This window comes from Prionailurus bengalensis, chromosome E1, assembly GCF_016509475.1.
Source record: "Prionailurus bengalensis isolate Pbe53 chromosome E1, Fcat_Pben_1.1_paternal_pri, whole genome shotgun sequence".
Taxonomy (NCBI): Eukaryota; Metazoa; Chordata; class Mammalia; order Carnivora; family Felidae; genus Prionailurus; species Prionailurus bengalensis.
In genome coordinates, this window is record NC_057347.1 from 11,921,777 (window position 1) to 12,206,040 (window position 284,264).

General features: G+C 50.3%; 4 protein-coding genes, 2 long non-coding RNA genes and 1 pseudogene across 18 annotated transcripts; 4 read left to right on the forward strand and 3 right to left on the reverse strand.

The window, feature by feature from the left end:
• Nucleotides 1–5,753: 5,753 nt before the first annotated feature.
• LOC122485058 lies at nt 5,754–7,701 on the reverse strand. The gene is made up of 2 exons (XR_006297775.1): nt 7,300–7,701; nt 5,754–6,988 (listed from the first exon to the last, which is right to left on the reverse strand). It is a non-coding gene; the product is annotated as an uncharacterized LOC122485058 (long non-coding RNA).
• A 155-nt stretch (nt 7,702–7,856) lies between these two features.
• On the forward strand, nt 7,857–35,643 carry COPS3 (COP9 signalosome subunit 3). The gene is made up of 12 exons (XM_043583337.1): nt 7,857–7,963; nt 11,555–11,684; nt 14,500–14,612; nt 14,702–14,751; nt 16,481–16,573; nt 18,262–18,441; nt 21,366–21,506; nt 23,624–23,797; nt 26,696–26,782; nt 33,664–33,777; nt 34,938–35,018; nt 35,319–35,643. Exons 1-12 carry the CDS (start codon nt 7,909–7,911, stop codon nt 35,370–35,372), a joined length of 1,272 nt encoding a protein of 423 aa, XP_043439272.1. The 5' UTR covers nt 7,857–7,908; the 3' UTR covers nt 35,373–35,643.
• Nucleotides 35,644–42,141: 6,498 nt separating this feature from the next.
• Nucleotides 42,142–61,137, forward strand: FLCN (folliculin). 5 transcript variants are annotated; one of them, XM_043583340.1, is made up of 14 exons: nt 42,204–42,341; nt 42,961–43,039; nt 44,888–45,002; nt 47,093–47,365; nt 48,645–48,791; nt 49,887–50,108; nt 51,307–51,467; nt 53,416–53,507; nt 55,125–55,315; nt 56,806–56,919; nt 57,723–57,846; nt 58,859–58,990; nt 59,094–59,199; nt 59,867–61,137. In XM_043583340.1, exons 4-14 carry the CDS (start codon nt 47,117–47,119, stop codon nt 60,066–60,068), a joined length of 1,740 nt encoding a protein of 579 aa, XP_043439275.1. In that variant the 5' UTR covers nt 42,204–42,341; nt 42,961–43,039; nt 44,888–45,002; nt 47,093–47,116; the 3' UTR covers nt 60,069–61,137. The 5 variants fall into 5 exon arrangements, with proteins under 5 accessions (XP_043439273.1, XP_043439278.1, XP_043439275.1 ...); XM_043583339.1 differs by having other exon boundaries at nt 42,215–42,341; nt 47,111–47,365; XM_043583338.1 differs by lacking the exon at nt 42,961–43,039 and having other exon boundaries at nt 42,142–42,207.
• An 8,467-nt stretch (nt 61,138–69,604) lies between these two features.
• Nucleotides 69,605–72,105, forward strand: LOC122485060. Its single transcript, XR_006297776.1, has 2 exons — nt 69,605–71,517; nt 71,806–72,105. It is a non-coding gene; the product is annotated as an uncharacterized LOC122485060 (long non-coding RNA).
• Nucleotides 72,106–73,414: 1,309 nt separating this feature from the next.
• On the forward strand, nt 73,415–78,273 carry PLD6 (phospholipase D family member 6). Its single transcript, XM_043583344.1, has 2 exons — nt 73,415–73,883; nt 76,358–78,273. Exons 1-2 carry the CDS (start codon nt 73,442–73,444, stop codon nt 76,603–76,605), a joined length of 690 nt encoding a protein of 229 aa, XP_043439279.1. The 5' UTR covers nt 73,415–73,441; the 3' UTR covers nt 76,606–78,273.
• Nucleotides 78,274–79,868: 1,595 nt separating this feature from the next.
• Nucleotides 79,869–81,594, reverse strand: LOC122486028 (annotated as a pseudogene).
• Nucleotides 81,595–83,714: 2,120 nt separating this feature from the next.
• On the reverse strand, nt 83,715–238,344 carry LOC122485062 (myosin phosphatase Rho interacting protein). Of its 9 annotated transcripts, none has more exons than XM_043583347.1 (26): nt 237,868–238,344; nt 203,787–203,864; nt 201,881–201,946; nt 152,925–153,076; nt 147,637–147,721; nt 142,370–142,589; nt 141,136–141,295; nt 140,782–140,934; nt 128,236–128,377; nt 127,221–127,334; nt 125,594–125,650; nt 124,269–124,337; nt 121,682–121,771; nt 117,477–117,586; nt 114,006–114,570; nt 111,631–111,747; nt 105,094–108,963; nt 101,466–101,613; nt 100,639–100,756; nt 99,621–99,780; nt 98,438–98,557; nt 97,613–97,699; nt 96,633–96,795; nt 95,197–95,282; nt 94,596–94,657; nt 83,715–90,711 (listed from the first exon to the last, which is right to left on the reverse strand). In XM_043583347.1, the coding sequence occupies exons 1-25, from the start codon at nt 237,988–237,990 to the stop codon at nt 94,625–94,627; spliced, it is 7,086 nt and encodes a 2,361-aa protein (XP_043439282.1). In that variant the 5' UTR covers nt 237,991–238,344; the 3' UTR covers nt 83,715–90,711; nt 94,596–94,624. The 9 variants fall into 9 exon arrangements, with proteins under 9 accessions (XP_043439282.1, XP_043439283.1, XP_043439281.1 ...); XM_043583348.1 differs by having other exon boundaries at nt 94,592–94,657; XM_043583346.1 differs by lacking the exon at nt 94,596–94,657.
• Nucleotides 238,345–284,264: the final 45,920 nt, after the last annotated feature.

A 284,264-nucleotide genomic window follows, 5' to 3' on the forward strand; every position in this document is an offset into this window, starting at 1 on the left:
CTCACGGACCGCGAGATTGTGACCTGGCTGAAGTCGGACGCTTAACCAACTGCGCCACCCAGGCGCCCCTCTTTTCACTGTTTTCAAAGCATCTCTTCCCATCCTTTTATTTTTTATCTTTGCACTAATTTGAGCTGAGTTTCTTATAGATAACATACACTTGGATCTATTTTTTGATACATTCTGACAATCTCAATTCTCTTATTAGTGTGTTTAAACCATTTATATTTAATGTAATTGTGCATATTGGATTTAGGCCTACTATTTCATTATGTTTTCTCTTTGTTTCCTCTGTTTTTGATTTCCTGCCTTCTTTTGAATTATTTGAAATTTTCAGTATTTTTAATGTATCGATTGAGTTTTACTTTTTAGTAGTTACAATACATACTTAACTTTTCGTATACTACTAGTAATAAATATTTTACCACTTTGAGTAGAATATAGAAACCTTACCACTATAAGGTCCATTTACACTCCTGTTTTCTGTTGTAGTTGTCACATTTACATCTACAAACACTGGAAATTCCATCAAACCATATTATATATTTTTTTCATCATGCTAAATGTACTCTTTAATCCCCATCACCTATTTCACCTATTCCCTCCCACCGCCCCACTGCCCCATGACCATCAGTTTGTTCTCTATAGTTAAGAGTCTCTTTCTTGGTTTGTCTTTTTTTCCCCTCTGCTCATTTGTTTTGTTTCTTAAATTCCACATATGAGTGAGGTGACATGGCATTTGTATTTCTCTGACTGACTTACTTTGCTTAGCATTATATTCTCTAGTTCTAGCTGTTGCAAATGGCAACATTTCATTATTTTTATGGCTGAGTAATATTCCATTGTATATATACCACTTCTTCTTTATCCATTCATCTATTGGTGGATACTTGGGCTGCTTCCATAGTTGGCTATTGTAAATAATGCTGTCATAAGCATAGGGGCGCAGGTATCCCTTTGAATTAGTGTTTTTGTATTGGGGGGGGGAGGGTGTTGTACCCAGCAGTACAATTACTGGATCATAGGGTAGTTCTAGTTTTTATTTTTTGAGGAACACTCGTACTGTTTCCCACAATGGCTGCACCAGTTTGCATTCCCACCAACAGAGCAAGAGGGTTCCTTTTTCTCCACATTCTTGCCAACACTTGTTTCTTTTTGACATTCTGACAGGGGTGAGGTGATAGCTCATTGGAGTTTTGATTTGCATTTCCCTGATAATGAGTGATAATGAGCATCTTTTCATGTGTCTGTTGGTCATCTGGATGTCTTCTTTGGAGAAATGTCTGTTCGTGTCTTCTGTCCATTTTTTAATTGGATTATTTGTTTTTTGAGTGTTGGGTTGTATAAGTTCTTTGTATATTTTGGATACTAACCCTTTATTAGACATGCCATTGGCAAATATCTTCTCCCATTCAGTAGGTTGTCTTTTATTTTTGTTGTTTCCTTCACTGTGCAGAGACTTCTTTATTTTGACGTAGTTCCAATGGTTTCTTTTTGCTTTTGTTTCCCTTGCCTCAGGAGACATATCTTAAAAGAAGTTGCTGAGGCTGATGTGAAAGAAGTCACTGCCTATGTTCTTTTCTATGATTTTTGTGGTGTCAGGTCTCACATTTAGGTCTTTGATCCATTTTTAACCTATTTTTGTGTATGGTGAAAGAAAGTGGTGCAGTTTCATTCTCTGGCATGTAAATGTCCATTTTTCCCAACAGCATTTGTTGAAGAGACTTTTTTCCACAGTATATTCATTCTTCCTTTGTCAAAGACTGATTGACCATATAGTTGTGGGTTCAGTTCTTGATTTTCTATTCTATCCCATTGATACTTGTGTCTGTTTTTATGCCAGAACCATACTGCCTTAATCACTACCACTTTGAAATATAACTTGAAGTCTGGAATTGTGATACCTCCAGTTTTGTTTTTCTTTTTCAAGATTGTTTTGGCTATTCAAAGACCATAGTATAAATTTGGCTTTCAAGCATTACTAACTGGACTGAAAAAAAGAATGGGATGCAGCCCAGAGTGGAAATAGGTTGTGGTGTGGGCATGAGGAATTAAATTAGAGGTATCAAAAATACCTTTTGGAACTTTAAAGGTAGAAGCGGAAGGAAAGGAGAGTAGATCCTCCAGAATACAGCTAGGAAAGCTCTACCTCGACTACCCTTCTAGCTCCGTACAAGGCACAGCTTGTTTGGAGGAGGTTGTGCTATTAACATATAAAGGCCACTGATACCTGCTTGGTAGCATTTCTACAAAGTTGCCATATGCTGCATGAAAAGAAGCCTGGACTGGGATTCTAGCAATGGAGGTCATATTCCTATATCTGCCACTAGTGTGCTGTGTGACCTCGGGCAAGTTACAGCTCCTCTCTGGCCTTCATCGACTCACCAGTAATAGGAAGGGGTTGACAAAATAGTCTCAGACAAATCGTTCTTGATTCTATCCATCTTCTACGTTTATTTTATTTTTGGGACAGAGAGAGACAGAGCATGGACAGGGGAGGGGCAGAGAGAGAGGGAGACACAGAATCGGAAACAGGCTCCAGGCTCTGAGCCATCAGCCCAGAGCCTGACGCGGGGCTCGAACTCCCGGACCGCGAGATCGTGACCTGGCTGAAGTCGGACGCTTAACCGACTGCGCCACCCAGGCGCCCCCTGTCCATCTTCTAAACAACCAACCAAACAAGCCAATTCTGCATGTGGCTGTGGGTAGAAACTTGGACCTGCTAAAGTGATCAAAGAAAGGTGGTGAATCTGGGAATATAAAGTGCGTTGGAGCAGAGTGCAAGGAAGTAGGGCATGTTTTTGTCTGGGTTCTTTCTTCTCACCCGCTCACCCCATGTTGCTGTATACTCTGGCAGTGATGTGGAGGGCTGCTACTGCCCCACTGACTGAAACTGAAGGCCTTTTCCACCCCCACATTTCACACTTGCACAACGTATATGGTGAATGGAAGTTCAGACTCTGGAGTCAGATATAGATTTAAATCCTAGTTCTGCCAGTAACCAACTATGTATCTTTGGCCAAGCACCTAAGTCTCTCTGAGCATCAGTTTCCTCTTCTGAACAACGAAGAACAAAAGTTGTATTGAGGTGCCTGGGTGGCTCAGTTGGCTCAGGTCATGATCTACCGGTTCACAAGTTCCAGCTCTGTGTTCGAGCCCATGTCAGGCTCTGTGCTGACACCTCAGAGCCTGGAGCCTGCTTCAGATTCTGCGTCTCCCTCTCTCTCTCTGCCTGTCCTCTGCTCATGCACATGTTCTCTCTCTCTCTCTCTCTCTCTCTCTCTCTCTCTCTCAAATAAATAAGCATTAAAATTTTTTTTAAAAGAATAGAAGTTGTATCAAATGAGGATAGTCTACCTTAAGCTGCAGCAGTAATCAACCCCAAATTCTCAGTTGCTTAACAAAAGTTTTCTTCTCACTCATTATGGTAGGCAGCCTCCAAAATGGCTCCCAGGAAGCCCTGCCTCCTGGGAGTCCTACTTGTGAAAAATCCCTGCTCATGGGTGTGGGCTGCACCTAGATTACAAAAAAAGGCTAGGACTTCAGTATTGCATCTTGTCCCACCCCTCTCGGAATTCACTTGCCATGTTATGAGTGGCCTTATGGAGAGGACCAAATGGCAAAGAACTGAGAGAGATCTCCAGCCAACCATCAGCAAGCAACTGAGGTCCTAAAGCTGTGAGTACCTGAATCCTTCTAATAACCATGCAAATGAGCTTGGAAGCCAACTGTCTCCCCATCAAGCCTTCAGATGAGATCACAGCCCTGGACAATACCTTGATTGTGGTCTTATGAGAGTCTTAAGGCAGAGGTACCCACGTAAGCTGTGACAGAATTCCTGATCCACAGAAATTGTGAGATAATAAGTGTTTCTGAAACACTAAATGCCAATCCTCTAGATTTTGAGGTCATTTTTACAGAACTCCATGTCCAAAGCAGTCTGAGGAATGCTTGACCCACCCTAGTCAGGGACCCATGCTGATGGAGGTTCCATCTCAACACCTGCATCCATGGGCACCCTGACAGAGGAGGAACCGCACACTGGCACTTAAGACCCCTACCCCAAGAGTGACACATGCAACTTCTACTTGTGTTTCATTGACCAATGAAGTCACATAGTCACAGTCACACTTAACTTCAAAGGAGGGTGGAAGGAAAATAAATGGAATATTTGTGAATAGCCCCTATGTCTCACACAATAAAATCTGCCTCCAAGGATTTTTGGGAGGACCATTAAAGTGCTGTATCAGGATGCCTGTAGCTACAAGTAAGAGGAAACACCATGGGAACTTAAACAATAAAAGTTTGGGGGTGCCTGGGTGGCTTAGTTAAGCATCTGACTGTTGATTTTGGCTGAGGTCATGATCTCATGGTTCGCGAGATCGAGCCCCACGTCAGGCTCTGCGCTGACAGTGCAAAGCCTACTTGGGATTCTCTCTCTCCCTCTCTCTGTGCCCCTCCCCCTCTCAATAATTAAATAAACTTTCAACAGTAAAACTGTAAACAATCAAGGCAAATTTTTGGCTCATACTTTTTGGCGAAAGGTCTAGAGGAAGGATTACTGCAGGTAAAAATGGATCCGGTGACTCAAAGATGCACAGGGCTGGTTTCTGTACCTCTCTTCCCCGTATTTGGAGATATTGGCTTCATTCTAAACCTTGCTCCCCTTGGGGCTCCGAGGTGGTTGCCAGAAGCTGTGGGCTTCCTTGCTCAATCCAGCAGGAAAGAGTGGTCACAGAAGTCCCGAGCTTTCCTCTGATTGGATCATCCTAGTCATATGCTCAGGGTGGCTTGAGGGGACTGGTGATGGCATGTGAGGATGGTTTCCCCGGGTCACTTTGCTCAGATCTCCAAGTCAGGTTCCCTGGAACCACATGAATCTCCAAGTAGAAATGGAATGTGTGGATAGTGCGTGACACTGTTTTTTTCTCAGTATTATCTACTATTCCTTTCCTTTTTTTTTTTTTTAACTATTCCCTTCTTTTGAGTCACTTTACTTGGTAAAGCTATTTCACTGATGAATTTGCAAATATCTAGTGGATCTGAAAACGCTTTACAAATTGAAAAAGCTGGACAAACCTAAGCGATTGTTATTATTGTTACAGACAAGTAGTACTCATGAGAGACACCAGGATCCTTCTCATTCACCATATTTTAGCCACACTGGCATTTTTTCCCGCCCAGAAACACACCAAGCTTGTTTGGGCCTTAAGATCTTTGTATACTGTGTTTGCTCCTCTTTCTCTGGAATTTATTCCCCTGGATCTTTTTTTTTTTTTTTTAATGTTTATTTATTTTTGAGAGAGAGAGAGAGAGACAGAATGCAAGTGGGTTGGAGGCAGAGAGAGAGGGAGACACAGAATCCGAAGGAGGCTCCAGGCTCTGAGCTGTCAGCACAGAGCCCGACACGGGGCTCGAATTCACAGACTGAGAGACCATCACCTGAGCCAAAGTCAGAAGCTCAACCAACTGAGCCACCCAGGCGCCCCTCCCCTGGATCTTTTTTAACGGCTCTTCTCATCCTTCAGACCTCAGAAACATTTCCTGACCTTCCTGCACCCAATCACCACGTGACTTCTTCAGACCCTATATTAACTATATGAAGTTATTTTGTGCATTTGCTTGCTTACTGTCTTACTCCCCAAGCCAGAACTTCATGCAGGCAAGGACCTTCTGTCTTGTTCACAGACACAGGGATTGACACATATTAGATACAAAGTAGATGTGTGTTCAAAGAATGAAAGAACAAATGATTAAGTGTAGCATCTCCACCCACTGGTGTGTCTTTCTTTATTGTAAAATGTGTCTCAAGTAATTGACGGATTTTGCAAATGACTAGCCTTAACAAAGATGTAAATTAGAATATACTCAAGGTTATCCTTATAACCCCAATCTCTTTCAGTCAGTTCCTTCTGGAGAGGAAGACAGAAAGGTAGAATGAGTCTTAGCTGTTTTGAAATGAGTGTAATTTGTATCCTGGCTCCTCTCTGCCAATTTAGTGTGCATCAGAATTACCTGTTTATCTCAGATTACAGGTAACCACCCACCCTCAGAGTTCCTGATGCAGTGAATCCAGAGTGTGGGTTCAAGAATTTGGATTTCTAAGAAGTTCCCAGATAATGCTGATGCTACTGGTTGGAGAACCACATTTGGGGAGTGGCTGGCACAATCCAAATAGGCAACAAATTTTAAAGTAGGATTAGCAGCTGTGGCTGTTTTGAATTACTATAGTGCTCTACTCCACAATGTTTTTCAGCTTTCATTCAAATCCATGTATATCCGTAGAAGTGTGTCCCCTAAGTCAAAATATCTGTCCTATGTGTTGCCAAAGATCAAAGATTCAGGGTCAAGTGCTGCCATAGAACATTCAGGGGCATTTCCATCTTAGAGTACAAGTGTTAAAGTCATTCATCTAAGCATATCCCAAATTCACCAATCTATTTCAATCTACTTTTTCAATATACAATTATTATTATTATTTCTTGTTGACTACAATAATATCTTCCTAAATGGCTCTTTAAAGTCATCCATGACAACATTCTCTAAGTGCAAACCCAATGACGCTACTCACTTACATAAAACTCTCAGCAGTTTCCCCATCTTCTCAAGGAAAAGTCTAGTATCTTTAACACAGCTGACTTGATGTGGTCCCTGCCTACCTCGCGGCCCCATCTCATACCACTGCTCTCCAACCATCCTGATCTACTTTGAATTCCTCAATCTCAGATAGCAAACTCCCTCCCACCACGGCTGTTCTCTCAGGAAAATTCCTTCCCCCTTACCTTACTAACTCCTACTCTTTCTTCAGAGCTCAGCTTATGTCATTTCTTCAAGAAAGTCTTTCCAATTGTTCCCAGGCGAGGTCAGTTTCCTCTGTTGCATGATCCTACAGAACTTTGTTCCATTCCTTCAGAGCACAACTGCTTTTTTCGGGGTCTTTATCTGTTCATTATCTTCAGGGAAGAAGGAGCGGGACTGTTTTACACACCTAGCAGAGCACATTGTAAATGCTCGATAAATATGTTGGATGAAATTCAAAATGTACACTAATTTGCTCAGTCCCCACTATGGACCAGATCCCGTGGTAAGCCCTTAGAAGATACAGAAATGAGTAAGAAAGATGCTTCAATTTAAGGGACTCCAGGCCAGTTAAGAGCAATGGGTATGATATGGACTTTGGAGACAATTTTCTGCGACAGAGTGGAAGTGGCTATATGAGAGGGACAACGTGCTTTGGGAGTCGACTGGAAGTAGGACAGATCAATTTCAAATGGGGAAATCAATTCATTCAACATATACCTGAATCAAAATGCAGTCCTCACTCACTATGTGCTGTGCGCTGTTCTGTTTTAGTGATTGAGGTTATTGTAAGAATCTTACAGATGGGTAATACAAGGCAGGGGACGGCCAAGTAAACTTGTCCAAATTCACGCAGCTACTAAGTAGTAGGAAAGGGATCTGAATCCAGGCATCCTGCCTGGCTCCAGTCTTCATTACAGAAAAAGCCTCGTGGAAGAGGTGGCAATTAATCCAGGCGCGAAGGATTTGTCTAGGTGGAAAACGGGACGGTCATTCCAAGCAAAATCCGGGAAATATGCGCCTAATTATGAGTTTAGCGTCTTCCTTTGCTCACAGGCCCACTAAACAGCAGGAGGAGTTTCACAAGGGAACGGGATAAAAAGCGAAGGAAAGGAAAGCCAACTTCCGGCTACGGGGAGTAGCGGAGCTGTTTCCATGGAAACAGTAACTGGCCCCCAGGTAGGTGAGATCTCGCGGTGCTTGAGCCGGCGGAAGTGACGTCCGGCTGCTGTCGCGGCCCTGTGGTGGATCGCCGCGGCCCCTCCTCCCAGAGCAGCCTCCTTTTCCCGCGTGAGCTGCCTCTGCTGCTCGGGCCGCCGGGGGGGAAACATGGCGTCTGCCCTGGAGCAGTTCGTGAACAGTGTCCGACAGCTCTCGGCTCAAGGTGAGGCCCTGGGCCGCCGAGCTGGGCCTGGGAGGGCCCCCCGGGCCGCGGGGACGGGCTTGCATCCCCAGCCGCCAGCGCGGACGGCTGGGACGTCCCTGTTAGTGCCGAACCTCGCCTCCGGGGCTGGTCTCGGGGTTGCGGCGCTTAGACCAGGGCGGGATCGGGCGAGGCTGAGTTCAAGCAGCCCTCTCGCGCTCTCGGTCTTCGTCGCTCTAGTCTGCCGGCCAGTGTGCTCGGCCGCCTGGCTATCTCCCCTCCCTGGGGCCGCCCGGACCCTCCTCCCCCCGGCCCGGGCCCCTTCCACTCGGGCGCTTCGCTTGACAGTTTTGGGGGCGGTGACTTCCGCTGGACGCCTTCCCGAGCGCCCGTTGGTCTCTTCGGCCTCCCTTCCCTGCGCTGATTGGTGCACCGCCTCGTCGGTCCCGGTGGCGCCTGGCCGCCTCCGGCCTAGGCCGCGGGTAGCGGGCGCGAGGCGAATCCTTTCTGGGTGCCTTGGCTCGGAGGCTCGCCTTGGCCGGCCGGCGTGCCCTCGGGAAGCCTCCGCGCCTATTTTAGTCCCGCTGAATGCCGAGGGAGCACTCACTCGTAGGGCTGCATTTCCAGGGGTAGAACTGTGACCATTACTACTTAAATTTTCGTGCTTTTTGGTTCATTCAGCTCATCACCTGAGTATAGAGCGCTGGACTCCGAATTAATTAGCTGCAGGCTGTGAAGGTCCCTTTAAGTACCCTGTTTCTTCATCTCTAAAATAAAAGTAAGACCCTACTTCAGAGGGTTGTTGGGATTGAATGAGAGAAATCATGTAAAAGTACTTGAAACAGTACCTGTTATTTCGGGTGCGATAGATACAGTTGCAAATGATTGCTAACAGCTGTTAATTGTAAACTTCTAGGAGCTGCCTGACCTTGGATAAGTCACCTTTAATCTCTTGAATCTCTTTATCTCCATTTGTAAAAATGGAGGAGTGCGATTTACCTCACTGGGGCAAGTTAACTGACCGGGTTGAAGCCATGCCTAATGAAATACTTTTTTCCCCTTATTATTGATAGAAACTAGGTTCACAGGTAAGGCACAAACTTGCAGCCTCCATGAATGAAGGAACCATTCATTCATTCATTCATTTATGCTACAAGTATTTGGTTTCTCCTTCCTGGGGTGTAGTATGGTTATTTAGATTTGGGTTGGAATCCTGACAGTGGCTTCTTGGGCCAGTTTTCTCATTTACAAAATGGGACTGGGACTATTTAGCATCAAGTGAGATCACTTATCTGAAAAGCTCTGTATGCGTGCTCTGTGAGTCACTGCCTTAGGAACAGTCAGGCAGAGATAAACAAGATACTTTCACTGCCTGTGGCTTCTGTGCCTCATGCTCAGTGCATAGGAAATGTTTATGATGTTTCTGTTTTTTCTGCACTTACTCAGAGTTTCCTAACATGGACCTTAAGTGAAGGGAACTTCATAATTTCCAGCTTTCTTTGATTAGAGGGAATTTCATTGGCCACATCTCTGGGCTCATGTCAGATGCACCCTGTGGCACTGCACTTACTGTTAATTCTTCCCTTGGCCCACAGTAGTTAACTATCTTACGATTTCATAATGACCCAGCTTTTATTTTAAGTCTCAGCTCTATATTGGCTATTTAATTGGGGGAAAATGATGGACTGAAATGCTTGTTTCTCTGTGGTTCTTATCATTGTAAGTGTAATTATAGAGTCGCGAGTAAAAAGAGGGGGGGGCAATTCTTTAACTAGAAGAAGCTATTTTGTATTTACCAGTGAGATTTGTAATAAAATGATGGTATTTTCCTGTTCAACTTGTGTTATCATGAGAGATAGTACCTAATCAGATCACAGATTTTTTTTATTCCTGCTTTGCAGTGCATGTGATAATAATAGTATATTTCGTTATTTTTGGAAAAAATTTTAAAGTATAGTATAGAAGCCTCAGAAACAAAATTACCAAGCTGCAGTCACTTGGATTTTAAATTTTTTGGTATTCACGTGGGTTTTTTGTTTTGTTTTTTTTTTGGGGGGGGGGGGGATATGGGAAAAAATCCCTCAGCTACTAAATAGAAATAGCTGATATATATAGCTTGAAGTTCAAAATGTGAAAGAGAACTATAAAGGAGGAAACTTAAGAAGTTGTTGCCCATGCCCTTATATACATTTTTTTTTAATGTTTATTTATTTTTGAGAGAGAGAGAGTGAGTGAGGGCCAGAGAGCAAGGGAGACACAGAATCTGAGGCAGGCTCCAGATTCCGAGCTGTCAGCACAGAACCTGACATGGGGCTCGGACCCACGAACCGTGAGATCACAACCTGAGCTGAAGTCGGATGCTTAATCGACTGAACTGTCCAGGCACCCCTGCCCATTCCCTTATATAAACTCCATACACACCACCAACCACCACCAGAAAGACAGCTAGTAGAATTTGGAGGTATAGAGTGTGGCCATGGTGTCTCGGAATAACCCATCAAAATCAGTGAGTCTACTTCAGAATACCAATTCAGGCCTAATTAGATTCTATACCTTAGTTGTGAAAACATAACATTGTGGTATGGGGGGAGGGGCGGGGAATCGGTGGATCAATTAGGAGATTAATTAACAGGCTGTTGATTAATTCGCTGGTAAGTAAGCACTGTATTCTGAAACTGGAGACATGAGACAGCCTCTCCTCCTGAGTTTATGTTGAGTTACCTAACCACCACAATCCTAGGTGATGCAGAGAGGGCACAGAGAGAACACATTTTTCAAGTTAGCTCGGGGAAAGGGGGTAAGATGAGGGTCCGAAGTCCCAGGCCGATTGCTGCATGAAGTGTATGAGTCAGGTAGTGGAAGACCCAGGAGAGCAGAGTGAAGGAAGGAACAGCAAGCTTGCAGAATAGGATGTGTAGAGGCAGAAAGGTGAGACGACATGGAATGTTGAGTGAATTTTGTGAACTCAGTGTGACTAGAGAGTGTGTGTTGGGGGAGAGAGGGGTGGAAGCAGGTGGTAAGGCTGGGGAGGTGCAGCGGCCTCTTACCAGGCTGAAGCATTTGGACTTCTTAAAGCCTTTGGAGTAATTTGATTGGATTTTACATTTTGGAAAGGTCATACAGGTACAATATGAAGTATGGGTTGGAGGAGAGAAAGAGTGAGGTAAGGGGACCATTTAGAAGATTTATGATGTAGTCCAGGCAAGAAGTGATGAGGGTCTGAATAAGGCAGGGGAGAGAGAAAGGAACGGAGCCAAGAGACTTAGGAAGTAAAATTAAAAGTAAAATCGTATTTGGTGGCATTTTGGATACAGAGAGGGAGGTGAGGGTGGTGGTGATAGTAATGTGTGCATTTCTGGCTTGGGGAATCGAAGAGGGAATAGAGGAAAAGTAGAAACTTTCAGGGCCAGAAGGAAATAGGAGGTCTAGTTTTGAGTCAAGGCCATTTCACTTCTCTGACCCTGCTGACCCATTTCCCCACCTGAAATGAAGGAGATACAAGAAGTCACCTTTAGATTATTTCTTGCTCTGAGGAATGAAGTCTGTGGTTATAGAGTTTCTCTAGTTTGGTTAGTGCTGTAACTGAATGATGGTGTTATTCCTGTTTTCCAGGGCAAATGACTCAGCTTTGTGAACTGATCAACAAGAGTGGGGAACTCCTTGCAAAGAACCTATCCCATCTGGACACTGTGCTCGGGGCTCTGGACGTACAAGAGCACTCCTTGGGTGTCCTTGCTGTTCTGTAAGAGGCGTCTCCTTTTACAGTTTAGTGCTAAACCTGAACGCTTGCTAAACCTGAACGCTGTAGCCTTTCTGGCTATAGGTGTTTTTGTTTTTGCTTTTTTGGTGTAGAAAGTATACCATGTTAAACAACAGTGAGCTCTTTTGCACAATTATAAAGTCAAGTCCTCATAGTTACATTTTACTCCTCCTAGCTAATCCTTGTTTGTTATATTTTCAATTTTGTTATTTTTTAATTCTGTTTATACAAATTTTGAAATTTATTAAAAAAATTGTTTTCATGTTTTATTTCTTTTTGAGACAGAGAGAGACAGAGCGTGAGCAGGGGAGGGGCAGAGAGAGAGAGGGACACACAGAATCCGAAGCAGGCTCCAGGCTCTGAGCTGCCAGCCCAGAGCCCAACGTGGGGCTAGAACTCACAAACCGTGAGATCATGACCTGAGCTGAAGTCAGACGCTCAACTGACTGAGCCACCCAGGCGCCCCTTGAAATTTATTTTAAAAAATAAGTGGCCATCTCAGTCGTGAGCACTACAGTTTGCATTTATCTGGATACTTTTATTCACATAATCTGTCAGATTGTCCACATTTTCTAACTTGGAAAGAAACTAGGGAAGGGTGATGGAATAGGACACAGTGGAATATGTTGAGTGAAATTACCAGCGATCCAAAGGAACTTTGCTTCAGATTGCCTTCAAGCAAGTTCAAGCCATTTAAGACCAAATTAAATAGACCTTATTTCAGTCGGGGTTCCTTGTAATTCTGTGTGCTTGACAGAATTCTTTTCCTTTTGATGTTTTAGTATTAGAAATTGGGATGTTAGGGTTGTCATGAAAGTTGAAGCAATATAAATAAACTGAGAGGAAATGGACTTAAAGCGAGGGTCTGGCTTCGCTGGCGCAGGGACCCCTGAGACAAAGATGTGTCAGGAATAGAGTTTAGAGAAGAAACTTTATCAGCATGAAAGGGTCAAGAGCAGTGCTCTACCACACAGCAGCCACTAGCCATAGGTGGCTATTTAAACATAAATTAATTAAAATTAAAGCTTCAGTTGCTCTGTCGCACTAGCCTCTTGTCAAGTACTCAGTTGCCACCTGTAGCCACTGTGTTGGACAGCACGGATACAGAACGGGTCTACCGTTGCAGCAAGTTCTTTTGGATGGTGCTGGCGGGTAAAGATTTTTGCTGTCTGTTTGCTGGCTAACAAAATGGATAGCATGCATATTTTATGCACATACAACCTTCTATGTGGCTGTGTATCAGGTGAGGTAAGGTGCATGACAGCATTTTAAAGCTATAAGGCATTTTACCATTGTATATCTGTAAAAGAAAACCTGGAGAGAACCCTGAACTTGTTTCCCAGTACCCTGGATTTGAATTATGTTCTTCCAATTATAAGCCGTGGGGTCCTGAGCTGCCTGTTTTTATTTATAAGATGGAAATCACAATGCCGTGCTGACCTCTTGTGAAGCCCAAATGAGATCGTTTGATTGCATGTTGATGACGAGAAAGTTCAATTACAGATGTGAGGTGACATTGTTAAGTTGAATGATACTACAGAGAGGAAAGGACAAATGCAAATATGTAGGAGAGATTGGGTTCAGGCAGTAATATCCGTTTTGTTTTACTTGAAGTTAGTTTCAACAGTTCTCTAAAAAAAATAAATAAATAAAAAGCTGGAAGTTTACTTGTAAGCAATACCTGAGTGGTAGTAGCTTATCTGATTTCTTCCCCAAAACCTGTCTCTGGTCCCCTCTCAGAGTGTTTGTTGGAAGGCCCCATCTGCCCAGTGACTCAGGGTGGACCATCCACATCCTGCCTCTTATCTCCCCCACTCCTCTGCCCTGCACATCAGCTGGTTCTTTCTCCCATATGGACCTCAGCCCCCCCTGAAGTACAGTCACAGTCTCCAGCCAGTCGGAACTTCTCAGTCCTTGTGCCCCTTCAATCTGTCATCCTTAGAGCAAGAAAAACGACTGGTTTTTTTTGTTGTTGTTGTTTTAATGTTTGGTTATTTTTAAGAGAGAGAGAAACAGAGAGAGCGTGAATTAGGGAGGGGCAGAGAGAGAGGGAGACACAGAATCCTAAGCAGGCTCCAGGCTCTGATCTGTCAGCACAGAGCCCGACGCGGGGCTCAAACCCATAAACCGTGAGATCGTGACCTGAGCCGAAGTCGGACGCTCAACCGACTGAGCCACCCAGGCACCCCTACAACTGGTTTTTAAATGACTAAATAGCCCTAACTACATGGGAGCTCAAAAGAAAACTGGTTTTGAAAACTTTGGGTTAAAAGTTCATGTTCAGTTCCTTCACGAATATTAGACAACATGATATTTGGCCTCGTTTAATGGAGTTTTCTTTTTGAAAATTCTTTTTTGGGGCGCCTGGGTGGCTCAGTCAGTTGGGCGTCTGGCTTCGGCTCAGGCCATGATCTCACGGCTGTGAGTTTAAGCGCCTCATCGGGCTCTATGCTGACAGCTCAGAGCCTGGAGCCTGCTTCAGATTCTGTGTCTTTCTCTCTCTCTGCCCCTCCCCTGCTCACGCTATGTCTCTCTCTCCTTCAAAAATAAATAAACATTAAAAAAAAATTCTTTTTTAAGCATATTTTTCTCAGCCTTCATCTGTGTCTGTGTTCTGTGTTTTGACCTTGCAAAGAACCGGGCCAGTCCCATATACTCTTTCCTAGTTTTTAAAAATATCGGTGACTCATTTACTTTCATAGAGCACTGGAGATAGGATGAACTTCTGGCCCCAGTGGCTTCTTCATTTTCCCTTGTAAAATATCAGGAGGAATTGATTCTTTTCTCTTTATTCCAGATTTGTGAAGTTTTCCATGCCCAGTGTTCCTGACTTCGAAACCTTATTCTCACAGGTTCAGCTTTTTATCAGCACTTGTAATGGGGAGCACATTCGATACGCAACAGACACTTGTAAGCCAACTAACATTTTGTTATTTCCCACCGAATGCATTTTACCTGTGTAGTCATTGATGTCAACATTTTGTCCTTGCCATCTCTAGTTGCCGGGCTTTGCCATCAGCTGACAAACGCACTTGTGGAAAGGAAACAGGTAAGCAATGTTAGTCAAATATTTTAAGAAATCTCTGATTTACACAATGAACTCCTTTGTTAAGGTTCCAGGTTAGTACTGAGTGTCCTAACAGATCTGTGTGGTCGCCAAGCATCTGCTGTGAGGACCTCCAGCTCGTACATCAGGTGAGGCCTCTCAGATGCATGGGAAGTAGGGCCTCAAGGGAGGCTGCTGCTGGCAGTGGATGTTTTTGGAGCTACCGTTCTGGTGCCCTTTATGTAGTAATATACTGGGTTTTTGTTTGCTCAGACTTTGAACTTTTAATTATGACATTTTAGCTTTACAATATGAAGAATCCCCATGTACCTTTCACCCAGATTCTCCGGATGTCAACATTTTACCCCACTTACCCTTTTCTCTCTCTCTCGAGCCATTGGAAAGAAAATTGCAGATATGTTACCACTTACCCTGAATACTTCAATGAGTGTTTCCTAAAAATTAGGACATTCTCTTCTACAACCACAGCACCGTGATAAATATCAGGAGATGAACGTTGATATAATCTTTTAAACAAATCTGGCCTTATTCATATTTTGCCACTTACTTCCCTAATGTCCTTTACAACAGAAGAAAATCTCAGGTCATGAATTCCATTAGGGTGTCCTGTGTCTTTCATCTCCTTTAATCTGAAACAGTTCTTTGGTCTTTAACTTTTGTGATACTGACACAAGTTATAATTTGGAGTGTTTTCAATTATTATTTGAAATTGAACTTGAAGATGGAGCTTGGAAGGAGACCAGACAGAAAGAACCATTTGGGATTGTGTAGGAATATTAAACACATTGTGGTTTGAAAGAAATGGTTAAAAAAAATCTTTATTGAAAACCTCATGTGAGTTATTTAGCTATTTTATATATATATGTATAAGTATATATGTGTGTGTGTGTGTATATATGTGTGTGTATGTATATGTGTGTGTGTGTGTGTGTGTGTATTTAACGTTTATTTTTGAAAGAGAGAGAACAGGGAGGTGCAGAGAGAGGGGGGACAGAATCCAAAGCGGGCTCCAGGCTCCGAGCTGTCAACACAGAGCCCAACAGAGGGCTCGAACTCACGGGCCGCGAGATCATGACCTGAACCAAAGTCATACACTCAACCAACTGAGCCACCCAGACGCCCCTTATTAGCTATTTTAGAGTCATATCTCCTGTTCAGAAACTGACCGCCTCACTTGAAACTTTGTCTTGTTATTTATCATCAGGGCAGGAAATGATCTGTTTATAAGTTATGACATTGGTTTCAATAGTCATTTATAATCGATTAAGAGATGGTGGTGGTGGAGAGAATTTACAGACGATATCTAGACTGCCCTATGGTAAGATGCCAACATCCTTAGCCATAGTTACGCTTACTAAGCATAGGCTCTTTATTGTAAATGATTTGGAAATTTTTTGTTTGTTGCAATGTAAATACAATGAACTGTTGACAAAGTAATATTGCTTTTGATTATTGATCTTCATCGTAAGAAAAAAAGGTTTATAACCTAAAAAATGGTGCTGAATTACTCTAAAATAGTGTAAGAAACAGCTTAAGAAAGCATTTTTTGACTGAATAGGGACAGATATTTCCTGAAAGAGTATGGAAACCTCATTTTGTTCTTTAAAGGAACCTATCAATTAGTGTTATTTTTTATTTGTAAGTGACAACATAAGATCCAATGTGCTGCCATCTTTGAGAACTTATCTGAAAGAGATGTCATTTCTGACAGCCCCTGCGAGGAATTGGCGTCCTTAAGCAAGCCATAGACAAGATGCAGATGAATACAAACCAGCTGACCTCAGTCCACGCTGATCTCTGCCAGGTAAGCAGCAGGGGAGTGAGTCACATGGGGTCAAAGGTGGAAGTTGGGCTGTGCGCTTGCTCAATAAAGGAGAGCAATTTGGTGGGGACTGTGATGTGTTCTAGAAGTTGAAATGTGTAGGGACGTTATCAGTGCGGGAATTTGCAACTGGCTGCTAGAACGCAAACTATCGAATGGGTCTCAGCCAGCGGGCTTCTGAGATGAGTAAGCAGACCGGTTAACGTTTGCGATGTTAAAAATGTCCCAAGTCACTTTTATGTTATTTTATGTGGTTCAGACTCCGGAAGGCAAAAGGGAAGGTGATTAATGAAGTCACCTTGCTCGTGAGCCACCCATCTCTCCTTTCCAGAGGAAATCAGTGTTAGTTTTTTGTGTATCCTTCCAAAGATATTTTATGCACATATAAGCAAATATGTGTATTTTTCTCTCAGTTTTTTCGTACCAGTAGCAATAATCTGTATGAACTCATATGTACATTGTTTTTTTTCTACTTGATGTATCTTGGAGAGGTCTCCGTATCAATGTTTTACAGCTACAGATTATACCATAATGCTGTGGGGTTTAACCAGCTCCTGTGGGGTATGGATTGTTTCTTTAATAGCATGGTACCTGGATTATTCCAAACACATGTTCTAGTTTCACATCAAGGTGCTTTCTTTCTATTTTTTAAAAAACTTTTGTGCTTGAGGTATGACCTACACACAGTAAAGTACATTAGTCTTAATTGTACAGCTCTGAGTTTGTACCTGTAACTACACCTGTACCAGCATCATCCAGCTACAAAACGTTGCCATGTGCTTGCTGTCTTGAGTTTGAGTTGAGCAATTCCCTACGCTTACGGAAACGATTCAGAAATTAAAAAGAAATAATTGAAGAAAAACTGCCATTTTTATCACACCATATTGGTCTATTTCTATTCTGCTAATTCAAAAAGAAAAAGGACTCACTTGTTTGTGCATCTATAAGCCGAGTGGGTGCTGGGCAGGCTAAAAGTAATAGCTAAGCTTTAATTCGTCTGTGGAGTACTTTATCTCCTGCCTGCTTAGTCTTTTATTTTTTTTTTTTTTTTTTTTTATTTAAAAAAAATTTTTTTTTCAGCGTTTTTATTTATTTTTGGGACAGAGAGAGACAGCATGAACGGGGGAGGGGCAGAGAGAGAGGGAGACACAGAATCAGAAACAGGCTCCAGGCTCTGAGCCATCAGCCCAGAGCCCGACGCGGGGCTCGAACTCACGGACCGCGAGATCGTGACCTGGCTGAAGTCGGACTCTTAACCCACTGAGCCACCCAGGCGCCCCGGTGCCTGCTTAGTCTTTTATAAACACATGCTGTTTTGTTCTGAATGCTTAGGAAAAACGGAGTAATGTGTCAACACTTGGAACAGTTTTAATCAGTAAGATGGTTTAAAATGTTTTTCTTCAGGGGCGCCTGGGTGGCTCAGTCAGTAAGTGTCTAACCTTAGCTCAGGTCATGATCTTGCAGTTCATGGGTTCAAGCCCACACGTTAGTGCAGAGCCTGCTTGGGATTCTGTCTCCACTCCTCCCTCACTTGCTCGCTCGCTCTCAAATTTAAAAAAATAAATAGGAAATAAAATGTTTTCTTGAACTTTCTGGAATCTATGAATTTGCTCCTGCTAAAGCCTGCCAAGTACAATTAAAATGATGATTCAATGTAAAATTTTTCACAGCTTTGTTTGCTGGCAAAATGCTTTAAGCCTGCCCTTCCATATCTTGATGTGGACATGATGGATATCTGTAAAGAGAATGGAGCCTATGATGCAAAGCACTTTCTATGTTACTATTATTATGGAGGGATGATCTATACCGGGCTGAAGAACTTTGAAAGAGCACTGTACTTTTATGAACAGGTAATCATCTCTCTAAATGCCCCTGAGGTTCTGTTGAACTTGTATGCTCGAAGAAGTGCACAGCTGGTGTGGATTGATCTTGGGCCTCTGAGTTTCAGGTGGAGGTCCTTTCAAAGATCATTTGTCTGGGATCATCATGTACATGGTGGTAAACTGTCCTTGAGTTGAAGGGCAGTAGGAGTGGAGGGAAGAGCACTAATGAGTGGGGTCTGATCTAGGCTTTGCCACTCGTATCCTGTGTGATTCAGGTTAAGTTCTGTGTGTCTCTTGACCTTTACACAAAGGGAAGAGATTGAGCTGAATGATCTTTGAAATGTCTTTTTGTTCTAAAACAATGTGTGGTGTTTTGTTAAGTTTTATTTATTTTAATAAGTAAAACGGTCTCATGGTTCAAAATTCAAAGGGTATTGAGCATACAGTGGAAAGCCCCTACCTGCTTTGTCTATGTGATGGCCCCTGGTCTGTGTAATGACCTGTATAGTGCATAATTTGGTAGAATGTTTTAGAGTCTGAAAAAGAGATACAATATTGGCTAATACTAGAATTTTAAGAAATTTGTCAGAGGTTTAATATTTCTTATATTCCTATCACATATTAAGATAATAAAGGATATTCTAAGCCTTGGAGGAGCTCACAATTTAGTTGAAAATGCTAAGACATAAATACACATGCATGTATTTATTAGCATTGCCTCAGGGAATTGTCACCAGAAGGTGCTGTTGGGCAGGGATGATGTCATTAGAACATGTCTAGTCAGGAGCATTCAACTGGCTCCGTCGGTAGAACGTGCAAGTCTTGATCTCAAGGTCGTGAGTTCAAGCCCCATGTTGGGTGTAGAGCTTACTCAAAGCAAAAAAGGGGGATGTGTGTAGTCAAGTAAGGACCTTCAAGGTGACTTCTCTTTTTTTTTTTTTTTTTTTAACATTTATTTATTTTTGAGACAGAGAGAGACAGAGCATGAACAGGGGGAGGGTCAGAGAGGGAGAGGGGAATCCAAAAACAGGCTCCAGGCTTTGAGCTGTCAGCACAGAGCCTGACGCAGGGCTCGAACTCACGGACCACGAGATCATGGCCTGAGCCAAAGTCAGACGCCTAACTGACTGAGCCACCCAGGCGCCCCAAGGTGACTTCTCTTTAAGAGTACATAGTCAAAAGCTTTAGTTTTTCAGAAAATTATAAACATATTTCATAGCCACTGGGCAAATGATTTTATAGTCCAGTATGATAGCTGACAGCATATTGATGATCCAGAAATATCAAGATGATGAGGGCTTTGGAAAAGGCAGGAAAGTATGTAATGCACTTAGAAAAGATATTTCTATCCCAAATAATTAAAATGTTAAAAGTAAAACATTTTTGGTACAGATAGGAACGTTTTTGCTGAAAATCTATTTATACCCTGATTTTGCCTTGACCAGCACTGTCTAGTGTTAAGGTACTTCATGCAACTGTGTTTTAATAATATACATGAAGCTATAGATGGTATTAGTACCTTAATTTCAGAAGGTGATACAGATTTCTTACTGCTTAAAAAAAAGAATCCAAGAGAGGGATGTACGTAGTGGAAAAAAATCAGATCATTCAGCATTACATAAAGCAAAAAGTGAAAGAAAGCAGCTTTGTCTTCTCATATCACACCACACATTGGCCTACTTAGTTTACTGGTCTTCGGTTGGTGGGAATGTAAGTCAATTGCAGTTTTTCACTGTTTAAGCAATGCTGTAGTAGAAATCATTGCACGTGTAAACATATGCACTCATTTGAATGTTTCTGTAGCATCTCAGAGAAGCACCTTACAGGCTCAGTGGTTTGGGTTTTGATTTGGAATGTTTGAGCTGATTTGGGTGTGATAGTTTTCATTTCTCCCTGACCTTCATAAATCCGGGTGAAAGAGAGTAGAAAGTCAGCCACAAAAGAGGAGAAGATATTTGCAGATCTCTGATAAGAGACTTGCAACCAGAATGTACAAAGACCTCTTACAACTCAACAGTAAAAAAACTAAAATTTAAAAATGGCCAACGAAGAGACATTTCTCCAAAGAAGATATACCAACGACCCATCGGTACATGAAGAGATACTCCTCATCATTAGTCATCAAGGACATGCAAATCACAACCACAATGATACCACGAGGACAGCCCAAATTAAAAAGAGACAGCCAACAAAAACGAGCATTGACGAGCAGGTGGAGAATTTGGGATCCTCATAACTGCCAACGGGAGTGTGAAACAATGAAGCCGCTAGGGAAAACAGTCTGCAGCTCCTCAAAGTGTTAAGCATAGAGTTACCACCCTGGCCCAGCAATTCCACTCCTAGAAATATACCTGAGAGAAATGAAGACAAATGTCTGCCCCAAAACACGTACACTGATGTTCGTGGCAGCTTCGTTCGGAGTGGCCAGGAGGGGAGACAACCCAGATGCCCGTCACCTGAGGATGAGTAAACAAAATGTGGTCTGTCCATATGGTGGGATATCATTCAACCATAAAATGGAATGATGCACCAGTACCTGCTACAACACTGAAGAACCTTGGAAACAGAGAGGCCAGTGACAAAAGACCACAGATTTATCTGAACTGTCCAGACTAGGCAGATCCATAGAGACAAAGTGGCATGGTGGTTTCCTGGGGCTGGAGGGAGAAGAGAATGAGGAATGACTGCTAGTGGATATGGGGTTTCTTCTTGGTGGGGTGAAAATGTTCTGAAATTTGGTAATGGTAATAGTTGCACAGCACGGTGAATATACTGAAGCCACTGTCTGGTATACTTTAAGAGGGTATTTTATAGCACGAGAATCCGTTCTCAAGACATTATTAAAAATATTCATAGGGCACGAAATGTAAGAATTGTTTTTAATTAAAGTGATACGTGTGGCTGATTGATTGCCCTTTCTGCCCTGGTGTGCTCTCTCTTCTCTTGCTCAGGCCATAACTACTCCTGCCATGGCGGTCAGTCATATCATGTTGGAATCATATAAAAAGTATATTCTAGTTTCTTTGATATTACTTGGAAAAGTACAACAGCTACCAAAATATACGTCTCAAATTGTGGGTAGATTCATTAAGGTGAGTTTTTTAAATTGATTTCTTAGGTGACATGTTAAGTCCATAAGGAAATTATAATGATACGTAGTTCTGTAATTTTATTTTATAGTGATTTGGCTCTCCCGGCAGCTTCAAGTTAGCAGACATTTAATACGTTTCATAGTGGACGTTATTGTCTGGGAGCTGCTGTTCTTGCAGAATCTTGGCCTCTATTCCAGTCCATGCACCCTCTGATCACTGACCGCGGGGGAATGTCACTTAGAAATCTGTTTTCAAACTTTTGCTCTGAGTAATTATTGCCATAGATGCCAAAGCTCCTGTAAAGGTTGATGATGATGATGATCTTCTTCGTCACAGTTTAGCGAAAGTACTGAAAAGACAGTGCTGAGTTTATGGAACTGCATCTGCCCGAGTGTTAGGAAATCTTTCTAGAGCCCCTGAATGAAAACCCCAAGTTCTGCTCACTGAACTTTTGTTTCCACTGAGGACCCAGCTTTGGACCACATTGAAAAATAGATTTTTTTTTTTTTTTAAATACATCCTCATGGTTTAGAATAAAATCGGGCAGTTCAAAAGGTTATAAGGTCACAGTCATTTGGATAACAATTTTAACCCTGTTATTCGTACAGAACTCAATTTCAGGGTATCAATTTGAAAATCTTCCTAATGAGAAGATTTTTATGCTGTCTTGTTGCAGACAGCCCTGTGTCCTGCACTACAGAGCCTTGCTGTGGTTCTTAGGGCTCTGGGCTGCCTAGTCACAGATGAGGGAGGAGAGGAAGGTCCCTTGAATCCCATGAAAGAGTCAGAGGCAGGGTAAGTTTAGGGTAGCCATTCTCAGATCATTTGGGAGAAATCCCATGGTCCCTTGAGCTGGCCTGTTCGAGGAAGAGTAGTTGCGTAAGACGACGTCTTCATGACTGTCCTTCACAGCATTCGTGGTTTATGAGGCTAGCATCCATGGTGAAGAACACAGACTTTGGAGGAGAGACACAGATTTGAATCCACGTTACACCTGTGCTCCTCATGACCATCCCACATTCTCTCAGACCTCCGCCCCAATCTCCTAAAATTATTTATTTATTTATTTAATTTAAAAAAAAATTTTTTTTTTCAACGTTTATTTATTTTTTGGGCGGACAGAGAGAGACAGAGCATGAACGGGGGAGGGGCAGAGAGAGAGGGAGACACAGAATCGGAAACAGGCTCCAGGCTCCGAGCCATCAGCCCAGAGCCTGACGCGGGGCTCGAACTCACGGACCGCGAGATCGTGACCTGGCTGAAGTCGGACGCTTAACCCACTGTGCCACCCAGGCGCCCCCCCCAATCTCCTAATATTTAAAGTAGAGGATAATGTATATAAAATGCATAAAGCAGCTCAGGCTCTTAGGAGGCCCTCAGCTGCTGTTGGTTCTCTTGCTCCTATCTTCCTTTTTGTCGAAAATAGATTGTCCTGTTGCATCTGGTGAGGGGTGTGTGTGTGTGTGTGTGTGTGTGTGTGTGTGTGTGAGAGAGAGAGAGAGCAAGAGAGTTGAGAATGATAGGAATCTTGCCTTCTTTTTTCCCAGTGTAATTTATCAATAGGAAAAGAAAAAAGACGCATGCATTTATTAAGTGCAGTATACTTTCACCTGCTATGCCGTTATTTGCTCTGAAATAACAAAGTTTTTTTGTTTTTTTTTTGTAAATTTTTTTTTTTAACGTTTATTTATTTTTGTGACAGAGAGAGACAGAGCATGAACGGGGAGGAGCAGAGAAAGAGGGAGACACAGAATCTGAAACAGGCTCCAGGCTCTGAGCTGTCAGCACAGAGCCCGACGCGGGGCTCGAACTCACGGACCGTGAGATCATGACCTGAGCTGAAGTCGGACGCTTAACCGACCAAGCCACCCAGGCGCCCCCAAAGTTTTTTTTGACAATATGTCACTCCATAGTGAATTTCTATCTTTGGTCTTAAAAACTAGGCATTTGCTCTGGGTAACAATAGGTTAAGGTTAAGCAATAGGTTGCTTAGGTAACAATAAAGGATATTGAATATACTTGCGCATGATATAGCACTGTGTTTTCTTTTTGCTTCCTATACAAATTTTATATCTCTAATGTTTTAATCTGATTTCTTCCCACCTTTAAACCTTCAGCCTCTTAGCAACGCATACCACGAGTTAGCACAAGTTTATTCAACCAATAACCCCTCAGAACTCCGCAACCTGGTGAGCAAGCACAGTGAAACTTTTACTCGTGATAACAACATGGGGCTGGTGAAGCAGTGCTTGTCTTCTCTTTATAAGAAGAATATTCAAAGGCTAACCAAGGTGAGGCAAGCGACGCCCTCAGATAACATCTCCTGGTTCCCCCGGGGCCTCCCCCTCTTCTCTCTCTTCCTTCTTAGTGCTGAGGAAGCAGATACAGGGATAAAGTGTGGCACGATTTCTTTACTAAGCAAGAACTCTCACAACCGATGACTTAGAAAGAGTTTGATTTATACCTTTTGGTCTTTTCAGGGCTAGAACAGGGTTTTTGAGAAGAGGAACAGGTGAAGAGGAAGACAGGTAGGAGATACGGCTACATGGGGAGGCAGAGACAGGTAGCCTGAGAGAGGTAAACAGTCCCATGGGCAGAGGGGTGGCGCTAACGATGCAGACACAAGTCCCTTGTGACCAGCCGTGGACCCTCCCGGGCTGTGCTCATCTGTACTTGAACTTCTTGCTCGAACACTCAGCACTACCTTGACATTGCCATTTAGGCCACAGATGAACGAGCTATGTGCAGTTGAACTGTAGGAAGTAATGAAAACGACCTGCTGCTTTTGGATTAGAGGAAATATGCTTATTACCTGGTGTTCAAACGGTACCAAAAAGCATGAGAGAAAAATGAAATCCCACGTGACCTCCAAAGGCATGTGCTGCAAGTAACAGGAAGCGAACAGCCACTTCAGCAAACAGGATTGCTTTTTCCTCTTGAGAAGTAGTGTAGTCAGAGGGGGCGTTTCACAGCTGGCGAGAATGTGGTCAGTCTGGCTCTGGGCATACCCTTTACCCTGCGGTAGCCGCGGGACGGGGCGGAGAGGCAGAGGAGCCAGAAAAGGGGGTGTCTGCTGCTGGGTGCCCTCTCTGTGGGAGGGCCGCTGGGCTCTGGGTGGAGTGTCAGGCAGTGAGAGCCTGGAGAAGCCAGAGGAGAGTGGTGACAAGGGGACGGTCATGGAGGCAAGTGAGCCGCGCAGGGGGGAGAGGGAGGAAGGAGAGGAGACGGCCAATGAACAAGAGGAGGAAACTCCTTCCAAATACTCTAGAGAGACCAACCCTAGCTGCCCCACTCACATACGGAAATCAGAGGATTCGTAAAAAGTTGGTTTGTAGAAGGAAAATGAAAGAGACAGTAGCTCAAGAAATATTAGAAACAAATGTAACCTGTCTGCCAGAGGAAAACTGACTTTATCTATGGGCAGACAAGGCCGGGACCTAAGAGATTCAGGGTAACAAGCAGCCTGATTCTCCCCACATAAGTTTTTCTTTTGAGAACCACTCTGTCCCTTGCTGTGTCACCATTGAGAGGTAGCTGTTGACAAACAGATGCCCCCTGCTTGTGACTAGCACTTGCACGTTAGCTAAAAGAATCAAAATGTTAACACAGGTAAGAGAGGGTACCTTTCAGAAAAATGTTAAATTGCAGAATGGCAAATAAAAGTTAAATGAAGAAGGTTAAATCTTCACTGGTGGCTGTTGTGCTTTTAGGCATCATGTTTTAGTGCCAGAATTCTAGAAGGGGGAATAATCCACGGATTTTCTAGCCACGCCAGGCTCTTTCTTATTCCAAAGTCAGAAAACCAGAAGTTTTTCAGAAAGTCTCAACAAGGAGACCGTGTGTCCATGTCAGTGACGGGAATGATGTTCTGTGACATTGCTGGCTGGAAGGCAACTAGGGACAAGGGGTTCTCACATGGGGCTGAAATCTGCCACTTCATGTTAATGTTTTGATGGACATTTTTCTAGATTCTTCTCTCTCTTCTCTCTAGTATATGGAGACACTCACAATTAAATGTGATTAGGGTTATGTTCTAAACCTCTTTCCCTGGCAAAGTAAGCCTGTATCACAGCTCCCCTATATAGTAGTCTGTTTTATGGATGAATCACGATTGATTCATTCAACTGGTCCTCTGCTGATGGACATTCAGGTGGAAGTTTCTCTTTATTTTGAAACAGGAAAAATGATCCATGTATTTAGAAATGTTGACTTTTAAGTCTTCATTTGTGTTCAACTGCTTATGTACTTTAAAAATTAACAATTACATTTTCTTGGATGCTACTCCCTGAACTAAAGTATACATAGACTTTTTGGTCATTGGCTTATTAATTTTCAACATCTGGGTTTTAACATGCTCTGCTCTGAAAAGGCCATTGCTGTAAATATTGCCGGCTTTCCTTAAAAAAGAGCTCTTTTAATTTGTTCCTGAAGGGGAACATTTTCATCAAGTCCCAAGCAGAGTTGTGGGAAACACTGGCTTCCTTCTAACGCCCCATGTGTTTATACATTTTAGCTTTGCATTTTGAAGAATGAAAGTGATGTTGTCAATTTTATTTAATAGGTAGTATGTTTACAGTACAAAATTCAAAAGACACAAATCTCCATGCAGGTCCTATACCCCAGCCACCCCTTTTCTTTCTCTCTGAAGAAAGTGTTACCCGTTTCTTGGGTGTCCTAGAGGTTGTCTGTGTGCATATACGTACATATCCATACACACTCTCACGGGTACATAAAGTTTCCTTCCATTTACACAGCATGCCATGCACACTGTTCTTCATTGAATGGTGTACATTATCTTAGATTCCATTTCAGTTCATGAGAAGTATCCTTTTTAATTTTTTTTTTTTTTTTTAACAACAGCATAGTCATCTATAGACCCAATTATACCAGACGGCACCAACCAATCCTTCTAGGTGGTCCCGGTGCTGCAGTAAAGAACTTTGTGTGTGTGTCACTTCACTTGCGTGTCTGTGTAGGATACATTTCCAGAAGTCCTTACACCTCTAGGAAACCGAGAACTAAAATTTACACGGGTTTCCTCAACTCTAAGTCATCTTCACAACAAAAAATTATTTTGCACAGTCACAGAAAGCAGATTTTGAGTGATTCATTAGAGCTCTGTACACATTTAGTGAAATTTATGTCCTCCGTTGTTTCTACCTGTGATTAATTCTACTTCTGAATTTCAGACCTTTTTAACACTATCATTACAAGATATGGCAAGTCGTGTGCAGTTATCTGGACCTCAGGAGGCAGAGAAATATGTCCTACATATGGTGAGTGTGTCTTCATTTCTAAAAAGTTCCTTGGTGGATTTTTGTCCTTAGAAAAGTAACAGGTGTTCATTATAGAAAATACAAAAAAAGAGAGAGAGCAAGAGAGGGACATCCAGAGTCAACCTCTGGACATTTTGGTTTATTTCCTTACAATCTATGGGGTTTTCCAGTCATAGGTACCCATGTGATATACATGGTATGTCCTGTTTGTCCTCCTTTACTTATATTTGTAAAACACTTGTGAAGTACAGAGTCCTAGAGCAGTGCTACTCAACATGGTGCTCTACAGTGAGGACATGAACTTGTAGCTGTATGGAGGTCAGGGCACACACACTCCTGCCCACACCGACGAAGTCCTGTTCAGCTAGAGAGGGAGCAGTCGTTGACTGTGATGTGACTTGCGCCCCTTCCCTCCTTGTGGGCCATTGTCAGTTCATTAGTATGCTTAGAGTTAGCATTAACAATAAAGGGGGCTAAAGCAGACATTATCTCAGCACCTGCCTTCAGAAGTCAGATACTACCAGCATCCCTGTTTAAAGTGTCCCAGATGCATCTGTCCACTCCCCAAATTTAGAGAAGCATTATTTAAATATGCACAGGGTAACCCACCGAGTTGATAGATTGTAATCTACCTACCTATTCAGTTATGTAAATACATGGCTAAGATCTGATCCGTCAGAACAGACTTATGTCCTCAGCCCAGGTCAAGCAAATCTTAGGTGTAGAAAGTTAGCATTTTACATTTTTCTGCTGATGATGTCCCCTTTGATTTTAGGAACACTGCCATATCAGGATTAGGAATAATGAAACTATTTTCCACTGTGATAATGGAGTACTTTATTTCCATAGTGCAATTTACAAACGTTTTGAAGTTTTAATCTTTCATCCTAATTCTCAAAACGCGCGCTCATCCCAAACAAACAAAACCTGTCTGACTTGACCAACTTTGGAGTGCTCACTAGGAGCACCTTGCTAAACCTCCCCAGGGGTTTAAGCATCAGTGAGCCACACAGTACCCCCAGGAAACTCACTATTTGGTGGGTGAGAAGAAATACATGAGTGGTTATGACACCAGCAAGGAGTCAGAAGCTATGCTTTGAGGGATCAAAGGAGGAGGAAGGGGCTTTGAACACTGCGTGACCAACCCAGACGAACCCTGACAGGCTCTGGATCAACCAGGGGTGTTTTGTCTGCCAGGGGACATTTGGCAATGTCTGAAGACATTTTTGGTTGTTACAGCTAGGGGTACTACCATCTAGTGGATAGAGGCCAAGGATGCTGCTGTACGTCCTACGATGCAGAGGACAGTTTCCACGACAGAGAATTCTCTGGCCTGGTATATCCATCCTGCCAAGCTTGAGTGTAAGCTCAAGACTTGCCCTAGAATATAAGGTCTATGAGGGTAGGGATTTTTTTTTTTTTTAAAGAAGACATTTTTTTTTTAAAGCAGTTTGAGGTTGATAGCAAAATTAAGAGGAAGGTACAGAGATTTCCCGTATGTCCCCCGCCGCTGCACATCCATGACTTTCCCCATCATCGCTAACCCTCACCAGAGTGGTGTGTTATAGTTGTGACATGTGTGTGTGTGTCATGGTTGGTGAGCCAACCTGACACGTGGCCACTGCTGTACTTTCTGCAGGTTTGCACATATAATGCTATGTATCCATCATTATGGTGTCACACAGAGTTATTTTTACTGCCCTAAAAAATCCTCCGTGCTCTGAGACAACCACTGATAATTTTTATTGTCTCCATAGTTGTGCATTTTCCAGAATGTCCCGTCGTTGGAATCATGCAGTATGTAGCCTTTACAGACCGGCTTCTTTCATTTAGTAATCAAGATTTAAGGTTCCTTAATGTCTTTCCATGGCTTGATAGCTCCTTTCTTTTTAGCGCGGAATCATATTCCATTCCTTGGATGTGGCACGGTTTATCCATTCACCTCCTGAAGGACATCTTGATTTGCTTTCAAAGTTTGGCAATTATGAGTAAAGCTGCCGTAAACATCCCTGTGCAGGTTTTTGTGTGGACATAAGCTTTCAACTCCCTTGGGTAAATACCACGGAGTGTGATTGCTGACTCAGATGGTAAGACTATATTTAGTTTGGTACCAAGCTGCCAAACTGTCTTCTCAAATGGTGGCAACATTTTGCATTTCCACCAGCAGTGAAAGAGAGGTTTGATTGGCCCACATCCTGACCAGCATTTGATACTGTCAGTGTTCCAGATTTTGGCCACTCTAATAGGCGTATAGTGGTATCTTGTTTTAATTTGCCCTTCCCTGATGACATACGATGTGGACCAACTTTTCATATGCTTATTTAACATCTGTATATCTTCTTTGGTGAAGTCCCTGTTCAGATATTTGGCCCATTTTTTAGTCTGTTTGTTTTCTTGTTGAGTTTTAAGAGTTCTCTGTATGTATTTTTCTTTTATTTTAAAATAATCTCTCTGTCCAGTGTGGGGCTCAAACTCAGGACCCCCGAGATCAGGAGTTGCGTGCTCCACTCCCTGAGCCAGGCTCCCCGGTCCTTTGTATATTTTGCATAACAATTCTTTGTCAGTGTGTCTTTTGCAAATATTTTCTCCCAGTCTGTGGCTTGTCTTCTCATCTTCCTGACATTGTCTTTTGCAGAAAGAAGCTTTTACGTTTAATGGAGCCCAACTTATCCATCATTTCTTTCCTGGATTGTGTCTTTGGTGTTCTAGCTAAAAAGTTATCATCACACCCAAGATCATCTAGGCTTTCTCCTATGTGGTATTCTGGGAGTTTTATAAGTTTTGTGTCTTACATTTAGGTCTGTGACCCATTTGATTTAATTTTTAAGGATGTAGCGGCTGCATCTAGATTCAGTTTTTTGCTTGTGGATGTCCAGTTGTTCCAGCACCATTTGCTGAAAGGAGGATCTTTGCTCCTTTGTAGTGCCTTTGCTCCTTTGTCAAAGATCGGTTGACTGTTTATGTGGGTCTATTTCCGGGCTGGCTATTCTGTTCCATTGATACATTCGTCTGTTCTTTCACCAATACCACATTGCCATGATTACCGTAGGTGTAGAGTAAGTTTTCTTTTCTTTTTAAGATTTTATTTTATTTTATTTTTTAATTTTTTTTTCAACGTTTTTTATTTATTTTTGGGACAGAGAGAGACAGAGCATGAACGGGGGAGGGGCAGAGAGAGAGGGAGACACAAAATCGGAAACAGGCTCCAGGCTCTGAGCCATCAGCCCAGAGCCCGACGTGGGGCTCGAACTCCCGGACCGCGAGATCGTGACCTGGCTGAAGTCGGACGCTTAACCGACTGCGCCACCCAGGCGCCCCTTAAGATGTTATTTTAAATAATTTCTACACCCAGTGTGGGGCTTGAACTCACAACCCGAGATCAAGAGTTGCATGCTCCACCAACTGAGCCAGCCAGGTGCCCCTTTAGAGAAGAGTCTTAAGGTCAGGTAGTGCCAGTCCTCCAACTTTGTTCTTCTCCTTTAATATCGTGTTGGCTATTCTGGGTCTTTTGTCTCTTCATGTAAATGAGAATCAGTTTATTGATATCCATAAAAATAACTTGCTGGGATTTTGATTGGGATTGTGTTGAATCTAAGAATTGAATTCGGAGGAACTGACATCTTCATGATACTGTCTTCCTATTTAAGAACATGGAATATCGCTCCATTTATTTAGTCCTTTTGGATTTCCTTCCTCATCCTTTGATTTCCTCATAGATCTTGTACATCTATTGTTAGATTTATTCTTGTTTGTTTTTTTTTTTAATTTTTTTTTTTAACGTTTATTTATTTTTGAGACAGAGCATGAACAGGGGAGGGTCAGAGAGAGAGGGAGACACAGAATCTGAAACAGGCTCCAGGCTCTGAGCTGTCAGCACAGAGCCCGACGCGGGGCTCGAACTCACGGACCGCGAGATCATGACCTGAGCCAAGGTTGGCCGCTTAACCGACTGAGCCACCCAGGCGCCCCTATTGTTAGATTTATTCTTAAGTGCTTCATTTGGGGTGGGGAGGATCCTAATTGTATCGTTTTCTTTATTTCAAATTCCACTTATTCATTGCTGGTATGCAGGAGAGCAATTCACTTTTCCATATTAACCTTGTATCCTGCAGCCTTGTTGTAATTACTTATTAGTTCCAGGAGGGTTTTTTGTTGTTGATACTTTCAGCTTTTCCATATAGACAAACTTATCATCTATAAACAAAGACACTTTTGTTTTTCTTTTCCTAACTTTTTATTTCCTTTTCTTGTCTTCCTAGACTTCCAGTACAATGTTGAAAAGGAGTGGTATGAGGGTGCATCTTTGCCTGGTTCCTGACCTTTGTGGGGAAGCTTTGAGTTTCTCACCATTAAGTGTGATGTTAGCTGTAGGATTTTTGTAGATGTGTTTTTTTAATTTTTTTTTTTAACGAGAGATAGAGAAAGACTGAGCATGAGCAGGGGAGGGGGAGAGAGAGGGGGAGACACAGAATCCGAAGCAGGCTCCAGGCTCTGAGCTGTCAGCACAGAGCCCGATGCAGGGCTCAAAACTCACAAATCATGAGATCATGACCTGAGCCGAAGCCAGACACCCAACCGACTGAGCCACCCAGGCACCCCTGTAGATATTCTTTATGAAGTTGAAGAAGTTCCCCCTCTAGACTTAGTTTACCGGAGTTTTTATCATGAATTTTCATTGGATTTTATGAAACACTTTTTCTGCGTCAATTGATAGGATCATGATCTTTTTAGCCTGCTGATGTGATGAATTACATTAATTGATTCTTGAATGTCCATCCTGCCTTGCGTACCTGGGGTAAATCTCACTCGGTTGTGGTGTATAATTCTTATATATTATTGGATTTGTTTATATTTTCTTGAGGATTTTTGCACTTATGTTCATGAGAGAGGTTGGTCTGTAGTTTTCTTGTAATTTTTTGTCAGGTTTTATTAATATCAGGGTAATGCTGGCTTCATAGTAGTTGGAAAGTATTCTCTTTGCTTTTGTCGTTGAAAGAGATCGTATAGATTGGTATAATTTCCTCCTTAATTGTTTGGTAGGATTCACCAGTGAATCCTTCTGGGCCTGGTGGTTTTGTTTTAGAAGATTATCGATTCATTTTCTTTAATAGATATTGGCCTATTCCGATTGTATGTCAGGGATTTTTAAAAAAAAAATTTTAATGTTTATTTTTGAGAGACAGGGCATGAGCAGGGAAGGGGCAGAGAGAGAGGAAGACACAGAGTCTGAAGCAGGATCCGGGCTTTGGGCTGTCAGCACAGAAGCCCATGCAGGGCTTGAATCCACCAGCTGTGAAATCATGACCTGAGCCAAAGTCAGATGCTTTACTGACTGAGCCACCCAGGTGCCCCAGGAACTTTTTTCAGTAAACATTTATTGAAATATCACCTGCCCAGAGAAAAGTACACTTAAGTTTATAGCTAAATACATTTTCACAAAGAGAAGACACCTGTGAAACCAATACCTAGATCAAAAATCAGAGTATCAGCATCCCAGAAACATCTCTCATGCCTGCTTCCAGCCCTACTCCTGGCTCGCCAGGTTCTTATCCTGGGTTCTCACATTCTATTTTGTATTTGTTTCTGAGCTGTGTATAAAAGGAAATATACAGTATATATTTTTGGGGGTCTCGCTTTTTTTGCTCAATATTATGAGCAAAATGTTGTATGTGGCTCCATTCATTTTCAGGGCTACAGTATCTCACTGTGATTATACTCATTTCAGTTGTTTCTAGTTCTGGTTATCACAAAAAGAGCTGCTGTGGTAAAGCTAGGTTTGCATTTCATTTGGGCATGTTCTGTCCACGTTTAAAGAGGCAGCTCTCCGTGATCACACAGAGAATGATGTATTCCATTTAATGTGTGTTGGGCTGGTTGCTGTTTCATTAAGCAGCATCTGTCCCTTCCAAAGCTAGAATGTGGAGCAGTGTGTTAGGAATAACGAGTCCTATTCAAGACTTCCTGGTTTCTCACTTTTTAACTTCAGGACAGGATTTGGCTGTGAGGGTCAAATAACTCCTCAGTCATTGATGCAAATAAAGAACATAGCCGTGAAACTACTTTGGGATCAGCATTAGCAGAAAAGTTTTCTTGAAGGATCAGAAGAGAATTTGTACGGGGGTGAACCAAATGTGTTAGGGTTTCACGTTTTAAGGTGCAAGGCACTCGGACGTTATGCTGGGTGATGCAGGAAACAAAAGAAACATACACAATTCACTTCATGTGAAGTGTCCAGAACAGGCAGATCCCTAGAGCAGGAAGTAGTAGATTGGTGGTTGCCAGGGACGGAGAGGATGGGAAAAGGAGTCACTGCTCAGTGGGGACAGGGTTTCCTTTTGGGCAATGCAAATGTTTTCGAACTAGATAGAGTTGGTGGTTACACATTGCAAATTACACTGAATTGTTCACTTTGTTTTATTTATTGATTTATTGAGAGAGAGAGAAGGCAAGTGAGGGGGAGGGAGAGGGAGAGAGAACCCCAAGCAGGCTCCACGCTCAGCGCCAAGAGCGATGCGGGACTGACCTCATGACCGAGAGATCATGACCTGAGCTGAAATTAAGAGTTGGATGTCCAATGCACCCCTGAATTGCTTACTTTAAAATGGTTAATTTATACTATGTGAAACTTAGCTCAGTAAAAAAAATACAAGAGCGGGTATACGTGTCTCTGTATGACTTTTGTAGCCCTTAGTATCTGCAGTGCTGTCTAGCACATAGTAGGCGTTCAGTAAATACTTGTTGAATAAACAGATGGTGCCTAAAAATAAACATACAAATTTATTTATTGTTTTTTGTCTCCCCTCCCCCCGATTATATTGGAACATTATATATCCACATAGTATCTGAGTCTAAACTACTTTCCTGATTTCTTTTTTTTACAGATAGAAGATGGTGAAATTTTTGCAAGTATTAATCAGAAGGATGGTATGGTCAGTTTCCATGATAACCCTGAAAAATATAATAACCCAGCCATGCTTCATAACATTGATCAGGAGGTAAATCTGAATGCCAGGTTTTGATTGATGTTTGAGATGCTGTACTTGAAATACTGCTCCCATGCTCCAGGATAATTTTAGTTTTTTGTTTTTTGAGAGAGAGTGCACGCAAGTAGGGGAGGGGCAGAGAGAGAGAATCCCAGGCAGGCTGTGCGCTGTCAGTGCAGAGCATGATGCAGGGCTCAAATTCACAAACTGTGAGATCATGACCTGAGCTGAAATCAACAGTCAGATGCCTAACCGACTGAGCCACCCAGGCACCCCTTACATACAGGTAGTTCCCAACTAGTTTCTGGGAACATTTTAGTTCCTACAAAGTTGTTTTGAATATGAGCATTGCTTAACCCTCTTCCAGATTGTATGGTTGTAAGTCAGTGGTGGGTTGGATTTCCCAGCAACTCACCACAGCCTAGTTTAGCTACTGAAACACTTTAGGGTCTTACAGTCAGTATGCTTTTATCCACACCCAACCACCTTTCATAATGCAGAGCCTCATTTCTGCGGTAAAGTATAGTCAGAAGGTCAGAAACCTCTGTGTGTCAGGAGAGGGAGGAAGGGGGCTAGCTGGAGGAAGAAAGTCCTCCGTTGGGCATGGCCAGAGTGGTCCCTTTGCATTCTTCCGAGGTCACGTGTTCTGACTGCCACTCTGGGTTCCAGACAGGAGTCGGGATTGTGTGGGCGTCTGTGTTTCTTACCTCACATTATGGAAGTAGATGGAACCAGATATTAAATCTCCGAAACCTGAAAGCAATGCATAGTAACATAGTAGACTTCCACACTCCTTGTTTTTAATTTAAAATCCCAAAAAACCATGAAAACTGGAGGGTTTGGTAACTAAGTGTGATGGCGAATTACACCTGAAATGATGCATAGTCTTTATCCCACTTTGTGCATATTTTTAGGCCTCACTGCAAAAGATATTAACGTGTTTGATTATGGGGCATACCCTAGATCCTACTGGGATGTTAGGTAATATACAGTACTTGTACAGTATATAACTTTCTGCATTCAAAAAATTCTGATTCCAAACCTGTGTCGCCCCAGGGGTTTCAGATCATGGGACTGTGAACTTGTAGCACCCATATTAGTAGCCTAGGTTAAAAAGGAGGTAACTGACCTAGACTCGCTTACTAACCACCTTCAAACATGTCTATCACCAGATGCTGAAGTGCATAGAGCTGGATGAGCGACTGAAGGCCATGGACCAGGAGATTACAGTGAACCCCCAGTTCGTACAAAAGGTGATTAGGGTTCCCTTCATTAATTAGAAGTGGCCTGGACAGAAAAGGAACATGAACTTGATTTGAGGTTAAATGCTTATTAGTTGCCTGAAGTTCTTGAAAACCTTTGTGACCAAGTTCATGGAGAGATTCACTGAGAGCATTATCAAACTGCAGCCTGGAAGTATGCAAACTATGGCCTGTTTGTACACAGGGTGACCGACTGTCCTCACAGAAGAACAGGGTGTGCTTGTTTGGGGCCGGTGGGAAATCTCTGGCAAGGGCAAGTGTGAATACATCGTCTCACTTTCTTCTTTACAGAGCATGGGATCACAAGAAGATGATTCTGGAAACAAACCGTCTAGTTACTCTTGAAACTAACATCCATCCTGAGTTAGATGAGAGAAACTGATCACCTTGGCCAGTGGCAAGCGGTAGGAGGGCAGCAGGGAGGACCAAGCCTGTTTCACCTGGACATTAAGAAATTACATTTTGTTTTGACATCTTCAGTCCCATATGCTTTAAGAAAACCATTCTCTCTGCAAAGAAAGGAAAAAAAAATGCAAACTTTAAAGTCTGTTGTGGATTTATTTATCCTCAGATTAATGTTGTTATTGCATTAAATCTACCTTTTTGTTTTAAATTACTTGAACATTAATGTGTCTTCTGTATCGCTTTTTTCCCCCTCTGAAAAGTTTTTAAGGGCTATGTTCACTGTGAACAGAAATGGTTAAACTTGAGGAATTTTTGGAAGATTTGAAAAGTCTGGGAGTCCATAACACAGAAGCTAAATTTTTATAATTAGAAGTAACCTGCGTCTTAGTGACAGTCCCCGCTGTGAATCCGAGATGCTTTGTGCTCTTTCTGACCTCTGGGTTGGGCTCCACTCTTCTGCAGTCTTGAGACCAGGGCCGGACTTTGCTACATTTTCTTCCAGAAGGATTTTCAGTGAAGCTGCACAGCTGCCTTGTGATTATTCCCAGGGTCTCTCTGCAGAACTCTGCAATTTGTCTGACAGGGCTCACCAGTTAAGCCCGGGAATGGTGTGGAGTCTTTGTAAAGTAGGAGAAGCCTGAAATAGAATTTAGTCCTTAAAAATGTCCCTCTCTTGCTGGCAACATTCACTTTTTTAAATGTGTCAACTTTATAGTCGGTCACATTTTCATTATCAAAAAGAAATCTCATGAGTCATGTAAAAAGTTGCCCCTGCTAGGCTTTGGGGGGGCACGTGGTCTGTTGTGGTAACTACTCCGTTTTGCCGCAGGAAAACAGCCACAGTGAGTCCCAAGAAAATGAACACAAAAATAGGCCGAGGGCTGGATTTGAGCCTTCGTCAAAACCCTCAAATTCTCAAGCTCAGATTAGTGCTGCTTGTGGACTACATCATTTCCACTTACTTTTACATGTGCCTATACTAAGGAGAGAACAGTTATTTCACAGAAATTTTCCTTTTATCAGCATAGCAAATTCCAGACTTTTTTTTAAAAAACAAGTTGGACAACTTCTGATTTACCTGGATGTACATTAAAATCACCTAAGATGTGTTTGAGAATCTTAGTAGCTGTGAGTCATGACTGTTTAAAGAATAATTCTCTCGGCTTCAAAACGAATTCATTAAAACACCACATTATTTTGAGACCGAAACTATGGTATTTAGGGCCTGGTCCTACTATATGCAAACCACATCCTGGCCCCTCCTCTGTCAGTGTTGTCTCCACTTAACGCCTGCCTTATTCTTTCTGATTGTAGGGCTAGAACTCTGCATACCGCATTTCTTTTTTTGCCAGCTAGAGGCAGACTGGAAGGCTAGAGAGGAAAAAAGGACAGGCTTCCTACTGTCTGCTTCCTGTTGAATAGTAAAACCCCAGCAACAGCTCTTCGCCCTGCCTTCGCAAGGATGGTTCAGCGCAACAGCGAGGACCAGGCTGTGATTCCCGTGCTCCTAGAATTAACCTCATCACACCCCTGGAGAGATTCCAGAATCGGAAGGCGGGCCTCCCTCACCTGCCCCCATAGCCCAGTTAGTTCCACTGGGCACCTCCCACCTTCTAAATTCTGTTAATGTTAATGTCTTCCCTTTGTTCCCCCAGCCCTGAGGGTGGGATCTTTCCTGCAGTTACTACCTTGGTGAGACATTTTCCCCCTTTCTCCAATACCTAGTTAATGCATCGATTAAATTATTTCTGTTAAAGAAACGGGTGAGTGGTTTCTCTCTCTTGACAGGAGTTACTTTTGAAAATCTTGGGTCAAGGAGATAAGTGGCCTCATTTGTTACTAAGAGAATGTAAGATTTCACACATGCTGCCTCTGAAAAATCTGGAGCCTGGCTATGCCCAGTGTCTTGGTTGAACAGGTATCAGAATCTGTTTGCATGAATAGTTAAGCTGAGTTCTTCTCAGCAGCAAATTACTTTCTGAACACGTTTACTTATGGATACCTGTTGCCTTTTGATGGTGCCAAAAGATGGTGAGTTCGTACCTAGGGAATTAAGGCAGTTCTGAGGACCAGGGATATAGCCTTGGGCTGGTGTTCATTGATGGACCTACCAGTTTTTTGAGGAATTTTCAAGTTTCGTCTTTTTATGGTGATATCGGTGTTAATAAATACTCTGGATTAATGAGAACGATTGCCCTCAGATTTCAGTACCTGCTTCATGTATTTGTTTCTATGTTTCTATTTCCTGCAGTTACTACCTTGGTGAGACATTTTCCCCCTTTCTCCAATAGGTGCCAAGTAAACCACCCAAAGGGACAACATTTAGCTTTTAATACAGGCTTTCTTAAATGTGTGTGCTTGATCTGAGTGACCTCAGATTTGGGATCTTGTAGTAGAAGGTATTATTCAAAGAAACCTCTGGTTGCACGTTTTTGTATGGTAGCTGTTTTCTGAGCCCAATAATGGTAGCGATGAGCAATAAAGTGGGGGAGGAGGGTGTTCTGCCTTGGATGGACGGCACCTCCTTTGTTTAGTAAATTGAAACTCTAAACAAAGCTAGGTGATAGTACTGTAACGGATGCCTTAGTAACCGTAATGCCTTGCAGTCTAATCAGGGACAAATACTTGCACTTTTCTAACAGTTTGGCAGAGGGGCAAGTTAAGTCTTGGGTTTTTAGGTGTGCTGAATCCTTGGTGTCCATTGGTGGACCTACCTTGTTCAAGTTCTCTCCTCTGTTTATGCCAATGGTCAGAATGGTATTCTGATTCTCTCCCCCTACTTGCTTTACAGAGATAGAGTTTGGGTTTGTAAGTTCTGAGTTTCTGGGTTTGCGACTTGAAATGGTAACCAATTTGTAGAAGAAAACATTATTTGCACGCAAGTCTGAGAAGTTGCGAAAGGCCCAGAGAAAATAAATGATGGCAAATCAGGTATTTATGAATAAGAAAAATCAATGGTATCCTTTTAAGGCAGTTGAATCAATGACGGTAAGCAGAGACAAACTCCTATCTGCATCCTTTCCTAAAATCAGAAGTTGAGACAAGAGAATTTCTGTTAACTGTAAAAGGCATTTAACAAGCCTGGATCCATAATGACCTGGTAAAGTTTATCAGACATAAAGAAGCCACTTGGCATTTAATATTTAACCAGCAGCTAGTATTAGGTTAAAACACAAAAAGCTAATCAGTTGAATTCTGAGGGGAAGGGTTTCTTAAAAGTTTTCTGAAAGTGCTATGGTTAAAAAAAAAAATGCTAAATTAACATGAGCGGCTTTTTTTTTTTTAAGAGAAAATATTACACTATTAATAGTTCTTGCAACTAGCTGGACACCTTATACGCAGAGTTAATCGTCTAATAACCTAAAACTTCAAACTGACTTAGAGGCTTTGCATGAGTTCCACCTTCAGAACTCACTGTTTCGACAGCCCCCCAAACTTAAACACCTCTGAGAACACAGAAAGTTATTTTAGATGTTGGACGAAAGGAAAGCTTAGATTATTTTTATAACAAAGAATCTATTGTAATACCCTTAAAATAATGAGATGTGATTAAAAATATTAGATATAATTGCTTACAAATGAAACACACTTCTTCCTGAAACTGAAAACTGATTCAGGGATATGGTGGTTTGATCATAAAGCCCAACTGTATTGTATAGCCATATAAGACCGTATGTTGGTAAGGGCATACCTAAAAACCTCCATGAGGAATTTCACAGTGAGAATTTGTTCAGTGGTCTTGGCAACTTGTGTCCCTAAAGCACTCCATCAGTCTGGATGATGAGCTGGTCAATACCTAGTCAGTCAAGCCTTTTGATTAGTAGTAGGAAGGCAGAAAAGCATCAAGAAATCTTTAGTTCTGATTGAGCCCATTTCACTGGTGGGAAAACACGTTCTGGACTGTAAATGCCAGGACCCAGGAAGAGGGGCAGAGGGAGAGAGAATCTTAAGCTCCACGCTGAGCGCGGAGCCTGACGTGGTGCCCAGTCCCATGACCCCAGAATCATGACCTGAGCCAAAAATCAAAAGTTGGACCCTTAACTGACTGAACCACTCAGGCACCCCCATAAAATTCTTATTATGGGATAGAAGCTTTGAGTTTAGCATGGTATTTCATTTCGTTGAACATTGTTGGGCATTATTGCCTGCTTTGCTTTCTCACTGATAATGTGGACTACATTTTCTGGCTTCCAAGATGTCTCTTTCAACTGAATGTCCTTGAAAGTGTATACTGTGTGGCAGCATAGTTTAATTAATCTTTGGCACAATTCATTGAGGCAAGGAATTGGCATGTAGTTGTTACTTTTAAACAGATTTATAGGTTTGAGAAAGCACCTCCAGAAGATGTAGGCGGTGGTTCTGGAAAGGATACTTAATGACACAAATGGAGTCCAGCTATAGTCCAATGCACACTGAATTGCATTGAAAATGGCAGTGGTTGAATAAACTGTCCTCCACTTGGCACAGTCATTAGCCTATCATTATGAAAATAAGGATAATCTGAGCTAGGTGGTGTCCTCCACTAACAAATCGAGGAAGTTAATTCTTCAAATCAGTTACAATACAGGAACAGATATTTGTTGTTTCTTGGTTTAAAACCTGTCTAACCAATGTCAGTTTCAAGAATAGCTACCACGAAGAGGAAAAATGGGAAAAAAACCCAAAGATTACCAAAAAAAAGGGGAAAAAAAAAGAAGCATTTTCCTGGCTTTCTTGAAACAATAGAATATGCAAGCAGCTTATATATATGATGTAATATATATATAATATATAATATGTAATATATATATTAATCTTGTAAAATAAAAATAGTCATGGTAACTGAAATTTTTGGAAAGGATTGTAAATTACTTCCTTATAGTGTGGAAGTCAGTTAATCAGATTTGTATTTAGCATTGCTGCTATGGTAATTTTTCAGGGTAAATCCTGTTCACTTTGACAAATGTTGGCAACGATGTTTTCTTTTAGAAATTGGAAAGGCACAGTCACATGAGGTGGCTGCAAACATTTCTTGCATCTTTCCACTAAGGCTTTCAAAGAATTCTGCAAACTCAATAAAATTCAATTATCTGAAATTAAAAAAAAATTTTTTTTACATTTATTTATTTATTGTTGAGAGACAGAGACAGCACAAGCGGGGGATGGGCAGAGAGAGAAGGAGACACAGAATCCCAAGCAGGCTCCAGGCTCCCAGCTGTCAGCACAGAGCCTGATGTGGGGCTCGAACTCACAAACTGTGAGATCATGACCTGTGCCAAAGTCGGCCGCTCAACCAACTGAGCCACCCAGGCACCCCTGAATTTAATAAAAAAAAAAATTTTCTGTTTATTATTTTTGAGAGAGAGAGAGTGAGTGGGGGAGGAACAGAGAAAGGGGGACAGAAATCAAAGCAGGCTCCAAGCTTAACCAACTGAGCCACCCAGGCACTCCTCAAGTGTCTGAATTGTTGATGGCAAAAATAAAAAAACAGAATTCCAAATCAGTATATCCTTGTGGGTTTTCTGTTATTTCCCTCAAAAACTATCTTGTGACTTACTAGCCAATATATTCAGTTTGTGCTGTTCAGTATCAAGAGGAACTGGAGCGGTAGGACAAGTAAACATATAAAGGCAATGCCTAACCTCGTAACTCCCATAGTCCTTCATCTTTTATCACACCACTAAAAGAAGACAGAAAACAAATTGTAAATTTGTCTCTGTCTTCTAACATGGAAATTCAAAGAGAGAAAGAAATGACCCGGCTATTTGAAATAACACAACCACCTACTTCTACTTCAAAATGGTTCGTGCTTTTTCCCCAACACTTGAGACAACCGCCCTCTGGACACCCCCGGCGGCAGTCACAGGGACCAGGATTCCGCCATGAGGCGCCCAGAGAGGTCGGCGGTCTTTGGACCGGCCCGGACACAAGGTGGCAGCACCATCTCGTAGGTCAAACCGAATTTCCTGCGGTTCAGGGTGTGATTCACATCCCTCTAGCTCTTCACTTTAAGGACCGACGTGACACCTTGCACTGATGGCCTTAAAATTAAGCTTTGAGTAGACAGACTCAATAACAGGCACCCGGGTCTTAAAGATATATATTGCTTAATAATTGACTCATATTTTTAAAAAGCCTGGATGAATTATAGTTCGGGTAGGTGAGTGGGTCACGCACATGCGCACTCAAGCCGCACCCCACCTCCAGTTACCGAACCGGCCACAACACAGCGTCGCGCGCTTGCCCACGGTCATGTGACGGCCACCTCCCGGCCACCTGCCCGCACGTCCCACCGAAGACGGGGTCCGTCGGAAATTTAATAAAAGCCGCAGGTGACACTATAAGACATTACCCCGCTCTAACGTCAGACATTCTCTTTCATTTTCTCTTCGGTGTGGACCGGGAGTACTATACTAAGCTGGCTATATTTTTCCTCAAATCTCTTTTGAAAATGTTTTTTAATTTTAAGCATCCTCCCCTCCCTCCCCCCGTAGTTTCCTCCATTCGCCGGGCTGGCGCGGCTGAAACCATTCCGTACTTCTCGGTGGGGGGAGGCGCGGAAGCCTGGCGGCGAAAGACGGGGGTGTCGGGCAGCCGCTTCGGGTTCAGGTCAGAGCTCGCGTGGCCGGGCTCGCGCGGTCTTCCCGAGGGTGCGGGCTGGGTAAGGCCCCGCTCGCGTCGCGGTGCAGAGGCGCCCTCGGCCGGCCCACACGCCCCCCCTGCGGGGGTGGGCAGATGGTCCGGCCCGGCCGAGTCACGCGCCTCGGGCTGGGCGCCGCGGCTGCAGCGGCCGCTGGTGAGTGAGGCGGCCGGGGTCCGAACCGAGGCTTCCCCTGCCGGCCGGAAGGCGCGGGGACGGGCGGGTGTCCCCGCGGGCCGACGAGCTCGAGCAGGGGCGCAGGGCGGGTCCTGTGAGGAAGAAGCCGTCAGGTGCGCCGCGGCCCGGGCGCCGGAGCTGGGCTCGGAGCTCTCTCCGCCCCCTGGAATTCAGCCCCGCCGCGGCCCCCGGGGCGACCCGGGCCCCGACTGCCCTTGCGGGAGCGAGCCCCGGAGCGGTCCCCTGGCTTGTCCGGGCAGTTCGAAGAGGGGCTGTCGGGGCTGCTTCGTGGAACTTGAAGGGAGCCTGGCTTCCCGGAGGAGGGTGGTGGCGGCAGGAGGGAGTCCCTGGGGGCGGGGAAGGGGAATGGGTCCGCGCCTGTGGGCCTTGGAGAAGCCTGACCGCCTTCGGGTTAGCTGCGGGGAGGGACCCAGCCGGGCTCTGAGTTGCTGTGCGGTGTTAGTGATCGGAGTGGCCGGGGGCCAGAGTGGAAGGGGTTGCAGAGAACCTGAGATGTGGATGGAGGCGGGGCGGGGTGGGGTGCGGGGCAAATCCACGAACCGTAAAGGGATGGGGAACGTGACATGGGTGCAGACCCCATCAGCGTCGTCGGTTTATTCTCCAACGTTAGAGATGCTGCCGGGAGACTGCACTCTTGGCATCCCTCCCACCCGGGTTTTGCCTTCCTCCTGGTTTAGGGAAGAGGGTGTGTCAAAATTCTTTTTTCCTCAGGCTGGCGTTCTGAGGCGGGCACTCTGATGAGCCGATGGGCCTAGAAGGATGGTGGAAGAGCACATTTCCCTCCAGTTTGGTGGGTATTGTTAGATGCGCCCTTATCACCTGGCAAAAACGTTTCCCCAAGAATTGGCTCATTGTGGGTTGAGGTCCCAGCTTTTGGAGGCAGAGGGCAAGGGTTCGCTGAAAGGAGGTACTGGTTCTCCAGCCCGTGGTGTCCCGCCAGAGTGGCCCTAGGGGCTCCGTGTCACAGCAGAGAAAGTGCTGGAGGCATTGGGTTACCAACATTGTTAGGAAGAGATTGGGAAATAGCAGCAGGTGACTGTGTGTGCCCTACTGTGTCACACATCAGGACACTTCGTAAACCAAAAACCAGGTGAAGGCAGTGGGAGTAGGAAAGCCACCATGGTGTGACTGCGCTGGAGCTGGAAGTAATCCCCTGTGGGACTTTTCACTTTGCACCTGCCGAGATCCAGCTGCTGACCTAGTGAGACTCCCCTGTGGGAGACTAGGTGGAGAAGCCGCAGGGGATTCTGATGGTCATTACTGGCTAAGAGCTACTATGATACTGGATTTCTTTGCAAAGCCCTCTGTGATCCTCTGTGGTCCTATGAGAAGACCACAGAAAGCGGGGATGAAATAGGCCCAGGGCCAGCCTCAGCCACTGGGGGAGGGGGGCCGTGGGAAGGGCCCTGCCTCCTCCAGTTGTTTGGATTCTTTCTTGGAATATAAAGTCGAAGAGATTTGGCCAGGGTGGGGTGTGAGCGTGTGTGCAGATTTCTGCCTCCTTGGATTCCGGAAGGCTCGCTGGAAGCGAAGAACTTTTAGGCATACTCAAGCCAGTTTGTTTTCTTCAGTAAACATCTGATGAAATTGGAATTGGAGAATGAATAGAGAACTGATCTCCTGCTACTCAGAATTATGATGCCACGTGCAGTGGTTAACCTGAGAGGTGGGGGTTCCTCTGTTTCTCAGCTTTAGGGTGGTGCCAGATGAGGATAAATAAGATATTGGACATCACCTGGCAGGTAAGAGCTGGAGAGAGGCTTTTTCTGTGTGACTTCAGAGCCAGGTGGTACCTCCCTGTCTTCCACTGGCTGCCTGGCACCATGGTACTCCTGATCGGAAGAGTCAGAAGTCTTGTCCTCTTGTCCGACAGGACTGCTTTTCTTTAAAAAAACAAAACAAGGGGGTGCCTGGGTGGCTCTGTCCGTCAAGCGCCTGACTTCAGCTCAGGTCTTGATCTCCTGGTGCGTGAGTTTGAGCCCCGCGTCGGGCTCTGTGCTGACAGCTCAGAGCCTGGAGCCTGTTTCAGTTTCTGTGTCTCTCTCTCTCTCTGCCCCCCCCCCCGCTTGACTCTATCTCTTTCTTAAAAATAAATAAACATTAAAAAATAAAAACAAAATAAAAACCAAAGCAAAAACCAAAAAACCGTTAGTGAGAATCGCCCAGGCTGACCATGGGTGCTGGGAAGTAGCTTAGCAACATCATCTCTGATCTTTCCTTTCCATTCGAGGAAGAGAGAAACTTGTAGGTCTAAGGTCTGAAGGGTTGAATTGGCACGGTGTGGGTGCTGCCAAGGCAGTCCCCTTGTAACCAAGGGTAGGAAGGATGATGACCTTATATTTTTAAATATTTTGTATTTTTAAAAAGACATATTTCTATCTAAAGAAATCCTTTACGAAATATTCCTGTAGAGGTGTAAAAGTTCAGCTCACATTTTGGCTGCAAAGCCAGCTTGCTGTCCGCTGCTGCTCAAAAGGCAAGAGGCCGGCGAAGCCATTCAGAGCCGTGGGCAGCCCCACGTCGTCTTCTGTGATGTTCTGATTTTAAGTCGGCAGTAACTGCTTGCTTTTTGTGTATCACTAAGTCAGTTGCTCTTAGAATTCACTCTAGTTTTTTTTTTTTTTTTTCTCTTCACTAGAAAACGTCAGGTCTTAGAGCTGAAGTATGGCCGCCCTGCCTGACTCATCTGGAAGTGGCCTTGCACGCTGTTGTGTAGGCGGGACGGTGGACGTGTGACTTTGCCGAGTGTAAAGGTTCGTGTGGATGCTCTACACGTCGGGTGAAGCTTAGCCAAGTGCTGCTTTCATGCGAATGTTTTGCTGGAAGGAACCTTATTTCTCTTCCCTTTTATGTCTCTCAAGGAAGATGTGGCCTCTTTTTCCAGGGTTAATGCCTCTGCCTTTGGGTCTTAGTACTAATTTTCTGAGGTTCTTACTCCATCAGTGGTCACCTCACCACCCCTTTCACAGTGGATTCTTAAACCATCATTTTCCTTGATCTCACCAGAATGAGCCTGGTGGAACCCCTATTTAAATTTGGCTTACTTGGGTCTCGTGCCCCTAGGCTCTCAGACTGCTGTTCCCATGGTTGTGCTCTTGAACCTCTCCTGCCCATAGAGATCCTCAATGAGTTCTCCACTTCCTGTGGCAGCAACTGCCCCCTTGTTACGGGCAGCTCCTAAATCCCCTGTCCAGTATTTTAATGTGGCGCCTACTGTGCGTGTCAGGAACTGTTGTAGATACAACCTCAGGCTGACTCCTGTCGCCACTTAGGGAATGTTTGTACAGGGAAGCACAGTGCAGAGGAGGGGAGAGTGAGGCGGTGGGAGTGAGCGAGTGTTCTGGGGTGCTGGTTCGGGACGCCTCTCAGCAGGAATGTGCCGGGCAGAACGAAATGGTGAGGATGGGGAGTCGGGTAGAGGTCTGTGGAGTGGCTCGGGGCTCCCTGATAGCGCGGTCTGGAATCTCCACGCAGCTCCCCGGGTTTTCCAGCTACATGTCCTACTGTCTCTCTAACCCTGTCTCCTCTCCCACTGCCCACTTCCCTCCGGGAGGTGCCCCAGCTCTCCCTACGTGCCAGGCACGTAATCCCCGTCTGATCCCCATGCCTGACTCACGTCAGCCCAGCTGATCTTCTCTCCAGTTTCTGTTTTGTGTTGGCCTCTGCCATTCCCACTGTAACATTCGAGCTCCAGCCCCTCCCTCAGGGACAGGGGCAGGGCAGGGGCAGTAGTAGTCGTGGCATCTGAGAGATTGTCTGCGAGATGCCAGCTGGGTGGCAGAGTAAGCGAGCTGGCTGGAGAAGGGAGGATGCTGGGAGGACGTAGTGATGGACACACCACATGGGGTTTTGAGTACCCTGTCACCCAGGACTTGCTCACCGCCCCCCATGCATGTTCGCACTGGGTCTGCCACTTTGTCTCCCTGGGTTCAGCTTCCTGGGCAGGTGCCTCTGACTGGCCAAGCCTTGATCATCTCCATGCGGGGGGATGAGGACAGAGGATGTCTCGCCTTCTTCGGCTCCGTGATGGGGGAGGGGGTCCCCAAAGAGAAGAGGGTTTAGATCCTGGCCACTGGCCACTATGCTCCTTTACCATATTTTTCATCAGAACCTATCAAAGGCTCTCCAATCTGTAGATAATTCCGGTCTTTACTAAGGCCTAGAAGGCTTCCTAAAATCTACCTCCTCCTCATCTTCTGCCTTCATCACCCATCTCTGTAGACAGACCCCTAGTCCTGCCCCCTCCGCCTCCACAGCTCCCTTCAGCTCTCACTCAGCGAGCCCTTGTGTCCAAAACCGCATCCCACCTCTCCAGCACTTCTCTGCCCTGGCCTTGCCGTACTTTCCTTCCCAAGGCTGGCACCGTAGGAGAGCAAGCAGTCTGTCGTGTGTCCCTTCCCTCCTAGGGGTAAGCTGCGTGAGGGCGGTGGCCTATCACCCAGCACAACTGCTATTGATTGAATACATTGAAAAAGTGTCTCCTCCAAACCCCACTGTTACTTATTTGTGTCACGTTTGCCCCATCGTCACTCGCACATGTGTTCTCTTCCGTGCTGTCTACCCTGTAGCCCTGTCACAGCTGTAACTGAAGGGTTTTCTGTGTGATCCTTGAATTACATCCTCCTTCCTCTGTTGTGACTCCTGGTCAGCATGGACCGAAGACGTGGTTTTTCCCGTACACCTGACACAGTGCTGGGTGGGTGACCCGCCTCTGCTGGCCAGGAAGCCTGTCGGTGGTGTCTCCCCAGTGCCTGTGCTCCAGAGGAGTTGGCAGGTTCTGTAGCGTGAACACAGGCTGGGCGCTGATGTTGTTTCCTCTCTTCCCCACCCCCCATACACACAGGCCCCCTTCTGTCTCCAGGACACCATGAACGCCATCGTCGCTCTCTGTCACTTCTGTGAGCTCCACGGCCCCCGCACTCTCTTTTGCACCGAAGTTCTGCACGCCCCACTTCCCCAGGGGGCTGGGAATGGGGACAGCCCTGGGCAGGGCGAACAGGCCGAGGAGGAGGAAGGTGGCATTCAGATGAGTAGTCGGATCCGCGCTCACAGCCCGGCGGAAGGGGCCAGCGCGGAGTCCAGCAGCCCGGGGCCCAAAAAGTCAGATATGTGCGAGGCAAGTGTCTCTCAGGGTGTTGGAGACGTTTATTTCTCAACAGGGACTCATGCTGTGTATTTGACCTCCTGGAGAGTGGGCAGGACACCCTGTGGGACTAAGAGCAGTGGACGTGACCTCACGGGAAGGTGTGAGCACGGACCGTTCTTTGTGGGCCCTGTGGAATATGCTTGCTTCTTCTCATGTCCTTTTAGTTCTTTCCCTTCACCCCAGCGTTCGCTTTTTCAGCCCTCCCCTCTGCTGCTCATGTCTGCATGCCAGCCCATCGTAGGCTCCGCTTCCTTCAGTCCAGTATCCTCGGGAAGTTTTCTCGTGGGGTCCTGGCTGTTACTTCTGGTGTCATTTTGTGAGCTCTGGGGAATGAGGTTTAAGTTCCCTCAACAGGCTGCTGCTTTGAGTGACAGCTCTAGGTCCGGACCTGAAATCAGAGGCAGTGTTAGACCTGTCACTGCAGTGTGAACAGGAATCCAACTGCATGAGCTTGGTTCCACTGCGAAGCAGGTAGCATGCCCAGGATTGCTGTGTTTATTGCTGGAAACACCCGTGAGGAAGCAGAAGGTGGGGAGAGCCTCGCTGCTGTGAACAAGTCTGACAGCTGTGAAGGAGAAGGAAGGAGAGAGGAGGGCTGAGCAGACAGAGTCCTTGAGCTGGAATTGCCATGTCCTGCATCTCACGGGAGGGGCTTGCCTCCATACCCTCTTGTGCAGTCTCAGGGTGGGGAGAGCCTCCGGGATGCGTGATCTCGGCACCAAGGTGGTGGTGGCGGCTCCGGAGGGGCAGCAGCTGGGGCCACCAGTCAATCTGCTCCACAGCACACGATCTGAGCTTGTGTTCTCAGGCTGCTGCAGCAGCTTGGAAGTCTGGCAACCTCCTGAGGCCCTCACTAAGTGGCTATGTCAGGACCAAGGACAGAGGCTGGCACACAGTATGTGAGCCACTTTGCAGCCCCGAGCCTCAGCTTTGCCTTCTGTAAAATGGCGATTCTCACCGTAATTATCTCATAGGGTTGCGCTTTGGATTATATGAGGTAATGTATGCAGAGCTCTTCATAATACCTGCTACGTAAGTGCTCAGATTAGACCTCGTATTCACACTCTTGATGATCTTTGTGATCTCTCTGTCCTGGTTTTCCTGTTCTGGAAACATTTGAGATCTTCAGATAAGTACTCTAGAAGCCAGTTATTTTTATATGAAAATCGATGGAGTCTTTTGTTCCCATGTGCACAAGAAAGTTTGTTACCTGCTTCCTAATTGGTTCTCTTTTCCTTCTGGGGGGCAGGGCTGCCGGTCACTTGCTGCAGGCCATCCTGGGTATATCAGCCATGATAAAGAGACCTCGATTAAATATGTCAGTCACCAGCACCCCAACCACCCCCAGCTCTTCAGCATTGTTCGCCAGGCCTGTGTGCGGAGCTTGAGCTGTGAGGTGAGCACCATGACCCCAGGGGGCACTCTGGGGATATCACACACATCCAAGGTGCCCCGAACAAGTTCAGTACTGGTTACAATGAGGAAGACAGAGTCCTGCCCTGAAGAGGACGTGGATCAGTGAGTAGGGGCACGGAGCAGCCCCAGGTCTCTAGAACGCCAGAATAGGTTGGGTTGGACTCCAGTTTTCTAAATGGTTGCTAGCTTATAATTTCAAGCAACAGACTTCTGTTATCTGTCCATTCTTGGTGAATATATTTCTAAGATATTAAGTATTTCTAGGATATTTCATTTACCATATCAGATATCACTTTTTTATTGTCTCTGTCATCATTACAAGCCTTAGTGGTCACCATGTGCTCTTAGAACCTGCTGAAGGGTAAATCAGTTTGTTCCTTAACTATACCCCGCTGCTGTTTTGATTGCAAGTGTTAGTTCGAGTCTTTTGATTTCAAGTTCTTAGTCTATGTTTGTATCTGTCACGAATTCATAATCCCAGTTGTAAAATTTCCCTTTTCCCTACTGACTTGAGCAGACACACTGAGCGCCTCTCTGTTTTCACTTACGGTAGCTGTGTGCCTACCTTCAGCTCGTTCCCTCTTTTTGATTTCCTGTTGGCTAATCTGCTAGAAGCAGATGATTGTGCCAGATAGAATTGTGTATAAAGTAAGAGTGAGTATGTCATGAGGGAGACCTAACTTTTCTCCTATAAACGAAGTATGCAGATTTCATTGAACAGACCCTACGGTGACTATTTTGACCTTCTCCAGTGTATTCCAGATGAGTGACAATGGCAAATTTGAGTCTGGAGTATTTACGATATTCGAATAGGAGTTATTTATGGCTCAAGGTAGAAAAAAGTCATGAACCTACTTGCCCTTGCAATCCATGATAACGAATGTGATCTTTAGACAGTTTGATCCCGGGAGCAGATGAAAGCAGTTTTCCTGTCTTGGCCCCCATCTTTCCCACTCTTCCTATGACAGATGCTAGTTAATTAGGCCAGAGAGATAAGTCTGAGGAGGAGGATTTGACTTTGTGTCACTAAAGCCAGCACAGGACTGTGTCCTGGAATGACTGCTGATTTTCACAGGTCTGCCCTGGCCGTGAAGGCCCCATCTTCTTTGGAGATGAGCAGCATGGTTTTGTGTTCAGCCACACTTTCTTCATCAAAGACAGCCTGGCCCGGGGCTTCCAGCGCTGGTACAGCATCATCGCCATCATGATGGACCGGATTTACCTCATCAACTCCTGGCCCTTCCTGCTTGGAAAGATCCGAGGGATCATTGATGAACTTCAGGGCAAAGCACTCAAGGTGACCCCACAGAAAGAGTGGGTGGCAGTGGGGGAGGAACTTCATGCCGACAGGGGGGGTCAGAGCACGGGTGGATTTATGACCTCTAGGTCTTGGTGGCTGTTGCTCTGTCTGAATCTTCTGCCTTCAGACTCAGGGCTGGTGATGAGCCTCACCGTCAGTCCTGCTTGCTTTACTGGGCTCTCTGGAGTCCGCTGTTGTCCCAGTTCTCCTCCAGCTCTGGCTTCTTTACTGGGGTCGAATGCCCTGGTGTCTCCCTGGTGCCTGTGCTTCCTCTAACCTTCATTTCCGAAGCCTGTCCATTAATCGTGTTGTAGACCCACCACCAGCGTAGGCCTCTAGCTGTGGCATCACGTCTCTCAGGATAGGCTGGGTCATGCTGTGGTAACAGACAGCCCCCGGACCTCGGTGGCTCAAAGCCACAGTTTGGTTTTTGTTCATGTTCTGTGTCCATGGCAGGGAAGTGGGGGGATCTGCTTACTGCAGTCAGCCCAGCAGGCGGAGCCACAGCCAAAGGGGATTGTTGCTCGTTTCTCTGCTGGAGGGGTAGACGGTGCTGGAGGGCCTTGTCTCTCTCCGTCATTGCCAGAACTGGGCACGTGTCCCCCCCCCACACCGGGTCCCTCCGTGGAAGCCTCCGTGGGCCTGGGACTGGCAATACTTGCAGAGCAACACTGATGACCACCCCCACACGTGCCACCCGAGTACTGTCAAGTGCCTAATGAGTGGGTTGTGGGAGAGGGACAGGAGGGCACTTACCCCATTCCTCTTCCTCGGGTGGCTTCTAATCAAGATGCGAAGCAAAACCATTCTGTTTGGAATTGTGAGGCTGGCGGCACTTTCTGTGCCCTTCAGAGGGGGACTGAGTTTTCAGGAGCAGGATCCAGGATGTTGGCTGTGAATGAGCTGGCTCTGGGTTTCTTGGCTGGTTTGGTTTGGTTAAAAGGCTACCTCTTCCCAGGGCGTGTGGGTGGCTCATTCGGATCAGTGTCCGACTTTGGCTCAGGTCATGATCTCACAGTCTGTGAGTTCGAGCCCTGTGTCGGACTCTGTGCTGACAGCTCGGGGCCTGGAGCCTGCTTCAGATTTTGTGTCTCCCTCTGTCTTTGCCTCTCCCCCACTCACATTCTATCTCTCTCTCAAAAGTAAACATTAAAAAAAAAAAAAAAAAAGACTAACCCTTCCCTTTGCATTTCAGGTATTTGAAGCAGAGCAGTTCGGATGCCCACAGCGTGCCCAGAGGATGAACACGGCCTTTACGCCATTCCTGCACCAAAGGAATGGTAATGCCGCTCGTTCGCTGACCTCCTTGACAAGCGATGACAACTTGTGGGCGTGCCTGCACACCTCCTTTGCTTGGTAAGGAGATTTTCAGGTCTTTTAGCACCAGTTAGAATGGGTACAGTCACGGTATAGTGGTTGGGTTATGCATGAATCTGGGGAGAAAGGTTGTTGGATGAGTTCCCCTCAGTGCCTCTCTGCTGTGTACTTGTTGGCAGGCACCGACCTGGGCTACAGTCCTCCTTTCCCTCCAGGTGTCTCCCCCTGAGTGTGTGGAAGATTTACTTAGGTGGCACTCACTTCCTTGTGGTCTGTTGGTTTATTATTTAAAAAAAAATTTTTTTTTTCAGTGTTTATTTTTGAGAGACAAAGAGTGAGCGGGGGAGGGGCAGAGAGGGAGACACAGAATCTGATGCAGGCTCCAGGCTCCAAGCTGTCAGCATAGAGCCCAACATGGGACTCAAACCCACGAACCGTGGGATCATGACCTGAGCTGAAGTCGGATGCTTAATCGACTGAGCCCAGGAGCCCCTATTTATTTAGTTTTTTAATTAATGTTTAAGAGAGAGAGAGACAGAGAGCATGAGCAGGGGAGGGGCAGAGACAGAGAATGTCAAGCAGACTCCACACTATCACTGCAGAGCCCTGCTCAGGGCTCAAACTCATGAACCTCGAGATCATGACCTGAGCCGAAACCAAGAGTTGGATGCTTAACTGGCTGAACCACCCAGACTCCCCTCCCCGTGATATGTTTAAAATGATGCTCCCATACCAAGAGCAGTGATCACCTCCCTTTTTTGTCTACAACAATAAACGTTTCTCTCACACAGCTCTGTGGGTCAGGAATTCGGGAGTGGCTTAGCTGAGTGGTTCTGGCTCAGGTTCTCAGGAGTTTATCGGTTGGGTCTGCAGTCATCTGGCAAGCTGGTGGTGCTGTGGGCATGGTCACGTCAAGCACCTGTTGTTTGTGAGGAGTGTGCCATTCGCTAACACCTGCCAAGTCAGGAGGAAAGGATTGCCTTTGAAAACCACCATAGTCTGGCCTCTGGCCTCAGATCGCTTCTGTTCCTTCCATTGTAAGATGTTCTCATGAAAACTCCCAAACTCTCGTTCTTGTGCAGCAGCGGCCCCAGGTGTGGGGGCTCGTCGTCGAAATCAGGCCCAGGTACAGATGAGGCACCTAGAACGAAGATCTTTGAGGGTGGCCCCTGAGGACCTGTGACGTCAAGAGAAAGGATCTGTCTCCCCCACTCAATGTACAGTCATTTAGGGAGGTTTTCAGACAGACCCAAAATAGAACTAGTCTAATGAACTGCACACCCTCATCATCCAGCTGTAGTAGTTACAACATTTTACTGCTTTTTCTGTCTCCTCACTTTTTTCTGGAGTGTTTTCTTTTTTTTTTTTTTTTTTTTTTCTTTTTTTTTTCTTTTAACATTTATTTTTGAGACAGGGAGAGACAGCATGAATGGGGGAGGGGCAGAGAGAGAGGGAGACACAGAATCTGAAACAGGCTCCAGGCTCTGAGCTGTCAGCACAGAGCCTGACGCGGGGCTCAAACTCACGGACCGCGAGATCATGACCTGAGTCGAAGTCGGATGCTTAACTGACTGAGCCACCCAGGCGTCCCCGGAGTTTTTTCTTAAAGCATGTTTTAGTTGTATCATTTCAAACATAGAGCCATTATCCAGCAAAACTGACAAATTCCATCGTATCATCCAGCCCAATCCATGTTCAGTTTTCCTGTTTTGCCTCAGAACTGACCGTTGAAGTGGGGTCGGGTCACCCCTCCACTTGCACATTGTTCTCTGTGCCTCCGCCCCCGACTCTCCCGTGCCTTTTGTTGGAGGACCTGGGTCACTTGTCCTGCAGAATTCTTGTTTTGGATTTGGCTCAATGTAACTGCAATGTGATCTTTTATCCCATATTCTCTGTAAACTAGTAGCCAGATCAAAAGGCTTGCCTGGCTGCAGGTTCCGTTTTTCTTCTGGCAAGAACCCTTCACAGATGGTGCTTTGTTCTCCAGGCTCCTGAAAGCGTGCGGCAGCCGGCTGACTGAGAAGCTCCTGGAGGGCGCCCCCACAGAGGACACCTTGGTCCAGATGGAGAAGCTTGCGGGTAAGCCGGGAGAGCCCATGCTGGAGGCCTTGCCTGTGGTGGCTGGCGGGGGCCATGTCACAGCCTCCAGGCCCCCCTCCGTCCTCATGAAGGGGACCCAAGGATGGGAAACCGGGGGAAGTATCTGCAAGGGCTTGCCCTTTATTCTTGGGTGTTTTTATCGTGATTTCCTGTCTCCTTTTTGACAGTCCTATGAAAGAATCTACTGCTCTGGGCAGGTTGGGAAAATCTGCTAGTTGGGGTTGTTCGAGGGTGGAGAGGACGGATCGATTAAAGGTTTTCTTGTCCCTGTTTTACAATATCCAGGTGCTTGGTCTCTCTAGACAGTCTCTCATTCTTTGTTCTTTAATGACAAAATGTTATGCTTCAGCTGGACCCAAGGTTTCTGTCAAGGATGGTTCCCAAGCCTTTCCAATGTCTGGGCAGTCCTCCCCAAGTTTGTGACCAGATCTGGGGCTCAGGGTCCTGGGGGTTTTAAGTAACTCCCCAGGTGATTCTGGTGCGCTGTGCACCAGCACAGGAACCTCTGGTCTCAATCCCTGCCGTGCTTTTCCCTCGGAGGTGATTTGATTCTTGGTGATCTAGGTCCACGGCCTCAGCTTCGGGGTTGGGTAAACCAGACTTGTGATGTATGTCGTGTGTGATGTGTTACCAGTAACACTTGACGTGCTTCAGGTTGCGTGTAATGGACCTTAATGAATCGGAGCTGGTTCTTCCTAGTCCAGGTGACTTTGCACGCACTTGGATTCCAACATGCTTCTTTCCTGAGTGGGAGAAGGGGGTAGAGTATCAGCAGGAGCAGGGCAAGCTCTGAAAAACAAAGCCGTTCTGTCCGCCTTCGTGTCCTCGTGGATCAAGTCGGGCCCAGGACCATTTGCTACTCTGATTAGAAATTAGAAATTTCGAGGCTAGTGAAGATGGCAAGGGTAGTCTGTTGGTGAGAGTATTTACACAGAGAGCCAAGCAAGTCCATCCGAGCCTGTAGGAAGGATAGACATGGAGGCACGCGGGGCTCTCTGTCATGTCTTGGACTGTAGTTTAGCTCCGAGCACACACTTGGATTTGGACAGACCTGGGGCCAGATCCTGGCTCTGCTCCTGTCATGTTCTGTGTGCACAGATCAGGCCTCTTCCCTGCAGGTCTCACTCGGAACACGGAATGAAGATGTCCTCATTTGTGACAGTTGTCACACAGATGAATGGAAATAACAAGTATTTCTTTATCTGTAAAATGAGAATAGCACTGACCTCAGGACACTTGGAAGGATGAAGAGGAATAGCGTGTGGCCACCCCCAGCATAACACCTGCCTGGGGAAGTGTTCAGTGAATGAGCTGTCAGCTTGCTCAGCATTGCATTTTTCCATGACCGTGAGCATCTCTTAGTCTTGCAGGTGCCTGCTTCCTAATGCAACGTGAGGCTTTGAGCTAACTAAATAAGTAAGCAGACCAACCCTCCCTGCTCACCCCGGGGCTCCGAGAACAAGATGTATGAAAGCTGGCCCAAACCAGAAATCGGGAGATGCCTTGTGCTAAAGCGGACACGACCCTTTTGCATCCAGGGAATGAAGGGATCCAGGGGCAGCATGTTCATAAATGTCTGTGTTGTCCGCCTTGCAGACTTAGAAGAGGAATCAGAAAGCTGGGACAACTCTGAGGCTGAAGAGGAGGAGAAAGCCCCTGTCGTGCCAGACGGTGCAGAAGGGCGGGAGCTGACCAAATGCCCAGCAGAGTCTTCCTTGCTCTCAGACTGTGGAAACTGGCAGCCCCGAAAGCTGTCTGTCTTTAAGTCCCTTCGGCACATGAGGCAGGTAGGCGGCAGAAAAGCACACCCCCACTCAGAAGCTCTAGAGAAGAGCCCAGCCCCCTCATCCAGCACGCTTTGTCCTTCTGGCCCGTCGTGTTCGAAAGCTGGCAGGAGTGTCGGTTAGGAGTAACCAAAAAAATCCTTGATGGTTGGCTGAAGACGGCAGTGGCCGTCTGGGGTTTCTTAGCCACAGGATGTGTGCTCCCCTTTTAGTGACGATGTGCATGTCTGTTTTAAAGAAAGACCTGCGTGGTTGGCTTCTCACGGTTCTCTCATCGTGTCATTCTGGAACCTTTTAAAGGAAGTGAACGTCACTATTGATTTGCCTGCAGCCTAGACACTTTGTAAAGTAGAAATGATGGCCCTTCTTACAAGAAATTGGAAAGAACCCAGATGTCCAACCAAAGGAATTGCATCCAAATGATGGGATGTCATTAAACACAAAGAAGAGAGCAAGCAGTGTATTGTGCAGGGTGGTAGGTGTGTTTATATGTGGTAGCAGAGACGGAGTCTCACGCAACACTATTGACCATGGTTATATTTGGTCATACAGGAGGAAGAGGTCACAAGATTGTAAGGACAGTCCCTTTTTATACTTTTCTGTGGCTATTTTTACAGTGGGTGTGAGTTTTATCAAAAGATATTTCTGTTTTGGAAAATGGAGTAAGGACTGATTTAATGGCAGATGCTCTGTGGGGCTGGATGAGGAACAGTCACCCACCAAAACCATGTATTTGGCTAAAATCATCCTTGTCGATTGCTCATGTAGTTTAAAGTTGGAAGGAATCTTAAATTCCATGGGAAGTGGGAGTATTTTTTGAAGCTATAAGAGTCTTCTAAAATCTCTAGTATTTCTAGCCTCCCTTTTTATTTTTTAAAGCCATGCTCATAAGCCGTAGGATAACAGACTGAATTCTCCTAAAATGCCAGTATCAGGGAAGTTATAAAAAGTCGGGTGGAGAGAGGGACTGTTCTGGCTAAAGTAGGATAAAGATAGCAGAATAAATAAAACAGTCGTGATCCTTAAGTGAATCCTGGATTGAAAGAGTAGCAACTATAGAGGATATTGTTAGAGGTTTGGGGATCCAGATACTGGGTTGGTGGCACATGCATGTGGGGCTTCTGGGTGTGGTTTGTACTGGGTTGTGTCGGAGAGCCCTGTCCTTTCTGGGTGCTCAAGTGTCATGCTGCCTGCCCCTTACTTTCAAATGGTTCAGCAAAATAGTGTATATATAGAGAGAAAGTGAATATTGCAATTCTCTGCCTCAAGTGTTTAAAAATAAAATTGGAGAAAAGATCTCAAAGTGTGCAAGGGCTTTGCGGTTAGGCTTTCAGGTGCAAATCCAGAGGCTTCCTGCTGCATCTTCCCGGCTGCAGGCTAGTTACCAGCTCTTCTCTCTTGACCCATCTCCCTTCCCTGTACAGAGAGCACACAAATAGCTTGAGGTGCATGGAAGAAAATTCACAGAGAAAACCCTGAACTATATCTTTCAGGTCCTGGGTGCCCCGTCTTTTCGCATGTTGGCCTGGCATGTTCTCATGGGGAATCAAGTGATCTGGAAAAGCAGAGACGCAGACCTTGTCCAGTCAGCTTTTGAAGTTCTTCGGGTAAGAGGATTTTTTCTCTTAAGTATTTTGTAGCAGGACCGGGTTTGTCTAGTGGGTTTTTTTTTTAAATCCTGACTTTGGGTGTGAATGTTAAGAGGCATTAGTGGCTCAGTGTAAAGGTTTGTGTCTGAATCTAAGATATGTGTTGTTTTCTCCACTGTGTAAAATGGCAGCCATCAATGGTCGTTCTTTCCAGTGGAAGGAGTCTGTGCTACCCTGATAGATTGATAACTGACTACCTTATACCCCATCCCCCAATCCCTCCAAGAAGTCACGGGCATGGTTCACAGCTACCAGAGAAGCAGGTCTGGGTCACCACACGTTCCTGGGCACAGAACATTCCCAATGAGTCAGATGGGATGCAGGTCTACCATGCTGTCTGCGCCCCAGTGGCGCAGAGGGCGCCAAGGCGTAGGTCTGACTCTGATGATATTTAAGTCATCAGAAACCTGGTGCATGCCTCACATCTTGCTAGGCCTTTGAGGGCACAAGATGAATGTGACACAATCTATCAGAGAGCTTAAAATCTTTTTGTGGGATGAGGGAAGAGACAGAAACCAAAGATCGATAGATTAATACCGCAAAGCAAGAGGTAACATAAGTCCTGTATGACTGATTGCCGGAATAGGAGTCGGGGCCGTGTGGGAGACACCCCAGTGGGGCTGGGTGACCAGGAATGCCTTCTGGGAGGAGAGAGGCTTTGCACTGAGCTGCAGAGGGCGCTTGGGGTGTGGGTGATAGAGACAGGCAGTGGCGGGGGACATTCCAACTGGTGTCAGCCTGAGTCACTGGGTCCTCTCTAGACTATGCTGCCGGTGGGCTGCGTCCGCATCATCCCTTACAGCGACCAGTATGAGGAGGCCTACCGGTGCAACTTCCTGGGGCTCAGCCCCCACGTGCAGATCCCCTCCCACGTGCTGTCCTCAGGTGCGTACCTTTCCCGTCTGACCCGAGTCCCCGCGCCTTAGGGCACACGAGCAGAAGTGGGTCTCCGCCGTGGACGTGAGGATGCTGCTGGCTCGAAGCAGGAGGAGCAGCTTTCCCGGCGGCTCTGGGCGTCGATTTTCTGTCCGTGAAGCGGGTGAGGGTTGGACAAGGCGGCCTCAGAGTGAGGGTGGCTTGTCTGGATGTGTTCTCGGTGGAGGGCAGGATACAGTCCTGGGGGTGGGCACAACACACATGGCTGCCAGGCTCTCGTCATGCCATCGTGCTGAGTTGGTGATGCCAACAGGATTCCGGAGACGACGACTCTTTTACGTGCCTTAAATCCATCCTTGATGTTCTTGAGTACAGTGGGGCTTGCTCAGCCCGGCTCCTCCCTCAGTGCTGGCAGGTTCCCTCCTCCGGGCAGAGCCAACAATCTAGTCAGCGTCCTCGTCTTTTGGTTTGGGGACTTTAGCAGTCGGCGTGGGTGTAAATCCCAGCCTCCCCAGGCAAGCCAGGGGCTTCTCTGAGCACCCGAGCACACCGATGCAAGGTGGCCAGGAGGTTGACGGGTGGAGCTTCTGGCGCCCAGCAGTCCTGAGCTGCCGCTGCAGTCAGCACCCGGGCTGGGTCCTGAGTCCCTCAGATGGCACCTGTTTTTGGAACACGGGTTCCTGGTGTCAGAGATGGGCTTGAATTTCTTCACCACTACTAACTGTGTGACCTTGAGCCAAACCGCTTTGTTCCCCTGTCATAAAATGGGGCTAACAGCGGGACCCTGCCACAAGGGCTGTTTGGCGTTAGCTGAACTGAGGTATGTAATCAGTAGTGACTGTAACATAATGCGTTCGCTGAGGCAAGAGTTAATTCTTAACCTGTATTCACAAGTACACCAGAAAAGGCTTTAGATGCCCAAGTGTTAGTCCGGGGAGGTGTTTCCGCTCTGTGATCCGAGATGACTCGGAGTGGCGGCGGGAGGCAGGCTCCCCGAGCGGTGCGTTTTGTGTCGCTGCAGAATTTGCTGTGGTCGTGGAGGCCCACACAGCCCCTCGCTCCAGCCTCCACCCGGTCGGGTGCGAGGATGACCAGTCCCTCAGCAAGTATGAGTTCGTGGTGACCAGTGGAAGTCCCGTAGCCGCGGACCGAGGTGGGCGCTGCTGAGCAGGGCTTCCTTTCGCAGGGGGAGCGGGAAGGAGGGTGAGGCTGCCTCTCGCTCCCCATCGCGCTGACGGCCCCGCCCTTGTTCCCAGTTGGCCCCACCATCCTGAACAAGATGGAAGCTGCTTTGAGCAACCAGAATCTGTCTGTGGGTGTGGTGGACCAGTGCCTCGTCTGCCTCAAGGAGGAGTGGATGAAGTGAGCACACGCCCTATCGGCCCCCAGAGTTGGCTTTCCCCGGGGGCGGGCTGGCAGCCAGCGGCAGTTACATTCTGCTGGCGAGAGCCAGAAGCTGTTTCCAGAAGAAGAAGCCGTGGCCTCTGTGAGAAATGGGTTAGAATAGGAGTTAACAGCGTGGGTTCAGATAGCATCTTCGCCATTTAGTCTGTTAGCTGGGTGGCCTCGAGCAGGGTCAGCGCTCCTCGTCCCCACGCGGGTCCTCTGTGACATGGGAGTGACACGTGCCTCCAAGAGAAGCAGTTATTTTTGCTGCTTAATTAACTTTAAAAATCTGAAAGCCAGATAACAGACGTTCCCTTTCCGTTGAAGCTAACTAGTTATTCCGTTACTAATTTTTCCTTAGTAATTTTCTGTCAAATTCAATTAGACCTTGTCCTGATTTAATAATATAATGAAGCTTGGGAGCACTGAACTCCTTTAATGAATTTAAAGAAAATGTGCGTTTTCTCCCATCCTGAGGCCCCAGCCATGTGACCCAGGGCGGAAGTGCGGGGCAGGCGAGAGGTCCTGGGGTGTGCAGGCGCCTGCAGGGCTCTGGCTGGTCCTGAAGCCGTCCGGCCTCAGCCCAGAGCCCTGGTGCGATTATGCTGTGGTGTCTGAGCGCTCTGTGTTTGATTTTCTTCAGCAAAGTGAAGGTCCTCTTTAAATTCACCAAGGTGGACAGTCGGCCCAAAGAGGACACGCAGAAGCTCCTCAGTATCCTTGGGGCATCCGAGGAGGACAATGTCAAGCTGCTCAAGTTCTGGATGACGGGTCTGAGCAAAACCTACAAATCGCACCTCATGTCCACCGTCCGTAGCCCCACGGCCTCAGAGCCTCGTAATTGACCCCGCCATGGGAATCTGAGCCCACGTTCACCTGAAAAGCGGCGATTGCCATCTTCGCCGCTGAGCTCAGAGACGGGTCTCGGAGGGCAGTCACAGACCACTCCTGTTTCCTGGTAAGGAATGGAAACTGTTGGGGCTGAACTTTGCCCTCTCTGTGGGATTTGGGCCTGGTGTAGTTTTCAGTACCATGCCACAAGCCAGGTGGATTGCTCCAGCTCTGAAGGGGGCACAGAGACACTTGGGACACTAGGTCCCCTGTGTGTGTGCACCTCTGTGAGAGATGACCAAAGACAATGTGCATCTCCTGTCTCTCAAGGATTTCGATCTCAGAATTTATAGGGAAAACACGTGAGGCCAGTCCCAACTTGGGTATTTTGGCCACAGTAAAAAACCTCTCTTAAGGTTAATGTTTGAACCTTTCTGTTCTGAAACCCAAGACTTTTCCAGGTTTTATATGTTTTTGTGTATGTTTTGCTACAGTTGTGACTTTTCAGGGTCTGTGCCGATCCTCAGTCATTGTTAGTGATCTGGTTTTGAGCTCTAGAAATGGCTTTTGGGGTGGAATGGATGTTTTCCTCATCTTTGGGCCCTTTGGGGTTCATGTTCTGGAATCATGTAACTTCCAAGGCTTCTGGCCATGCTCTTGGGTGGTTGCTTTGGCATTTCCCTATAGCTTGAGGACAGGCCCTGATCTTTTGTTTTTACACAAAGATGATACTTTGCTGAAATGTCGGATGGAGCCATTTGTCTTGCCTGACTCACTGGATGTGGAGTTGAGGAACCCACCACAGTTCTCTCCCATATCACTTTGCCCTTTATTGATTGCTTCTTTAAACATTTACATTTGGCAGCAGGTAACAATTTTCAGAATATGGTGATTTAAGAACATTTTCTCATGCCAGTGTGCACCTTTAATAAGGATTCATGGCTTGGAGGGATTTTCCAGCAGTTTTGCTGATTTGTTTATAGTTCTTTGCTTAATTTATATTTAACATGGAGACTAAGTTTATATGACTAGGTATCTATCGTGCAAGAACATTGAAACACAATAAAGATGTATTTTTTTAAACTGTTGACTACGTGGTTTTGTTGGTTTGATACCTAGAATTTTCTTGGGATCAGTCACAGAAAATATCATGGCTAAAATCAAACCTGTGTTGATAGAACCATTTTGGAACTCTGGAGTCTGTTAAAGACTTGCAAATTCTAGAAGACTTGGACTGGACATTGTGGTCAGTTTTGATCAATTTCAGCTCGTAGCACAGAAGCACTACCATCCCCCAACCCTAGCCACATAGGTGTGCAGGTGTTCCTGGAGCAGCCTGCACACACCATAGGGGAGCTATGGTGAGTAAAAAGGACCCTAAACTACAACCTTGGAGAATCTGTGCTCTGATCACTCATTGCTGCTTCAGACCACAGCTGCAAAGAGCCTGGCTGCCAGAGGACTTAATGGTCTGATGCCCCTGCCCCCGCTTCAGTTTGTGTGTGTGTTTCCCCTTTCAGGAGCCAGATGATAAAATAGGATGTTTAGAAACAACTGCATATACAGGGGAAATTAGAAACTGTGCATGCCCAAGGAAAGGCTCAGAAAGACCTGAGAAAGGTAGAAGTTTATACCTCAGTCTGATCCTTGGCAAAGGGTTTACAATGATAGAAATAGAAGACAAAAAGCAGTAAACCTTGAGGAAGAGGGAAGTATCTGGTTTTCACTTATCACATGATTAGATTTAAATGTCCAGTGTTCAACCAAAAATCACAAAGCATACAAATAAATAGGAAAGAATGTCCCATCCAAAGGAAAACAACAGAATTGGTCCCTGGGAAAGACTTTTAATGGCAGATATACTAAACAAAGTCTTTAAAACAATTCTCAAGATGCTCAACTAAAGGAAGATGTGAAGAAAGCCAAAAAAAAAAAAAAAAAGTATGAGCAAAATGGAACTATAAAGAAACAGGAAACCTAAAAAAAACAGAGTTACAGAGCTGAAAACTACAACTGCAATGAAGAATTCACAAGAGTGCCTCCAAGGCCAACTTGAGCAGGCAGAAGAAAGAATCCATGAACTTGAAGATAGAACAGCGGACATCAGTGAGGCTAAGGAACAGAGAAAAATTGAAGAAAAGTGGACAGAACCTAAGAGAACTATGGACACTATCAAAAGGATCAACCTGCACATTGTGGGAGTCCCAGAAGGCAAAGGGGCAGAGAACATTCAAAGAATGGCTAGGAGTGCCTGGGTGTCTCAGTCAGTTGAGCGTCAAACTCTTGATTTTGGCTCAGGTCATGATCAAAGAGTCGTGGGATTGAGCCCTGTGTTGGTCTCCAAGCTGAGCATGGAGCCTGCTTGAGATTCTCCTGCCCCCCACCTCTGCTTGCATGTTCTCCCTCTAAAATAAAAATAAAAAAAATTAAATTAAATTAAATAAAAGAATGGCTAAAAACTAACCAAATTTGGTGAAAGATAGGAACATAAATATATAAGAAGCTCAGAATCTCCCAACTAAGATGAACCCAGAGCCACACTGAGACACATTCTAATCAAACTTCCGAAAGACAAAGAGCAGATCTTGAAAGCAGCAAGAGAGAAGCAAATCATCACATACGGGGATCTTCAATGAGAATGTATACAGATTTCTTATCAGAAACGTTGGAGGCCAGAAGACAGTGGGCCAATATAGTCAAAGTGCTCAAACAAACAAACCCCCCTGTCAACCAATAGTCCTATCCAGCAAAACTGTCCAAAAGTGGGGGAGAAATCAAGACATTCCTGGATAAAAGAGGAGGCAGTTTGTGATCACTAGAACTGCCCTACAAGAAATGCCCACAGGAGTTCTTCAAGGTGAAGTGAAAGACACCATCAGTACCTCAAAGCCATATGGAGAAATAAAGATCTCAATAAAGGTAGATCATGAGCAATTATAAGAGCTAATATTGTAGCAATGGTATGTAACTGTACTCTGTTTCCTGCATGACTTAAGCACACCTAATAATGTAAAAGTTAGTATTGGGGTGCCTGGGTGGCTCAGTTGATTGAGCGTCCCACTTTGGCTCAGGTCGTGATCTCTCATTCCATGGGTTCACGCCCCACATTGGGCTCTGTGCTGACAGCTCAGAGCCTGGAGCCTGCTTCCGATTCTGTGTTTCCCTCTCTGCCCCTCCCCCACTTGTGCTCCCCCTCTCTCTCACTCTCTCAAAAAATAAAAATAAACATAAAAAAATATTTAAAAAAAAATCTCCCATGAAAGAAAACTCCTGAAGTCAATGGCTTTACTAGTGACTTCTACCAGACATTGAAATAACTAACTTTCAAAAAAAAAAAAGAGGAAAGAACACTTCCTAACACATTCCATGAGCCAGCATAATCCTGATACTAAAGCCAGAAAAGACACTATAAAGAAAACTACAGACCAATATCCTTTATAAACATTGATGCAAAAATCCTCAACAAGATACCAACAAATAGCATAGTAAAAGGTCCATACATCATGGCCAAATGGGATTTATTTCTGGGATGCAAGGATGGTCCAACATAAGACTATCAGTGTAATAGACCATGTTAGTAAAAGGAAAGGGAAAAACCACATGTCATCTCAATGCAGAAAAAGCATTTGACAAAATTCAACACTCTTTCATGATAAAAATATAATATGTAATCAATATAAAAATATATAATTATTATAACTATATATAATAAAAGTCATATATGAAAAACCGTGGCAAACATAGTACTCAGTTGTGAAAGACAAAGGTTTTCCTCGAAGATCAGGACCAAGGTAAGGTTGGCCACTTTCATCACTTCTATTCAACACAGGACTGGAAGTTTTAGCCAGAGCAATTAAACAAGAAAAAGAAAAGGCATCTAAATTGGAATGGAAGTAGTAAAATTATTTCTGTTTGCAGATGAGATGCTCCTTATATATAGAAAACCCTAAAGACACCACACAAAAGACATTAGATCTAATACAGGAATTCAGCAAAGTTGTACAATACAAAATCAACGCAAAGAAAACAGTTGCGTTTCTATACATGATGAACAATCTGAAAATGAAATTATAAAACAATTTCACTTATAACATCAAAAAGAATAAAATAAGACTTAACCAAGGAGGTGACAACTTGCACAATGAAAACTACAAAACAATTGGGGGAAAAAAAACAATTGCTGAAAGAAATTAAAGAAGACATAAATAAATAGAGGGATGCCTGGGTGGTTCAGTTGAGCATCTGACTTCGGCTCAGGTCATGATCTCCCTGTTCATGAGTTCGAGCCCTGCATCGGGCTCTGTGCTAACAGCTGAGAACCTGGAGCCTGCTTCGGATTCTGTGTCTCCCTCTCTCTCTGCCACCTCCCCCCACTAGCTCACGCTCTCTCTCTGTCTCTCAAAAATAAATTAAAAAAAAAAAACGTAAAGAAATAATAAATGAAAACACATCCTATGTTCACAGATTGGAAGACTTAATATTGTTAAAATGTCAATATTATCCAAAGCGATCTGCAGATCCAATGCAATCCAATATCAAAATCCCGAAAAATAATTTTTTGCAAAAATAGGAAAACCCATCAAAAAATTCATATGGAACCTCATCCAAATGGCCTAAACAATCCTGAAAAAGAACAGATCTGGAGGACTCACACTTTCTGACTTCAAAACTTACTTTGAAGATACATAATAGAAAGTGTGGTATTGGCATGAAGACAGACATATAGACCAGTGGAATAGAATAGAGAGCCCAGAAAAAAAATCCTCACAAATATGAACAAATCATTTTTGACAAGTGTGCCAAGACCATTCAATGGGGGAAAGCACAGTCTATTCAACAAATGGTTCTGGGGAAACTGAATGTCCACATGCAAAAGAACAAAATTAGGCCCTTACCTAACACCATATGTAGAAATTAACCCCCAAAAAGTAACTCAAAATGAAACCAGGACCTACATGTAAGAGTTAAGATGGCAAAACTCTTAGAAGAAAACACATGGCAAAAGCTTCTTGATTTTGAATTTGGCAGTGATTTCTTGGACGTGACACCAAAGGTACAGGTAAGAAAAGAAAAAATAGACAAATTGGCTTCATAAGAATTTAAAACTTTTCTACATCAAAGGGCACTATCCACAGAGTAAAAAGGCAAGCCACAGAATGGGAGAAAATACTTGCAAATCATACTAAGGGATTAATATCCAGAATATATAGAGAACTCCTAAAAGTTAACAATGAAACAACCCAATTCAGAAAATGGGCAAACGACTTGGATAGGGATTCTACTGAAGAAGATATATGAAGGTGGTTACTCTGGGGGAGGGGGGGAGGGAGTGGTGGGGACAGGAAACAAGTGTTGGTGAGGGTGTGGGAGAATTGGAACACTTGAGCGTTGTTGGAGGGAATATAAGGTGGCTCAGCCACTGTAGAAAACAGTATGGAGATTCCTCAAAAAATTAAAAATAGAATTACCATATGACCCAGCAATTCCACTTATGGGTATATACCCAAAAGATTGGAAAGCAGGGTGTTGAAGAGATATTTGTGACCCATCTTCATAGCAGCATTATTTGTAACAGCTGAAACATGGAAGCAGTTGAACTGTCCATCGACTGATGAATGGATAAGCAAAATGCAGCATATCCATACAATGGAATATTATTCGGCCTTAAAAAGGAAGAAAATCCTGTAATATGCTACAACATGGATGAACTTTAAGGACATTATGCTAAAATGCAATAAATAAATCACAAAAAGACACTCTGTGATTCCAATTATAGGTCATACTTAGAGTAGTCAAAATCATAGAGACAGAAAGTAGAATGATGGTTGCCAGGGGTGGCAGAGAGGAGAGAGGGAGTGGCAGAGAGGTGGGGGGGGGAGAGAATCCCAGCAGGTTCCATGCTGTCAGCACAGCGCCCCACACAGGGCTCAAACTCACGAACCATGCGATCATGACCTGAGCCAAAACCAAGAGTTGGGTGCTTAACCAACTGAGCCACCCAGGCGCCCCTTAAGATTTTATTTTTAAGTAATCTCTACATACAACATGGGGTTCAAACTCAAAACCCAAGATCAAGAGTCGCATGCTCTATCAACTGAGCCAGCACATGCTCCATCAGTGTGAATATCTTTAATACCACTGAACTGTACACATAAAAATAGTTGAGATGGTAAATTTTATGTTATGTGCATTTTAACACAAAAAGAAAACCAATGACACCAGTGCGTGGCCAATTCTCTGTGGTATGGAAGTTTAAGCTGCTTTAGTGATTTTGGATGGTCTTCTCAAAGTTAGTGTTTGGAGTTGATCATGGAGACGAGGTAACACTCATTTATTCCAAAGACATCTCTTGAATGTCTACAGGTGTGTGCTTAACATTTTGTTCAACTTTGGGGAATAGTTCGTCCATTAAAAATATTTAAAGACAAATCCGTTTGAAAGGAAGATGGTGGGAAGCATACCCAGGTGACCTGGAACCCTTAAACTGGCAGCTGTAGGTCTTGGTCATCTTCTCAGACTGGGAGGGAACTCCAGGCTCACACGAGTAAAGGGTAAGTGTGGGGGGGGGGAAGATGACTTCCCACTGTGCCCCTTATCTTTGGGTACAGATGTTTCTCTTTTTCTGGGGAATGACATTCTCTGGAAACCTTGCTCTCATGTTCTAAAGAGGATTTTGCCAGTTGTCTGCCAGGCTACTGACTGACTTCCCTTGGCGGGTAGAACCCAACGTAAGTGTCAGGTTTCGTTTTATGGGAATGTGTGATCTAAATTTCCAACATACAATGAAGCTTTTATTGACAAGAATGGGCAGGTAGGGCCATATATTGATTGGTTTTTATGGGCAGTTGTGGCCTTTTTCACCTGAGAATGTGCAGCTCTTGAAGACTGATGGCCATCAGAGGTGAGGGTGCAGAAGACATGGTGGGCAGATGAATCTGTACTGACCTAGTTCGACTCCTGCCTTGGGGACTGAGTCTGGTTTTGTGCTTTTGTGGCTTTTTTGCACTAACTGGGAGAGAGAAAACATTCTGGGTCTTGAGCTTTCCCTTTGTGCTTGAAGGGTTGCAATACTTACACTTTTCCAAGAACAGACCATCTGGAGCATTTGTTCAGAGTATTGGGCAATGACTTAAGCATCTTTCCTAAATTCCTCCATTTGAAATTCTTTTTCTTTAATGTTTATGTGTTCATTTTGAGAGACCATGCACAAGGGAGGGTGGTGCAGAGAGACAGAGGGAGAGAGAGAATCCCAAGCAGGGCAGAGCCGGCCAGGGGGTCCATCTCTTGAACCGTGAGATCATGACTTGAGCCGAAATCAAGGGTTGGACGCTTAATGGACTGAACCACCCAGGCGTTCCTCCATTTGTAATTCTTAAGAATGTCCCATTAAATACTAGTGGTATTTAGCACCTCTTTTTAAATCCTGCCAAAGTTAGTAACATAACTTTTTACTTTGAATATTATTTTTTGTCTTAAAGCCTATTTTCTCTGATATCGATATGGCAAGTCCACCTCTCTTACGGTTGCCGTTTGCGTGGTGTATCTTTTTCCATCTTATTTTCAAACCACTTGTGTCTTTGAATCTACAGTGTCTCTCTTAAAGGCAGCATATATTTGATCTTGCCTTTTTAGCCTGTCTGACAATCTCTGTTTTTTGATTTGGAGCTCTCAGTCTACCTGCATTTAATGTAATCATCGGTGTGGTTAGATTTACATGTGCCATTTTGCTACTTTTATTTAATTTTAGAGACAGTCAGTGAGTGGGGAAGAGGAGCAGAGGGAGGGAGGGAGAATATTAAGCTGGTTCAATGTTCAGCATGGAGCCTGACTGGGGACTCAATCCCACGACCCTGGGATCATGACCTGAGCCAAAATCAAGAGTCACTCAACTGACTGAGCCACCCAGGAGCCCCCATTTTGCTATTTTCTGTATCTCTTATGTCCATTTTCTATATATTTATATGTTTCTATATGACATATAGAAAACATTTAAGACTTAAAAATGTTTATATTGTGGTAATATATATAACCTAGAATTTGCCATTTAAACTATTTTTAAGAGTAGAATTCAGTGGCATATTATATTTATAATGTGTCTCATGTCTTTTTGTTCCTATTTTTAACGTGTTTATTTTTTGTTGAATGACTATGTTTTAGAACATAATTTTAATTTTGGATTTGTAAACCTAGTTTTTTAAGTTGTGTGGTGTGTGTGTGTGGGGGGGGGGTGCTCCAGGGATTACAATATGCATCTTTATTTTTGTTTTAATTTTTTAAATTTATTTTGAGAGACACAGAACATGAGCAGATGAGGCAAAGAGAGAGGGAGAGAGAGAATCCCAAGCAAGCTCCACACTGCAGAGCCTGACATGGGGCTTGAACTCATGAAACCATGAGATCATAACCTGAGCCAAAACCAAGAGTTGGACACTTAACTGACTGAGCCACCCAGGTAACCCACACATTTAGGTTTTTAATATATTTTGAGTTTATGGGTGCGTGGCTGGCTCAGTCAGAAGAGCATGCAACTCTTGACTCAGGCTTGTGAGTTCAAGCCCATGTTGGGTGTAGAGATTACTTAAAATTTTAAAAATTCATTTTCAGTTTATTTTTGTGCATGATGTAAATGACTTCTTTTCATAAGAACAGTTTTAGGTTCACAGCAAAATTGAGGGAAAGGTACAGAGATTTCCCATATACCCTCTGCCCCAACACATGCGTAGCCTTTCCCATTATTAATATTCCAACCACAGTGGGCAGTTACAATTGAACCTAATTGACAGTTTGCATAGACTTTATTTATTTTAATGTTTATTTATTTTTGAGACAGAGAGAGAGACAGAGCATGAATGGGGGAGGGTCAGAGAGAGAGAGGGAGACACAGAGTCTGAAACAGGATCCAGGCTCTGAGCTGTCAGCACAGAGCCCGAAACAGGACTTGAACTCACGAGTCATGAGACCATGACCTGAGCTGAAGTCGGACGCTCAACCGACTGAGCCACCCAGACAACCCTTGCATAGACTTTAAAAAATAATTTGTGTTTCTCTAAGGAGTCTCTGTGGACTCATTATCATTAGATTTTCCTTTAATTCTTTGAACATTTCTGTAAGAATTGCTTTGAAGTGTTTTTCTACTAATTCCAACATCTGGGTCCACTCAAAGTCAATTTCTATTGGCTGCTGTTTTCCCTGTATGTTGGTCACACTTTCCTGCTGCTTCGCATGTCTATTATGTTTTCGTTGAAAACTGACATTTTAGATAATATAGTATAGCAATTCTATTACATTCTATTACATTTTTCTAAGGTTGTTTTTCTTTGGAAACGTGCCTGGACTTAAACTGTAGAACCTCTCCCTCTGTAGTGTGACGCTGGTGTGTCTGCTCAGTTTGTTGTTGTTTTTTTTTTAATATTTATTTTTGAGAGACAGAGAGAGACAGCATAGGCAGGGGAGGGGCAGAGAGAGAGAAGAGAGAGAGGGAGACACAGAACATGAAGCAGGCTCCAGGCTCTGAGCTGTCAGCACAGAGCCCGACGTGGGGCTCGAACTCATGGACTTCGAGATCATGACCTGAGCTGAAGTTGGACACTTAACCTACTGAGCCACCCAGGTGCCCCAATTTTTTTTTAATCCTTATTTTTATTTATGTCTAGAGGTCACTGCTGTGTCTTCCTAATGTAGTAGTCAGCCAGTGTTTTTAGGCAGAGGTTGTACCCAAATATTTTAAGCTTGTGAGAATCCTGTCCTCTGCTGATCGATGTGTTTGTGGGTTGGGAACCCTTTCAAGCCTCCATTGGCTTTTGCTCTTCCCTGGCCTCTCCTGGGTCTCTCCCATTCATGCATAGCTCCCCAGTTCACCAAGGATGTGTGGAGAGTGTAGGTCAGCTTTTCTATGGTTTTCTCACTTTGGGGCCCTTTCTGTCCTATTTTCTGGCTGGTCTGTGGCTTACCTCACCTTGGACCGGAAGCTTGGGTTGGTAAGGCTGCAGGTGTTTGTCATTCATTTCCCAACTGAACCCACCACTTTTAGCCAGCAAAACTAAAAACCTAGATTTTAGAGTTTTGCAGCCGGTCCCACATTGGTAAGGCCACCATTTTTGCCAACTGAGCTGGGAGGGTGAACGGCTGGGAGCAGTCTCCAGCAGTTTTAAAAAAAATGATGCCTCTCATTTTATTGTCTGCCTTTGGTGGATTTCCAGCACCCTGACGCGGTTGTTATTGACCATTTTCCCTAATACACACGCACACGCATGCACGCGCATATTTGGTTGGTTGGTTGGTTGGTTGGTTGGTTGTTTTTACAGAGAGGAATTGACTACCTCTTTATATAGGACTGTGCTCACCTTCTTCTCATTCTTTACTATCTTTTCAGGTGAAGAAAGTGAGTCTCAAAGAATGAAGCGATTCGCCCTAGGTCACGCAGCTGTGACGTAGGGGAGCTAGAATTACGCTGTGGGGCTCTATTTGTAAATTTAAAAAGGCACTTTTAAGAAGTGTGGCTGACATACAATAATTTATACTCATTTAAACCATACACCCTGACAGGTTTTGACATATGCGTATGCACATTAACGCCATCAAGATAGTGAACATCTCATTGTATGTTTCTTTATACTCTTTCTTCCCTTCCCACATCTCTAGGCAACCACTGATTTACTTTCACTCTAGTTTGCACTTCCTAGAATTGCATGTTGGTGTAACCACACAGAATATACTTTCTTTTGTCTATCTTTTTTCACTCAGCATAATTTATCCATATATATCAGCAGTTTGTTTCTTCTTATTGTGAAATAGTATTCCATCGTATGGACAGGCGAGGGTTCGGCTATTTATCTGTTGATGGATGTTTGTATTATGTCCAGGTTTGGGTTATTACAAATAAATCTGCAGACATTTGTGTACAAGTCTTCATGCACACACATAGACGTGTGCTTTCATTGCTCTTGGGTTATATTTAGGAGCGGTATAGCTGGGTCATACGGAAGGTGAACGTTCAACATTTAAAATAAGTTTTAATTTGGAATAATTTTAGATTTACTGACGTTTCAAAGATAGCACAGTTTAGTTTCCGTTATTATTAGCATCTTAGATCCCTATCATGCATTTGTCAAAGTGAAGAAACTGACACTGATACGTGACTATTAATTAAGCTCCAGACTTTTTCACATTTCAGCCCTTTTCCCAGTTACACTATCTTTCTGTTTCAGGATCCAGTTCAGGGCACCACATTGCATCTAGTTGTCAAGTCTCCCCAGTCTCTTCTGGTCTGTTACAGTTTCTAAGCGGTTCCCTTCTCTTCATGACCTTGGCAGTCTGGAAAAATCCTGGCCAGTTATCCCGTGGAATGGGATAGCAAGTCCTTCCATCTGGATTTCTGACGTTTCCTCCTCATGATAGAACTGGGTGTATGAGCTTTGGGAACAACCACCGCAGAAGTGAGGTGCCCTTCTCATCATATCCGGGGTATGTAACATTCACACATCTCTGGTGATGGTCACTATCACTTGGTTAAGGTGGTGTTTACAAGGTTTCTCCCCACTTTCAAAGGGGCAGAGAGATTTAGTTCTCCCTCCCGTAGCAAGGAGTAGCTACATATATTATTTGGAATTCTTCTGTAAGGAAGACATGTATCTTCTCTCGTTTCTTTATTCAGTCATTTATTTATAGCAGTATAGAGTCATGTATATTTATCTTGCACTTGGGTTATAAAAACTACTGCAAATATTTATTTTGTTTCTCCATTTGCTCCAGTTTTGGCCACTGGAGTCTCTTTTAGGCTACTCCTGTGTCTTTTGTTCCTGCTGCCATGTCCACATGCTCAATTTCTCGTACTACAAGATGCCGAAAATACATCTACAGTCTCCGTGCCCAACACCCAGAATCTGTTATTTCTTCAAGGAGAATGGTGTTTGGAAACTAAGATCTGGGACCTAGCATGCTCATTATTGCCGGGGTGTCACTGCTTCTGGGCCTCTTGGGGGACTGAGGTATGTGAGGTATGTCAAAACTGAGATAGTATGTATTTTACTATAAATAGTAAGCTAACCATGAGTTCACTGTGGTGTCTCTGACCCCAATCCAGTACCAGAGGGATCATTCAAGCCTTCTCCGGTGCTTATCTCTTACCCCATCCAACAGAGAGAACCCTGGCTCCCACTATCCGTCAACCAACGACTAATGGACTCAACCCCAGTGCGCGTGTATGCAGTTCCCCGCCTTGGGAAATAAAGGTATCACGCAGAGTACAGTGTTGACGGGCAGCTGCTGTTGTGTTTAGCCTTGTGGTTTCCAGTTAAAACGTGGTTTCCCAAAGTTACTTAGATCAGCTCCTTTCCCCCCATCTGGGGAGTCTGTTTTTTAATGGATGGAAGTCATGAAGACCATCAGCTGGTTACAAGGAGGAGACTGTGGAGTTATTTCCTTTCAAAGACCATAGACAGACTTAATTAACCGTGGAAATTCCTGACCAGGATTCAAGAAAGAAAAGATAGAAAAAAGAAAACTTAGCCCTTCTCTCCCTGTGAAAGTAACAGCCCCTCCTAAGTGATACAGTGGGTCCAGTGCTTGCTAAGACAGGACCGAGGCCTTCTTACGTTTTCACCGTGCTTATGCTTAAAGCAGAACGAACAGGCATCTCCAAATAACAAGTTTATATTGGGAAATTCTATAGAAACAAGGGGCTTAAGACTGGCTTTGGGGCCATCCCCATCACACCACTGTCTCTGACACTTTGAGTTCAAACCCTGCCACCAGCTTAAGCATTCCTTATTTGACACTCTCAGTGTTTCCAGACCCTTCTCCCAGCCCTGCCTAGCCGCTCCCCTAAAGCAAAAGGAAAGGTTTGAACTGAGCAGTCACGGCTGCTCTATTGCCCCTCAAAGGGAGGAGGACCTGGATTGTTGCAGGCTCTGCGGGGAGCGGGTGGTATGGGACGCCTGCGGGGCGCATGCACTTGGCCAGAGGGCGCGCAGACGCGGTGGGGCCGCGAATAAGCCCAGAGAGGCGATGTGCAGCCAGGCTGCGCGTGCGCAGGCGTGGTGGGACGTGTGGGAGGGGCCATGGGGGGTGGGGCGCATGGGGCCTGCGGGTGCACAGGCACAGTGGGCTGTGGCTGGAGGGCGGTCGCACGTGCCTGGGGTTGCTCAGGCGAGGTTGGCCGGGGGTGGCTGTACAGGGCCGGGGCGCGCAGGCGTAGTGGGTGGTGTGTATGGGGGAGGGGGTCGGGCGCACGTGGCCGGCCGCGGCGCAGGCGTGATGGGCAGTGGAGGGGGGGGCGCTGAGTGCACGTGGCTAGAGGTGCGCAGGCGCAGTGGGTGGGGAGGTGCGGGCGCACGTGGCCGGGGGCGCGCGCGCAGGCGCCGTGGACGGCGGGGCAGGTCGAGGCGGCATGGAGCGGTTACGTTGGCAGGTAGCGGCTGTGGCGACCATGGGTCTCGCGCTGGCTCTGGAGGCGCTGCCCTCGGTGCTGCGCTGGCTGCGGGCCTGGCGACGGCGAGGGTGGCGAAGTTCTCTGCGGCGCGAGGTGCTCTTCTTCCCGTCGCAGGTGACCTGCACCGAGGCTCTGCTGCAGGCCCCGAGCGAGGGGCCGTCGGCGCCGCCAGTGGGCTGCCCGTGCAGCCTGCCCCACGGCGAGAGCTCGCTCAGCCGCCTGCTGAGCGCCCTGTTGGCCGCCCGCGCCAGCCTCGAGCTCTGCCTCTTTGCCTTCTCCAGCCCGCAATTGGGGCGCGCGGTGCAGCTGCTTCACCAGCGCGGGGTGCGCGTCCGGGTCATCACCGACTGCGACTACATGGCCCTCAACGGTTCGCAGATCGGCCTGCTCCGCAAGGCAGGTAGGCCGCGCCAGAGAGGCCGGGAGTCCCGGCTTGGGACTCAGGTCCGTGGAGAACCTCTGGGGAGGGTCATCAGGCCCCCAGCCTGGCGAATGATGTGACCCCGGGGGCCTTAGGCAGTGGGGGAGAATGTCAAAAGCAGAAACTTGGTGGGGGGTCTGAGTATAGGTGAGACCCCATATATGTCCCCTGGTGGCCTTGTGAGGTCAGGATGGTTTTAGCCTGGAGAGACTCCAGGGCCGTCTGTAAAGAGCACCTGCCTTCACCCAGTGGGTGCACTTCTGTGCAGGGAGGTGTTAACGCTGGATACCTGAGTGTGAGCCCGGAGGAGTGAGCAGGCTGTGTGTTCCCAGCTAGTGGAGAAGATCTAGGGGATCCTCAGAGGCTGGGGGCCTGCCCAGCGACACCGGGGAAAGCGGACATAGCTCCTGTGATTCCCAGTTTCTGATGACTGGCGTTGGCCTTGGGGGGCTGTGGGGAAAGCCTGTACCGGGTAGAGGCAGGGGATGTAGCGCCACCAGCTGAGTTTTTGACGTTGCAGACTGAAATGACAATGGCTTAGCCAGGCAGCACTCAGGAGATCAAGGGTGAACTGTAAAAACAAACCTGCAAGGCCCGCCGCTAGCGGGACTCTCAGTGACCGTGTGTATAGGAGCAGGTGTGCCAAGATGGCGAAGGTGGGGCTTCGGGACTGAGGGGCTAGAGGAGGAAAAAGTCATTTCACCTTAAATCCACTAGTGAATTTTATGCTGGGGCTTTTGAAATGAATAAAAATGATATACTAAAAAACGTGGAGCTAAAATGTTTAGATGGTGAGCAGTTAATTTGTTTCTCCGGCTGCAGGAGGACAGGTAAGACGGATACCTCTGGCTGGCCTTTCTCTTGCACTGGGATGGGGACAGTTGAAGCGGGAAGTATGAATAATTTTGCAAAGGGTCTAAATTCAGATTCTGGGCTTACCCGTGAGGTCTGTATTTCCTCCTCAGCCTCAGTATAACAGTGTGTTTTGCATGTGGGACTTAAGATCTGTTCTGAAGGTAGAGCTAACAGGAGTTGCTGGCGGGTTGGTTAGAGAAGCGGTGTTCGGGTCCCCTGGGATAGGAAGGTTACAAGGCAGGGTTGCTGGCAAAATACAGGATGTCCAGGTAAATTTGAAGTTCAGATAAGCAACGAATGCTTTTTAGTGTATGTCCCAAATATTGCATGGGACACACTTACTTTAAAAGACTATATGTAGGGGCACCTGGGTGGCTCAGTCGGTTAAGCATCTGACTCCGGCCCAGGTCATGATCTCACGGTTCGTGAGTTCGAGCCTCATGTCCAGCACTGTGCTGACAGCTCAGAGCCTGGAGCCTGCTTTGGATTCTGTGTCTCCCTCTCTGTTCCTCCCCTGCCCCTGCTTGCATGGTCTCTCGAAACGTTAAAAAAAAACAAAACCCCCTTTTTTTTTTTTAAATAAAAACAGTATTTGTTGTTTATCTGAAATCACATCTTACTTTGGACATCCTGTATTTTTATTTGTGAAGTCTGGTGGCTCTGTTGCAAAGCAGCCTATTTTAAACTGTTCTCTTAAATCACACATTTCTTATGGTCTCGTCCACTAAGCAGATAACCCAGGAGGTAGGCATTATTCCAGGGTTGAGGCAGAGGAGGATGGACAGACAGGTCCTGCCTGAGGGGAGTTTGAAAACGGTAGGAGAGAGACAAATAGGAAAACAAAAGGCAAGGATTACAGGCTCCATGGCGAGTGAAGGAGGCAAAGCGAGGGAGAATTCGGTTTTGTAGCAGTTAGAACTCTTTCTGCTTTGGTGGAAAGGCCCAGGGCACGCTGGGAGTTAGGGCCCCCAGCCAGCTGGCTTTGGGGTGACACTTAATTCCCTCGCCCGAAGCACCCAGGGCCTGGCTTTTCCTGCAGTCTTCCTGCTTGAGGCCCATCCTCCCCTTATGCAGTGGGGTGTGGTGCTGGCGTGCGTGGTGTTGGCAGGGGTGCCCCAGTTCCAGGGGTGGGCCCAGTGAGAGCTTGAAGGCAAGGAAAGCCCGGGGAACGATTGTTGCCCTGACCCCTCTGGTAGGGTCCGTGATGGGCCCTCCCAGAGCCAGTAACCCGGGATTGTGCTGGTTGGTGCGTCCTTGAGAAGTGCGGGCTGGCAGACCTCACCCAGGTTCCAGGGCTGCCTGTCGGCGCCAGAAGGCAAGTTGTGTGAGTGTTGCCGTCCCGCCCCTCGGGACCCGCTGTCCCCGCCGCCACGCTCCCCCTTCCCTCAGCCTTCCCTCCTGTGCGCTGGCGGTGGCTGGTCACCATCTGGCTCGGCCACCGCCTCCTGCCCAAGGGTGACGAGCTTCCCGTCTCCCCTACCAAGTCAGAACTAGAGCAGCAGCTGCTGGGAAACGGTCTGCACTTGAGGAGGGACTCCCGTGTCTGAACGAAAGCGTTGTAAGAGGCGGTGGAGAAGTCTGACTTGCCCTTTTTGTAGGCATCCAGGTGCGACACGATCAGGACCTGGGCTACATGCATCACAAGTTTGCCATAGTGGACAAGAAGGTGCTGATCACGGGCTCCCTCAACTGGACCACTCAAGCCATTCAGAACAATAGAGAAAATGTTTTGATTATGGAGGATGAAGAGTATGTGAGGCTTTTTCTGGAAGAATTTGAGCGTATCTGGGAAGAGTTTAATCCTACAAAGTATACCTTTTTCCCACAAAAGAAGAGGAATCACTGAAGCTGTGCTCTTCTCTGTCTTCAGAGTTCAAGGCGAGAACGGTGTTCGGTGTTACAGAACTTTTGTCCCCGCAGTCGAAACCACACCAGATCTAAAAGGATGGGACTCAGGAAGGGCCTGTGCCCACCCAGAGCGGCTGCCGGGTTCTGTCCGTGTCAGACTGTGCAGTCTACGTGAGAGAAATCTCAACGTGAGGAAAAAACACATTCAGACTCCGTTCTCGTTCATTAAAACACTAAAGTGAAGTGCAGAGTGGGGTTAAGGAGGAAGGGGAATCCCTGCAACCCGAGTCTCTTGTTTCAGGTCAGCTCGCTTCCCACCAGTACGTTCGGCGACAGCTTTTCAGGAATGGGCATTCTGGAACTCGCCTCCTGCCTTGGGCCGGGTTTCTCCTGCCGTACAGAAAAGGCAAGATACCTCTTTCAGGATGTAAAGGCTGATTCCTCTTCCTGACTCTAGAGAATCTCTTACTATGGCATCCGCTCCCCTGGCACTGTCTCCCACACTGTCTCCTCCTTTCCTGTTGGCCTGGCCCAACCCTTCCAGCACAGCTAACCCCCTGGGATGGGCCAGAGGTCGGCAGTCTCTCCATTTCTGCTGTCACCGGCTCGTGGGTGCTTATGGGCAGGTTTGAGTCCGAAGATGTTAAGGAGAGAAGTCAGGGAAAAGGGCAGGAGAGGGGGGTGCCGGGCACGGCAGGAGTGGGGAGCCGCCTTCCGGGCCCCCCTGCAAGCATTGGTTGCCACCACAGCGGGCAGGTCATTGTCCCAGCCGGGGTGCCTTGCATGGTGACCCTTTAAAATAAATACACAGGAGAAAAAAAGAACCCACGAGTACCCAGGAGAATATACATCTTCCACAGCTTCCCTTCTGTTTTCATCGTGGTGAGTTGCTCCGTCTATCAGCAAGGACTGGAAGTGGCCAGAGGCTGCTTCTGTTTCTGTGTGTTAAGCCTTTGTTAGCATGCTTGCATTCAAGGTAATTTTGTGCTCTTAGAAGTGACCTTCACTGTACCACCTGTGAACTTGGCTAATTGGCATTTTTGGCTCAGCGTAATCAATCATGGGTTACCTGACCATCTGGAGGAATAAACTAGAAGAGAGCCTCTTTTCAGGCTGTGGCATCTCACAGATCTGTTTTTATTCTCAGCTCAGGGATTTGCTTTCACCGTCAATTAGAATAGCTATCTTATGTACATTTGTGAAATGTTATTTTTTCATTAACGTGTATCTTTATAGAGAGATTGTTCACATGACACCTGAATAGCGATTTGGCCATCTTGTCCTATTTCTGTATGTAACCGTCCTGACGTCTGTTGGGCGTGTTTCACTTTCCCCATCATACTCATGGAGCCACCTGGAGAGACCACTCATCGTTGCATCTTTTTCCCTGTTTAAAGTTACCTTTGACTTACTGTGTTAGGCAAGTAAATGCAAAGTGAATTTTCCTGATTTAATTGAAGCTAACGAGTATAATACATGGATTGGAGCTCACAGGAAATGGTTTTGGACTGAATGTGTTTTTTCCCCCAAGTTGCTTATGCACTCCTGCAGCCTGTGTTCTGGAGAGAAAACAGGAGGAGTTGTAGGATGTGTCTGTGTCCTGGATGCTGAAGCCGCATCGTCCTGCACGTCTGCACGTTTGAATAAAGGCGTTCTTACTCTGGAATGTTAGTAGTGTGTCTTTGCCTTTTGCAGATCCAAATCGTGGGTGCTGTTAATGAAACAAATACCATTTTGCAGCAGTGGATGACATACGGCTGTTTAGAGACTGCTGGTCAAGATACGAGCCCCAGGCAGGAGTAAGACCTCAGTGTTCCTTGGGGGACCTTCTGAAGTGTTCTCCGAGATGTCCATGCCGCCGTGGCAGGATTTCCAGCATTTTCCTCCAACCTGTGAAGGTTGGCTTGCGTGCAGCTCACTCCCACTGGTATCTGGGTCTTTGCCGTGGCTTGCATCCCCTTCTTCCAGAAGCAGGCTGGTGCTCAGACGTATGTTAGTAACCATGCGCGCGTAAGGTGACCTAGCCGAGCTGTCTGGATGTTTTCAGGATTCTTAAATGATCTCGTAAGATTTTTTATTTAATGGCTTTGTTTATATTGTTATCTTCATTATCTTAGCAGTAGGAAATCAAATCTCACAAGATTCAGGTTTTCTGAAAAGAACTGTGGTAAGACAACACTTCCTCCTGCAACCCTTATGATTAGAAAACACCGTTGGAGTGGGAATTGGCCTCGACAGTGCCCACAGCTGTGAAGTACACCAGGAAGGTTTGAAGGAACCAATACAACGACATCGTGTCTTTTTAATTTATTGGGAGAGAGACACAGTGCGAGGCACAAGCTGCGAAGTTGTGAGATCATGACCTGAGCTGAAACCAAGAGTTGGACACTTAACCAAGTGAGCCACCCAGGTGCCCCAACAATATTGTGTGTGTGTGTGTGTGTGTAAAGTTTATTTATTTTGAGAGAAACAGTGAGTGGGGGAGGGGCAGAGAGGGAGAGAGAGAATCCCAAGCAGGCTGACAATGTGGAGCACGAATTGGGGCCTGAACTCACCAACTGCGAGATTGTGACCTGAGCCAAAATCAAGAGTCGGATGCTTAACCGACCGAGCCAACCTGGTGGCCTACAGCTGTCTTATATTTTAAAGCATGTTTTGGTTCTTTTGAATTGTTTTTAAAACATCTGATTACTTAAAAAAAACACTTCATGGAGATTCATATATGAATCATACATGAAAAGATTCACCCTTTTGAAGAATGCAATTCAGTGGTTTTTAGTACATAACAGAGGTGTGCGGCCATCGCCACTCTCGGATCCCAGAGCGTATTCTTCAGCCCAGAAAGAAACCATGTCCCAAGAGCAGCACTCTCCGTTCTCTGCCCCCTCCCAGCCCTTGGCGACCACTGTCTCCTTCCTGTCTGGATTTTCCTATAAATGGAATCCTACAGTATGTGGCATTTTGTATGTGCCTTCTTTGACTCAGCATAATGTTTTTGAGGCTGTCCCTGTTGTAGCATGTGCATGTCAGTATTTCACTTCTTTCTGTAGTTGAGTGATAGAATATTCTGTCACGTGGATATATGACATTAAAAAAAAAACCCATTCATCGTTTGATGGACATTTTGGTTTCCACCATTACAAATAACGATGCTGTAAACATTTCACATGTAAGTGTTCATTCACACCGACATGTTTTCACTTCTCAAGTACATAGCTAGGAGTAGATTTTTGGGGTCCAAGAACTCTTGTCTGGGAAACTATCAGACTTTTCCATTCCATCCAGCAGTGTAGGAGGGTTTCTTCTCCACAACCTTGCCAACAAAAAATTATTACTGACTTAAAGTTATAGCCAGCTCACTGGGTGTGAGGTGGTGTCTCATCATGGTTTTGACTTGCCTTTTCTTGATGACTAATGAGGATGAACATCTCTTCATGTCCCTGTCGTTTGTATATTGTCTTTGGAGAAATGTCTGTTCAAGTCCTTTGCCCGTTTTTAAAATACTGGGTTCCCTTTTTATTGATGAATTATAAGAGTTATAAGTTATGACCTATAACTTCATATGAATTACAAGGATTGTAAGAGTTCTTTTTATATTTCGGACTCCAGTCCCTTATCAGAAATATGATTTGCAAATTTCTCCCATTCTCTGGATGGTCTTTTTTCACTTTCTTGGGTACTGTTGGCATTTGCGTGTTAGAAATACCTGTTTTTACTTCTGTTTGGATTTTGGTGTCATAGCTGAGAAACCGTCACCCAACCCAAGGTCGCAAAGATTTGCTTCTGTGTTTTTTTCTCGGAGTATTATTCTCTTAGCTCTTGTGTCAGTCTGTGAACCACGTTTTTTCTAGGTCTTACATGTTTATTCAGAAAGTGATTCAGCTATGGAATGATGCGTTTTTAGCACTATGAAATACAATGTTTTGAAGTACTTTCCCCCTACAGTTCTGTTTATAGCAGGATTATAATCCTGGAAATTCTCTTATCTGAAGTTTTTCATGCATTCGGGTATTTTGCATGATGCCTGATGTGACCAGCAATAAAGATTGCAATGAAGTAGTGACTGTGATCATAACCCACTTGTAATCCAAAAGCAAAAGGGACTCTCTTTTCTGTACGGACAGCTGTGAAGTTACTAGGTAGTAACTGTCCATCTGAAAGGAACTGGCCGTCTTTTTCCTGACCAATTAGTGTGTCAGGCTGAGAACCTGGACAGGACCACAAGATGGGTGGCATCAGAAGCCTTCCCTTTACTTTGTATCTGATCCCAAATGTTCACTAAAGGCTTCTTTTTTGCCTGCAGGACAGAGCGCTGGGTTGCACACTGGAGAGCTGCTGATGCAGATTTGTATTTTCCAGGATTCTTCCAACACACGTCGGAGCTCTGTGGCCTCTCGTGGGACGGCCCCAAATAGACATCCTTTGGGGGCCCACTGGAAAGCTGGCATTTATGAGTTGATGAAGCGCCCCAGTTACATAAGAGTGCATTCTGTAGGTAGTTTTCCAAGGCTCTTCAGTGGCATCCACGTAAACCCAGCACCAGTGCCAAAGTCCCAGCCCTCGCCTCCCTTAATATTGCAGCCACATGTGCTGGTATCTGGAACGGTGATGACAAGGACATGTTCTGAAGCAGCTTGATAATCTTTCACATAAAATTTTGTCCTGTGCAAGTTAAACTAGACAGCCAGTATAGTGCAGGGCATTTTCCAGTTTCTGCCTCTGGTGGTAAGTAGATAGCAAATTTCATCTTGCAGTTCAGTTCAACACTGTCATGTTCAAAAACTTTCTGAAGTCCTCCAGAGCACCTGTTGCAGGCATTCTTCTCCTGACCGATTGCTACTTGCCTTGTTATCTGCGCCAAAAGGTAGGTGACCCTCGGGGGTCAGTGGTGGTGGGAAAAGCAGTGGTCGGAATGGAAAGGTGAGGCCTCAACATGGCTGCCCGTGCCACCTTCTCCGGTCTCTTCATTCTCATCCCTCACCCCCATTGGGTCTGCCCACTTTTGGGTCAGGTCTGTGAACCATTTTGAGGTTTTGTGTATGGTGAGAGGCAGGGGGTCCAACTTCATTCTTTTATATGTGGATAGCTAGTTGTCTCAGCGCCATTTGTTGAAAAGATTATTCTTTCTCCACTGAGTGGTTTTGGTATTCTTGTTAAAAATCAGTTGATTACCTAAATGCAGTTGCTTATTTCTGGATTCTTAATTCTGGTCCATTGGTCTGTGTCAGTCCCTGTGCCAGTACACACACTGTCTTGACTACTTAGGCTTTGTGTCAAGTTTTGAAACCTGGTAAACGAGTCCTTTAACTTTGTTCTTCTTTCCAACATTGTTTTGGCTATCCTGGGTCCCGTTACATGTCTTTATGAATCTTAGGATTAGCTGATCAGCTTTTGCAGAAGCAGCTGGGATTGTGTTGAGTCTGTAGATCAAGTTGGAGAGTGTGGCCGTTCTAACGATATCACATTTTCCAACCCGTGAACATGGGATTCCTTTCCATTTGTTTAAATCTTACTTTTTTTTTTTTTTTTGTAGTTTTCAGTGTCTAAGTCTTACACTTCTTTCAAAAAAGTTGATTCCCAAGTATTTTATTCTTTTTGATATTATTGCAAATGGAATTGCTTTGTTTCAGGTTGCTACTAAATACAATTCATTTTTGTATATGAATCTTGTATCCTGCAAACTTGCAGACCTCATACCAGTTTCAATAGATTTTTTTAGTGGATTCCCTTGGGTTCCCATATACAAGATCATGTTACTGCAGATATAGTTTTTACTTCTTCCTTTTCAACATGGACGTTTTTCCTATTTCTTGCCTGGCTAGAATCTCCAGTACAGTGTTGAATATATATGGTGAGAAGAGCTATCCTTGTCTTGTTGCTGATCTTAGGGGAAAGCTTCCAGTTTTTCACCATGAAGTATGAAGTCGTGGGGTTTTTATAAATGTTCTTTATCACACTGAATTTGCTTACTTGTATTCCTAGTTTGCTGAGTGCTTTAATCATGAAAGGGTGTTAGATTTTCTAAGTGCCAGCTAATTTTCACAATTGCAATTACACAGCTTTAAAAAATGTTAAAGTTATTAGAATACCATTAGGACCAGTGTCTAGAATTTTTTTAAAGAACAAAAAATTATCGAAACATTTTTAAACAACTGGAATAGCACACTGGAGGTATGCTACTTTGTATGTCTGTACTCGTATTTTTTCTAAGTTTTTTGAATTCCAGAAGTTGATTTCCAATAGGTAGAGTCAGAATTTGTTTTTTTCTGTTTACTGAATAAAAGTTTGGATTTCCACACACTTTCACCTATTTCATTCCAAAGGGTGTGGCAATATTGGGAAAATCCAGTTTCTTATTTTCTTATTCTATTCAGTGGGCCACAACTAGAATTTTAAAAAATTTAACAGAATGTAGGGTGTGTGCTTTTGTGAAATTTTGGGTTATGGTGTGTGTGTGTGTATTGGGTCATGAGATAGGATGTATTTTCTCTTTGAAACACCAAGTACAACTTTATTGTAAAAAACCTAATAATAAAGGGGCAGATAGGAGAGAGTTCTATTTCCTTGATTGATAGTTCTAGCTCGTTCCTCTCTAGTATTTTTTATGCTGCTTTTGGCCTCCCTTGAAGGTTTCTAGAGCAGAGCCAATGTACCTTCATTTGATTCGTGATATAAAATATTTATTATGCATTGTATGTGAACATAGGTAGGTTTTTTTTTTTTTAACTTATTTTGAGAGAGAAAGCGGGAGTTGGGGAGGGACAGAGAAAGGTCAAGGGAGTCTCAAGCTGGCTCCCCGCTGTCAGCGTGGAGCCCGACGTGGGGCTCAAACCCACAAACCGTGAGATCAGGACCTGAGCTGAAGTTGGATGCTTAATCGACTGAGCCACCCAGATGCCCCACAATACAGACTTTTATGTGAAATCTCCTGATTTTAAAATGCTGATAAATCCCTAACTTTGAAAACACTTTTTTTTTAAAGCCAAACAAAACGAAAACCAAAAAACTCCAGGAAGGGTCTCTAGGCTACTGACAGGTTTCCACATTCTGATCTAAATGAATATTGTGCATGTCTCTCCATTGAACAAACTCCCATTCACAGCATGCCAGGGTGATGCAAAAATAGTTTATTATGATATAGTTTATGTAAAGTTAGGTAATATTTACAAAGTAGAAACGATCAGCTGCATCCATGGGAATCTAGCATGTCACACAAAGGAATAAATATTTTGACAAAGGAACACTTCAATTGTGAACAGTTGTTCAGAAACGGTTTATTTTTTTTTTAAAAAGCCTCAATGAAACCATCAAAATGTTGAATTGTCGGAAGAGCGAGCAGCTTGGCTGACCGGGCTCACCTCTTTGGGAGGGCAGTGTGGCCGGACAGAAGATGCCACCGCCACCCCCCCCCCCCCACCGCCGCCGGCAGAGCCCCTGGGGCCGCCCCAGCGCGGGGGGGGGGGGGGGGGCAGTGGGGCTGCCAAGCCCAGTGGCCTCCGCACACGTTCAGAGAACGTTACCACTTAGCATTAGTACAGGAATGAAACCCCAGTTAGAATTACACGGGCTTGTTGTTTGAACACGTTATCACCCGACTGTTGCAATAATTAGCTGTGACAGAAGTCACTGCTGTGGATTATTTCCAAACTTGTCACAGTAGAAAGTTATCTACACGTTCCACTTTGTTCGTGTATCAGCTCCCCCAGCAGTTTGGCCTAGCGTTGTCGTCCTTGGTCACTGGACCGAGACGTTCCCTCTGACACAAGAATGTATTTGTGAGAAAAGTTATTAAGAATTACAATTGGTGAGGAGTCACTTAGAAACTTTACACTTTATAAATATTACTTAGGAAAACCACATGAATTCTTAGCACTTAACTGGTTTTAAGTCCTAGCAGTAAGTCAGTAGAGAAGTCAATACTAAAGGTAAATCCTAAAATCCATCATAATTGGTTTTGTGATACAAACTTATAACACAATAATGACTTTAGTGTTCTTTATATAATCTATTCCTAGCTTCCTATAAAACAAAACTGAAATATGTGATACAACTAGTTGTGAAGGGCACAGACACGTGACGGGTGGCAGGCCGACTGTGTCCGGCGACCGCTGCTTTTCCAGAACTTCATTCCTTCCGGTGTTCGGACTGCATCCCGAGAAGCTCTCCCTTCCCCCACCAGCCCCCGACTGACGCCCACGGACCATGTGCTTCACCCTCGGGACCTCCGAGTCCTCCTGGGTCAGCCTATGTACCGGATGAGCCGGTTTCCCGCACGTTCCCTCCCCAAAGTGACGCAGACACACGATGCAAAGGGACCGCGCTGGCAGCTCTGCACCCTCAACACTTCCCACAGGACCTAGGAGTGGGGGACATGCAGACGCCCGGCCCGGCGAGGGGTCACGAGTCCCCTCATCCGGCCGCTCGGGCCAGAGCGGTGCCTTCCACGACGTCTCCCTACAGGCCGGAAATTGCCACGGAAAGATCTGGGGAAGATGTGCCTACCACGTTCTCCACGGTCCTGCTTTTCCTGGAGGCCTCCGAATGGCTCGGCCGGGAGTATGATGGAGTTCTTCCAGAGAAAACGCGCGTGGATGCAGGCCTCCTGTTACTTCAGATGCTGGCATGCACTCCTGAAAACCGCCCATGAGGTGACCGAAGCTTTGAAGAAGGTGCATCACCCGTCAGAAACGTTTCCTTGTCCCTCTGGGTGGCATTCAGTGTTGAACCCAAAGCTGTCCTCCCTAGCTTGCGAAGGGATATTTTTAAACCCATACCAACTCTGTCACAAAAATCCCTGCGGTAATTTCTGAGTAATATTTACACCGCTCACTCTGTATAATGTAGGTTATTTTGAAGAAAGTAAACAGTGGCTTTTACACAGAGAAGCTGGAAGCCAGTGAGGAGGGCTCCTCTCCACAAGGCACGCGGGCATCTAGGGGGAAGGGGCCCAGGCGGTGTTGGGGCAGGTGGTCCTTGCTCCCTACAGTGGGGCTGGGGTGGTGCTGAGGTATTCCTCGTACTCTGCTCAGATTCCTCTGCTGAAAGACAAGAAGGGAGACCCCTTCCCTTTAATAAACCAGACTACTCGAAACTTGTTTTCAAAAGAAGTTTGCAGAAGAATGAGGCTGGGTCTCTTCCAGCCGACAACCCTTGAGAGAAATCGTTCGTTTTCGTACTGTGTTTATGTCCTGTCTTCCTCACAAAGAACCCAAAACAAGTGGTTTTACCAGACTCACTCCGGGCTGGTTGTTATTGAAACTTTCCACCGTGGGAAGTACGGCCTCACTGAAAGCGTCCAGGTGTGAGAGCAACGGCACCCCATCCAAGTACCGTGGACCCCGTGTCTGGGCAGACGCGGCCAGCTGTGGAGTGGGGGACGCGTCCTACGATGTCCTACGTGGTGCTGAGAACAGTGGACTTTAGCTTTTGACCCAATCTCAGGTGGATGGAAAGATCTCTCCTCGGATCAGGGGTCTCCTGTCTGAGCTCACGCCTTTTAGGTATCGTAGCGCTCGCTGACTGAGCGGACAGTACAGGGCTTCGTCTCTCAAGAATGACCCAAGGGGCGAGAGCCTGCGATGAAAGACGACACAAAGCGGCACACAAATACCTGAACTGTAAGAAGCGTCAGCACAAGCAAGTTTTCGGCAGCACCTCCCCAGGCCCTGGTGAAGAGTGGACGCCGTGGCGCCGGGGCCCCGAGAGCTGCCCGCCGATCCCAGCTGATGGAGAACACGTCCGGGCGGCACGTCAGATCTGTTTGTGAAGCAAATTCCTATCTGACAGAATGCATGGCAGGAGCTCCGCTTCCAGGATGTTCAGGATGGGAGGTATTCCAAAGGACGGACGTTTCCAGAGAAGCGAAGCTGCCGATGAGCACAAGCTTTTTTCCTTTTACTACCTGCTTCCCTGTCCTTTGTAAGAACTTTAAAAATCCCCCCTCCCTCCCACCTTCCTTGGTGATGAAGGGTCGCTGAATTCTGTAGTTTTCCGGCTTTCTGAAGTTGTGTGTTCAACGAAGTTAAAATTGTGGCAAGCTTCCGTGGGACAGCGATGCGGACGCTTACTTTCAGGACTACTTTTAGATTTGAGAAGACGTGTTGACGGGCCGCATTCTTTCCACTCTGAGTGAAAACAGCTCCGAGTGCCTGGAGAAGAGCTGGTGTGTGGTCAGCCGTGACAGAGCACGCGGGGCCCGAGATCAGGCCACGGGTGATGCATGGGCTGAGTCCGCCAAAGGGGCCTGGGCAGCTCTGGGAGCCAGGGGAGTGGAAGCAGAAACGCACTGCCCGCTGGCTCATCTGAGTGGGGAACACGTGGGGGTGCCCGCGGTGCTTCCCTGTAGCCGGCGAGCTGTTGGGGACCCCGGCACAGCCGCGTGCGTCGCTTTAAAGCCCGAGAAAAGTGGCCACGGGGCAGGTGCCCGGCCTCCAGCAGGGGTGGGGCAGACAAGTGCTGCCCCAGGCCCAGTCCCAGGCTAAAGACGGACTCGCCAAGGGGACCGCCAGGCAGCAGTGACACGGATCGTGCTCGGTTTTCAGGTTAAGTGTTCCAGCTCCATGGTGAAATAAACACTATCAACTGGAACTCTAAAACTTGTTTTTTTATGCCATCGATTTTGTTTCATGGCCTTATTAACAACTGTCACAGTCCCTTTCAGACAGACTCCGAGGGCCACAGTTATGTTTCTTAGGAACCGCAATTCGCTCTCCCCACCAAGTCTGGCCGCCGTGAGGCCCCCCGAGGCCTAGCTGTTGGGTCGGTGAGCTAGTGACTGGTGAGTCCACTGCGTGACAGGTTCCTCTTAACTAGCCAGAGCCTGGGGCCTTTCCACTCACTGGATTCCTAGGGAGGAGACTCTGATCCTGGCTCTTGACAAACCCACACATTCCTCCCATGGCCCCCACCTGTCGCCCCAGGATGGCCCTAACCTCCTCCATCAAGTTCAGACCCAGTTTGAGGCCTTACGGTGCAAGTTTCCATTTCCAAAGGCAAAGTGCTCTGCCGCACGTCTGCCAGGGAGGCCGCAGCCAGCTACGGTCACTGGAATGCTAGCAGGCGCTGAAGTCACACACATCGATAAAGGAGCCCGACTGGCAGAAAGCGGCTCTTCGGCATGTGTGTGCACACATGTGCAGACGTGAGAGCGCGGATCTTACGCACAGACCCCGTCGAAGTCAGACGGTTCCATTTTCCCGTTGGCGTGTTGGATGGCTTGTCAGCTGCTAGTGAACCAGAGAGGGACCAGTGACCATTTACAGGAAGATCATTACAACTGGGAAGACTCGATCCACGTGCTCATCTTCCACTGGGAAGTGGAGACGCCCCCACTGCCCGGTCGGCACCAGGAGCAGTGGGAGCACCCCAAGTTCACAATCACCTACACTACCCCATCCACCGAAGGACCCTTCTCCACCGGCACAGAAAGCAACTCCACCCCCACAGCTTTATTCTTTCTTCTCTCAGGAACTTGGTGGCTAAAACCTCCTCGGGGTTCTGGGTGCTCTACGGAGACCATGCACAGCGGGATTGGGGTGCAACACAGAGGTGGTAAAGTGAAGCACCCTTTATTCTGTTCTGTCTGCTCTCTCCAGCCGGAGGACCGGCTTATCAGCAGGTGGCTCAGATCGGGTTCTAGGCCATAGCCGTCACTATGCGACGCTCAGCAAGACCAGGCTAGGCTCGGGGCCTTTTCTGGAGGCTGCAGCAGGAGCAGCCTTTTGTTGGAGAGAAGCCAGGGCGCCCTGGTTTGTAGCCCGTTCCTGGTAACGCCCAGACTGAAGCAGCCCAGGGGAGCGAGTTCTGTGGTCTCTGGGGCGAGGAGGCGGAGCCCTCAGAGGCTGTGGTGACAGATCTTTCTTGGTCTCTGCCTTCCACCTCCGCATACTGCTGTTCCCAGGACTCCCGAGGTGCGACCTCAAGGGCTAAGTGATGAACACAGGTGCGTAAAGTGCTCTGACCTATTTAAAGTACTGCAGGTTTCGGACCCTCGGCACGGTCCGAAGGCAGGTGGGGCTGGATTTCATGCAGGGACCCTGCCAGGAAACCAGAAGCCAGAGAGGGCTGGAGGCAGGGGGCTGCCTGGAGAAGGGCTAGAGTCCCCAGAGGCAGCAGGGACACTCACTAAGGAAACTGTGGTAGAGGGGAGTTCTCTGAAGGAGTGACGTGAAACCGTGGTGCTGAGATGGTCTGTGCGGGGACCAGGCAACAAGGCCCCTGCCCCATCAGATCCTGCCGACCATCACCTCACTCTCTGCCCTGGAGGACATACGCGTTAAATAGCGTTCTAGAGCCTAAAGAACGGACCACGGGATCCGGAGCATCCCGTGCTGAGTGGCACACGCACAAAACCGTGGTCCTTCCTACAAATGCTGCCAGTCTACACCGGGGGTGGTGCGGGGAGTGGTGTCTGGTGAGTAGCATGGAAAACCCGGACCTAACATTCTCTTGCCTTTAAAAACATGGAATAGCAGCAAAGGAGTGACAGGTGTGGGTTAAGACTCTGGAGGTTGGTGCACAGAAGAGCCTCGATGCCAGTGGACGGCTCGGAGTTTATTCCCACTAGAAGACAGCACGCCCCAGGCCCTCCTGCCCGGCCCTTCCAGGGCTTTCCCTGGATGACCTTGTTAACCGAATCTAGAGACTGAGCAAGGTGATTTCCATGTTTCTACCCCCAAAGTACCCACGTACCCAGACTCCCCACCTAACGGAAGCATCAACAGAGTGAAAGTGTGCTCTTGGCAGTAAAATCAACGGGAGACAGAGGCGGCGAGACCAGAACGAGCTCCTCCCGACACTATTGCACCACTTCCGGCCGCTTTGGAGCCGCGAACGGCTTCCCACTCGGCGGGGCTTTGTTTACAGTCCTCGTCTCAACAGGATTAATGGTTTTCCGGGCGTCGGGACGGACACCCCAGCGTGAGAGGTTTTCGAGAACTGCTGTCGTGTTTCATGGCAGGTAAAGAGGTCTCACTCTGTTAGAAAAAGCAACATTGCTAGCACAGGTTTACTTTAGGCTCTCTGAATGCTGCGCGAGAACCTTTCAGAGCTCAGAGTAGAGTTAAAGACAACGGTGGCAGTTTTCATCTGATTCCGACATCCTCTGCACTTTCTTTTTGACTTAACATAGGGGTCTTCACTCAGCCTTCTCAAAAGCAATGTGGAGGTTTCTTTCAGAAAGGTTAAAGACTGGAACAGTCTTTCCCCTTGACTGATTCCCCAAGGGAATTCATCAGGCTTTGTAAGCACGGTCTGCAGCCCAGGCCACAGGTCAACACTCTTAAGTTGTTAGGAAGAGACCAGGGCTACTGGTGACCAACAAAGGAGCGAGCGTAGGAAGGAATGCGAGGGGCCGGGGTTTTGTGCAAGATTTAATAAAAAACAAACAAAAATAGGAATGGCTGCTTTCGACATTCTCCAGGTTGTGAAAGGTTTCCCGCGATTATCTGCGGTGCGGCTCTAAGCTGAATTAGTGGGACCCATACAAAACGCCGTCCTTCGTGACCGGGGGTTGTGAACCGTGCCCCCCGACCTGCTCTCCCAGCTTCTCCCGAAGGCTAGTGAGTTGTCAGTGCCGCCACCTGACGCCCTGCTCTCTCCAAGTGACCCAGACGTGGCAGAGCGAGAACTGCCCGGGCCCCGACTCCGCACAGTGCACTCGGCAGGACGAGCTAGCTTATCGACAGACTGCTGGGCCTTAATACTGACGGTGAGTGCGGTGGCTGCGGCAGGAGGGGGCTCTGTGCAGACCTGGCCGGGAGCGGACAGCCCTCCTGGCCCTTGCTGCCTGGCGGGTTTCTGGATACCGTGGGAACGAAGCTTTGACGAGGACACGGGAACTGGGAATCAACACAGCGGGGAACGATGTGAACAACCCATAAACCAGTCTCTCATGCATCCATACCCACAGTTAATGATGACAACGGTAACGACAACAATAATAATAAAAAATAAAGATACAGACAAGAAGCGGCACGTGGGTAGTGCTGCCGCGAGCCGGAAGGGGTGTGTGTTCAAGTTGAACGGGACACAGCTAGTCTTTCTTCAAGTCCCTGGATTCAAAGAGCTTCAAGCGTTCTTGCACGGTCAGGCCTTCCTTCAGACTCTGGGTGGACACGAGGGCAGGAGAAAAAGAAACACACCATTAACAGCGGGCCCAGCGCCGTGCGTGCAGGCTGCAGTCAGGCAGAGGTGCGGGTGCCGGGGTGGAGGGCGGGGCGGGAGGGGCTCCTCGAGAGATTAGTGGGGCATGCTAAGGAGAGAGATGTCCCCTGTGAAACGGTGTTATCTGGATGAAAAAAGGAAAAAACCAGAGAAACAGACCACGTGTGTAAGCAGCTGAATTCCGAGCTTAGGGCTCTTCGGACAAGCAGTGATCAGATCGACTCAGCCAGGGGAGAAAGGTATGCCAAGAACTAGAAATCCGCCCGTCTGTGTCCTTCTGTGGGCTCTGTCCGCATCTGGTCCCTCCGTGACCGTGACGCTGAGCCTCGTGAGGACGGCGGGGGCCCCCGCTCCCTGGGCTGCACCCTGGCAGCGCCCGCTTCCCTCTAACCTGCTCCTGGCCCGAGCTGCTCCCTGGCCAGCGGCCCTGGTGGCTTTACTGTCACTGGGGACCTGGGAACGTGTCAACATATTTACTAAAGTTTTCAGAATGCGAAGCCAATACTCCCTTCAAGTGTGACCTCGGTAATTTTGAAATCTGTGTGCTCCAAGATGAATGACACTTCACTAACTGGGGGACAAAACAGTTCCCCCTGACCCTTAGAGGCTTTTCCCAAAGATCTAACTTGTCGACAAGAAAAGGAACATCCTCAGAGCGTGGCTGAGGTTACTTCGGCACCAGCTCGGATGGGGCTGGTTCCTCAGTGGCCACGTGATCTTCGTGGCCCGTCTCAACACCAGCCTCAGACTTGCCCACTGGCCGGCCTGTGCCAGAACTCGCAAAGGTACAGGCTCCTCTGGGACATATGAACCTCAAGGGTGGCCCCGGGTACAGGCTCCAGGTGACCACTGTGGTTTTTAGCCAGAAATCAGAGCACCGTGAAGTGGAGCAGGGCGGGGGGGCCCGAGAGCCCGGCCTGCCGTTTCCTGCTCTGGCACACTCCCGGGAGCTCCCGGCGCGGCGCAGGCTGCTGCCTCGGAGCGCGTGTCTGTGAGCGAGGACTGTGGGACACAGCTTTCCACAGAATTTGAGGCAGGAGAGGCGGGCCCTGGCGTCCCCCCACCCCATCGCCTAGAACAGCTCTGCCTGCTCTCTGTACTGTGGAGCAGTGAGCTCTAGGTGTGTAAATGAATGAAGTCACTGGTTTTCGTTTTTCTTTTAAATAAAGGGTTCTATAAGTAACCCTTCTGAAACCCATTGGTCCAGATTGAGAAGCAGGCATTAGGGGCCCTGTTGAAGCCTGCCTCTGGGTCACCCGGAGGACTCAGCGGGGCAAATCCGTGTCCCGCCCTGAAGTGTAAATTTCCTTAATGCACATAACCGCCTCATCCGCTCTCGGGTCTTTCCCCCAGTGCTTCAGGTCAAGGGGCAGCCATGGGCAGAGAAGCATCAGGTGCTGGACGTGGCCGTGGTGCGGGAGGCTCCACACCTAAGTGCCAGCTGGCCCGTCACTTGCCGCACCGCTTTGTTCTGGCAGGGGACTTGGTGGGGAGGGTCCTCGGACAGAGGGAGAGCAAATGTTCCGCCTCCGGTGGGCTCTCCGGTGTCAGGAGTCCCTGCTGTGCTCGGGACGGGCAGTTGGGGAGCAGGGCGGCGAGGGGCAGCCCGAGGCCATGGGCTCAGGGTCACATACCGCTGTGCGCCAGAGCTGAGCTATCAAGGTAGAAAGTAAGTGACCCCCGAGCTGACCCTGTGCACCCAGACGAGGGCTCCCGGGGTATACACAGCCAGCTCCTCTGGGGCTCGTTCCTCCCACAGGGCTGGTCTCCCCAACAACTGCCTCCGTGACCCCAAACTCAGACCACCGGACGGGGGCCTCTATGAGGACCCCGTGGGAAAGGTCCGCTCTGGTCTCGATCTCAGAAAAGCCACGAGGCTCTGAAGCAACGGGCTTGCTTTGACTGTGTGGGAGCTGAGACTGTCTATCCTTTTGAGTGAGGCAGGATACGGAAAGAGAACATCAACAAAGGACATTACGAGGACACATCAGATCCCACATCAAAGAGCACCACCGACAGGTGTGGATTCTGGGCAACCTCACTCCCGGGTCTTCCTGTGGTGGTGGGGTGGGAGCGGGGCGGGGAGGGATCTCCAAATACATCCAGGGAAAAGGACGGGGCACGGCCGAGAGTGAGCACCGGTGGATACTGCAAACAGGCCTAGGCCTGCCTGGCATCACAAGAGGTGTCCTTAAGGACATCTGCAAGGTCCCCTTCTACTCAGGCCAGGGGGACAGTGTGTCACAGAGACACTGGAAACTTGGCCAAGTCACGTGGACTCGGACACATCTGGGAAAACCCGATTCCTGGCCTCCTTACCCCTCTCATTTGGGTGCTGGCACCTCCGAGGGTCTGAGGCTGCGCTGGAGGCCCCGACCTTCGTGGGTGTGCCCGACAGTGCCCTCACTCTCCACCTTGCCTTTAGCTGCCTCCTGGCCAGCAAAAAAGGTCTTCCCGGCACATCACTGCAAAGTCCCTTATTGGTCTTGTCACTGACTTTCTGGCCTTTCTTCCAGAAGGGACAAACTCAGACACACCTCCGGGAAACACAATGTGTTCCGACGGGGTGGCCTGACCGCAGCCAGGTCCCGGGAGGGCGCAGCAGAAGCTTTTCATCGCCCGTCATTTGCCGGGATGGGCAACAGGCCTAAATCATTAACAGTGAACTTACAGCGGCTACGGTTCAACCTCAAATAGGAAGTAGAACCTTCAATAAGAAAACCGTAAACAAAAGAAGTTCTCCTTTTGCTAAACAGAGTGTTTTTCACGTTTACAGAAAAAGCCCAAACAAAGTTTTCAATCAAGCCTCAGCCATATCTGGTTCTAAGTGACTTGGGACTGTAGAAGAATAAATAAAACCAAACTGACTAGGTTTAAAACTTGTGTTTCCTTAAAAGTCTTCCTTTCAAAACAAACCCGCTTCCCCCAGAGCCATCGGGCTGAAGCCCCTCAGCCGGAGGATGCCGGCCCGTGGATCCTCAGAGCGAGCCGCGGACACACGAGCACAAAGAGCCGGTGTGTGGCCCTGGGCCCGTCGGCGTCACCGCCAGGACTGTGGTCAGAGAACTAATGAGATCGGGTCGGCTCGGCCAGAGGCACACCAGGAGCGAGAGGCTGTGTGACCGGGACGCCGGCCTGGTGGCAGGCTGGGGGTGTCCAGGCACGGGCCCACTGTCCTGTTTGTTTTCAAAGAGGCTGGTATTTCTCAGCCAGCACCTGGGTGCCCCCACCGCCTTCCACAGCACCCAGAAAGAAGCTTTTCCTTTTGTTAAAAACAGCCCCAAAGTGCTGGTAAACATTCAGCCCCGACCCCTCCTGGTCCTCTCGTTCTGCTGAGCCGTTTTCCCGGCCATCCCCGCGACGTGCTGGCTCCCTGAATACCGGGGTCCGGCCCTGCCTTGGCCCGTTAACTCGGTGCAGGGGTTCTCCGAGATGAGAGACCCTGTTTGCCAGTGGCGGCCGGGTCCCTGCCGGGTCCCTTCTGGAGGGTTTACCCCAGAGAACGTGGAATACGCCGATCATTCGACCTGTCCTCTGACCACCGCCGGGGGCCACTCGCGAGCCCACGCCCACCCGAGACGCCGCCTCTGTGGACCACCTGCCAAGCTAGGGGGATGCTCCCCTCGGCAAAGGGTCAAGCCTAGTAGGAGGTTCCAGTGCCCGTGAACCCGTTAATAACAGGTGAGGGGAACCTGACCCGGGCTGCGTATGTGCTTGCTGGAGCGATAAAACAAGGGGCTTGCTATGGAGGTGTGAGCCGTGCATGCAGCCTGCCGCCCCCTCGAGGGCGGCAGATGGGTGGGTGGTGAGAGGTGGTTTACCTACATGACAGGGGACCTGGAAGCGGGCTCGTTTCAGTTATCCCATGAGACCTGCTCAATTACGGACTGTCAGAGGAAAGAGCAAAAAATAAGACACACACAATAAATCCTAAATGCAACATGCTCGTTACTCCCACCCTCCGCCCGTCCTTCCCGTGGAGAGGCGCTCGGCGGGGTGGGGGCCACGCGCCGGGAGGTGCTACCACGTGGCTGGGGCAAGAGGCGTAGGCAGCTTCCCCTCTCGAAGGCAGGTGGCGTTGTATTAAATTAGGGACGTGTGCAGAACAGTGCAGACAGCGGGGCTGGCCCAGGAGGGCACTGGGGTGAAATCTGGCCTTGGACGTCTAAGGTCGAATTCACTCCGAGCCCTGCTTCTCAGAGGCCTGGCCCCTCAATCGTCACTGTCGAAACTTGGTTCCATCTCGGCACGAAGGAGCTTCTGGGGCTCGAAGCCACCAGAACTGGCCCAGTGGGTAGGCATGTGGAGCCAGATGAGTTCTGGGACCTGGGGACCCTCTGTTGCGGCCCGTGGTGGGCTCTGACTCCAGCTCCTCTCCCTAAAGTCCAAGAGCCCCACACAGCTGGGGGCAGGATGCCAGACTCACCTTGGACCTGATGTTTCTGAGTTGCCGGCTGACACAGGATCTGTCTTTCTTTAAGAAGTCAGGGTTGCTTTTAGATTTCATTATATCTGAAAGAACAAACAGAACCGTTACTTTGGTTTTAAAAAACCCCAGGGAACCAGACTGAATGTTAAAAAATCTCCAAAGCTTGTTTTTATTGCCACACTCACGACATTTCCTTACACAGCTTTGAGAGAGCACAAAGCCAGTAACCGTAAAACACACTAGATCCTTCTCGGAACAACTCAAAGCGCGGGAAGCACCGGAGGACGCCTGTGTGCACGCGGCTAGGCCGTCCTCGCCGGTGCGGGACACTGGCTCGAGCGGCACTCGGCAGGGCGGCTGGCGCGCTTCACTCTGGGACCGCGCCGCGGCCCTAACTACCGAGCGGACCAACTGTCCCGCTGCTTATTTAACCACACCTTCCCCCTGACAACCCGGGACTGTTACGACCCATCGTAACCCACCCCCACGGAGACAACCCCATTCGCAGTCTGGTGCACAGTCCTGCAGGCTTCTGCTTAAACGAACGTTTGCTGGGTTGCACCGCACCCCGTGTCCTGCTGGGGGTGGGGCTTACACTTAGCACACTTAGGGATCTCTTTCCACGTCGAGACACAATCTCTACCTGGCCTCTTTTAAGAAGCCATGATCCTCTATCCTTGTTTGCACATCTCTGTGCTCTTGGTTCTTCAGAAGTTAAACTGGCAGGTCCCGGGATATATGCATTCTCCCCCAAATTCCACGTCTTCCTCTCTCCGTGGCCCCTGCCACCCCAGGCCCCGCCTTGGAAGCGGCCACTGTCGTCACTTTGTCAGCCTCCAGGGTTAGTCTACAGTTCGATTATAGATGGTGCTCTCGTGCTGCCTGCCTGCCTTTGGCAGCAACACAAGTGACCTTTCTTCTACCTGGCGGCCAGCACCCCCGCGACCGCTAGTGCTTGGCTGGTCAAGAGACAACAGCTGAATTTGCTGGATATTACTCTACAACATGTCTTCGGGGGGGACTGTCCTCCCCTGCCCCTCCCCTCCCCCTCTCCTGCCCCCATGGCCTCTTACAGATTTTATGGTTAAGCCCCAGGGTCAAGCAACTGGTGACAGCTGCTGTCACCAAGCTATTGAGTTCTTGAGGAAAACAGAAAAATGCAAAAAACGCAACCTGTTATTACTGGGAAAACACACGCTAACGGAGCAACGTCCCCTTCAAAGCTATCAGTACACCGTCCCCACCGGCGTGCTGAGAGGAAGATGGTTTCCCAACCCTGGGGAGCCTGTGGAAGCCAGGGCACCCTCCAGCCCCAGTGCCTTCTCCGATGAAACTCAGGTCTAAATACAGAAAAGACTCTTCTGCCTTCACTCGGGTGCTGGTGAAAACTGTCTGACCACAGGTCGTCTGGGCCCAGAGCCTGGAGGACTCACCATATCCGGACACAGGGGTGTTTTCAGGGGATTTTTCACCCAGTGCTTCCGTTGCTGCTTTCAGCTGCTCTTTCAACCTGCTGATGTCACAGTCGGCCTTTGCTCTCACGATGCTGAGCTCTGTGTAGATGTCCTTGTACTTGTCACTAGCATACTTCTTGTCCTTGGGGATAAAAAGGACAGAAGCAAGTGGTGGTTAGGGCCAGGCCAGGTGGTCCGTCTCCCGGGGCTGGAAGGCTTCTGCACAACGACTGAGGGATGCTGTGGGCAGTCAGGAGAGGCAGGTCGACGCCCGTTTTCCAGAGGCAGGAACTCAACACAAAGTCAAACAGGCATAGCTGAGAGTCCGTCTCAACGTGGGACGAGACTCCCCGGGAGCTCTGGCAAGCACGGGCATAGACCTGACCCACTGAAGACCTCCCGGAAAACCCCTCCTCTGTCTTGGATTTCCTAAGTGACTGAATGGCCCCCAGGGATTCCATCATCTCCTCTCTGATTCCAAGAATGTCCTGGTGGAGATAAGTGGGCTTCACCAAACTCTCACTTTCCAGGACAACATTTCTGTTTGGTCTCACAGTCCCTGCCAAAGCACACAAGAGGCACGGAGAACAAGGACCTGCTTAAATGCTGTTTTAAGAGAACTCAATTTTGAGGGGCGCCTGGGTGGCTCAGTCAGTTAAGCGTCTGACTCTTGATCTCGGCTCAGGTCATGATCTCACGGTTCTCTTGCATGGACAGTGCAGAGCCTGCTTGAGATTCTCTCACTCCCTCTCTCTCTCTGCGCCTCCCCTGCTCATGCTGTCTCTCTCTCTCTCTCAAAATAAATAAACTTAAAAAAAAAAAAAAAAAAGAACTCAATTTTTTGAAACCACATCCCTCATAAAAATGAAATCCACTCTAGAAGAGCCTGCGACTGGAGTGCATGGGACCTCCACCCTGAGCCCATCTCCAGATCTGTCTCCCACGGCAGGTGCCATTACCCGCAATGCCGTCTGTAGCTCGTCCTTGAGAGAGCTGATCTCCTGTTTCAGGTACTGTATTTCTGACTCCTTGACCCGCAATAAGACCTAGAATGAGAGAGAGGTTAGGGACTGACATTCAGCAGCAAAGGGACTTCCAGAGTCTTGAAAGCAAAGATGAGGGCTGAGCAGGGAACCTCTCCATGCCCTGGGAAGCAGACACTGTCCTCGTCCTCCTCCCTGCCAACATGCGGCCAGAAATGCCACCAAACACACTTAACCATTGCTAACAGCCTGCACATCACATACAGAAACAGAAAGGAATCACTGCCAAGAGTCCTGTTTCTCGGCCGAGGGGCCATGGTGAGCTCCCGGGACTGGGCCCATAAAAGCATCCCGCTGAAACTTTTCCTGAACTCACTCAGCCTCCCTTCACGTCACCGAGCATATTTTCATGACCAAATTTTAACTGAATGGGGAGAAAGACTCTAAATGCTTTTATAAAAAGACATACAAATCAATCATCCTGACTTAAAACTGCAAGCAGCTGTGGTGTTCACACAGCTATTAAATGTTTCACTTCAGGTGGTCGGTATCTGTGGTGTGGCCATGGGGTCAAAGGTCCCTGTGGCCTCCCAAGAGGTCCCCCACTCCTGCCACGGACCCCACGCTGCCTGGCAGCTAGTGTCTTTTGTCGCCCTTGGGGTGATCTGGATCCTTCCACGTACTTCCCCTCCTGCTGTCTCCGACTCTCATCCTTGCAATGATACCATAAGCTAAGGGCCACCTCTCGGTCCCCACCTGGGGCTCGTGTGGTGCACGGCTCGGGGAGGGGCTGAGTGGTACCTCTAACTCATAGGCATCCTTGCCCTGCGTGAGAGGTGAGCCAGCGGCCTCTCCGCCGGCATCCCCGGTCAGCAGCGTCCGTAACCGTGAGATCTCTGCAGCCAGGCGGTTGTTCAGCTCCTGCGAGACAGCAACACAGCACAAAAGGATGCTTAACCGAGCCACCTGGGGGCAGCACTCACACGACACAACCAGGAGAGGTCAGTTCCCTGTGTGAGCACAGAAGGGCACGGGCAGTGCTTGTGCGCACACACGCCGTGGCGTTTCACATTTAACGTGCGAGTCTGTCACCGCCTGTGATTTATATCCTTGCAGAAGCTGTTCACGTGGGCTCTGTAAGCATCTGCTGAATTGCGTATGCAGGATGCCGTAATCCTCGATACCTTTCTGTCACCATAACTAGCATCCGTGCGTCTCACGGTTTGCTGAACTGAGTTTCCACAGGGTTAGGCCCTTCTTACCGTCCTCCCTGCTCACTTTCTGAACTACTTTTTCCAACTAACAAGTGGACATGTTAGGCCACTGCAGTGACTAGGCGGAACCAGTCCCACCATAGCGCCCTCCTATGGGCTGACCGTAGGCCCACGGAGACCTTGAGTCTGGAGCTGGCCAACTCAGTGCCTGCGGAAGACCAGCAGTGGGTCACGCAGATAGTGGTCCAATTTGGTACCACAGAGTAGCTTTTATCAAACTATATCTACCTTGAGCCTTTCCATTAGCCAGGATTTTAAATGTACCCCGATTTTCTGAAGAATAGGCAAAATTTAAAAGAATAATCTGACAAAAAAAGTGTGAACAGTGTATGGACTCGACTGGGAGACGATTAAATACAGTCCTAGCCTCGGGGACAGGAGACCTGGACCAGATGCAATGACGCTCCCTCTCGGGCCCTGCTCAGCAGTGACGAAGCAGAAATCCAGAGACGCTCAGGAGAGACTGAGGCATCTCAGAGAGCCCAGATCGGCTGGAGCCAAAGTGACTCCGAAGTGAAACAGCTGGTTCAGGTGGCAGACGGTCCCAGCTCCGCCACCCGCAGGGAGTTTCCATCAATATGCCAGGAGACGTCAGACATCAGGGAGAAGCCTGTGGACGGGGGGCCGCTCCGTGGCTCAGGAGCTCGGGGCCACCGCACGTGAGGCCCGGCTCCCAACTCCAGCTCGGGCTCGCCTGGCCGCCGGCTCACCTGGTTGTGGGCGTTGAGCTCCTGGTTCTCACGCTGGCACTGCCGCAGGGCCTGGCGCTCGGCCTCCAGCGCCTGGGCCAGGTGGGCGTTCTCCAGACACTTCTGCGAGTACTGCTCCGAGAGCACCTCCAGCTCCCGCTGCACGGACTGCAGCTCCTCCCTGGGGAGAGGCCACCGCTCACCTCTGCACCCTCACGCCCGGGGCCAGGCCTCTAACAGGCTCTGTGAGCCTCTTTTGCGAAACTTGAGGAACGATGAGACACAAGGCAAAGGCTGAGCAGAGAGGGGGGCCCGTGCATTCATTGTGTGGCCTCAGCAAGTTCGTATCCAGCTAAAACAGGGACACTTAAACAGTAGTACAAGGCGCCCGGGGGGCTCAGCTGGTTAAGTGTCTGACTCTCGATTTTGGCTCAGGTCGTGATCTCGCAGTTTTCATGGGATCCAGTCCCGTGCCGGACCCTGCACTGACAGTGCGGAGCCTGCTTAGGACTCTCTCTGTCCTCTCTCTCTGCCCCTCCCCTGCTCGTGCATGCTCTCTCTCTCAAAATGAATAAACAACGAAAAAAGCACCGCAGGCTTACAGAATCTGTCCTGTAGCCTGACTTGCTCCTCTCCCAAGTAGCTTAACAGTCCCACGGACAAAACCCTCATGTCAGCAGAGAATTCACTCTGGTGATTTGTTTTCAACGCTAACTTCTGAGGTACCTTGCGTCTGATAACCAGGACCAGGCTTTAACCACGCTCAGAAAATCAAAGCCTTGTGATGCTGCTGTCAGCAGCCTGGACCTCTTGGAAAAGGCTGTTTCTTCCACTAGTGGAACCGGGAAGGTGCTCGGCCCCTCAGGAAGGGTGGCTGAGGTGCTCTCAGAGCCCTCGGGCCTCCGCCAATGCCCACCCTTGGGACCCGTGTCCCTGTGGCTCTTACAAAGCCACAGGAAAGGTGTCCCTCCCCATCCGAAGGGCTTCCCTCCAGCCCGGCCCACAAGGGCCGCCTCCAGTGGGCAGGAAGCAGACTCACAGGTACTGCCGTCGTAGGGCCTCGATGTCCGAGTTGATACTGCTGATCTGGGACCGCTGGCTCTTCTCCAGCTCGCGTTCCATCTCCTCCCGGTGGGCGTTCTTCATGGCTTCGATGGCTGCAAAGACATGGCCATCAGCACGAGAGGCTCAGGGGGCAAGGCGGACAGGACAGCCTGATGGCTGCCCACTGTTAAGTCGCTCGTGGTCTCACGAGCGGTCAGGCAGGCTTCTCCCAAACCGATTCTCCGAGGCAGGCACGAGCCAAGCAATTTCCAGGGGACTCCCACCACAAGAGGGATGCAGGTGCATTTTTTTCCCCGTGTGTTAGAAGAGAGCCAAACTGACGAAATAAGTGTCGACACTGAAATCAAGCATGAGTTTACAAAACAAGCACGTGTTCAGGTTGGTGTATTTGTTTCTTTAACCCTAAAATGACAAACCACCATAAAGTAGGGTTACACGAAAGGAAGGTAACACAAAACCGACGGCACCAATGCTTGCTCAGGGCAGAGCGCGTCGGCCCTGTGATACGGTCTCCCCGCCAGGTAGAAGCCGCAGCTCCTCTGTGCTGATGTTACCGGGCACTGGGGGCAGAGGGGGTCTCATGTGGTCAGAGGGCTGTGGACAGCCCCTCAGGTGTAGCTGGGGGTGCCGGCTCTTGGCCTGCAAGCCCTCGGAGGGCCCCCAAAACCAGAGAACTGTCAGAGAAAGATTCTCTTGGATAATGAAGCTTAAGTCTGAAGCAAAAGCCCGTGCAGCCAGCTCAGGAAGCCGGCCACCTGCCACGCCCCTGGGGTTAAACTGGCTCCCAGGCCCAGCTCCCACCTGAGATGGTGGCCGCCGTCTCCTCAGCCAGCAGGCGGTCCTTCTCCTCTCGCAGCTTCTCCAGCTCCCGTTGGTGCTGCCTCTGCAGGTCCTCGATCTTCTTCTGGTGCGTTTCTTCCATCGCAGCAAACCCTCGCTCGCACGTAGCCTGTAAGATGCAAAAGGGACTCCATGGATTTCTTCACCTGTCAGCTGAGTGTTCTGTTTATCAGTGCGCCAGCAGCCCAGCCCCTCTAGGCTCCCTGGTCCAGGCGGCAGGCTCCCTGACACCGCGCACGGAGCCAGTGGAGCATCTGACGCCTGTGTGCAGGCTCCCACCGATGCTGCTGGGTGTTTCATGCTATCGGCATTTAGAAGAGAGTTTATAGCTCTACGTTCTCTTATTTCCGTGATTGTTCTGAATCCTGCTTTGTGGAAAGTCGGTACTGTGGCGGGAAGAGGCTGCAGTGGAACTGAAAATAGCTGATTCTGGACCTTTACAGAATTGCTGCTGGGCAGGACTGACCACAGGGAGGGAGAAGAGACTGGCTGTGTCTGGTTCGAGTTATACGGCACCAAACAGGGCATTTCATAAGCAGTCACAAACAGGGACGAGTCTTTGCCAGCTGGAGGGAGCCAGGACCATCCTGTGAATGATGGGGACTCTGGTGAGGACAGGGGGCGGGGGTGGTGCACACAGCCCAGGGGGTCTGGCCCCGCCACTAACCAGCTGGCCACCCTAAACTGGTGTCCACTGGGGGACTCAGGTTAGGCCACACGATCTCTTCTCTTCCAGCCTGCATCTTCCTTCTTCCTCTTTCAAGGAGGACAGAGAGGGGCACTGATTAACTAACTGAAACGAGGGACATAACAGAACTGCTTTCCAAGCTTGTCCGGTTCATGTCTTGTTACAACGCAGGCTGGTTTATTACCTGGACACAGGTTTGGGGGAAGCACACAGGTACGCCCTAAGACCGGATCAAACCATCCTACACATCCACACAGAGAACCCCGGGCATGGCTAATCAGACTGCTCTTATCAGAGGGGCAGGTGAACGTGCCACACGGCTGTGAGGGTGGGATGTGCAGCTGTTTTGGGCATGGAGGTACACTCTCTGTCTCAATCCCTCGCAAGATCTCATTCAGAGTAGGGATCAGGCCTTTCGGTGATTAAAAAACAAACAAACCTGAAGAATATGGCCATGTTAGATCCCAATGCAAAGTACGGTGGGGCTCCTCCCTCCCAACCTATATGTTCTTTGGTCAATCTTCTTGCACATGGATTCAAGAAAGGACACAAAGGAATCAAATCACCACACTTGGGTGTCCCTGTCTGAGCCACCGCAGTAACTGAGTGGCCTGAGATTCTCTAGTCAGTATTTTTGAATTCGTGGTCACAGTCTCGACTTCATCTCCACAGACTGGCTGCACTGTGCAAATGGTCTTAACTCTTGTCCACCATGACCTGGGCATTACTTCTCCCAGGTGGCTCCCATCTGGAAGCTGGGGGCCTCCGCTCACACCACAGGCCAACTGGAGGAAGTGTAGGGCTGTGGCTCCCGGCCCCCGGCCCTCTCCAAGCCCCTCATCTTTCCTCTGGCATGCTCTGGTTCACAGTGAACACACAGCTAGTAGGTCTTTTAGGGTTTAGTGTGACTTGAGTGCTTTAGAATACTTAAAAGTTAAGGGTGAAAATTCTTCCTACAGAAACGTGGAATGATCTTTAAAGACCAGCTGCTTCCTTGGACAGCATACGTGTTTAAAAATGATTCCCCTGTAAACAAATTTTAATTTTGAAGCCAGTAATCCCTGGGATCAATAAAAGTCCGTCAATGACTACCATGCAGAGTTGTGAGGGGAGGTGTCAGCCTACAGCTGTCGGAAGAGGGGCTGTCGGGCCAAGACCCTGGTCTCCATGACCCAGGCAAAATTCTGCACAAAGTTAACAGCCATCAGCCAGACGCCCTTGGGAGTCCTGTCTGGTTGTCATTTCTGTGTCTCGAGGGGGTGAGAACACAGAGGATGGGCTGGATGCTCACAGGCACACGACAGAGGATACACAGCACGAGCAGCGTCCAGGTCCCCAGAGTCATGCTACCAGAGGCCCCCAACGTGACTTCTCGCTGACTAGTGGGATCACGTCACCTGTTTGGGCCTCATCGGTGCCCAGCTGACTGACACAGGGCTGAAAGTGCCTCACTGCACAGGGACTGTGCCGGAACACAGAGGGGAAGCAGTTCACTGTGACACAAGGTGTGAATGCGCCCAGGCGCCCGGCCACACAGACCCGCTGGGCGTCACGGGAAGGAGCGGAGTCCTCTCCCAGAAGGGCACTAGGGAACAGTGTCTGTGCACGTTGCTTTGGAAGGTGAGCCTGGCCCCCATCTGCAGGCGGTGCTCACACACACACTGAGCGCCACAGGGGGTGTCACCTGTACACTTTTGTTAAAAGAACAGTGAAAACGGCCTCTCGGCCGTTGGAGGGCTTGCCGACGACCACACGTGCTCGTCCGTGGTCAGCGGGCTGCGCCGTCACACAGACGCCAAGACCACACCGCTGACTCACAGCACGTTTCTGTTCCACTTCCGGGGCCACGGGGACGAGCGGCCCGCCGGACAGCAGCGTCAGCCCCGCGTGTGGCGGGAGCCAGCTCTGGGCGCCGGCTGAGCGAGGCGCCATCACGCTAGGGACCTGCCTGGGGACGGACGTCTTGCGAGGAGCCTGGGCATTTACTGCGCGCAGCCCCGAGGGATGGGGCGAAGCTCAGGAGGAGGGTGCTGAGAAGCTGAGGGGAAGCTCCGGGCAGGCGGAGGCAGGCACCTCTAGCTACGACGGGGGCGGGGGAGGACCCGGACTGGCCCATGCGCCCAAGGCCCCAGGGAGCTTGGGAAGGTCACCTCGACATGACAGGGCCTGGGTACTCTGCCTAATGAGGCAGAGTGTGAAATGCGGTGGGCTGTGGGGGACAGTTGCTGGGCAGAGGTCATCCCTCTTGGCCCCCGGAAAAGGACACCAGTGGCCGAGAGGCGTGCTCAGTAGAGAAGCCCATCTTTCACAGAGTGCCCATTAAGTGCCAGGTCCCCACAGGGAGCTGGAACGGGAGAGGGACCCTTGACACCATCTTTTGGGAGCCCCAGCTCTGCTCTCTTAGGACAGTTAGAAGGAGGCACCCTCTGAGGGAGCCTCCGGCCCCTTCTCCTGGGTGCTTCTCAGGTTTGCATCTGTACCGGCCTGGAGTGGGTTCCTCAGGGGCAGAAGAGAGGGTGAGGCTGGGACAGGGACAATAGAGGCTTCCCTGCTGGGGCACACAGAGGGACAGAGCAGAGAGGTGATGGGGACATCACACTCCCTGTCCCGCGGTGCTCCTGTTGTCCTTCCGCGAGTCCTCCTTGGGGGATGGGGGGGGGGGGGGCGGGGTGGACGTTGAGCAGGAGGCTAGACCCTTGCCCAGGCCCTGTTCTGAGACCACAGCACGCCAGCGAGGGGTCAGGGGAGGGACAGCTTGACTCTGCGTGTTCAGTCACCCAGAGCCAAGAACCGTGTCTCGGCTGTACCCCGAGAGCCCTGTGAGGCAGACGCTGCCCCCCGAGACAAGCGGCATGATGCCCGCCCCTCAACTGCCTTGCAAATTAAGTGATGCTCCAGAACCTTAAGGTTCTCAAAGTCTTTCTGGTACTTCTCCCGCAGCGTGGCCGCGTTGCCCTCCAGGTCCTTGTGCTCCAGCTCCTCCCGCATGATGTCCATCTGGGCCTCGAGCTCCTGGATGCGCTCTCTCAGCCCCGTCATGGAGTCAGCTTCTCCCCCGGTTGGCTGCGGAGCGTCCCGGGGCCGGTCTGCGGGCCAGCTGGAGGAGGGGGGCTGCCGAGGGCCCCCCGGGGGGCCGGGGGCCGGCAGGGCTTCGGGGGGCCGCCCCTGGTAGTGGTGCAGGGCCTCCTGCAGGCAGCGGAGGCTCTGGGCATAGTGCTCCTGCAGGGTCCTCAGCTCCTCCTCGTGGATGGTCTGCAGCTCTTTGATCTTGAGCTGGAACTTGTCCTCCAGGCTCTGCATCTGCTCCACGTGGTGCCTCTCCAGGTCCTGCCGGTCCCTGACCGAGGCGTCCAGCTGACTCAGGACTCTGCTGTGCTCGGCCTGCAGCGTGTCCCCCGCCCTGTTCAACTGCTCCACCACACACCGGATCTCCTCCTCGTACCTCCCTCGCAGGGCACACATGTTCTCGCCGTGTTTGCTTTCTGCTTCTTCCAGACATCTCTGCTGATGGTCCAGCTGGGCGACCTTGGCCTTGAGCTCTGCGTTCTCCCTTTCGATGATGGCAATCACTTCCAGGTACTCGCTCTTTTGCTTCCGGAGAAGTCCCTCGTACTCCTCCCTCAGGGCCCCGACCGCTTGCTCGTGCTCCTGACAGGAGGTGCCCCTGCTCTGCCAGGACGCCTTGTAGCCCCGGAGCTCCTTTTCATACTCCAGCCGGATTCTGCAGGCTGCATAACACACCTGAGCCTGAATGATTGCGTCCTGAACTAATAACGAAGAATACTGACCGAGGCCTCCCAAGTAAGTGTTACAGGACAGATTCTGGGATGCCTGGAGAAGCTTCTGGCAATCTCTTACTGATTCCACCGGGGGAAGTGAGGTTAAAGCGGCAGATATCTCCCCTAAGAGGCTGGCCTTATCTTTAAGCTGCAGGGCGAGCTCCTCCTGAATGGCAACAAGGGCCCCGGAGCTCTGGGTGGACAAGTAGAAGGGCTCCTGGAAGCCGGCTCCTTCTTGAGGACTCAGCACTTCTCCCAACGGGCTCAAGTCCCAGGATGCCTGCATGCCATCTTCAATGCCTGCGGGAAGCTGGAGGGCTTCGGAGACCTGCTGCATCACTCTCTCAAAGTCGGGGGTTCGGTAGGCCCCCAGGATGTCCCCGAGCGCGCGCTTGTGCTGCTGCAGCGCCATCTGGGTCCCCTGGAGGGTCTCCTGGATGCTCTGCAACCGGCGGTGGAATGACTCCCTCACCGACTGCAGGGCGAAGCTGAGCTCTGCCCTGACCCACGTGGCATCTGCCAGGGCGGGGACCAGGGCTTGCGGGACGCTCTGCTGCCCGCCTCCTGCTGCACCGGCCGCCTCTCCTCCCAGCGTTCCCAGGTGCTTACTCAGGGACTCCACCTGGCTCCAGAACTCGCCATCCACCAGCACCTTCTTAGCCCAGGTGTCCGCTGGGGCCCCAGGACAGACAGCAGCACTTTCAGGTTCCAGTGGCGACTTTCCTGACTGAGAAATCTCATGCAGAACACGCGAGATATCCGATGTTGTGTTTTGTAAAGAGTCTGCTATCTGGTTGATCAGTGAGGCTTCCAGGGCTATCTGGTCAGAAAGGAGTTTCAGCTGCTCCTGCTCACTCAGTTCAGGCCGGTGCAGTGGCTGTGAAGTCGCTTTCCCCACCTCCGAGAAAGCCCCTTCCTCTGGCTGGGCCTGCGCCCTGCTGTCTGCAGGCGCTGGCCAGCGGCTCCCGGCCTGGACGCTGCCGCCCGGCGCGTGCTCCACGCCGACCAGGGGGCCCGCTCCCGCGTCCTGTGTTTCCTCCTGGCTGGCCACCGGCAGGGATCGCAGCTGCTCTCGGCAGTTTTCTAAGCAAGCCAGAGCCTGGCTGTTCTTTACCTGGAAGTCGCCCAGCTCCCCGACGTGATTTTCGACCATCTTCGCCCTCGCCTGTCTTTCCTGCTCCAGCTGGGAGGCCAGCGCTCCGACCTGGAGCAGGCTGGCGCGGAGCTGCTCGCGGAGCCGCGCCTCGGTGCCGGCCCACTGCTGGTGCAAGGCGAGCAGGGCCTCCTGGCTCTGGCCCTGCTGGCTCTCCAGCTTAACCGTCACGTCTTTGAGCTTCTCCTCCGTGATGTAGAGCTTGGTCTCCAGGGAGTGTATTATGGAGAGATAGGTGTCGGAGTCGCTGGCCGCGGGCAGGGAGCTGGGGGTGGCCTCTGACGACATGCTCTCTTCCGAGGGGGACCGGTCCTGGCTGGTGTCGGAGGACGTGCTGCTGGTCCAGGTCTTCTCGGACCCATCTGGGTGCGTGTATTTTTGGCACTGGATCGTGGAGAACCGGATTCTTTGCCTTTTAACGCCAGGTACTCCCTGGTCGGGTTTTGTCGTGCTCTGAGGGGGCCCCTCCCTGTCGGGCACCTCCGACTTCAGGGTCCCCGGACTCTCTTCTCTCCTGGGGCTGCTGTCACCACGCTCCTCCCCTGGGACAGCCCCCGGAGCCTCATCCTCGAGCCTCGGATGTGGGAAGGCTGGAGGCGCGACGGCGGCTTGGGGTCGTGGGCCCGACAGCACGATGCCGTCCTCCGCCTCTTCCGGGCAGCTCTGCGGCTCCTCCGCGTCTTCTGAGGACTCCTTCACAAACTTCCTTAGTATCTCTTCCTTTGCCTGGAGCTTCATTTCTGTCTCCTCCAAGCTGCTCCCCAAGGCGACCATTTTAACCAAAGCCTCATTGAGGTCCTGATCTTTCTTTTCCAGAACCTTCTCGTGCATCTCCTTGATGTGTTTCAGCTCCTCCTCCTTTTCTTTCAGCAGAGTGTGCATGCTCTGGAGTTGGCCGGCCACCCTCCTGTAGGAGTGCTCCAGGCTCTGGCAGTCGGCCTCCCTTCCCCTCAGCTTCTCCTGGAGCTCGGCGACGTCCCCGTCAGACAGGGAGACGCGGTCCATCAGCTCCTGGAAGCGCTGCCTGATCAGGTCCCGCTCGTCCCTGAGGCTCTGGACGTGCTCGGCCAGCTTGTGGATGCTGGCCTCCTTCATCTCCAGGCGCTCCTCCAGCTGGCGTACCACCTCGCTGCCCTCGAACTTGGCGCTCAGCTTCTCCTTCTGGAGGACCTCCACCTGCTGCTCGTGGTCCTGCAGCTGGTCCTCGTAGGCGCGGGCCTTGTCCTCCACCTCCTTCAGGTTCTGCAGCAGCGCCTGCTTCTCCTTCTCGCAGCTCTCCAGCAGCGCCTCGTAGTTGCTCTGCAGCTTTTCCTCCATCAGCCTCTGGGCCTGCTCGCTGGCGCTCAGCTGCTGGCTGAGGTCGGCGATGCGCCCCTGCAGCCGCTGCGCCTCCCTCTGCCGGTCGCGCTGCAGCGCCTGCTGCAGCTCCAGGTCGCGCAGCTCCTGCGTCTTCTCCAGCAGCAGGGCCTCGGCGCCCTTGAGCTTCTGCTCGCTAGCCTGCAGCTGAGCGCTGAGCGCGGCCTCGCTGTGCTGCCGCTCCTCCAGCTGCTCGCGGACCTTGTCCTTCTCCAGCTTCAGGTCGCCCTTGAGCTTGGCCAGCGCCTGCTCCTTGATGGCGAGCTCGGCGGCGGCGTTGCTGAGCCTCGCCTGGAGGCTCCGGATCTCGGCCTCGTGGTGCCGGATCGCGTCCTTGGCCTCCCCGTAGCTGCGCTTCAGGGACTGGATCTGCTGCGTGACCAGCTCCTGGCGCTGGCACTGGGCCTCCAGCTCGCTTTGGAGATCCTGGTTGACTCTATGGAGCCTCTGCCAGGCACCGGATGGGGAGGTGGCCACTTCAGTCTTAAAAAAACCGATTAAACACTGGTTAGTAACACTCGGGCCTCCCCGTTCTGAGTGTCACACCTCTGGCCAGGGTCAACCACAGAAAAGCTCCTTGGTGGGTTTGCCTTTTATCCTCGGCATAATTTTTTTTTTTCAATTAAGAAAGAATCCGACAAACCGTCTTAATTTTTTTGGCAAGTAGCTGCTTCTACGTAAACAGAAAACATGGACAGGGACATCACACGGCTCTAACCAAGCGGCTTCTAGGAGAACTAAACCAAACAAAACTGAATAATGGAGCACACTGATGGGCAAAACGAAGACCAGACCGGAGGACAAGAGATCGCTGGGAAGGACAGGGGGAGGAGCAGAGCGGCGGGATCTGTTTGTTTGTTTGTTTGTTTGGCAACACAAAGGGTACCCGGCTCTAGGCAACAAACCCTAAGAAAGCCAGGACTGGGGTGCGGGTGGCGGGTGGCACTTCCTTCTAGGACGGGGAGAGAAGGAAGGGAGGCCACTGCTCGGGAGCCAGTGAGGTGACAGCTGAAACATGTTCCTTTGGGAAGCGGAGCCCGTCCTCTACAGTAACAGGAAGAACTAATCTCTACCTGCAAGAAGACAAAATGAGGGGGAAACGGAAACCAGGGAGTAAAACGTGATCATCAACGAAACAAACAAACCTTTGTGGAATTCAAAATAAGAAAGTGAAGCATGCAAGAAACAAAACACAAATGAAACAAGACTCCCCCAACTGAAAGGCATGCAGAAGAGACAGAACTAATTAATGCAGGGGGAAAAAAACGAGAACATGAACAAGAGTGAGAAGAGCCCAGCCTAAGAATTTGGCCTGCCTGTGGCTCGCTCTAGGTCTGGTCTGCTGGCAGGGAAGCCACAGATGTGACACTCAGTTATGTTACAGTTACACTCCACGACATCCGAGCATGCAGGCTCCTCCTCCCCAGCACCAGCAGCGCAGTGCCCGCCCCGGGGGGGCTGACTCCTCCTGACCCTCAACCCCAAAGGCCCCCTCCCCTGCTCGTTCCCAATGACTTGGTTAGAAGCCTGTTCAAAGCGCCAAGGGAGGCTAAAAGTCACGGTTGTTAGACCTAGCGGAAAGGCCAGCCCCGCCCAGCTTCGCCAGGGGCTTTGGCTCAGGCTCATGCAATCATCCAGGTTAGACATGGAGGCAGGTTCTTAGAGGTTAGCAATGTGCAAAATCTGCTGCTGGTTTCTTTGCCACCTGATGTGAAGTGAATTCGTGCAGGTTTAAAAAGATGCTCCCCGAACCCGGAAGGTCTACACGAAATGACCCAGGAAGCCCTAGAGTGACATTTATGGGAAAGAGGGACACCCACCATCACCAGTGCCTGGTGCCTGAGAGTCTGACCTGGGCATGGCCATAACTTGGCTTGAAGGGGCGGGGGAGGGGTTCCAGGGCACACGAGACACCCAGGGCCACGGTCACAGCTGGGGGAGAAAGAGAAGGCAAGGGGAACACGCAACAAGAAACGGCACGGAGACAGGTAGACTCTGCCCAGAGGTCCACGTGCTGCCTGGCATGACTCGGACCAAGACGACCGGCGTGCCGCAGTCTGGAAATGCCGACACAGCCACGTATCACAGAGACTCTGGGTCACGGAGACACGGAAAGGCCCTTGGGGTCAAGTTCTAAGTCTCCACAAGCAAGGAGGCTGAGGCCGTGGGGAAGGGCACCAGCTTCTACTGGTCAGTGGCAGGACCCTGACTGGAAGGCCGCATCCTCAGCCTTGGCCAAGAGCTCAGGTTCCCCACCCCCCGCCATCACCCCATCTTGTATTTCCCCAATGCTCCTTCGTCGACCACCTCTCCCCAGCAGCATGTCAGCAGGATGGGGCAGGAGTGTGTAGTTTTGTACCCCAGAACTTGAATAGGGCCTGGGATGCTGGCCGACCCCGTCCAGGCGCCCTCCTGCCTGGCGACACACTGGGGCAGTGCCCGCCGCTTGCTGGCCAGCACGCAGGCACGGAGCTCCCCAGTCTCGGAGAGGCGTGGGTTTGGATCTCAGCTCACGACTCGGGCTGCTGCCCTTCTTATCAGGCTCCCCGTTAAGCCACTGGAGGAGTCAGCTCATGGCTGGGCGACCACACTTTCCCTCGACACTTCAGCCTGGGCAGAAAATAAGAAGCGGGGCCACTAGGATAGTGCTAATAGTCCCAGGTTGCCCTGCAGCTGTGGGACACACAAGGTCACGGACAAGGAACCAATTTTAGCTCTGCCACTTACAGTGGTAAGGAGGCACTGGGCTGGCTGTTACTCATTTTCTTCAGTTGGTAAAATGGGCCTAACACTGCCATTGGGAAAGCAAGTAAAAACGACAAATATGTGACGTTTATAATAAATACATAATTAAGTACTCTGAGAGCCAAGAAGAAAGACAACTAGAATGACTTCATTAACAAACAAACAAACAAAAAAAACCCCTCAGATACAGAGGTTTCAGGCACATTCTCCAAAATGTCATGCTAGGGTGAAAAATGAAGACGACCCACGACACAGAGCCCTGATGCTGCGGCAGAGGAGCCCAGAGGCGCGGCACTGGGGAGAGGCTGCCCCCCGCTCAGCCAGGTTTTGCACATTCCTAGCCTGCCTGGGCCCTTCACACCGAAGGCCAAGTGAACGAGGGCCGCAGCAGCCCCTCAACCCTACCTGCAGCACGTAGCCCTCCCGGGCGCTCTGTTCCCGGCCCAGAGCCACCCTCAGCTGGTCCTGCAGGAGCCGGTTCTGCTCCAGAAGGTCCGAGGCCTCCTTCTGGCTCTGCTCCAACTGTGGACAAAAAGACACACATTTTTAAGCAAAGTGATGGCAATGAATAGACAGAGCAGCACAGCACAGACCCACAGAGGCATTTCTTTCTTTCTTTCTTTTTTTTTAATGTTTATTTTTGAGAGAGAGAGAGAGCACAAGAGGCAGAGGGACAGTGAGAGAGGGAGACACAGAATCCAAAGCAGGCTCCAGGCTCTGAGCCGTCAGCACAGAGTCCGATGCGGGGCTCAAACTCGTGAACCGTGAGATCGTGACCTGGGCCAAAGTCGGACGCCTAACTGACTGAGCCATCCGGGTGCCCCCACAGAGGTGTTTCTAGCTCCAGCTGGGCCGGAGTCCGGCTGGGACTCCCCGGCTGGCCTTCCATGTGGCCACATTTCAGTGCATGTGCTGATCACGTCTTTACCTGCAGCACTTGGAACTGAAGGTTCCAGCTCAAGCCATAGATAACAACAGGAGACTTTTCCCTGGGTACCCACAGAATTCCCACATCCCTATAAGGATGTGATGGGCAGACCCCACCAGCAAACGAGGGCTTTGTGCCTGTTGTCAGAAGATCACCCTGGGGCGCCTGGGTGGTTCAGTCAGTTGAATGTCCGACTTTGGCTCAGGTCACGATTTCACGGTTTTTGAGTTCAAGCCCCAAGTCAGGCTCACTGCTGTCAGTGCAGAGCCTGCTTTGGATCCTCTGTCCCTCTCTCTCTTTCTCTTTCTGCCCCTCTCCCGCCTCAAAAGTAAATATTAAAAAAGAAGAAGACAACGACCACCCTGCTGGGGTCCTTCTGGTCTCTTCAGTGGCCACTGATGCCCTGGGGCAGCCCTCACTCCAAGCTTCCGCCGAAACAACTCGTTTGACCACTTTTATATAACAGATTCCATACAAAATTCTGTTTGCAGAAAGGGTTCCTGAAGGGTTCCATAAGACGTACGAAGCAAGCGAGCTACGTCACACTCTTCTTGCTTTCAGTGGCTTTGAATTCAGTCATTCACCCATCCACCTGTTCTCCAAACACTCCTTCGGTGCCTACTGGATGCCGGGTGTGGGCGCCCCCGGCCCGCCCGCCGGAGCGGCTGTGGTAAGCGGAAGCTGCATGTGCAGTGGATGAGCCGGGCGCCACCAGGCTAGGCTGTGGGAGGTACAGAGACTCCTGGCTTTCCGACTCCGCTGTCTACAGCAGATTCGTGGCCTGACATGTGTGGCCTGCAGGCCAGCAGGCCCATTTTGACAGTTTAGAGCAATGGGAGTTTGAACTGTTTTACTGCACCTTGGCTTTATTATTATATTAATGTGTGTAGAAAATGGAAAAGAAATTAAAGTGGCGATGTTAGCGATGAAGGTCAGCCTTGTGAACTTGACAGGAAAAAGGTAAGAAATGAAGGCAGGCCGAAGTGACAACCCTTCCACTTCACTTGGCGACTCGTGTCAAAGAACACATTTAAAACATCCTGCTGCTGAGTGCTCCTAGAAGGCCGTCCACTGCTGGACCTTCTTGTCCAGGAAACTCCCCGTTCAGACTTAGAAATTCACTATGGAGTTTCCCAGATTTGATTTCTGGACATGCTTTCACGTACGAGTACACCGTTACAAACGCAGGGACTGGCTCATCTCTGCATCCCAGAGGGCAGCCTTCAAGTCGGTGGCAGGGCAGCAATCCTGTCACCTGGGGCCTCTGGTTTACATCTCGAATCTACCTGACTAGCTAGAATCCAGCCTCTGCCTCCTGCTACCTGCCCCACTCCCCCCTCAGTTCCCATCAGTGGTTACCAGGCTGCCGCGAAAGCCTCGGGGCTTGGCTCGTCTCTGCCTCCAGCTCTGGCCCCTTCAAACCAGGGCCGCCTACCAAATGTGGAAACCTAACTCTGCTTACGCCCCTCTCCTGCTTCAAACAGGGTAGGACAAGGACCCACCTGGGCCCTGGGTCCCATTAGCCTAGTCTCTGGCCACCTCCGGCTATATACGGCATTCTCCTCCCCCCCACCCCCTCATATGGCTAATGCCTTTTCCTTCTGAGAAAGCCTGGTGTCCCCTCCCTGCCACCCTGCACGATCTGGCACTCTCCCGTACCTCTCAGTGCCTACACTGTACTCTAAGAACCTGTCTGTCCGTGTGTCTGTCTCGCTGAGTGGTCTGCAAGTCCCTGAGAGGAGGGACCACATTCCCTCAATATTATGTGGCTGAACCATTCAGGCCACCACCAGGCACAGTGGGTGCTGGGGAAGGCCGTCGCAGGGAACCCGGTCACCTGTCCACCCATTACCTCCTTCTCCAGCAGAGACGTCAGCTCGTGGGTGGAGAGCCGGTCACTTCCATCCTCGGAGGAGGACAGGTGCAGGGGGGCAATGGGCACCTGCTTTTCTTCCCGGAGAGGAGTGGTCTCCACCTGATGCCACCGCTGCTCAATTTCCACATGGACGTTCTGGGTCTTGAGGTCGGTGGTCATAGGCAGCCCTGGGCTCCGGTCGACCTCCATCCGCAGGGCCGTGTCATCAGTGCCCGGCCCGTCCACAGTATCGAGCATTCCAAAGCGCTTACGGCGTTCTTCCCGCCGCCGTGCACGCTCCCGCTCCAGCTCACCGGCCTCAGCCTCGGGGTGGGCGTCAGAGGCCCCAGTGGCGCTGGCCCTCTCCTGGGCCAGGGCCTGCTGGATAGGGCGGAACTCGGCCCAGTCAAAGGTCTTAGAGCGCCCCTCCCGCCTCCGCTCACGAGCCCGGCTCCGCTTCTGCTCGGGGTCTGGCTCTCCACGCTCCACCTCTGGCTTCTCACTCGGCCTTGGGCAGGTCTCCAAGGAGGAGCTGCTCCGGTTCTTCTCCTCTGGCAATGAGCTGGGGGAGAGGGGCGGAGAGCCTGTCAGGTGTGGCTCCTGGTGACAGCCACCCATCCAGGTGGGGCACCCAGCTCCACCACGTTTTCTTTCTGTGCAGCCAGGGTTCCCGCAGGAGAAGGGAGGAAAGAACACTGCCTTTGCCCATGTCCCTTCCATGGGGGGGGACCCAAACCGGGTTCTGTGTGGGGATGGGAAAGGAAGAGCCACAGATGGCTCAGAAGTTTCCAGTCTCAACCTCGGAGGGTCCTCTGACACAGGAGATGTTGTAGCGGAGCTTCGTGATGGAGACCCCATCAGGCTGCACCAGGAAGGGGTGACAGAATGAACGAGACCCAACCACTTTTCTCAAAAGGCTCAAGCGTTTTTAAACAAGTAAATAAACCAAACAGTCTGTATTTTAGGAACACCACTGCGGGGGCTGGTGTGACAGATGGATCAGAGAGTGAAAGGCCTGAGACCGCTGTGGCCAAGTGAGAGAGATGGCCCAGGTGGCAGGCACATGCCCGCACCATGCAGCGGCCCACCCCGTGCAGGAAGTGAGAGGGGAGCAGGATTCAAGGGCACCTCTGCTTGCCAAGTAAGGAATCCATGCCTTTATCTAATATACCCCAGAGCAAAGATTTCTAGAGAGGATGCCACCTGAGCAGGGGTGAGGTGGGAGCATGAGTTGTGGCGGTTTAAGGTCCCCAGCCTGAACAGGGTGGCCTCTGGTCCTGCCCCAGCTAGCAGAATAGAGCTGTAAGCCACTCAGGGCCGCGAGGGCCAGCGAGGGTGGTGGGAGTGGGGGTGGCAATGCTCCAGGGAGCGCCTGTCTTTAAAGACAGTGGGGGTCAAAGAGAAGGGAGCCTGGGAAAGAGGTGCCTCGGGGAAAGAGAACATGGTCGTCACCATGCTCTGGCCATCTGTCCCAAGTGCTTCAGGGTGGTGGGACCTGCAAGTTCCCCATTTAAGACCACATGTGCATTTGAATGACAGTTCTCCAGAGAGGACCTTCCGATGCCACTGAGCAGAGAGCTGACCCGGGCTTACAACTGTGTAAGGTGTCACGCCCGCACGGAGAGCTGGCAGCCACCATTGCAGCACCACGAGAGGAAGCCCCTCCAGCTCCCAGGCAGGATGCCCCTGTAACTCTCTGCCACAGACACAGGGGGACTATGGCGCCTGGCTCAAACCTGTGCCTCTGACGTCCGTATCTGTTTCTAGTACCTTCTTGGGACTTGGACCACCTGTAAGTGCTTAAAAAAAAAGTCCAAGTTTTTCTCAAACCATAAAAGCTGACATAAAACAAGCAGAAAGGCTGAAAACGGGGGGAGAGTGAGGACCCCCATAAGTTTGAAATGTGCTAATCTGAAGTAAATTCTAGTCAGGAAGACAATCACTAAGTCAACCTTCCCACACAAATAAAAGCCCTGGCCCCTGTGGGCCTGCAGTCCCTGCACAGAGCCAGCACGGGACTGCGGCAGGGAACTGTGAATGTCAGCCTAGAAGGTGCCTCTCAGGAGAGGCGTGTGCACACGCGTGTGCTCAAGTGTGTCACTTCACACATGTTCTGAGGCCAAAGCCACACGCTTGCCCTGTGACATCCCAAAGGTGACTTCCCCCAGCCGGGACCCTCGGTCCCCACACAGGGCCAGGCCCTGGACAAGCAGCCAGCACCGGCTGGGACACAGCAGGCAGGGGAACGCTGGGGCCAGGACGGTCCTCTCTTGTCCACCACCCACGTCACCGTGGCAGCAGCCTTGCCAGAGAACCCCGACGTGCCTTTCTTGCTTTGCTATGGGGGCTTCCTCAAGGTGCTCAGGGTGTTGACCTTGTAAAGCTTTAGTCTCTGCTCCTGGCTGGGAGAGAGCCAGGGGGCAGCCAGAGGCCGCCAAGGGACATGGCCCAGTGAGGACGAGAGTGCCCCCTTCATCTCTGCAGGCAGGGGACATCCCATTAACAAATACGCCAGCTCTCCTAATAGGACCCTTGAGAGCTTGTCCTGGCCACCAATGCCTGGTCTTACTGACAGAAACAACTCAAAATTGTTCATTTCATAAATGAAGGAACTAACAATGCCAATAAACACAAGAGAGAACGCTCTCTTCCTCCCTTCTTGTTCAAAGAGGTGCAGTGTCACCAGGACGGAGGCAAGGCCTTGACAGAGACCTGGCATGGCCACAGCTGCCCCAGGCCTCTGAGGGGCACACAGCCCAGCAGCGGCCAACAACACGAGAAAGACACTTGAAGAGCCATTCAAACTACCTGCCCTGAAAAGTGGGAACAAGAGGGTCTCAGGACAGGGTGGGGCTCTGAAGTCTTCAGGTGAGAACACTCAAGTTCTGGGCATCACGGAACCAGCCCCCCACACCAGAACCTTCTTTCTTTTAAAATGAAAATGGGTTTCTGACCCTCAAAGCAGAGGAGGAAGGCATGTGACATGCAAATCACGAGGTACAAACCACAGAGACTTCAACGTGAGGGAAGAATGAGTTTTTCAACTCAAGCTCTAATGCGGAATCTCAAATAAGTTTTTCCTGGTTGTGTACAAATCCAACAGATGTAGGAGTGAAGCAAAAAGACCAAGAAGAAGACATGCTCTGGTGGCCCGTGAATGTGGCTCCAGGGCTGCCCAGCGCCCAGGCCAGAGGGGTTCCTCCTGCTAGGTGCAGTCCCAACAGGGGCACAGACACTACTTGTGCAGCTACACCGGCCAGGCTTCAAGGAGGAAAAGGTAACCTGCGGCAAAAAACCAGGAAGCCAAAGGGAGACCGTGTGGGGCCAGCCGATGGTGGGACGAAGGGTGGAAGGAGGTGGCTGTGCCAGGACAGGTGCGAGCTCGGGTCCCAAAGGAGCCACAGATTCGGAAGGGAGCGGGGCGGCGGCCAGAGGGGAAGGCGGCTCCCTCGGGCACCCCGGTCTTACCTCGTCACGTCCGGGGCAGAGGTCGGGTGGACGTGCTTCATGATGGTCTGGATCCAATTCCGCCGGATTCCAGATGTCATAGCAGAGAGCGTGAATTCGCCCTCCTTTGTCTACACAAAAGATGAGCCGTTATCAGTGACTGTCACCTTCCAGCCCCCAAAGGATATCCAGCTAGGTGGCTGTCCTAGGAGCACCGTGTGCACCCCACCGGCCCTCAAGTAAGAGCCGGAAAGTAAAGGAAGGAAAGAGCAAATCTGCTTTCATGGCAGACTCAGCCACCTCCCTCCGTTTCCTGTGTGCCTACAATGTCCCCGGCACCCAGATGGCTCCCCTGCTCTTCAAGGGGCTCACAGGGGAAGGAGACGGCACGACCCGACAACAAAGCCAGTGTGTGGGAACGGTGGGTGGGAAGGGGACCCCCGGGCCGGGGACATGGCCCAGTGCCACGCAGCCACACATAGCAAGTACACAGGCGACCGGGAGACGAGTGGCAGGAACGGGACTTAACAGGCGGTCTGGGCATGATATGGGCCACATGGTGAGGCTGAGAAGGGGCAGGGAGACCCGCTGGGCCACTAGGGCAGTGGTCCAGATGGTGACAGAGAAGAGGGAGGTTCTGGAGAGGTAAAGGAGGTGGCTGGCGCTCAGTCCCTCACGGAGAGGATATGGGAGGGGAGCCAGACAGGGGCTGAGAGTGGCAGCAGGGCCAGCAAGTGAAGGGTGGCCTCTGGGACACAATCCTTGCGTCACTGAGCCACCCTGCCTGGCACCACCCAAGAAGGGGAGGGGCAGGAAGCGCAGGTAGGTGGTGGTCTCGCGGAGTCCGTTTCCGGCTTCTGCATTCCAGGCTCCATGTCACACAGTGAGGGTGTCAGGACTGTTCGCTATGCTGCTCAGGCTCACGAGCGGGCCTGTGAGACGCGCCAGCCGCTCAGCTGACGGGAAGATGAAATCACCCGACGGTTTGGGGATGGGTGCCGGCACAGCCAGGGGCCAAAATACCAGAGACCACGAGCTGACCCAGCAAGAGCTGACCCAGCACGCCGCAGAGCGTAGCTTGCTTACGACCGCCTCCTCCGGCGCAGGCCCCCGCCCGCGTGCCCAGTCAGACGGCACACGGCCCGCGCCCAGCTCATCTCTCCTTCTTCTTCGGTTTCCCCTCCATGTACGCCAAAGGCAGGGGTGCCGCTCAGAGCTCTCCGAAGCACGGGCCCCTCACGCCCCCGGGACCGGCTCCCACGCACCCCTGGGTCCTCTGCTTCCTCTCGCTCCAGGTGTGGGTGCTTCTGGAGTCTGACCTCAACGATCTGCACGTTCTCACCCATGAGCTCAGCTCTCACCTCCAGCGAGCTCTTTCCCAACCGGGTCCATGCTCGTGGCTTCCTATCTAATGCTCTTAGGGAGTCCACCAGGGCCTCAAACACACTGCTGGCCAGAATTCCAGAGGCTCTCCTCCTGGGAAGCTGCCTCTACCGCCCGACTTCTGCACAAAACTCACCGTGCTCCGGGGTGCGAGGCCTCACACCTGCCTCCTCCTTCACCTGGCAGAGCCACGGCCCACACACCCTTCCACCGTGGGCCCTCTCGCCACTTTGCCTGCCTCCTGCCTCTACTTTCCCACCTTTCTAAGTGCCCTGCACGTCCTGCTGGAGGTGTCTTACTGAGGCACAACTGCCTTGCGCCCTCCAACACGTTCTAGAGCTTCCTCCAACCTCAGGACAAGACAGCCTCCCGACCTGGCCCTCAGGGCTCCATGTGTCACCCTCACTTGGCTTCTGCACTCTGCTCCCTGGAGGGTGCCACCAGGTCCGGCGGCCGGGCAAGAACACGTGCACGCTCAGCTCTCAGCTGTGTCTCTCAACCCCCTAAAGCTGCCTAGTGGCCCGGGCCGAGCCCCTCCTGGAAGCCACCCTCCCTCATTGAGAGTAGCCCTAGAACGGTGAAGTTATGACGAGCTCAGTGAGAGGCGCGGACTTAGTGCTAAAACACTCCTCACCCCCAGGATGCCCACCCAGAGAAAACTGCTCTTTGAAACGGAGAGGTAGGGTTGACCGTGGGGAGACTCGGCACGGACCCAGACAGCCAGAATTCACCCCTGCTTCCAAGGCTGCCCAACGTGTTGGCTCACCAAGCCCGTCTATTCCTCTTGTGGGTACGAAGGCAGAAAAGCACCACAGCAGGGCAGCACGGGCCGCCGAGATCTGTCGGCTCCTGCTCCAGCCCTGGTGCCAGGTCATCAGTGCAACCTCCAACTAGGACGTGGCGTCCCCACAGCTGCCCCACATGGAAGGAACGCCACGACCAGCAGCCCGGTGGGCTGCTGACTGGATTTTGCCTTATAATGAACTCTCCAGCCTTCAGGTCTGAACCTTGGCCTCCTCTGGGTTGGTTAATATGAGTCAGTCCCAATGTGCCTGATCTACTCTAAGTCCAGAAATACAACTGAGCTTTCAGATGCAAAGATCTAAAGGCAAGATCCTGCTGGGGCGCCTTGGCAGCTCGGTCAGTTGAGCGTCCGACTTCGGCTCAGGTCATGATTTCACGGTTCATGAGTTCAAGCTCCGCACTGGGCTCTGTGCTGACAGCTTGGAGCCTGAAGCCTGTTTCGGATTCTATGTCTCCCTCTCTCTCTGCCCCTCCCTTGCTCACGCTCTTTCCCTCTCGCTCTCAAAAATAAACAAACATTAAAAAAAAAAAAAAATTAAAGGTGAGAGCCTGTTAAAGGTAACCCCCCTGCCTGGAGCTCTAGCTCCCTGTGAGAAACCAGCCCCCAGTGGCAGCTCTGGCCAGCTGCTCACCATCACACACTCCTAAGTCTCTTGTGACAGAAGGATTAGCTCTGCCCAGAGAGAGGTCTGGCGTTTGTCCCAGCTCCTGGGAAGTAACCTATTTAAGGTGGGGGCTGGTCACTCCAGAAAGACCAGCCGTGAAGGGAGAAGGCTGGGAAGGCCGGGGCTCTGGGACACACGAAATCAGCCGATGTCTGGGGAGAGGGCCAGAAATTGCGCTCGATCACACGGATAGTTAACTCAATCAGCAACAACCATGAGGCTTTGATAAAAACTCTGGACACTGCCTGGGTGAACTTCCTGGGCTGGAAGCTCTGGGTAGAGCCACACATCACCCAAGAGGGTAATACATTCCCGAGGACTTGGAAGGTTTGTGTTTAGGGCCATCCCGGTACAATTCTCCAGGTGTCTTCGTCCGGCTTGTTCTGGTCTCTATCCTTCTGCTACAACGACGCTACAATTGTATGTACAGTGCTCCTATGTTCTGTGAGTCTTTCTAATTGTTGAGCCTGAGGGTAGTCCGGGGCACCCCTTGATCTTGCAGTTGGTGTCAGAAGGCAGATACACCAGTTGGAGATTGTGCCCCCCCCCTTTTTTTTAAACTTTTTTTTAGCATTATTTATTTTTGAAGAAGAGAGATACAGAGTATGAGCAGGGAAAGGGCAGAGAGAGAGACACAGAATATGAAGCAGGCTCTAGGCTCTGAGCTGTCAGCATTGAGCCCGACATGGGGCTTGGACCCACAGACGGCGAGATCATGACCTGAGCTGAAGTTGGATGCTTAACCGACTGAGCCACCCAGGTGCCCCGACTGTGCCCTAATCTTGAGCCTGGCTGCCTCCAGGTAGCCCTCAAACCACCAGCTTTAATGAAATGGCCAAGAATCATTTTATTTTTCCTATCATATTTCTTTTTGAGGGCAGGGGCAATGCCTTGCTTGCCTGAGTCCCTCATAAGATCGTGGGGGAACAAAAGACATGAATAGATGGATAAATGTCCAAATGAAAGAACAAATCAGTAAAAACCTAGTATTCAAGGCTTAACTAACACTTCTATTTTTATTCCCCAATCCCATTGTCTTTCCCCAACGCCAGCATTTAAAACAAAGAACCTTCAGTAACAGAAAGCTTCTAAATGGTACTTAGAAGGAAGATGCTAAAGACGCTAACATCTAATTGTTTTGTTCAGATCACAAGTTGGAGCTGGGATGAGGTGCTAAGGACACAGGAAGGCACAGGTCAAGGCACTCACGCTGACAGAAGAGAATGTATGCTGATCATGCCTGTGAGAGGTCAGGCTTATCCACAGGTGTCCCTGGACCAGGGCAGCACGTTTGTGGAGAAATGTCCCAGTGGGTCAAGCCCGTGTCCCCCACCTCCACACCAAGCCTGTGTCCAAGCTCCACCCCAGGCTCACATGTATCTGAAAGCCGTAGTTTCTCTGGACTGGATACTCCGTGACATCATAACACGTGGATAAGTCAATTTCCCCGTCCAGGTCAGCAGCCTACAGAGAAACAGGAGAGGATCTTAGGAGATTTAGAAAGTAAAAGTCAACACTGAGGCAAGCGAATTTCCACGTTAGCTTTATTTTTCATGGGCATGTCCACTGACAAGTGAGGACACTGCCTGTCTTTGGCTACCTGGAAGCAGCGAGGCTATTTCCCTGAGCATCCTGCCAAAGATATCCAACCCCTGCCAACGGTTCTCAAACGTGTGGTTGGAACCCTTATGCTCTTAAAAACTGAGGACCCCAAAGAGTTTTCATTTATGTGGGTTTCGTCTACTGATGATATTGAACACAGTAGAAATAAACGTGAAAAAAAAAGTAAACCATTTTAGTTTTTATTAAAAAATATTTTTGAAATCGGCAAGAGATTTTTGCAAATCTTTAAATGCTTGGTTTCCAAGGACAGCTGCATTCTCTCATCTGTTGCTGCATTCAACCTGTTCGATGTATCATTTTGACTGAAGTACGGTTGACCCTCGAACAACGTGAGCTGTGTGGGTCCAGTTATACATGGATTGTTTTCAAGGTAGCACAGTCCTGTAAATGTATTTTCTCTTCCTTAGGATTTTCTTAACAGCCTTTTCTTTTCTCTGGTTTATTTTATTGTAAGAATATAGTATATGCTGCACATAACATACAGATATATGTTAATCTATTGGCAGGCTATTAGCCGTTACGTTTTGGGGGAGTCAGAAGTTATATGCAGGTTTTCAACTGTGCGAGGGGTCAGCACGCCCAACCTCTGCATTGTTCAAGGGTCAACCGCATATGAAGACAGTCCAGCGTAAGGAGACATATTTTAATAGTTGTTTCTGCCCCCCTCCCCCGGTTTTGAGGAATAATCGACATACATCACTGTATAACCCAAAGACGTACAGCATGATGGTTTGATGTACATGTATCGTGAAAAGGTGTACTTTCTTAAAGGTGAACTGCAGAATGGAATCGGCAATCCTGTCAAGGACCTTTCCATACTGTTATATTAAAATCCATGGTTTTCTCCTGCCCCCTGAATGGCTCTATTACTCGTGCATGATTTTCTAACTTTACGTACTGGTCATCTGGAAGATACCAAGTTACGTGTATCTTCCAAAAGTTGACACATTTCATTACATCAGATCAAAACATCTGTTAGTGTGACCACCTACTCCATTAGGAGAGTCTGTCAATACAGGGAAGTTGTCAAGTTTGTGACAATGAATACGAATTTTCCAAAGTTCCAGTTTCGCTTGTAAGCTCAAACTGTATCACTGGCAACGAACAGTGGATTGTTTCCTTTGAAGGAATAGGCTCCCTTGGTGCATTTTAAAGCGAATGTCTGCCAGGCACCAAAACGGAATGAGCAGTTTGTCTGTCAGTTGTTCTGTCAAGTGCAGGCAGTACTGCACGAGGAGAAGCACGAGGGGAAGTCTGTCTGGCAGCGCAGACGGGGTGCAGGTGCTTCCAGCGAGGGACCCACTACGTTCTGTTACGCAGCAAAGGCGCCTTATGCTCACTGCCCATTTTGAATCACAGAATACAGAAAAGATGAGTATCCGAGAATTGACACTTTACATGGCATTTTAACTTTTTCACAATAGTTTTGAGTATACCGGTCCGTCAGCCCCCCGAAAGGGTCTCCAGGGGTCCACAGACCACACTCTGAGAACTGCTGGTCTACGCACACACTACCAACCACACGCTCCCGCGTTCCTTGATTTCAGGCAGCACCAGGGGCCTGCCGCCCACACTGCTCTCGTCTATCCCGTATCACTAACATCTCTCCTCTGCAGCCCGTAAGCGTTCAGGCTATGTAAATGTATATAACGAGCTAAGGACGGATATTAGATTCTTGCCAATCTTCTGCTACCACAAAAGTGCAGGAATGACTGACCTTGGGCTATATGTGGGAATATATCTGAAGGATCCCTGGAGTGGGATGCAAGGGAAAAGGTAGGAACACAGACTCAAAAAACTCAAAAAACACGGTATTTTTTAAGGAAGAGAAAGAGCCCCTTCTGGTTGGTCTTCAACCATGAAATCAGGACAGTCAACTGGGCCACCTGAATTCATTTGCCACATCCCATCTTTGTCCAGAAGACAAAGAACAAGATTTAGTTCTGTTTCAAGACATTCAATTCTCCGCAAAACCTTTGTAGAAAAAACCAAACTGTTCATCCTGAGTTTTAAAATAAGACATCTTTCGGTGTTTTTCAAAGAACAGAGAAAAGAGAAGCCACTGAAACACTCTGCACCCAGATGCCTCAAGCAGAGACTCAAAACGGCCCAACGTTTCAGGAAGACTCAGTCACAAGAACATCAAAAGCTGATGATATTATGCTCAGACTTCGCACCAGATCTACACTAGAAAACCCAAGATGGCCACTCGGACACCTGTCAATAGACAGAGGGGATGTCAGCCTAGAGAAGCAGTGTCTGGGAGCCTTGGGCTCCTGGGTGTCGCCTGGACCCCTCAACTGTCTCCACAACTAGGAAGGAAGCCAAAAACACTCACCTCCTCAGCCACCGAATCCCTGTAGTATCTTAGGCTTTGATCAGCAAGGACAAACCAGTGCTTCTTCCACTAAAAGGGAAGGGAAAAACCAGACTCAACTACCATGCAGCACATTTACTGGTCCAAGGCAATCCACAGCCAGAGTCCTGGGGGCACCTCCCAGAGCACAGGAAAAGCAGAGGGCAGGCGGCCCCTCCCACGAGTGGCAGACACACACAGGACTCTGCTCAGGCCGCAGGCAGCCATGCGCGCATGACGTCAGGGCACTTGCTAAGCCGCGGCTCCCCCGTGACAAGGCAGCATGGAGAGCTGGGGTGGGCCGCAGGCTACGGGCTTTCTGTAACCCACAGTGGTGTGGCTGGTGAAAAGTGCTTCGCAGTCCTCGATCTCAACTCCAGAGGCTGCAGACAGGGGGCTGGGCCCCCAGAGCTGGAAAGTGGCTGTGAAAACAGCATCTCCATCCTAAGGGGCTGCCTGTGAGCCACAGCCACTGGCTGGCTAACCAGAGGGGCACGCCCACCTGCAGCCAGCAGGAGCAAACCAGCCAGCCAGATTCCCAAGTCTTCACTGTGAGTAGCAAGGAGGGAGACTTGAGTCTTCAGGCAAGGCCAAGGGGATTGATATGGAGGAGAGAGAAAAAGAGGATGTTTCGGCACGGCTGCTCAGGAAGCAAGAAGGGGAGCTCAGGAGGGCAGGGTTTCGGGGCCTCTCGGTAGGAACTAGCAGACTCCTCTTCATGCCTCCTTGGAGGCCTGGCCTTCCAGCCCCAAGCAGGGTGGAGGTGGGGTGGCAGGTCCAGCTGCAAATGGCTCTTCCTGCTGGAGTCTGACGGCAAGAACGACCACACTGGCTTCTCTCAGGACCGCGGCTGAGCTGGAGTCCCCGGCAGAGTCTAGCAGCCCTTGGTTGCTGTCAACGTGGCCTGCCTCAGACGCATCCACAAGCCAACAACACCAGAGGCCTCCCCCATTCCTGGGAAGCCTGGGCTCTCTGGGAACTTTTAGGAAAGACTACCAGGTAGGGAGCTAGTGCTGTAGAACATTCCCCTAGCCTGAGGCTGCAATCCTTGCTGGGTGCAGGATGGTGGTCTTCTCCAGTGGCCCCCGCCTCTCACTGCAGAACTGAGAGTGGGGGCGGCTGTGTACCTCCACTTCCCTGAGGAGATGGGGGTCTTGGCCACAGTCCTGGTTGACCACACAAGAGGTCATGCCGGAGGTGGGGGATCGAGCCAGCGCTCCCACCCCTGCTGGGGACAAGGCCAGGCAGACCCCACCCCTGCTCCCCAGTCTTTGAGGGGCCACAGCAGCCCAGCCCTGCACACTCACCTGGCCGTCCTCATACTGCTTGGTCAGCCAGCCTTTCTTGAAGTTCAGCAGGTCAGGCTAAGAAAGGGAGAAAAAAGAACAGTTCAGAAGAAGGCACTCTGAGCTATCTCAGTCGTGGGGAAAGGGTGACTGACTGAGGGGCAGCAGGTGTCTCTGTCCGCATGAGGTAGGCAGCGGGAAGAGGCATTTCTCCACCTGCCAGGCGAGCCAGGATGGCCTGCCTTGCCCAGGCGGGTGCTGCCCACAAACCCTCCACAGATTCATGTGTCTTCAAGGAAGGAGACGCCGGGCTCAGCGGGATGATGGGGAGGGAAGGGCATGGCCTCAGTGCCCTGCGGGCACAGCAGCAGCTGGGCTGCCCAGACGCTCTGACAGAAGCCTGCCCAGCGGCAGAGGACGGCCCAGAGGGAGAGTCAGTCGGTGTTTCACACGAAGGGGAAAACCTGCAGTGACCACTAAAAGGAGAAATCAGAAGTTCCCGCAGAAGCCACAGGAAGGCGGAGAGAGGAAGACGGAGGAGCGGAGACCAAAGCGTGGTGTTGAGCAAGATGCAGGAGCAACCCTGCCGAGACCTTGGGGCCACCTATCTACCAGGATGAGTTTGAGTCTCCGTTTCTCGGCAAGATGCAAACCCAGGACAGCTGACAGCAGATCGGGGGAGCTGGCCCCGCTGGGCTCTACTGCACCCGTGTCCCTGGGCCTGGGGAGCAGCCCAAGGAAGCACTTTAGGCCCACCCGCAGCCCTGCTGGGCCCTGCTTGTGTTCACAGCTGGGCATCTGTCAAGTTGGCACCTGAAGAGATGAGGATCATCCTTCCCCTTGGCCCACGTGCTTGCTCTCACTTTTCTACAGGTATATCTCCACCTCCACCAGAAACGGGCTGTGATGTCTTTCTGTATCTGAAGGACCGGGAGGGAGTTGTTCCAGGAGCCTCTGTGCCAAACCTCTGAGCAGCACCCAGACTCCAGGAAAAGACAACCCTCTTCCAGGTAAGAAGCCCTCCTATCCTGGCTCAGTTCCATGTGTGTGGCTGGTGGCTCCACACCCTAGGGGTAGAAGTGGTGCCAACCACTTCTCAGAAGACCGCGGACAAGGCAGAGAGGAGCCCCGGGTCACCATGTGCATAGCTGTCCTTCATTCCCGGGGCCTCTGGCCGGCCACTCTCGGCTCCCCAAGGGAGCGAGGGTCCCGTCTGGCCACTCCCCACCTGCACCTACACTGCTGCAGCTCAAGTGACCTCGGGCAAAGGCGACTCTCCTGTCCTGAGACACCATGAACGAGGCAAGGGCTCCCAGCAAGAAGGGGCTCCTGCCTCCAAAATGTCACAGAAACAAACACCCAAAGCAAGAACAGAGGTTCCTTGTTGCTGTGGCCCTGGTTCTCTGAAATCAGGATTTTGCTGCCTTGGCCAAGTGGCCTCCTCTACTTGTGACCTCAGAGCTCAGGACGCCTATGTATCCAGAAAAGGGAAAAGGAACACCGCATCTGCTTCCCACGCACAGACACAAAGGCCCGTGCAGAGGGGACAGCCAGCATGGATGCACGGACATAAGCAGACAGTGACCCCAAGTGACAGAAGCAGCAGGAGCGGCGTCTCCAGGCTTTGGTGTGCGGCGCCTGGGCTCACCGTCAGGGAGGACTCCGTGGACCTCCTGTCCAGTGACTTGGCTCTTCGGTGTGGAGACAGGGGGGAGGCCGAGGTGTCCGGGAGAGGAGCTGTGGGGGCTTCGCTGGGGAGGTCCTGTGGCAGAGAGCAGCCGCCAGTCAGTACAAGCCAGTAAAGTCAGGTGGGGAGCAGGGAAACCAGGAGCCAGAGCTGTGGGAGGGTCAAGAATGTTCCCAGGCGAGGAGGAAAGCACTCTGTCTGGGCTCTGTCTGGGCAAGTCTGGACCAGAGCAGGGACGGGAGCCAGTGTCCTGGGACTCCTCGTCCGGCTCCCTCCGCTTTCACGCAGCGGGTTCCAAGACGCATTAGTTGTTAAAGCAGCCTTTTCTTTCGGATGTGCTAGTCACCGTCACTCTCCTGGTCCCATCCCCATCCCCTGGCTTCTCGGGGTCGCGGAAGGAAGAGCCCCAGGCTCTGAGGCAGTGAGCAGCAGAACACCTCATGAGCCCAGACAGGGGCTGGGGAGGAAGATGAAGATCGGACACAGCAGGGCCACAAGAGGCAGGTGGGCTGCCTGGGAGGAGGAGGAGGAGGAGGAGGAGGAGGAGGAGGAGGAGGAGGATTTCAGAGAGACCTGCCTTGTGGACTAAGTAGAGAAGCGAGGGCAATGGCCGCCACTCGAAAGAAAGAGGAAGGAAGGTGCTCAGCCTCGCGGCCGGGCTGCCTCGAAGAGAAAGAGCAGCTCCGGTTATGAGCTGGGACCTAAGGCTCGCTAGACTGGCCTTTAGCAGAGATGGGTCAAGTTCTGACAGGAACACGCAGAAGGCAGGCCTCGCCCTCGAGAAAGTCACTAACTGGAGGAGAGGAGAGACATGAGCAAACAAGTAGGAAATGAGAACAGGAAGCCCAGTGGAAGTGCATCCGGGTGCGTTTGGGGGCCCTGTGAGGAGGTGTGGGGCCATATGCTGATGGCGCCCCAGTGGCCGCACGTGGCACTGCTTGGGCCTCAGCGCTGGCCCCAGGCCCCAGACGCTCACCCGTTTCCTGGGAAACGCCCTCTTCTCACTGCGGCCCTGGCGAGTGTCACTTGATGGCGAGGGCCCGGCTGTCGAGTTAGTCTCCATGTGCTCTGCCTTCTCAATGTCCAAGGCCTCGAATTTCTCAATGACCTGGGACCTCCTACAAGAGATGACACAGGGCTGCTGAGGGGGAGACGGGGTCCCCCCACAGCCTGAGGCGGGCTTGGTCTTCAGTTACAGAGGGCTCCTTCAGCCAATACCGCCATGCCTGGCCCATCCCAGTCTTCCCTGGGCCTCCCCCTTCGCAGGGCGTGTGGCCTATGCACACAGGACACTTGGCTAGCTCACCGGACACCCCGGCCCAAGCTCCCTCTCCCACCACCGTGGAGGGGGAAGCCATGCAGGGGCTGGGAGCAGCTCAAGGGCAAGGGCCTCCCCTTCCCCCCAGCCTGTCCTTGCCCTCTATCCCCACGCTGGAAGCCCCTGCATGGTCTGTTGACACACTTGGCGGTCACACAGCTCATTGCCTGGCCTCCTCTCCTGAGCCACAGACATGATCAGAAGGCAGCCACCACCTCGGAGGGTGGCAGCCTCAGTCCTCATTGCAACCCTCAGCAGACCACGATGCAGCCCCCACCCCAGGGCAACCAAAAGTTAGCAAGAAAAAGGCCCATGAATTAACATTGTTTCTGCCAACAGTAAAAAGAATCAAAAACCAAATTAAAACAAAAACAAAGCGAGTTGATTTCGTGTGAAAGGCCGGCGCATCATCAGGCCATCTACGGCTGGAGACGGAGCTGAGATGGGAGCGAAGCAGGCGAAGGAAGGGCGAGTAACGTCACACAGCGACACAGCAGGAGAAGGTGGAGAGGGGCAAGACCTGAAAGAAAATAAGGCTGGAAAATGAATAAACAGAAAGGGACTGCTTTTTAAAATCAAATAATGGTAAATCAAAATTATCCAAAGAATTAAAGAAACAAAAACCCAAGGTGATCACTGAGAAGGGGAGACCATCCTTGTCCCTGAGTCACAGGGAGTCGCCATGGTGGCAGAGGGCAGGGAGGCCAGGGGGGGCACGTGGGCTGAGGCCTAGTCCTCACCCTTGGGGGCCTGAGACTTGGGCACTGTTTAAAACAGGGACAAGGCCCCAAATGGAGTCACCTGTGCTAAGCCCACATCACCAAACTGAGACTTGATATTTAATTACAGTTTCAACCTCTTCCAGGAGTGGAATCTTAACCCAGCCAATCTGGAATTACCTGGTCAGCACTAGTGAGGTGCTCTGCCTGAGAGCCCTGTGCTGTCCCCCAAAGGAAGGTGAGCTTGCCTGAAACAATGCACGTTTTGCCAGTAACTTCCTTGTCCCACTCCCTTCTGCCTACAAAAGTCTTTCATTTTGTACAGCTCCTTAGAGCTCTTTTCTATCTCCTGGATGGAATGCCGAATCACTGAATAAAGCCAGTAAGAGCTTTAAAATTTAAAATTTACTGAATTTTGTTCTTACAAATTTGGTGGCAGTGGTGGGACTCAAAGGAAACTTCGGACAGCTTCAAGGACAATGAGAAACACAGCCAGCTGTGGTACCTGTGAACCCTTAAAGTTTTCGGTCTTTCTCACCATTTCCAAGGGCCATGGGAAGATCCTCTTGGTTCTGAGCTCTGCTCTCTTCGTGTTGAGCTCCTGATCTAATTGGCTCCCTACAGTCCCCCACTCAACTGGACCATGCTGGGAACTGTGGCTTGTTCAGTCTGTAGTATTCCACTTGACTGGAATCCCCCATCCTTGGTTTAGTACTCAGATTCCCTACTGGGGGCTTCTGATGGTTCAGTGTGCATTCCCCATTTCATGGGAATCCTAGTCCACAGTCCCCATTCTTTGGGGTCCGCTGCTTCAGCACCTTCCCTAGTCCCCAGTTCCACGTTGAGAACTGCTGGTGGTGCACACAAAGCCTTTTACTGGTTAGAAATATCTCAGCTACTGCTGGTGCGTTAGCGTACACAGAAGGTAAAGGCTATTGCTAATGAGAATCTCAGAAGCCAAAAGCTACAAAACTGGTGGGCACAGGCTGAGCACTTAAAAACTCTTAGGAGGGCTCGGCACCTAACTCTAAGGCTCCCATGTCAAGATAGGCTGGTCATGGATGGACACAAGAGCGACACTAGGTCACCTGCCAACCTCAAGAAGCTTCCCGTGCAACAAGGTACACTGTAAAACACCACACCATTCCCAACCCAGCAGCACATCCCTTTTAGGCATCAATTTGCTTCTGTGAGACTCGAAGACTTAGCTAGAAGAAACGGGATCTTTAAATTCTATAGTTGAACACACTGACTTCCAGCACACTTACACTTATTTTATGGCTTAAGAACTGTAGGGCCAGGAACTATAGATACCTACAAAAATGCAAAATCTTACTAAAGACAACCAAGAATCACAGGGGCTGTTATGGGAGTGTCCCAGTTAGACAAGATCATTTATTTAAGAAATGCACTTAAAAGCAGGGGTTCCTAATCAAACAAACAGAATGGGATACTTATTTTAATTGGTATGCAGAAGCTTCCAAAGGCTTCAAGATTCCAAAACAGTTTCACTGAAAGTTTTGTTGTAAAGACTAATGAAAAATTAAAGACACAGAAGGTATCTAAAACAACACACAGGCATCAAAACACTGGCTCAGAAATGAGTATCTCATTTGTAACCAACTGGACCATTAGAAAAAATTTTGTCCTCAAACATTTTGGGAAATCCCTCAACACCAACTTGAATGCTTTCAAATCTGCCTTTGAAGGAGGTGCCCATATGGACCCTCCCAGAGGTGGTGGGACTCTGGGGAGTTCCCTGGTAAACTGCTACATTATTCTCTGAAACAGCCAACGGAAACTAAAATTAATGAAAAACGTTGCCAAATTCTGGTAGATAAGAGAGGCTACAGAGGGGATCCTGGGAGAATTGGCAGAAGCCAGACAGTGAGAATTCATACCTGAGTCAGCTCTCCTGAATGCCCAATTGAGAGACCAAAATAAAATTTCACACTCTCCCTTCCTTTCCAAATCCAAACCCACTGGCTCTTGATCGTCTCTTCAGGGACAGCTACTACCTTCTTGCTTGTTTTGTGTCCTAAGAACTTGGCTTAGTTTTCGGCCCGGATGGGGCATACAGGTTGCTGGTTCTTTTTGGCGCTCTTTGAGAGAAACTCTGGATCTTGGGAAGGTAGTAAGTATCCTTTACATCCTCTTTGAGTCCCCACTTACATTGACGGGGAGTTGTTCAATACTGCCAGCAACATTTGTTTGTCCTGGCTGAAAAGTGGCAAGATATTTAAAACAAGTTTTTAAGTAGTTCTGTGGTTACAAGTCAGCCAAGTTGTAAGCTGATAACCAGAGCCTGATAGGGTTGTTCAGGCCTTCTCCCTTAAGCTAGAATGAAACTATGTACCAGAAGAAAAGAAAGTATCTGAAACCTCTGTGAAAGGATATATTAGAACATTCCAAAGACAAACAGTTCTAAATCCAGAACACAGAAATCTTTTGATTTCCACCCAAGTTGGAAATCTCCTTCCTGATACACAGAAGCAAACTGAGGATAACGTAGCTGCACGGGTGGATCGACTGACGTTACCGTTTAAGTCAAAACTCAGAAATCTTTGAGGAATTAGAGCAATTGTTCACAAAACCAGAAATTCGGCTCTAGAAACACTTCAAAGTCCGTCTATCCTTTTTCACCAATACCAAAACCTCCTCTACAGATCTCCAAAGGCTTGTAAAGTATTGTAAAAATTCTGGCCTCAGGAAACAAAAGGCCTTCTTGGAAGCCTTTATATTCTTTCCTTGTGCCTTTGTGATGTAAATGTTCTACCTGGTCTTCTCTGGGACCTCTTATCTAAGGGTCTACTCTTTGAAATACCAACTCCAGGGAGGGAATTCTTATCAGAAAAGCAAAAGGGGGAAAGATTATTTGGAACATGAGTAAACGAAAGATCGTAAGTGTCTTCTCCATAAAAATAAAAAGCTCTTGCCATCTGACCAGGTAACCTTATTTCATCTGCCAGAAACACAATTTGGATCCAACTTATAACCAGTGCATTTTATATCAATGTATCTTTCCACGGCTAAAATTTTAGAATGGAAGCTATAAGGTGTGTGTGTATGTGTGTGCGTGCGCACGTACATGTGTATTTTCTACCTATAGATGATACTGCCAAAATTAATTTGTAAAAGAGCTCTCTCAGGTCATGATCTCATGGTCCATGTGCTTGAGTCTTACGTCACGCTCTGTGCTGACAGCTCAGAGCTTGGAGCCTGCTTTGGATTCTGCCTCTGTCTCTCTCTCTCTCTCTGCCCTTCCCCTGCGTACGCTCCCCGCGCACACACTCTCTCTCAAATGTAAACATTAAAAAAAATTAAAAAGAAAGAAAAGAGCTCTATTTAATTGGCTTCAAGAAAATTAAGTACTTATATGAATTAAGTACTAACAATATTCTAAAACTTACAACAGAGAGTAACCTAATGCTTTTTAGATTCATGTGCTCTAGGAAAATATTTGGTATTAACACTGATTTAAGTGTGTTAATTTAGTTAAAATAGACGTGTCTTCAGAGTTATCAGCATTAACTATAATACCTTTCCACAACTTTTACTCTATCTAGGTTTACTGGTCAAATAACCTCATGGTGTCTATGTTATAACAGATGTTGCTGGCTGACTCTGTCCAAATATTTCACAAAGTCTTCATGGGTAGTCTAAACACAACTGATCTATGAACTGAGATATGCAATTTTAGGTGAACTTTCCAGCAATAATTGTATTTTTGATATGCCTACTTAAATGGTTTCCCTAAATCTTTTTGGTAACTTAAAAATCTGAAGAGTTTTAGTAAATTAAATGAGTAGTAGTCATTGAATGCCTAGATCATTTCCAAATAAAATACTGAAACAATTACTGAACGTTGGTTTATCTCCTTTTTTGCTTATTATAAAGAAATTAAAGAGATTTGGGTCTATTAAACATATTTTGTGCTACACTAAAAAAATCTATTATGAGAAAGCATGTTTCCAGAAAATACAAAATGTACTTATACATTTGCCAGGCACAGAATGCTAACATAAGACAGTTCACAATTATTTACTACTTTATTTTCACAAGATATTAAGTTTTTAAGGGATAACAATTCTAACACATGTAGGATGTGTGTTTCGGGTAAAAGAAGATATGAGGAATGGAGATCAATTTTTGTTGAAGGAAAAGAAAGTAATTTTATCCCAAAGTGAGACTAGTTGTTTCAGAATGAAAAAGAGAAAAAAAAAAAAAAACAGGACAAGAAAACTAGAGAAGGTCTGTGGAAGGGGAATCTTGGGAAAAGAATTTTATACATGGTCAAGCTAACACTAAAATGAACTTGAACTGAAAAGAAAAAAGATAACTATTAACCTCAAAAGTAAGGTGGTGCAGTATCAGAATTTGGTATTCTCTCTTAAAATAAGGACAAAATTTTCTAGGAGTATTGGTCTGCTATTGATAAGAAGTTGTGAAAGGGTTTTTACTTTTTAATTAACCTGCTGAGAAAACAAAGATTTTGCGTCTTATCAAAATAATGTCCTGTGTTTCATGTGGTCTTTATCAGGTCTGTGATTACTGAAGAAATCCTCTATTAAAAGAGCTTAGGGCTTCTGTTGTTGTTGTTTTACAATCATGTAACTTTCTGTATTTGCCTATAAAGTCTATAATTGCCACTTTGGTTAAGTGATAACGGAGTGTTGTTTCCTACTGATCTAAGATCCTATGTGACCAAGTGTTTTAAAACCTTTTGGTATTTTGACGAACTTCTCAAAAATGCAATTCTAAACCAAGTCTTCTTGACCTAGCAGTAACTTTGGGATTTTTCAGAGGATCTCTAAAAATCATAAAAGATTTGCTCTCTCTCCTTTTAAAAGAGAGATGTTCATTAGGCTTACCTGACACCTTGCATTACATGGGCAGCATTATCACATAAGTGAGGCTAAGCCTTCTCAGGTTCTGATATGTCCTGATGCAATGTTATCAGTCATAATTCTAGCTGTTATCTTAAAATGTTGAACCTCACAAAAATAACCAAATTTCCCTGTCATTTCCATTATAGTGAACTCTCGTCTGATCTTTATGGGCATTTAAAAAAAATTTTTTTTAATGTTTATTTATTTTTGAGAGAAGAGAGAGAGTGTGAGCACGTGAGGGGCAGAGAGAGAGGGAGATACACAATCAGAAGCAGGTTCCAGGCTCCAGGCTCCAAGCTGTCAGCACAGAGCCCGACGTGGGGCCCGAACTCACACACTGTGAGATCATGACCTGAGCAAAGGTGGACACTTAACCAACTGCGCCACCCAGACGCCCCTAACTATGGGCATTTTTTAAGTCTTCTGTTATTTACAGAGAATTATTGTTTTACTCTGATGCTTTTATGGAAGAGTTCATGGAAAGGACTTTGACAAATAAAGATTTCTAACAGCTTTAAGACCATAAAAATGAACTGGGGAAGAATTTCCAAACTCATGATAAACTGGGTTCAAGCAGAACGAGAATTACATAGGACTGAATGAACTGAGGATGATTATAATTTTACATGACCTTTTGTTTGAAACGCTGCTAGTTCCTTAATGTTTTGCTCTTTCAGATCTAGGGAAACCTTTTCACTCAAGGGATCTATGACCTACAGCAATTTGGTAGGGCATACCTTTATGGTTAAAACAGTTACTTTTTCTCTCTACCTGATCCCTCCAGAATTCGTAAACTCTTGAGTATTCTTTTCATGGCAATATATTTAGTTATTTGTAGAAGTTCAATAAAAATCTGTTTTCCCTAGAAGAGGACACAACTGGAAACACTGGCTTTATTACCAAGGCTTTGGCTGGAATGTTTCATTTTGGACATATGCACAGACTCAGATCTGACCAGACAGCTTTAAGGAGCTGCTTGGAAAAATCGGGCTGGTACCTTGCTATAGGGTTCCCAGCAGCCTTCCGGGTGCTGGTGACTTCCTAACAGGCCTATGAACCTCAGGACATTTGGAGGGAACTTTGAGAAGAGAGAAATTCACCCAAACTATACGTATTGCAGGTAAAATCTAATGGTGAGTCCTTGGCTTGGCTTCCTGGCCTCAGAGAAGAGATCCAAGTTCCAGCAAAGCTGTCTTAAAAACAGCTTATATGGTTGCTATTTTTGCTGTACTTATAAAATCAGGCCAAGTTTAATGTAAACCAAGTAATTTTATTGTGACTATCTTTTAAAAAATGGGAATAACTATAGAGAGAAAAACTTTGCATCTTCGTAGATATGAGATTCTAGTCTGTTAATTGTCTTTGAGGTTTGTTTGGCTCCATACCTGTACATAACTTGGTCTGTCTAGTTTTTGCAAATATCTGGCTATGACTCTAAACTAACATTTCTAATTTTCTCTCCTCCTTCTGATTTGGAATCACTAAGAACAAAGACTGCCTTTAAGGGTCCTCCTCACTCCCTAGATGGCAACCAAACTTTAGAGAACTGAACCTTGGGTCTACATCTCCTAATTAAAAAGGGCCCCACAGCAGCTGGAGACCTCAAAATCAAACTAAGAAGAAAAGTAGCTGATATCAAAAGACTGCTTCTACCCAAGATGCTGTATCAAGACTTCATTCTTTTTTTTTTTTTTAATTTTTTTTTTTTCAATTTTTATTTATTTTTGGGACAGAGAGAGACAGAGCATGAACAGGGGAGGGGCAGAGAGAGAGGGAGACACAGAATCGGAAACAGGCTCCAGGCTCTGAGCCATCAGCCCAGAGCCTGACGCGGGGCTCGAACTCACAGACCGCGAGATCGTGACCTGGCTGAAGTCGGACACTTAACCGACTGCGCCACCCAGGCACCCCAAGACTTCATTCTTTAAACATGAAATGCAATTCTTTCTTCTTCTCTTTCCTTTACTCTGGCACTGGTCTGGAAAGAATGCCATCATCCATATCTGTCAGGCCATTACTAAGGGATGGGGTGGGGTGGGATGCTGGGGGGGGGGGGGGACCTTTTGGATTGACAGATTTATCATAAACAAAGAGCTCTTATCTGTCCGTTGATACTAGAGATCTCCTGGTCCTCCCCATGACCAATTTCTCTTCTAGTCCCAACTGACCCCCTGAACTTAGGAGTCACTTACAGAATCTGACTTTTACATCCAGAACATCTAGTGCCCTGTTTTCACCTTTGTACAATTATAATTGTACTCGCCCAATAGATACAAATTCCTAAGCAAATCACAGTACATTTACATTCTGGTGTTCTTGTGATTATCTAAGTCAGATCTGTCCCCCATTACAAAAAGATCTCACTAGCAGTACCCATCTTTGGAAGGCCAAGGTTGTTCTTGGTAATAGGATATCCCTTGATTATTTTTCAGCTAAATAAGAAAATGTCTGTGCTGTGGTCAATGCCACTTACCGCACCTGGATTCATACTTCTGGGGAAGTTGACACCTGGCTACATTAAATCACTGAAAAAGCAACTTCACTTAAAAAAGTGATTCCTGGGGCGCCTGGGTGGCTCAGTCAGTGAAGTGTTCGATTTCGGCTCAGGTCATGATCTCGCGGTTTGTGAGTTCGAGCCCGGTGTTGGGCTCTGTGCTGACAGCTCGGAACCTGGAGCCTGCTTCTGATTCTGTGCCTCCCTCTCTCTCTCTGCCCCTCCCCCACTCATGCTCGGTCTCTTTCTGTCTCAGAAATAAACATTAAAAAAATTTTTTTAAATAAGAGGAGGAGACTGCTTTAAAAAAAAAAAAGAAAGAAAAAAAAGACAACAGACCCAGAATAAAGTCACCTGTGCTAAATCCAAGTCACCAAATAGTGGTTAATCCCTAACTTAATTACAGTTTCAACCTCTCCCAGGCAAGGAATCTTAAACCAGTAAATTTGGAATTACCTAGTCAGCACTAGTGAGTTATCTACCTGATAAGACCCCTGCTGTCCCTCAAAGGAAGGTGACCTTGCCCAAAACAATGCACTCTTTGCTATTATTAACTTCCTTGTTCCACCCTCTTCTGCCCATAAAAGCCTCTCTCTTCTACCTATAAAAAGTTTTTCATTTTGTACAGCTCTTCGGAGCTCCTTTCTATTTGATAGACGAGATGCCGTGTGATTCATGAATTGTTGGATAAAGTCGATAAGATCTCTAAAGCTTACTCAGTTGAATTCTGTTTTTTACAACCGTGACATGCCACCAGACCAAGGCCTGCCCTCTCAGGGACACCCAGGCAAGTGCCCCAAGGTCACCCCACAGGAAGGGTTTTTACTTTCATTCTGGACTACTGGCAGAGTCAAGGGGAGCAAGTGAAGGGCCTCTGAGCCCCAAAGATAAAAATCTAAGGGAGACTAATATCTAACTCTAGAAGGAAAAAGAGGAAATGGGCTCAAATCCTAGACCCCGCCAAGAGACTCAAGAAGGGTTACCAGTAAAAATGGATCTCTTAGGGTTTCTTCATCCCAGAAGCTTAAGACCAAGGGCAGAATTCTCGGGTCCTCTGGGCTCTCCGCCCCTCTCTGCGCTCACACACAAAGCAGGAGCTCTGGGGCCCTAAACCTCTGCAGAACCTTCTCCAGGAACAGAGCTTGCTCCCAGGCCAACCTGCCAGAACCAGCAGCGCAGGCAGCAGGCAGCAGCGGTTGAGGGAAGGCGGCAAGAGAGGGTGTGTGCAGCGAGCGCAGGCAGCGCGGGCAGCGGCAGGAGCTCCTGGGAGCCACAGGAAGCTCTTGCAAGCGCTCAGCCTGCTTGGGTGGATGGGGCCCCAGGCGCCACCACCCTGGAGGTTCCAGGCCCACGCACAGACCCAGGTACCACCACTTGCAGAAGGGGAGCTCCTCCAACTGACCCCGGGGCCTAGAGAGCCCTGGGAAGGCTGCATGGAACGGCGCCCCACCGAGTCACCTGCGGCTCACGAGCCACCGGCCTGCCAGGGCTGCAGAGAGAGGAGTCAGATGAGGAAAGGAGAGTGGCACTTGACGCGGCCTCTCCACACAGAGGGGGTTTCTGGTGAGGTCAGCCATGGCTTATTTTGCAAGGTGAGTGAGACGCTTTTAAACTGGTTCCCTTGAGGTACTGCAGGTGTGGCAGGAAACGTCCCCCTGGGCTGGCTGACAGAGAGGAGGCACCTGCACCCGTGCCCCGCCTGACCTCTCCAGGTTCCCGGCCCAGGTGAGGGGCAGGACCACAAAAGACCTGGTCCTGGTGTCAGTCACCAAGAGTTTAACAAGGGCCATGGCCTCCCCCATGCGTGTTTGGCAGTGAGTCACCATCCAAGAAACATCTGAAAAGCTCTGGAGCAAATCTCAAGAGCAATCTGAGCGGCCCATAAAGGATTGCTTCAGGGCCTTGGCCTGTCAGGTGACCACCCCCCACTGTGCCCCCCCAACCTGGCTCCCGGGCCAGCCTGGCTCAGCTGTGGCCGACGTCCTGCCAATATGGGGTTCTGCTCTATTCAACCAGGACGCAGGGATCCGATCAAGCACAGGGTGAGCTAGAGTGCAGGCCTAGCAAAGTGACAGCAGCCAGTCAGATGTCATTAGGGTAAGAAAGTGACATTACAATGTGAGGACGCAGAGCGGGTGGGCTCCAGGGGTGCCAACACCAGGTGGAAACCCATCTCCATGGTGGCAAGGAGCATGCAGAGAGGAAAGCCCCAGAGATGCCATCTACCCCAGGCTACTAGACAAGAACAAGTTCAAAGCCAAGCAGGTGTGCTGAACGTTAATTCTTTGGTCTGCCGCTGAACCAGGGCCCAGCTGCCCACTCGGGAGCCTCCAGGATCCACAGCCTGCCTGGCGGCCAGTGCAAGCCTCCTCTGCTCTGGCCCACAGGCCTCCTAGTCTCTGGCAAGCCCTCTCAACTTATGCATTTACTTAACTGCTTTAAGGGCAGCTGTGGTCCCATCCTGGGTCACATCATGGGAGCAGGGTCTTTCCAGTTAAGGGCCCGGTGGGGATGTGCAGCCTAGCTCTGTTACACCAGGCTATTCCTGTGAGGAGTCACCCTGCTTCTGAGGCCCCATCTCTGTGTGTGACCCAGGCACCTCTTGGGGTTGCTAATCAAACAAGAAGACAGCCAGGGCTTGAAGGCCGCCTCCCAGGCATCAGGTCAGCTTCCTTCTCCCTCTGCCTAGGAATCAGGCACATCTGCTTTCTTCTCAAGACCAACAACTCTGGGCATCTCCTCCTTACTCTGGAGGTGGACCCACAAGTGCACAGGTCCCTCCCACACGGGGCTTTGGGAGAGCAGGTGGGTATTAAGAAAAGGGAGCAGGAGAGAAAGGCACCCTGCTCACAGCCGGCCCCTCGAGGAGGGGAGCTCATTGCCACCCTGGCCTGTCTCTTCGGCATGCCGACTCTGAGCTTTAGTTAGGCTTCGGCAGGGTGGGGAGGACATTCTGGGAATGCTTTGGGAATTTAAGTCTGAACCTCTTTTTTCGGAAAGAGGTTTCATTCGGGAACCTAATGAAAATTTCGGATTTTCTTTTCCCAGAAAAATGTACATATGGACTCTCCAATCATTTAGGGGGGTTCGTGGACCTCCAGCAGTTCACCCCCGGACCCGGGTGAGACCCCTGTTGTCAAGGCTCTGTTTACAGACTCAGGGATGAAGCTCCTACTGGAAGGGGGCACTCCAGTGCCGTGATCCGGGTCAGGGCCTCAGAGATGGAACCAAGCTCTTTCCATGGCTCTCTGGGAAGCACAGGGCCGGTGGAACAAGAGAAAAGGAGGACAGAGCCCTCCTCTCTTCACACCACAGTTGAGTTCCATGCCTCTGTCCCAGGCCCTGTCCCAGTTCTCATCTCTAAACGCTGTCTCTCCCCAGGAAGCTGTGGTTCTGTGAGCCTCCCCATGTCATGTTTCAGCCAAGCCCGGATGAAGAGCGATGCTGTTGGACGCTCGGTAACCTCACAGGCTACCTCAGCTTCCCTGTGACTTCCCGTGGCTGCCCACCCCACCTCCTTCGGTGCCCTCCACCCGTGCCAGGAGCGTAAGGGGCAAGGGGAGCCAGCCCCTACACTTCTGGGCTCTCCCTGCCTCCACAGGCACCTCAGAGAACAGAAATGGACCAGGAAAGAACAGATGCAGCCACATAAGGCCCACCCAGCGGCCCTTAATGTATCAGTGCCAGGAGGCACTCACAGGAAGCAGCTGGCCTCTGGCCCAGATCTCTGGGTGTCCAGAGAGGGATCCTACATTTCTGGCTACCGGGGGCTGAGTTCTGTGATCAGAGCCCAGGCTCAAAAAGGGAAGGCTCCCCACACACTCTGAACAGAAAGGGAGAACAAGTGTGCTTCCCCAAGGAATGCTTTGGGAACGTGTGCATGCATGTGTGAGGTGAGGAGAGGAAATGTGTGCATGAGAGTGTGTGTGAGGAGACATGTCAAAAGCATGTAGAAGAACACAGGAGTGTGTGTGTGTGTGTGTGTGTGTGTGTGTGTGTGTGTGAGTGTGTGTGTGAGAGAGAGAGAGAGACAGAGAGAGAGAGACTGTGTAAAGGAGGGGCGCGTGTCTGTGCACATGTGGCCCTCTAATCCCCTCCTTACCTCCGCTCGTTGCCAAACAGACGGGCCACCTCTTCCCTGCCAGGGCTCCGGGCCCGAGTCCTACGCTCCAGCCGCCTTCTCTCCACTTGGAAGGCTTCTCGGTGGCTGATCCTGACGGCCTTAGGGACGTCGGCCAGGGCGGCATACTGCCTGCTGGCTTTAAAGGCAAAGGTGCGCCCCAGTCTCTCTGCTCCCCGCCCCCCAGCGCTGCTGGAGTCCGTGTGGGCGGGGGGCCGGCTGGCCACGTCCAGGGAGCCACGGGAGCTGCCGCAGACAATTCGGCCGGGGGGTCGAGAACCTGGGGAAGGAAGGGGATGACCAAGCTCCTGGGAGGGCGGTCCGGGGCCACTATACCTGTTGTTGGGGGTGCTGGGGCTGGGAGGGGAGAGCGGCGGGGGCAGCTGCTGCTCCTCGGCCTTCAAGTCCTGCTTGGTCTTCTCCAGGGAGAAGTAGCCGCTCTCTACCCGGACTTTGCGGCCACAGTCCATGCGGTCGCTGCTCATGGCGCTCTCCTCTGGAACAGACAAGGGAGGCGGGAGACACACTTAGCCTGCTGCCATCTTTGGTTTCTGGGAACTTTTTAAAGTCCTATATGGCTCGCCCTACTGCAGAACCTTGGGACAGGAATGAAATACCCTTCCCACACAAGTCCCTCATCCATCTCTCTCCTAACCTGGCTGCCCCTGTTAGACTGCCTGGGGGGTCCCTGAACTTCTAGTCGGAGGGCTTTTTGGGGGAGCAGGATCCCTCGCCCCCGAGAGAGGTCCCACCAACAACCGCTTCTTAGCAAGCATCAAGGAGGAAACCAATGGCCAAGTAGCCGTTCGGCCTTTTAGCACATCTGGGGACGGCAGAGGCAGGGGACTTCTGCAGGAACGAGGGGAATGGATGGGTGCTACCCATGAAGAGCTGAGGCAAAACGTATTTTGGCCCAAATGAACTGGGTCAGTCCTAACTGTCTTGTCTTTAATGAGCTGGACAAAATATAAATGGGAGAGGCCAGCCTATGTCACGCGGAGCCCTCGAGGGCCCAGGCCAGGGAGGCAAACGGTGCCTCCCTGCCTCTGCTCCTGTAATTCCAAAGCGCTAAGTGAAGGGAGCACAGCAAAGCCTCCGGAGCACCCTCTTCCCTACTGCAAGCGCCCAGGGGCTGGGCAGGATGGGACAGCGAGACGGACGAGGCTGCCCTAACGAGTGCTGCTCTCAGGACACGCTGGGCTGCCAGGGTCAACTAGGCCATGAACACAATGCAGCCACTGTGACAGGAAGGCCTCCTGGTACACAGACCTTGTTCCGGAGCAGTTTGATTCTCACGACACCCACCTGGGGCTGACGGAGCAGGTGCTGTCTTCCTCCTTTACAGATGGGACTGAAGAGCTAGAGGGGCGAGGCCAAGGCTGGCATCCAAGAATCCCAGGCCCACCCAGGCCAGGCCCCTGCTGAGGGCTGACGGACACGGAAGGTGAAAGAGCCTGAGGCCCAGGGCTTAGGACTGGGCTGCACCGGTCCCTGAGTTCCCAGCACCAGCTCTGTGGGGATGGACGCCTGTTGCAGAGCTGTGAGGTCGGGCCCCAGGATTCCCACTCACCGTCTTTGCTCTCCAGCCCAGGTTCCCTCAGTGTGCTGGCAGCGGGAGGCTGGCTCTGGCTGGGACTCTGAGCTGGACTCAGGCTGCTCCCGTCGGGCTGGTCCTTGGCCCTCATTTCTTCCTGCCAGAGTGTAGACTTGGTGGTGGGGACTTTCTCAGCACTGGGGATGCTGCTGCTGCTGCTGCTGCTGGTGACAGCCATCTTGGCCGGCCCTGGTTCCTGGGGGAGAGAGCAGCGTCTGTGCAGCCACAGCACACAGCCTGAGCTGCTGCGCAGGTCCTGGCTGCCCGGGTGCCTGGCCACAGGGGACACTAAGGTCAACCGCACTGTGTCAGTGGCCCGGAATCCCTGGCAGGGGAGGCTCAGAACAGAGATATCTTGGTCAGGTGAAAGCTCCATCTGGATGGCACTGTGGCCATTTCCCCTCGGCAGCCCCAGTCAGTGCGCCCAGAGTGCCTGGTCTGACTGGACTCAGGCCAGATTTGGTAAATACACGGAGCAGAGGCTTAGGATTTCTGCCTGGACCTCCGACAGCAAACACACGCCAGTGTTCCCTGCCCACAAAACCACAGAGCCCAGAGCAGCGGACCAGGCACTAAAAGTGAGATGACAAGTGGCTGGCTCAGAGTCTGTCATTCCTAGACTTGTAGGTGCTTAGGACACGAGTCACAAAAGATGGGGTGGGGTGAGGGAAGAACACACCATGGAGATGGCCACTGGGAAAATGCAAAGCATGTGTCCACACAACACCCATGCCGGGGCCAGCCCTTGCCCACCCCCCGCCTTCTGGTTCTAGAAAGCTCAAACAGGACATCTGGGACACTGTGTGAAGGAAGAGTCATCAGATACAAACAAAACATCCAAGTACATGCATGCCCTCCCACCCCGCCACGAGCCCATATGGGAGCAGTGTCCACCCCACGTCTCCCCAGATCGAAACTGGTGCTGCTCTGTGGGAGAAGCATTCACCTGGGAGGTACTTAGCCAAATATAGAAAGTCCGTTTCCAGAGCAGGCGCAGAACTGTGACTCAACCTCGAATCCAGGGCCTGGACAAGGGCCCGGCTGGGATCTCTAGCTGCCCTACAGCACCAGCTGAAGATTCCCTGCAGCTCTTACCCACCTTGTAAGAACTGGACTTCTTGTAAGAAAATGGCAATGGTTTCTGACAGTTTCCTGAGGGCTCCAAAAGAACCAGGCTCTAATGATCTAAGGAGCGCCAGCCCCAGGGCCACCTGTCCTTCCAGTCAGCCCACTGCCCTCAATCCATGCGCCCCAGCAACGCATCCCTCAAGCAGAATTCACTCCAGGTCCCCCTGCCGTGCGTGGCCCCTTCTGGCGACTGAGCCTTCTGTTCAAAGGCCAGAGGCTGGGCATGCTCTGGTGGGCTCAGGGTGGAGCTGGGACTCCTCCTAGAGAACTGGGTGGGGTGGGGTGGGGTGACGTGAGGATGGTCGGTGAATCCGTCCCCCCTGCGGAAGACCAGCTGCACAAGGATACGGAGAGGTTGCCAGAAGGGGCCCAAGAGGAATAGGCGGCAGCTGTGCTTGTGAGGGAAGTGGCCTCAGCCTCACGCTGTGGGTGAAGTGCCCATGGCATATACACAGCCCTCTCTGATGCCTGTGGCTCCAGCACGGAGCAGGTGGGCTGCCACGGATTCCCAAGAGGCCAAGGAAATTCTAGGCTTGAGATCCAAGGGGCCATGACAGGGAGCTTGGGAAACAAATGCATGTCCCAGCACCTTGTGGCTACACACCCACCTTCTGGCCCTGGGCCTCCCAATCTGTGAGGGCTGGTCACATCTGCAGATCCCTCCCCACGCTCCCCACTTCTGGAAAACACCTCCCAGAGAGTGAGGGCCCTGAATGGCGGCCAAGGTCCACAGGCAGTTCTTTTTCTCTCCTCTGGAGGCTCTGCTTTCTCTTGCCTCTCTGCCAAGCCTTATCGAATCGGTGGAGACAGAGGGACAGTCTGGCAGCAGGAACAAAGCCACGCTGGCTTCCAGGAGAGGGGGCTGGGTGGGTGATAACAGGAAAGCCTGATCTCTGGGTAAAGTTGCTGCTCTTTTCCAAAGCGGATGTGTGGCGGCTGTGGGGCACTGCCTCTGCTCCCCACACTTGTCGCCGTTGTGGTGGAGAGGGTGCTGGGGGTCACAAGGACACAGACCACAGGTGCCTGTGGAAGAGGAAGGAGGCAGAGGTGCCGGGTTTCCTACGTGCTAGTCCCTGCATGGTCGGGGCTATCAGCGTTTCACTGCTGTAACGAGGTCTGTGCTGTTCATCTGGCAGCTCACAAAGGGCTTTGAAAGGTAGGGAGGAAAGAGAAAGGCAGGCCCGGGCCGCTGTCGCCGCCACATGCTAGCTAAGCAGGTACCCTCTCCAGAGGAGGTTTCACAGAAAGCCTGCCTTTCTACTTCCTGGGCACAGGAATGGAACGGGGACCCAATGAAAAGAAGGATGTGACCTGGAGCAGCCACCCAAGTAGAGAACAAGACACCCCAGAAGAAGTGGCAATCCACAACACACGTGTGGGCCTGAGAAGAACCAGCGCACTGGACCAGTAGGGACATTCCTCCGGGCATGTCTCTGGTCACACTGAGAGGGGTCTGTTGTTTTACAGGTCTCTCAAGAAAGGCGGAGAAGCAAGGGCCAAGAGCCTGGTGGGCGGGGGCATGGGAGAAACCAGCATTCCAGAGCTCCACCTGATGAATCAAGCCTCCCGGCCCACACACTGGCAGGGGGAACACGCGGCCCCTGGCCCCAGACCTGGGATTTGGGGAGAGGGCGGTAAGATCTCCGTCCTTCCTGTCCTGGTCGTACCTGGCATGGATCATTATTCCTTCTCTCTAGGCATCTCGGTATCAGAAAAAGTCTTTCCTCTTGGAGGGAACAGGGGCTGAGTAAAGCAGCAGCTCCCAGAACCTGTATCTCAGGCCTCAGGCTTTGGAGGCTCTGGCCAGGGCCAGCCTGACTCCCTGCTGCTCTAGGCTCTGCTGGGACCCATGTGCCCAGTCTAGAGGCTGTCTGCTCCCCACTGTAGCTTGATCTTCATCCTCCCTCAGGGCCTGGCATGGGTCTCTCTCTGATACTCTCAGGAAACCACTTGGTGAGTGTACTCTCCATGGCTCCAAGTCTTAACTGCATCCTTCTTAAAGTGGGCCCCTGTGGGCTCTCCTCCTGAGTTTCTGGAGGGCACGGCACAGCACAGCGACACTTCCAGATCCCCACTGGTTTTATGTGAAACTCCCCCAGGCCACAGAGAAAGAGGCCAGATATGGGGTCCTGAGTTCCTGCCTCGATGGGGGGCCCACAAGGCTTTAGGCTGCCCTCCCTGTTCCATTCAGGGTAATAAAACACCTTCAGCATCAGGCTGTGGAGGGAAGGCCTGTCCAGAGATCCCCAACTCTCCTCTGGAGAGACCCCACATCACCTCATGAGACTGATTCACAAGAAGATGGGCCCCAGATCAAAGTTTACAGCTTCCAGAAACCAATGGAATCAAATGTGATGCTCTTGGGAACAAGGGGCAGAAAGAAGAGTCCCTGCCAGGCTGGCTTCGGCTAGGGCTCAGCAAGGGGTGAGCAGAGCAGGCTGGGACACCCACGCTCCAAGAGACTCTCAGGGAAGTGGATGATCTCCCCACCCTGTGATCGCGTGGCTCCTGCTACCAATGGAAAAGGCGAAGCTCGGCCATGGCTAGCAGTATCTAGAGGGAGGGGACAGCCGGGGAGCAGGGACACAACCAAACTCCCCGGTCTGGGCGGAACTTGTCTATTGCACATGTCGTTGCCTTATTTGGAGGTCAGAGCTCTGCTCTAGCGATGTTTCCAAGACATCACTATAGAAACGCAGAGTAACCCTAAACGCTATTATTCTGCCTGGGATTTTTTCTCTCAAACCAGGCAGCTTTGGGGGATTTGTGTGTGTATCTGCTGTTCCCTAGTAGGAAGCCCCACTTTCAATCTCCAGGAATGACTCCAACTGCATTTTGCTGACTTCTTGCCAGGTATACTACCTTCAGAGGATGCTGGCCTGAGACACCTTGGGGAGCGTGGACAGACAGCAGACAACAACCACTGGCTGAGAGCAGGCCCAGAGCTGCACTCCATCAGGGCCTGTGCAAGAAAGCCCAAGGTGGGTGTGTAGAGGGCGAGGGACCCAGGCCAGCACACACCTACCAGTCCTGCCCAGGTTGACCTCTGCCACTCGCTGAAGCAGAGAGTATCCAGTAAGGACTACAGAACCCCAGTGGGTAGCCAGGTTCTGTCACGGGCTGGCTCCCTGTCAGACTCTGGGCCTTGCAAGATCCCAAGGGAACCCGATTCCCATTCTGCTCACTCTTAGGGTTGCTGTGAGGCTGGATCAGGCAGGGCAAGGCACTCGGTAACTGTGAAGTCTGGAGCAGAGAGGAGGAGCATTCGCTGAGCGCCCATCAGGGGCTCAGCGCTTCCCTTCATGCCCACAAAAATCCTATAACCAGATCTCAAAGGGCCCGTTCTGTGAATCAGTTCACTGAGGCTCAGGAAGGTTAATTCGCTCCGTCAGGGCCCCGGGAGTGTGAGGAGCATGGCAGGGAGGTGCACAGCCCTTCTGGGTGCCCTGTGCCCCTGCAGAGGTGGAAGAGAGTGGCCTTTGGGAAAGTACTAGACCTGGTGGGACTATGAAGCTACCTCCTGCTCTGGTCACATGGGAGGTAGGACAGGGGCCCAAAAGTCAAGGTCGTACCAAGTTTTTTCCATTTATGGTCAAAGTTCAGAGCAGGAACAGAGCCCTGAGAGCCCCTCACTCGGCCAGGACACTCCCTGTCTGGCCTTCCTTCCCAGCCTGCTGTCTGTAGGATCACCTCCGTGTGTCAAGTCGAGCTGAACTGAGTCCCTTCCTCAACCGTGGTGCGCGAGGACATGCGTGTGCAGCAAGTAGCCTTCCAAGCATGCTGTGTGCTCCCTAGCAGCTGGCAGGACAGCCAGGGAAGGGACACGTGCTGTAATACTGCTGCTCAGCACTGGCCCACTCACTGGAAACCGCCTGGGGCAGCCCCAGAGTGTACACGAAGGCCACCCTGGCCCGTGGAGGGTCCTGCCCTGTGGCTTGGAGAGGAGCGTACCGATTGCGGCCCACAGACCACTGGAGGGAAGGAGAGGACACGCAGGGCTGGTGACCGTCTCAGCCCCATCTGGATCCTTTTCCTCAGCCCTAGTTTTAGGCCGAGTCCTTCCGGGGAGCTCTCACTTCATCCCAGCTCTACTGAAACGATACCACTGTGCCTACCTGTGGTGTGGGAGGCTCCACCTTCCGCTTCTTCTTTTGGTTCTGCTTATTGGTCCTGGGATAGACCATGAGCATCTCTAGCCATCTGGAGAGAGAAGAGGGGGGAAGCACTGGATCAGATCCCTGGTCTTGGGGACTAGGAACCTCGTCGGGTGGTCTAGAGACCAGGCGCAACGCTTCCTGCTTGGGGGCATCCACCCAGTGGTCAGGCCTCTGGGCAGCCGAGCAGGGCAGAGCACGACCCAGATGTGAGCCTGCTACCACTGGGGCAGGAACTGCCAGAAGTGCAGCCCAGGACAAGCATAGGCTGTGTTGGGACCAGGCCCAGATGCTGACCCCACAATGACCAGAGTGCAGGTGGGGAGGGCCATGTGGTCAGCCCAGGCACAAGGAACGCTTCACCCTGGTGGGGCAGCAGGCCTGAACCACAGGCCTCAGAGTGCAGAGCAAGCACCTCACTGATCCCATCTTCGGGGCTTTGACTTGGTTTTAAAATGGTCCTCCCAGAGAAGATTTGTTTAGCATACGGATGGGCTGCTATTGGGTGTCCTTTAGGGCTACAGAGGCAGGAACCAAGAGTTGTGCTACCAAAGTTCTCTGCAGCAGATCACTTCCGGGGGCTGAGCTGCTGACCTCCCAGACCCACTCACTCACCTCTGGGCCCCACCACCTGCACAATGAGGGCTCTGGGCACCTTGGCTTTGGGGAAGGTCTGGCAGAGCTGCCCAGGGACCCACCCCAAGACCCACATGTTGGCAGGTCCATTCTGGACCAGGAGCAGAGAAGGCATCAGGGGAGTGTGGGAAGAGCAGCGGCTGATACAGATCTGCCTGTGCGACTCTCTAACCATGACCTTGGGTGGCTCCCAGCCCCTCCGGGCTTCAGTCTCCCCACCTCTGGGGCGGATTAGGCCATGACACATCCGATGCTTGCCTCACCTGAGCTTCATTAACATCTGGGAGGGTTGGGTGAGAGGAGACAGGAGGAGTGGAGGGCAGGAGGGACCTGGTGATGAAGGGCGCTCTCTCTAGAGGGCAAGGAACGGCAGGAGACTCTGGTCTCCCTTCTTCCTAGAACACGAGGGTCTGTGTTGGGCCATTGGCAGCGTCTGAGCTGCGATGTGAGGCAGAGCCCACACCGCCAGCGCCCTAGCCGGAGGCTGCAGCAACCCCAGGACCCGAGCCTGGGTCAGGAAGAAGGGTTTGCGCCTTTCGCACTCGCTGGTGCTTCTTTAATTGGGGACGGAGGAGGGGAGGCCAGTCACAGTCCGTGACCTTGCAGGACAGCCTTAGGAGGTGTGCTGGTTGTTGACAGCAGGCAGCGGGGAAAGTGGGCTTGGGTGTGGGGAGTCACAGCACCTGGGCAGAGCCGAGCTCAGCTCCGAACGGGTAATTCTCAATTTGCTGAGAGAACGAACAACTGCCTGTCCCGCAGAGACCTAAGGCACAGGTCCTGTGGGTCACTCCTCTGCGGGCTGGTCCCAAAGCAAGAACAGAGGCCATGACTGTATCCGCAAGGACAGCAGATGAGCAGACTCCCTGAGGGCCTCACTCATATGTCATCTGAGGAACTCACATGCTCCTGGGGTTAAAAGACCCACTTGCCAGCCTGCCACAGGGGCTGAAAATTCTTTTGGGCACTCTAACAAGCTGTCGAAGACCCCTCTCATAGCTTCACTTAGGAGAGGAGAAGAGACTGCCTGACAAAGTCACCTCTTCCTCCAGGGCCCCAGGAGCACGGGGAGTATGGCAGGTGGGTGCAGAACCTGTGGGATGCCCTGAGTCCCTGCCCACGAGCCATGCAGGACAGGGCCTTGAGGAAAGAGATCTGTGCTGTGGTTGCACTGCTGACTGAACGGAGCTCAGGGAGCTGTGCTGGAGACTCAGAGGCTGAGCACAGGCAGGGGCGGGCTGGGCTCGGAATGTGTCCCCTGAACTCGGATTTCTCACGGAAGCCCAGTAGGAAGCGTGTAACGTCATTCGGATGTGTTACTATGTAAAATATACCCGGGAAGAGAAGAGAGGCAAGGGGTGAGTACGGACACGGGATCAGTCATGGATGTGAGTGCCAGGGACGTGGTAGAGTGTTCCCCGACTCTGACAGCAGAGCCAGGGTGAATAAGACTGAAGGGGACAAAGCTGAAAGGCAGGGGCTCAGAGAAGGGGGAAAGCTTGGACTCAGCCCAGTTGGAGAGCACGGAAGAGCCCCCCGCCCCCCAACCCGCCGCCAACTCCTGCTCCCCTCCCAACTCCTCTAAAACAGCTGCATTAAGCTGTGCCCCAAACATCCTGAAGGCTCCTCCTGGCACAAGAGAGCCGGGAAAAAGAACTGCCAACTCTCTCCATCCGGCTCTGGGAGAGATGCCACGGGCTGTTCAGGGGCCTCTGTTCAGAGAAGACCCCGGGGAGAAGGCTGGATGGACTGTCCCCAACTGCTCCTGCTCGAAGTCAGTCCAGAGGAAGTGTCTGCCGCTCATTAGGGAGCTGCGTGCTTAGACCCATCTCAGGGTCTCCGCGACCAGATGAGAATACCTGGGCAAAGGAGCTGTGCCAGGTGGTGAGGATGCCAAGGGAGGAGTCCATCCACAAAGGCAAGAGGCAGACGAGGTGGAGGCAGAAGTCTGTACCCAGGGGACACCGCCCCCCACCTGTCTCCCTGAAGGAGGCCAAGTGTCCCAGCAGGTGGTGAAGATGGGGAAGCTGTTGCCCAGGGGCCCAGGGACAGGCTGCCACGGTGAGCCCTGCCTGCCGGGCAGGGGTAAGCGAGGCCCAGACCCAGGATGAGGAGAGAGGAAAGCGCTGGGTGGCTTTGGCTCCAGGTACGCCACCGGGCCACAGCACAAACCTCAGCCCAGCCTACGGGTGGGACCCTGAGAGAATGCGCATCTGGTATCGTGGTTCAATGACCTTGTCTGCCCACACTGCATGGGAATGGCAGTCCCCAGTCCCCATACAGGTGGTGACCTTAGGAGGTCCCCTGGCCTGTGGCAAGTGCTTAATGGTAGGATTCAGGCCACCTGCCAGAGGTGCGATCAGATGCCAGTTTCCTAATGCCATGTAGCACATCACTATATCCCTGACCTGGTCCCCCAGTCACACATGATCCAGCCTGTCCTGGGGACCCTGGACACCCCTTTCCCATCCCACCTGCTAACCAGAAGCCTCCATAGGACCTAGCTACCAAGGCTAGATCTCCCCCAAGGAATCCAGCTGGGCAGTGGAGCCCCGGCCTGAGTGTTTCTGTCAGACAGGCCGCAGCAGCAAGTGTGAGCCAGGAAGTGCAAGTGGTTCTGTGCTGTCACTCAGGCCGGGAGAGTGGCTCTTGGTCAGGGTCCTCTCGTTTCTAAAACTTTAGTCTCCCAACTGTAGGATGAGGGATCTCTTTGTAAAAGACCCCTATACTTTTTTTTTTTTTTTTAAGTTTTTTTACGTTGAGCTCGAACCCATGACCCCGAGATTACGAGTCGCATGCTCCTCTGACTGAGCCAGCCAGGCGCTCCACGCTCTCTACACTCTTAAACCATATGGTTCTAGAATTAAGGCCAGGGAGAGGCAGAGGCAAAGTGGTCCTCCTGTTTGCCCCCAGGAGTCAGAAATGCAAACCTGCCTCTCTCCAAGGGAAAAGGGCTCAGGGTGAACTGGCACCCCCCAGCATAGGGTCACCTGGTCACCCTGCAGTGCAGCTCTGGCCCTCTGCTCCTCCTTATCACGGTGTGGACTTGAAATTTTTTTTTTTTTAATGTTTTTATTTATTTTTGAGACAGAGAGAGACAGAGCATGAGCAGGGGAGGGGCAGAGAGAGAGGGTGACACAGAATCCAGAGCAGACTCCAGGCTCTGAGCTGTCAGCACAGAGCCTGACGCGGGGCTCAAACTCACAGACTGTGAGATCATGACCTGAAGTCGGATGCTTAACCGACTGAGCCACCCAGGCGCCCCTGGACTTGAACTTTTGAACTCGGCAAGAACTGGGGACCTTCTGACCAGTATCCTCGCTTCCTCATACAGCAGCCTTAGCCTGAGATCCTGAAGGATAGTGAAGCCCAGGCCAGTGCTCAGTCTTTTTACTGATTGAAACCAAAAGGCTTCATGCTCGATTTCCCTCTATTCTGTGCTGCAATAATGAGCCCAGTACCCCTCACCCCCCAGGTTTACTTTCTCTCAAAGCTTTCTTAGGTCTTAAAGGACCAACGGGATTTTCCAAGATCCAGTGCCCAAGCTCCTGGCCGGGCTGGTGGAGCCTGCTCACTATGCACATGCTGGGTGGTGAGGTCGCACAGAGCTGGCAAGCGGTGCCCTGGGAGCAGGGACTCGCCGCGTGGGCTTAGGAGCACGGAGCTCTGCCCCCCCACCCCCACCCCCGGACCATCGGCCTCAAACCTGGGCCCCCCTCCTGCTTCCAGGACTCCCCCTGAGCCTCTGCGCATGGCACAGTCAGGGCAGTGGTGTCACTCAGAGACTTTCTTTCCTTCCACCTGGACAAAGAAGCCAGTGTACGCAGCAGCACTGGGGTGACCGCGAGCGAGACGCAGCCTCCTCCCTCAAGGACCTGCTGCTGCTGTCTAAGGAAGCCACGTGTGCATGCAGACAACCTGCATCTTTTCTAAGGGCCAGCCGATGGCGCCAGGTGCCTCAAGGGGGAAGGCTTCCTGGAAGAGTGCACGCTCCGGCTGACTCTACCAGTCTGAGGGATGGAGGGGATCATTCCCCACTGAAGGCACAGAGCCAGTGGGCAGCAGGGGCATATGTGGTGACAAGCAGCTCCGTGCTGGGACACGAGGGTGGTGGAGGTGAGGCTGGAGGGCTGTGAAGGGTCCCCCCCTCCAGGGCCAGTCAAGGAACCTGGACTTGTTCCCCAAGTGATGGCGCTTTCGGCAAGGTCAGACGAGCTCTGGGACTGAGCCCCTCACGGTTGAGTGACACCAGGTTGGGGAGGTGTGGGAACGGAGGTGGGGAGACCAGCGAGAGGCCTAAAGGAGACGAGGTAGCCCCGGAACCGGGCAGTGCCAGCAGAGGGAGGCGCCCGAGCACACAGGACATGAGGAGACAGCCTTGGTGGGTATGTGGACATGCGGATGACGCAAAGGCGGGTGGAGGGGGAGGCCAGTTTCTGGCGTGGTGACCAGGCACACAGCAGCGCTGTGAAGAGGGAGAGGGGACTCAGAAGCGGGGACACATTTGATGAAGAAAGGGACGGCAATATTGCCCAATTTGTGCCAAAGGGAACCGGTCCGAGAACCCGCTGGTGGGCAAGGAGCGCCTCCTCCCGAAACGTGTAGGGCAGACTCACCCGCTGATGATCTCCTTGGTCTCTGCCCGGATGAAATGCTCCTTCTCAGGGGTCAGGATGCACAGGGAGAACTTCTGGCCTGTCCGGGCCTCCCCATCCACCACATCTGTGCACTGGTTCATGTTGATGGTGCCCTGAGGCAGGGTTGTGGGCTGTAAGAAGATGGGGCGGGGAGTCACTCAGGAGCCAGCACTCATGGGTCAGAGTACAGCAGCATGGACTGTCCTTGTAGCCCCCGGCCCTCTCAACCCTCGTCACTTTGACAGGCACCTGAACCTCTCACGGCTGTGTGAGTCCCCAAATACAACAGACGCACGGGGTGGTGCTCTGCCTCGCCGCCACCCTCCTGGCCCCGCTTCCTCCCTACCCATCCCCGGGGAGGAGAGGTGACAGGTCTGTTCTTCTCGGAGGACAGCCAGCTGGACATTCCTTCCTAGCTGGAGAACAATATCCCAGCTGGTACTGGGGGAAGGGGGAGAAACAGGAAGGGGACAGCTCTGAGAGGACAGCTGAGGGGACAGAGGCAGCCAAGAGCCAGGTCTCACAGGGATTACTGATCCAAGAGAGCAGTGAGAAAAGGCTCCAGAGGAGGTGGTTCTAAAATAGCAAGGTTATTTTTAGAGGCAAGGAGGGGGCCAGAGAGAAGCCACATCCTGGAAGGCAGGCTGTGGGGCTGGCAGGCTGGAGCCACACACATCATAAATGCTTTAAAGGTAGGCCAAGCCCACTCGGGGCAGATGACCCACCGTCACCTCCCAGGAAGCACCCACGAGGATTTGCTACAAGGCTGCCTGGCCAGCACCGGAACAAATAAATTTTTTTTTTTTTTCCTTTTCTGACACTGTTAGACCCTGAGATTCGGGACAGAACGCAAGCAAAGAAGGCTTTAGATTCTTACTGGGGTGAGGGTCAGCAGAGAAGACCTTCCTAAAGAGGATCTGTTACCCCTGCGTCCTGTGGCCCTTCACCTTTCCCCGAAACAGGAAGATGCTTTGGGGAGGGAAACAAGGTGCCGTGGCTGTCACCATGCCAAGGGCAAGAGCTCCCAACCTCACCCAATATGGCTGCCAGCTTTCTGGTCCACAGGAGGGGGAAGGAGTATGCCTTCCAGCTCCAAGAAGCCTTTCCTCATGGAGCCTCTAGGCTCAGCCCGTCCTTCCTTAGGCTCAGCTCAGAATGCGGGCGGCAGGGCAGGAGAGCCAGCTGTGAGCTGGCCTCTGACTTCAGGTGTGGATAGAGAGGGGGCAGAGTCCCACTTCTGAGAGGGGGCACACCCATACTAAGCCTAGTGTGGTCCTTCAGTGAAGCAGACTTGTAGCATCTCTCCTGGGCCCTTCTGGAGAGTCTTTGAGCTGGAAAAGGGAGCTTAGTGGCTTATCCTGCAACCAAGCAGGGAGGTTCTTCAGCAGCAGGGAGCAAGACTGGTAGCCTGGGACACCACCCCCCCCCCCATCTGTCTTCTGGCTGGGGAGGCCCACAGGCGTCTAGTGCCTGCCCCCACCCCCAATGAGTAGTGCTCCCACGGCCACAAGAACACACCTTCCAACCCAGGGTGGGGCCACATGGTCTTCCTAGGCTTCCCAACCTCCTCAGTCCAGTTCCAGCACCTCCACTCTTCAGAATTTCTAATCCCAGGTCTGCTCTGGCATCATGCCACTGCCCCATCTGAACCCCCTTTGGGCAAACTAAGGGTGGTGACTTCTGCTCTTTTAGCTCAGCGTCCCGCACGCTGAAGCACATGTTCCCCCTTGCCACCGACAAGGCTCACGGATCCTCTGAGGTGGGTCCTTGTGCCTGAAACAAGAACACTGATGCTGTGGACTGCTGTGAGGATCAGGGCCCTGAGCAGGGCCACAGAGGGGAGAGGGGACAGCAGAGGGGCTTTCCCAAGGTCACGTTTCCTCCTTTGTCCTTGATGTCCACCCCAACTTGGACTCGTGGGCGTCACAAGGTGCCAATGTACGCCCACCTGTGGCACATGGAAGCATGACGTAAGTTATCTATCTGTGCTATTGTGCCAACAGCTTATAAACTATGACACATACGTAACACACACAGGGAAGTTAAAACACACCAACAGAAATTCTAATACTTTCCTCTCACTATGCCACCTAGTGGGCTTATCTTTAGAGACTACTGTGCCAGGGTTCAGGGTCACAAAACTGCTCACCGTCCCCTCTTGCACAGTAGTTGTGTTTGCTGGACACGTGGCCACCGGCCACCAGCAAGATTTCCCAGCCAGCCCTGCAGCTGAATGCGGTCATGGGACCTCGTCACCAGTCGTACCCTAAGACTTCCTACGACCTCTTTGTGCCTCAGTTTTGTGTGTGTGCAAAATGAGGTCTCTACCTCCTTCCAGGCGAGCTTTCAGAAGCGTCAATAAAAAGCAAAGACATAACAAGCTATGGCCAAAGGAAACGAATGTTTATTTACTATCTGTGTGTCAGGGTCTTATCGTAAGTACGACCTCTTCCACGCCTCCTTAAATATTATTTATGAGGCAGGCACTGTCTAATCCTATTGGACATGTGGGAAAAGGGAGCAGAGTCCACAGCTCCTCCTGAGTCTGCACAGTGCCACCAGGGAGAAGCCTCACCAGCACCGGGGCCACCGGCTGTGAAGGTGCTCACTCTCCCGGGCGATCACCACTTGCTGGGCCTGGGGCCAGCACGTCCTCTTACCAATACTCCCGCAGCACCCCCCCCCCCCCCCCCCCCCCCCCCCCCCGCCGCCAGGCTGCCAATTCCGCCACCCCCATGTGCTCCTTCACTAGTCTGCCCTCAAACCGTGGACCGGGTCTACCAAAGGTCTCCAGAGAGCCCCCAGGCACAGGTGTGGCCACACCCTTCTGCATTCTCAGAGCTGAGGAGAGAGAAGACCCTTGACAATCCAACTCCCGGCCAGACCAGGCCTCGTGCTTAGAAAGCGAGGGCAGATATCCAGGCTAAAATCCACATCCAGCCAGAGGGAACCCCTCACCCCAACACTGTCGGCAGAGCTCAGCTCCATCTGACGAGCTCCCTGCCCTCAGTCTGTACCTCCAGAGGTTAGGAATCCAGGCCTCCGACGAGGCCGAGCGACACCTAGTTTTGCTCAATTTCAAAAAAGAGGTGGCTGTCTGCAGGCCACCCAACTCTGCTCTGTTGCCAAGTTATGGGTAGGTCCTCAGCCAGCAAAGTCACCAGATGCTCTCCGGCCACCTGGGGGCTTCCGGTCCTCTTCTGGCCTCCACACACGTCAGCCTGGATGGTAGGGCTGCATCAGTGTCAACTAATCCCAAGGCCGAAGACCACAGAAGCATAAAGTGACCAAGCGGGACGGCTAAGAGCAGGGCCTCTCTCCAGGGATGTGAGCACACCCTGCTGAGAACCCAGCCCTTCTGTCATTTGCCCCCTGGCCCACAAAAGGCCAAGGGAACCTCTCCCCACTGCAGCCGGGCACCTGCCGGGGGCTTGCTTTGGAAGACGCTGCCACAGCAGCCTTACCACCTGGAGACCCTCCACCCCCACCCATCCCAGGCACTTTAGGGAAAACAGGCCTCCTCCACTTCTTGTTGGATCTAGAAGTTTGGGAAGTTTCTAAGAGCCAGAGGGAAAGAAGAGGAAAGTAGCACAGATGTACAAGGAGAGGCCAGTTAGAGCTCTCCATGGGGGTCCTTCCCTCCAGGCAGCTGTGCTTACAGAACCAGCGGCCACGCAAGACTTGGATGGACCGGGACCACTCCAATTTACACTCCCTCCCCCATTCAGATGGGGAAACAGAGACAAAGGCTTTCCCCCAGGGCAAAGTAGTGCTCACAAAATCTTAACCCAGTCAACTGCAGGTCTTACGACAGTTCATGTATTTCAAGCTAATCTGCTCATGACGGACAGAGAAGAGCGCATTTCACTTTGGGATGAACAGCTGCATGGGCACACACACACGGGATGAAAAATTACGGGGCAATACTTGCACCGCGTGCGCTGCGTTCTGTATTATGTCCTCTCACGCTCCCCACGACCCACTTGAGGAGTAGGAAAAGCAGTGCTACCCGGTGGTGACAGCGGTCAGCCAGCACGTCTCCAGGCTGCCAGAAGCAGGGGCGGAATATGCTCCGGGAAGGACAAGAAGACTCTGCCTTTCAGTAGGAGCCGCCGCGGCAAGAATAATATTGTCTTCCGGGGTTGGGCAGGCTCTGAATAAGTAGTTACAGGTTCACTCTGATGACAGCCACAGGAGGAAGGTGCTCTGACAGGCTCGACCCACAGACGCCCAGGCTGGGGCTCAGAGCGGGAAAGGGGCCTGGGGTCACCCAGAGCAAGGGTGGCCCGCGCTTACTGCAGAACCTGTCAGCAGGCAGGAGCAGAGAGAGCCCTCGCAGGAGCATGACCTCCTCCACCCTCCCCAGAGGTGACCGTAACGGCTCCCACAAGCTCCCGTACGGAGGCCTCCCTGGCGGCCACACTGGAGGCATGGTCAGGCCGCTAGAGCCAGGTACAAGGAGAGAGCACATCCTTTCTTTGGGATTAAGGAGGTTAGATTTGAATTTCCTCTGCAAGGAAGGTGGCCCTTGGGGAGCTCTGCTGAGTACTGCTCCCCATCTCAGGCGCCCCTGGAACCCCGCTCCCTGAGAGGAACACGCGCTGGTCAGGATCACAGAGACTGTCCCTTGGCTCTTCCTGCTACTGCCAAGCTGCAGGAAGCGTCTAACGAATCCTGAGTCCCTCCCTCAAGTCCTGAGTCTAACGAATCATGAGTCCCTCCCTCAAGAGGTGGGACACCAAATGCCATCCAGGTGTAGACTGGGCCACCTGACTCTCAGCACCTGACTCTCTCCAAGGCCACAGTTCTCCCTAGTGAGCAGCTCTCTTTACACGAATATCCTCAAAGTCCAAGTTCGCAAAGGAAACTGGCAAGACCCATGGAAAAAGGGTCTTAAGACATACCCACGAATCCACCCAGGATTGGAGTGAGCAAAAGCCGCCCCCTCACCCCTCTGAGAGCTCAGAGAAGCAAGCGCCTTCCACCAACCTCGGCCAAGGGCCCCAGCAGGTGCCCTCCACACAGAACTCCTTTCCTCCTGTTCCTTGCCTGGCAAGAAGCCAGCAAAGTCCCCCACCCAAGCATCCTCCCACGCATTCTGCAGTCCTCGTGGTCTGTGGGGTGGCTCACAACCGTCCTTCACACCCGCGGTCTCGCCACAAGTCTTCGGGTGCCAGGTCTGTTTCCGTGGCCTCACGTGGCTCCTCTGGAGGGAGAGCCCCCTTCTGCACCCCCTCTGCCCTTTAGGGACTCCAACATGAAACCTGACTGCTGCAACTCTGCCTACAGGGGGAGGCCGGGCCAACCAGGCTGGGGGCTGTGGTGTGGGAGCCTGTCACCTGTGCGCCCAGCACCCCAGGAGAGGAGGAGCCAGATGACTGAGCCTCTAGCCCCTTATTCCCCACAAAGGCTCAGAGACCTAATGTAGCCTCTGGGCTTTACGTTTCTAGAACCCAATGAGCCAAGAAGCGCACCACCTCTGGTACGGAGCCTTACATCTGCCGCTCACCACATAAGTCACCTTGGGCAAGCTGCCGACTTTAAGCCTCAGTTTCCACAAGTGTAAAACAGGAGTAGCGATATCCCTTATTTCAAATGTAAAATGAAGCAGCTACTGTGGACAATATTCTGGAGGTTCCTCAAAAAGTTAAACATGGAGTTGCCACATGACTCAGCAATTCCGCTCCTAGGTTTATACTCCAAAGAACTGAAAAGAGGTGTTCAAACAAAACCTGTACACAAATGTTCACAGCACCACTATTCACAATTGCCCAAAGGTGGAAACTGCCTAAACGTCCATCAATTATAGTCATACAACAGAATGGTGTTCAGCCCCAAGAAGAATGAAATACTGACACGTGCTTCAACACAGATGAGCTGAGCCCTGAAAACATTAGCTAAGTGAAAGAAGCCAGAGACAAAAGGACACATAGTGTATAATTCAGCTTAGATGAAATATCCAGAACAGGCAAACTTATAGAGACAGAAAGCAGATTAATGGTTGCTAGGGCATGAGTGGGGGAGTGGGGAATGACAAGTGACTGCTTAATGGGTAGGAGATTTCCGTTTGGAGTGATGAGAAAAGTTCTGAAACTAGACAGTGGTGATGGTTGCACAACATTATAAATGTACCAAATGCCACTGAATTGTACACTTTGAAGTGGTTAAAACAGTACATTTTTGTGTTGTGTATATTCTACCACAATAAAAGAAATCCCTTACCTCACAGAGTTGTTCACAGGAAGTGAGGGCTCAGGGCTGGCACATGACCCAGGCTGCCTCCCTTGCTGTTTCCCAGCACGCACGCGCGCACACACGCGCGCGCGCGCGCACACACACACACACACACACACACACACACACTCCCCACCAAGCAAGGGGGTGGTGGAGAAAAGACCATTTATTCAATACATTTTCTGACTGCTTGCCCCACGGAAAAGAGAGGAAAGCACCGGACACATCTGTCTCCTACCCAGGGACAGAGAAGAGGCGAGCAGGGTGAAGAGAACGGGCCTGGCTGGACTGGAGGGGCCATGGGCCGCCCTCTCCCTGAGAAGGGAGGAAACGCCAGGCCTCCAAGCCCACACTGGAGGCCAGTGACTGGGCCTAAGATGGCCAAAAACAGGCTCTTGAAAATGATGGGCCAAACCAAGGGGTTTATCCGAGGGCAGCAGAGCAGTTTACCTTCATTGTCTGTGTCTCCCAGGCGCTACGTCAAGGCCCTGGGAAAGATCAGAGTCTGGTTTCCCCATCACACTCCAATGCGGCCGGGTGTCTGCCCTTCTCTGGAGCACCAGACACTTCACCTGCACTGTGGCCTAGCCCTCCTCCCCCGCCAGCTCCCAGGCGCAGGCAGGCCCACACGTGAGTGTCACACCCATCTCTTTCTCACTGCCTGCCCCGGAGTCATCCCACTGCTCACTGATCCCGGTCGAGCCAGGGAGCTGGGAGCCTCTGGGATGTGTTCTGTGGGAGGCACGCAGAAGCAGCTGGCATCCAGCGGGAAGGTCTGTGGTTTCTATTCTCCCAGGCACGGCACTCAGCTCCTCAGCACTGTTCCACAGTTAGGACCCAGGCCTAGGGTGGCCTCGACTCTGCTGGTCTCCCCATGGTCGCCAGTACTGGTCCAAGAATGACCTTTCATGAGCACAAATGTGGCCAGGGCATTTTCTGTCTTAACTGCTCCCGTAGCTTCGAGCCCAAGCTCTCTGCCCCGTGTTTGAGGCCCTCAGGAGCCCCGTCCTCACGTCCTGCCCAAGCTTACAGGCCTAGGTGACCCACTGGTGAATAGGCTGGCCTCCTTTATAGCCATCTTCTGCCAGAGATGCCTGCCTCACATCCCTCACCTCCCCTCTGAAGGAAAGAGCCCTGCATGTAGCCCTGAGTCCACTTTCGGGTCTGCCCATCTCTTCTCCACAATAGATGGTGAGGTCCTCAATAAAATTAATTTGATTTTCCTCTATATGCCTACATTGGCACCATTCAAAATGAGCTTCAGCACTTATTTTTGAATGATATATGGGGAAAAAAAACCGACCCCTCTAAGTTTACGTTGCAGATATTCATTGTATAAATACTATGTTTATTTATAAATATTCTGTAACATACGTACCACAACATTCTACTTATAAATATGTATTATTTTATTGGTTATTTTATTTGAGAGAGAGAGAGAGACAGAGAATCCTAAGCAGGCTCCACCCCATGCCCCTGAGATCATGATAGCCTAAATCAAGAGGCAAGATGTTCAACCGACTGAGCCATCTAGGTGCCCTTGAATATGTATTATTTATAAAATAGGAACACCCAACCTTGCCCAATCTCATTTTTGCTAAGTGGGTAGCCGGATGTTCCATGTGCAAAGGTAACAACTCCTCCACCATCTGAGGGCCATGAAGTGCAGGAGCCTGAAGGAGGAGCAGGGCCCAGAAAGGGCCCGACCACCAGAGGACCACGGTGTGCAGCCACCACCCCTGGGGCCAGCAGATGATAAAGATGAAACGCAAGAGGTGGGTGTGGCCATACTGCATTAATCCCATTTGTAGGAAACGGCCAGAGCACGTAAACTGACAGAGACAGAAAGTAGATCGAGGTTGCCAAGGCCTGGGGGAAGTTTAGGGGATGACAGATAAGGGGTACAGGGCTTCTTTGCGGTGGGGGGGATGTTCTAAAATTAGATGGCTGTACAATCTTGTTACCACACTAAAAGGCAATGACCTATATACTTACAAGTAAAACAAAACAAGACATTGCACAGGTACAGAAATAATCGGCACGTGGCAGCCCTCTCAGAGGCCCATGCTGCTCCACTCAGGCCCCTGCAGGAAGAACACTCACAGCCTGCTGCCTCCAACCTAGGCCTGGAAGGCGCCTGATGCCCCTCCCTCTGTCACGCGTCTCAGACGTGGAGGCCACGGCCCAGACGGACACAAGGACTAGAGCCCGGCTTTCCAATTCCTAACCCACCTCAACACATTACCTCTACTGCAGCAGCTAGAGCCAACCACCCGCAAAGAGCTAACTTGCAGCCTACCAGGCCCCGACAACAGGCGTCTGTGCGGAACACATAGCGGCTCTGAGCTCCTGCCAGAGATGATGATGCTCCTGTCCCTGGGAGGTTCCCTTCAAGATTTGGCTCTGGCCTCAGCCAGGGGCAGGATGGGCTTTCTGAGGCATTCAGGGCTTCCACAGATTCAGCAGAAAGGGACCCACAAATGGGGGAACACTGGCTAATCCCAAGCAGCAACGAGAGCTGTGTCCGGTGCCGTGGCCACATCGGGGCTGTAGCCTGGGAGCTGCAGGAAGAGAGGGGCTGCCCAGCCCAGTACAGTACATGCAGGGAGTCGGTGGGGTGCTGTGGAAATGACCCACTAAGGGCTCTGTCAACCAGCCAAACTCACTGCCTTTGTGAAGCACTGTTAGGGTTGGCTAAACTTCTTTTTTTAAGGGAGAAAAGAATACAACAAGGACCTTTTTCACTTGCTGCCAATGCCAGGAAGTTCCTTCTCACACCTGCTGTGCCAGACTGGCCTGCTGGCTTGGGCCGCTGGCTGGGCAGCAAAGACGTCTAGGCCCCCACCAAGCAGCCAAGGGCCCTCAGCTCCCCTTGGGAAGCCATCACTGCCCAGCCAAGGCTCACCTTGCTCCTAAGACCGGGGGCAAGGGAAGACGGGAAAGGGCAAGGCAGGCAAGGGAAGACCTTTTATCCTCCTCACTCACCCAACCAGGATGAGAGCAGGACTCCACAAGAACCAAGTGCCCACTATACCGTATATGACAATTAACTCATGCTGAATCGAAGACCTAAATGTAAGAGCAAAAATATACAACTCTTAGAAGACTGAGGCAAACAGCTTCGAACACTGGATTTGACAAGGATTTGGATAGAACACCAAAAGCACAGGCATTAGAGATAGAAGAAACGAGACTTCATCAGAATTGAAAACTTTTGTATGTTGAAGGACACTGTCACAAGAATGGACAACCCACAGAATGGAAAAAAATATTTACAAATCACACATCTGATAAAGGATCAACATGAAGAATATATAAAGAACTACAACTCAACAGCAAAAAAAAAAAAAAAAAAACATATGAGCTAAAAATTTAGATAGGCATTTCTTCAAAAAAGATAGAAAAATGGCCAATAAACACATGAAAAGGTGCTCAACACCAGTTATTAAGGAAATGCAAATTAAAACCACAATGAGATACCACCTCACACCTACCACGATGGCTTTAATACAAAAGAAAAGAAAAGAAAAGAGAAAAAGAAAAAAACAAAAAACCTGAAAACAACAAGTGTTGGCAAGGATAAGGAGAAATTGAAACCTTTGTGCACTGCTAGTGGAAAGATAAAATGGTACAGCCCCTGTGGGCAACAGTTTGGCAGTTCCTGAAAAAATTAAACACAGAATTACCCTATCATCCAGCAATTCCACTTCTAGATATATCCCCAAAAGAACCGAAAGCAGGGATTTGAACAGATATTTGTATGCCCATGTTCATTTCAGCATTAGTCACAACAGCAAAAAGGGAGAAACAACCCAAGTGTCCACTGATGGATGAACGATAAACAAAATGTGCCCCCTCCCCCCACAGGAATATTATCCAGCCACAAGAAGGAATGAAATTTTGATACATGCTATAACATGCACGAATCTTAAAAACATTACATTAAGTGAAATATACCAGACACAAAAGGACAAATATTAGTGTTTAACTCCTAGGGGTTCAGTTGGGAAGATAAAGAAGTTCTGGGGATGGAGGACTCTGATGGTCGCACAACAGCATGAATGTACTTAACGCCACTGAATTGCACACTGAAAACAGCTAAGACGGTAAATTTTGTGTTATGCATATCTGAAGACACACACATGCAAGTGCACACACATCCAGGCCAAGCTGGATTCCCACACTGGGAATAACCGCAACATGAACAGTAGAAACAGAAACTGGGCAATGGGTAGAAAGAAATGCGTCATTTCAGCCAACACGCTCCTTGTCTACAGGCGGAGTCTGGCCAACTGTAGCCCAGTTACAGCAGCCTTGCGTGAGGTCTCCCCAGCAGGTACGGAACAGAGGCAGCAGTGGGCATGAATCTCAACCCTCCCACCCTCCAGCTTCCTATTCCTCCCTCTCCCCGTTTCCAATCCTCACCTCGAGGACAGGAGCAGCACCTCTGCCCCCAAAGGATGGACCCCAGAATCCTGCCGGGGATCAATACTCTCCTCTAGGGCATTGATACTTCAGAGCACAGCTGGACCTGGACAACATAAGAACTATCTTTCTGATAGGTGTGGTGACCTCAGGTACAAACTATGTACGAATGAGCATCCGTTACAGGAATGAGCCTTTTGACTTGAACACGATTAGTAAGGTTTAGCACACTGGCCAAGTTCACCCAGAGCCCCAAGCTTACTTCCCTAGCTCCAGACCTTGAAGTAAATCAATCTCCTCCCCCTACAATGGAACCACTAAATCCTGCTTTTATAGTTTTGCCTTTCTCGGTTTCCACCTGGCACCTAAGCACCCCCCTCCTCCCCAGTTCTGTTGCCTACCTGCCTGCGCAAATGTCCCTTGTCTCGGCCTCTTCTCCTGGTATGTCCCATAGTCCCTACACTTTTTGGAGGCTGACGTGGAAGACTCCTGAAGGAAGTGCGTTATCACCCGTCTGACTCACAACTGGACCTGTGGGCCTGTGGCCCCCCCCCTCCGCCTAAATTCTCGGGGCTCTGACTCTAGCTCCACTTTATATTTTTAATCCCATCTACTGATAGTGAAGGAAGTCTTCAAGGCCCTGCCTAAAAGTCCATGTAATCACCTTAGAACTGGCTAGACAAATGTTTAGGAATAGACAGCAGGTATTTACTGAGCACCTACTTTATGCCAGGCACACACTGTGCTTGGTTGGTGCAGGGGAGAGGTGAGAACAAGTCAACGGGCCACCTTAGTAAAGCTCACTTCATTCTCATGGTGATAAACGTAAATAAAAAGAAAACAGAGCAGTGAAATAAATGACTGAAGGAAAGGAAAAGAAAGCAAGTACAGGACTAGGGAATGCCTGGGGGGTGGACCCCACGGAGGCCAACAGAGGCAGAGTGAAGGAGAAAGTAGTGCTGAGGCCGCGGGGCAGGGATGAGCTGGGGCCGGCCTGAGGAAGCTGGTGGGCAGGCCTGCTGGAGGACTGGAATGAAGGGGGTCCGGGGTGGCCACAGCCAGCCTGGCCCGGAAGACATGACCTGCCAAGGACGTGTGTCAGCAGAGGAGGCCTGGCTGTAGCTCACAAGAATACTCTGACCCCAGACAAGTGAGGCAGGCAGATGAAACGGTGGCCCAGACTGCGATGCTGATGGTGTGGGGGCTGCATTCGGGTTATGCTGAAGGTAGAGCAGAAAGGATTCGAGGCCTATGAGGCTAAGAAAAAAAGAGCAGACGGGGATGACTTTTAGGATTGGGCCTCAGTGACTCAGGGCTAGAGCAGGTGCTAAACTAAAGGACTAATTTTTCTCTCCTTTTCTTTTTTTTCTTTTTTGTGCTTCGCCTATATTTCCAGCTACCTTTTTTCTATCTCCCTGCTTCATAGAAAGTATACCTTCCTAGGCTAAAGCCACAAGTAATGGGAGGCAGGCAGGCAGGACAAGAAGTCAAGTGGAGCCATAGAGGCAGGGAGACAGGAGCCTGTGTAGAGTGTCAGAGCTGGAAAGGCCTCTGGGAGACTGCTAAGGGCTGGCTAACAGGACAGTCTGTCTGGGGCAGGGGTGAGGCAGGAAAGGGAAGAGGATGTCCAGGGGTAGAGGACAGAGCAGGAGCACTGGTGGGGCAGAGTCTGAGGGACGAGGCAGGCTGAGGAGGGCGGCAATCAAGAAAAGGACTTAACTCAGCTCTCCTGTCAGATGCAAAGGAGATGGAAGCAATGTGTCTGTGGTCAACAGTCCTATGTCACTTCTCAACAGAAAGAGCTTCCTTCTGGGAGAGGATCATGTCCATTAGAGTGAAAGCCTGAGACATCAGGTACCCAGCAGGCAGTGAAGCGGGCCCCTGAGGGGTCAGGTGACCCAGGGGCACACAGGCAGATGGGCAGAACTGACCCCAGGCCCATGAAGCCCAGGGTCACCGAGAGGCCTCCAGGAGGCAAGGGGGACGGGGGGGGGGGGGGGGGGGGGGAGGGGAAGAATCATGTGAGCTGGGAACAGAAAGGCTAGTGCCGGTGCCACCAAAAGAAATGCCCAGCTCCTCCCTTTGTGGATGGGGGCCGGGCGGGATTTGGCACCTGCCGCCCAGCCCCAGCGGCAGCTCTGTCCGCCCCTGCTCCCCCCTCAATCCATCCCCGCCCGCTTGCTCCACGATGCTGCTCCAGGCAGCCCCAGCCCCAATCCCAGGAGGCCATCTTCCTCCAGGGGAAGGAGCAGAGAGAAGGTGGCTTGAGAACAGGGCTCATACAAGTCAGGGCTCAACAAAGGCCAGAAATAAACGGAAAGAACGTGGTTCACAGGAGTGACAAGCGGTGGAGAGAAGGGTCCCAAATTGAGTCTTACACGAGTAGACTGAAGGGGCCAGGGCGACTTAACCTAGAGAATGAGGGCTGACTGAGGAGGGGCTAAGGATACAGAACAGGGCCGCTGTTGCCAAAAGTTATTAATTCAACAGACAGGCACTGGACACCAGGCCCTGGGGACAGTGATGAGTAAGACGTGGCACCTGCCACAGGGAGGCTGGCACCAAAATGAAGGTATGAACACAGCCTGTGGGAAGCAGGGTATGAGGACGCCAAGAACAAAGGAGTCAAATGTCCTAAAGGCTTCTCGTGGTACCAGGATCAGACCTATCCAGCAAGGTCCCCACAGGACGGGCTAGGCTGAAGGGGGCAGGAGGTGCTGAGATGGAATTCAGCTAGAGATGAAGAAGGGCATTTACTAAGGCTCTTTCAATAAATGAACATTTTTTGGGGCGCCTGGGTGGCGCAGTCGGTTAAGCGTCCGACTTCAGCCAGGTCATGATCTCGCGGTCCGTGAGTTCGAGCCCCGCGTCGGGCTCTGGGCTGACGGCTCGGAGCCTGGAGCCTGTTTCCGATTCTGTGTCTCCCTCTCTCTCTGCCCCTCCCCCGTTCATGCTCTGTCTCTCTCTGTCCCCAAAATAAATAAACGTTGAAAAAAAAATTTAAAAAATAAATAAATAAAATAAATGAACATTTTGTCCCCATAAATCTGAGGCTGGCATCATCTCCACTGTGGATGCACAGAAGGAAAAAAAAAAAAAAACACTTAGCAAAGCAAAGCAGCTACTACCAAGAGCGTTCATCCACTTAGGTATCTACGGAGCACCTACTATGTGCCAGGCACGCTCTCTAGGCATTGGGAACACAGCACTGAACAAAAGCGACAGAATCTCTGACCTCATGAGGCTGACCTTCCAGGCTAGAGTCAGCAGGTAAAGTCAGTGAAGTGTCAGGTTGTGGAAGGGCCAGAGTGGAAAATGAAGCAGGAGCAGGGATGGAGGAGCTTGGGGCAGGGGAGAGGGGTCTGAGCAGGGCAGGAAGCAGGAGGAAGGGGTGAGGCGCAGGGAACAGGTAGAGGGCAAGCCCAACAGCAGGGGACTGGGGCACAGGTCCGACCTCACACCATGCCTGGGACTGGAGGGGACCCGTGGGGAAGCGGGAAGGCTGCCAGCCCTCCCTCCAAGTGCTGAGGGAACCGCTGATGGAGGAGTCAGTCCTCAGTTCCCCCATTTCAGTCCTGTTGCCTTGGTCTAACCAGACAAGATTGTGAAAGAACCTTGTTACTAAAGCACAGCTAGTCCTGAGAGGGCCTCCGGGCCTCCACTAGTGGTTCATTCCCCAGCATAATTCCTCGCCACCATACCGGGCCTCCTGCCATCAAGGCAGGAAACGGAAGCTCCTTGACAAAAGGTCAAGGTGGTGGGTGCCCAGAACCACTGGGAGATGGGGGGAAAGCCCCGGTGATGCTGCGATCATGACCCGAGCCCACCCGGTCTCCAACTTGGCTCCTACCATCCCAGCCCTGCTCGTCCAGGGCTGCATACCTGCCTGGGCTTTCCGGCCAGGGGGTGGGGTCCGCCCTTCCTTCAAGGGCAACTCCACTGGCACCTCATTTGCCAGCCTTTCCTGGTTTCCCAGTCTACACTTCCTCTTTCTCTAAGTTTCTATGGTACTTAAAAAAATTTTTTTTATTTAATTTTTTAAATTAAAAAAAAATTTTTTTTAACATTTATTCATTTTTGTAAGTGAGAGACACAGAGCATGAGCGGGGGAAGGGCAGAGAGACAGGGAGACACAGAATCCAAAGCAGGCTCCAGGCTCTGAGCTGTCAGCCCAGAGCCCGACGTGAGGCTTGAACTCACGGACTGTGAGATCATGACCTGAGCCAAGTCGGACACTCAAATGACTGAGCCACCCAGGCGCCCCCTCTGCCAAAATTTTTTTAAATAAACTTTTATTTCAGGATAGATTTAGATTTACAGAAAGTTATGAAGCTACTATAGAGTTCTCATATACCCTTCACCCATTTTACCCTATTATTCATACCTTACACTAGTATGGTACATTTATTATAATTAATGAATCGATAGTGATCTATGATTATTAAATAAAGTCCCCACTTTATTTGGATTTCCTTAGTTTTTTCTTAACATACCTTTTCTGTTCCAGGCAGAAAGATCCCATATTACATTTACTTGTCATGTCACCTGAGGCTCCTCTTGGCTGTGACAGTTTCTCAGACTTGCCTTATTCATGATAACACTGACTGGCCAGGTATTTTGTAGAGTCTCTCTCAATTGAAATTTGACCGTTTTCTCATGGTTAGATTGGGGCTAGGGGTTTGGGGGAGGGAATCCACAGAGGTAAAGCCCCCTTCTCTTCATTTCCTATCAAGGGCACAGGACTTAATCACCGTTGATGCAGACCTCGCAGACCTGGCTGAGGCTGTGTTCGCTGGTTCTCTGCACTCTAAAGTCAGTATTTCCCCTGTCTCAGGAGGGAAGTCACCACCTGCAGCCCAGGAATAAGGAGTGAGGAGTTAGCTTCATCTCCCTCGGCGGGGGGGGGGGGGGGGGGGGGGGGTTGGGAGTGGGGGGTGGGAATCGCCACACAAGTTATTTGGAATTCTTCTGCAGGGAGATTTTGTTTCTTCTCCCTTATGTGTTTATTTCTTTATTCATTCATTTACCTATATAAACTTGTGGATATTCATTTTACACTTCAGGCTATAATCCAATCCTACAGTATGTATTCTGTTTCTCAAATTCTGTATTTTTTTCTAGCTTCAGTCACTGAGGAGGGCTTTTTCAGTTGGCTCCTGTGTCTCTCTGACATATCCCACCAGTATGTGCACACGTCCACTCTCAAAGTACTTCCTTACCGTCTGCAATGACAAGGCCTCAGAATGGACCAAATATCTCAGCCTGGATATTTCCCACCCTAGTCCTAGAATCGGCTAGAATGGACTTAGACACCAAGACCCAGGGGCTAGGCGTGCTCATTGCTCCTGGGGTGTTGCTGCCTCCCAGCCTTCTCAGCTGATGGCAAGGAAATACAGGTGCCTATAAATCCATCTATGTCCATCCACCTACATCCATCCAGCTCGCTCTCTCTCTGTCTCTCCTTCTGTATCCCTATTAAACTAAATATACTGATATCTTCGACTCTAATCCAGCACCATGTGGATCCCTCTAGCCTCTCCCCTTGTTTGCCTGTAACCACCCCTCCAACAGTGGCCCCGCTTTCTGCCGGTCCCTTTACTTAACTGCCGGTTCCCGGGACACACGCATCGTGTTTCAGAACTCTTAACCAGTACCCTGAGGGAAAGAACCTTATCAACTAGAGCAAGGTGCTCACATGCTGTCTCGCTTGACTTCAGTCTCACACATTCCATTCACTTCCAGAGGTACACACCTCCTTTTTACACCACTGCCTAGAATCTCTCCCAGTGAACTCCCAGGGAAGAAGAGCCTGCCAGAGTTCCCCGTAGACCCAAGAGCTCAGCAGTGAGTAGGGCAGGTCTAGATGAACCTAGAACCCATCTAGAAGATGTTAGACCTTCTGTGTGAGTTCTGAGCCCTTTCTCCCAGGATGTGTTCCATAAGGAGGGAAAGGAGAAGACTGGAGAAAAGACAGAACACACAAAAGGGAAAGCGGTGGGAGGTGAAAAGCACCCCCTGGCCAAAGCTGCCCTCAGGCCTGTCAGAGTCTATGTCTCCCAGCACAGCAGGGCAGGTGGGAGGGAGCCGCTCTGAAAGGAGGCGGAGGCTGGCTGCAGCAACAGTGGCCTTATATGGAGATTCCCACGTCCCAGCTCCCAGCCTTCGGCTGGCCGCTGCCACCCTTCAAATCTGCCTTAGCTTGGGAGAAAGGGGTGCCTCTGTTCCACACGGTGTCACTGCTTTCCTCCCCGAAGGCCCGCCAGGTAGATCTAGGGAACACAGGCTGCTGTTTGCCAAGGCAAGACTGGAAGCGATGCAGCCACTGGGAGCCGTAACCTCCACCGAGCCCCGTCTGCCGCAGCCTCCCACTCACGCCCAGTACTGCAGTCTGGAGGCAGGGAGAAGAGGCTCTAGGGGACCAGAGCCTCACCAGAGAGCCTAGGAAGAAGGGAAACAGTCTTAAAGCACAAGGTTTTGGAGCTCAAAGCAATGGTTCTCCACTTCTGCTGAATAATGGAATCACCTGGCAAGATTTTTAAATAGAGGTTCCAGGCCCAGAGACTCAGATTTAAATTTTCCGGGGTGGGGCTTGGGCATCAGGATTATTCAAAAAGCCCCTTAGCCCTTCTAATGTCCACCCAAAGTTGGGAACGACTGCCTCAAGGGGAGACCCCGCTCTCTGCTGTCGCAGTGCGCTCAGCTCTGGGGCTGGCTGGCTGTCCCAGGCGGCCATCCAGCTGGATTAAGTCACTCACAGCTTTTGGCTGGGCCAAAGAGGACCTGATGAAAGCAAAGATGGAGAGGGAGAGCAGAGACAAAACACAGCTGTAAAGAGCCTGCTGGAAGAGGGGGGAGGTGGGGGCTGAGAGGGTACAAAGGGAGAGCAGATGCCAATGGAGAGGTCTCATAAGGTGCCCAGCATCCAGTGCTCGGGGTAGCAGCCTCAAAAACCCTGCCAGCCACAACAGTAAAGAAAATGCAGCCCCCGGGCAGCCTGAGGGGAACGGGTGGGAGGGAGAGGGTCATTTCCCCTCCAGCGACACTGGAAGAACCTTGGGAAAATGGAGACCATGCCAGGCAATCATACCGCCTGTAAGAGATGTGACGGGGAGGGCGGGGGTGGGGGGGGGGGTGACCAGGGCTGCAGCATGTCTGTGTGATGACAGGGGGCAAAGCCCAAGAAAGCCCTTGCCTCAGGAGGAGGTACCCTGAATAACCAGCAATTCAGGAAGCAGACTTCTGCCTCCACAGCCCCCTGCCCTGAGCTCTGGGTCCAGTTCTTTGGCTTCTGCTCGGTGCAAGCGTCTGGCTGGAGCACAGCACATGCAGGGAGCTTGCTGCCAACACCGGGGACGCACCGAACCACAGGGTGCACAAGTGGTGTATGCGTACACACCCCTTCCCATCACCCATGCGGCTCAGCCTCAGCAGCAACAGCCCTGGGGCCGTCGCAGGGCTCAGCTTAACAAGACCCACACGCACTGGAAGCCCAAAGGACTTCAAACGGCCCTTTGGGGAGAAACTCGCACATGTATATAAAGAACCCAAACATGCTAGAGACAGAAACTTGAGACTGCGACATATCAGGAATCACTGGGCTTCCCCAGCTGTCCAGGTTTGGGAACACAAGGGGAAAAGAGAGGGGTCACGAGAGGCCTCTGGCAAGAGACCCTCAGGGATGACCTGGGCCTGGGTCTGTGCATTGACTCCACCTGAACACAGACCAGAGCGGAGCCATGGCCCTCCATCGCTTCCCTTCCCCTGCAGGGACACCAGACTCCAGGTTTCCCGTAGGCCTCAGGACAAAGGGCAGAGGAAGCCTGTTCTGTGGTCAGACTCAGGCATGTACTGGCAACAACAGCAGTGGACTCAGGGTGCACCTGTTAAAGTCTAGAGAAAGCAACCGGCCCAGGACTGAGTTCCCTGAAATCCCTCTAAGGACAGGCTCTGTGCCCAAATCCCATGGAGGCAGAAGTGGTCTGAACAGGGCCCAGTCCCGCCTGCATTCCCTTGTCACCGGGAGGAGGTAGAGCCACCTGGAGGAACACCCTCTTCTTCCCAGACCCCCGTACTTCTCCTTCATTGCCAGAAAAAACCCACAAGCACCAGCACCCTCCCTCTTGGGGTAGGGAGCCTGGAACACATCAAAACCTGACGCCCTTCTGGTTAAAAGGCAGGAGAAGCAGGAGCAAAGAAGTAAGAAACATGTGGAAGATGCAAACCTTCGCTGAGAAGGGGGCTTGATGTCGAGTTTCTTTTCAGCTTATTCTCTGCTTCCAAAGATGACACCACCCCAGTGAAAGGATTCAGTAAGACCTGAGATCCTCTGCAAGCATCATAGGAAGGCCCACATTTGACAAAGAAATCCCAGTCATGGATGCTATGCTCTCTCTTGTTTCTTTCCTACTGACAATTCCCAACCAGTCTCTCAGAAATTCCCACCTCCTGGGGCTCTGCAGTGATATGGTGATGTCTTAAGAGCCACCTTTATAACTGGCCACTCCCAACATGTTCTTCCAAGGTTGAGAAAACTTACAGATTGGTCAGTTATAGGGTTATGTACACACGGGGTCTTTTTTCCCACAATGCTCATCAACCCTAATGAAAACCTAGTCTCTGAGATAGACAGAGGTCTCGCACATGACAGGGGCTGACCTGCCTCCCCCTGAACCAGCTCTCCACCCTGAATCTCTCCAAATGGCCTGGCTAGAGCCTTCAACTGGTCAGAGGCACTGAGGCACTCAGAAGGACACAGCTCTGGACCAACACAATCCTGTGGTGGGCCATGTCCGGGCCCTGGGAGGCCTGTGGGTGGGCAGGGTACCTGGGAGAGTGGTCTCCAGAAGCGTTCTTGGAGAAACAGCCTCTCTCTCGGGACCACATCTCAACTCTTTTAAGACCACAGGCTTTCTCACAGCAGGCTCTGTGCATTCTCGTTGCCGCCTGCCACCATCAAGTCCCCTGGACGGAGGCACTTCTGCAAGTTGACTACAAAGGGCCAAGAGGCAGAAATGCCCAGAAACTACCACAGGCTTGGTGGGAAAGACCCACAGTGTGGGAATCAAATTTCCTTTCACTCATCAACCATTCAACAGACTAATAAATACTGAGTGCCTCTGCTGTGTCAGCAGGGTTGAAGGGACACAGTGGCCCAGGATGGCACCCCATAGACATTTACCCTGGACGAGTTCCCCCAACCCACCTGCACTTCCTGAACCTGGTGCTGGCTACAGAGGTGTGTGCCTGGTTTGTGAAAATTCATCAAGCTGTACCTTGTGATGCGTATGCTTCTCTCTATGTATGGCTTACATCAATAAAAGGTTTTTAAAAGCCTCCCTTTGGGTGGAAGATGTCCTAAATGGTGCAGGAACTGTCATTTAAAAGACTGAAGTGTATGAAACAAGCCCTGCCCAGGTCACAGAGCATTGCCCCTTTCTGAAGAGCTGCATGGTTTCGAGGGGAACACCCCCTGGCTGGAAGAAGAGGTCAGAAACTGCCTCTCCTGTGCCAGGGCCTCCAACAGAACTGCCACCACCAAGTAGCCGGCCCGCCCCCTTCTGCCTCCGTGGAGGGGACTTAGAGGCACAGTCTGCCATGTGGCCTTGCAGACGAGGGCCCCAGGGGGCCAGAGCAGTCCTGCCCCAGTAAGAGCAGCGTGGGGTGGGAGGGTTCCACGCAGTCTCAAGGGCAACCCTGCCAAAATACATCTGCCACAGACAGTGATGGGCGACCATGGAGTCAGCACATGGGTGACCGGGGAGTGGGACAGAGGCCACTGGGGAGCTGGCCTGGAGCCTACGGGTAGAACGGCCCGACGGCACCATCGCGCCCCGGCTCGGCTCTCTCCCGGCACGCAGGCAGGTGACCCTGCACGGGGCAGATGACAGCGCTTCCCGACACTGGGGGAAAATGATGCCCATCTCAGGTTACACTGAATGAGATTAATGTCCACCTAGGATGAACAACCGAGGTCTGTTTCTAGTGTTTTGTGTGAGGCTTATGTAACCCTAGAGTGGGGAAACCATGATACAAGAGGAAATAGAGGAAAAAACAAACCACACGTGGTGGACATTTGGGACTGTCCCAAAGATGCACTTGAAAGCAGCAAGGCCTCTCTCAGCACCACCCAATGCCAACCACTCCCCAAACTAGTAAGAACCCTAGGAGAACAAGCTTCTTTCAAGACAGAAAACCTTACTAAGTGCCCTAGAACAGACTGTCTCAGGGAAATAACAGAATGGGGGCTTAAGAACAGGGCTGGTGGCCCAGGCCACTGGGCAGCAACTCTCTTTCTTGGGGGGGGGGGGCGGGGGGGGGGGAGACAGAAAGCAAGACTGGAGGGGCGGGCTCACATTCAGAATGGAGGGGCGGCTCCCTGGAGCAAACTGGCTGGCCCAGCAAGGGCCTGCTCACCGAGCCCCTAGGGGGTGACCTCGGGGCGGGGTGGGGGGGGGGCGACTCAGAGAAGACACAGCTGAAAGAAAACAATTGGGCCTCTGTCCCTGTGACACTCTGCCAACTGCCAGGGGAGGAAGGTGATGGGGACAAAGGAAGGATGGAGAAGCAGTTCTGCCTTAGTGGTTCCCACCCAGACCTGACTGCAGCCTTGGACTGTTCAGCAGGAAGGAAGGATGAAAGATACAACTGCCCAAAGGGCAGAAAACAACTTGTGCCCATCCTTCATGGGACATCTCTACCGGCGACACCGAAGTAACTATCAGGAAAGGGAAAATAAGTTCCGGAAATTCACCATCAACTTATACAGCCAGAGGCTCAGGACAGCAAACCCCATGGACGTGTGGCCCAAGCAGGATCACACCTGGTGTATTTCACCATGTGCATCCAGGAAACCGCTGCCAACATGCCGAGAAATGCCAGGCACTGGGTGAGATTGTTGTTCAAATGGTGGCACAGCAATGTGATTTCAGGCAAGTGACTTATGCTCTCTGTGCCTGAGTTCTTCTCATCTACTACGTGGAGGTAAAAACAGTACTTGATTCATAAAGGCTGTCACAAGGGTTAAATGAGCTAACACGTACGGAGCACTTAGGAACGACGTTCGACACACGCTGAATATCTGACAATAGGGGCACCTGGGTGGCTCAGTCGGCAGAGCGTCCGACTCTTGATTTCGGCTCGGGTCATAATCCCAGGGTGGTGGGATCAAGCCCCACACCAGGCTCCACGCTGAGCATGGATTCCCTCTCTTTCTCTCTGCCCCTCCCCTGTTCTCCCTCTCTAACAAGAAAACGAAGTTTATTGGAAGAATATGTGACAAATAAAATACACATTCTTCATGATCATCCCAGATGTACTCAGAAGAAAACATATTCATTCAGAGAGGTTAAAAGATTGGCTCAGCCATCGAGAAAATGCAAATCCAAACCGCAAAGAGAGAGCACATCATCCCTACTGGGGTGAGTATACTGAAAAGGTACACGAGGGCGTGTTGCGGAAGGCGTGGGGAAATCAGGCCCTTCGCATACGGCCGGTCAGAACGTGAAACAGGGCAGCCGCTGTGGAAAACGGTCTGGGAGTTCCTCAAAAGATTAAACACAGAGTTACCACCCGACCCACAACTCCATTCCCAGATAGATGTCCGCAAAAACTGCAAGCACAAACACCCTCAACAAAAACTACGTGGGTGTTCACAGCAGCATTAGTGGTAAGAGCCAGAGAGTGCAAACAACCCCGGTGTCCACCTACGGAAGAACGAACACACCAAGTGTGGCATATCCATCTGATGGAATATTATTAAGCCTTAGAAAGCAATGAAATTCTGATATGGGCGACAACACAGGTAAACCTTGAAAACACTGTGCTTAGTCAAAGAAGCAGACCCAAAAGGCCACATACTGTACGATTCTGCTTCTATGCAACGTCCAGCATAGGCAAAGGCACACAGCAGAAAGGTGCCCAGAGCCAGTGGGTGTTGGAGGAAAATGGAGAGCAACTGCTGATGGGTGCACGCTTTCTCTCCGAATGAGGAAAGTGTTCTGGAATTGGTTGTGTGGATGGTTGCGCAACTCTGCCAAGACACCAAAACCCACTGAGTTGTTTGCTTTAAATGCATGCAATACACGGTATATGAATTACAGCTCAACCAAACAGTTACCAAATAGAAACTGCTCTTACTTGAAGTCACACAGTCAGCAGGCTGCTGCGCCGGGTCCTGGAGGGGAAAGTCTCTGCTCAGCAGCCCCTCTGCGGCCCCTCACGGGCCTCCTTCCTGGTGGCGTGGGCGTGCTGGCCTCCGCTTCTCTGATATCTCCAAGTACCAGAGTTTATGAGAATTCATGCAGCCATGCCAAAGAGAAACTAAACTAATGTTACGTTTGCCACACGGAGATTTTGTAACAAGCACACCTCGTCCGTCTAACCTCATCACTATTCCTGAGGTTTCAGCAGGCCACTCCCCACGCGTGGGGCCTTAGACAGGGTCCTCTCTGTGGAAGTATAACCAGGTTCTCTTCCGGGACGAGGGGGGTGTGAGAAGAGAAGCTGTAAGAGTCACACATACACACTCTCCCCACCCGGTTAAACCGCGAAGGCCCGGGATGTGGACAGCAGGGGCACAAAGGAGTTTCCACCTTGTCCTTCCCGCCCCAGACCAAACGAGCCTGAGGCTCCTCCCGGCAGGCCAGTGCATTCATTCAGCTCCATGGGGCTGGAAGCTCCTATCTCTTGGGAGGACTGGCCGTGCTCCCATGCACATCTCTTTCCAGGTCTCATTCACACCGGTCCCCACCCCCAGGAACCCCACCAGCTGCCTCCAGCTCTCCTCCCCGGAGCAGCGTTTGCCTCCTCAGGTGTGCATGCAAGGCCTAGAGCAGCCCGGTCAGGAGGAAGGGCTCCTCCAATTTCCTAGCACACCAGCAGAAACACAGTAGTGCTCAGACATCACCAAATGAACGAGCAAGCGAGGAGACGGCAAGGTGCCTCCTTTCTGTCAGAAGAGTTAAGGCCCTGAGTGCTCAGCTCCTGGGTCTAATTACAGAGCGTTGGGTCAGGGCAGTCATCGCAAAACAAGGTACCAAATGGAATGGCCAGAGAGAGTCATTTCCGGTAAGCGCCCCTCAGAACAGGGTCAGAGAACGAAGACGCCCAGGTCGGTATGCTAGGTCTACTGGCCCACGGGCATCAGCTGACATTTATTTCTGTTTCTCAACCTTCCAGAACACTCTGGCACAAGCAGCGGCAGGTCTCTGTCACCGTGACAGAGCCTGCACCTCAGCTACCCCCCGCAAGGAAGCTGTGCTTGGGTCACAGAATTCTCTTCACATTTACTCCTCACAGAAACCATCCAAAGTAGGCAGGATCCCTGCGTCTGTGTGGAGGGGGTGGCGGCTCAGACCCCCTGAGAAGCTGAGAGGGCTGTGCAAGTTGGGAAGGAACCGAACCAGAGAGGGTGCTCCTGGCCTGCTGGAAAACCCACACGGCGCCACCCGGCGGACAAGGCTGTCTGGCGAGCAGTCGGGATTGGTCACATGGCCAGAAGCGTCCAGAGGGCTGCACCTCGCCGCCGCCGCCGCCGCCACCACCACCGGAGTCCTCCTTGCCCTAACCGATCCTCCCGGCCGCACAGGTCCAGCATCCCTCCCCGGCACCACACGCGCTCTACCCACCTCCCCCCTGAAGCTAATTAAACTCCTTAGGTTAATTTTAGTCCCAGGATTTCGACACTTGGGGTGAGTCGAGATGCCGGGGTCATTTACTAGATGACACCTCAATTGTCTCTGAAACGTCGGCCCCCAACGGTAGATGGTGTTGGGGTCGCAGGATGAGACCCCTCCGTCAGGCTGTGAATGCATTCTACACGCTGAGCCCGTAGCTGCTAAAGTCATAAAACATTCCTCCTGTTTGGGGAAAAGTTAAATGCTCATTGTTCCCAAGAAAACACCCTACCTCATGTTCTAGGAGATGTCCTGTTGCTAAAAAGGAACAAAGAAGCTTTACTCAAAGATTTGATTATTCCAGCTTAAAATAAAACGAGGGCATCAGAAGTCAGGGAAGTCGTGTGCAAAGGGCCATTGTCTGAGGCAGGATGTAAGGAGAGCATATTTGAAACCAATCTGTTTTCCTGCAGAGAATTATGCTTCCATCTTTTTCAATACTCTTTTCACTCCCGTGATGTCTTGATACAGCAGATAAGAGAGGGAGACGCTCGTTCACCATGAGGGATCGTATGAGGAAGGAACCGACATCAATGCTGACAGCCCTACTGGAAAGTACTTAAGAGACAACAGGGGCCATGGGAGGGGCAAGGCTGCCACAGCGAGAGCCTCTGTCTCCAACGAAAACAGATTTGCTCTGGCGAGGGCATGAACTTCAACTTTCTCCATGTAAAAAGAGAAGGCCAGACAGAAGGATCAAAGTACAAGGTGAGCTGGTTCAGCTCCACAAGGCTTCCAATTAGGCAGCTTACTAAAAATAGAGGCCACCGCTTCTAAAACAGCCAAGGTGGCCGGATCCCAGCAAAGCCACTGCTGCCCTGGGGTCGGGCAAACATGTCCAGTCCGAGCTTCCCTCCAGCACTGCGGATGGTGAACACAGGACTCCAGAGCTAGGGTAGGACAGGGACAGTGACAGTCACTGGTTCCTCTGTACAGGAAGCTGACCGGACCAGAGAAGGAAACACGTGAGGCCTCCATAGCTCTATACTTTACCGATATTTTTTTTACTCTAGACTTTCACCAAAGCAGGAAGTGGAAGCAACTCAGTCCACAGCTGCCTGGAGTGACCAGGCCTTCTGACTCTCAGTCCAGTATTCGCTTTACCACATCACCCTGCTTTGAGGGAAACCAGACCTCAGGGGGTGGAGGGAACAGACTGAACACCTACGGGCAGGGAAGAGGAGAGGGAGAGCCCCGCAGGAAGCACTGAACAGGACGGGCTGTGCCTTGTCAGGCACACATGGGTTTTTCTGACCCGTGGGCATCCGTGCACACGTTATGGACACGCGCTGCTTCAGGTGGATGAGTTCCACACAGGCTTTCAACTCTCGGGGCACATGCCAGACTGGTTACAAAAGGGATGAATAAGTGAGGTCAAGCCACAGAAGGGCACGGGGTCTGGTTAGATAAAAGCAGGAGGAACAGCACCCAACTACTTTTCCAGAGGTAAGCCCAGAACAAAGGGCACGGGACGGCTGACTCTCTATTGCCCCAACAACCCTCGAGAAGCTTCTCGCAGAGACCTGGACGTGCCAGAGTTCTCTAGGAAAAGGTACCCCTTAGCTGGGTTGGGAATGCAAAACATCGGGAGGGCGGGTGTGGCACCCTGGCCACGGAGGGGTGCACACTCAGCACAGTGGCCACCTGACACTCATCTCGTGGACCCCTCAAGACCCCAAGGTGAAGGCTATCACCAGGGCACCAGATAACTCCAAACAATAGTAAATAACATGCACAAGGTCCTTGCTATTGTCAATACTGCTCTCAAAACGTTTCTGAAGTTTCTGCGTTTTATCTTAGAAAGAACATGGAAAAACGTATTTTAAAACCTGGGTATAATACTACCAAAATGTTAACCTCGGCTTCCTGGGTCTGAGAGCAGAAGGGGCTTCCCTTCAGGGTGAAGCCTGCCTTCGCTTTGCTCAGAGGGCCTGACGACGAGAGCAGGACACGGTGGCCAGTCTCCCTTTCCTCTCCTCAGTGCCTAAGATGGATTCCCCAAACGAAACAGGAGGCTGCGAGGGACGACCAGGAAACACAGCTCCCCTGAGTTCTTGTTTAGTGTCCACAACCCTAAAAAGCTGTTATGACTCTCCCCATTCCACAGATGAGAAAATCCCCATTCAGGAAGCTTACAAAAAGCATTCCCGGTCAGCTAGCAGGTGGCAGAGCTGGAATTTGAACCCACACACACCAAACCGTATTATTTTCTGACAAATTGCTTGAGAACAGATTAATTGAATTTAGCTTCGTTTTGATACGCTGCACAGGGCGTGCAAAGCCCCGCCTGGAACAAGCAGGGAGCCTGGATGGCACGGGTTGGCTGTGTTGTCTTCCCCTGCATGGTGTGGACGCTGGGCTCCCCCTGGGCCAGACTTCCCTGGGGTGTTCACGAGGGGCAGCAAGGCGCTCTGGAACACCTGCATCTCAAGTCAGAGGCCCTGTGTGATGGAGACCTCTCGCTTTCAGGCTAACTTGTCACCACTCTAAACCTGTGTCCTGTGTCCATCCAGGTCACCTCTGCCCACGTGGGCTGCAGTGGAGAGACAGAGCCTGGCCGGAGTCACTGAAGGACTTCTGTTATGGATGGAATGTTTGTGTCCCCGCCCCCCACCAAATTCCTGTGTTGAAACCCTACTTACTGCCCAAAAGGATGGTAGTAGGAGGTAGGGCCGTTGGGAAGTGATTTAGGATTAGATGAGGTCATGAGGGTGGGGCCCTTAGGAATGGGATTCGAGGCTTCTCAGGGTCAGAAGAGAGCCTATGTCCTCTCTCCGCTCTCTGCCACATGAGGACACGACCAGACGTCAGCCATGCACAATCCGGAAGAGGACTCACCAGATCCTGGTCGTGCTGGCACCTGCTCTTAGGCTTCCAGCCTCTGGAACTATGAGAAATCAACTACATGGTTTTGTGAGCCTTTCAGTCTGTAGTACTTGTTACAACTGCCTGGACAGCGTCCAGGAGTTGGTCCCCCACCCAGCACGCCCAAGGTGGGATGCCATCCCTACAGAAGGATGGTCCACGCCGCCCTCTGTGGACTGCCCATGTGACAAGCTGACGTCAGAGAGGTGATGCCTGGAAGGATTTCTCCTCTGGGAATAACTAAGCAAGTAAACCTAAAAGGACCTATCATCATTTAAACCCCCAAATGTTCACAGCAGAGGATTTTTCTGGGTATCTGTTTATCTTTTCATCTTTGTGCTTTCCTGTTTTTACAAACTTTATACAATAAATATGTTAACTTTGTAACTGGGAAAAACAGTTGTAACAGCAAACAGTTTTTGTGGCATTTGCCCTCTTGCATGTGACCAATCCCCATGGTTCAAGATCCAAATCCATTCTTTACGTATTTTTGTCTACATTTATTTTTTTTGTTCAAAAAAATATTTTTTTTAATGTTTATTTATTTTTGAGAGAGAGACAGAGACAGAGACAGAGCGTGAGCTGGGAATTGGTAGAGAGAGAGAGGGAGACACAGAACCCGAAGTAGGTTCCAGGCTCTGAGCTGTCAGCACACAGCCCGACGCGGGGCTCACACTCATGAACTGCGAGATCATGACCTGAGCTAAGTCGGACACTTAACCGACTGAGCCACCCAGGCGCCCCTAATTGTCTATATTTTAGCCACAGATTTCCTTCACTTTAAGATATCTGAACGGGAAAATTCAGTTACAAGAAAAGTAAATGAAGAGATGACTTTTCACAAGAGGATACGGCCACCTGTGAGTGCACTTAGGTGTGACTCAGTTATACTCGGGAGTCCCCTGACAGAAGAAGTGGGGGTGTAGTACTGGGTGGCTCGGTCCTTCTAGGACTGGGCAAGAGCTTACAAAGAAGGGGCCTGGTGAGGAAGAGGAGAGGAAGGAGGAGGAGGGCTAAGAAGCAAATGGCTTTCAGCTGGCTCCCCGTTTACAAGGCTTGTGCCTTTGACATGGCTATTTTTGGGTTTCTGAGTGGGGGGGAAAAGAAATTCTTCCCACAACTGCCTAGCTTGGCAGCTCCCTTGCCCTACACTCCCTCTCCCTGCTCCTCCCCGCCCCTCCCCAGCCCCTCCAGGATGAAGGAAGCAGGCCCTTGAGTATTCCTCTGCCCCCAGCCACCCTCTTACCCCCCACCCCATGCTCTTAGAGTTTCTGTAGGCCTCACCCACTTGCCTGTCTCTACAGAGCTGGGAAAATGTGGAAATAAATAAAGCCTCAATTAGGCAGGCATCCAAGGTTGGGGGGGGGGGGAGGGTGCGAGGGGTCTGAGGCTCTGTCCCAATCCAGGAATGCCTGAGAAAGCTCTGGGAGCCTCAGGCAGCCTCTGAGGTTGGAGGCTTCCCACAGACTCCTTTTGGGTCTGTGCTGACCAGGCGGGGCCAGGGGCCTGGGAGCCCGGTTTCATCTCCATGCCGAGGCTCACATCTTGCTACCCACCTTCCCGTAGGAAGGCCTGGCTTCCTTTGGCCTCCCCACACACAGAAGGAAGGGAGGGGTCCTCACTCACACCCCTTCTTTCTTCCTCCTTGATTCCCTTCCCAGAGCAGGAGGCAGGACCCTCAGCGCGGACCTGGACCCAGGCACGGTGGCAGCGCTCCAGACCGAACAAAGGCAGTTTTCCCCTTTTAACTGTGGAAACTCAGCATTTCTTATTTATTCCATTCTGAGCCTGGAAAGAGCAATGAGAGGGAGATCTTATTTCTTCCCCCAAGTTGAGGGGTGGGGAGAGAGAAGCAGATTCTGTAGGGACGAGACTGGGCGGGGAGAGGCTCACAGATATTTTTAGAGACATGGGAATTCAGCAAGCCCCTTCTGCGGCCGGAAATGATCTTGTTTCAATCCCAACTCTGAGAGGCAAATAGGTGGTGGGGAGTAAGGGGCCTGGAAGAGGCAGAGTGTGGCAGGGGCAGCATCGGACTCCAGGGAAAAGGAGAGACGCGCTGAGGGCTAAGATCCCAGCAGGCCACTTCCCTCTCTGTGCTAGTGTCCAGTCTGCTTCTGCACGTTTAACAGCTGGGCAAATGTCACCACGTCACGGCAGCGCAGGCCGGCACTGAGTGAGAGCCGGGTGCCAGCCGGGCCCCTAGCAAGGCCATCCTTCACCTGCCCGCTCTTGGCCCCCTAGCTCTCGGAAGTACAGGGAGGTGGGGGAATAGGGGGGCATGCTGAGAATGTCAATCCCCAAGCTCCCTTTGCTGTTAGTTCTGGTTTGACAGTGGAAAAAGAAAATGGGACCTAAAATAAGATTTTTCTGTTTTACTTTTTTATTATTATTATTATTATAGTTACTATTTTTTAAGGAGGCTCCACGTCCAGCATGGAGTCCAACACGGGGCTCGAACCCATGACCCTGAGATCAAGACCAGAGCTGAGATCAACAGTCGAACGCTTAACGGACTGAGCCACCCAGGTGCCCCTAAGATAAGATTTTTCAATTATCTGCAGGCTTCTAGTGAGTCAGGCTAACTCAGTACTTTAAGACCACAAATATGGTCCCAACCGTCTGCGGGGTGCCTCACTCAGAAAGCATCACTCTACAACCTTCAGCACGGCCACACAAAATCTGGGTGTAGGACACAGAGAAAAGGTAAATGCGGAAGGTGAGCAACCAGAACACCCTCCTGCAGCTGAGGAAATGCAGAATTTCTGGAGTGTGATCCAGTCTGTACCTGGTAATTCTACGTCTGGCAATGTTTCCTAAAGCATTATACTGAATAAAGAAAAGGGGGAAAAACCCAGAAAACAACTTGAATGTCCAAAAATACAGAATAGGAATCAAGTACAGCCAACTGATAGAACAGTATGTATTAAAAAGACCGTGCTTCAAAATAGGAGTATATAACTACACACTCCAAGAGGATACACAAACCATGATATTAACAGATTTTGATCTCTGGGTAATAAGACTTAATGGGCAATTTTGTTCCTACATGCTTTTCTGTGTTTCCCAAATTTTTCACCATGACCATATTTCACTTCTGGCATTTGCGGGGAAATCACTTTTGTTTTTAGCTCCACCTTCTACCACGTTGTGTGCTCTGACCAATCCTGCCTTCTGTACCGATCACTCCCCCTCTACCCAGACACACCTTCTCACCTCCACCTCCAGATTATTCCTAACGTGGCCTTTTCCAAGGACTTCCAGAGCTTGCCAGACTGGCTCCTGTGCCTAGCCAGGGCATCTGTGTCTGTCTGTCTCTCTTAGTACTTATGTTCCCCATGATGGCTGACTCTCTCCTTTTCCTGACTACAGACTATGAGATTCTGGAGGGCAGGGATGCTTCTTTACCTTTATTTTTTCCAACTCCCAGCCTGTCCACGGCACCCAACAAGGAAGCAACAAGTCAAAATGAATTCAACCTCTCTCCTGGTTTCCAAAGATCCCAGCAAAAGAGTCATCAGGAAAACATTTGGTGTAGGGAAAAGGAAAATACAACAGTGCTACGTGGCCTTGGGATAAGGACAGGCCTGAGCCCCTGATCTCCCTGACGGTATTTCTCAAGGCAGCCAGGGTATCAGTTGCAGAACCTGCCTCATCTACGACAAGGGTCTTATTGTTGGTGCAGGTAGGTGACTGGGCCTGATCAGTAAAGGGCCTTATTCGCCAGAGGGAGATTAGATAAACTGTCTCCCTCTAACTTTTCTTGGAACAGCAATCACCATTAACCCTTGGGTTTCCAACCAAAAGAATGTGGAATTTCAACTATTTATAAAAGTATTTCTTCCTCATAAAAGGTGTTGAAGCAAATTATTCCATTTTCAAACATTCAATTCAGGAGACAAATGCACATACACCCCCTAGCAGGCATGTGTGCGTTCTCTCAAATACAAACACACACACACACACACACCCGCCAAGTACATACAAAGAGCCATACAGACCCGGAGCCACAACGTGACCCACCCATGACAAAACAAGGAGAGAGAACAGAGAAACAGAGGGGTGGGGAAGGCAGGAGTGACTGACCAACAGGGGAAAGCACCACACACCCTCTGTCTTCCTGAAATGCATGAGAGGGGCCTCCAGTTAAACATGGCCAACAGAACATAGCAGTGTGCTCACGTTCCTGCTAAAACCTTAATAAAAATGGCCACAAGGGAATTTGTAAAAGGTATAAACTCTCAAGGACTAAAAACTAGAGAAGAGACAGCAACAGATGTGGGATATTAACTGTTGGAACACAGAAGTGGCTACATGCACGGGGAGTGACTTGGTAGAGCAGAGGAAGCTTCTGGCCAACACTGCCTGGGAATACCAGCAAGCTCAGGGTCTGGAGACCCCAGGCATCTGTGACCAAGGAGGTGAGGCTAAGAGCAGAAGGACTGGTCAGGGCCTGTGCAAGCAGTCAGAGCCGGAGGCCAACTCCCATTAGCAATAACCAGAGGGTACTCTCTGGAAAGGCTCTGGACCTGGGGTAGTAGGCATCACTGGGGCAGAGGGGAAGGAAGGGTGGAAGATTCCTGAAAAATTGGGATCCCCCAACTTAAAGTCCTTCTGCTGCCCACAGGTCTCCCTAGCCTGCAGAGGAGAACTGTACCTGGGGAAACCGATGAGCCCGAGAGAAAAGCCTCCTAAAACTGGCATTATCCACAGACTGAGAGGATTTATATTTGGGGACATTTGAGGGTCCCCCTGAAGTCACCAGTTTCCTGCCTGATTGTCCCTCCAAGGCAAGGTCAACCAGTCGCCCCCACATACACCTGCATTTGCACAGTGTTACTCTTAAATACAAATGCACAGCCAAGAGTGACTACTCATTGAGAGAGCCCAAGACCAAAACAAGGACAGAAAGAGAACCAAGAAGAAAGGGAGTCAGATCAGGTACAGAGTAGAATTTCAAAATAACAAATTATGAAATTACTGCATCCATGAAACATGAGTAAGATGCTATAAAAAGGGACAAAGAACAAAAAATGAGCCCCGAGAAACCAAAAATATGGCAACTGACATAAGAATCCGAATGAAAATAAGAAAACAGGACATTATCTGGAATAAGAAACAAAAGGGTTTAAGGCAAGGTTAATGGAATCTCAGGCATAACAAAGCAATGCAAGAAGACAGTAAAACTTGAGACTCCATCCAAAAGAACTGACAGCCACATAGGAGTTCTAGAGGCAAAGACCAAGAAAAATGAAGCAAAGGAAACCACCGGAGGAAAAAAATACAAAACAACTTTCTGGACCAGAAGGACAGAACTTTCCATGTTGAAAGGTACACAGGCTTCTAGTTCAATGAAAGAAAACAGATCCATACACCAAGGTATATCTTCATGAAATTTTAGAACTCAAGAGATAACAAGAAACTCTTCGAGGTTTTCAGAGAGAAAATGCCTCCGTTTACAAAGGATCAGGAATCAAATCCTTCGTACATGAGCTTCTCAACAGCGAATCTACAAGTTAAAGACAAAGAACAGTGCCTTCAAAATTCCAAGGGAAGATTATTTCCGGCCTAACACTTCACAGCCAGTCCAGCCACCAATCAAGAGTGTGGGCAGGAAAGGCATTTTTAGACATGCAGAGTCTCAAAACTCAAAAGGCTTCACCAAACACAGAATGAAGCAAAAGAGAACGATCTAAGAAACTTAGGAGCAGGAAGAAGGGAATTCCCAGGATGATGGAAGGCAAGTCCCAGGTCAAGAGCTATGCAGCAGGCCTGGAGAAGAGCCAGTCCAAATTGGAACAAGAGGATAGACGGCTCCATGCAAAATGTTACCAGGACACGAAAGAAAAGAACAGAACCATTGCACTAGGTACTTGCCCACACCAAAAGGAGTTTTATAGTTCCGTTGGGAAGTTTAGGGTTCAACTAAGATTATACAGACAATCAAATGAAGGGGGAGGGTGGCAATTATTAACTGTGAGAAAAGCCAAATACAAGGAAATAAATATAATCATGGTTTTACTACATGGCTTGAATGTGCATACTTTTTACATTTCCTAATAGTTTAAGCCCTACTGATTTCACCCTCCTACCTAATTTAACTGTACAGAAGGAAGGAAGGAAGGAGATGTGAGAGTCTGCATGTGCCTGCACATACGTGTGCACACGTGTGGCAAAGCCATGCATGTGAGAGAACTAAATCCTATCTCATGGTGTGCACAATCAACAGAGAATACCTTTAAAAACTCAAGAAATAGCAGTATAAATGTGTTATTCACAAACACAAAGGTCAGCACTAGAATCCTCAAGCTACAGGAACTGGAAATGGCCTCCTCTGGGAACAGGCTCAGGGGTAAGGAGGAATACAGCAGAGTAACACTCTTGTATTTTAAGTATCATGGTTACATATTTGGCTTTCTAAACTATGTACTTATATTATTTTGAAAAGAAATTAAAGCTCCCGTGATACCTTAAAAATTCCCTCCTGGCCCATTTTCAGCTGTCAGGTATATCAGAGAACACAGTTAAGACCCCCAGGTAAATACTGAACTGTAGGAAATGGATACAGAACCCTCTGAAATACTGCCTCTCTATCACACCAACGAGAAAACAACTTCCACAGATCTGGGAGGTCGACTCCCCAGGGCCCTCAAATCAAGCAGGCAGCTCTGGATACAACTTCTCTTTAGGATGCGTTCATAGATCATCTTCTCGTTGGGCAAGGCCACTGAAAATAAAAGACTGTTCCTCCTAAGTCAAGGAGCTCAAATAGGGCATTTGCCGGAGGAGAGTTTACCTGCTGTCCACAGGAGTTGTGGAAAGATCATCTCTCAGGTTGTTAACAGTTTCAACACTTGGTTTGGGGCTTTCGTACAGTTTAAACCAAATAACTGGATGTGTTCTAGGCAAATGCTTTTCTCCCAGATGGGAAAGAGCTAACAATATGTGGAGGGAACCAGCGTGGCCAAAACTGTGACCAGGCTGTCAGAAGTTCATACGTGCTATTAAATTAAAAGACTAAAGGTTCAATACAGAAGACCTCTCCCGTCTTCCATCCCTCACATCATTGCACAGGCCACCCTTACAGCCTCCCTTTGGAACAAACACCTGTGACCTCCCCAATGGTTAGTGAACGGACGAACGAACAAATGGAAGAGATACGTGCTTCCACGTCCATTCCTTTCTGCAGATAACTGGGCCTTCCTTTCCCTCTGGGCAGTGGTGGCGGCCCTCCCCTGGCCTGGCTGAGCACTGCTCTGCTTGCCTCCAGAGGCCACAGCAGTAGGACGAGGAGTCCCATCCAAAGAAGACATCCTGACATCCATCAACGTCACCTACATGAACTTGTGTCTTTCCCTACAGGGCCTACGAAGAAAAAAAGATAAACGTGGCTAAGTGACCCTATGAGGAAATGTTCACTCCTCTTTCCCTACTTTGGAAAGGCAGGACTTATGTTTATTTCAGTAACAGAAAGGCAGCTACGAAGCTGGGCACAGTGATCTGATCCAGTGGGCCAACAGAAACAAATGAAGAGAAAGAAAGAAACATCAGGTGAAACCTTTGAGAATTCCCACCAGCCATGCTCTGACCTCTCCATGCCCAACTTTCACCCTGGTCAGACAGAGAGAAGAGAAGGGTTAGAGACATGCCCCTTTCTAGACCTAGTGCCTGAGGACAAACAGGGCTGTTGTTTGTGTCAAATACATGACGTGAACTGGTGTGTGTCTGACACGGACTCAGAGTAGTTACCCTTTTTCTGATCATTTAACATGCACTTTCCATACGATCATAACAAGTCTCAGCATAGGAAGCAGAGAAGGTTAAGTCTGGCGACACAGACAATGTCAGTTGAGAACGGGGGACCGAGCGACTGCCACACTTTGCCTTGTAACGCTGCCTATCCTCAGAGGAGGGACAGAGATGCCTTGGAGGATATGCTGGAAGAAAGCAATGAGATTGATTATGGGCCATCTGAGACAGCCCAAGAGAGTGAGGGAGCGAGAGAGAAACCCATGCCAGGCAGGACCCGGTGGGGTGTTCGGGTTATTTCTTGCTGAGGGCTCTGGTCTGAATCTCAGCCCTGCACCTGCCCTCTCCCAGTGCAGCAGCCACATGTCAGCATGAAGCCACATGTCAGCACGAAACAGCCAAACCCCATCTTCAAGGATACTCTGAGTGCACTTGGCTCTCCCCAGTGTTGATGTTGATGTAGAAACCCGGCCCAGGCAAACTTGGGCCGGGGCTATTTTCCTAACCTTTCCTCATTAGAGCATGGATTGTGTTCTCTTCTCCATCTTGGAATGGAGTCCCTAAAATATAAGAAACTTGACGTGTTCTCTCGCACGTGCTGCCATTCTGCTACCCCAAAGCCCAGGTCCATCACACTGCCAACCTCCTGGTTCTTCCCCATCTTTGTTTCCTCAGCTTTTCCAAGGCTGGAAGCCCTAGTGGCTTCCTCAGCCGGGTGCTGGACCAACCGACTGCATGACCCCCGATGAGGCGGGTCCATTCCTCCCACAATTACTGAGGGCTTACTACAGATGCAAGGGCTTGCTGGCACAGAAAATAAGGAAGTGTGTCTGTTTCTCAGCAGCTCATAGCTCGTTAAGGACCCCACTCTGTTCGCACACAATCCCAACTCTAGACAGTGAGAACCACTGCATGGAGGCAGAGATGCGTCCCTGTAACCTACCGGTGAGTGACTGAAGTGGGTGACCCCTCTTCCCCTCCGGCTTTCAATTTCCTCATCTTTCAAAGGCCTGAGAGCTAAACTCGAGGATGTCTCCGAGGACCCTCCCAACACCACACTACACCCACCATTCCCCTGGTCCCTTCAGATGCAGCCAGGGCGCCCCCCTGCGTTGCTGGGACCAGAATGCGTGCCCATGCCGTCGGGTCTCCTGAGAATGCACTAGAAGTCAGGACCAGGCGCGTCCTCCACACCCAGGCGTAAGTGAATCTCATTCCACCCCAGTGGGTTCTTCAGACATTCGTTGCCTTAGGGGAATGAGGAAAAGAGGTGGCCTAGCCCTCTACTGCCCCTTGTCACTTCTGTGCGCCAGCTGGGTACGCGCTGTGTCAACAGGTGCTAGTAACCCACCAGCTTTAGCACCAATCACACGACAAAAGTGTAAAGACTTCTGCTATCATTTATCCTGCCATACCAGAACTCTTTGAACATTAACCAGGCAAAGCTCTGGAATCCCTGAGCCAGTAGGGGTGTCTGGGCCCCAGCTCAGTGACGGGAACTGAGCCAGAACAGCTCCACCCACCGGGCCTTCGACCCATGACTTGATGCACGAAGCTCAGCTCTCTTGGGGGAAAAAACCTTACCCTTGGGCCAGTTACTGCTCTCTCCACGGACCACGTGAAGGATTCAATGTGAACCCAGGGAGAACGGCTAGCACTGTGGTAACGTGATTTTTCACCTCTGCATTTATCACAGAGGCTGGCTTGTTCCAAAAAAAGGTACGTGGCTACCTGAAGGAAGTGAACCTCAGGCTCCCGCCCCAGCCACAGCCACCGTGCCCTCGGACAGGCAGCCGGACGCCACTGAGAAGCATCTGTGCCCACAGATTTCCAGCTGGGGCCCGTGCACCGCAAAGCGCCGTCAGCCACCGTGCATCTTCACTGGTTGACGGGAAGACAGCTACAAGTCTCACCAGCGGGTTCAGAGGAAGAAAAGCCAATGATTCGTATTATTTGAAGGGCATCCCATCCACCTCCCTCCCACCCAGGCAAAGGTACAAACAGAAGCCCAACAAGGTTACCTGACAAGGGACAGAGACCAAGTTAAACAGAAGCTGGGCTGGAATCCCAGCCTTGGAATCATGCCTCGCGACCCTCAAGGCGAGGTGCGCCCATGTGGCTAGAAGTGGGGCACAAATGGGACCGTACAAAGTCCTTGAAGGCCTCCGCGGCTTCGGGGAGTTGCGGTCCTCCCCCACCCGCACTCCCGCACCTTAGTGTGCCACGGGGCTTGGTAAGCAACAGGACATTCGTTGGAAGTCAACAAGACCAGTCTTGCCACCAGGATGCACACTCCTTAGGAACAGCGAAGAGATTCCCCTCTCCCTCCCCACTCCCCGCGGGCCGTGCCACGTGTAGCGCCTTCCACTCTGAGGGGCTCATCTCGTCTCCAGAACTGACTGGAGTCAGAGCAACCGCCAGAGCTCCGCAATGCTAGTCTCCACGCTGCCACGACCCAGGCAGAATCACTTCTCCATCACCCGCTCTGTTGGAAGGGCTGGTCCTTCCAAGCCCTTCCCTACCCTGACATTCTATTACTGACCGACTCTGAAAACAGACACGTGACACTTGCTGGGGCCCGTGACATCAGGGACAGTCTCTGGTGGCGCCATCTTTTCCTTTCCTCCTCTATGTCCTGCCTTTCCTCCTCTTCCATTCCCAGTGCCTCCGTGTCATGCCTGCCTGCCAGTGGCCCCCGTGAGCAGTGCCGAGCCTGGCCCAAACCAGAGCTGGGAGAAGACGGGGGGATAACAACGCGAAGAGGAAGCAGCCATATGCCCTGATTACTCGGAAGTCATTCTTCTGCCAGGAAGCGGGGGAGCTCTCCCCACCATCTCTCAGCCTGGTCTAGGCGACACCACTCCGCCCTGCAGACCCAGGCCAGCTCATTTCTCCGGTGAAACCTTCCAGGTGGAGTCAGCTCACCCTCCCCTGTTCCCACTTTGTGATAGCTTCCATTATCATACCCTCTGTGTCGGTTGAGTAATGGCCCCCAAAGACAACCGTGTCCCAATCCCCAGAACCTGTGCATGTGACTTTAGATAACAACAGGGACTCTGCAGGTGTGATTAAGGCAAAGATCTTGAGATGGGAGAGGAATCGCTTATCTGGAGGGCCCAATGTCATCACAAGTGTCGTCTAAGACAGAGGCAGCCGGAGATGTGACAAAGAGGAGAAGGAGATGTGACAACAGAAGCCCGAAGCAGCAGTGACTGAGGAAGGGGCCACAGGCTGAGGAACGCAGGCAGCCCCTGGAATCTGAAAAGAAAACGACACAGATTCTCCCCTGGAGCCTCCAGAAAGAACCAGCTCTGCTCAGAGAAATGGATTCTGGACTCCTGACCTCCAGAACAGTAAGAGAATGAATCTGTTGTTTTCAGCCATTAGGTTAGTGGTGACTTGTTATGGCAGCCACAGGCAACTAACACCCGCCATGTTGCGTATCATTATCAGTCGTTCCCTTCATTCCCAGAATGAAAGCACCTTGGAGTTCACTTCTGACACACTGTAGGGACTCAACGGATGTCTAAGAATGAATGACTCATCAACATGCACACGCACAAGGCCTGGACCAGCCCTTGTGAAGGATGCCCCTTCCTGAAGATCCTCCACCTGCCTGCCTGCTATGGCTCCTGTGATTTCACCAGTGGAAACACTCCCTGGCTTCAGAGAGTTCTCCCACCGTAAAGAATATGCCCTTCCTTTCCCTTCCCTTCCCTGCAGAGGAAAAGATTCTTCCGGAAAAGTGTTTTGTGGAGAGAAGGGAGGGCAGGAGAGATTAAGACCCACCCATGTTAAGCTGCCTACCCACAACTAATACTTTAAGTGGCTTGCTTACCAGGACAGCATTGCCCATGTCCCAGGGAGTCCAAAGCAAAACACTCAGTCAGGGAGAGCGGGTGCAGGGGCAGCAGGGTCCTAACCGGGGCGGGGTAGACTCTGAGGGCCCGAGAGGTAAGGGTGCCGGGACTTGGCCCCTGGAGAACTCTGTGGCCTGGCTGCGCGCTACCCAGCCCCACGTGTGCATGTGTGTGTGAGCACCACATGTGCACATGTAAACATACTAGTACGACTCGCTTGGCCTTGTTTTCTCAACCCCAAATGTTTTCTGTTGCTAACTTCTATAAAATGACTCTTTTTCGACAGTTCTTTCCCTGCTGCTACTTAATTAGCTCCCTAACCAATTACTCCAAGCTGTTCGCTTTCCTAATACCCAAAGTCATTTCTCTCTCTGCGGGAGGGAGCCACCCAGCCCGTTATCACAGACTCGCCGCAGGCCAGCCACAGCTGCCACAGAGAAGTCCGCCCACAGCTCTGAAGATCTCCAATAGGGGTGCCGATCACAGCCCATCCTCGGTCGCTATCCCGGCGCAGAGGAAGGGCCACAGAGATCCCTGTGCACACTGCACAGAGGTGCTGCTCCCACCCCTCCTCCTGTCACTGAAAGAGCTGTGCACACACAAAGGGCTGGGCAGATGGCACCCAAGTGGACAACGGGACATAAAACCATATTCAGCCACCTCTGTTAATAAATCATGGGTATCCAGAAGCCTTCTCACTCAGTACGAGCGGGCGCACTGGGGGAGGCACAGAGAACGTGGGTACCTCATAATGGCTCATGGACACTGAATACAGGCAGGCAGCTAATCACTATCTTGCCGCCCTTGACTCACCACTCATGTGACTGGGAAGGAAGGTAAGCACACTGGACGGTCCCAGTGAGACAGAAAGGCACTCGTTGGATAACCCGAGGTCACCAAATCCTCAGTGCTGTGTGAAAGTCAAAGATGGCGGGTACTCCGTGGGAAGCCTTCTTAAAATCTTTCCAACAGTGGGGCGCATGGGTGGCTCAGTCAGTTAAGCGACTGACTTCGGCTCAGGTCATGATCTATCTCATGGTTTGTGAGTTCGAGCCCTGGGTCGGGCTCTGTGCGGATGGCTCAGAGCTTGGAGCCTGCTTCAGATTCTGTGTCTCCTTCTCTCTCTGCCCCTCCCCTGCTCAAGCTCTGTCTCTCTCTCTCTCTCTCAAAAATAAATAAATATTAAAAAATTTTTGTTTTTCTAAATTTTAAATGTTCACAACAGAGAATCAAGCACTAGAGTCAAGACAGTAGACCCATTTACCACACAGTCAGCTTGTCCCATCCCTAGGTATGTTATTTAATGTCCTGTCTGTGCGGGCAAATACCAGGCCCTGTCTTGAGGTGCTCACTGACCTAGAGAGGGAGACCGACGTGGCAGAAGTGTCTCAGGGATCAAGGACAGAGGAAGGAGGATCACATGTGACCTGGACCCATGTGGGAGTGGTACCTTTGTCTTCTCTTGGTTCTTGCAAATAATTCAGGGTTACCTGCAGCAACCCCCTACTGCACCTGGCAAGGATTTCTTTGTTCCCATCTCCTTAACCCTCTTTACCCACTCATTCCTGCATGTTGTCTCTTTGCTCTACAAGGCTTCGGCCATCCATGTGAAAGATTCTAACTCTCCACCCCACACTTAGGCCCCTGTATGTAAAACAGCCCTCCCCACCCCCCCACCTCCCCGACTCCCAAAGGGCAGCCCATAGGCCACCAATCAGGACCAGGCAATCAGAACCTGGCTGCTTACCGCACACCTACTGGTTGAGTCCCCAAGGTCAAGATTGTTAACCCCCTCCCTTGGGTTTCCCCACCATAAAATGGAGGTCTGGACCGGGTCATCTCCTGAAACCCGTCTGCTATAACAGAGTCTGCTCTGTTCTTTATCCAAATAGCCCCACGGTTAACCACTGGTGGCTTTCATGCCCCAGCTGCTCTGTATGTGAGATATGCCACCCGGGCCAGCATACAGAGTTGTAAATGACAAGAAATGACAAGAAAAAGCTACCAGAGGCAGAATGCTGCACTTTGCAATAATGCCAGGCTCAGATGTCTTAACAAGCCCGTGTTCCCAAACTCCTCCCCAACTTACTTTAAAAGGAAAGGAGGGGAGGGTCTTAAATTTGGTCCCTGGTTTCATTTCCATTTGTCCTGAAGGTCCCAGAGAGACACAAAGAAAAGGTCCCTGCATCTACATGCTTCTTGCTAGTGGGTGAAGTCGCGTGCATCACAGTAAGTCAAACAAAAGGAGAAATGGCGTGTGGCACTTGTCAGCTTCACCACTGACCCCTGAACTTTGACAACAGGATTCAGCTGGGAAGAGTTCCCAGTCCCACCTGGGTGAAAGTGAGTCATTCCCTGCTCACTCACTTTCACGTTTCGTAACATCCACTTCCCGCAGGAAGCCCAGAGGCCAAGCACACAGGGCCCTCTTATGACCCATCCCTCACCCTGTCATCCACTCCCTGCCACCAAGGGACACAAATTCCACCAGGACTAATGCCTCACCTTCCAGCCAAGCGACTGTTACAGTATCACTCCCAAAGAGCTGAAAATTGTTTTTTGGTTGTCGAGACGAAGTAAAGATGGGATAAGGGACACATCAAAGACCCCCGTGTCCAGAAAGCTAAAGCAGGCAGGGGTTAAACACCTCCATACCCCGGAATCACCTTGTACACAGCCCAGGCTGTGCCCAGCCCGACAGCCAGCAGGCCGGGCCCTGCCCCTCCCCTCCCCTCCCCTGCCCATCTCCCCGTTACTTTCTACTTCTTGCAAACGTCAGCCCCAACATGGGCCCCAAAGTTAACCTAGAAAGGGGAGTCCTATTCACACATCAGCCCACATTAGCAAAACACTATTTTTACAAATGTTTAAAAAGTCCATTATTTTGGAAAAATAATTACGTGGTCGAGGCAAGAAGAGGTGCCTGGCCTGTGTAGGCACGTGGCCTAGGCCTAGGCACCTGGATAATTCTGCCACAGGAGGTCCGTCCAATCACAACATATTCTTCAGTATGGCTCGGGGGGGGGGGGGGGGCTGGTGAAGATGGGGTTGGGATTATCTCACAACTTTAACTGACGAGGCAGCAAACTGCATCCGTTTTAAACGCTGCAGTGAGGTTCTCTGTGGAACTGCACTTCAAGTCAGAGCTCTCCCAACCACGTGTGACAGTGGCCAGAGACCTCAGCGGAACCTGCTGCATCTGTAGGGCCTCAGGGCTTGCTTCCCCTCCCAACGGCTCCCCATCTTGCTCCAGAGGCTGAGTAGGGAAACGTTTCCAAGTTCACGGTCGGTTTCTGAAAGTGCCTGTATTACCACAGCGAGCACGGGACTAGCAAAGAGCAGCTTGAGCAGAGGAGGGGAAGGAGGGAAACACAGGCTGGCTGAGGCCCCGAAACCCTCATGAGGTTCCTGTGGAGGGAAAAGGGGCAGGGAGGAGGGCCCCGCTCAAGGCCGCTCAGCCAGAAACAGAGGAAGGAGATTAAAACCCACATTTACTGGACTCCTAACCCAACACCCTCCTTGCATCCTTCAGGCTCCTGGCACCTAGACACAGCAGGCCTGCCTCCGTTCCCTGGAAGCGGAAACCTTGTGGAAAAGAATGAAGGCCAAAGCAGGGCTGAACGCGTGACAGACTCAAAAGTCAATCTGAAAGCATGGGACTAATGCATAAAATACCTTCCCAGGTTTGCCGTCTCAGCCCTACCCCTTGAACATGAGGGTTCCCTGCATCTGAGGAAGCTTCTCTGCCTATGGACACAGGCACAGGGAGGCACCCTTCACTCTTCTGACCCTACACATCTCCAACGGACGTTCATTCGCCAGGACTGCAGGCCTGAAGTTAGTTTAGCTCGACCGGCTTGAACACACAAGGGAAACTACTCTCGCCGCCAGTTTATGGCTACAGACAAACTCGAGGGGTGGGAAGGATGCCGAGGGCCCAGCCTGGCCCTCAGCCAGCACCATTACCCTCCCCCATTCAGGCAGCAGCTGCCGGAGAGTCGGCTGTGGCCAGACACAGGGAAGGACAGGACCGGACGGGACCGCTGGGGAAAAGACACCATCATTCTCCCAGAAGGTGGCTCACCTGTTTACAAATCCCAGTTCCGTCACTCAGAAGTTGAGCGACCCCACCATATGCCTGGGCCTCAGTTTTTCCGTCTGTGAAATGGATACAACAGACAGTACCTATCAAGGGAGTGTCACGAGGACGACATCAGAGATCCTGCCTGAAGAGCCAACGCACACGCAGCACTGGGCCAAGCACGCTGTGCCTCCCCAATCTCCGTGACAAGCAGGAAGGTGGCCAACGTCCTCTCTTTCCTTTCAGAAGACTTCTCTGACCCTCCAAACCACCATGACCCCGAACAGTGTGCACATCGTGGTTTTGCTTTGATGTTCAATCTTCACGTGTTCATGGAGGGGTCCCAACAGACTGCGTGAGGTTCACCACGAGGGGGACCTCCTTTCGGCCACGTGTTCTTCCCCTGCAGCTTGCCTTGGATACAAGAGCCGCCGCGGTCACCAACGGATCGGACACATCAGCCCTTCTCTGCCTCGGAAAGCTCCAAGCGAGGAAGAAACAAAGCCAGAGCCTACGGAGGAGGGTCTCGAGCGTTAGGGCTTCCTAAGCATCACAAGCAGTGGTTATTTAAACTCTGGAAGGCTGGGCCTTGCCCTCAGATGATTCTCATACAGGGGAACACCTGGAAAAATATGCGATGGGGGACAGAACAAAAGAACCTCAGAGACAGTTCCTAAAGACAGTAGGGCCAAGCTGTGATGCCCCTCTTCCACGCTCTCCTATGGCCCTGGGCAGCTGCCCACCATTCAGGGCACATGACACAACACCAAAGTAGGTGAGATCTGACAAGAACCAAGTGGGCAAAGGTCCCGAGATCAAAGCAAGCTCCGGGATTCTGACAGGAGGCAAACCCTTACCGAGGAGCCAGGATCCTACCCCGTTAGCACTTGGCATCCGCGGAAGAATGCTCGCACCAAGCTCACCTCATGACACAGAGACAGATACTCTGAGCACAGACACCCCAGAGCGACTTCTCTGGCCGGGCCTCTGCATTCTGTGGGATGGACAAACCCACGGCCGCCCCTGAAAAGGGCACGTCTCCCAAGGACCAGAAGTGTTTTCCCTACGATGCCTAAGGATGTGAATGAAGCTAAGGGTCCTCGGCAGCACAGTCCCTACAGAGTCGCACAGCTCCGGTCCGTCCTGACTCTCAAGGCAGAGGATGGCGAGGTGCCCCACGAAGTGAAAGGCAACGACCCTCAGTACCACACGCTCGCCACGGAAGCGGAACTACACTCCCTCTACGGCGTCCCCGTGGGAGGAACCCAGGGTCCGTTTGCTCCAGAGCCCAGATGGTTCAAGAGCATGAGACCAGCAGAACTTTTAAAACAAGGAGATTCTGACACCTGCTCCAACACGGACCAACCTCAAAGACTTTATGCTCAGTGACATCAGCCAGACACGGAAGGACCAATACTGTAGGACTCCACCTGTATGAGGTACACAGAGTCGTCAAAATCACAGAGACGAAAGCAGAAAGGGGGTTGCCAGCGGCCAGGGGGCAGAGAGGCTGGGGAGTCAGCGCCACGTGGGGCAGAGTTTCGGGGCTCTGCAGACGAGTGGGGCTGCCAGCCGCACGACAGTGGAGTCTGCTTGACCACACAGCACCACACTCTTAAAGACGACTGGAACAGGAGGTATTGTTATACATAGCTGATAATTTAAAAACAAAACAAAAGAACCTTACACCGTCTTTTTGGCCTGGCTTCTAGGAGCTAAAAGCAAGAGGATATGAAGGCAAGAGAGCAGACCACAGCTCAGCAGGTACGGTGCCAACAGAGCCCCAGAGCCACACGGCCCGGCGCGTTCCACCGCAAAGGTGGAGGCCCCGCCGTCGAGCAGGACTTGGTGCTTCTCTGAGAAACCTTCCAGTGGGTGACCTTTGGGCTCCGACGAAACCAGTACCTTAGCTTTACGCCAGTCTCCAGAAGCCTAAGGAGACAGGGCAGAATCTGGTACGATAACGGGCAGGTTACAGAGGAAGAAACAAGAGCAGAAGAGAGAGGGAGAAGTCTGGGTTTCTAGATCCTCTCCTCCGTCCACTCCTGAAAAACCAGCGGCCCAGCCAAACTGCTCAGGCTCCCACTTGTCTGTGAGGCTGCCCTGAGCCCACCTCACCTCAGCTTGTGTTTGGGAAAATTTCTTTCCCTTTTTTGGGAAATGTGCCTCTCCTCCACACCCACCAGTTACAGGGTATGTGGGTGTATCGAGAAAGAAATTTCCCAAAAAAGGAAAAGCGATTTGCAAAGGTTAGCCCCATCTCAGAGCTGCCGGGGAGAGAATGGCAACAGTCAGCCCGTGGAGCGGGACTAGGCGTAACGGCTCCAGACCCAGCAGAGGTCTCAGAACGAAAGAGCCTCTGGAAGCAGCCCCTGAAGCAGGCACGGCCCCAGGGAGTGCAGCCTTCCTTCTCCTCCCGGGACCTCCTGACAACCGCCATGCCCTTGTCCGTTCCAGCCCAGGGGGGCCCGGGACAACCTTTCTCACACTGTTCTCTGGAGCCTTCCGGAGCGCGTTCTCCCCTCCAGTAAGGGCTGGAACACACAACACACCTCGTGCCTCTCCCGGAAGCTGGTTACTTCAACTCAACAAGTATTTACTAGGCCTGTGCCACCCCAGCAAGGCCCCGGCTAGATGATGGAGACAGAGACCAAGAATTATCGAGGGCCTAGTGATGGACAAAAAGTCACCATCTAGTTGATAACATTTAAACCAATGAAAACAAACAATAACATTGTATAAAAGTCAAGTAACAACTTGAAACCGATTGTGACTCGTGTTAAGGGGACAGCCCAGCCCTAAAATGCTATGACGTATTACAGGCAGTAGAGGAGCTCTGAGCAGGAGGGTCGAGGGCGCGGGCTCGGCAGGAGCGGAAGGACCAGCAGTGGCTACAGGCTTCCCAGAGCCAGGGCCGCTGATGTTAGAGACCAACCAACACCAAGGTGTGGCCATTATACAGCATGGTGGTCTGAACACAGCGCAGGAAGTGGTACGTATATGCTCCCTGGGTAGCAGCTACGCACATAGGCAATCCTCCTAGACCTGTGGACTCCCAATGTGCGGGGCCCCCGGCAGAAACCACTGCACTCCAGGAACAGGCCTACCCCATTCCACGTCTGGCATTTACCACGCCAGCCAGCTGGCTAACGCTGCCCCATTCACCTCCCCCACTCCCAGGAAATCAGACAGTGGAGTCCTTCCTCACCTCAAGAACAGGGGTGAAAAGAAAGCAAGTCAAACTTATATTTTAATTCAAAAAATAAAAAAAATTTTACACAAGCCACTGACCAGATCACCCGGGAGGGTCTCTCAGCCTTAGCACTGCTGACATTTGGGGCCGGATCGTTCCCTGTTGTGAGGCCTGTCCCGTGCGTCACAGCAATCCTGGCCTCTACCCTTAGGTGTCCAGAGCAACCTGCACAGTTGCAAGAGTCGAAGATTCCAGACGTTGCCAAGTGGCCCTGAGAGGCACAGCGGTCCCCAGCTGAGGACCATGGCTCTACTTTACGTACTCTAAGAGAAACTCCCAGCACGGCTGCGTTCAGTTCAGACAAGAGCCTGCCTGCAAAGCTCTCCCGCTCCAGGTCTCAGGACCCTGCCAGCCGGGCAGAGGCAGGCGTCTAGGCGTCGGGAAAGCTGACCTTTGGGTTGGGGCTCCAGGATTCTGGATTGTGCTCACTGGGGAGTGGCCAGGAAGAACAAGGCCCGATACGGACCACTGGGGTGGGAGAGGCCCCTCCAGCCCTTGCAAGATAGAGCCCACCTGCAACGGCCGCCAACGCTGACCATGGGCAGCTGGCATCTGACTGCCTCCTTCACCCAGCCTCTTGTCAACTGCAGGCCAGACGCTTTCCTGCAACTTTCCCCCAAAGCACTTTCCTAACACAACAGGGAAAACCCTCACACACCTGAGATGCTGCTTTAAAGGTATTTCAACACAACTGACACTGTCTTTTTTCACTCACAGAAATAACGCCTCTCTACTCCCTGGAGGTGCAGCGTCTCTGCAATGCCCACACTAACATTTCAACACTAAATGGCACACCAGGTCAGCCTCTTCGGCTCCAAGGTCATCTGCCAGAAAGTGGCCCATGGCCCAAAACTCAACTCTGGGCATCCCCCACAATGCCCTCTCTGTAGCCCACACTTTTCCCGGGGCTTCTTTTCCCATGTGGCTGGCACGGTCCGACCTCTGCCCCAGCGGCACGTGAAATAATACCCAACCAACATCTGGGTTGCTGGGAGACCAAAACGTACTGCAAGGTGTCAGTACTCACGGCTCACCAGCCTCAATTCTTTAGGAGCAGCTCTTGGGATGCATCATGTGCTCTCCATTTGTGCAGACACAAAGGCATCCACGGTAGCCACCCTCGCTTTGTGCATGTGCAACTGAGCTGAAGGGAACAAAAGACCATACTGGACTCCAGTAGACCTACAGAAAGGTTTCCTGACCAGAATAATCGGTCTCCAAGCAAAGTCCAGGGAACTCTTTTTCGGGAGGGTTCACGGTGTAGCCCAGCCTGGATGTAAGCCAGTGACCTCTGAGGCTCCTTCTCTACTACTGTTAGGGTTTGGGGGACTTAAGAACAAGGCAGCCAAGCACAGGGAGGACAAAAGTAAACTTCAAGGCTTGCAGAAGCCCATCTCCCACCCGGGGCTACGACCTGCATGATGGCCAAGCTGGAAGAGTGCAGAGGGCAGGGCCGGGTCTGCCTCCAGGCCTGCATACCTTTTCCCTGAAGGAAACGGGTATCCAAGTGAATCGGTTCCCCTGCTCCTTTTTCTAGTGAATTCTACCACACCCCACCGATGCTCACCTCCAATCTACTTCGGACCACAGATGCTTCCATGGCAAAAACCCTCTGGGGCCCATTACACTGTTCTAATACACTCACCAGAAAGAATGAGAAAGAAGGAACCAATGAGGCAATGGTTGATATAGAACAGGTATCATACCTGCTAATTCCATTACCTAAATATCATACCCACTAATTCAGCTGAGAAACAGAAAAGAGAAAGCATCACATCACAAATATTAGGAACCCCATTTGGAAATGGACTCACTTGTGGCCTTGTCACCCAGCTCTACTGACCACCCTAAAATCCAAATGTCCCAACAGCCTACAAGGTCCTTGGAGAGGACAGTTATCTCTGCTCACACTTCCAGGACCCTGCCCTCACTCCTGTAGCGAAAAGAAAATGAACTCTGGGTGGGATGGGGGTCAACCTATTTCACACAGTATGACCCGATTTTCCAGGACAGTCCCGGTTAAAAATGCTGCCCACATAAATGCACACAAACTCAAGTGGAACAGGAAAAGGTACTAAAATCTTCTGCCTTCAACCCTTCATAAAACTTGGAACTCAGTCATACTTTAGATTAGTTAGGAGAGACCGATCTCCGTAGAGAAAAACTCAGGCGACGTGGATGGAAAAAGAAAAGCCACAACAACTTTCCACCTGGTTGGTTTTCAGGTTTGCCTCTGGACCAAGAGCAATAAACACTCATCCAGCCCAGGAAGCAGGGAGCAAACCAGAGCAAAGCTGGTGCGCGGCAGGGCAGGAAGGAGCCCCGTGTCCTGTTTCAGCCACCAGGAGAAAACTGACCCCGTGGCCAGGAGGCCCCTGAAGGTCCAACAGGACGAGACTAACTGCGGCAATGGAACTGAGAGGCAGTCGTGGGACGACAGCACGTGAATGCACATGTGCTCAACTCACACACACATGCCCAGGGTCGGCCTCCCACCCGTCCCCGCAGGCCCACAGCCTGTTCTGCTTCTCGCTAACTGGCCAAGTGGGACTCCTGTCAGCCTGGAACACAGGGGCTTCCTCCCTTGCTACTCACTCGCACCTGTGACAATGCTGCCCAGCAAAGGTCTGGGTTCTCAGGGCCATCTCTCACACACACCCCAAGTTCTTCAAATTCCAGGCTCCCAAAGGAACACCCAAGCACACCGCTGTGCTCGCAGACGACCCAAGCGGAGCCGCGATGAAGGGGCCCTAGGGGAGGCGAGAGGCACGGAGTGGGCGCGGAACGACACTCACCATCTCGTCCAGGGCGTAGCGCAGGAGGCCATGCTCGTAGAGGATGAAGAACCGCCGCTGCCATTTCTGCAACGGAGCATAGAGTGGGTGGTTAGGAGGGAGTCCCCGTGCCTGACAAGCCTATGTCAGACCAATGCCGGCTCCACGCCTTTCATTTCTGGGGTAGATGGCAGGAAAAGAGGGACCCAAGGCATAAGAATGGTAATTTATTAGACAGCCAGGGGAGTCTTTTCTGTATTTCTGTATATTCTGTGTTTTCTATGTACCCAGCACAGAACTTACCACATAACGTGGTGTCAGTTTTTATTTGATGAACTGTATGGCACAGTATGGAATAACCTGAGAATGCCAGGCCCTGATCCCCCACTTCTAAAAAAAACCTAGGAAACTGCTATAAAAGGGTTGTTCCAATGACCCACAGGGAATCAGAGACAGGGAAAAGGCAGTCAGGCTCCAGTGTTCACTGAGGATAAGTGAGCAAACAAAAATCAAAAGTGAGGAGGAGGGAGACCCGTAGGAATGACTCTGATGTCCGAGGAGTGATCGATAGCGAAGGGCGCCCCTCTCCACGCTCCACCCAAAGGACAGGCCGTGGGGGCTGGCGGACCCCAAAAGCACTAACAGCAGAACAGAAAGAGCCACAAGAGCCAACGCTTTCCTTCTTGTCGGGGGGAATACATGTCCAGCACAAGAGACTCTTGGTCCCTGAACCCCAGAGATCATCATGGGGATCCATGACCTATTTTGAACATTTCAAAAAGCCCAACAAAATTCATACTTTCATTGGCAATAAGGCCACAAGAACTAAGCTATCACGCCTCTCTGCTTTGGGCCAGAATTATATCATTCGTAATAATGTTTTTCTCATCAGAAGATGGAAATGGCAATTCTGTATGACCCAGATATAAAACAGGAAAGGGAGCTGCTCCCTGGTTACTGCGGACATTGGAACACAGTCACCCCTGTCGTCCTTCTGCCTGGATGGCACAGGATGCCCAAATGGCCTTGCAAAAAGGACGTGGAAGGCTGGTCCCATGCTGGGTATCCAGGGAGAGGCCACTTGAAGTCTTCCTGAGAAACCTCTTCAAGGCTCCTATTTGGCATCTTTAAAGTCAAAACCCATACCAGAAGTCATCCTAAAGATCCCAGGCATAATGCAAGGTCTGTGGGGCACCACGGCCCCCACCCCAGAGTGTAGCACTGGGGCCAGGGGGGCAGCAGAGATCAAGAGGCAGAGCAGAGGCTCCCTCAGGGACCAGGGGACGGGAAGGAAGAGGAGCTGGAGCAATTTACAGGGTATGGGCCGCAACACCTGGAAAAGAACACGTGGAAAAGGAAAGATGGTGTTTTAACTAGTCATCCAAAGAGGCCCCCAGGCAGAGGAACAAAGTACTGTTCCGGGACAGTGTTGGTTTAATCGTCTCAGTGCTCCAGCAGACCTGGGTGCTCCCCTACTGGGCTGGGGTGCCCAGGAGAGATGGGGCCAGAGCAAAGTTGGCCCTCCAGTCCCTCATCCCTTCACTAGTGCTCATCTGCTGATCCCCTCACCTGGGAGGATAGATGAGGCAAGGAGGGAAGGAGCTAACCGGAAGCCTAATTAGCATAAAGCAAATGTTTAATGAACTGCTATTCTGCTTTTTACATTTAACTGTTTCTGGAGTCAAGCTGACCCAAGAAACAGGAGGCACCAGGTGAGAGCAGCTCCTTTTCAAGGGTGGCATAACTAGGATCATGGAGACTTTTCCTGTTGGACCTACAAGTCTGCCGAATGGGGGTTCCCTGCTGATCCTGCCATCTCACGACCCACTGTTAACTCCCCATCTCCCTTCCCCACTCCATCGACTTGCCCCTAGAAGGGTCCCTCTGGAGCTCCTCCCACTTCGAGAATTCATTCTGACAACCTTACCCGAGACCGATGTACTGGGTTGTCAAAGTCAGTCCCATCTGGAGCCAGGAGCAGCCAGCCACCATAAATAGGTTTTGCCTGGAGGAGAAAAAAGAGGGCAGAGGTCATCAGTGCCTTGGACCGGAGAGAGAACAGGTTCAGTGGTCAAGCTGAAGATAAGCACTCACTGAAACCAGAAGTCACCCCTGCTTAGCACACACCAGGCATCTCATTCCCCAGGCCGAGTCTCCAAGAAAGATGTTTGTGACCCAGAAGCTCCCGGGGGGTCTGCAGAATCTGGTGTGCAGCAAGTAACACGAAACCCAGCAGAACCCTGAAAACCTGGAGAGCACACGGACTCCTAAGAAACACGTGCCTCCCTCAAGTTCTTGATCAAGCCACCACGGTCAGGAAACAATGGTATTTTCAATCACCAGGTGAGTGTAATGCGTGCTGGGTACTAGGTGTATCACGCAAACAACAGAGTCAAAAGTCCTCATTCTAACGATACAAAAAGGCCTGGGAGAAGAGACACCGCTTTAGTGATCCCGGCTAACACTGGCCAAAGAATCACCAACTTCCCGGCTAGGTGACATTGGGCTGAAAATGCTGGGTCTCAATTCTCCCACTTGGAAGGTGGGGGTGATGATAACTGCATCTATACCTCACGAGACTCATGTGAGGACTGATGAGGTAACGTAAGTAAGACAGCACAGGAATATAAAATGGTGCAGCCACCGTGGAAAAATCTGGCAGGTCCTCAAAGAGTTAAACATAGAATTCCACACGACCCGGGACTCCACTCCTAGCTATATACACCCAAGGAAACTAGAATCAGGTGCTCAAATAAAACTTGGACATGAACGTTCATAGCAGCACTCCTCACAATTGCCAAGAGGCAGAAACAGCCCCAATGCCCACCAACACGTGAATGGATAAACAAAATGTGGCCTATCCATACAACAGAGTATTAGTAATAAAAGGGCATGAAGTACTGGCACATTCTACAACAGGGATGAACACTGAAAACATGCTAAGTGAGAGAACACAAACACAGAAGACCACATTTTGTATGATTCCATGTACATGAAATATCCAGAATAGCTAAATCCACACAAACAGAAGGCAGATTAATGGTCACCAGGACATGGAGGGAGCGGGAAAGGGAAGTGACGGCTAACAGGTATGGGGTTTCTTTATTTTTTTAAAAAAACGTTTATCTTCTTTGGGACAGAGACAAAGTGAGCTCAGGAGTGCAAGCAGGGGAGGGGCAGAGAGACAGGGAGACAGAGGCTCTGAAGCAGGCTCTGCACTGACAGCACAGAGCCCGATGCGGGGCCCAGACTCACAAACCGCGAGATCATGACCTGAGCCGAAGCTGGACGCTTATCGGACTGAGCCACCCAGGCGCCCCATTCTGAATGGTACGGGGTTTCTTTTTGAGGGTGATGAAAATGTTCTGTAATTAGGAAGTGGAGATAGATGAACGACCTGGTGAATATGTTAAAAACTACTCAACTGTGCACTTTAAAAGGGTGAATTTTGTTGTTGTTGTTGTTGTTGTTTTAACGTTTATTTATTTTTGAGACAGAGAGAGACAGAGCATGAATGGGGGAGGGTCAGAGAGAGGGAGACACAGAATCTGAAACGGACCGCGAGATCATGACCTGAGCCGAAGTCGGCCGCTTAACCGACTGAGCCACCCAGGCGCCCCAAGAGGGTGAATTTTATAATATGTAAATTGTATCTCCAAAAAAATTGTATGAGAAAAAGCCCACTAAGCACAGCGTTTGGCCTGTAAGTGCATAATAAGCATTAGCTATTCATTTTTTTATAAAGAGTTCCCCCAGCCCCCAAGACCCTGACAGTAGGAACTCAACATGAGTTAAAAGATCTAGACAGACACTCTGGCTCCACGTCCCTTTTCAGCCATACCCAGCTGGCAAAGAGCAGCTGGAAAAGGCACAACCAAGCCAATTTGTCCACTACCCTTTGGGGGGCAGTAACACAAATTAAAACCCAAACCCCTACACCCATGACTAATCTCTGGGAAAGCCTTAGGGGTCCTCTTAACATGCTTTTTATTCAACACTCTCCAAACTGGGCGCCCTGTCTGTCACACCACCTCATTTTATAGCTGTGGAATCTGTGACTCAGAGAGGGAAGGTCACTTGCCAGAGGTCACACAGCACTCCAGGGTAAGCCAAGAACCTCCCCCTTTCTTGGCTTCTGCAGGGTCCTCAAGGCCCCCAGGGGAGGCTCTGGCTTTTCATGAAAGTGAACAAAGTAGGTAAGAGGGGCTTCAGGCAAGGGGCATGGAGTGGGCTGAAGAAAGGGAGTGAGGGACTGGCTTTGATGAAACACAGGAGGTGGGTGCTGGCAGAGAACCAGGGGTTAGAGGGACACGACCCAGGAGGGCCACGGGGGAGGTGGAATGAAATTCTGCCTCGGAAAGCACAAGCAAGGAGAGTAAGGTCTGTTTTCTCAGCAAACATGAGCAGCGCCCAGCCATTCCCTAAGCCGGCAAGCGAACCACTCAGGAATATGCACACACAGGATGGATGGGTCAGGGCCAGGGGGGGATCCTGGGCCAGGTGACTTCGCTTCTTGGACGGCAGTTCCCTGACGTGTGAATTCAGGAGGCTGGACAACGATCCCGTCTGGTTTTGACTGCATGCCACTCTCCTACTCTCTGGCTGCAGGGCTTTGGGGTGAACTCCTATCATAGCTACATCTACCTGCACTTTCCCCGAAAGGAGCAGTGGGAGACCGGAGGTCCCCTCAGATCCTGGCCCGCTCCTACCACAAACCCATCACTGGCACCGTTATTCACTCAACACTTACTCGAACCTACTGTGCGCTGGCCCCGTGTACCATATGCCAGGGAGACTGGCAGCACCCGCCTCACTTTGCCACGTCCTTCTTGCTACAGACCACCCAAAGGGGACCCTTCCAGGTGGGCAGGCTGTCCCGAAAAGTGGGAAGGCTGGGCCAATGGAGGACACAGGGCAGGAAAACAAGTGCTTTACAGGAAGAGCAAGCTGGGAAGCAGGTAACGTTCCATCAGGAGCATTTACCAAGGCAAATCCACAGGGACAGAAAGCAGATTAGTGGCTGCCTAGGGCTGCCTAGGGCTGAGGGGATGGAAGGACTAGGGGGTGACAGCTAAGGGATAAAGGTTTCTTTTTGGGATGACGACAATGTGCTAAAATTGATTTTGGTGATGGATGCACATCTCTGGGAATATACTGCAAATCATCAAACTGTATACACTTCAAATGGGTCGACTGTACGGTATGTGAATTTTATCTCAATAAAGTCGTTAAAAATCATTTCCCAGTGTCAGGCAGTGGGGAAGCAGAGATAAATACGAGACTGCTCCTACCATCATAGCTGCATAGTCCCAAGTAAAAGTAAACTAGTGAGTCATTCTCCCAAACCTTGGGAGGGGCGGAGGAGGGGGCATCACTACGTGAGTTTTCAAGTGACTCTTGCCCCCGGCCCCCGGCCCCTGGCCATATTTGGGGAAACTCCATTCAAAGACACCAGGACAAAGGCTTAAAAGGGCAATGACCCCAGTCCACGGGTTTGTAGAAGAGGAGCCAGAACATGCCAGACAGAGCCTAGAGAAGGAGCCAGAGGCAGCAGGCACAGACCTGACAGGGTAGGGGTGCAACAAGGAGCTCGTAAAAGGGTTGACTTGGTACCTGGAGCTGGCTGCCACGAACCTCCAGGTGTCCACTGTGCAATTCTAGGGTCATCAGGAGACAGGAAGGTACCCGCCACCCGACACTGCCATCCAAGCAAGCAAACAGGAGGTAGGGCGGGAGCAACCGTGACGGAGGTGAGGGGCCCCCCTCCCCCCCACCCCCACGGAAGTGTGGCCTGGGGTGGAGAAGACTCTCTGGGGACAGGCATAGTCAGAGCAAAGGCATAGGGGTGGAACGAATGCGTCTGTGGGGATGGAGAGGAGGAGCCAATCTAACAGCACAAATCCCTCCTTAAAACTCTCAGGCATCGCTTACTGCGAACATCGAGACTAACCGTTTCGCAAGCCCAAGAGCCACACACCGGAATACCCCACTCTCTGATCTTCTTTCCCAAATAACCCGTGGTCCTGACTCGGCCACCCGGCTCTTCGTCCTGCAGGCACGGGAAAGGCATCCCAGGAAGCCCGACCGCTTCTCCCACGATTTCTCTGACAGCAGACCCAGCCACATCTGTATGTCCTTAGTGCCACCAGAGCCGCTCTTGTAAGGCAGCATTCCTCCCTCTCTGGCCTCATCTGCTTTGCTGGGGCTGGGCCTCCGACAGGCTGGAAGGCATTCTCTTTCTGAGAGCCCCATAATAACCTGAAACGCAGATTTTGAAACAGACAACCCTAAAGGAGCTGGCACAGGGGAGTGAGCTCTAGCAACTCAGCGGTATCCTAGCTTTGATGTTGCTTCCTGGCTGGGGCACAGGGGCAGGGGTGGGGAAGAGGGTGAAGGGGAGAGGCAGGTATTTGTTGTCGATACTGAGGATCCAAGATGCGCTGTAAGGACCCAAAGGAAGGGACTGAGTTCTGTTTCAAGCAGGCCACCCATGCTTCAAGAGGAAGCATACTGGTCCAAACCCCATTAATAGTCATGACAGGAGAGTGTCCCCCTGAGCTCTTTCTCTTCTCATTAAACTCAGCCTTCCCTCACAGATCCAGTAAACCAGAGGCCGCGCTTCTGGCTGGTCTCTAGGGAGAGGCTGTTGGTGGTCCGGCACACTCCTCAACCATAAGCCCTTTCAAAAGTGGTTACTTGAAACTTGTGCTTCCTGGGAAGCAGGTAAGACGTTAATTTGCCCTATTCCTCTTACTAAGTGCAAGTAAAACCCTGGACACTGTATATAAGAAAAACATAAGACTCCGCAAGGTGGAGAGAAAGTGGCGGAGAAGGGGGCTGGGGACTTTGAGACCTAAAAACAACATGGAGACGTGTGCCCCTGGGTTCTCTTTTTGTCTCACCATCCCAGACCAGGCATTGGAAGAATGAGCAACCTGGAAATGCCAACAGGCACAAACAAAAGCCCAATAAAAGCTGCTCTCTCTAGCTGAAGAACCAGGGAAGGAAGAACCTGGTAAGACAGAAACTTCTTAGATTATAACTGCCCTATTCCAGCCAGACATGACAGGAAAGCCTCAGACTAGCCCCATGCCAGCAAAGGCTTCCACCTTGCCAGCAAAGAGGTGCCCCACTACCCCTATCAGGAAGGTGTCGGGAAGTCAGGCAGGGAGCTGGGATTTTTCACCCCCACCCAGCAGTAACAAGGCCCCCTCCCTCACCCTGGTGGGGTGGAGTCAGAGGAAGCCATGTGGGGAGCTGAACTCTCACTCCAGCTCTGCAGGAACAAGGAACCTCTTGCCTCAGGTGTCAGTGGAGGCCAAGTGGAGAGCCTAGACTTCTACTTACACCTAAAAGATGTCAGCACCCGCCCCTACATCCCCATTGGAGAAGTGTCTGAAAAAGCCTACTGAAAGACAAGGGTCAAACACAATCCACAGTCACCTAAAATAACACAAAAACGTCCAGGTTTCAATTGAAAAATCGCCGGCATTCTAAGAACCAGAAGAGTCACAAACTGAATCAACAAAGACAACAGTGTCCAACTCTTGATTTCAGCACAGGTCACAATCTCATGCTTCGTGAGATGGAGCCGTGCACTGGGCTCTGTGCTGACAGTCAGGAGCCTCCTTAGGATTCTCCCTCTGCCCCTCTCTCTGCCCCTTCCCTGCTCAGCGTGCTAGCATGCTCGCTCTCTCTCTCTCTCTCTCAATATAAATAAATAAACTTTAAAAGACAAAAGAAAGGAAATGATAAAATAAGGAAACTTGGATCATCATAAAAGAACACAGTAAGCAAAAATACATGTAATCAGGCTTTCCCTCTCTTGAGTTTTCTACATTGTGTTTGATGACTGAAGCAAAATTATAACACTGTCTAATGTGGTTCTAAATCACATAGAGGAAATATTTAAGACAGTTACCTACAGAAGGGGAAAAGGTGTAAAAAGAAGTACTACCTGACACCACCAGTAGACTGTGACACCACCAGTGATGAGCTGTGTACATAATGTAACGCCAGGAGCAATTACTGAAAATCTATACTGAATAGAATCACCACATATAATTGATCACTAAAAAATTGATCACTAAATTGATCACTAAAAAAAAAAAGTTGAAGAAGAAAGAGAAATAATAATCAAAGAGAACATACAGGAAACAAAAAATAATTATGGCCTAACATATCAATAATTACATTAAATGTAAATGACCTAAATACAACTAAAAGAGACAAAGATTTTTTTCAAATGACCTAACTACATACTGTAAGAAATTTACTGCATATATAATGATACAAGTGGGCTGAAAGTAAAAGAATGGAAAAGATACATCTTGCAAATATTAATCAAAGGACAGCAGAATTGCTTTATTAGTATCAGATTAGAATAAAGAAAATAACCAGAGACAGAAACATTATATGGTGACAAAAGGATCACTTCCACAAGACAAAGCAATCCTAAATGTATATGCACCAAATAACAAAACTGCAAAGTAATGTGAAGCAAAAACTTCACAGAAGTGAAAGGAGAAATAAATCCACAATTATAGTCAGAGACTTCAACACTCCTCTCTCGACAACTGACAAACAAATTAAAAAATCAGCAAGAATACAGAAGAAATCAACACCACCAACAACCAACGGAATCTAATCGACGATTATTAGAACAATCCACTAAACAACGGCAGAACATGCGTTTTTTTAAGTGACCACAGAATAGCTACCATGATAGATCACATCCTGGGCCATAAAACAAGTCTCAATAGATCAAAGAACTGAAATCATAGAGTATGTTCTTTGACCACAATGAAAGGTAACAGGAAATCTCCAAACATCTGGAAGCTAAACAATATACTTCTTTTTTTTTTTTTAATGAAATTTATTGACAACAATATACTTCTTAATAATCCATGGGCCAAGGAAGAAACCTTAAAGAAAAATGTTAAAAGTAACATATCAAAATTTATAAGACACAACTAAAACAGTTGAGAAGGAAGGTTATAACATTAAAATGCTTACATTAGAAAGAAGGAAAAGTTTCCAATCAATAAGCTCCCAACTCAAGAACCTAGAAAAAGACATATAATATATATATAAAGAAAGAAGGACATAAAGAACAGAAATAATTAAATTGAAACAGAAAAACAGTAAAATCAATGAAACAAAGAGCTGGTTCTTTGAAAAGATAAAAAAACTGACAAACTTCTGGCAAGCCTGATGAAGAAAAAGGCATAAATTAAAATCAAGATTCAAATAGGAAATATCACTACAGATCCTACACACACACAAAAAAAAATATGAAAAACTCTACAAGCATTAATTTGACAATTTAGATGAAATAGACCAATTTCTTAAAATCACAGATAATCTGAATGATCCTGTATTAGGGAAACTGACATATAATTTTAAAACTCCCAAAAAAGAGGGGTACCTGGGTGGCTCAGTCGGTGAAGTGTCTGACTCATGGTTTTGGCTCAGGTCATGATCTCACAGTTTGTGGGTTCAAGCCCTGCATTGGGTTCTGTACTGACAGCTCAGAGCCTAGAGCCTACTTTGGATTCTGTATCTCCCTCTGTCTCTGGACCTTCCCCTGCTCACACTGTCTCTGTCTCTCAAAAATAAATAAATGTTGAAAAATAAAAAATAAAAAAAACTCCCAAAAAAGACATCTCCAGGCCTGGATGGTTTCATCAGGGAATCACAAGTGTTCAAAGAAGAATTAACACCATAGTCTTTTCCACAAAACAGAAGAGGAAGAAACACTTTCCAATTCATTTTATGAAGGTAGTATTAACCTGATACCAAAATCAGATACATTATCAAACAGAAAAACAAAAACAAAAAAAACCACAACTATAGATCAAAATCCCTCATGAATATGGATACAAAAATCAACAAAATATTAGCAAACGAATTCAGCAAAAAAATTAAAGAATTATATACCATGACCAAGTGGGGTTTATTCCAGGTATGCAAGACTGGTTCAATATTTGAAAACTCAGTCAATATAATCCACTATATTAACAGGCTAAAGAAAAACTATGATCACATCAATTAATCTAGAAAAAGCATTTGACAAAATTCGATACCTATTCATGACAGAAGGGAATTTCCTCAACTGACAAAGAGCATCTATAAAAACCTACAGCTAACAGTATACTTAAGGTAAATGAGAGATGAAATGCTTTCCCTCTAGGATCAGGAACTAGGCAATGATGTCCACTCTCAGAACTATCGTGCTAGAGGGGCGCCTGGGTGGCTCAGTCGGTTGAGTGTCCGACTTCAGCTCAGGTCATGATCTCATGGTTCGTGAGTTCAAGCCCCGCGTCGAGCTCTGTGCTGACAGCTCAGAGCCTGGAGCCTGTTTCAGATTCTGTGTCTCCCTCTCTCTCTCTGACCCTCCCCTGCTCATGCTCTGTCTCAAAAATAAACGTTAAAAAAAAAAAAAAAAAAAAAGAACTATAGTGCTAGAATTTCTAGCCAGTGCATTAAGGCAAGAAAAGGAAACAGAAAGCATATAGATCAAAAGAAAAAATAAAATGTTTACACATGAGACAATTTTCTATGTAGGAAAACATGAAACGTATTTTTAAAAACTCCTAGAGCTAATAAGTGAGTTCAACAAGGATGCAGGGTATAAGATCAGGACACAAAAATTAATTCTATTTCTATATATACTAGCAGTGAATATATGGACACCAAAATTAAAAATATAATACCATTTACAATCACTTAAAATAATGAAACACTTAGGTGTAAATCTAACAAAGCATGTACAAGATTTGCATGCTAAAAACTACACAACACTGATGAAAGAAACCAAAGAAGATCTTAAAAAACGGAAAGACCTATTATGTTCATAGACTGGAAGATTCTAAGATGTCAATTCTCTCCAAATTGATATACAGAATTAATGCAATCACTAATCAAAAGCTCAGTAAGACTTGTAAATATAGACAAGATTACTCTGAAACTTATACAGAAAGTCAAAGGAACTAGAATAATTCTTTAAAAATTAAAAAAAGAAGGAGGAATTCACCTACTCAATTACATGATTTATTACATATCCACAGTATTCAAGACTGTTATATTAGTGGAAGGTGAGACACATAGATCAATGGAACAGAAGAGAGAACCCAGAAATAGACCCACACAAATATGTCCAACCTAATGTTTGAAAACGGTGCTAAAGCAATTCGACGGAAGAGAGACAGCCTTTTGACGAAGGTGCTGGATGGAGCAACTGGACATCCACAGGCAAAAAAATAAAGTTCAATCTTCTATAAAAATTTACTCAAAATGAAACACAAACTTAAACTAGCAAATTGGACTTCATTAAAATTACAAACTTTTGCCATACAAAAGGCCCTACCAGGAGGGTGAAAAGATAACCCCACAGAGTGGGATAAAAATATTTGAAAACCACATAGCTAACAAAGTATAGTATATAGAGACCACTCAAAACTCAATAGTAAAAAAAAACAATCCGTTGGGGCTCCTGGGTAGCTCAATTGGTTAAGCATCTGACTCTTGATTTCAGTTCAGGTCATGATCTCACAATTCATGAGATCGAGACCTGCATCGGGCTCCACACTGACAGTGTAGAGCCTGCTTGGGATTCTCTCTGCCTCTCCCAGGCTCATTCTCTCTCTCTCTCTCTCTCAAAAAATAAACTTTAAAAACCAAAACCAAAACAAACAAAAAAACCAAAATGATCTGTTTGGAACCATGGGCAATAATACACACTTATCAGAATGGCTAAAATTAAAAATGGTGACAATACCGGGGCGCCTGCCTGGGTGGCTCAGCCAGTTGAGCGTCCGACTTTGGCTCAGGTCATGACCTCACAGTTTGTGAGTCTGAGCCCCGCATCGGGCTCTGTGCTGACAGCTCAGAGCCTGGAGCCTGCTTCGGATTCTATGTCTCCCTCTCTCTGTGCTCCTCCCCTGCTCGTGCTCTGTCTCTCTCTCAAAAGTAAATAAACATTAAAAAAAAAAAATTGGTGATAATACCAAATGCTGGCAAGAATGTGAAGTCTATCACTCACACATTACTGGAGGCAATGTGAAACGGTACAGACACTATAAAAAAGCTTAGTGGTTTCTTAAAAAAATAAGCATGCAATTACCACGTGATCCAGGAATTGCACACCTGGGTATTTATTCCAGAAAAATAAAAATTTGCATCCCACAAAAACTGTACATTTATGAACGGTTATAGAAGCTTTATTTGTAATAGCCAAAAATTGGAAAACCAGATGTCCTTCTGATGGTTGGTAAAAGAAACTGGTACTTAAATAAAAAACGTTGAAAAAAAAATTAAAAAAAAAAAAAAGGGGCGCCTGGGTGGCGCAGTCGGTTAAGCGTCCGACTTCAGCCAGGTCACGATCTTGCGGTCCGTGAGTTCTAGCCCCGCGTCGGGCTCTGGGCTGATGGCTCAGAGCCTGGAGCCTGCTTCCGATTCTGTGTCTCCCTCTCTCTCTGCCCCTCCCGCGTTCATGCTCTGTCTCTCTCTGTCCCAAAAATAAATAAAAAACGTTGAAAAAAAAATTAAAAAAAAAAAAGAAACTGGTACAGAGGCGCCCAGGTGGTTTAGTCAGTTAAAGCCTCCGACTCTTGATCTTTCTTAGCTCAGGTGTTGATCTCAGACTCGCGTGTTCAAGCCCTGAGTTGGGCATGGAGCCTACTTAAAACAAAAACAAAAAAACAGAAACAGAAACTGGTACATAAACACCACGGAATACTAGTCTGCAGTAAAAAGGAACAAACTTGATATATACAATCTGGGTGAATCTCCAAAGAATTATGATGGGTGCGGCGGGGGGGGGAAACAGTTCTGAAAGGCTACATGTTATGTTAATTCCATTTACATAAAATTCTTGAAATGTGCAATTTATAGAAATGGAGAACAGATTCATGGTTGCCAGGGGTTAAGAGACAGTGGTAGAGGGAGGGCAGGAGGCTTGACTGTGAGGGACATGCAGGGATAGAAATGCCTTGCATCTCGACTCCATCAACGTCAATATCCTGGTTCTGACATTGTACTATAATTTTACAATGTCACCACTGGGGAAAACTGGGTAAAGTGTAGGTAGGATTGCTCTGTGTTATTTGTTACAACTACATGGGAAACTACATTTATCTCAAAATAAAAAGTTCCATTAAAAAAAAAAATAGACACACCTGTTACTTCCTGCATACTCCCCCTCCACCCACATACAGGCATTTAGCCCTGGAAAGAGACCCTCCACAGCCCCAGAGCACAAAGGCTCCAGCCATGAAGACCTCTGTAGTCCACAAGGGTCTTCCCCAGCCAGGATGGTCCTCCATGGCCCTCAGCTGTGCTGCACGAGCTCCAGTGGCCTTTCCAAAGCTTCTCCCGGAGGCCACACACACCCACATGCGTACGCCCTCTTGGGCCTGTCTACTTGACCGTGGCGAGGTTCTTCTGCCCCTTTCCCTCTCACCATCCTCCGGGCAGTTCTGGGTTACATCAGGGAAAGCCCAACTATCTCAACTCAGGCCAAGTGGGCAGGCTACAGGCAGCGGAAGACGCAAATGTCCCGGCCTGCTTTACACAGCATTGTCAAGCTGCCACACTGATGCTTCCCAGAAACATACAGGCCTCTGGACACAGCCGTCCGATCACAATCAGCTCCAAGGCATCCAGAACATTACATGCTCGGCTTTCGGCAACACGTGGCCTGTCTGAGGCTAAAAGAGCAGGGAAGTCAGTGATGGATTTCTAACAGGTGGTTAACCTCGCTTTTCCTGTCCTCAGATTCACCCACCCTGAGTGTACGTGGTGTTGAGAAAGGCAGTCAGACATATTGCACAATATGACACCGGAGAGCGAGCACCCAAAACTGTGGATACAAAAACGTGGGTCCCACCCTTCCCTGCCCTTGATAACATCCCATCCTCCTGAAGGCCCTCTATGGTCTGGTGTCCCCTTTCTGTCCCCTACACAGGCCCCCTCAAAATCCCACACCCCCTTCAAGTACAGGAACTGACCCAAAGCCAAGTGTTTTTACTGAGAACTTACTGTGGCTGCCGCTGCCATTAATCCAGGACACTGCCACCTCCCCCTTCTCTGAACTGCTCTGTTATACTTACACCTCCCAGGGGAAGAAAAATATTCCAGGCCTCTGGGCTAATGCACAAGCAGTTCTCTGTGTAGAGGGCTCTTTGCCCCATTCTGCTCACCCTCCCAGGTTCCAAATCTCCCGACCCCAAGCCGTCCACGTTCCTTCCCTCTTACAACACCTCAGCTCGCTGCAGACAGGAATCCCGCCTCCATCTAGCACAGCACCCAGTACAAAGCAGGGCTGCGGTGACTGAAAAAACAGGTATGTGAATGACGCAGTGGACTCACCAGTCGCCACCACACGGCCGAGAACTGAGCATTGCTGGTAAGGCCTTCCCAGCCAAGACCTGGGTGAGCTCAGTCCACACTTCCAACCTCTACACTTGGAGCTCCCGGGTTGCTCATCGGTTCTGCTCAGCACCTAACCCTGGGGACAGCCAGCAGGCTGCAGGGCAGGCAGACAGGCTGAACTTCAAGGGCACTTCTCCCTTCTCTGAATCCCATCTCCAGTCTTGCTGCCGCGTGTGCCACGCTGGCAAAGACACAAGGCAGAAGCACTGCAGAGAACCTGGCACTTTCCGAGAGCGGCCGCGTGGCCGTCTGTGGTGGGACCCATGGCGTTTCCGTGCTCCAGCAACCCCAGGGCCAGAAACTAAGCCTAAAGAAATAACACAGAGAAACAAAAAGTTCCCCTCATGATTTAGTAAGAGGAACTCAATGTCCAACAAGGGAACGGCTAAATGAATGCTGATTATCAACTCATGAAAATATTACACAGGCATTAACTGTAAATAACTATGAGGAATTCAAGAAACCCTTGAGAGTATGTACCCGCGGGATTCCATCAAGCCAGTGCTTCCTGCATAGGGCCAGGTGGCTTCATTCCATCTGTCTCCTGGGTGACCGGCACCCTCTGGAGGTGTTCAGGAGAATGTTCCCAGGAGATGCTGTGAAGCTGGAATCAGTCAAGGTGGAATCACTCAAGGTATCAGAGATAAAAACATGACATGCACACAGTCCCTGCCCAAGGGACTCTTGGTCTAATGAAGGAGACCAGGCATGTGAACAAGCATCCAGGGTAGGATGTAAAGATGTGGTCTATTATTACAAAATGCATAATAAGGACAGAGAAAGATTGAGAGCCAATGAGAAAACAGCTATTCATTCTGTTGACTGCTGGTGTTTGCTTCTACCGTTTTTTTTAGGTAATGATACTACATAGCACTTACGAGATACTACTTTTTCAAGGGAGGGGAAGAGGTTTGCCTGACTGTGCATGCATGATTTCCGATATAGTACCAGCAGAATATCTTCCAAAAAATGGCGGGGGTGGGGGGTGGCATTTGACTGTTCCTGGCAGAACAAGTGGGTGAGATTAGGGAGTCCCTCCGCTCTCCACCAATGGCATGACCTGACAGCTCTGGTTAATTAGTGTGAAGACCTTGGCCTGGGAACCAGAAGGCCCAAGTTTAAGTCCTAGTTCCATGACTCAGTTGCTGTTGTGGCCCAGGGCAAGACATTACCTCTGTGAATCTCAGCTTCATCACGACAATAATAGAAAAATACACAGATGTTTTCCATACCATTTTTTAAAAATTTCTATCAGACACTGACACACCCTGGGTCACTGAACAATCAATGCCTCAGAGTCAGGGACATACATCCCAGCACCCACACAGGGCTGTGCACACAGCTGGCACTCAAACCAAACTGGGGGGTGGTGCCTGGGGACCAGCAGCACTCAGTAGAGTGAGCCCCACAGTGGAGGCGGTGAATGGGGATCCCAAAAGAGTGTGATGGGCAGGACTGCAGAATATCTGAGACCAGTCCAGAGGGACCCCAGGACTCCTGACTCTGAGGGCAGGGGCAGAGCATACAAATCCCCACACAGGCTCTGCCATACCAGGCTAAATGCCTGAATTCCAAGCACAGTGACCGTAGTCATAAAAGTTCTTTAAGAGGCAAAGTCCCACAGTCCTGAAGAAGGATCCGTCTCTGTGGCGGCCAGTATTCCAGCTTTAGGGGAAATACATGGGGCAAAGATTTCTCTGGGCCAAAGGTGGGGGATGGGGACCTGCACTCAAGCATGAGCTGGGGGCAAATGGCCCTTGGTAGAAGATTCACGAAAAAATTTATGGGCAGAATATGTACAAATTACAGCTAATACATCTATAGTTTTGAGGCTGGTTCCCTGCCCTTTTTTTCCCCCAAAAGAGTTTCTGTGAAAACTTCCAAACTCATGGTAAACAGGCTGTTTAATATTCTGCATTTTGATTCTAAAAGGAGAATGATGCCTGGGTAGCAGCCTTCTGGCCATCTTTATAAGCTTGTAAATCAAGGGAGATTTCAAGGTCACTGAGACATTTAGATGTAAGTCAGTAAAAGGAGAAGTGAGCACATATCAGCCAGTCTCAGGCCTTAACCTTGCCAAGACCTTACTGTGTCCTATGTGCCCACCTGCCCAGCCCAGGCCAGGGGAGTTAGCACACAACTCTGACCATGCCCACTAGGGTCAAAGCCCTCAGGCAAGTACAGCTTCTCTTTTAGAACAAACCTGCCAGGGCCAACCATCATCAGTGAGGGTGCCAGCCATCACTACAGACCGCCTGAGAGGCCACACACACACTTGTCCCCCAAAAGGCCCTGTGGTCCAAACGATGCTGGAACTCTTAAGACTTGTCCATGGGGTCTATGGGGTCTCAACCTCCAGAGAATACCACAGTGTTGCTTTCCAGCCATTCAGTTCTGAACCCAAACTCAATGTGGGCACCATTGGTTGCCAGCACGGGCTTCTAGGGCCTGTCATCTGCCTGTGAAAGTCGGCGGAGAACAATCAGCCACCACTAAGATACTCACAATCGTATAGCCATGCCAAGTGATTCAACGTGATCAGACCCCCGGGCAGGGACCAGGGTGAAATCCTGGGCTTCCACGTGAAAAAACACTGCTGCTCCCCAGCTGGCAGGATGGCGGCAAGTACGTGGCCTGGAGGACACACACTCCATCTGAGCAAGCACAATGGAGAGTCTATTTAAAATGCCCATCGGTTTCCTGGCTTGGTCACATCTGTCCTGCTTCTCACTGTCACGAGAGCTAACCTTCACAGCTTACGAGGCTGGTCACTGCTCCACACCCTTGACGTTCTCTTGTATTCTTTGATCTTCACAATAAACCTGTGAGGTACGTACCATTATCACCTCCATTTTATATTCAAGGAAACCGAAGTGCACAGGAAGATGAAGCGACCTGTCTAAGCAGGGTGAGAGCCAAGACCACGTGGCCCCCTATCCGGCCTATAACCACTCCACACTGCTCCAAGTCATAAGCCACTTCCAAAAAAAAGCGAAGGCTGGAGCCATCTGAACAGGAAGCAAGTTCCCAAGTTGGGTATTCTCCCAGAGGGTCTAGTCCTGACCAGCACATCACACAGGGTGTACCCCCAGACATCTCTACAGACAGACCCAGGGCCTGCGCGTGCATGGCACCTGTAAGGAGTTCATCAGTATGGGATGAACCAACCACAAGTCACCCTCTGTGGAGCCACCCGTACAGCTTGGCCAGGCACCATGGTATGTTAAGGTGTTCTAGGAGTGGACAAAAATTGTGGGGGTTTTCTCTGGCAGGATGAGTCTTTTCCTCCTGTGCAAACACATAAGTGTGAGCACAGGCCCCCACCTCCTCCCCATCCCAGAGAAAGTAAAATAAACCTGTAATTTACCATTCAAACAGGGATAATTTGGGGAAAGAGTCGAGACCCTATTAATTATACCAGGACATGTGACCCTGAAACTCAAGAGCAACACAGTTTACTGACCTTTGGTGCCAAAAGCCAGGATGCAGCACCATCGAAGCAAAGATAACAAAGCCACTGAGAAGACCCACAATGAGACAAAGGCACAAAGAAAGGGAAAGGGACTCGGCACCGGGGCAGAGAAGAGGGGTCTGGGAAAGACTTCTCTAAGAAGTGAGCAAAGGAGGGGTGCCTGGGTGGCTCAGTCGCTTAAGCGTCCGACTTCGGCTCAGGTCACCACCTCACAGCTCATGAGTTCGAGCCCCACATCAGGCTCTGTGCTGACAGCCCAGAGCCTGCTTCTGGAGGCTGCTTCAGATTCTGTGTCTCCCTCTCTCTCTGACCCTCCCCTGTTCATGCTGTCTCTGTCTCAACAAAAAAATAAACGTTAAAAAAAAACAAAAAACTAAAAAAAAAAAAAAGTGAGCAAAGGACCAACTTCAGAAACTGAAGCCAGGGACGTGAGCCCGGGAAAAGCAGACAGAACTGGGCCAGAAGAAGGCCAGCTGGCGTATGCAGAGGCTCAACCTTCCTTCCAGGGGATGCAGCAGAACCTTCCACACATCTGGGCATGCACAGCACCTGGCACAATACTTCCATCTGGCAGTGTTGTGGCAGCACGGGCTCGGGGAGGAGAGGGCACATCCCACGAACTCCACGAGGCTCGGGAGCATCGGGGCCCACTCCTCCAGAGCTACCTCGGAGACCCCAAACCTCTAGACAATCTGCAGACAGTCCCACCCTTTGGCCAAATCAGAAGGAGCATCGGGAGGAGGCAAAGACAGTAAAATAAATATTTGCTGAAACAACGACCTGACTCTGAAAAGCGTTACCGGACGGCACGCTGGTTTCAGCACAGAATGCTTCCGCACCGCTGACACATACTTGACCAGGCTGCACACACGGGAGGGAACACGCGGGCCACCACCCTGTCCACTCAGTGTGCGGAGGGAGACCTGGGGTAACCAGGACAGAGGAGAACAGAGGTGGAATCTGTGGTATTAGCTACACATGGATAGCAAATGTCCAACAGGAAGACAGGAAGATGGCACATGAAGATGTCAAATAACGGTTTAGTGAGGTATGAATTATGCGCACAAACCAAGAATGAGGTGGGATAGTTATCTGTTTTGGGGTATTGTTGTAATGGCTTTAGTGAGATATGATACACATACCATGCAACTCACCCATTTAAGAGTACAATTTTTTTTTTAAAAAGTGAGTACAATTCAATCACCACAATTTTAGAGCCCCCGATTTCTGCCACCCGCAAAAGAAACCCTGTACTCTTTCGCTATCATTGCCTAAAGCCTCCATTCCCCACCCCCACCCCAGTCCCTGCAACCACTAATCTACTTTGTGTGTCTACAGATTTGCCTCTTCTGGACACTCCGTATGAATGCAATCGCATCACAAGTGGTCTTTTGTGACTGGCTTCCTTTACTCAGCACGATGTTTTCCAGGTGCACGCACGTTGCAGTATGTGCTGGTATTTCTTTTTTTTTTTTTTTTAATTTTTTTTTTCAACGTTTATTTATTTTTGGGACAGAGAGAGACAGAGCATGAACGGGGGAGGGGCAGAGAGAGAAGGAGACACAGAATCGGAAACAGGCTCCAGGCTCTGAGCCATCAGCCCAGAGCCTGACGCGGGGCTCGAACTCACAGACCGCGAGATCGTGACCTGGCTGAAGTCGGACGCTTAACCGACTGCGCCACCCAGGCGCCCCTCCTTTTTATGGCCAAATGATATTCCATTTACGAACATACCACATTTTGTTATCTACCCATCTGCTGCTGGACACTGGGGTCGTTTCCCCCTCTTGGCGGCTGTGAACCTTCATGTACAATTTGGTGACTGTTCTTCAACCGTCTTTAAGAGAGATAAAAGAGGTAAACACCACTTATCAATGTGAAGTCTGGACAAAGCCAAAAGAAGGAAAATGGGTTGAAGGAGGTGCTGGAAAGGGCTTCCTGTCAGCAGATTCGGGGGCAGGTAGCACTAGCTATACGGACCAAGCACAAGCTGAAAGCACCTCAAAGGAAACAGACGCAGGCCTTCCATATGGACGGGCTGCAAAAGGAAGGGTGGCGAGCAGAGAAGAAAGGGGCAGCGAAAATATTTTCTTTAAAAACAGATGCCATAGAAAGTAGAGTCATAACAAAGATGGTGGTGTACCTAAAAGATCCGAGTCCATGGAGATAACTTCCTTATTCAACATTAAAGACATCAAAATTCCTGTCCAGCCACTGACTCCAAGGGGCAGGGCCTGGCTGAGGAGGATTACCTCAAAGAGAAGAGGTAACTTTCCTCTGAGCGAGATTCTGAGGGTTGATCCAAACTTCTTCCTAAAAATAAAATTTAAACCTCCTAATTGTGTCACACATACCTCGAGGGCCTCCAAGATTCCCTTGAATCCCTTTCCCATCCACCTGCTTTGAGGGCTCAGGACCCGATCATCACTCTGAGACCACAGAATCCGAATCTCCCTCTCCACCCTGACTTCTGACCCAAGCCCCATCCCTGTATCTTCAGGGAAAGGGGGAGAGCCACCTGGCCATTGCCATGCCTCCAACTCATGGGTCCAAAGCTCCAGGTCAGGAACTGGGATGGGGTCCTAGAAATTACCAAGCACCACTAAGTGAACAGATGAAAAGATCAAGGTTGTCTTGCCTTCCGGCCACAAGGCAAATCAGTGACAAAGCCTCAAGGAGAACCACCTGAGCCAGTCTGTTAGTCCTTGGCCGCCTCTCGCTCCCCACAGCAGAACCCAACCCTGTCACTCACTAGTCTAGTCTCTACCCTAAAACGTTCCAGTCGCCTCCGACCCCTTCTTTCCAAGAGCTGCAGAGTGCAGTGGTGAAATGTAACAGCAAAGCCACCTCTTTCTCCAAGCCTCAGAATCCGTCTGTACAGTCAGAAGAATATAACCAGGGTGCCTGGGTGGCTCAGTCAGTTGAGCATCTGACTCTTGATTTCAGCTCAGGTCGTGATCTCACGGTTTGTGGGACGGAGACCCGCTCTGGGCTCTGTGCTGACAGCAGGGAGCCTGCTTGGGATTCTATCTCTCCCTCCCTCCATCTCTCTCTCTCTCTCTCTGCCCTTCCCTTGCTCACACAGGCACACATGCACGCTCTCTCTCAAAATAAACAAACAAACAAAAAAGAATATAACCTGCCCCATACTCTTCACATTGAGTCCCTACCACATGCCCTGTACCCACACTTCGTTTATTCTTCAGAGAGCCCTTGGTGGCAGGAAGTAAGGGTGAGTCAGTCCTGGAACGTGCCTGCTGCTAGAGAGGGCAGGGACTTGTCTCCAGTGGTCCCCTTATCACCTTCTGCCCTTTGCACGTCTGACGCCTCACTCCCAGGGCTGCCTCCGACCCCCCCCCCCCCCCGATTCTCCATCACATCAGCCCGGTCATGACAGGCATCCTCACTGCCACTCCTATCACGGCCTTCTAACAAATGGTCCACAAGGGCCAGACCGGTGATTTTCAAAGTGTGGCAGTCGTTCCCCTGGGTGGCTGAGTCGGTTAAGCATCTGACTTCAGCTCAGCTCATGATCTCATGGTCTGTGAGTTCGAGCCCTGTGTCAGGCTCTGTGCTGACAGCTCAGAGCCTGGAGCCTGCTTTGGATTCTGTGCCTCCCTCTCTCTCTACCTCTCCCCTGCTTGTGCTCTGTCTCTCTCAACATAACATTAAAAAATATAATAATAATCAAGAGCTTAAATAAAGGGTCACCAACACAGAACGTGTGGGAACTACTGACCAAGCCAATCATCACCCCAGCAAATCCTCGGGTCAATGACTGGCCCGTCCTGCCCTCACGACACCCCTGCTTCCCTCAGCGCTCTGCTCAAGGTGTCACCCTGGCCCGATTATACTTCTCTGGCTCTCTGTCAGCCTAAACACAAATGAGCCTTCAAGTCCATCTCCAAGTTTCTACTCAGACTCCTTTCTCCTCAACAGCACTACCTTAAAAGGCCGCATCTCACACCAGACTCACCGCAGAGGCGGTTACATACAGTCCATCTGGAAATGAAACAGACTCCTGCACACGCCAGGCAGGGAAACCTTCCTCTCGGCGAGGCAGACCTCTGCCAAGCAGAGGAGGCCTGGAGAAGGGGCTGGGCTCCACAGGGGCCACGCCCACTGTGGGTCTTCTCCCTCGAGGCCTGCTGCCAAGGGAGGCTGAGATGCCGGAACGACCAAGCGTTCACGACCTGAGCGTTCCTCAGGAGTCCCATACGTACACTGCACATACAGTGCACTTACGTCCTTCTGTATACATCAAACACTTTAATCTACTTGGAAATATGTTTTAAGTTTATTTATTTTGAGAGAGAGAGAGTCCATGTGGGAGGGAGAAGAGAGAGAGAGAGAGAGAGAGAGAGAGTGAGTCCATGTAGGAGGGACAGAGAAGAGACAGATAGAGAAAATCCTAAGCAGGCTCCACACTGTCACCGACTCGGGGCCTGATCCCACAAACTGTGAGATCAAGACCAGAGCCGAAAACAAGAGTCGGAGGCTTGACCGGCTGAGCCCCCCAGGGGCCCTCTGTTAGAAAACAGCCATGCAGGGGCTAGAGTAAATCAGTGGTTTTCGAACGGTGAAGACAACTGGAGTTTGTGCTTTGGGGGCCAGGGCAGAGCACGGGGTGGGGCGGAGCCTGGTAAGGGTGGTGTCACAGGTGACACCACAGTCTCTCCTCCTAGCCCTCACATCTGAGTTCTGTGTTCCATTTCAAGGGGCTCTGTGCCCCACTACTAAAGAAATGGTCTGAAAACTGATGGCAGAGTAGTGAACAGGCCAGATAAGCTCTTTTCCCTCTAATTTCCCCTAACATCCCTTGGAGGCCCCAAGGCAGCAGCTCCCCACGCACCTTACCAGCAGAGTACCCCCGCGGCGCCCTACGTCCTCTGGCCTTCAACTTCCAGGCTTCCTCCGCCCCCTCCCGCCAATATTAAAGCCCCAACTTAGCTCCTTCCTGGCAGCTCCACTCATCTTCAGGTTAGATAAAAAGGAAAGGAAGGAGAGACTGAAGCCCAAAGTGGCTCAGCCACCCCTGAGCACGGACACAGCCCCTCTACCACCACGTCAAAGCTGCACACCGTGCCCGCAACCCGGAGGGTTGGCCTGTACCCCAGCTCCCCACCCTGGACTCCTACAAATGAGGAACACCGGGATTTCAGCAGCACCGTGCGCACCGTCCTCCCACCCGGCAGTCTGCAGTGCTGGCGTGTGGCCTGATGTACTGATTCAAAACACAGCAGAATTAGCAGGGGACCCGGCAACTCCACGCCTCAGTCTCCAACCAGAAGAACCAAAAGGAGATGTCCAAACAAAACATATATGCGAATGTTCACAGCACCATTCACAACGGCCAAGATGTGGAAACAGCCCAAACATCCATCTACAGATGAACAGATAATCTAAATGTGCTATGCCCATATACTGGAATATTATTCAGCCATAAAGAAACAACGAGGTACTGATTCATGCTATCACATGGATTAAGTCCGAAAACATGCTAAGTGCAAGAAGCCAGACAAAACACTACATATTCTAGGATTCCATTTTGATGAAATTTCCGTAACAGGTAAATCCATAAGGACAGAAAGCAGACCGGTGGTTGCTGGAAACGGGGGGTGGGGAGTAACACCTTAATAGTTACGGGTGTTCTTAAGGGACGATAAAATGTTTTTTTTTTTTTTAATTTTTTTTTTTTTTCCAACGTTTATTTATTTTTGGGACAGAGAGAGACAGAGCATAAGCGGGGGAGGGGCAGAGAGAGAGGGAGACACAGAATCAGAAACAGGCTCCAGGCTCTGAGCCATCAGCCCAGAGCCCGACGCGGGGCTCGAACTCCGGGACCGCGAGATCGTGACCTGGCTGAAGTCGGACGCCCAACCGACTGCGCCACCCAGGCGCCCCAAAATGTTTTAAACTAGAGTGGCAAGGGCACCTGGGTGGCTTAGTCAGTTAAGCGTTCGACTTCGGCTCAAGTCATGATATCGGGGTTCATGAGTTCGAGCCCTGCGTCGGGCTCTGTGCTGACAGCTCAGAGCCTGGAGCCTGCTTCAGATTCTGTGTCTCCCTCTCTCTCTCTGCCTTTCCCCCGTGCACATGCTCTCTCTCTCTCTCAAAAATAAACATTTAAAACATCTAAAAAAAAAAATTATAGCATGGTAGTGTTAGCACATTATGAATGTGCTGAATGCAACCAAATTGTACACTCCAAAATGGTTAATTTTGTGTTATGTGAATTTCACTTCAAAAAACAAAAACCCTAAACAAAACCCGCACACATGGCTCCTTAGATCCTCAGCACAGAGAGAGTGAAGGAAGGAACGCAGCTGATGGCCTGCTCTCGGTTCTCCCCTCCCACACGTCCCAACTCAGCTGCCCGCTCACCCCTCTACCCACACACATGCCCTGCAAGCCCAGCCCATGCTCAGGGCTCCTCCCGGCATTGCAGCAGCTGGAGGAAGAGGGAGAAAGCGACATTTTAAAAAACCTCTTCCCTGTTCAGTCTTGACAAGGAGCCCATGGCCGCGGGATTTTTGGAACATGACGCCATTTGTGGCAAAGGGAGGAATGCTAGAGAATGCGTGGGGACACATTTCTGGGGCTTTGCAGGAAAGAGTCACACCCTCTCCCTTAAAAAGCAGCGCTTCCCATTAAGAAACAGGTAGGACAGGAAAGTGTGATAGGAAGGAAAAAAGAGACAGGAAATCTAAATAAGTTCAGCCCTAGCCTCATACTCCAACCCCACCCTTCCCAGCACACACGGGCAGAAACCCAACGTCCAGAAGGCCCACCTGACCCCGCTCAGGTCAGCACGGGAAGGAGTCGGAGGAGGAGGCCCAGCGTCACACTGTCTGGGTTTGCATCCCAGCTCTACCACTTACTGTATCGCCCTTGGGCGAGTTACACGACCTCTTTCCAGCTCAGGTTTCTTATCTCTCTACTTCATAAGGCCGCTGTGAATATAAATGAGTTAACCGTGGCCTGGCACACAGCAATTACTGTTAGCTACAAATGCCATCGCCTCCACAACAAATCATCCCAGAGCATGTCAACTGCTCCTTCAATTTAAGTATAAGAAAACCTCCACATCACGGGAGGCTGCATGGCCACACTGCTTGGCCCAGCTCCCCCAAAGAGGACCCCTAGGCTCACCAGGTTTTGAAGCAGGAAGGGAGCTGGAGGGACCAAGAGTCAGCAGGCTGTCTGCAGAGATGGCATCTGCCTGTTAGAAGAACTTGTTTGAGGCTCTCACAAGGAACCACTTCTACTTGTTTAGACCCTATAGAAGGGTCCCCTCGGCAGAAGGCTCCCTCCCTGGAAGTGTGTGGGATTTGTAAAGCCTGGGGACGGGGTGCGGGGAGGACACTGGAAGGACCTCCCAGCTGGCTGAGGTGAATGAATCAACACTGGTGACCAAAGGGCCAGGACGTGCCCTGGCCCGATCTCCCACCCACCTGCCCATCAATTTGGAACGAGACCTGGGCAGCCCCCTACCCTCCTCCGGCAGTTTCACCAGGCCAGGGGCACAAGGACTTTGATTCCTAGACAAGCATCCCGGGGACACCAGCAAGAGCGTGGCTTCTCTCAGTCCTCCCCTACCTTGTTGAAGACAACTCAGGACACTTCCATGCATAGTGACTCCTGAAATCAGGATCTGCCACTGCCATTCACGGGACCTGCACCTGGCACTTCTCTGAGCTTGGCAGGGGCTCCGAGGTGGCTGCTGTGCTGGCCACTGCCCTCTAGAGCAGCCCACGTCCTCTAATAGTAAGTCTCAGGCTAATGGCACTTGGCCCCTTCACTTCCTATCCTCTACAAATTCTTAAAACCAGTTCAACCTTTACACTTTAAACATGTTCTGAAAATCAACTCCACATAAGCAAACGGACTGCGGCCTTTCCAATCCCAAGGGGCTAACGTGAGGAAGTTGCTAGGGTGGTGCCAAGCAGCTCAGCAGGAGAGGAGGCAGTCTGGGCTTTTGTTCTGTGGGTGTGGAGGTAGACAAGGAACACAGCTGGAGGGGTAGCTGTTCCACAAAACCAGGGAGGCAGGTCCCCTCTCTGGGTCTATGTTTGGGAAAACGAACCCAATTTCCTGAGCGCCCCCCGTGTACACAAACATTTACAAATTTGGCACTTACGACTTACACCACCTCCCAGCATTAATATCACAGGCAACCAAGACATGGGTAATACATAGACCCCAGTTTTCAGAGGAAGGACACAGACACTTCAACTCTGACAAACCTGCTCCATCGGCATGAACACAGAGCCAGGACGGGAACCCAAATCTGAGCTGAAAGCCCCCACCGTCAACCATTCCATTCCCTTACGTGAGCACATTAAATGAAAAGTGGGACTGTGTCAGATTTCTAGGTCAGAGCAGGTCCCCGGCGGAAAACAAATGAACGTCTTAATCCCAGGGAGCCCTGAGGCTCCCCGCACCCCAGGTCGCTCACCAGCCCGAGTGGAGAAGCTCTGGGTGTGGCACCTGGAGACCCAGGAGACGTGGACTCTTTCTGTGGCTCAATGGAGACTCCCAGAAGTTGCTCCCCCTTCCTCTGGCCCTTTTAGCTACCGGCCAGGACCCGTAGGAGGTAAAACGCTGCATCTCAAAGGGTGCCACAAAGCCTCCCCGGTCCGTCTGTTAAAACCAGTGTTTTAGGACCTACAGAGACCAAGGACACAAGATTTCCTGATTCTGAATGCCTCTGGGGGAAAAACAGTGCTTCCCGTTCGGGGCTGTGCCAAAGGTGTGGTCACTGCCACAGACCAGCAGCCTACTGGGGGACATGGACCACCCCAAGGCTGAGAAGATTTTAGGACTTGCACGACGTCCTGCACCACTGCCCTCCCCACATTCACCCCCGTGCACCCCAGCAACTAAGGAATCCAAGTCAGGGCAAGGCCCTGTTCCTGATAGTAAAGGTGAACACTTTTTATCAAACATAGGGAGGTCAAACAGAACTTTGGAAAACCCACACTAGTCTTCCTGTGACCTAGGCAGGTCATTGAACTGGGTCTCAGTGGCTCCATCTGCTAACTGGGGATGACCCCTCACCTGCTTAATTACTGGCGGGGGGGGGGGGGGGGGTGGTGTGTTTAATCACCCAGCCCCTGCAGGCCTCTCCTCCCAGAGCTAGGAAGTAGAAATCCCTTAAACAGCTTTTTGTCTGCAATACCCAGCCTCCTACAGAAATAGCACCAAGTGAACAAGTCAAAGTGGCCTTCCCAAGAAGAGGGAAGACAGGTTCCTGGTCTCACAAAGGCAGCATGGGAACCACATGGAACCAGGTTCCGTATCACAGCTCCATTGCTAGGCAGCTCAATGACCTCGGACAGACAACCCAACCTCTCTGAAACTCAACATCTCCTCCCCTACAGACGACCAAGCTGCCGAGAGCGGAACGAGACTGTGGCATACGACACGATGCAAAACAGTGGAGGCTCAGGGAACCTGGGTGGCTCAGTCGGTTAAGCATCTGACTTCAGCTCAGGTCACGATCTCATGGCTCGTGAGTTCGAGCCCCACGTCAGGCTCTGTGCTGACAGCTCGGAGCCTGGAGCCTGCTTCACGTTTTGTGTCTCCCTCTCTCTCTGTCCACCCCCTCCCCCCCCCCCCCCCCCCCACCAAGGCTCTGACGCGCGCGCGCACTCTCTCGAAAATGAATAAACGTTAAAAAAAGATTAAACAACCAAACAAACAATGGAGGCTCAGGAGGGTCTGATGTACCCATCTTACTGGAAACTGCCCCGAAGACGGGGCAGGTCACTATCCAGCAGCGTGTGCAAACATCAAGCTGAACATAAAGGGAGAAAGGAGCTGGAAGGGTTACAGGCTCCAGGCAAAAACCAGGCTGTGGTTTCAAGTGAACTAGGATGACCCTGACTGAGAAAACCAGCGAGTGGTTTGGAAGATTCCAGTTCCAGTCTCCAGAGACAAAATGCCAGCGAATCAACCCACTGGCTCTCTTGCCCCCAAAGGAAGTGATAACATAAAGGGAGCTGGGCATTCAGGGATTCCAGGCCGGAGCAGCTGTGAAACTGTCCACAGATGATCCTACAGAACCCTAAACTGCTAAAACTGGAGGAACCACAAAGTCTAGGGCACTTTTCAAACCTGCCCCTCACAGCCTCTGGAGATGACCAGAGGACCCACGGGTGAGAAGCAGAGGTGGCTGAGAGGCCAAGCTCCAGGCTCCAACCTCGTATCACCCAGAACCGTGTCACTTTTTCTGTTTCACACAGGGCATTTCCACAGAAGATTCCTTGGGGTGAAAGGCTCTGCGATTTACTGTACCTTTGAAAACTAATGACCTGGTCCAACTGTGCCATTTCAGACGGGAAAGTGAGGCTCTGAGAGGGAGTTTCTAAGGATAAAAGAAAAGCCCGTTTTCTCAGGTTAGATACTTCTAAATCAGCATCCAGCGCTCTCCACCCCTCTCCTGTGCCTCCCCCCCCAGTATTAAGATGTTGGCAGTACGATATTACCTCCCTCTTGTCTCTTTTCCCTCGTTGCAAGACTCTCTGGTCTCTTTCAAGACTAAATGGCAGCTTGGGAACAATTTAAAGATAAACATTCCAAGTCAAATTTCTTTATTTCAGCTAAACAGCATCAGGGTTCTAGTAATCAGGAAACAGCCCAAACAAAGACTATTCCCCACACGACAGGCCGTCAGCATGCTTCCTGGAATATTAATTACCACAAAGGGGGTTCAGTAACCTCCACAGGCCTGGCCAGCACCCTCCATCCATTCCATTAGTAGACCACTCCCTGTACACAGAATGGGGGCACCAGCTTTATAGGTGGGAAACCGAGGCTCAGAGAATGTAAGTGACCTTCCTGGGTCACCCTGCACGTCTGTGCCAAGAATAGAACACAGGTCTTCGATTGTAGTCCTTCTGTGTGGCGAAGGAAAAAGAACTCAGAAAGGTCAAGTAGCAGGCTAGAACACAGGGAAAAAAGCAACTAGAATATAGCTGCAAAACACTCACAAATACAAAGGGCTGTGTCAGAATGCAGTCACGGCGTCCAGTGGGAGGGGGCCGGGAGGGGGCACACCAGTTTACCCCCCAGGCTCTCACTGGCACCCTCCTCCCTTCTGCTTCTGGAGGGAGAGTGAGGGCCAGAGCCCCAGAGCTCTCAAACACCACTAAAAGGAGTCAGCAAGACGTGACGTTCGAAGAAAGAACCCTCAAAAGTTGGCAAGAGACACCAAGCGGAGGACACAAACAGGAGTAACAAGAGGAGAGAACTGTTCCAGGAATCCTCAACTCAGGCTGTTGGCACGACACCCCGAAGGGGGAGGAACCCCCCCCCGCCCCCCCTGGGCACGGCCTTTACACTCTGTGCCTCCCCCGAGGGTCTCAAGGGCCTAGCTGTGGGCCCGGCTGCCCCATCCAACACCGTCCAACACTGCCAGCACCAGCCCCGTGTGGCCAAAGCTCCCAGAAAGCGGCTAGCCTGAACCAAAAGGTGCCGTAGAGGTAAAAGAATAACTTCTTCATATGTTGAAAGGATAATACTTTGGATTTGTTAGGCTAAATAAGATAGAATTACAATGAATTTCACCTATTTCTTTTTACCTTTTTTAATGTGGCACGTAGACAATTTTAACCCACAAATGTGGCTCACATTATAGTTCTATTGGACAGGGCTGGTCTACCCCACAGGCCAAATCTAGCCACTAGCTGGTTTTAAGGCCCTGAAACCACAAACGGTTTTCACGATTCTAATTGATTATAGAAGTACCTTCATAAACTCCTCGATTTTGCCTATTGGCCTACAAACCCTAAAGCTTTTACTATCTGGCCCTTTAAGAAAGAGTTGTTTAATCCCCAGGTCTAGACCCTAAACACAATCAGATATGCACTCCAGTGACACAAGGAGCAGAGGGCAGGTTTGGGATACGTATGTGCGTGTGTTATCCTTGCACACTCAGTTTTAAAAATGAAGGTAAAAGCCACATAACATAAAATTAACCATTTCAAAGTGAACGAGTCAGTGACATTCAGTACATTCACAATGTTAGGCAAACAGCATCTCTATCTAGTTCTAAAACATTTCATCACCTCCCACAAAGAGAACCCCAATCCCATCAGCAGGCACTCCTCTCTCCCCCTTCCCCCAGGACTCCGGCAACCACTAATGTGCCTTCCCTTTCCATGTATTTACCTATTCTGGACATTTCACGTAAACGGAACCGTGCGGTATCTTTGTGCCTGGTTCTTTCATGGAACACATTTTCGACAGTCAGTCAGATCGCAGCATGGTCAGTACTTCGTCCCATTTTTATAACTAAATAGCCCATGATCTGGATATACCAAAATCTGTTTACCCATTCACCCACTGACGGAAATCTGGGTTGCCGCTACCTTTGGCTGTTATGAGTAGTGCTATCACAGACGTACACATGAACGTATTTGTTTGAATACTTGTTCCCGATTATTTTGGATATACCTAGGAGTGGAATCACTGGGTCATACGGTAAGTCTTTTGAGGGAATGCCGAACTATTTTCCACAATGGTCGCACCATTCTCCATTCCCATGAGCAATGCATGAGGTTCTAATTTCTCCACATCCACACCAACACTTACTAACATCCCTTTTTTCATACAGCCATCCTAATGAGGGTGCAGTAATACCTCACTGTGGTTTTGATTTGCATTTCCATAATAACTAATGACACTGACCATCTTTTCCTGTGTTCGTTGGCCGTTTGTAAGGTCTGGGATTTTTACATACCCCCTGCCAAACACTCTACCAATGTGCACGTAAATGATAAATCTTCTGAAAAGGATGAGCATGAAAGCTCCCCGTTGCTTATGAGACAAATGTTAAGTGAAATAAAGAAGTTCCAGGCCCTAGTTCTTTTTTTTTTTTTAATTTTTTTTTTAACATTTATTTATTTTTGAGACAGAGAGAGAGCATGAACAGGGGAGGGTCAGAGGAAGAGGGAGACATAGAATCTGAAACAGGCTCCAGGCTCCGAGCTGTCAGCACAGAGCCCGATGCGGGGCTCGAACCCACAGACCGCGAGATCATGACCTGAGCCGAAGCCGGACGCTTAACCAACTGAGCCACCCAGGCGCCCCTGGGCCCTAGAACTTCTAAGAATGTCACAGGAATAAAGGGAAATCATGATTTACGGAGACCAAGTCCTGGCACGCCCACCTGTGTCTGGGACTCCCACCCCAAGGCCCCAGCACCCCTGGCAGTGGAGGGCAGCACAGTGAGGGGCACCATGAGACCGAGAGGGCTGAGAGGAGATGCAGGAGGGCTGGAAGGGGCCTGGCGGAGACCAAGACCAACCTCCTCATTCTCCGGATGGGAAAATTGAGGCCCGAGGAGAGAAAACAACCGAGCCAAGGTCCCACAACAAAACAGCAGTAGAACTTAAGTTCAGATGCAGGACTCCTTCCACAAAAGGCACGCTTAAAATTGTACAAGTCGGTAGGAGAATGAGACATCACGTCAGGTCGAGAGCCACCACCAACCCCAGAAACCCACACTAAGGCTGGGAAGGGGATCTAGAAGCCAAGAACCCTGGGCTCCAGACCTACTGGTCCCACTGACCACCAACCCCTGTGATTCACCTCCTTTCCCCACCTGCTTCCCTTGTTTTACTCTAAGTGGCTTCCTGAGGGACTGACTGCACTCACTCCCCGGACTCCAGAATTCCTACCCAGCCCACACCACTCATCGAATCACCTACTTGCCTGAGTGGGTGATTGCACCTAAGAACCAAACCGGACCTCCATCCCCATGAGGTCAAATTTACGTATTAATTTTGTTTCCTCCCCACCCCACAAATCTACTCCCAGTCTGTTATTCTCAATCTTTGTAAAAGGCACTGTTATCCACCCAGGTCTTCTCAATCCCCACCTCCAATCAACCTCCAATAATATCCTGTCCCTAGTGTCTGATGGCTCCTTCCATCCTGGCCAACACGGACCTGGAGAAGACCTTTACTGTAATTTACCTGGATGATTCAAGACAGTCTTTTAGAGCTTCTGCTTTAGGCCAAAATTATTTTCCTAAAACACAAGTCTGATGGATTAGAAAGTTATGCATAAAAATAACTACAGGGGAAGTACAAGTATCTGAGACTTTATCATCTTGAAAACAAGACCTTCATAAGCATGAGATTAAAACTACAAGCTAAACAGGAAACACGGAAATTTAACTGCATTCATATTTAAAACTATCACTTAAAAAAGAGAAAAAGAGAAATGCAGGAAGAAAATACCTACAATATATGACAGGTTCAGATTAACATCTAGAGGAGGGGACAGCAAACTATAGTTTATAGGCCAAATCCTTCCAGCTGCCTGTATTTGTAACTTTGTAAATAGTTTTATTAGAAACAGCGATACCCCCAGTTAGTTAGCGATACCCCCAGTTAGTTAATGTATTGTCTAAAGTGGCCTTGCACTGCGGCTTTTGCCCTACAATGACAAAGTTGTGTAGTCGCTACAAAGATCATATGGCCCACACTGCTAAAATATTAACTATCTGGCCTTCTAGAGAGGGAGTCCATGGACCCCTGACCTAAGATATATACAGAAAGCTCCTACAAACCAGTTTGGGGGAGGAGGAGAAGGCGGGGAAATTGACCCAACAGAAAAACATATGAATGGGCAGTCAACATAAGAAACAAAACACATGCAATAAATATTATAAAAAGAGGCTTAACCTCACAGGTAATTAGGGAAATTATTAAAGAATTAAATCGTTTTGATAACTTCCAATCCTGGCAATGGTATGACACAGCCTTTTTTGGAAGGCAATTTAGTAATATCTGTAAAAAAAATTCAATGTGCTTGATGTCAACCCAGCCATTCTATTTTTAGCTATCTGCCCCCAGAGGAATACTTGCATTCGTGCACGCACACACACCCAAAAGCATTTAGAAAACTGTTTGCTGAAGCATTCACAGGCTGTAACAAACCCAGAAGTAACCTTGCTGTCCATCAATAAGGGAATGGTTAAACTATGGCACATCCCTGATGGCGTAATATGCAAAATAATTTTGGTGTATTTGTATGTCACACCATGAAAAGAGCTGTAAGACACATCATTAAGCAGCAAAAAAAAAAAAAAAAAAAAAGTTCCTGAACAAATACATATATAGTTTAAATACATATATCATTTAGGTTAAATAAACGTTTTAACTGTGTATTCAAGTCCATATGCATATAGAGAAACACAGGGGACTGAAGGCTAAATGCCTTAAAAAGGGGGGTGGCCACAATGATCACTGATCTATCTTCCAGCCTTGAAGGTCTAAAATAAGCGAGGGCAGGGAGGGGCAGCAGGAAGCAGGGCCTTGGGGGAGACTGATGGGAACCAATTGGCTGAGGTTTTCTAATGGAGCCAAGAGGATGAGAGTAAGGCTGGGGGAGGCCGGATGCAGAGAGCAGCAGCTAACGCTGCTGGCAACAGCCCTGCGTCTCCCTCCTTCTCTTTTCAAGAGCAGTTTCTTCCTGAAAGATCCCAGGAGGTGGAAGGCTGGCCTAATCTCTCCCTGCACAAATAACCCCACTCATTATTTCAGAAACTACCATCCCAGTTGTGCCCTGGAGGACTCAGGCCTGTTTTAAAATCCACAACTGAACCGTGAATACAGTTGAAGAGTAAAGTACTCCAAATATGCAACACTCTCTCTTGATCCAATTAATAATCAACAGAATTAAAAAAAAAAAAAAAAGAATTTAACAGATTCAAATCAGATATGCAGATCCTATTCTAGTTTCTCTAAGCTTCAGACCCAGAAAACAGTCCTTATGAGGTGTAAACATCCAATCTATCAATTTTGGGAGTTGCCTGGAATAACCAGAAAACTCTCTCAGAACAACCCTTGCCAAACCCGTAAAATTCCTAAATCCAGGTGTACTATTCCCTAGGTGATTTTTGTTTGTTTAATTGTTAAGAGTTTAATAAGATACCATTCTTTGCTTTTCATAGGGTGAGAGAGGTAAGCCAGGGATCCCTACTCCCAAATTTTAGAAAAGGAAAAGGGGGCGCCTGGGTGGCGCAGTCGGTTAAGCGTCCGACTTCAGCCAGGTCACGATCTCGCGGTCCGTGAGTTCGAGCCCCGCGTCGGGCTCTGGGCTGATGGCTCAGAGCCTGGAGCCTGTTTCCGATTCTGTGTCTCCCTCTCTCTCTGCCCCTCCCCCGTTCATGCTCTGTCTCTCTCTGTCCCGAAAATAAATAAACGTTGAAAAAAAAAAAAATTAAAAAAAAAAAAAAAAGAAAAGGAAAGGAAACTATACAGAGACAAAAGAACTTATTCAAGGTCACACAGCTGAAAGTGACAGCGAAGACAGAAGAAAGGTCTCCTGACTCCTGGTCCGAGTCCATCATCACCACATCAACTGCTTCCCCCCAAAAAAGGCATCCAGTTGAGAAGACGGGAGTCACCCTTAAAAGCCCACCCCTGAACATCTTAGCAGGAAGCTGAGTTCTACTCTTCCCAAACTGACCTGGCCCTTCTATCCTAAAAACCTATGACTTTGCAGCCATGAGTGTTTGGTTAAGCTTTTGGTTTTGGATGAAAGGAGTCTTTTCTGGCTGTTGGGATTCTGCTCTCAGAGAAAGACACCATGTCTCAGGCCATAACCCCGGCCCCGCCACCCCACTCTGGTCTGCCATGTAAACAAGTCAAACCCTGTGAGTACTTAAGTAGCATTAAAAACAGCCAGGCCGGACACTTCAAAGCAATGTTTTCCATCTAAGGGGTTCTTCTGCAAAAGGAGTGGCTACAACTAGGTCACACCGGACGGGAATGTGAAGGGAGGTCCCCTGGCCTCATTCGGGGGATGAGAGAAAGCTCTGAAGAGGACTGAGACTGGGGGAGAGGCAAAAAGGGGCCACAGATACAGCCCAAGGGGATGCAGACAGGGCTTGATCAGGAAATCCAAGGAATCTGCTTGGCCCAAAGACCTCCAAGTACTCCAAAGAATCCTGGGGATCCTGAGGATTCTCTGGCTCTGGTACACTGGGAGCTCAGAGAGGAGCAACCAGGGCAGGGGTACCCAAAGGCCAGTGGGGACTGCAGCCCAACTTCTTAGGGAGCTGTTACGACACAAATTCCTTCATCTCCTAGATCATTCCAGGAATGGGGCTCCACGGCTCTGTATTTTTAGAATGTGACTCTGATGCAGGTTTGGAAGCCGCTGAACTAGTCCACAGCCCTCATATGGCGGACAAGGCCGTGAGAAGTGAACGGACTTTGCCGAAGGCACGCAGGTCTCCCCATCCCTAGCCAAGCGACCAAGAGAGCTGGGAGAAAAGGGTGGGGAGAGGAGCCCCCAGCTCTCCCATCAACAAAAAGCCCTCTAGTTCAAGTTCAAGCGCCAAGACCCTCCTCCTCAGACTTGAGGACCATTCACCTCTCTCCCATCACTGACAGTGACAATGATTCGGAACACGGACAAGCTGGGTCTGACAGGAGGGAAGCCCACAGTCCACCCTGACCGTCCTGCTCCCCTGGCCTCTCTGGGTGCAGAAGTCAAAGTCGGATCCTAAAACAGACTCTATGGGGGGTACTGCGAAGCAGCAAGCAATCCCCAAGCGCTTTGTTCCTCCTAAGAAAAACCAGGCATTTTTGAGTCACCCAAAAAGCATGAATCACACGGCAGGGCTATGGGAACGGGAAAGGATGTTATTTTTCGGCATACTTGAGGATTTTCCCTTTGTCCCGGCTCTATCAATACACTTCCCGCTCCCTCCCTCTCCCCCCCCCATCTCCATCTTCACTACCCTCCCCAGGACTCATGTACATTCTCTCTGCTCCGTTTTTATTTTCCCCAGGATCCTTCAGACGCACCCCCACCCCCGCCTGCCTCGGGAACTGGGCAACGTCCGCTCTCCTTTCCAGAGAAGGATGGTGGTCTCACCGGCGTCAGAACTGGGGGGAGGCGGCCAGCGCCCCCTGCGAGCCACTCTCGCCCGCCTCGGCCGGCTGCCTGCAGCACCTAGCGGGGCGACGGCGCCCCCGGAAACTTCCAGCCCAAGGGGGCCGCCGGGGGTCTGGGGGCCGCCCGGCGCGGGGCCCGGGTCTCCGCCTTGCGGTCGACCCCGGGACCCCCACCCGCTCACCTGCGTCAAGTCCTCGTCGTTGAGTAGATGCGACTCGCGGGGCTTAAAGCAGTTCTGACACTTGCTCTTGTTGAAGATGTTGGCCTGGAATTTCCTACACGGGTTCTCCTTGGCCGCCGACATGGTCGGCGCGGCGGCGGCACAGGCCCGGCGGCCCGGCCCGGCCCGGCGCGCGCTCCGCGGCGGACGGCGGACGGCGGCGGGCTGGCGGCGGCACCATGCACGGCGGGCTCAAGCCGGGCTCAGCGCGGGCGCCGAGGCATGCCCCCGCCGGCCAGCCGCCTCACAGCCGGGCCGCGGACGCAGGCCCGGCCGCGGCCGGAGCGCGCGCCCCCGGCGGTCAGGGCGGCCTCGCGGGCCCCGGGACGCGAGCGGGGCCTCTCCTCGCACGACGGCGCTGCGCTGCACGGCGCGCCGGGGCACCTCGGCGCCGAGCCCCGCGCCCGGGCCCTTAAAGAGCTCGCAGTCCCCGCCGCCCGCCCGCACAGCCGCCGCCCGGCCTCCGCGGGCCCATGGACGCGGCCTCCCGGGCCCGCTGCCTCCCCGCGCTCCGGCCCGCCTCCCAGGCGCCGGGTAGTTGCCGGTCCCCGGGGTCGGTCCCCGCCGCCACAGCTGCCCTCGGCGCCCAGCGGCCGCAGCAAATGGTAGCGGAGCGCCTCGCGCACTCCCGGGGCGGGGCAGGCGGGTGGGCGCGCGGGCGGGCGGGCGGGGGAGGAGGGAGCGATAGGGGCAGCGCGCGGGGAGGGGCCACGCCCTCCACGCGATCGGCAGCGCCTCCGGCCAATGGGAGGGGAGCGCTCCAGCTAACAAAGAAAACCCTCGGCCAATGGAAATCGGAGGCGGGGACAAAGGGTAGCCGGGCGCAAGGTAACTTGTGTAGGCGAAGGAAGGTGGGGGCGCCGGGATGGGACGTTCAGGTTTGGTGGACTGGCGCCGGAGCTGGCTGGGTCCTGACAGCTGCACGGGCTGGGGCGGGGGCTCGCGGGGGAAGGGGCGGAGCCGACCTCCCGGCTGGTTCTGCAAACCTCTCGCTTCCAACCTCGTCTTTCCGCGCCCTTTCTGGACACCCGAGCCCAGCTCTGAGCGGATTAATTTGACACCTACTGTGTGCCAGCCCCCTCCCCGCCCTCTGCGCCGTAGTTAGCATTATCCATAGGGGCTACTGTCCCGAGTGCTTGATATGCGCTGGCTCATTCAAGTTTCACAGCCTCTCCATCATCATCCCCATTTTACGTATGAGGAAGCTGAGGCTCAGAGAAGTTAAGAAATAGGAGGTAGAGTTTCAAGGGATGACTAAGAGGAGATGTCAGCCTTGAAGAGCTGTCAGTTCTATTATGGGAGATTAGTGAAGGCTGACTCTATGCCAGGTACTGAGCTAGGCATTCTTTCCCCCATTATGTGTTTGAGGAAATTAAGGCTCAGACGCCTGAAGTAATTTGTGCAGGGTCGCTCTGCCAGGGGGCCAAATTGTTACTCCAATCCTACACTGTCCAGCCTCATGGCCAAAAGACCTCCTGGGAGAAGACTAAAGGAGGCACAGGCAGAAGATCCAGGGACCCAAAGAAGCGGATGGGCGCTCTTTGAGGAATTAGGGGTGGCTTCAAGGAGGAGGGGAAATTTAAGCAGATGGTGAGAGGTTGAGAGCGGCTGGAGGTGGAGGTTAGAGGAAGAAGGAGCAGGACAGAAGAGGCGAAAGGGATTCACGAGGCCAGATCACCCAAGGCCTTGGGCCTTGGATCCCAAGCTTTGGAGTGTAAATGTCATCCTGCTGGCAGCCAGAAGTTGACCACGGGAGTCTTTAAACAGTGGGGTGAGCTAACTCAGCCCTCACAGAGGAGGTGACATTGAAGCATGTGTTAACAGCAGCGACAGCAGCTGTTGCTTAGGGAATGAGAAGGTTTTAGGAGAAGTAGCAAATGCTTCCAGAGCTGTGTACTTTTCCACTGATCATCTGGTGAATATCCCAGGGAGGTGGATTTCAACTTAGTGTGAGAAAATGCTTTCCTCCAAAGCAAACTGAAGGGAGGTGGATCAAAGTCCTGTGGCAGCCTAAGGGGGAAGCCCAGCTCCACCCCTCTCTAGCTCTGTGGCCTTGGGCAAGTGTCTTCACCTGCCTGCTGCCTCAGTTACCTCATCCACAAAATTGGCATGATTATATGGTGGTTGTGAGCATTACATGATATAATGCTTGTGCAATATTTTGCATAATGTGGCCAAATGTTAATTGGTGAATCTAGGCAAAGAGTGTTTATTGCACTATCCTTATAACTTTTCTGCTGGTTTAAATTTTTGCAAAATAAAAAAGTGCACGCGTAGGAGAGGAGACAGACCATTCTTGCCTGCAGAGAATACTCAGAAACTAATACCAATCATGGCCTCTGGGGAGGGGTGCTGGGTGGTTGAGAGGTGACCTACTTTTAATTTTCACTGTAAGCCTTTTTGTTCCCCTCGGATTTGGTAATGTGCGCATGTACACTTTGTTTTAAAATAATTCTTAAAAGTCCTATGCATGCCTCAAGGCAAACTCAAAGGCCACTTGCCTTAAGAAAATGCTTGGCATGCTCTGCTCAAGTCAGTGGACACATCCAGCACCTGCCTTGAACAGGAAGGGTCCACAGCTGGGGGTATAAAAAAAACCTTTGATTCAGGCCTGCCTGGAAGGAGCTCAAATAGAAACAGGAGACAGACAAATTCAATCTAGGGTGTTGTAGGGGTCCAGACAAGAGCACTCAGCTCTGTATGCAGCTTCAGGGAGGGCTACCAGGAGAAGGTAGAGTGAAGGCATTCCAGACAGAAGGAGCACCGTGAGCTCAGGGACTTGAAAGCAAAGGGTGTATCCGTATATAGAAGCACCTCGACATTACTGGGCAGTGCAGAGAAGCAGGAGGGACAAGCAGTGAGAGCGAAGGGTTGGCACCTGATGTATGAATACCTGTGGTGATACATTAAAGCTCAACCTCCTCAGGGAGGTAGGGGGTGTTGTTGTTGTTTTGGTTATCGTTATTATTATTTTATCTCCATTTTACAGAAAACACACATGAGGCTCAGGGCATTTAAGGAATTTGCCTGTGATCACACTACAGACCCTCTAAGTGAGGATTCAAGCCCGCACAGCGAACCGTTAACTGAATTTTTTAGATTGAGCACTTGAATAAGGGCTGTTGGCCCGGAGAATAAATCAGAGGCAGAAGACTAGAAACACAGCTTACGAGGAAACTGCTATAACAGCCCAGAGCCACCACCCAGCCTGGGTGGCTCACTCGGTTGTCTGACTTGGACTCAGGTCATGATCTCACAATTTGTGAGTTCGAGCCCCGCGTCAGGCTCTGTACTGACAGCTCAGAGCCCGGAGCCTGCTTCAGATTCCGTGTCGCCCTCTCTCTTTCTGTCCCTTTCCTGCTTGTGCATGTGTGCTCTCTCTCTCTCTCAAAAATAAATAAACATTAAAAAATATATATTTAAAAAAAAATAGCCCAGAAAGTAGAGATGGTAGGAGCCTGAACTAAGACGGGGTCGGTGAGAGAAGATCAGAATGAACTTGGGAAATATTTAAGAGTTGGAATAAGCATAGTTAACCTTTCATTGTGCTGCTGTCCAAAACTCGACTAGACTATGACTGCAGGGCCGGATCTTGGTCACTGCCGCATCTCCTGTGCTGGCTTCAGTGCCTGGCACATAGTAGGTGCTCACAAAGCACATGCCGAGTGGATGAATGAAAACTTACTCTTCTGGCTTGTATTGTCGTACGTCCCACAGCAGACTATAAAACTCACACAAACAGGCTCTGTGTCTTATATAGCCTCGGCTTCCATTTCCAGGAGTCTAGAAGAGCACTTTGCACAAGGCCAAATACTCAATGTAAAATGTTCATTGGGCTGTACACTTCAGATTTGCTCACTTTATTGTATACATCTCAATGTATAATGTATATTTCAAATAAGCAATAAACAAAGGAACAGGCAAGCAAAGGCCTCTCAAGTGGGCCCCAAGTGCAAGGAAGTCCTGCTATGTGCGTGGCATCTTAGGAGGGAGCAGAACTCTCTCTCTCTCTCTCTCTCTCTCTCTCTCTCTCTCTCTCACACACACACACACACACACACCCTCACACATACACACACACACACACACATCCACCCTCCAATCAAGCTCTAGAACCTCCCCCCCACACAGGCACAAACATAGAAGTAACCACTATTTGATCTCTATCGCTGTAGGTTAGTCTGGTCTGTCCTTGAACTGTGTACAAGTAGAATCTGTACTCTGTGTGTCTGGCTTTTCACACTCAACAGTAGGTCTGCGAGATTCATCCGTGTTGTGGCGTGTGTCAGTACCTCATGCTTTTTCACTGCCAACCGCAGAGTCCACGGTGCGGCTAAACTATAGTTCACCTAGCCGTGCTCCTGTGGGTGGCCACCAGGGATGTTTCCAGTTTGGGACATTATGAATAAAGCTTTTAGGGACATCCTCACGCATGCCTTTATTTCTGTTGGGAACACCCAAGAGGGGGACCGCTGTGCTTTTGGTATAAGTGTCACGTTTAACTCAACAGGAAACTGCCAAACAGCCCTTCAACCTGGGAGCTCTCTCTTCTCTCTCCCTTTTTCTTCTAAAGTTGATAATAAGGTTTACCTGGGATAACATGTTAACTCTGCAGCTTACCAGGGCCTTCCCATGGAAAGTCTGAATCAGTGTATCTGTTGGAGGTCAGGAATCTGTTTTTTAAATAAAGGTGCCAGGCATTTCTTGTCTTTAGGCAAGTTTTGGAAACAGTGGATGGGGCCATGTTTCCCAAATCCTGCAGGATTTAAAAAATGCCTACTCTGAGCCTTCATTCCCAGGTATTCTGTTAAAGCTCTGCAGGGATTCCAGTGTCCATGTGGGGGCGGGGACCACTGGTTAAGGGAGCGTGAAGAGGAAAAGGCTTTGAGGTCAGACAGACCTGGGATAGTCCCAGTAGACGTCATGTCTCAGGTGGGTGTTGCTACATAAAACCACCCCATCCCTACAGAACGGGTGGCTTAACCACTGTTTCATTGCCTCTCGCTGTTCTGCTGGTCTTGCCTGGGAAGTTTCATGCAAGTACAGTCAGATGGTGACCAGGCCTGGGTCCTCTGAGGGCTTGACCGTAACCCCAAAGCGGGCCATCTGGACCACTCCCTCTTCTTCCAGTCTCCGAGCCTCCTCTCTCCCCCATGGCCTTTCCCCTTGTCTCTTCAGTGGCACCTCAGGGTTCCCCAAAGTGTTCCAAGAGGGAGGAGCAGAAGCTACCGGTCGTCTCAAAGACTAGGTCGGCATTGGCACGCTGCGTCTGCATTCTATTAGCACCAGGCTGCCCCAGACTTGTGGGAGTGGACCACACAAGGGCGTGAATCCCAGGAGATGTGGTTCGCGGGGGCCAGCTCTGAGACTACCTCCCACAAATAGCGTCTACGTCATAGGGTTACTATGAGGACTAAATAAATTCATATACGTGACATGTTCAGAACGGTACCTGAAGCATAGTAAGCGCTTCAAAACTATCAGCATTTATTATTATGCCCACAACCCTATGTTGGCAAATTTTTTTCTGTAAAGAGCCAGGGAGTAAATGTTTCAGGCTTTGCAGGCGATACGGTCTCTGTTGCAACTACTCCACCCTGCCATTGTCACATGGAGGCATTCATAGATAATACATAAATGAAAGAATATGGCTGTGTTCCAATAAAACTTTATTTACAATGACTAGTGTTCGGCCAGGTCTGGCCATCTTTCTTGGGTCCCCTCTTTTCCTATCACTTGAGCCTCCCCGTACTGGCCAGTCTCTCAAAATAGTCTCCCTGGTCCCGGCCTTCGTCTAGCCCCTGTCAGGGAATTCGTGATCGTGGAACACTGACAGTGTGCTGGGCTCTGTGCTGGGGGTGCTGGGAATCCATCACATATAACCTCACGAAGCCCAACTATCACCCTTTGAAGTTAGCTCTGGCAGTGACAAGTGGTGCCTGATAGGGGTCTTTGTACCCTGCCCCCTTTGGGGAGACTGCCCCCAGTCTCCCCAAAGCCGCCCCAAATGAACATATACTTTAATTAAAATGCAGGTACAGTGCAGCTTTGAGAAAAGCCTCCTAGCCCTTCCCTGATGGCCACCTGGGATTAGTATTATTCTCAGTTTACAGATGAGGAGGCTCAAGTGGCCTCTATGGAAGCAAGGTCCGAAGATCTTGGAGACCCCTTCCGGCTGGGACTCTATGTTGCTCTTCTGCGGCAGGCACCAAATGACAATAATCCTCAGATATGTACCGGAAGAGAATGTCACACACTGAACATACAAAGTCGACCACAAGGGCCATGTAGCCATTCTGTTAAGATTTGAAATATACATATCCTTTGACCTAATGATTCCACTTCTGGAAAGGTAGGTTGTAGAATTACTCACACAGATACACAAAGATACGTTACATCCAAGGATGTTGTTCACTGCATCATTGTTCTTAAGAGCAGAGACCTGGAGATGTGCCAGCTATCTGCCATGAAAGGATCAGATAAATAAATTATGGTTCTTTGATCCAGGGGAGTACCACCAAGCTATTAAAGAACGAGAGAGTTTTGAAGCTGCCAACCGTCTGCAAAATAAGAAGCTTGAACCCTAGTGGGTAAATCGTGTATACAGTGGTAGCTCATTCCTGTTTTAAGTATATATGTACCTGCAATATACAGTCAGTATTTGCATAGGAAAGGTCTAGAAGCACATACACCAAACTGTTGTAATTAATCATGGGAGATTAAAGAATGGCGACTCTCACCTAAGCTCTCGATTTCTATAGTATGTAAAAACTTTTCTTAAACATTTTTTAATGTTCATTTATTTTTGAGAGAGAGAGAGAGGGAGAGAGAGAGAGACAGTGCAGGCAGGGGAGGGGCAAAGAGAGAGAGAGAGACACAGAATGTGAAGCAGGCTCCAGGCTCTGAGCTGTCAGCAAAGAGCCGACGCGGGGCTTGAACCCATGAACCATGAGATCATGACTTGAGCAGGAGTAGGACGCTTCACTGACTGAACCACCCCGGTGCCCCTGTAAAAACTTTTTTAAACAAACTTTCGGCTTTTTACTCAGGTAGAGAGAATTGTACTTTGAAGGTCAGCCTGCCAATCACCCAGCTTCAACAATCAATTCAAGACAAGTCCCATTTCTGGTAAAACCCCATCCACTTCTCCCCTCCTATGTTATATTGAAGCAAATCCCCAACTAATATCATTCCTTCCATAAATACTTCAACATGTGCCTCTAAAAGATAACTATTTTTATTTTTTATTTATTTTTTTTTAACTTTTTTTAACGTTTATTTATTTTTGAGACAGAGAGAGACAGAGCATGAATGGGGGAGGGTCAGAGAGAGAGGGAGACACAATCCAAAACAGGCTCCAGGCTCTGAGCGGTCAGCACAGAGCCCGACGCGGGGCTCGAACTCACGGACCGCAAGATCATGACCTGAGCCGAAGTCAGCCGCTTAACCGACTGAGCCACGCAGGCGCCCCAAAGATAACTATTTTTAAAAAGTAGCCACAATACCTTTATCACACCTAAAAAAATAATTCTTTAATATCATCAAATGTCCAGTAAGTGATTTCCAGTTATCTCATAAAAACATGACTTATTTTTGTAATACGAAAAAATAAAGCTTGCAAAAGAAAAAAAATGTCAATCCAGACAGTAGACTAGTACAACTTTCCTGGAGGTTTGTTTAGCGATACTTATCAAAAGCCTTAAAACTGTGCTTATCTTTTGACCCGGGAGTGCCAACCCATGAATTTATTCCAAGGAAATGAAAGAGGGGCACAGATACCGTTCGCCAGGGTGTGTGGTGCCTGTTACAGAGAAGTTGCTTGAAAAATATGTGTTGGATCTGAGGTTGAGCCACAGCTTGTCCTTTGCAGCTTTGTTTGTAAAAGGAAAAACTGAAAGCAGCAGGAACACACGACATGAGGGTACTGGGCTAAGTAAGTGACGGCAGACCCATGAAATGAAATGTTGTCCTGCCATTTAAAATCAGGTTGTAAGAGCACATGTAGCTCCCCCTCCTTCAATGGGTGCAACTTAGCCCCCCTCCCCTGGAATGTGGAGACGTCTACGCAGTGGAGTGCAGAAGGGAGAACACTACTTTACCCTGGAGAAATCAAGCTCCCTTACCTTAACACCAGCAGTGATAAATCATGTGGATATCAGGTATTCCCTGATCTGATGTAAGGGGCACCTCACCCTTGTGCTCTTTTCTCACAAAAACCGCAACCCTGGTCTCATCGTTAGAAAAACATCAGACAATGGGGCGCCTGGGTGGCTCAGTCGGTTGAACGTCTGCCTTCGGCCCAGCTCATGATCTCGCGGTCCGTGAGTTCAAGCCCCACATCAGGCTCTGTGCTGACAGCTCAGAGCCTAGAGCCTGCTTCGGATTCTGTGTCTCCTTCTCTCTCTGCCTCTCCCCTGCTCATGCTCTGTCTCTGTCTCTCTCTGTCTCTCTCTGTCAAAAATAAATAAACTTTAAAAAAAAAAAAGAAAGAAAAACACCAGACAAGCCCACATTGAGGGGCATTCTACAAAATCCCTGAGGAATGTTCTTCAAAACTGTCCAGGTCACGAAAAACAAGGCAAGACTCAGTGTCATGGACTAGAGGGGCTGAAGGAAATGACTTTGACTGAATGCCACGTGGGACCCAGAGGGGGTCCTGGAACAGGAAAAGGACATTTGTGGAAGAACTGGGAAAATCCTAACAAAGTCCGTAGCGTAGTTAATGATATTTTACTAATGTTAATGTTTCCATTTTGGCAAACGGACTGTGGTTATACAAACGAGATGTTAACGTTAGGGGAAGCTAGATGAAGAATATATGGGAACTCTGTTGCTCTGTCTGCTGTAAATGTAAAATCATTAAAACATTTAATATCAGGGAGCAGCTGAGTGGCTCAGTCAGTTACGCGTCTGACTTAGGGTCTCACAGTTTGTGAGTTCGAGCCCTGCATCAGATTCCACGCTGGTAGTGTGGTCTGCTTGGGATCCTCTCTCTCTCCCTCTCTCTCTGTCCCTCCCCTGCTTTCTCTCTCTCTCTCTCTCTCTCTCTCTCTCTCAGATAAATAAATAAACTTCAAAATTTTTTTAGTATTATTTTTTTGGAGAAAAACCAGAATGTATGTATTTATTAGCATAGAGATATATTTATGATATGTTAAGGGAAAATCTGTGGACGGCCTCATACAGTTTCTGCCGAATGAGCCCATTTTTGTAAAAAAAAATGTACTAACAAGGTGTGTGTATACACGTGAGTGGATGTACCTGCACATACACACATAGGCAGGAAAACAAAAGCCTGGAAGCATATACTTCCGCGGCTGTAGCCTCCAGGGGCCAGGCAAGTAAGGAGAGCAGCGATTCGGGTGACAGCTGGAATGTTCGTGGTCCTTCTAAAATGGACCGTGACCTCGTGGTGCCAGCCAGCTGCGGTCCCGCGGGACCCGGTCTGGCGAGATCTTCTCATTTTCCAAAAGAAACCCAAATCCAGGTTGTTACCCCAACGTCCAGGGCCCGCTCAGCTGTGGGAAAGAGTCGTTCAGGGTCTCACAGCCAAGGAGAAGAGGCAGGCAACACAGGCGACCAGCTGGACTGCCCCCGCCTTGGCCTCACCATCTGCACCGGGGCCTGGAGAACAGCCAGCTGTCCGGGGCAGGGAGAGGCTGCCGCTTTCCGGCCTGCGGGCCTGCGTGCGGCCAGGCTGAGGGGTGGAGGCTCATTGCCTGCATGCCTGGGTTCTGACCCTCTGGTTCACCAGGTCGCTATGCGGGCAGTCGCTCTGTGGGTGTGCGTGTGGGCGTGTGGTATGGACATAGCATCTCCTTGGGCATCCGTGTCTGTGCATGTCCGCGTGGGTCTATCTTTCAGGGTATACATAGGCACGGCCACGTTATGTTTCTACACGCGTATTGGCATGCTGATCCATGGGTCCGTGACTGCATACATGAGGGTAATACACAGGCACACATCTTTGTATCTGTTGCAACCGTGTGAGATGATGCCACACGTTTGTGTCTGTGAGCAGCTGCGCGAGCTGGCTGGCCCCGATGCCCGCGTATCTGTGTTTCTACGGGACTGCCTATGTGTTTACGCTGGCTGTGTGTGTGTCTGCTCTGTTCAGTTGAATTGCATCTGCCTGCACGTCTGTTGCGTGTATGGGGGTCTTGGTTGTGTCCGTGCCTCTGTGTGAGTACATTCCAGCAATTGTGTCTGTGTGTTGTGTTTGGCTGAGTGTTCCTGTGTGTGTGCGTGTGTGTGTGAGTGTGTGTGAGTGCTGGATGCTGGGGGGCCTGCCCACTACAGCCAGGCCCATTCTGAGCCCTGGAGATATAACAGTGGGGGGTTGGGGGGTCAAGGTTTGAGTCACTCACGATCAGTGCCAGCTTCTCAATGCCCTGTGCCCGGTTCTTGTAAGTTGCCATAAGAAGCACGTAGAGTCCAAGCACCCCCCTGCCAGCCCCTGAGCCCCAATCACCGGGTGAGAAGCACAAGGGTGACCAGCTGCAGGGGCCGGGCTTGGGGGACCCCAGAGTCCGCTCCTAGTGCACAGACACAGTGCAGCTAGCCGCCAGCCTGCCTTGGCCTGGCTCCTCCCGTGCCCTTGGCCTGCCAGTCTTTGGCCCAGGACACAGCCCTCACAGCCTGCTACCACTGCATCATCTCCCACAAGTACTGCCCGAAGGCCATTTGTTTATAGGAGACGAGTGCGGCGTAGCCTGATTTGATCACTCCCCAAACACAGGCTTCTGGTACAGGAAGCCTGTCTGGTCATCCTTCCTATGAAGTGACTCGGGGGGTGGGAGGGAGGATGGGAGAACCAAGGAGACCGGTAAGTGAGGGGCAGTTTGGGCACGGTAAAAGAAACAGGAAGTCTCAGAGCCTTGAGGCCGGAGGGGCCCTTGGAGACCAATCCCCTGTTTTATAAATGGAGACCCTGAGCCCAGACAAGGCAAGATCCTGACCTGAGGCAACACAGCAAGGCCTGGGCAGAACTAGCATCGCCTTTAGAGACCTGGGTAGTTATAAAATTCACAGGCCATAGGATTCATTCATTCATTCATTTAACAAGTATGAATTGAGCACCTACTATAGCCAGGCCCATTCTGAGCCCTGGAGATATAACAGTGGACAAGACAGACACGGTCCTTACCCTCACGGAGCTTATACTCCAGAGACAGACAGTAAACAATGAAGTTAATGTCAAATCATGTAAAGGATACGAAATAAGAATATGCTTCATGATACATATGGTACCAGTGGGTACCGTGCTAGGCCACACAGAGAGAGAACATCCTCGTCATTAAGGAAAATCCTTCCGACGGCACTGATCTAGAGAGTGAACAGAGGGACTGCGGTATTGGAGGGCCGAGGACAGTGACATCTGGGCTGTCCTGATGAGGAGCCAGCCAAACAGCCACGTGCCAGGAAGGGACAGCAGGTGCAATGTCTGTGAAGTAAGAATGAGCACAGTGTGTTCAAGGGACAGAAGAACGGTGAGGAGAGAGGACAGTGAGACGGGGTTGGGGAGGTTCACATGGGCCTTTGGGGCCTTGATAAGGTGTTTCTGTTCTATTTTCGGGGCACCAGGATGCCATGGGCAGGGAGGGAGTCAAGCAGGGGAGTGACATGGTTTTTAAAATGTATAGAGAATGGATTCATGGGGAGGGCGTAACAAGAATGGGAGGACAGAGACCTGAGGAGAATGCCGTCACATCGCAGAGAGGACGGTGACTGCAGTTGGTGATGGGGGAGAGGGAGAGAGCCACCAGCCATAATCAAAACTTAGGGTGCTGGACCAAGCCATACCTGAAGCTAAGATCTGCCTGATTCCCAAGCTCCCATTTCTTCTCTGCTTTTGAGTACCAAGCACTGACGTGAACACCTTCGTGAGCACCACCCACCTCTTTCCCCTCCCCCACAGGCTGCCTGAGAAGCCTCCAGTCTCTGTATAGAGCACTCAGACCGGTTCCCCAGGCTTCACTCAGTGCCCCAGGTCCAGTTGCCGTTCCAGGATTTTGCCCCCTCACCGCATCTTGGGGCTGATAAGATAGGCCCATCTGTTGCCTTGGGTTTGTGGGAAGAGGCTTTATGTCACTGGTGGTTCATTAACTTTCCCCACCATGATGGTTATCTCGGAGCTGGTGAGGAGGAGGCAGGAGGAACCAGCTCGCTCTGGTTCCAGGGGGCCCTAAAGGAGAAGGCTTGGGCTTTACTTGATGTGGAAGGGACTTTGGTTTGGTCTCAGGAAGAACTTCTTTTCTACAAAAAGCTGACGGCATGGCTGTGCGTTACTAGCGGAGGCGACTCCCAAGGGCCCCAGAGTGGTGCAGGTAACCCACTCCCTAGAATGGGTACTGCAGAGACTGCTGTCTGTCCCTCTCGTGCTCAAAGCTCATGCTTCCTCGGGAGCTTTGCACTCGTCCTTCTCTCTGCTGGAATGTTCTTCCCCCAGGACCCCATCTCCACTAGTGGGCATTGACACCCTGAAGTCTGGTGTGTCTGTCTCCTTCTGGACCCCGAGTCTGAAACCATGCCTAGCACGTGGTAGAGGCTCCCATGAGGTTTCCAGAATGAATGGGAGGCCCAGGTGAGCATCCCCTGGCGGCCACCATTTAGAGAGCTTGCTCTGTGCCGGGCACCTTACCGCATGCCCTTACCACACCCCCAATGGCCCTTGGAGGAAGACGTCTTCACTCCCGTTGGCTGGATCCAGAAACCGAAGCTGGGGGAGGTAAGGTCACGTGCACAGGCGGTTTGTAGCGGCCCTGCCCGGGAGAGGCCCGGTAAGGACGAAGGAAGGGCCAAGGTTGGGTGAGGCTGCAGGCACACCGACTTTCCACATGACAGCTCCCCATTCATCCCCAGACCTCCACTTCCTGCCAAGCCCCACCCAGGCACCCCCACTCGCCCGAAGTCCTCAGGTATGACCACTTGCTCAAGGGCACTCGCTGTGGTGCCCGGTGGCGGAACCGGCGAGCCAGAGTCACGCAGCTAAGGAAAGGGACACAGCTGAAAGTCGCGCCCATCCTGACCCTGGCAGGGCCCTGCTGGCAGACTGAGCCCTGGGCATGCCCGTGGCTCCACAGTCACAGGGCAGGCAGACCTGCCCGTGGAGTGCACTTGGCCATGCCCTGGGCTCACAGCAGCTGGGTGGATTTGGACAGCCTCTCCGAAGAAAGAATGGGGCTCACTCTTAGCGATCCACCAGGATTCCTTCCTGACCGGCCCCACCAGGGGGTGGGACTGTCCAGGCCGAGAGGGTGGCTGAGGAAAAGGTTGCGAGAAAGCTGGTTCCGTCCTCCCAGCAACCTCTGAGCGGCGCCAGGAATTAGGACCAGAGTCCCCATCACTATCTGACCTTTCAACTGCACACAAGTGTGACTTTTATCACGAGAGAGCGAAAAAGCAGTACGTGTTATAAGAATAACACCTGTCAACACCCAATGCCAGAACCATTCTAGGCACTAACTCACACAACTCACCAAGGAGAGAGTTGCCATCACCCCCATTTTCCAGCTGGGGAAACTGAGGCCCAGGTAACGTGACCAAGTCCACAGTGAGCAGGGGAGCCAGGACTCACACCTGGTATGCTAGGGTTCGTGATACCCACCCACCGCCCAGCCCCAGCAGGCTGAAGTTCTGGATGCAAACTGTAAAGGGTTGTGTACTAGTGAAGAGCATCTTTGGTCCTCAGAGCCTAATCTGCATGGTGGCTATGGGACCGTGACCCTCACGTCTTGTCCTTGACTGTAAGTGCCTCACGCACAAAAGAATGCGTCACAATCACCTTTGCTTCCACAGGCCCCGGTCCAGAAGGACCACATGACACAGTGTGCCATATGATGGCGAGAAGTGCAGGCTCCCGTTGGTGCGGGCACTTTGAACGACTGTTTAGTGGAACACACACAAACTAAACAGATGTGTGCCCAGTGACCGAGTCAGCCTGCTGCTGGGTATCAACCCAACAGAAATAGGCACTTGTGTCCACCCAGAGAAATGTACAAAAACATTCACAGTGGCCTTATTTCCAATTTTTTTAAATGTTGATTTATTTTTGAGAGAGAGAGAGATGGAGGATGAGCAGGGAAAGGGCAGAGAGAGGGAGACACAGAACCCAAAGCAGGTTCCAGTCTCCCAGCTGTCAGCACAGAGCCCCACGCGGGGCTTGAACCCACAGACTGTGAGATCATGACCTGAGCCGAAGCCGGATGCTTAACCGACTGAGCCCCCCGGGCGCCCCACGTAGTGGCTTTATTTGTAATAGCCAAGAACCAGAGACAGGAATGTGGTATGGTCACACCATAGTATATTCACACACCCAGTCACACTCAGCAGCAAAGACTAAACTACTTAAGTGCAGGAAAAACTCAGAAGCCGTGTTGAGGGCAAGGAGCCAGACGCAAAAGGGAACGTACTACAGGAATCCGTCGGCAAGAATTTCGAGAAGAAGCAAGTGAATCTGTGGTGCTGAAAGACCAGTGGCTGCCTCTGGTGGAGGGCATTTCGTGGGAAGGTGGGGGGCCTGGTGGGCTGCCGGACCTGCTCTGGAGGTTGGTCCAGGCTGTGGTCACACACGTGCGTCCGATTTATGGAGTTTATGGTGTGGGACTCATAGGACATACGTTTTCCAAAAAGTGAGTAACTATGAAAAAAAGAAATGCAGGCTTGGGAGCCTAGCTTAAATCTCGCTGTCGCTTCCGAGCTGGGTGGCCTCGGTTAGGTACCTTTCCTGGCTCGCTGGGCCCCCATCGCTCAGGACGAGGATAACACCACTACTGTAACAGCGGGGTTCTCTCGAGGGGCAAAATGGGGCGTAAAGCACTTAGCACAGTGCCTGGCCCAGAGGAAGCGTTCAATGATTGGTAGCTATTATCGATAATGAAAGATTTGCACCACAAATCGTGAGGCGTTTAGTCCACAAATATTTACTAAGCGCTCCATGTGCCAGACGCTGGGCTGGGCTGTGCAGACAGAGCAGGGAACAATAGACTTAGCCCTTTCTGTCATGAGTTGACGTTCTGGTTCTTTCACCCAGTCAACACGCACGGCCCGTGACTTGCTCACGGTTGCACAGCTGATAAACACTTCGGCCAGGGCTCACATTCAGCCAGTCCGGCTATTCCAGAGGTTCCTGAAGATAGTCCCTGCCCAGCCCCTGGCCCTCTGTGCCTGTCACCATGAGAGGGAAGATGGCAGTTCTGGGAGTTAAAATCCATGAGGGGGTGTGAGTTAATGAGTAATCCGCAGCTGCCATGCCTCCCAGTGGGAGAACGGGGGTATATGCCCCACCTCTTCAGGGTCCCAGGGGGATTAGTAGCAACGTACTCACTACAGCGCATTGTACTAGCCTCCCTCCCTCCCCAGTCTACTTCCTTACCTGCCTACTGGTACTTTCTGGGGTCACATCTCCCCACAAAACGATTTGTCCCCAAATCCCCAAATCAGAGTCTGCTTTTTAGGAAATCCACCTGAGAGAGCTGGCCGTTGGCCACGTAGTGGGGAAGCAAAGAGATTGAGGATGGTCCCTGGCTAGGAGGCTTGGGTCCAGCTGCCCTCCAGACAGCTAGTCATGAAGGCTTCTCTCTTTCAGGAAGGTCCTGCAGAGAGCAGGGAGCCTTGCTGTGGCCTCGACATCACCTGGCTGCCCTCCCCAGTCCTGAGTTTGCCGGTGGCCTCCATCACAGAGGGGACGAGGCTGGCTCTCAGCAGGACTGCTCATTTAGAGTACCTCTTGGAGAAGCAGGTGGATCAGGCGTTCCCACTGCCCTCCCCTGCCCTGAGCACCCAAGACACCCAGCCCTGGCCCCATAGTGCTCTGGCCCCTACTCTCGGCCAGATGACAAGCCCTGAGGCCAAGTGGCCTTCCCTGATGGTCTCTGAGGCCGGATTTTTCTTCTTTTCCCCTGCCCCCATGCTTCCTACCTGTGTTCCGTTCCTACGGCCTCCAGGACTTTGTGACCTTTGTAGGGGCGGGCAGGCTCTTCTGGAGTCTGGTGTTGGGACCATAGGGCACGGGGTGGTTTCCAATCCAGCATCTGGGGTGTGGGTAGCAGATCCTTATTGGCAGGCCAGGGAGATGCTGCAGGCCTGGATTCCAAAGGTCGGGATCTTCAAGTCCATCCTTCTGTGAATCCTCCCAAACTCTGTGCCGATAGCCATGGCAACAGGAATGGTAATAATGTCTCCTTATTAGGAGATGGGATCTTTACAGAGGTGATCAAGTCGAAATGAGGTCATTCAGGCAGGCCTCCTCCGACATCACGGCATGCTTATAAAAGGGGGAAATTTGGACACAGAGACAGACAGACGTGCACAGATGGAAGATAGCCATGTGCAAGCCAGGGAGAGAGGCCTGGAACGGATCCCTTCCCTCACAGCCCTGGCAACACTTTCATTGGACTTCTGGCCTCCAGAACAGTGACACAGTAAATTTCTGTTTAGTTCCCCAGTCTGTGGTGCTTTGTCATAGCAGCCCTAGCAAATGAATATATTTAGGAATATATGTTGAGATATATTTCATATGTCACAAAATTCACTGATTCTTTTTTAATGTTTTTTTTTTTTTTTTTTTTTTTTTAGCGTTTGTGTTTGAGAGAGAGAGAGAGAGAGAGTGTGTGCAAGCGGGGGCGGGGCAGAGAGAGAGGGAGACACAGAATCCGAAGCAGGCTCCGGGCTCTGAGCTGTCACACAGAGCCCGACGCGGGGCTCGAACTCATGAACTATGAGATCATGCCCTGAGCCAAAGTCGGACACTCAACCAACTGAGCCACCCAGACACCCCTCCACACTTTCTTTATCCATTCATCTGTTGATGTAGAATCTAATTTATTTTATTTTTTTAAGTTTATTTAAATAAACTCTATACCTAATGTGGGGCTCAAACTCTGAACCCTGAGATCAAGAACCACATACTCTTCGGACTGAGCCAGCCAGGAGCCCCTAATTTTACTTTAGAAAAAGGATTTGAGGGGCGCTTGGGTGGCTCAGTCGGTTGAGCTTCTGACTTTGGCTCAGGTCATGTTCTCATCATTCGTGAGTTCGAGCCCCGCGTCTGGCCCTGTGCTGATGGCTCAGAGCCTGGAGCCTGCTTGGGATTCTGTGTTTCCCTCTCTCTCTGCCCCTCCCCCACTCATGCTCGCTTGCTGTCTCTCTCTCTCTCTCTCAAAAATAAATAAACACTTTTAAAAAATGTGTACTGGAAGGGACAGAGGATGAGTCTCCAGCCATTGAAGAGAGAGAATCGTTACTGACATTGGAAAGGAAAAGATGGGTTGAATACTAAGGAGAAAGAAAAAATGTTCCTGAGTCTTCTCGCCCGAATTCCTGCTTCCCTGCTGACCCCCAGTGTCCCAGGGACAGGGACCACGTAGGCTGCGTTCTCGGCTGCCTTCCCGGCGGGGCCCAGACCAAGGCCAGTGCTCAGAGAAACTGTGGACTATCCTCTGAGGGTGGCGGGCCCGCCGCTGTGGAAAGGGGTGCGCTAGGCTCCCGTGGCCCTGCCTAGGTCTCCAGTCACTACAGCCTTCTCTCTCCCCACCTGAAGGCTCATTCCAGCCAGACTTTGGCAACCTGCTTCATGCATTGATGGGAAGCTCACTCCCTCGTGAGGTGGTCTCCCACTACCGAGAGCTCGGCATGCTTCAAGGTAAAAGCGCTCAGGGGGCACCTGGGTGGCTCTGTCGGTTGAACATCTCCCTCTCGAGAGAGAGAGAGAGGAGAGAGAGAGAGTCCGATTCTTGATTTTGGCTCAGGTCATGATCTCGCGGTTTGTGAGTTCGAGCCCCGCGTCGGGCTCTGTGTGACAGCTCAGAGCCTGGAGCCTGCTTCGGGTTCTGTGTCTCCCTCTCTCTCTTCTCCTCCCCCACTCATGCTCTGTCCCTCTCTGTCTCTCAAACAATGAATAAACGTTAAAAAAAAACTTTTTTAAAGTTAAAAAATAAATAAAAATAAAAAATAGTGCTCAGAGGGACAAAGCACTGCCAAGGTCCCACGGCAGGTGAGAGGCACGATCAGGGCTCTGGCTTATTGTATGCCCCATACCCTCCTTGTTAACTCACAGCACCAGCAGCAGACTGAAGCCCGGGACTCCCCAGCTTAGTTGATGGTGGGGTCCCCGCTCCCCTAATCCATGGGAGCAGCCTACAGGGCCCATCTTGGCCGGACCAGCTCCATCTCCCGGTTCTGCTTGTTTATAAAAGCTTTCTCTGGACATTTGTGACGACGCGTTGAAACAAAGCTGTCTGTGTTTCCTTGAGTCTGTCTGGATTTCATCCTGCTTATATTTAGCAGTGGAGAAATCTACATTTGTCACCCAAGGTGATGCCTTAACTGTCAAGAACTGTGCCCTGATGGTGGAATTTTAGGTGTGGTGGCTGAAATGTGGCCCTAGGCCTGGAGGAGGGGCTGTTTCAGATTCTCCTGGAGGTGGTGAGGGGGGGAGTGGTCCGGCTCGTCGCAGTCTAAGGAAAGGGCCACGCTCTGCCCCACCCCCGGGGCTGAGAGAAGGTACAAGAGCGTTTCTCAGGAATGAGCTTCAGAGGGAGCCAAGAGGGGGGAGGGGGTGGCGGGGGCAGACCCAGGCTCCCCTCCCACGGGACTGGCATTCTTTCCTGGAAACCTTGCAAGATGTCTGTGTGGCTCCCTGCTGTGGCCCGGGGTTCCACGGCATCCCCGAAATGCCGGGAAGGGCGGGCACGCTGGGCCAAATGGCTGCTGCCCCCATTGCCCCGAATTATGTGCAGCTGAATGGGTGGGCCCCTCCTACTTCATCTGAGTCCCAAGAATGCTGTCATCTGGCCACCCACAGCCTTATCAGCTTGGCCTTTCTCAGGATTGCTGGGACAAGGGGCGTGGGCGTTCTCAGGACTCCAGGGGATGCTGGGAATGCGTCTTTGCCTCCCCAAATCGCCGGCTCTCAAAGCTGGACGGACCTTCAGCTCCCTCCTCACTGAAGGGGAAACTGAGGTCCAGAGGGGACAGGGGCTTGCTTGCGGTCATGACCGATGTTTCAGTGCAAGGGACCCTTGCTTCTCAGCCTTCTCCCTAGAAAAGAGTGCAAACCATGCCACTTGGGGACCGCGTCAGGGGGCAGCGCCCCTCAGAAGCCCCAGTCACAGCATCGGAGGCTGGTGGTGATGGGGTTCCAGTGGGAAGGGCCAGCTGGAGTTGACAGAGCACTGGGCGAGGAGCCAGCAGGCTGGGCTTTAGCCCCTGCTCACCCAGACTTGCTGGAAGGATCCCTAAGGAACTTCTCCTTCCAGTTTAGGAGGCTGGAGGCCAGAGGGGTTAAGCAGGAAAAGGTGAGGTCAGCACAGCAGGTGTTAGATACGAGGTCAGATCACTCTGGGCCTCGTGGGTGGAGTTGGGGCGCCGAGGAGCCCATAAAGCGGGGGAGGGAGAGATCTGACTTCATTCCTTCACTTGCCTCTTAATTCCGGCTGTCGGTTCACTGTCCTTGCTTCCTGACCGGGGAGACGAGCGCCTTAAACAAACCCAAACCTCTGAGAACACAGGGGGTGAGGCAGGGCAACCGGGCCTTGTGCACAGCGCTGCCAGGCGGATTCGGGTAAATCCTCTCTCCTTCCGTTCCCCCCACCACCTTCTCTCCCAATGTTCCTTCCCAGACAGACCAAACATTCTCACGGAGAGGAAGGGTGCCCCCACAGCCACTTGGAGGTGTGTGGGGTGGTGGGAAGAAACTGGTATCAGCTGTACTTGTCCAGGTACTGTTTGGGGACCCAGGGCGATTCCCTTCCCGCCTCTGAACCTCAGTTTCCTCAAGTGTAGAGTGTAAAAGAGCCACAGCCCAGCTGCCAGTCCACCTCCCTCCGGTTCGGCTCCCGGGTCCTGCCTGCGTAGGAATCTACTGAAAACACAAATTCAGTTCTGACCATCTTCCCGCTCAACGCCTCCGCACAGCGCTTTGCAACATACCCAGAGTGACACTTGGTTGGCCCCCATGGCTTCCTGGACCTAACACTTGGCCCCGCTCCCCTCTCCTGCTCCATTTCTCTCCCCTGCCAGCTTCCCTTCTGGAGTTTCAAAATGTCTGCTCTTTCCTGGCCTTGGGGCCTTTGCACTCCCTGTCCCCTGCCTGAACTATGTTTGCGGGACACCCTCTCTGAGTCAACTTCCTCATCTGTCCCCTAAACCTGCCTCTCTGCCCTTGGCCCTCGGAGCTACCTGCTTGCTTCCTGCCCGGTACTCAAGGCTTTGAGGATGGGAATGCTTGCCCCATGCCTGGCTCCTACCCCCCCCCCCCCCCCAGGCCACAAGCCACAGTGGATGGGGCAGCAGATCACCTTGTGCCCGTCTCTGCCTCCTCAGCTCTGGCCTGGCTGGAAGTGGGACACTGGAAGTGTTCAGGGATTTAAAAAAAAAAAACAAAAAAACAAAACCCAGATTCTGGAGTGCCTCCTGTGTTTTCAGAAGGGCTGAGGGCTGAGCCAGGGTGTGGCACCAGGGCAGATCCGGAGTGGGCCCTGTCCAGGGAGGGGCCTGGGACTGAGAAAGCCTCTGTGGCCTTTTCGGAGCCACTTGCCCCTGAATGGGTGGACCGGGGTCCCAGGGGCCTTGCACCCAGCCAGACAGGTTCCCCAGCCAGTTTGGCAGGATTGCTGTGGCCAGTGTGGAGCTCTGCACCTGTGGCCTGGTTACCTGGTAAAAGGTTTTAGACTCTGGGCCCAGGGGATCTGGCCTCAGTCCCCCGGCTCTCTGGCCTTCTCTGCATGAACCTCAACAACATCCACCCGGTGATTCCTGCTTGGGCTGGGGGCCAGCAACGAGTGGAGTGGCGAGGACGGGTCCCCGGCCTTTTGTGGAGTTTACAGGGCGGGAATATCAAGTTATACCCAGTGGCTGGGGTGTGGGAGGAGGGGAGCAAGGGGTCTCTTGCAAAAGCTCTACCTTAGTTTCCCCAACCCAAGATAAGATTCTGAGGGTAGTGGCTAATGTAGAGGTGATCCAGAAAACACCCATGGGTGCATGGCGAGGTGAGACGCAGAGGGGAAGGAGCCCAGATGGGTGGCATTGGTTGGCAGGCCCCCAGGTGTGGGCACCTGGGGCTGCTCCCCCCGCCCCCTGTGCAGATCCCCCCAGGGTCAGCCCAGTCCCACTGCCAGCCAGCCAAGGTAGTGACCCACCAACTCCTGCCAGGCGTTGGCTGCTGCAAGGTTGGGGATGATAGGATTAATTCTGAGGTTCCCCTCTGGTGCAGTGTGTCACTGACAAAGCACTTCCTGGGTGTAGCCTGGGATGGGTTCAATGACAGCATCTGCTCCAACTTTTAAGGCCCTTTCTGAGGCCATCTAAGGAGTGGCAGGTTCTACAAATCATACCTCTTCCCCTCATCCCTCACCGTGACAAGATGCGCAGCTGAAACTTTTAGGGGACGTCCGGTTGTCCCCAAGGTTATTCAGAATAAACGCTAGTCTCTATGGTCAAAGCAGCCAGCGATGGTCCGAGCCTTAAGCGAGTTGGATCCCACTTGCGTTCAGCCTCGTCCAGCCTGCCTGTCTCTGCCTGCGCTCGGTTCCAGCCGGGCTGCCTTCCAACAGTTCCCGGCACCTCAGTGGCCTTTTCCAGCCTCGAGGCCTTTGGTCATTCCTACTGCCCATAGCATCCACTTCGCCCTGTCGTTTCTGTTCTCACCTGGTCTTGCTCAGGCAGCAGTCTCCTGACCAACACCCCTTTATACTGGGACACACGCCCTGTGGCCTCTTTGTCCCTGTATTTCAGATGGGGTTAGGTGTTCGCCTGTTGAGTGGCCCTGTCTGCATGCTATGATACCCAGTCACTCAGGAATGTTTGCTGAAGGAATGAACAAACACTCGACAGCGATCCAGAACCAGACTCCCAGGCCCGCAGGTGCCCCTAACTCAGAGCACAACCTGGTCACCGTCTGCTATGCGCCATGTCTCCGGCCATGAGGGGCCACTCCCCAGACGTAATTATCAAGGGAGATCTGCTCTTCACATTCCCGGAGCCAGAAGCACAAGCAAGCTCTAGATCAATCAGGGCCATCACCTTCCGAATGAAGACAGCAGGACCTGAAGCCCAGACGTAAGGACAGGGCAGAGGAGCCTGCCAGTGGTTGGTAGGTTCGCTGGTTGCCTTGGGCCTGTAAGTGAGACAGGCTGTAGAGAAGCCAGAGAGTCCTGGGTGGAGGAGGGAGACCCCAACTCAGACTCTTCCCCCTGGAACCTTGACCTGGTAAGGGAGGGCATATACATCAAGCTTCCTTAAACCACTGAAATCCACTCTGGAAAGTTAAGCCAAAACGAAACAAGCCAGGAATGTATTGGGAGACTATAGATTAGCTCACAGAAGCAAAAGAGTAAGTGAGGAACCAGACGTTGGAAAGGGCTTGTCGGGCCAGGAGATTTAGGGAACAGAATTCATGGGCAGCCTTTGGGATGAATGTACTTTTGCTCCCATCCTTGAGTCATTTTGCTCACGACTCAAATTTCCTTAATATGTAGAGAGTTCCTATAAGTCAACAAGAGAAATAAAATTGCAATAGGAAAATGAGCGAGAATGTGAACTGACAGCCCACAGAACAGGGAACACAAACGACTCTTAAACGTATAGAAACGATGTTTAGTCTTATTCAAAATAGAAGCCTGCTTTGGAGCCTGTGTCGCCCTCTCTCTCTCTGCTTCTCCTCCACTCACGCTCTGTCTCTCTCTCTCTCTCTCTCTGTCTCAAAAATAAACATTACAGAGATTAAAAAACGAAAAAACAAAATAGAAGTGCAAATTGAAACCACAGTCCAATACCAGTGTTCACGTATCAGATTGATGTTAAAGAGAGAAAGAGGCAGGTTTCTACACTCGGGATGATCTCCTGGACAAACAATTAAGTGAAAAGAGAAGGATTCGGGGACAGAGTATTGTGTACATGCACATGTCTGGTAAAGCCTGTTTCCTGTCTCTTCGTTCCGGATCCACACCTTCGTCCTGTAGCAGCTCCTGCTTTTGTGCTCTGCCCAGGTCCTAGCAGGGCTGTTCCCACGCACCCCTGCCCTGGCCCGCCTGTGCTTTGGCTTTTACTGTCCATACCTGAGATTCTTTAGAGGGGGCTTTTACTGGAGCCATTTGTCCCTCCATGCAGAGAGCTGGAAGTGTCCCCCCAGGATGGCCCTTCGCTGGCGACTAACAGGTTGGGGAGCGCGAAAGCCCGGCATCCCAGTTCAGCGTGGGGAATGCTGACACGGGAGGCTCAGTCTCCTGGGGAGTCTGCGGGAGCTGCCCTTGGTAGGTCTCTGCCAGGGCTCCCAGCCTTACCTGGTTTCTTCCCTCTTCTGTCTGCTTCCCCCGCTTCCCTCACCACTCTCTCCAGGGTGCTCCTCCTTCATACATCACTGCCACATAAATCAGGATCTGCTTCTGGGAACCGTGATCAAGTCGCCTCCTCTCTCCTCCACCTGCTCTTTCTTCTTCCCTGCCTTCTGCCATGCACGGAGGGCTTATCATGTGTTAGCCATCTCCTTACAGTAGTTTCGTGAACAATATTAATAAAAATACTAAAAAATAATGTTAGCAAAATAGCCAACATGTACTGAGAGGTGTCTACGTACCAGGCCCCGAGTTGAGCACTATGTATGCATCACCCTGTCTAGTCCCCACCACGATCCTTATGATGTAGGCATTATGATGGCCCCCACTTTACAGGTGGGGGAACTGAGGCTCCCAGAGCTAAGCAACTTGCCTCAGGTCCTGTGTAGGAAGGGCAATTGGCTTTGAACCCTTTGTGTTAAAGTTTGTCTCTACTGCCAAACTCATATCCACTATTAAATTGAACATCGCAAGATGTGGTGAGTACAAGAGTTCCGTGTGTAACGCAAATCTGCAGTTTCAAAGCAGGCAAGTAAGGAAAGATCATTCATTGTTGCAAAGGATTCCCTACTTTGTGATCTTTCCTTCAAAACACACATCCCACACTCAGGAGCAAATCCCGGATGAGAAATAAGATCCCAAGGTAGCCCCTGGTTTGCAGAGGTGGGAAGGGAGCCCCACCACTGGGAAAGGTGTCCCCGGCCCCACTGCCGCGAGCTATTCTATTCGGCCTTCTGATTTCCTGAGACTGTGGGCGGGAAACCGGGTGGGGGACAGAGTAGAGAGGCTATTGGTACATTTGCATACTTTAGTAGAGAGACTCCTTGCATTTCAACCCCGCTTCTCCTTTCTGACCCATGTGCCACACAGAACCACAAGACTCCACCCTTGGTCCTGAGCCTCCATGTACTGACGCCAGGCAGGTGAGTCTGCCTAGGGGGGAAGGAGGGTTCCTGGAAGCCAATCCCCCACAGAGATGGCTAGAAACAACTTAACTATACAAGGAAGCACCTGGGAATGTGTAAGCATAGCCCACTCAGCCCAGAGACCCTACCTCCAGCTTGTCTCCCTGTAGTATGCACAGTTCTCAGATGTCTGTGGCCACTCTAACACCACCCTATTCCCTGGGGGAAGAGTGAAAGGGAAGACAGACCCTGGTCTTGGCACACTGTGGTTAGATATCTTTCTGATGCAAAGTTTTATGCAGCATATGCTCAGGCCACAGATGGCTGGTCATACAGCAGACCCGCCAGAGGCCACCAACATTCTTGGAGGCCTCTTGCCCGAGAGCTCTGCCCAAGAGAATCTTCCACATTGGATGCATGGGCACTCTGTGCCCTTCTCTCCGCGGGGCTGGAAAAACCAAGGCCACTTCAGAGGAAGCTAAGGGCCCAGGGATATACCGAGAAATCAAGAAATACGTAGTTGTGATTCAGCAGTGGGGTCCTAAAGGACATTAGCTCCTGAGGGGACAAGGGGATAGAGTTGTCCTGTACCTGGCCCTCTTGTTCTCCTGGAGGCCCTGTCCTGTGGATCCTAGGAGGAATCTGGGTTCCTCTTGTCCTGAGCATCCCTGTGATAAGGCACCTGAGCTCACTTGAGCAACTGCTTGCGACCAGATGGCCTGGAGCCTGCATAGGATCTGAACAGGTCTTCCCTGCACTTTCCTCTTATTTCACTGCTTTTATAGATCCAGGGTCTTATATTCAACCCCAGAACCTGTAAGTCAATCAGGGGCTTTTGACTACGTTGACTGATAAAAATATCACCGGCTGGAAGCTACAAACAGTGTTCTCCACTGTTTCTCTGTCTAGAAAAGCAGCCGACACATAAGAGGCTTCTGATGAATGAAGGACAGTAATTGTTTGTTGAGCCCTTTACAGAAGCCACAGGCACACCCCTGTTGTGGGTTATCTCCTTCACTTCCAAGGATAGCCCTTTTCCAGATGGATAAATAAAGCCTCAGAAAGGAGAATATACTTGTCCAGGGTCACAAGGGCGTGGTGAGACTGGGATTCGAACCCGTCTGCCAGCCTGAGTACTGCCTTGATAAAGATAGAAAGAGGAGGGGTCTGATTCCGGCTTCAGGAACTGGGCGGCAGAGAGGGCCAGAGCTCTGGCTACACCGGAATGTTCCCATGACCCTCTTCTCCCTGTCTGCTTTCTTCTCCACAAGTCCCACTGTCCCTGAGCAGACTCTTCCCTGGGAGCGCAGGGCAAGAAGCAGAAGAAGGAGTGGGGTGCCCAGAGGACCCCAGACCCATACCCCTCGTGGAGAGCAGCTCCCTGCAGGTTGAGTGCCTCTGCTGGCCAAGAAGGGACATGGGTATCTGGGGAAGGGACTGAGGGAGGAAGAAAGGAGCCGTTCCTCTTCAAAGGGGTGTCAGCCCTCCAATCCCAAGGAACCCTCAGTGTTTTAGTCTGCAGAGTCTGGTCCCAAAACTGCAGGAGCCCAGCGCCCTGAGAGGACCCCCTGTTCATCCCTTGCTTCTGGGCAGATCCCCTGGGCAGTCATCTCGTAGAGCCATTGAATCCCTGAGCATTGAGTATAAATATAAAAACCAGAGTAACCTGTGTTCTTTCTCTTGGTTCTCGGTTCTAAAGACATAGAAAAACACAACAGAAAGATAAAATAACCCACCACTTAGAAATAACCAAGTCCCCCAACAGTTTATGATGGTAAATTCCAAACATACGGAGCAGTTGTAAGAATCACGCAGAGACCTCCCACACACTCACTACCTAGATTCTGCAGTTCACATTTCCTCGTTTGCGTGCTCACAGCTCCATCACCCAGCCTCTATATATCCATCCATTTATCGCATGTTTTTTTAAGTGTATTTATTCATTTTGAGGGGGCGGGGAAAGGGCAGAGAGAGAAAGGGAGAGAGAGAAACTCCCAAGCAGGCTCCACACTGTGATCACAGAGCCTAATGTGGGGCTCGAACCCACAAACCCGGAGGTCATGACCCGAGCCGAAGTTGGATGCTTAAATCAACCAACTGAACCACCGAGGCGTCCCCATTTATCTTATTTTTGATGTGTTTCCTACTAAGGTGAAGACAACAGTGTGCTCTCCCGAAACGCTTCAGCATGAATATTATTAGAGTGAAATCGTTAAAAAAACCCAAAAAATTTTCATTATGGACATTTTCAAAAGTTGAGAGAATAGTGTGATTATACCAGAACATCCATCATCCAGCTTCAGCAATTGTCAACATTTTTACTGCCTTGTTTTATCTATCCCATCTTTTTTTTAATGAAAAATCACTAATTTTCTAGTAGTAAGTTTTACCTTACATTATAAAAGTAATACACACTTGTAGCCACCATAATAGTAATTGATTCAGGCATTTGATGGATGTTCCATCTGTGGGTAAAAACTTGGTGGGGAGCGGCACCTGGGTGACTCAGTCGGTTGAGTGTGTGACTCGATTTCAGCTCAGGTCATGATCTTATAGTTCGTGGGATCAAGCCCCCCAACTTGGGATTCTTTCTCTCCTCTCTCTCTCTCTGCCCCTCCCCCGCTCTCGTGCACCTTCCCACCCTCCCCCCCCCAATAAATAAGCAAACATTAAAAAAATTATCACAAAAAAAGCTTGGTGGGGAACAGGATATTCACACAGAAATATCACTCAGAAATTACATATTACTTGGGGCGCCTGGGTGGCTCAGTCGGTTAAGCGTCTGACCTCGGCCCCGGTCATGATCTCACGGTCCGTGAGTTCGAGCCCCCGTGTCGGGCTCTGTGCTGACAGGTCTGAGCCTGGAGCCTGCTTCTGCTTCTGTCTCCCTCTCTCTCTGCCCCTCCCCAACTCACACTCCATCTCTCTCTCTCTCTCTCTCTCTCTCTCTCAAAAATAAAAGTAAAACATTAAAATTTTTTTAAAAATATCACTCCCTAGTAAATCTGTCCACAATTTCTTTAGCTGTTCTCCTTTGCTGGAGTTTGTGTATTTTTCTGCTTTCTCACCAGTGTAAGTAATGCTGCCCTGAACAACTCTAAGTTTTAATTTATTTGAGTAATCTCTACACCCACCGTGGGCCTGGAACTCACGGCCCAGAAATCAGGAGTCACATGCTCTTTCGATGGAGCCAGCCAGGTACCCTTGAACAGCTTTGCATGTTCACCTCTGCTGTGCCTCCGATCGGTCTCTTCAGGAAGATTCTAAGGAGGGAGAGCAGAGAGGAGGACGGCTAGCTTTTAAAGGCATTTGGTAGGTCCTGCCAAGTGGCCTTCCCGCATTCCAGAAAGGTTGTACCAATGGGCACGCCCACCGGCAGCGGAGCACCTGCTCCACAGCTCGCTGGCAAGCTGGGGATTAGTATAAATCATTAAAACACTTACCAATTGAAGACATCCCCAATGCATATTACTGTTTTCTTTGATTATGCATATGCCTGGTTCTGTGGTTTTCCTTGTGCATATTGTCCGTTTGCCTCCTTGGCCCTTTCTCTGCCTGTCGTGGAGTTTTTTTCTTATCCATTCTGGGTGGTTGTGGGGATTAACATGAGTTAATGCTTGTGAGGAGCCAGAACAGCACAGAGGAAGCATCCTGCCCCACTGGCTAGGGTGCCACCCCACTGCCTGGGTCAAATTCTGATTCTGCTGCCTGCTGGCTGGGCCGGCTACCCTTAGCGTGCCTCAGTTTCCTCCTCCGTGTTAGGGGTTACTATGAGGATGTCGGGAGATGCTGCGTGCAAAGTGCTCAGAACTATTTCCCTCCCTTACCGAGCCCTCGCCAAATGCCACCATTATTTGTACATTAAGGAAATCAGCCTTTTGTTCTATCTGTTGCCAGTCACTTCCTTTTCAAATCTGAGAGCTTTTTGGTGTCACCAGGCAGGCTCCCGCGGGGGAAGGGGGGGGGGGTGAGGAGCTGAGGAGTTTAGTGTTCACTGAGCAATGTCTTGGAAGGAATGTCTACTACTTGAAAACATTCTCAGAGCCATGAAGATAGGCTGGTTGGCCCCGAACCAAAACCCAAATCAGTCCCAAGGAAGATTTCGCAACTTCCTTTGAGAGATGCCTCCCGGTATCCCAGGCTTGGGCCGGAGAGAGAGTCCTGCTCAATGGCCAACCCAATTTTTTCCTGCTCCCCCGGCTTCTCTCCACCCTCCTTGGGTGGAGACAGCAGGGACTTTAACCCCAAAGAGAGCTCTCCCAGGGTTTGGCAGGTGGGACTCACCTCAGAGCCAGGTGAGGCCTGAAGAGGGCGAGACCAGGCCCTCTCTGTTTCAGCCCACGCCCTGTTTCCATTCCCTTCCCGTGACTCAATAGGGGAGGGGCCTTGGGGCCACTCACCCTGTCTTCTCAACCTGCCCCTCATTCCTGGATTCCTGGAGGGTCTCTCCGGTCTGCCTGGAGGAGCAGGGGCAGCCGGAGCCAGAAGCGGGCACCTCAGTTGGGGTGGCTTGAAGAGGCCACACCCACTCTGACTGCCCCGCTCGAGTCGTTCACCTCCTGGCCTCTGGAAGGTGGCCGGGAACTTGAAGTTGTATCTTGGCCCTACCTCTGTCCCCCATCACCTGACCTCCTGGGTGACCCTCCTGTTGGCACGAAGACAATTGTTCCCACTGCCCCACGTGAACCTCTGCACCCCCCACTTGAAAATCAGCCAGCTGGGCAATGTCTTAGAAGCTCTTCCCACGTGTGAAATCCATGCTGTCATGGGAAAAAAGCGTTTCGTACCCTGCAGCTGTGTGAGGAGCTGGGGGTCCCCATGCCAGGTCCCCCAGCCCCCAAGAGGTGACACCGACAGAATGCCATCAGCCTCAGACCGAGCCCAGTGAAACCACAGGCCTGAGGCCTTCTGGATCTCAGCACCCAGACCTCTGGCCTGGCTTGGCCCCGGCGGACGGACTGACTCCTGGCTGAGCCGGAAGAATAGCACCCTCAGCAGGGAGGGACCCAGTCCTGCTGGGACTTGGGCCCCAAGGGGAGGGGGGTGCTGCCCAGCAGCAGCCCCCAGGGATGGACCGAGGAAAACGCCTGGCGCTTTGACAGTTTGGAGGAGTCGGAAAGCATGGGAAGGGGTGAGGCACCCGGGAGACACGAGAGCTTACGTGCACCCAGGGATGCTATTGTATTCTGTAAAAATGGGGAACAGAACTTCTCCAGCAGCAGACTTGAGAAAGTGGGACGCCATGGGCTACTACACAGCAAAGAAAAGGAACAGACTCTTCTTACATGCAGCTGCGTGGACTAATCTCACAGAGTGGGACTAGAGAATCCAGACACGGGAAGAGCACCAACTGCACGGTCCCATGCAAGTTCAAGAACAGGCAAAGCTAATCAATGGCGATGGGATCGGAGCAGTGGTGTCCCCGGGAGTCTTCCCGGGTCGACTGGGATGGGCTCTATCTCTACCCAGAATGTGCCTAATGGGCTATACAACTAAGTGGGTGCGCTTTGCTGTGAGTTTTACAAGAAGAGAAAGGAAGAATGTGGAAGCCGTTAGAGCCCAGCGCTCTTGATCCTTGAGCATCACTCATTCAGCCCTCCTGTAGCCCCGGTGAGATTGGAGCTAGAGCGATCGAGGCCAATAAAACAGATTGCTGGCTCCAGCCCAGGGTTTCTGAGTCAGCCGGACTGGGGTGGGGCCCAGGGATTTGCATTCCGGACACCTTGTCCATCCACAGGCTCCTGAGAACTGCTGGTCTGTGTGTGAGAATAGAAGCTGTTGCAGCAGGTGCCCCGGGATTCCCCCAAGTCGGGAAGGATGCAGGCAAATTCCGGGGGAGGTGCCCTTGGGGGATAAATAACCTCTGAAAATGCTAAACAAGCAGGAGGTGGGGGTTCCAGGAGGGGAAATCGGTGGGAGCAAAGCAAAGAGGAAGGCAGCATTCCAGTTCCCAGGGGTGCAGGCTGGGTGAGGGGACATGTAGCTTCTGCTTGCTTTGGTTTTTGTTTTTTGTTTGTTGTTTCGAGTGACAGCTTGAAAACAGGAGGAAGGGCACGACTCCTCTAGAACGCCCTCCCTCCCCCAACGCCGCTGCTACTGTGGGATTATGTTCCAAAGTCAGGGGATGAAATAAGTCATTCACCTGTGACAACCCCATAAGTGCCCCGTGGAGGGTGGAGTGGAGCCCGGCTCAGTAACAGCAGATGTCATGTCACTGTTGGGCACCAGGTGACATCAGCCGTGTGCACTGAGTGGTTATGCTGGCTGACACACTGGGTGAAGACGACCCAGCGCTGTCCTGTAACCTGTGGGGGAGTGGGGAGGCTGGTGGGAGCAGAGGGAGGATGGGACTAAGCGGGGAGGGCCTGCCCCTGTTGGTATATGAAGCATCTGCCCTTGACCACCTTCTCCACAGGCCTCGTGACCTTGCTTTCGGCACTTCCCCGATGCTGCTATCTTTCCAACTTCGTCTTATAGCTATCATGCTGGGTACCATGTCAACCCTGCTATCCAGTAATTTCATTTCTAGGTGTGTGTATGTATGTGTGTGTGTGTGTATGAATTAAAAAAACAAAAAAGAAAGAATTAAAAAGAAGGAAAGAATTCAAAGCAGGGACTTGAATAGGTATCTCTATACCCAAGTTTGTAACAGCATTATTCCCAATAGCCAAAGATAGAAACAGTCCAAGTGTCATGGATGCCAGAATGGAGAGACAAAATGTGGTCTATCCATGCAATGGAATATATCCAGCTTCAAGAAGAAAGGAAATTCTGGGCACCTGTCTGGCTCAGTCTGTGGAGCATGTAACTCTTGATCTCAAGTTTGTGGGTTTGAGCCCCACATGGGGTATAGAGATTATTTAAAAATGAGATCTTGAAGGGGCACCCGGGTGGCTCAGTCGGTTAGTCATCCGACTTTGACCCAGGTCATGATCCCGCACTTTGTGGATTCAAGCCCCGTGTCGGGCTCTGTGCTGACAGCTCAGAGCCTGGAGCCTGCTCTGGGTTGTGTCTCCCTCTCTCTCAGCCCCTCCCCTGCTTGCACTCTGTCTCTCTGTCTCCCAACAATAAATAAATATTAACAAAAACCTTACAAATAAATAAATAAATAAAATCTTTAAAAAATAGAAGAGAGGAAATTCTGGCACCTGCTACAACACGGGTAAACCTTGAGGACGTTATGCCAAGAGAAATAAGCCAGACAAAGAAGAACAGATACGGTATGATTCCACCTACCTGAGGTACCCAGGGTGGTCACACTCACAGAGACAGAAAGTAGGGGCTGAAGCTGGGGGGGAGCGGGAGGGGGAGTCAGTGTTGAAGAGATACAGAGTTTCAGTTTGGGAAGATGAAAAAGTTCTGGAGATAGATGATGGAGATGGTCGCTCAGTAACGGTCAATTGTATGTGATGTACGGTTTACCAAAGGAAAAGTCGTTGTGTGCCCAAAAGGGGTGCCTCCCTCTGCCTCGTTTCCCTCACCCCACCCGGCCCCAACTAAGCTTCTGTGCTGAGGGCTGGGGCTGGTGGGCTGCTTACATCTTTTCCAGAGGCACTATTTTTCTGACAGACTCCTAGTGTGGACAAAAAGAACGGAACCCGGCACTTAGGCTATAGATTTGGTCGCAGGTACCAATGGTGGAATCCAGTTCTCCCACATACAGTGTGGAGGCAGGCTGTGCAGGGCTGGCGTGGTGACGCTTCTTGGTGTGGCCCTTCAGGAACCCAGGCTCCTCTCTGGTCATCCCAGGGGTGTTTCTCTTGCCTATGGCTCAAGATGGTTGACCACCGTGTCCACGTCCTTAGCTACAGGGGGAAGAAAGGAGAGGAGACACGTTTCCTTCCTTTAAAAGACACTGCACTGGGGGGCACCTGGGGGGGGGCTCAGTCGTTTCAGCATCTGACTTGGGCTCAGGACATCATCTCGAGGTTTGCGAGTTCGAGCCCCGCATCAGGCTCTCTGCTATCAGTGAGGAGCCTGCTTCGGATCTCCTGTCTCCCTCTTTCTCCACCCCTCCCCCACTTACACACACACACACACACACACACTCTCTCTCTTTCTCTCTCTTTCTCTCTCTCTCTGTGTCTCAAAAGTAAATAAATGTTACAAAAAAAAGAAAAAAAGAAAAGACACTGCCACTGGGTGTCTGTACCGGAAATTGCTGCTGGGTGGATGGGCCGTCCCCTGTATCCCCTGCAGGATGTCACCTGCACGCCCCCTGCTCTGGCAGTCCTGGAGGTGTGCTGCTCCAGTCGCCCCTCCAGAGAGAAGCTTCCACAGGAAGCGCTGGCCAGCCCCCAGCCGTGGCACCTGTAGGAAGCTCCTTCCTGGCTGGCCTGGATCTGGAGTGCCCAGCAGGCTGGCCACGGCTCCCCGCTGATCCCCCTGCCCCCGCCTCCTTCGTGGGCTGGAGCCTCTCCCTTCCTGCTCACATCCCCCCGACACATCTCTTGCGTTTCCAACTCCAATGCCGGCTTCTCCGAGGACCCGAACAGACACCTTTGCTCCAGGCCACATCCGCAGCACGTAGAAGGGTGCCTCGCACTTAAGGAGGCACTCAGTGAAATCTCCCAGGTGAACAAGAAAATACAGCGGGGATTCAGTACATGCGTGTTGACCTGAGCAGACTTCAAAGCAGCTGGGAGCCAGTCATCTGCCCGGTTCACCTGAGAGTGTGGGGTTCCCCTGTCACATTCGCCGGAGCCCTTTGCCAATGAAAACAGGAATGGAAAGTTAGAACCAGACCCACTCCAGCCGCAGGGCCCCCTTCCTGCCACCTGCAGGGTGGGGTCTTCCTGAGCCCCATGGAGGGCACAGAGGGAAACATCCGCTCCTGGCCACACAGGCCTTCCTGGAATGGACATCCTGCGAGTCCCAGGCCTGGGGGCCAGGAATGACAAGGAGGCTGCTAGGGGCTGGCGTCCCAGGATGTGCGCCCAGGGCAGACTGTGCCCCCCAGGAAGCCTGCTGGGCTGGAGTGTTGGCAGTGACGTGTTTTTCCCCTACTGCAGCTCCGTCCGTGGAGACGTTTTCAAAGCCCTGCGTGCCCCCCACTCTCCCTGCTGCTGGCCAGGAGGCAAGGACAGCAGCCTCCTAATGACCTGTTTGTTTATCAAAGAACCGCAGAGTCCGCTGTAGGAGCTTGCATTGCGTCCTTCTCTGGACTCCTGGTCTGTGGGGGCTGTGAGGGCACGTGGCCAGCTTGGTCCGTAGGCGATGCGCTGCATGACGCTCAATAACGCACAGGGGACGGGCCAGTGAGGAGCTGCAAATGGTTCGGGCCACAGGGATTGACATGAGGGAGTGTGTTCTGAGAAGGCAAGAAGGAGGCACGAGCAGGAGCAGACCTGGGGTAGCCACAGATGATTCTAGGACATTCCAGAATGATCTGGATGATTCCAGAATCGTCTGGAAGACTGGATGATTCCCTCCTGGTAGAAATAATGACATTGTATGCTGACCCTGGGGCTGAGCTGGGAGCGAGCCTCACTTGGCAATGGATGGTGATAAGCAGCTGTGTTGACTGTACTTAAGAAAGGTGTTGCTGTCAGATCAGAGTCGTATGATCGGGCTACATTCCCGAGGCTCCAGAGAGGAGGAAAGTGAGAGGTGGACCTCAAGGCATGTCAGGGAAGTGGAAGGGACAGTGGAGGTGGGGGGTTCTAAATGGGGTCATGAGCAAGGCAAAGGGGTCCTGAGAGTTTGCTCTTGTGGGGGCAGTGGTAGACGGATGGCCAGCTGGTTTTAAAAGGACAAGAGAGGGGCACCTGGATGGCTCAGTCAGTTAAACGTCTTGACTTCGGCTCAGGTCATGATCTCACAATCCACAGGTTCGAGCCTTGCCATCAGGCTCTGTGCTGACGGCTCAGAGCCTGGAGCCTGCTTTGGATTCTGTGTCTCCCTCTCCCTCTCTGACCTTTCCCAGCTCGTGCTCTGTCTCTCTCTTTCTCTCTCAAACATAAATAAAAACATACAAAAAATTTTTTTGAAAAGGACCAGAGAGGCTGGGACAGAGGGACAATCAAATCTAGAGAGAACGGCAGGTCAGTCTGAAGAGGGAGGCCAAGGATTGGAGTTTAAGAGGGGGAATTCAACATAGAAACCAGAAGTGACAAAGGAAAAGAGTGACAACTCTGACCACATAGACACGAAAACCTTCCAAAGACGGACACCAAACCGGATAAACACACGAACCCCCCTCAACAAGGCTGAGACTGAAATGATGAGCTGAGGAAATGTTTGTAACCTATCGACCATGACAAAGGGTTCAATCCATTGTGTAAAAAGACCTTACAGATCAGTAAGAAAAAAGCAAACAAACAGCAATTTGGAAAAGGACAGAAAGGCCATGCGCAGAAGAAGTGCCCACAGGCATCCAGCATAACGCCGAACACGGAATCCTGTCGAAGAGGCAGGAAGCAAAACGACAAGATGCCACTCTGCCCAACAGGCTGGCACAGATTTAAAAGTGGATACCCAGTATTGCCGAGGATGTGGGGAAAGAGCCCTATGGGTCACAGTATGACTCCGTGCAGTGTCTTGGGGCGGGAAGGGGGCAACTTGGCAACGTCTATCAAGTTCTAGAATTGTCACATGTGCTTCTCCTTTGATCTAAGAAACTTTATCGTCTGCAATACCAGGAAGTACCCAGGTGTCACCTGTCCCCACTCTGACCCTATGCCAGAAGGTGGGATGCTCCAATTGTCTTAAAAAGATCTGGGCCCCAGACCTAGTGTGGTTTTCTCAGTGATATAAAAGGGTCACCTCCTTGCAGTTGACTTCGTGAGCAGGACCATGTGGCCCTGTTGAGGGAGACGCTGGGAAGAGAGAACCCTGTTGTGTCACTTAGGACCAAACCTTGAAGACCTGTGGTGACATCCCTATTCATTAGGAACTGTGTCCAACGGCAAGTAGAAGAGACCTGGAAAATAGTGGCTTAGATAAAAATAGAGGTTTATTTTCGCAGGCCACAGAAGTCAGGGAGTCCCAGGACAGTTCTAGCCCATTCTCATGAACCTACAGTCCTTCTGTCTTTCTGCTCTGTTATATTCAGTTTGACTCCATCCTCAAGGTCACAAAATGGTCACTGGAGTGCCAGCCATCGTGTATACACTCCAGGCAGGAAGAAGAAGGAAGAAAACAAAAAAGGCACCCGCTCTTTTCTTTTTTGGAGCTCCCCTGGAAAACCTGCCCAGCAGCCTCTGCTTCTATCTCATCAGCCATCTTCATTGGCTTGGGAAGTGGGAAATAGAAGTCTTTTGGCTGCTCACCTGGTCACTTTGAGCAGGCTCTTGTTCCACACCCAATCCCAGTTTTCTTTTACCTTGTTTGGGATATTGAGAGACAAGGAACTCTCTGATGCTTGCAACTGCTAAAAGCAAGTCAGCTTGATTTCTGAAACAAAATGCCTTAAAACAGGGGCTCTGCTAATGTGTCTGGCCCTCCTCCTTCATCAGAGACATGCAGTGCACCCTTGGGAAGAGGGCACAGGCCTTTCCTGAGGAACATTAGAGCCTGCTCACGGCAGGTGCTTGCTGAGATAAGGAAAGGTTATATTACATGCTAATGTCGGGTGGAATCATGCTCTGTGGGGTGGGGAGGAGGAGATTTATGTATGAATTTTAGGCTGGTTCTGGAAGCGGAGCCCTGAGACAAATAATTGTGTATTTTTACAGAGGACGGTTAGCTCCCAGGCACCCCGGCTACGCCTGTAGGGAGAATTGGTGCCAGGGGCCCCAGGGTGTCCTCTGAAGGGTGCACAGGTGAGTGGCTGCAGGAAAGCTGGGGGGTGGGGAGGGGGGTCAAGCAGCTACATCATGTACCTTATTTACTGTCACAACCCCCTGAGAGGTCAGATGGGGAAACTGAGGCTCAAGGAAGGAAAGTGACCTGTTCTGAGGGTCAGAGCTGGGACTCTAACCCAGACCCGAGTGTCACCAAAGACCCAGGGCACCGCCAAAACTTATAGTCTTCCCTTGCTCATCCAATAAATCGACAGGTATTTGCTGAAAGTGTCCTGCACACAAAGCTTGGGCCTCAGCCCTCCGGACGGGAGGCTGCCTGCTGCGGGCGCTCCTGGGTCACCAACTGCCGGCTAAGCCTCAGACTCTCCTGGCCAAGTTTCTTGGTGATGTCCCCGGGAGACAGGCAATCTCCGATGTCATCAGAGTGGCTGGGTACGTCAACTCGGAGCCTCCTGAGGAGCGAGTCCCAGGAGGGCGGACGGTGGGGCCGTCCCGAGGGAGGTCCAGGCCAAGATGGGCTCGAGAGGTCTGTGGTTTGACCCCGGCGTTAACCAGGCCGGGACCAGCTTGTCCTTGGAAGGAAGTAGGTGACACCGACACGGCCTGCAGTTCAAGAGGGTGTCTCTTGTCTCTGGGAGCTGTGGGTTCTCACACCAAGATGGGACCTCGAGGGGCAGCTGGCTTGCACACAGTCACCCGGGACTCGGAGCCCGCAGGCACGCCAACTTTACTGGGGTTTTACCGCTTCCTGCCTGTGCAACCTTGGGCAAGTTAATGAACCTCTGGGCCTCTGCTTCCTTTCTAGAAAGTGGGAGAAGGCATCATGGGAGGGTTGGGGGGGGGGGGACTCTGAGTTATTGAGGTGGCTCCTGGCACAGAGCAAACAGTCCATGGGGTTGATGATGGTACAAGCATCGACGGGACCGTCTGCGAGCAGAGGGCCCTTCCTTCCTGGCCTGCAGTAAGGTGGCCAGACGCCTCGGTGGAGACTTCCCGGCTCCCGGCCTGTTCCCTCTGAGCTCAGCTCTCCCGCGTCACGCGGCCGCCACATTCACCCACGCGGCTGCATTCGTGGCCGATGGCTTCGGCCTCTTGCCCGTGACTAAGGACGAGGATACTGCCAGCTCGTGGGTTCTCAGGTGCTTACGAGGGACCGGATGCCGTGCCGGAGGACGTTCCACACATTTTCTCAACTCTACCCCAGCCGTCTTGCTCATTCACGCCCCCTCCCTGGGCCGGTGGTCCAGGGTGCTTTCAGACGCGGCGGTCTGTCCTGCCTCCGTGCCCCAGGCTGTGTGTTGGGGGGGGGGGGGGCCCGGGAAAAGGCACGGGGCCGCGTCCTGGGCCCAGCACACAATAAGGGCTGCGAACGACGGCTGAGCAAAGGAGTGACTGAAGGGACGAATGTGTGAGTGAATACTCTGTCCCACAGGAGTCCTCGGCCTTCTCCGTGTCGCGTGACCAGCTCTCCTTGGGGATTTGCCTCCAAGTGTTCTGGGCAAGGTGCAGCCAGAGAGGAGACTTACAGCAGCCCGGCCCTGGCAAGGGTGGGGACGGGCACGAGGGGTCTGTGGCCTGAACTCTTGGACATGGGAGTAGGCTGGGGGAGGGGGGTGTTCATCAGGCTCTCAGGGTCCCCCCACCAGAGGCCTCTTCCTCTTTCGGCTTCCTGCCTGGAGCAGAGCTGCCCGCAGCTGGCCCCACCCCATGGAGCCTTGAGGGGCATCCCAGCCCAGCACTGATGCCGTAGGGGGGCCTTCAGGGGCTTTTGGAGGGACCCAGGAGGCCCTGTCGAGGGTGGAGGTCAGTGCTGCAGGGATGGGGGACCCTGCTGGATGTGGGGGGGCTGTAGCCAGCAGCGGGGAGGAATTCCTGGAGGCCAGCGGCTGCCTCGATCCACCCGCAGGAGAGCACTGGACGGGAGTCCCGTGAGCATGGACTCCGGGTCAGACAGGCCCACTTCTGCCCCGTCGTGCTGTGACCTTGGTTTCCTCCTCTGTGTGATGGGACGCACCGGGGCTACTACGTGGACCCCTCTGATTCCTGCACACTTGATGGTGTGTCGGCAGTTCTCCGCCCTCTGCCTTCACTGAGCTCAGGTAGGCCTCCTAACAGGTGAGGCTGCAGACACACAGAGAGGCAGAGGAACCGCCCGAGGTCACACAGCTACCAGGTGGCAGTGGCCGACGCGGGACCGATCGCTTCATGCCAAAGGCTGGGAACACCTGTGACTGCTCCTTGGGGCTTTTTTCCAGCCGCAAGGCCAGCGGGGGTTAAACCAGCTGGCGGTCTAGGGAGTTACCGCCCAGGAAACAGTTCTCAGCCAACGGGGATGTGGGATCGGTGGATGGCTCCCGCAGCTCTGCCCCTCGCTCGGGGGACGTCCTCCACACTCCCTCCCAGGGCTCCCCAGTAGGACTGAGCCCCAGGGACCCGGTGGTGACACTGTTGGTGTCACCGAGAGTGATTTGCTTCCCTGCCCTCCTGGTTCCTTCGCTTCCCTGCCCTGCTTGCCCACTGTCCCGACAGAACCGCTCAGACCAGGTCCTTGCCCTTGAATCCTTGTCCCAGGGTCTGACTCTGAGACGCTGACCCCCCAGGTCAGGAGGTGGGCCCAGACAGTTGGGCTCCAGAATACACATTCTTCAGCACAACTGTGATTCCTCCCGTTGAGAGGGGGCGGCCTTCCTTGTGAGGCCGAGCCCCCAGGGACAGCATGACACAAGGAAGGCAGAGGCTAGGGTTACCTGTGCGTTGTTTCATCTGGGGTAGGACAGTCCCTACTTTGCAAGGTCCCTCCTGGCTCCTGCCTTCCAAGACTCTTTATGTGGTTACAGGCGGCCCCGACGAGTGTCATTTCGATGAGGGTGAAATGTTTCAAGAGGGTGTAGACACAAGATTCCTGAGCCTCTGAGATCTTCCGTGAGGCCTTCCTTCTAGCCCCTCACCCCGTGCCTGTCTCATAGTATCCCTCACCAACGAGAGGCTTTCAGTCTCTACTTGCATACCTTCGGGGACAGGAGGCTCACTATCTATCAAAATTCCTTCTGTATGGAAAGCTTGTCTCTCTATGGAGCCAACGACTGCCTCTCCACTAGCCTGGCTTTGCCGTCTAGGTGCCAATGAAAATCCCGCTGGCATTGGAAGAGCAGGGGCCCAGGCAGTGTGACTCCCGAGCTGTCACCGTCGTTCCCTTGGCTCTTCTTGGACTCCCGAGGTGCAGGCAGGCAGACCAGGCACAGCAATTCTTTGCTTCTTCCTCTTCCTCTTCCCCAACGTGAGCACATTCTCTGCCCCTGAATGCGCTAGGCAGCTTTGAAGCGTTTACATGTCACGTGAACACAGTTACATAAACATTACGTGTGCACGATGTTAAGGATCATAAGTGCAGAGGTTTCAAGGTGAAAAGATTCTTTGTCTTTTTTTTTTTTTTTTTTTTTTCTGAAAAGCTATTTGAACGTGGGACATTTTAGGAAGAGACTGACAGGCGTAGGTGGTTCTGTTTCGGAAACCTGCCTTCCCTGGCTTCTAGGCTCAGCTGGGCGGCTGCAGGATTAATCAGTTGCAAATCTGATTATTCTCGCCCCGCTCTGGCTTTAGAGCTCACGTTGCAAGCGCAAGCCCACATCCCTGATGTCACGGAGTAGGCTTATTCTCCCATGATGGGCACCCACGCTTACAGAGGGTCCTTGAGAAACAGGCACTGGAGAGACAGACCTCCTATGCGGAGCCTGTGGTCCTGCGTGGAGCCGACCGCCAGCATCACCTGTCACAGCAGTGGCCAGGGCTCTGGAGGGCTGCACAGAAATCCGACAGCTCGTAATGGGGACATTTGTTCTAGTCTGGGCAAAGGCTTCCCGGAGGAAAGAACCTGTTTTCTTTTTACTTCTGTTCTCGTACAAAGTATGCACCTTTAAGACTGCAGCTTGATGAACTCTTACCACTGTGGGCCACCGTGCAACCACCATCCTGACCAACGTAGAACGTTTCCAGCTCCTTGAAGGCTCCCCGCACCCTGTCCCAGCCAGTGCTTACCCCCCAAAGCGATCATTCTTCTCAGCCCTTTTGCCACAGATTAATTGAGTTCCATGTGCGCACATGGAATGAGCTTTTTTGCGTCTGGCTTCCTCCCCGAACAATTTTGTCTGTGAGATGCACGCGCGTTGTTGCACGCGGTAGTAAGCCACGCTTTTTCGTGGCTGTGTAACATTCCACTGTGTGAATACACCGTCGGTTGTTGATACGTTCTCCCCTTGATGGATATTTGGGCTGTTCCGATTTTCGCCTACCGGGAACAAAGATGTTAGGAGAACGTGGCGTTTTCAGCTGAGTTAACCCGATATGTGGAGGTAGAGGGGGTAGGGGGGAACATTCGAGAAGGAGGGAGTGGCACCTGCGAAGGCCTTTGGCAGGAGGGGTCCTGCAGGCAGGCGTGGCTGAAGGGGGCCACTTTCTGGCATCACAAACTCGGAAGATATCAACAGCAGCGCCTGGGCCCCGAGCCGCTGCTGAACTGGCACCCGGTGCATGGCCCCCGCATCCCTTCCCACACTTTATGTGCCTCCCTGGCCTGCAGAGGCTAGAACGCCGAAAGACCGCATTTGCCAGGCTCCTTTGCAGCTAGGTTCTGGCTGCGGGTTAGGGTCCATCAAGTAAACACGGTGAGTGAGAGGAAGGAGGCAGAGGGAGGGGGGGCCGTCTTCTTGCTGCTTTGGCTGTGTTCCGCTTTCTAGCAGGGTCGCTGGGTCGTGGGATTTTCTGTGGCAGCCTCCAGGATCTGATCTTGGGCTGCTGAGCTGTGGGACAGAGCCCTGATCCCGGCTCCCTGCACCGAGGGAGATGTGCGTGATGGCACCCACCGTCCCCCTGGCTGCGGTGGGGGAGGTGGTGCCCTCCCACCCTGTACACAGGTTCTGCAGGGATCTGGGAGGGCCCTCCCCCAACTCTGGTGAAGGGTCTCTCGCCCGGCCTTCCCAGTGATTTTGTGAGTACCCATCACTATATCAAAGCCAGTGTGCTTCATACCCCTGGAGGTGCTCACACCCATGGGGATGGCCACTCCAAAAAAAAAAAAAAAAAAAAAAAAACCTAGAAAATAACAAATGCTGGTGAGGATGCGGAGAAATCGGAACCCTTGGCATTGCTGGTGGGAATGTAAAATGGAGCAGCTGCTGTGGAAAGCAGCTGGCAGTGCCTCAAATATTAAAAATAGAATCACCATATGATCCAGCAGTCCCACTTCTGGGTCTATATCGAAAGAATTGAGAGCAGGTTCTCGAAGAGACATTTGCACATCCCTGCCCATTGTAGCGTTATTCACAGTAGCCAAGGGGTGGAAGCAGCCCAAATGCCCATCGACAGGTGAGTGGATGAACAAAACGTGGGGTGTGCACGGAATAAAAGATTATTCGGCCTTCAAAGCCAATGAAATTCGGATACCTGCTTAACACAGATGAACCTTGAGGAAACCATGCTAAGTGAAGCAAGCCAGTCACGAAAAGACAAGTCCTGTACGATTCTATTTATATGAGCTTTCTAGAGCAGTCAAAGTCACAGAGACAGAAAGCAGAATGGTGGTGGCCGGGGGCCGCGGCAGAAGGGAATGGAGAGTTAATGTTGAATGGGGACAGAGTTTCAGTTTTGCAAGATGAAAAGAATTCTTTTCATTAAAGTGGTACATTTATTCTATGTGTATTTTACCACAAGCACCCCCCCCCCCCAAAAAAAACCCTCCAAAACACCTGGAGATGTTTCACATGTGCTACAAGCTTTGCCTTGTGGTCAGAGTCTGTTGTCTTGATCGGTTCACACAACCTCCGTGAAAAACAGGTGCACTGACCTGGGCCCATTTTACGAGCAAGAAGCTGAAGCTCGATGAGAAGTGTGATCAGCATGGCTGGTAAACGGTCCAACTGGGACTGGCTCTCAGGTCTGACTCCAGACTCTGTGCTCTTACCTTTCCCGCCGCCTCAGGCCACCCACTGGCCCCATAAAGAACGGGAGGTGATGAGTCCCTTGGGGAGCCAGCATTTCCCACCTCTCTGGGGCCTGCCCAGAGGGAAGAGGAAGACACCATTGCCCAGGGATTCCGCTGGAGGACGGTGGGGTGATTTTGCCCAGCATCTGCCGTCCTGAGGTCCTGGGGGCAGACCCCTTCCTCATTCTCAGTGCATGTGGATCAGGCTGAGTTGGGGATGGGGGTTGGGCTCCTGGAGCAGGCCTCAGGAATGGGGTTGGTTCCAGGCGGCCCAAGGCTGAGCCTCCGAGCAGCTCCAGCCAGGCCATCCCGATAGGTCAGGACACCCCAGCGCCCCGTGGACATTTTCTGTAAGGTCACACGTTCCAATGCACACGAGGGATTTCTAAGCAGGGACACCAATGGGGGAGCATGGGGTGGCCCATCGCCCTCCAGCACCTGGGTTAAGGGGACAACGACCCTTTTCCCTGGCCAGGGTCGTGCATCCCTGGGAAGTGTCGTCCTCTGCCACCTCCATTCCACCCTTACATGGAACGACATGAACTCTCCGACACCCACACCCTTAGAAGGGGGAAAGAACTCATTCCATCTCTGTGTGTCCCCGGGGACCAGTTCCCTGCCAAGGGAGGGCAGCTCAGCCCCTGCCTGAGGCCTCATCGCGAAGGCAAAGCAGTGGGGCTCTTTGGTGCTCACCCCGCAACGTCTGTCATCCTGGAGGCAGCAAGCCCAGGGCACCCTGTGCTCCTCTTAACCTGACCCGGGACTCCAGGACCTGGCTGGGGGAATGTGGGGGCTGGGGGGGGGGGGGAGGGGGGGGGGAGCTGGAGCGTAAACCAGGGGTGCCACCTGCTGGTGACAAGTGGGAAAGCCTGTAGCCCTTAGGGGAGGGGCCCACTCATAAGAAAGGAACAGAGGCGCTTTTTTGACAAGGTTTTCCTCAAGGCCGCAGTGGCTTGCTGGGACTGCTGTCACAAAGTACCCCAAATGGGGGCAACAGAATTTTATTGTCTCAGTTCTGGAGGCCAGAGTCAGAAATCAAGGTGTTGGCCTCGCCACGTGCCCTCCTAAAGCTCTAAGGGAGGGTCTTTCTTTGCCTCCTCCCCAGCTTCCGGTGGGGGCCGGCTTTTCTTGCCATTCTTCCACCGCAAATGCAGCCCCCCCCAACCTCCGCCTGTCTTCAGGTGGCCTCCCTCCCTGTGTATCCTCATCCAAATTTCTCTTTTCCTGTAAGGACATGGGTCATTAGATCAGGGCCCACCCTAATCCAGTACGACCTTATCTTAAATTGATTACATCGGCAAAGACCCTCTTTGCAAATATGGTCACATTCATAGGTACCAGGCAGGCATGAATCTCGGGGACGCGTTATTTAGCTCACCACAGGGGCCCAACTCAAATGCTGCCTCCTCCGGGCAGCCCTTTCCCCACCCACCGGGACCACCTCCTGTCCCGAGCCCCAGCGAGGCCCGTGGGGCCTTGGGACAGGTTCCGCACCACGTTGCACTGGACACATCAGTTGTGTAGCATATTCTGTCCCCTACATCTTCCTGTCAGCACCCAGCTGGGGCATCACCTGCTCTGAAAGCCCAGTCGGAGCCCCCAGCCCCTCCCTTGTCCTGGTCTTAGGCGGTATGAGTGAGACAGTGCCCAGGTCAGTGCTCAAACTACAGAGGATTCTTCTTTTCCTCTCATCGGGTCACCATCATTGATGGCTAGACTTGGAGCGCTCAAAATGGAACTCAGCTTTTACAAGACGAGCCCATGGAAAGAACCCTCCGGTTTCCATGGTGCAGCGGCAGCTTCGTAAAATCAGTCTCAAGAAGGCCTGCGTTTATCCAGGTGGTTAGTGGAAAGGCTATAGCTGGCGTGGTTTAAAGCAGCAGCCCAGTGACTCCTGTCTGTCCATGCCGCTTCATTCTCGAAGAGATGTGCGTCCCTGCCAGCCAGCCGTGCCAGAAACGATCTTCAAGATAGTTTCGATTCAAGTGTTTATGAAGAATAGGGATGCTTTGGGTAGGGGGAGTGGATTTCTGCCCAAGGTAGTTCCTACATACGACAGACAGAGCAAACCGATGTGGCCCACAGAAGCAGCAACAGAGAAATTGGTATGTGGAAATGTGCCTTTGAGATTTAAGCGTTTTAAGATATGAATCAAAGGGCCCCTGGGTGGCTCAGCTGGTTAAGCATTCGACTCTTGCTTTTGGCTCAGGTCATGATCTCTCAGTTCGTGAGATGGAGCCCTCCGCGCTGACAGCACAGAGCCTGCTTGGGATTCTCTCTCTCCCTCACTCTCTGCCCCTCCCCCACTCTCTCTCTCTCAAAATAAATAAACACTTAAAACTAACTCACTAAAATAAATCAATAAATTGTGAATCCAATGTGGAGAGTGCCAAAAAGGAAAAAGAAAGTTACGTTAGCACATTATGCCACGTTGGAATCTAGAGTGGAGGGGGGTGGGGGTGGCGGGACAAATGATGTGTTGTGGAGCCCACCTAACCCAATCAGTAGTAAGGCCTTGGGGATCCTGTCCATTTCTTGTCACAAGAAAAAAGAAAGCATATTTTCATAGTAGACAACAATTACGATCATATCAGATGATAATCACTAATATTGTATCATCCGTATCTGTTGATGCTTCTTTGCAGTCTTCATGAAACCCATTGTAAGTGGCTGCAAAACATTCTTCCCACTGGGCGAACATGACCCTTAACCAAGCTCTACTGCTGGATATTTGGGAACTTTCCAGTTTGGGGCTCTAAAAATGATACGTGTATTATTTATTCTGCATGGATCCCTGGAAGTGAAATTCCTAAGTCAAAGGGAAGAATGATTTTTAGGTTTCTTTATGAGAGATTTCAAACTGTTGGCCAGAGAGCCAACTTGGCTCTTAGCTGAGTTGGATTTGGCCCGTGCAAATTAAAAAAAAAAAAAAAAAGTTTAGAAAATGTTTAAAAGTAAGACTATGTCCCATTAGATTTCATATTTCCACTAATCTTGGAAAATCAGAGCTGCCCAATCAATCAATGTAATATATCCCATTAATAGAATGAAGGAAAAAAGCCACACAATCATCTCAATTGATACAGAAAAGGCATCTGACAAAAAGCCAACACCACTTTTGATAAAACACCAAACTGGGAATAGAGGAAACTTCTTCAGTGTGATGAACGATGTTATGAAAAGCCCACAGCTGACATCATACTGAGTGGTGAAAAATGAAAGCTTTCCCCCTGAGACAGAAACAAGACAAGGATGCCTGCTTTCACCACTGCTACTCAACAGAGTGCTGGAATTCTGGCCAGAACAATTAGGCAAGAAAAAGCAACAAAAGTCATCCAAATTGGAAAGGAAGAAGTAAAACTATCTATATTCACAGATGACATGAAAATTCAAAGAATCCACTGAATAGCCATTAGTGCTAATAAATGCATGCAACAAAGTTGCCAGGTAGAGGATCAACACACAAAAATTAGTTGTATTTCTATAATAGCAATGAGCAATCCCAAAAGGAAACTAAGAAAATAATTCCACTTATAGTGGCATCCAAAAAGAATAAAATACTTAGGAATAAATTTAAACAAATAGGTTAAAGATGTGTATACTGAGAGTTACAAAATATTGCCAAAAGAAATTAAAGAATGTCTAAATACACAGAAAGACATCCCATGTTCATGGATTGAAAGGCTTAACATTGTTAAGATGCAATACTACCCAAAGCAATCTACAGATTCAATGCAAACCCCACCGAAATCCTAATGGCCTTTTTTTTTTTTTTCTTTAGAATGGAGAAGCTGATCCTAAAATTTGTATGGAACTGCCAGGGTCCCCGAATAGCCAAAACAATCTTAAGAGAGAAAAACAAAGTTGGAGGAATCACACATCCTGGTTTTGAAACTTAACTACAGAGCTATAATAATACAAACAGGATGGTATTGGCATACAGAATAACATATAAATGAGTGGAATAGATTGAGAGTCCACAAGTAAATCCATACATATACGGTCAGTTGATTTTTGACAGGGGTGGCATAACCATTCAATGTGGAAAAAATAGTCTCTTCAGCAGGTGGTGCTGGGACAACTGAATTTCCACAGAAAATAATGAAGTTGGAGCCTTACCTCACACCATCTATGAAAACCAATTTAAAATGGATCAAAGACCTAAACGTAAGAATAAAAATTGTAAAGCTCTTTGAAGAAGACCAAGGGGTAAAGGATCTTACATTGGATTTGGTAAAGATTTCTTGAATATGACACCAAAAACACAGGCAACAAGAGAATAAATAGATAAACTGGACTTCATTAAAATGTAAAATGTGAAGCAAAAAACACTATCAAAAGTCATACCCACAGAATGGGAGAAAATATTTAAATGCATATAGCTAATAAAGGTCTAGTAACC

What these genes read in the sequence shown, in the direction of transcription:
- PLD6 (XM_043583344.1), top strand. Translation starts at nt 73,442, where the DNA reads ATGGAGCGGTTACGTTGGCAGGTAGCGGCTGTGGCGACCATGGGTCTC. An exon ending in CGGCCTGCTCCGCAAGGCAG is followed by an intron (nt 73,884 to 76,357) that starts GTAGGCCGCGCC and finishes CCCTTTTTGTAG; the next exon opens with GCATCCAGGTGCGACACGAT.
- COPS3 (XM_043583337.1), top strand. Translation starts at nt 7,909, where the DNA reads ATGGCGTCTGCCCTGGAGCAGTTCGTGAACAGTGTCCGACAGCTCTCG. An exon ending in CCGACAGCTCTCGGCTCAAG is followed by an intron (nt 7,964 to 11,554) that starts GTGAGGCCCTGG and finishes CCTGTTTTCCAG; the next exon opens with GGCAAATGACTCAGCTTTGT. An exon ending in CACTGTACTTTTATGAACAG is followed by an intron (nt 18,442 to 21,365) that starts GTAATCATCTCT and finishes TCTCTTGCTCAG; the next exon opens with GCCATAACTACTCCTGCCAT.
- LOC122485062 (XM_043583345.1), bottom strand. Translation starts at nt 237,990, where the DNA reads ATGTCGGCGGCCAAGGAGAACCCGTGTAGGAAATTCCAGGCCAACATC. An exon ending in ACGACGAGGACTTGACGCAG is followed by an intron (nt 203,865 to 237,867) that starts GTGAGCGGGTGG and finishes TTTCTCCTCCAG; the next exon opens with GCAAAACCTATTTATGGTGG. An exon ending in CTGTTTGGCAACGAGCGGAG is followed by an intron (nt 128,378 to 140,781) that starts GTAAGGAGGGGA and finishes CATCTCTTGTAG; the next exon opens with GAGGTCCCAGGTCATTGAGA.
- FLCN (XM_043583338.1), top strand. Translation starts at nt 47,117, where the DNA reads ATGAACGCCATCGTCGCTCTCTGTCACTTCTGTGAGCTCCACGGCCCC. An exon ending in AAAAGTCAGATATGTGCGAG is followed by an intron (nt 47,366 to 48,644) that starts GCAAGTGTCTCT and finishes TCTGGGGGGCAG; the next exon opens with GGCTGCCGGTCACTTGCTGC. An exon ending in CCCTTCGGCACATGAGGCAG is followed by an intron (nt 55,316 to 56,805) that starts GTAGGCGGCAGA and finishes TATATCTTTCAG; the next exon opens with GTCCTGGGTGCCCCGTCTTT.